Raw genomic sequence first — 288,358 nt, forward strand, 5'->3', positions numbered from 1 at the left:
ACTGAACAGATTGAGGAACGTTTTATAATCCCAATCTCAGTAACTGCGATGTCAGCACCACTACACGTGTTACTGAGATGTCAGGAGTGACACAACTGCTTTTCAGCTGTGCAGGTAAATTTGTGCCAAGATAGCAGTTTAGAGAATGAGGAACTGTGCAACATAATGTGTGACACTGAATTATGATCTGGTCTTTCAGATCACCCACAAACTTCTGGTATTCTTGTACACATAATATTTGGGATAACACTCTTTCTGCCTAGGAAGAGCTTAATTTTATTGTCAAAAAGCAATGTTGTCCTGGAAAGTGCTCTGAGATGAAGTAGCACAAAGCACCTTGTAGTATGAAAATCAATTTTTGAAGCTGATGATGATTTGTTTCCAAGAAGTAGACAGCTGCTGTTGTGGATTTGTGCTGGGTCCTATCCTGAGGTCAGGGTGCCAAATGCAAGAGTGATAACCCGGAGTCTGATTCTGATGCAGGTCCTGCTACCGTCATAGTGAGAAAAGCCACTAAAACTTAAAAATTTTAGCACTTCTTCCTCCAACCCTTGCTTTCTGATTTGTAAAAGCATTTAATTACTAGGAGAAACTTTCACAGTGTTTTGTTACATCTAACAGTGGAAACAATCACAAAATTGAGGCGGGGAAGCTCATTGATGTTATAATGTATAAACAAATATAAACATAAACATTTTCACTAAGTAAAGGAGTGCTATAAATCAGAATTCTTGCAAGATAATCCTTGCTTTTTCAATGTCAAACCCAAATTTTCTGCCCTTCATGCCTCAGCACTCCCAGAGTTACACAAATAAGCTCTCACAGTAGTTTTTAGAGAGTCTAAAATCATTCCAGTAAAATTAAGTCATCGATTCTCATCGCTGAAAAAAAGATGTGTTTACACACTTGAAAGGCATCAACCTTTATTTTTGTGATTCTTCATATCCACATTAGCCCTGTAAATTCTGTCAGTGTATCAAGAACTCTTGATTTCCTACACTGTCATAAACACGTTAAAATGTATCACATGTGAAAGTAACTTTTGAATTTGAAAAATACCATTGTAACACAGCCAACGGCGTGTCCGTCCCCCCGTCCCCCCCCCCTCAAAAGTTGCCAGAATCAAGTCCAGTTTCAGAAACCTAGCCTAACCTAGCCTGTAAAGTGCAACTTTCCATAGTGAAGCACCTGTCTCTTTAGCCTTGCTGTTTTCCAAGTTTAACTACAGGACAGCCAGGATCTGTATGTTTCTCACCTGTCTTAGGAGATCCTGTGTTTGTACTTTTGAAATCTGAAAAGCTCCAGCCAGCTCATTAAGTACCTTTTTCCTATCACAGCATTTTCATCTTATTCTTTATTAATTGGAGGTGTTCCCTATCGTAAGAGTTGCTGCCAGAGAGTGTTTGGGGCACTGTGGTGAGCACTCGGAAAGTTTTTACTGGGGCTCTACATTAACGTCAATGTTGTTGCTCGCTCCCGTTTCTCAGTATCCTGACTTGTAACCTAACGGCTCTAACCTTTTTCCTGAGGGAGACCTGGAAAAAACAGGGGCGGGCAACTTCTCTACAGAGAAGTTACAGACACTACACCTGAAAGATGTAAACGCAGGCTAGAGGAGTAGAATGTTAAAGGCTGTTCCCTTAAAAAAACAAACAAACAAACAAACAAACAAAACAAAACCAAAACCACCGAGAAGGAACGGAGTGATGTTTGAACTGAGAAGAGCCTGAGAGAATCATTTTGCAAAGACAAACATCCCGGGTACAGACTTTCAGTCACCGACCTGAACCCTTCCTCACCATTCTGGTCACTCTAACATGCTATAAAGTGCTTTAAAAAAAAAAAAAACCACCATAAAAAACCCTCAAAAAAAACCCCAAAACCGCGCCATCCCCTTCGTGTGGGGGAAAGGCGAAGACCAGGCGACGCCGCACCGGGCAGAGGTGTCGGGGGAGAACGAGGGGAGCGCTTTTACCTGTCGCCGCCGGCAGCGCCTGCTCCTTCCGCATCACCGCCCGCCGGGCGGGAAGGAACGCACCTGCGGCTCCTCGGGCAGCTCTCGGCGAGGAGACCGGTCTGCCAGCCCGCACGGTATTCCCGCGCCGAGCTAAGAAACAGCCCCGCCAACAGGCAGGCACACCGGCAGAGTGTGGAAGTTCAGATCGTGCCGTCCACTGAAAGCAAACGACCGATGCGCTCAGGAGGCACCGGTCCGGCCGCCGGAGCGCGCACTCCGAAGGAGACGGCAAGAAGTAGCGGGCTCACCGACAGCCCCCGTCCCGCCCCGAACGACGCTGCGGGGAGGCGAGAAACCACCGCTCGGACCTCACCTGCGGGGCGGGGATGAGCGTGGGCTGCACGGCCGGCCCCGGCCCGGTCTCCGGACGGCCCACGGGGGCGGAGCGGGCAGCGGGGGGCTTCCCCCAGCGCCAGCGGGGCGGAGGCGGGAGCGGAGCTTGGCGGCCACCACAGCCGCCCCCCCCTCGCCAACTGCCGTCCCCTACACCCGCACCCCTACACACATACTCACACGCCCTTATCCACACACTCACGCCCCCTCATACCCACAACCCACACACTTACACAGCCTTACACCCACCCACTGCCGCACACCTCCTCACCCCCACATGCCCCCTCACCCCTCTCACCCCCTCACATCCTCCTACTCACACCCTTACACATCCTCACACCCCACAATCCTCCACACCCTCTCGAGCCCGCCACACCCTGACACATCCCCCCCGCCCTCTCCCCTTTCCCACCCCCATCCCATGGCACCTCCAGTCGTTTCTCTTCTGATGAAGTGTGGCCATCACCCCCCAGGGCGGAGACAACACCGAGTTCGGCTGTACTTACTCGTTTCCTTTACGTGTAGCGAACGGTACAAATAACCCACCTAAGACCCTTCTTCACCACCTCACTGCTTCCTACTGCCCAGGGACAAGAATTTAATGGCGTTAATAGCAATTAGAGGAAGGTGAGCTCGAAGAGATGCTTCCTTCAGGTGTACTCAAATTTTAGTCTCCAATAATCCCCGGCTGCTCTGGATGGCAAAACTGCCAAAAGGAAAAAAAAAAAAAAAAAAAAAAAGTATTTGGGTCCTATCTGCTTGTAGGAGAGCTAAGATGTCCCAGTGCTTCTTTGTTACTAAACAATCCTGAATCCATCCAGCTGGTTACATTTTTTTATTATGATTTTTTTCTTCTGCAGGAGTACTCATGGACCGTGCTGGAGATGAAGGGTCCCATGTCAATATGGGATTCCCTGATATCATGGGTTGTCTCTCTGCTGCCTGCTCCATGCCAGAAGCAATCTGGTTAAAGCTTGCCAGGAAAGGCATTTTCTTCTTTCTTGATACTTGACATTGCCCACCGACAAACAAACCTCACAGCAAATAAGTGCCAGTTCCTGGAATTTTCTTGCATTGCAGGCAATTGAAAAATTTGTCCGCAACAGCACTTTAATGCAACATCACTTTATACAGATTTGTTTCCTGAGAAGTAGGTCACGTTGTATTTTCCAGAGTGGCTTGGAATCAGCCTCAGCACCCAACAAGCTTCAATAACAAAAATTTATTCTGACAAAGCCAAGGTGTATGTTCTTGACCATAAAATTGGAAAAAGTTTGCAAAATAAAAAAATCCTGTCAAATACTAGAATCAATCTCTTCTTACAGCTGCCACGTAGCATTTCTCTGATGTTATCTTAGCTCCTTGGGTCCCATTATTTCTAAGCTCAACATCTCATAGGACTTCTGTTCCTGCTGGAGGTTTTCAGGTTACTACTAAAATCCTATGAAACTTCGAAGCATGGTGAAAGAAACGTCTTGATTTTCATGCAAGTTTAGGACACCTTCACAGAATCATAGAATGGTTGAGGTTGGAAGGGATCTCTGAAGGTCATCTGGTCCACTCCCCACCCCCATCCCACCCCCATCAACCAGGATCACCTAGAGCCACTTGCCCAGGACCATGTACAGACTTTTTTTTTAATGTCTCCACAACCTCTCCAGACATCCTGTGCCAGTGCTTGGTCACCCTCACAGTGAAAAAGTGTTTCCTGATGTTCAGAGGGAATCACTTGTTTCAATTTGTGCCCATTGCCTCTTGTCCTGTCACTCAGCACTACTAGAAAGAGCCTGGCTCTGTCTTCTTTGCACCCTACCTTCTGATACTTGTATGCATTGATGAGATCTCCAAGCCTTCTCTTCTCTGGGCTAAGCAGTAGCAGCTCTTTCAGCCTCTCCTCATAGGAGAGGTGCTCCAGTCCCTTCATCATCTTCATGGCCCTTTGCTGGAGCCTCTCCAGTACGTCCAAGTCTCTCTTGTACTGAGGAGCCCAGAACTGGACAGAAGACTTCAGGTGTGGTCTCACCAGCACTGAGCAGAGGGGAAGGATCACCTCCGTTGACGTGCTGGTAATACTTTACCTAATGCAGCCCAGGCTATTGTTAGCCTTCTTTGCAGTAAGGGCACATTGCTGGCTCATGTTCAACTTGGTATTCACCAGGACACCAGATCCTTTACTGCAAAGCTGCTTTCCAGCTGGTGGCACCCCAGTGCCTGGGCTTGTTCTTCCTCAGGTGCAGGACTTCACACTTCCCATTGAACTGCTTGAGGTTACTGTCAGCCCGCTCTCCAGCCTGCCCAGCTCCCTCTGGATGGCTGCATGACCCTCTGGTGTATCAGCCAGTCCTTCCGGTTTTGTGTCATCTGCAGACTTCCTGAGGGTACACTGCCTCATCATTCAGATCATTAATGAAGATGTTAAACAGAACTGGACCCTGCGGTACACTGCTCGTTACTGACATCTAAATAGACTTCATGCCACTGATAACCACCCTCTGGGCCTGGTCATTAGCCAGTGTTCAACCCACCTCACTGTTTGCTGATCCAGCCCATACATCAACAGCTTCTCTAAGAGGATCTTCTGGGAGACAATGTCAAAAAGGCCCTACTGAAGTCCAGGTAGAAAATATCCACTGCTCTCCCCTCATCTACCAAGCGAGTCATTTCACTGTAGAAGGTCACCAGGTTGGCCAAGCATAACTTTCCCTGATGAAGCCAAGCTGACTACTCCCAATCATCTTACTGTCTTGCTTAGCTGCTTGGCCCCCTTGATTATGCTTATGGAATATCCTTAAGCACACCTGCAAATGACAGGACTTCCTGGTGATATCGCTGATATTCCAAGGATACTTTCTTGGAATGCTGATTCCCACAAAAGCACGCTGTAACAGTTCTACACAACATTTTGCGGAAGTTTTCACTCCCTTTTTCATGCTAATTTTTTGTGTTGGTAACATGCATATGATATAATAGACATGGGACGTGCAGCAACCGTCTCGTCTCCCTCGCAAACTCTGTTAATTGCGGGGGCTGTAGTGCCGTTATTGTGCAAGGTTCCATGCTCCTCTGTTTAAAAGGCAGCTGCTGCCTCAAAAGACATTGTCTCAGTATATAATAAAAGGCAACAGGTGAATGCAGGAAACAAATAGGGGAGGTGAGGGCAAAGTAACAGCAAAACAATCCATCGTGCTTGATATAATAAGTAGCAGTCACAGGCCACTGGCATCCTTAATGCTATGAAGGGCTTTTTCAGGCATCATAGGAGAGAGAAGTTTCCAGGAGGAATATGAAGGAGATTTCTGCCGTTTTAAAAAGTGCATGACAGGATTGGTTAGATACCGGCATGACTAAGAGCTGGATGAATCGTATGAATAAGCCACTAAGACAAACAACATTCCAAGGGCAGGTTCTTCAGTTACTCTTTAACCTTGCCTTTCAAAAACTAAGTTGGGAGAATGTCCGCAGATGTTTTCTTTTCCGGCAGTGTGATTCTAATTATCTTTGTTTTCCTTTACTCCCTGCACCTCACCCACATTGTTAATGCTCGGTCTTTGCCGAATAGTCTCGGAAAGACATGTATATTGAACACCCACTCTTCAGGAAGGTTAGTGCTCTTCTCAGACCTGTTGTTGTGTAAATTATATAAGATACGGAGGCGGTGTACACTTCCGTATGGTTCATCAATTCTGCTGCTGGATCATCTTCACTTCTGCTGTTTCTGCAGCTCTCACATACTTTCTTATTCTGCCTTCCGTCCTTGCCTGCATTGTACAGTTGTGCTTACGATAGCCAACATAAATCTTTTACAAAAAAAGAAATGGATTGCACCAGTTCTTAAAGACCACTTTTAGGAAGATAATTAGGTTTTTTTATAAATGTCACAATATTCTCCATTTTGGCTACTTTAAACTGGATATAAAAACAACCATTGGTATCAATAAGTTAATTTTTATGTTAACAGTGAAGGATGGTTGAAAACCAGAGTAGGGGATACATCAATGCAGTGCAAAGTTTATTCTAAAATACAGAAGATATTTGCATATGCACATAGTATATTGGTTTATCATACTTCTTGGTATCCCTCTCAGGATCTCTACCAACCCAGCCCTCTCCTATATTTCACTGTCAGCTGGGTTAGCTAGGTATGTACCATGGGACAGTTTTATGGTCACAGAATACTAATAATAATTTTAATTGACTAAAATGTTCCACTGCACTGATTCTTGATAAACTTTTGTCCAAATACGGGCAGACAGAGAGTAAAACTAAAGAAACATACCTAGTTTTCTGGTAGCCAGCTCAACATGGGGCTGGAAGCCCAGAGCTAGACTGCAGCTCAGGACCCTAGTTTTGGGAAGGTGGTTTCAGAGCTTAAACCCCTGGTTTTGCAGCTGGGAGTCCAAGCGCACCTGAGAGCCCTGCCTCTCTTGGCACTGCCGGGGTTTCTGAGCACTATTGTCCACAGCAGGGCACTTTCCTGGATTCCTGGGGATCCTGGGAACTAAGTTAGCTGCTCCATTTTGGTTATGGGTGAAAAAAAAAAATCTATTGATTTGATCTGAAACAAAACTTTTTTCAGGTTTTGCTTTCCATGGGAAATTGTAAACACTTTGTTTGTCTGTATGGTACTGACCAGCCTTAGTCTACACTAGCAGAAACCGATTCAAATGAGGAAGGAGCCATGATTGCTTACTATATATAATTATTTGTATATTAATTCATCAGTGTATAAATTGTTGAACATGGTATAATGTAATATACGTCATTCTAGTCATTCTATTACTTTATTATGTATAGGTGCATAGCATTTTTTTCAAAACTGAATAAATGGAAAAATACAAAAGCATAATTAACTTTGTTTAGTTGTGGTGACTGAACCCCCTCTCCCCCCAAAATTAATATTGTTAAATACTAATATGGTACCTTAAGAAAACATTTTAAAACATTGTGTATAGAGGCAGATGTTTACCATGCTAGAACTGTTTGCTGAAAGAAATGCAATAACACATTGTAAACAGTAGTCTTTCTCAAAAATGCTTTTATTAAATGTAACAGGTACAACTGCTTGCTTGTTTAAAATAATGAAGTGAAATTATGCTGGTGATCTAGAGGCATCACCAAAGAGGTCTAAAAGAGACCTGTAGGCAGAGTACAGAGAAGCGTTATGTTTTCTTTTGAAAATAATAAGCAAAGCCAAACAAAAGAAATTAGGACTCCATTAAGAGTCTCACAAAAAGCCACAACGCTACATGCAGTATAAAATCTAGAGTAACACTTTATTGGCTTGTTTACTTGGAAATTCTGATTTTGAGGCATATTGCACTGTCTTTGCTAACACACTCTATGGAGTTGATTGCATCAGGTAAGAGTGCTGAGACAGGTTTGTTTGACATTTAGTCAGGTGTTACCCCTTTGGCTTCAGTGACGGAATGCCAAAGTCAAGTTTTATCCTGATTTCTTTCAGGCATGTCTTAATTATCTAGTTATGACATGGAGTCTTCTTTCTCAAACAATATGCTCTCTGAAGTGTTTGGTCTATTTTTGCTAATTATTTCAATTAAAAAATTGACTGCGCGTGGGAATTGCTGTTGTGGTACTTGCAGGAATAATTATGACTGGTGACAGAACAGCAGTTCTTCAAACAATTTTAGAGAAGATACTGCACTAAGCCATCTCGTTCCATGGACACAACCATCTGCAATGCTGCAAAACACAAGTGCTAGTTTCGTTAAGTGTTGCAAATCAGCAGAGATTCACGGGATAACCCTTATGCCAGTGTTTTTATTTCCTCTTGTGTGAATCAGGTATTACTAAGGCAGGATGTGAGCATCCATAGCGTTGATTCTTTCTCGTAAATGTGTTCAGAGAAATTGAAAATAGATTGTGAAAAAAGTGATTTTAAAATTATTTGACATGATAGTGTTAGGCATATTGGTGAAGCATGCTCTCTGCCATATAACAAGAACTTTAGTCAATATAGTGATTCCTGATCACAACACTTGTTTTCTAATTAGGATGAAAAATCACATAATAGCTCAATACATCAGCTGCTACTTTCTCTGCTTACAGACTTGTTGGAAATTCATACACTAGCAATGGTCAATACCAGCTGAATATTTCATGCTACTGAGAAGAAAAATGTACACTCACAGTTTTGTTACAAAGCTTCTTTTTCCTCCTGAGAGTTTTTTTTTTGTTGGGTTTTTTTTTTTTTTGAGCAGGCCAAGCTGTTATTATGCCATAACTTGAAAGATACAGATTTCCTTCATATGAAGATATATGAAATAATAGTAAATAATCATTACTTAGATTACATCAGAAAGTTGTCTGTACCCTTTGTACATTGTAGTAGTTTCTGAAGGAATCTGAATTACAGACTAGAAAAAAATACGTAGTGAATTGTGCAGTAAACAATGGTGTAACTGCTGGGTGACCAAAGGAAGAAAACTTACATGACTCCATCTGAAAGAAAACCATAATTTGATGAAGGACGCTGAGATTCGATGCTCTGAAGAAATTAATTTTGACTGACTGAAATAGCAATATGCACAAAAGTACTTAGTGAGTAAAGAACTCCAGAAGAGCGGATTGCCTTTTTGTATGATTAATAACTGAACAAACATGAGAAAAAATTAATTTAAAATTAATTAGGAAAATTAATTCTTTCTAAACTTAAGCATGTTAAATTGATGAGGTTTTCCACCCAGGACTCTTGATGGGAAGAGATCTAAATTTTAACCCTTCTGAACAAGATGAGGCATAGTGATTACAACTCCCTTCTTGCACTTGTGAAAATGAAGCTCTCTTTCAAGCTGATTTCAGAGGAAATAGTTTTCAGGAACTTTTTATTGTGTTTAATAACCTCCTGATACACCACTGAAAAATTTAAAAGTTTCTGTAGCGCTCCTTGTTGCAACTGCATATTCTTCAGTGCAATTTAGAGATTGAGTTGGCCCAATCTATTTTAAGTTATTTACTCCCATAAAATATTTTATATTTTTCTCTTTTCTGTTTTTAATTACTACAAGAATGGGAGTGGAGCATAGGAACCCTGTGAGATGTTCTGCTCATGGCTTAAAGCAGGCACCCTCCAAACACGTGTTTTGGGGTCTGCAAGGTGTGCTCCTCTGTGGACCATGTCCACAAACAGCTCATGTCAAATTATTTCAGGTTTTAAAGCTGCTCACCGAGATCTAGACGAAGCAAGTGATGATATTACTGCTCCTGCTTGCTCACCACTGTCCATCACTAGGCATTACTCGACCCATAGCTATATCAGTGGGAAGGATCACTTGAATTTTTCCATTTTCCTTTCAGGCAAACCCACTTTATTCAGATGAAATCACTCTTCACTGGGTATTTAAATAACCCATCTGGCTCTGCTGGAAGTCCATTAGGCATAATCCCTCCAGCCAGCTGAGAGGTGGAGCAGGGATGTCCAGCAAAGGAGTGGTAATTCGTCAACTAGTACAGCTGTCTGAAATGAGCGTGAGTGTTCCCAGCAGGGTTTTGTGTAGAAAACTCTGAGTTCCAGGGAAGGATAAACATTAAAAGCATGTTACTTCTACGCAGCAAACACCCTGTTTTTGTGTAAGTGTCCTTCTCAATTAAATCAATGACACAATCTATGGCCGAAGTGACTTCCATATAATGGCTTGTTTATTGAAGAAGATTCTTGGTATTGGGAGCTCATTAAACTGAATTGCTGAAGGAAAAGACATTGATTTAGGCTTCCATGACTAATGGTGTACTGTCCATTTCCTGTCCTCTCAGGTTCTACATTTACTTCTTTCCCTGTCTTTTTTCATAGCAGACGTAATTTAGCAAAATATTTAATTTCATACCTAAAGTTTTCCTTAACCAGGCAAATATATGGCCTGATTTCAGGAAAAACACTTACTACCACTTAATCAGACATAAGACTTAAGAGCTCTCTATTTGAAATACTTTTTTTTTTTTGGTCAGAACGATTCTCTGAATTTCTGTAAATTTCCAATACAACAGGACAGCTGAAGAGATAAGAGACAGAATTGAGAGGACCACAGCTTAAGGACTGAAGGTCACACACCAATGCTGAAGCCAAGACCATTAAAAGATACAAGCAAAACAAGATTTACATGGTGATATAATCTACTTTATTAAACCACTCAATTTAATTGGAGATAAACAGGCAAGTTTTGGCACAAAACCCTTGTTCAAGTCACCTGAAAAAAAGTCTTAGAATGTAACCAGGAAAAGACTTTGTCTCAGAGCTTGTCTGTTCTTTTTCCAACCATGTCAATTAATCTAATAAAAGACTTCTTGTACAAATTTTGCTTTGACATTATGCGAAAGGAGTCGAAATGATCTGTGGACAGAAAACAGAGGAGAGAAAAAAGCCAGTATCACCCCAGAGCCAGCAGAAAGCAAGTCTTTATAATTGAAGACGAAGAAAAATTGGCAGGTTTCCCAGAAGCGTATGCTGTCCACCAGGAGAAGCAGGAGATCATCAGCCTAGGCACAATGCTAACCCGTGGCTACGGGATGCTGTGGGACATGACTCCTGCTTTCAGATGTAGTGCAGGCACTTCAGGATAGGAACTATAGCTGAGGATTTCAGCACAGCTGACAAAGGCAGTCACACAGACATCCAAATCCTGAAAAATCCTTCACTAATTAAGTTCTTTGTCATTGCATCTTACAAGAGCTAAACCCCATGGAAGTTTGAAAGTGTTTCGTTAGTAATTACAGTTACAGAGCAAACTAACACAAGAAACCGCATAATCCTTCTAGGAAACATCAATTTTCTCTTCTCACCTCTCTTTCCCCATTCCCACTCTTGCACAAGCACCTGTTTCTTCAGAATACTTTTGTGATTTTTTTTCGTCAATCTACCCTGAATTGGTAGGCTTCATTCCTGCAGCCCTCCTGGGGAAGAAGAGACAATTAATGCACAACTAAATAATGAGGGAAATATCTCTTAGTTTCATACTTACCCAAGTTTTGTCACCTCATTTGTCACCCCTAGTCACCTTAATTTCTGCACTGATTAATAACCTGCCCTTCCCACAGCTTCTCCCCTCTCCAGACCAGCTGCTCCCTGTGCATACCTTCCTCTTCTGTTAGCATAGCTTTTAAGCTACTCATAATTAGTTTGGGCTTAGGTTTAAGCCTTTGGCAAATGAGCTGTAGTCTGATGAAGACAATATGGTTGTCTGGTCCCAATTAAGATCTCATGTCAAGTGCTCCTGATGGTCTTCTTATATAACATGCATAAACTACTCATTGTCATTTCCCTCTTTCCTGTTTTCCCCTTATGTTTTGTATCTATATTAATAATACTCTTTGCTAAATTAGGAAACTTGTATTGTTTAGTGTGTACCTTTCTTCTGCATGGATTGCTCTCCATGACTGAGATTTGTCATTGGAATGTTCCCAGTTCTGTTCTTGAATACACCGTGGCCTTAACGCTACTGGTGAAGTACTGAAAACATCATCTTTCTACTGTCAAGTGGAAATTACTGTCCACTGTCAGGTAAAAGAGATAATTAGTAGAAAAGCAACAGAAACATTAACAGTTTGTTTTTCACCTCTTATGCAGACCCTCTGTTTTTAGCTATCTTGTTAAAACTAGTATTATCCTTAAAAATTAATTTTTTAATCTGTTTAGAACACTTTGTTCCTGGGAAAGCATGAATGAGGGGGATTAAATTATATCTGTACTATACTTTTCTTGGTGATTGGTAATTATATTGTCACTCATGATGCTATTCATTGCACTTAGCTGCATAGAAGTGGGGAAAAACATGACATTTTCCCCTGTACTAGACATAATGAGAATCTAGGGCTTTTCAAAGAATCGTGCATCAGTGAAGTACGGGAGTAAACAAAACGTGGGAAAGTTGTATTTGGAACAAAGGATTAATTTTTTTTTTTTTCTTCAAGCCGTAGTATAAAATGTTTATATTTCCCTTGAGAAATATAATCGGGGAGTTAACAGGTGCAATGCCTAATGCAGGTGAACAGCAACCACTTGTTTTGCATCTGTTGCTTCTTCAACCAGTCACCCAGTGAAGCATCACTTTTGAAAAAGGCCCCATACGAACTCCAGCTAACAGCTCTGGCCTTGTAAGAAGAAAGTGACCATTTTTCTTGTCTCAGTTTTTGGATGAGGTATTCTCAAGAGGGCACAGATTTAAAAAAAAATGTGCAAAGTAACCATCCTCTGGAAATAATACACCTGTCAGTAAAGAGTCTTTGTACACAATTCCTGAACACAGAAATGTCTGTCATTAGGATGAACAAAGTTCCTTTTGACCCACCTGCAATCCAATGCATTCTAATTCTTGATTGGAATCTGTGTGACATACTGAAAAGGTCTGATGCAAAAGGTGCTGTCCAAATGCAGAGCTTTTCTTGCAATAAAAACCCAAAAGAAACAATGTGTCTTTTCGGCAGAGTGGCATACTGAAACCGCACCACTAATGTTCTGAAAAGTTTTGAGTAGGAAACTGCTGTGCTATTTCAAAAGTTGTCATTTCCATGAATCATAAATTGACTTAATTTATTGTAGAATTTGACATATGAACACAGTTAAATCTGGAGGACTAGGTCCACAAAGAGTCAGAACAACTATTTATGTTCCCAGTAGGCTTGTTTGCACCCAAGTTCTTTGTAACCAAAGTGGTCCCACAAAACACTTTAGCTGTATCTCCTGCAACGTATGCTTAGGCAGAAATTTCCTAATGAACATTTCCATCAGGGTCACAACATAAGCCAACATCACATGAAGTCTTTGCTTCCACTTTTAGTAAATGTCAGTCACCATAAACACAGCTCTTTGCACACCAGCTGTGCAGAGCTTTCAACAGTGACCTGGTTTGTGATACAAACTGGCACGTATTAACTGCTTTTGGGAGGTTATTTTCTCTTGCCAGGGTCACAGTGACTTACATATTTCTAAAAAATAACATCCCTCTGCTAACAGTCTTTTTCTTTCCCTTTCACACTGTGCTGGCAAATTAAAGTTCAGGAGACTTTTTGCCATATTATGCAAGCACGTAACTTTGCTGTTTGAATCTTTATTGACTGATGTAAGGTCAGTGCACATGGAGAAAGAATATCAAAACAGGAAAGTACTTACATTTTTGAGAATGCAAAAGGAACACAGATAAAAGTGAGACAAGCCAGAACAGATGCTGCAAAAATTATCTTTTTAATCAGTTAAAAGTTGTAAATTGCCACGGAAAATTCAAGAGGTCTTCACAGCTGATATCCAAGTCTTTTTCACTTATCGAAGAAGTTTGGTTTTTCAAAAGCAAGCAAAATCAAGGTTTAATCTTCTTAGAAAACCAGGCACCGTTACGCTCCTCTGTACAGTTACAACATGTAAAACCTGCTGATGGCCAATGCCACCCTCCCTGACATAAGAACACAGAATCCCTCCCTGTAGGCTTTCACTCTGAGGGTGCTGCAGCAGAATGAAGCATAGGTGGGCATGGCATGTCCCAGCTCCTCTCCATGGCACTTCGAACACAGAGTCCTCTGCCGTCTGACAAACTCCCCACAGCCAGAACATAGCAACAAACTAATATTACTGATCATGTTGTGATAACGTTGGCAATAGCACACTTTGGTCAACACTTGGCATTGTATGCCATCTAGAATCACAGTGTTACTACAGTACCGGTATATTGCTCACTACTTTCATGGAAAATACTACTATACTGGCTGTATTTAACTGAAGAGGAAACAGGACTCAACCATTTGCTTATAATCCATATTTTATGCCACACAGAACATTCACCATCACACTGAGCAACTCACATCTACACTGGTAACATTTGGAAGGGACATAAGAACCCAGATTCTGTTAAGAAAGCAACGTTTATGTTCTTATAAAGCAAAGTGGCCATGATTAAACTGACAGCAACTTTTTACAAGAGCAGCAAGCCTTTACATGGGTGTGAAATTAATGGAAATGTTAAAACTTCTTTATCAGATTAATTTGTAAGTCAGTGTTTTCAGCCAAAAGGCTTCCAGTAGGCTATCTACCCAGGATAGCTAAGGTGAGAAGAGAGGACTTCCATGAAGGATCAACATATCCCTCAACCGCTGCCTGAGACTTCCAGACTCCATTCTCTTCTTATGCTTGCTTACCTTCTCTACACCAGTACATTTTAAATGTATATACCATCCCATCAAACTCAGGAGTTTTGACATTTTCTGAGTGTTGGATGTTTTGAATCAGGAGATACTCAAAACCTTTGTTTAGGTAGAAAGGTTCAGATGCAGTCTAATGCCTTTCATTACTCATGGAATTGTTAGGGATGCTGCCATGGATTGTAAAGATCAATGCAAGATCTCATGCAATTTTAGTTGCACTGTTCCTTAGAGGCTTTTTCACACTGCTGACCACCCTCGTATTTCCACTGCAGGGTGGATATTCACGGTGTGGGGCATGTTTTTTGGAATCATTCACTACTGAGGTATTGTATTATCATGCATGGTATTATCTTAATAATTTAATATATATTTGCACTCAATAAGACTTTATGATTTAAAATGCCTGCCCTTACACAGAAGTACAGAAAGCCTCATTTATTGTGCCAAGACAGCTTTTTCATACACTTCAAATTTGTACTGGATGCCATTCTCTTCTTGGATATCAGCAGGGACACCTGGGTACCTGTAAAGAGGGAGAAGAAAAAGCAAAAGTCAACAAGTAGGTAAGAATATCACTATGAGTCATCTGTAATTTATCCAATCAATTACAAAAGAGAGTTGTTTGAAAAAGGAGATGAAAATACCATCTTTACAACAGGTATACTAAGTACAAATTACTTTTAGGGATGTTTACTACTACCAGCAACTTGTATGCACATCCTTCTAAATCAAGCAGGCATACTCTGATGCTAAAAACTCCATCTTCTGGGCTTAATCGAAAAAACCCCAACATTTTTATTAAAGCCTCCAACACATTATTTAAAATATCTGCAAAGGTAGAAGAGATACATAACACTTTTGGGGGTTTTTTTGCTTTGCTTTTCCTCAGATGGTTTAGAGGAAATTCTAAGGTAAACGTTTCCTACAAGTCTATGACAGCTTCTTAAAGTAGCTGACTGCCACAGTGCAAAGTGTTCCTCTATATTCCAGATTTACTAAAACAGTTTTTATTAACAGACACTTTCAAAAATCTCTTCAGGTCCCTATGACAGAATAAATATTTTGTATGAGTAATGTTGACTTTGAGGGAGAAAGAAATTTTAAATTTTATTTGCTAGGTTTTGCTCTATCAGCTTTCCACTTTAGTGAGGGAATTATCTGCTATTTTACAAATTCATGTTTTAAGGCCAAATTCTGATTTCAGTACACCTGCCAAAACCAATGTATACCTGAGAAACAGCCAAGAGGGAGAGAGGGGAACTTTGGGTGAGGCATCAGGATACTAAAGTGGGCTCATGATATGGCACAGCATAGTTCAGAACACGTTAGAGTTGGAAAAGGTGACTCGTCCTCCCCACTCACCATGTTTGTCTCTCCCACATCTTTTTTTCCTGCCCCTACCTATGCTTCCCCACTTCAGTGCTAATCCATTCCTGTGCCCCATGCAGAGAGCCTGACTTGCCATACGTTCTGTTCCTTCCACTGCTGGTCTGTAACTGGCTGGCAACCAAAACGAGAGTAGCAAGAGGAAGAGGTCCCTTCCTTGCTGGTTTTTGAGGCAAACATTTGAATTTTTGCCACCTCCCTACTGCCTGTTGGATGTAATCTTGTTGGAGAGGACAAAAAAGTATGACTGGAATATGACAAGGATAACATAGAAGAAACCACAGTGAATTGTAGAAACGTACAGTTTAATACTCGTTCCTGCTAAATTTGTTAGGAAGAAGCAATTTTCTCAAGAGAAAGGAATAACCTTAGAAATCTATAAAGGCTCAACCCTCCCTGCTTAAACCCATTTAATTTATCTTTGGCAATTTATGAGAGACATTCAGAGGTTAAATACCATTGACTAACAACATACTAAGAGTTATGAAGCTTAGTAAATATTTGAGTAATTCTAAAATGAGAAACAATAAGAAAGTTACTTTTCAAGCAAATCAACAAATGCAATTCTTTACAGTAAAGATTATGGGAAGGTTGAAGAACACAGCAAGTTCAAACAATCTCTCTGTGCTGAGTGTGGTGCAATTCCAGGTTCTAAGTAAAATATGACTCTGGGGAAAAATACAGTGAAAAGCACCTCTAACTCAAAACAAAAGACGGCTTTAATAGGACCCTTTTCCACACTCAAACTAGATTAAGTCTTTCATCTGAACACAAGACTAGTATGCAACATGATACTTACTCTGTGAGAAGTTTGTAGTCTTTGTAGTCGATTTCTGGGAAAAATGTGTCACTTTCAAATTCCTGCAAAATTCTTGTCACAAATAATCGATGATTAATTTGCTTCTCCATTGCTGCCTTTAAAAATAATAGAAACGATTAAAATTAAGTTCTTCACTTTAAAACAGCTCAGCCATGCAAGAAGTAGTGTTGTTTATTAACATTTTTAATATTCTTGTTTTGTAATACTTTTGAAGTCTGTCAGGTAATACCAAGTACAAGTTATTATTTGGAATACTAGCTTTGTTGACCAACTCTCCAAATTCTTGTTCTGCCTGCACCAACCATCACCATGGCAGCATTCAAAAAGAACCAACAGACAGGAGTCTCAGCATATTCCCTACTTGTACAATGCATGCCAGATATGTTACCTAAAACTGAAACTCAATTACTATTTTATATATTATGGGTTTTAAGCAAACCAGTGAAAATTGAACTCTAAAATTCCTCTTTTGGACTCTGCCCAAGAGCATTTTCTAAAGGGCTAATTTCATCTTGTGCCAGTTCCACCTGGTAATTGGCAGCAATATCTATTCCCAAAGCTTGCGGCATCTGATAGAAATTAAGGAAAAATTATTAGTCCTGTGAGAAGAAAGGAGCAGTATGGCCTAGTCTCAGCAAGCAATTTCTGAATCACACCTCTTTGAAAGACAGGGAGCTTTAAGTGGTGGGAGAGGCCCATACCTCAAGGTAATTAGTTCCAATGTTTCATTAATATCACTGCTAAGGATTTATAATGCATTTTTACTCTGCATTAGTTTTCAATTCCAGTGATCAAATTACCTATCAGTTTAACTTTAAAGTTTGATCCTTGAATTATGGCAAACTGATAATATGTATTGAAAGTTATATAACAACAACATCAAAGAAAGTTTCCAAGCTCCTTAGATGAAAAAAGTTATGAAGACACCTGTTAGGCGAGTTCCTCGCCAACGAAGTCACACAAACTCAGGAGTTAAAAAAAGAAGTTTTATCTCCAGATCAGACTGAAAAGTCACCTCTTCTAGACTTTCTTGGTGTTAAACTAAATAACTCATTAAAACCTATACTGGTGCCAGGTTACAATATATTTTTGAAAAGCTTACAACTGTTTCTTCCCTTGCCTTAAATTGGCAATGAGCAATGTTCTTTGTTAAAGGTGATTCACCATGCAGCATGCTGTTAGGTACTACTTTGACAAGTACAGGAAGCAAGTAATAGCAAATTTTATCCAATAAAATTAATTGGTATCACTGCTGAGAAAGTTTCTAGAAAAGCTGCTCTATTGCTACAGAACGGCTTAAAAGGGAAGGGGTAAGTTACAGCATAGCAGCATCCAACAGCATTGAACGGGTGTTCATCTAGTTTGTATACAAATATCACATTTTTTCTTTCTCTAAATAAGGGTGGGAGGTAAGAGGAGAAACATGCACCTACAGAATGACAGAAGAATTATCTGCTTTCAAATAAAATCATAGCATGTTCTGTAAACAGAGATACCGTGTTCTGTAAACAGAGATAGTCCTGTTTTGTAGTAGAGGAATAAAACAACTTCCTATCCAGCTCTAAGGGAATTCAGCTTCAGCAAGAACTCTGTACCACCAAGGCAGGTCAGGGAAGAGCGTAGGGAGTGACTGATGACAGATGTTGCAAAGAAAGCTGAACTTGGCACAAATGGGACTGGAGGGTGACCTCCACTCTAGATAAATGGTTGCATTAGTTGAGTGAACCAACCAGCTGTGTAAGTGTTTGCCCCCAAGTTAATAAAGTAAGTGCAAATGCTTCCAGAGTTAGCCAGACCAGCTCTGGAGGTCTATGTGTGTACGTGGCCCATGAAAACTGAACAACAAACAAAAAGAACTTTGGGAAGAGAAACAGACTTGAGCTGGTTTCAGCCCACATATCCCTTCTCAGCAGCTGGGAACACCCAGCATCATGACAATGAGCATATTACAGTCACGGGCAAGGAGAAACACATTTGTAAAGTGATTGAACTTTATATTTCAGTTGCTCTACTCTGTTAAGTCTAATTTTCACTTGTATTGGGATTTAAGTATACATAGTTGGATCACTTCATGGGCTGACATCCTGACCTGGCCTTGGCCTGTCCCCATGGCCCCATCTAATCATCCCAGGGCTATGTCTGACTCCAGTTACCATCATGGGGGCCTAATCCCACCCTGTGGACTTGCCTCATCACCATGAGACCTGGCTGGCGAGGCCCGTCATGCCAGTCAGGTTATTGCCCATGGGTCCCAGGTCCTGTCCTTTTGGGAGCACCTAGTCCTCCATGTTCCCTGACAGTAACTTCAGAAAACTGCAGATAAGTAGATTTTGTTTCAAACATGAAACCCTCCATGTGTGGAGTCTCTAAAAGGAACCTGAGGACTGGACTCTGATACCACCTCTGCAAACTACTGCTACAGACCTGGCAGGATGGGGAAGGAGCTTTATCACAACTCTGGCATTTTCATGAGGATTAAGGTAGTTCATCGCTGACATTCAATTCAATCTTGCCCGGTCCAGCCCACTCCTACCAGTTTCACCCACCTTTGTTTGGTAGAGAAGACAAGTTACAGGATGCATAGTGCTGATTTGACAGAATGCTGACATACTTACTCTGAATTTAATCAAGGAAATATACATTTTGCATATTTAATGAACAGAATAGAGTGAATATGACTTGGTTTTAATGTAACATATACATAATACAAAGGTATACATGTAAATTATCTTGAACATTTAAACAGAATGTGCAGTAACTAAATATATTTCTAGTGATAAGTAGGACTTCAGTACTGCCTTTTTCGTTTCTGCGTACTTTTTAAGTGTGAGGATAATATATGAGATGGAAAAGATAGATAGTGAAAGACGACTTGTTGGAAATAATTGTACCAGGGCAGGAGGAAATTTCTAAAACAAAATTATGATGTCCCTAACCTCATGCTTCTGTAAATTTGAAAAATCTTCATCCTCACTCCATGGTCATTACGTTACTCTCACTCCATTGCCAGACTGGGTCGCAAAGCCATTCTTGGTATGATTTTAATTTACTGTGTTTTTCCCTCATAATCCAATCAGTTATCCTTGGACTATATTTGTACCTGCACTGGTTTCCCTGGGGAGTTGCATATGTGTTTACTCTCCACACAGGCTCACCTCCTTCGCAGCAGCCACTGAACCTTTTAAGATACTACAGTCTGATGCAACAGGGAAAATCAGTGCTGATTTTTGGTTCACTTTAAAGCACAGCCTATTAAAACCATGACTATTCATCTCTCAGAAACACCAGAACCTCAAGCAGAGATGGCTTTCCACAAGAGAGGGAGGACAGGAGAGCTGAGGTGTCAGGATTATTATCCCAGGTACATCAACCCTATATGTGAACCAGAGTCCTTTATTACTCACATGTCTCTTCATAAACCTGTGAAAAGATTTTAGCATACCCTCGTCTTTTTGCTCACTTCCAAGAAATTCTTCACAGGCCTGCCTCTGAAGCACAAAGCAGAAAAGGAGATGACCTAAGGATCATCTTCCCAATAATTTCCAGCTGCATTGGACTGACAGCCATACAAGATTAGATTATATCTGCACATGACTTGAATTAGTTTCTCTTTGTAGAACACAGGTTAAAACAGCTCTGCAACAAAGAATAGCTGTGTATTACAAGTAGTTTCAGAAGTATTATATGGAAAATTAATCTTTTATAGATCCAATCACCAAACCACTGTAAACTAGCGGGCTTAGCAACCAATTGCCATAGAAGGGACCAATTATTTCTAGTAATTTAAAGATTCACAGGTTTTAGGACACACACACTGCTTCTGCTTTCTCATCTTCTACTGATTATACAAAATAAGTAAAACAGCCAAAGTAACTATGTGAGGCACTTATTTTTCAAGTGTCTTTCTAGACAACAACATTGCCCATCCAAACAAAATATGAGAACACTAAAAAGAGAACATTTCAAAATAAACAGTCTGTGTATTTGCGTTCTGTTTTTCAACCCTTAACATGTATTGGATCATATATGCAAGCTGCATTTGAAGCCACAAGAAAATAAAAAAAAATATTTTATACATTCAAAAAATATCTGACTGCTGAAGATCTCACAAAGTTCTAGTTCTTACCTAGGCAGAAGGACTTGCCTAAGTTAAACTTTGGCTATTAGGATAGTTGCAGTGATAACCAAGGGAATCAACAGCTTTAAAACCCCTTCCTTCCCACACTGTTAGGACTCAGCTTAGTAAGGTAGGGCACAGCCTTCCTTCCCAAGGCACTAAGGCTAAGCCTAGTGAGGGAAGACACACTGTGGTAGCTCCCACCACTAGTTCTCTGCTAGGGACAAAGGCAAATCCAACAAAATTCTTCTATGACCATTATCAAAAAGCCTGACCATTTTGCCCTTGCAGAAACAGATACACTTTAGTCACTAGACTTCTCCATGTGTTAGTCTTAAAGGAGGGTCATTTAAATAATTTCCTCTATGATCTCTGCAAGCATCTTCGAAAAAGAACTTAAAAGTAGCAATTTTTCATAGCTGCATGATTTGTATCTGCAGCTGACTCATATATTAACCTTTTTTTAGTCCTATTTTTTCCCAGAGGAATGTCAAATCAATATGTTTGTTCACAAGAACAAGCACACTCCTAAGCAAGCTTTTTGTAATAACACTATGACACCTTTCTTTCCATGTTAAAAATTCTCAGAGTTTATTTTGAAGACTGTACTAGAAAAGCTGGATATGTCCCTCTCAAGCCTTTGAAAGTATAAAGATGCTAAATAAAGACAATTCTTGAACTTTTAAAAGAAATTATTAGTTAATCCCCTAGTCCATTGCAAATGTTTCCTCTAATTTTATTTATAACTAAGTAAAAGCAAGAAGTATTGGCCATCGGAGGCGTGACTACAATAATCACAGATCTGTTTTTACAAAACATAAATATCTATGGGAGGACAGTGCAGTCAGCTGTAATGCTGTGACCCTGACACTTTTACATAACAAGATATTGGGGAATTGCATTAAGAGTGCTCAAACCCTTTCTCAGAAAACACCTAGAATGTCACAGGAATACAGGAAAATTGTCTTTCCATTCCTATCTTTTTCTTCCGACAACCACACAAAGCTACAGACCTACACATGGGAAAATTCTCCTGTAAAGAAGGATTCTGCAATATGACAGTATTGAAGTAAGAGATTTACATTTGCGTATGCACCAGGAAGACAGCGACCTTCCTTGGAAACAACTGCTCAGGACCATAAACATGAATAATCAGATAACATTACCATGAGCTCGGTGGGACAGGGAAAGAACATACGGTCAGTGCGACCACGACAACCTTCAGTCTCCACACACGGTAATGTTACCAGCTTTCAAAAATGTTAATAGGATTAAGCCATGCTAATTAGTTCACTCTAAAACAGAACTAGTGGTGAAGCCAATGCAGTGCTCAGCTTTTTGCACTGGTTACTCCCAGAGCCGAATAATGCTTTGGACCTGCAGTGTGACATCCTCCATGTCAACAGCATCACGCAGCTCAGAAGAGCCTGCTCCTTGCAGCTTGTTCTTTGAGCACTGTTTGAAGGGAGCAACAGCACTGCAACCTGCAAGAGTGGAGCACGTGAACACGGAAAAACAAGATGTCTATGTAGCTCCACTCTAAGTGGATCTCGGTCCTCGGTCACATCTCAGACTGAATGCAACACTTCAAAAACATAGTAACATACATGTTAGTTTCTGTTCCAACAGGTACCCAGCTCAAACCCACTTTGTCTTATAGTAGTAATTTTTCTGCCTTCCTGCATATATCTCTTACAGTTTACAGGAAATTCAGACATACTAAAATGTAATCTTTAAAATGTATATTTTAGTATAAGCTAGTGAAGTTTTGGCAGGTTTGAAAAATTCACAATTAAAACTAGTGACTCAAATTGTTAATACTTCTCTCTTTTAAAGAAGTGATCCTATGGTACAGCAAAGATTTGAAGCTTAGCAAATGTGGCATTCAGAACCTACCCAGGGCATTGAGAACCCAGTGAAGCTTATATGCTTAGTCAAGAAACTCTATTTAAGAGGGTAATTAATCATCTGCAAGAGACTTGCTGCACTAAATATGAATAGCAACTTCATAATTCAGTAATTCTGAAGAATGAAAGGGGGTAGATTACCAAATGCAGTATGTCAAATACTACATATAGGAAGACACCTGAGCATGAATATTACATAAAATTTTCCGTTGGAGATTACTGGAAATTTAATTTTCCAGCTCAAGCCTCTTTGTTGAAGAATTTCCCCAAACACTATTTATCACCAGCATCTATTTTCTGTTATGGCCAGCCTAGATATTAACTAAATAGCAAAACCAACAAAACTTCCTAAGAAAGAACTTTTTGTTCTGTTACAAAATTACAAGTTTCTTCTCCAAATTTAATACACAAATACAATTCTGTACTTCAGCAATGTGACCTTGAGCATAATTGTTTGCTTCTGTGGCACTGAGAAAGCAACAAGCTGAGTAGGAATATATAAATTAGAAGAAACAATTTTAAATGTTCAAGATGCTGTAGGAAAAAACTGTTTTATCAAGGTGAAAACCTGTTTGACATATAGCCTGTTTTGGTGTTACTAAAAAGGCCTTGGTTATGGGGACCTGAGTCATAAATTTTTCAATTATTTTCCTTTTTTTTAAGTTTCGTTGCTAGGTTTTGTTTGGTTTGTTTTTGGGGTTTTTTTTTTTCCACTGGTAGGTTCCCTGTTAGGGATTTGTGCTGGGTTATTTTTACAAAGCAAGATTTATATTAAACACTCTACAAATAACATATCATAATACCATACTATCCACCTAAGTAAATCTACACCTGAGTTTTTTTTGTTTGTTTTTTAAGTCCCTGTTTAATATTTGGGGATGTGCTGGACTTACAGTTCCTATTCCTAGTAAAATCTGAATATTGTTTTTAATCAGTTTAAAACACACAGTTTAAATCCAGTTAAAAGAGACTGATATACTGAGTAGACTCCCTTAGGATCTCCAGGTAGTGCTATTTTTCAAAGCTAAGACCTGAACCTCTCAATTAAGGGGCAATATGTCCACACAGAGTGCATCTACATTAGTATCTTAACTCAGAACAGAAACGTGGTTTTGAAATGAGTATTCCAATTGCCCCCACTCACAATACTTTAGAAACTAAACGTTTCACTGAGGAGCAGTCTTCGTGTGTATGAACTAAATTTCTTGGGGATGAAACCAAGCCAGAAAATCTGCTCCAGGAACAGGTCTGATAAGCTCTAACAGCTAATAGGAATTCAAGGGTCAAAACCAATGACTGACTCACCACCACAAGCTTTCCAGCACACAGCAAGCACTCATGAGCCAGCAGACAGCTCTCAAAACATTAAGTGCTCATGCAAAATTATGGAGTGCCTCTCATGACGCATAATGGCTTCATAATAGCTGTGACCTACTGGCCACTGCTGGGCTGCTACACTCATTCCTCACTCATATAATCAATAACAACAGTAACTCCTTCCAGAACTCAGGAGATCCAGAATAGTGCAGAAGATCCAGTACGGTGTCGCACTGAGATCCAAAGAAATGAAACTTGTAAACCTGTGCTGTGAGAAATCCGAAAGCTTCCCTGGAGGCACAGTACTACCTTGTGGCTATATCAGATTGCAAAGCTGATGAGGTGATCAGTGTCAAATCAAATTTTAGAAGATGAAGGCTGCACGAGGCTTTTGAACCCTCAGTGGACTCAAAGAACTGTTTTCAATCTTTTCTGCTCTCACTTCCTAATACTAATACTAATGCTAATGCTAATACTAATACTCTACTCAGCTCTCCCTGTCCCCACCAAGATCCCAACTGTTTAGCTGCTTTGCCTTCTCCCATTGCAGAGGTCAAGGCCCAGAAGAGACAGTTTCCCTGAGTATGCTGCTGAATACAGCATGAATGTAACCTACATGAAGACCTGGATGGCCACTCTGTTCAGAGCTCACCTTTCTCTGTTCTTCACAGGACTTGAGGAAGCTTATGCCAATACTCCCACCACCCTGTAGAGAACTGTATCCTTGAGAACCCAGGGGCAGTGGGCAAGACAGCCATAAGAAATAGACAGCTGAACTGTGTCCTTATAAATGTTCAGACACTGTCAGGCTTGCTCCTCGCTCCCCTGCAGTTATATGAGGAAGAGGTTGTAAACAGCAGCAGTCCCTTGCCTCCATCCCATTCCTTGCCCCTCTGCTGCTGAGGGCAGCATCCTGTCCTGAAATGCCACCTTGGAGCACATATTCTAGCACCTTTGCTTGCCTCAGTTCTTAGCGGCAGAGCAGGGCACAGGAGCCATCCGTACTTGAGACTGAGAGACAGGCTCGACACCTGCGTCCCAGAGTGCCCTTCTACACTCAGGCAGATGGATACACGCTCCACCTTGGCACAACTCTCTACAAGCCAGGCTTGTGTTTCATCATGGTATCTGGGCAGGGCAGCATGAGGCACAGAGGGGATGCAGGATTTCAGATAAGGCAGGCGTTTAAACATCTTTAATGACCCTGTGCAGAAAGAAGGTGCCAGCATCCCTTTTCAGTCTGAGGTTCTTTGGAAACCTGAAACATGTGTGAATCTGCTTCAGTTCATGGGCCACCCTTTGTAACCCTTCTGGCTTGCTACCCTGGGTCTGGAACCCATCTGGGATGTGGGGGCTGCCCAGAGGAAAACAGTCAGTTCTACATTTTTTTGTATTTATTGCTGACACCACCACATGCCAGCTCTTTTAAAATCCTTTTTTCTTACCTGTAAACCTGTATGAAGTGTCATACTCTTGCTAAAAATGCTGGATCATTTTTCCTTTTTTTCCCCTCATCCTCTACACAGTCAGTTTACTATCTCAGTAAAATAAACCTAATAATATGGGTCTTGGTGTAAAAACCTAACAATTTAGATTTTTAAGAAAAGCTGTCAAAAGCACAATGACTGTATGACACTGGACCATTAGCAACAGTGACATTTGGTTACTTGGACAGATATTTTAAACTTGTGAGTTGAAATTTTACTCTCCAAGACTTGTTCTGTTAGAATCACTGGAGTTTGCTGGGTTGCATGAAGGAAAACAAGTAATGTAGGAATACTCTGAACGTACCTTGTAAACTGAAGTGCCTCCGACGATCCAAACCATGTCTACTTTGTTGTTTAACTCAGGTGAATCCAGAAGAGCTAAAGCATCATCCAGACTTTTGGAAAGATAATGTGCTCCTTTTGGGGTTTCCCTAGAAAAAGCAAAGTTTTATTACTAAATAATTAAAAGAACAGTCATCATGATAATAAATACAATCCAGACATACAATGTGTTTTGCTGAATTCACAAATTACTAAATGTTTCACATTAATTAATTACTTTGAAATCCCTGTTACTGCTAAACTATGTTAGAATTCTCATCTGACTGCAGGATTGTTCAATAAATCACAGTTTAATCATAATTGTGACTTAAGAGGCATTATAAATTACAGATCTGAAATTCTGTATGTTTTTAAAAAAAGCATAACAGAGAAGTTTAGAGATCTATAAAATTAAATATAGATTTCTACTTGAATTCTAGAACATTAATATTTCATTCAATAAAACTAGTCAAAAAGCCCCTATCCCCTGCCCTCCCCGTATTTAGCCCAAAACCCACCAATATCCTCCAAAACAATAAACCATTATAAGCGGACATTTTATTTCAAGAATATTTGGATGACTGCGGGTGATGCATTCAAGAAGAGAGCTCTGAAAAAGGACAGTTCTTGTTTCTTAAATGCTAATAAACATAAACTTAAAACAAATGGAATAAAAGCCACCAATCTAACCAGGAACTAGAGAAACAGTTAAATACATGAGCCAGAAAGACTACTGACAATTGTCAGATGGTTTGTGTGTAGAGCTAGGACTAGTATTTACTATGCAAAGTAATGACAATTATCTTGTGAACTAATTAAAAAATAAAATAAATAAAAATAATAATTCAAAAATTAAAGGTAAAGTAGTGATATCACTCAGAACCAATATCAGAGATGCTTCCTAACCAGATATCAAAAATGTTACATTTAGAATTACTTTAGGATGCATTGCTACACGTATTTTTAAGTATAGACTTATTATTTGTTTTACAAGCTTATTACTCATCATACATACTTGAGCTCCCTGCTGAGCACTATATTAATTCTGTCTTTTAAAGGACGATTCTTCTCAGGAATGGAGAACCAGGTCTTTTTACCCATTATCAGTGCATTCTGTTTACCTGAGGAAGAGAGAAAACACTTATTTAAAGGGTTTTTTTGCTATGTCCCAATTTGTTTTGGTTCTTCAGTGACATCTACTGGACTTTCCCTTCCCCTTCAGAAGTCCATTTCAGCAGTTAACAAAAGCACAAGCTTAAGGTCCGATTCTCAAATTAGTCATATGCACAGGGGAACATGTCCGTGGCCTCAAAGCCTTGGCAGGCAGTTGACATCGAAGTAGTCTTATGCACACCTATAAACTTACAACTGAAAGAAAATCAAAAAAGGTATGTCACTGCTCATTACATGCATTACAGGGCAACTGGCTCTGCCACAGTTACAGGGCAAAATTAAGCTTCATGTGTGAGACCAACTCATACCCTCAAAACAGTCCCCTTTGTGTGAAAAAACATCATGGTTCTCTTCATAAATCCGAGCGGCATACAGTAATCGACTTTGGGCTTGCGTGTTCCATCGTTCAAGTTATATCGTCAGGAAAAATTGCCAGCTTTGAGTGTTATTTTCAAAAAGAAAAAAACCAACAAACCAGCCACATAAAAGGATAACTTTTAGGAACAGAACCAGCCAAACTGAATCCAAAGCAGAAGTGCAACAGGTGTTCAATCATATAGAATTCACTGGCAAGTATCATTTCTGACCAAACCCAAACATTCATAACCTGACTATCTCTTATTATGCCCTGCTAAGAAGAGGGTTTCTCTTTATGAGCAAATGGAGTTGTCAGAGAAAAAAACACAGAGGTTGAGAGTCACAAGAGGTAACAGGAAGTCTTTTACAGTGCTACATAGCATGAGGGATTTTAGAGAAAATAAAATACTATTTGTTCACAGCTATCTGCCCTGCTTCTTGATATGAGAGAGGCTGGATCTACTAGATCACACTGGAGAGCCAATGCTCCAGTTGTTTATCAGCAGTGTCTAAAGACCTTTTTCCTGCAGATAAGCTTCACGAGCAAATTTCCAAGAGACATACTGTAGTGTCAGTTTAGATATGTTAGCACAGACCACTAGCACCACTGCTGAAGGAAACGTCCACCGTCTGAAAAATGTATGTATTTTCTTACTACAGATTCACTCTGGGATGCCTACAGGGTCAGAACACAGATTTGTCTAGACCTATAGCTAATTTACAGCAGTGACCAGTGTAGGTATGCAAGCAGACTAAAAGCAAGATCTGGTGATGCTTTTCCATTGTATTCTTCCCACTTTAAAACATCAGTGACACTGACTTTTTTGAGCCAATGACGATACCCCTGCTGTGAAGATTTATGGCAGCATAAGGCATATGGCTGCAGTACTGTTGCTGCATATTATCATCACAGTTAGGGTTTTCTGGCATATTGGGATGGCTCAGCACTCAGAAAATCAAGCAAAATTACTGTCACAAGGGTCAGAGGGATGGAACAAATGGCCAAGGCTGAGCGACAAGCAAACAAGTTAGATAAGCTAAGACAGTCTGAAAAAATCCTCTGCTAATTAATCAGCATATAAAAACCTTTCCATTTTTAATTTATTCAGGGTTGGAGTTGTAGGTAAAGACAGTTAAATGATGTTTTCTACTGCTGGGGAAACAGGACTTTGAAATTCTTTTTATTTACAAATCACCTGCAGCCCAAAAAAACCTGATTCACCCCCAGTTTCTTTATCTAACTGGAACAGTCTGCCGATGATGTATTTACAAAGGGGTAGAATGCTTGGGAGGGTGGAGAAGGGCAGGCTGTTTGCAGAAGCGGGACTTTAAAGTCAGGGAAAAGTAAAATTACCAGTCTTTTCCGTGACTGATACCACACAAACAAATAGTAGAGGAAGACCTCAGCAACAACCACACTGTTACCTTCCACATGGGATGTGCTAGTCATTCTCTGGAAGTATTTGTACTCATTCCTGGCAAGAAAACAAGAAGAGCATTACAACGTGGTTTAGGAATAAGCTACATTTCTCTAACGGGGAAAAAACCAAAACAAAACAAAAAAACCCCCACCACCACCCCCCCCAAACAAACAAACACACGAAAACATAACGCAAGTGCCGCCGCCCGGGGAGGAGAGTCTGGACGGGGCCCGGACCCAAGACCTTTGGCCCGGGTCCGCCTGCAGCAGAGATAACCTGCGGCCGGGAGCCTGCCGGCGCGCCTCCCCGCGCCTGTCGGGGCTCCCAGACACGGCCGCGGGGCTCGGCAGCCATTGCCCCGGCCGCGGCTCCGCCAAGCTCCACAGAGGGCACTTTCCCGCCGTGTTGAGCATCGCCCTCCCCGACTACAACTCCCAGCACGCAGCGCGGCGGGCTCTCCGCCGGCGGGTAGTGCAGAGCCGCGCGCTGCGTGCTGGGAGTTGCAGTCCGCCCGCGCGCCCGCCGCTCCGGCGGGAAGAATACCGCCAGACCCGCGGTACCTCAGCGGCGGCCAGGGCAGGCTGCCGTCCTTCCCGATGCCCATGTTCTGGCACACGGCCACGATGGAGTTCAGCAAGTGCACCATGACGCCCACCACCGCCTCCCACCGCACCCGATTTCGGGGCGAGCGAGCGAGCGAGCGCGCAGCAGCGGGGCGGAGCGGCGTGAGGGGGCGGTGGCAGCGGCAGGGCTCCCACGGCCGCGGGCGGCGGAGGTCTGAGGCGGGAGGTTGGCGGGAGCGCCGCGCACCCGCAAGCGGAGGCGCTTCCGCCGCGGCCCCGCCCCCTCGCGCCGTCGCATCCGGCGAGGAAGGTGGTGCTGGTGCCCGCTGCCACGGACCAGGGTCGGCCATCGCCGCTGCAATCGCCATGCCGCGGGGGCGGCGGCGGGAGCGCGGCGGCGGGGGGCAGCAGCTGGTGCTGAGCAGGTTCTTCGGAGCGGCGGGGAGCGGCGAGGAGCAGGGTGCCGCCCGGCAGACGGTGCGCCCGGGGCGGCGGCGGTTGGGGCTCAGGACGCCTGGAGGGCGCGGGCCGGGCCGCAGCGGCCATGGGGGAACCCTCTCGGTGGTGGCTGAGGGCCCTCGGGCCCGTTTGGTTACCCCGTGTCAGAAAGTCACGTCGGAAAGGATCGCCAGAGCTGGCCACGGCCCTGCTGCACGGAGAGACGCCCTGCAGCTGCCTGGCCAACAGGCAGGGCCTTCCAGTTACCAATGCTTGCTGGAGCATCTTTGTGTTGTGTAACACAGGGTAGTGATACGTAGTCTTTCAGGAAACAGCCAGGATATGCCCATTTTGTAGGAGCTGAAGCTTGACATGGGTATGGTGAGCTTGGCAAAGGCAATGTGCTGGTTTGCGTCAGAGGGGCTTTGCTCCCTTGCAATACTGTTGGACCTTCTAGCACAGGTTCTGCCTCCTGGCATGCAGTGGGTTGAACTTGTGGCCCAGATCATGAAGCTTGGACAGCTAAGAGTCTGCTATTAGTGCAAAGCCAAGACAGCCTGCAGTGACCCAGCAACTTCTCCATGTCGCTGCTGGGAAAAAAAATTGCTGTCTCCCAGCAACTGCATTTCATTATGAGTTTATATTTTCCAGTTGTCCTGTAGTTAATGTTTCTAGCCCCTTCTGACCCCAGAAAGGAGTATGTTTTTTTCACCTCTGTTTCAAGTCAACCTTTTTTGTTATCTTTGGTCCAAATTTATTTTGAAAGGTGTGATTACCACTTTCTGTCCATGTAGAAATACTGCTTCCTAATTAGTGTTAATCTGGTGGTATATAATAGTGGACATGGAAGGGAAGCTCTTCGCCACTCGTGGGGGCTGTGTGTGTGGATACATTATGTAGAGGTTATAGGCTTAGTTGCTGAGGATGGAGTTCCTGCTTAGTTATAAGAAGATTGAATTTCCTCGCTCATACACTTAAACCATCTGAGATTACCATATGCAATGTGGATACAAGCTGCTAAAAGCACCTGTTCTCTGTTTATATCTGCAAGGTGAAGTGGTAGTGTGTTTGTACCTTGTTGCAGTTATAAGTTACTTCTTTATATTTGGTCACACTTCTTGCATTGTCAAACAATATATGGATAATGAAAGAACATAAATCGATGAATTTTCTGGTTATAAAGTGTTAAAAGTGTGTGTGCCAAAAGTCATGTAAGGAGCAGTAGTTGAAAGTACTGTATTCTATACAAATGCAGGATGATTCTAGCTAGGTGTTTACAGATAGTTTAGGAAAATCTTTTAAGTCTGGATCGACGCTTCCAGGATGGTGTGGAGAAGATACTCTTCTACCATAGGGATGCAGGCCACAGGAAGTAGTGCCTCTCAGAGGTTAATATCCAGCCTCTGGCACAAAGCAGGCTCTGAACTGTGAGAATGAGCGTTTGCAGCAGCCATCTGGTTCAGACGCAGGGTGGTAGCGTGTGGTATGATGGGAAAGTCTATTAAGTGCTGGTTCAGTTCTCTGCCACAGAGGTAGCTCCAAGCTGTCTTTTGAAGCCATGGTAGCTGCAGGTGTTTCTTTTCTAGCACAACAGCCAACTTGTTCACAGAGTGCACTACTTCTCTCCCTCTTGTTGCCTGGAATGTTAGAACTATGTCATCAACACAACAATGTAGATAGGTAAAATAGTGAGGGATTTCATGTATTGTACGTTAATTTTACATTATCTCTTTATCACATGCTTGGATGCATTATTGTCTTTCACAGAGATGCCTAAGAGAAAAAGTAGCTGAACTTCTTTGTTTAATTTATGTTTCAGGCTTCTGAATTTGGCACAAAAAGGAGAACATCAACCGAAAGCAATGAACCCTGTGAAAAGAAAACCAAGGCACGACAAATTACTCTAGAAGACATCTGTAACCCACTGAAGACTCAGGATAAAAGTGAGTTGACTATAAACGAACCTTCAAGCATTTATACCCAATAAATAGTTTTTCATTGCCCAATGTAAAAAAAATTGTTGGATAGTTTAGGAACTGTCTCTTGAGTGTGAGACACATTTCTGAAGAGCCATTATAAGCACACTAGCTATACTGTTAAAGCACTTTTCTGTGGCTCAGAAGCTAGGTATTTGAGCCTTGCTCCAGAGGTACTCTGCAAATCCCCTTCAGTTGTCTCAACTTTAACAGGTTGTTCAGTCATTGCAGTCCAGATGCCCAGGCAGAAATGCTGCAACAATACCTTTTTGTGTTGGTTTAACAGTCTGTCTTTTAGACTTAGACTGAAGCATGACTGACACCTGAAGGCTGGTGGTGTCTGGCCTGTGACTGGGACACCTAAAGGCTATCTCAAAGTAAATAGTTCTAATGTGGTGCTCCTAACTGTGAAATGTAAGCCTCTTAATTGCATTGAAAATGCCTGTGTTCCATCTGTCTTTTAACCAATAATTTAACAAATTCACGATGCTAATAGAAAAATCAGTGAATATAAAGTTCATTACACTTACACTTCATTGATAAGAATTAGCCTCTATATTTTTTTTAAAGAGAATTATATTCAGTTTTGTGGGTGTGATGGTTTGAAGTATATTAAGACATCATCAACTAGCAACACTGTCTGCTTAAAAACTGTATTGAAAAAGTATCATTTGTTTTCCAGTATTCTTGGCTAATTTTGTGGCTTTGCACTTATCAGTACAGAAAATAATTGTGCTTCTTTTCCTATGTATGAAGAAGCATACAAGTGAAGAGTATTGATTTTTCGGGGAAGTTAACCACGATTACATGTGCAATTCTGTCAGGCATGTGACAGAAATGCAAAGGAGAGGAGAAGGAATGTAGGGGAAAGAGAGACAGAGCAAAATGATTGCATTCTCTGTTTACTGATGTAATTCTAATAAACATTCTGTTTTAGAAAATAAATAGCTAATATGCTTTTGTTGTGTATTTTTATTGAAGAAGAACATCCGAAGTGTGAAAAGTCCCGTGTATGTTTGCAAACTCTAGACAGACTGAGAGAATTCTGCAGTGATTCAGACCAGCAGTGTAACAGAATCCGGGAGGATAGTTTTCCAGAGAGACAATCTCTGATTTTGGAAAAGTGTCCGAGTATTATTGGGAGAAGTTCAGATTTGAAAAATCCTCTTCAGTCATGGGACGCTAGCCCAAAGGTTGCCCAGAAGGTATGTAGAGTTTTGGTCCAGTGCTGTGTAAATTACTTTTTATGGTTTAAAAAAGCAAGCTTTCGCACAAGATTCCTTTTGTGGTTTTTGTGTTCTGTCATGAAATAGTACAGCAGTGCCCAATAGACCCGTGTTTCTGTACAGATCATAGAATCATCGAATGGTTTGGGTTGGAAGGGACCTCAAAGCCCATCTGGTTCCAGCCCCCCTGCCATGGGCGGGGACACCCTCCACTAGACCAGGGTGCCCAAAGCCCCATCCAACCTGGCCTTGAACACTTCCAGGGAGGGGGCATCCAAAGCTTCTCTGGGCAACCTGTGCCAGTGCCTCACCACCCTCACAGGGAAAAATTTCTAATCTAAATCGACCCTCCTTCAGCTTAAGGCCATTGCCCCTTGTCCTGTCACTCCATGCCCTTGTAAACAGTCCCTCTCCAGCTTTCCTGTAGGCCCCTTTAGGTACTGGAGTGCTGCTATAAGGTCTCCCCAGAGCTTTCTCTTCTCCAGGCTGAACAAGCCCAACTCTTTCAGCCTGTCTTCACAGGAGAGGTGCTCCAGCCCTCTGATCATCTTCGTGGCCCTCCTCTGGACTCACTCTGGTAGGTCCATGTCTTTCTTGTACCAGGGCCCCCAGAGCTAGACACAGTACTCCAGGTGGGTTCTCACGAGAGCAGAGGGGGAGAATCACCTTCCTCGACCTGCTGGTCATGCTTCTTCTGATGCAGCCCAGTATACAGTTGGCTTTCTGGGGTGCAAACGCACATTGCCGGCTCATGTTGAGCTTCTCGTCCACCAACACCCCCAAGTCCTTCTCCTCAGGGCTGCTTTCAATCCATTCTCCACCCAGCCTGTAGCTGTGCTTGGGATTGCCCTGACCCATGTGCAGGACCTTGTGCTTGGTCTTGTTGAACTTCATGTGGTTTGCACAGGCCCACCTCTCAAGCCTGTCAAGGTTCCTCTGCATGGCATCCCTTCCCTCCAGCGTGTTGACTGCACCACACAGCTTGGTGTCATCAGCAAACTTACTGAGGGTGCACTCGATCCCACTGCCCATGTTGCCAACAAAGATGTTAAACAGTGCTGATCACAATACCAACCCCTCAGGAATGCCACTCGTCACTGGTCTCCGCAGATGTTTTCCTGGAACTCTTCGCATAGTGAGCAGAATGCCTCTTACAGTTCCTCAGTGATATCATTGAAAAAAGCAGTAATGAGAGAGCAGAAACACTGGCAGTGTATCTTGTGATTGTGAATGAACCTATAATATCATAACAAATGTTCTGTGTGGCCCTTTGCTCAGCTTTCTTTCAGTTCTATCAGTTTTGATACAGGCTGTAAAATTCCTAACAGGCTTTCTTTGCAAAAATATGATTTAGAATTATTATTGAGATGTAGCTTAATCCAGTTGCTAATAAATCTAACTACTGAAGATTTCACTGTTTTTTTTTCATCTGCAGAAGATATGGGTAGCTTCCTTGAAGAATTATCATGATACCTATGATAGAAGTTGATAAGAATATAGTACTACCTTGCTTCTCATTTTACTATGGGGCTAATTAACATTAGTTAATTGGTTGTTTTTTGGGCTCACGTTGCTCAGTTTTGAAGTATTCAGGTCCTAAAAGGCATCTCATGGTTTACTTGGTGTTGTTGCATTGGGACTCAACTGTTCTTTAATACAGCTTTGTGTCTGGCTTTTTGAAGGAAAGAGATTGTATGAAAGGTTGTATATGTTATATGTATATGTCTGAAGGTCATGAACTTAAACTAGGGTGTCTGGGTTGTGTGAACATGAGATCAAAATAAGAATAGTGAAGCAAACAGCTTGTGGCAAGAGATTTCTATTGTGATAAGGGATTGAGATTATGTGGGTGGGGTTAGTTGGAGAACACAGAAAAGTGATTCCTTCTCTGTCCTTCTTTTAGAAACCCTTGTCTGTCTGGAACTTGTTAATTTCTGACCCTTTGTCCATCCAGTTGCATTGACACCAGATGCTGCCTCTGCTAGTTTAAGCTATAAGTCATACTTTAGCATGTCTCTAAGATGTTTGAGAACCAATTCTAGATGCTGAAATTATGACAGGTATGTGTTTCACACATGCATGTATGTGAAACATGCATGGGGAGTATTTTTTCTTTTATCTTAGTGACTTTCTCTTCTGTTGCACTGGAGGCAGCATGTGCCTGGCATAGGTTGCCAATTAGAAATGTTCATGTCACAGTTAACTGCAGTAGAAGCGCATGTTTGGTGAGCGAAGGCACGTGCAACTCACCCTCCACCAAGCTGTGGGCCTAAGATGGTTGTTTCTGTAGAAATTCAGGTTTCTCTTTATCTTTGAACAGATGTGTTAATGTTGCATGTATCTGCTGGTGCTGTTTTCTACCCTCCTATTCCAAAGTTGGTTTCCAACGCACTAACAACAGCGTGCTTTTTATAGCAGTACTGCCACTGCATATTCATATACTTAGATGCTTTTTGCCAAATAGCACTTGGGTCCAGTTGATCACAGATTGTCTGTGAGAATATAACAGCTCTTAACTCTCCCCTCTTAGATCACGAAGAAAGTCAGCTTTAACCATGTGCAGAGAAACTCTGCAAGCAAAGTAAAAGTAAAGAGCAATTATTTCTTTCTTAGTGTACTCAGTAGATATTGAGGACTCATGACCGACTTGACAAAACATTACTATCGTCTTTCTCTGTAAGACATTTACTGAATCTGTGCTGGCTAGATAAGTGGGGAAGGGCTGGCCTGCCTTCCTTGGAATTGCTCATCTTAGATGTCTGCATCTTGCTTTTTTCTTAGAGTTATAATCTTTTTATGTGAGTAATTTTCCTCTAAATTCCTTGAGCTGTTAACTTACTACCATCTCAACAATTTAACTTCCATGTGTGTTTTTAGTTCTTTTACTCCAAGGCTTGCACAGGCCTTGGATCAAAGACCACTGAATCCTTGGGCTGAGGATTTTGTGGTAGAGGCATCTAAGCTCCTGGGACTATCTGAGTTCTAGGCATGGTACAGCCTTGTGCTGTTGTCTGCTTGTCAAATGGGTCATCCCTTGATTGTGTGCAATTCTAAGAATTTTGCAATTCACAGTTAACAATACAGCTAAGTGTTCTTTTTTCCCATTGCTTTCTGACTGCATTCTTTGTACATTCCCATGACCCAAAGTATATGATTTGTACTATATCTGTGTTTCTTCTGAGTTACCATTGCTTATAAACAGTCTGTTGACTTCGTTCCTTGTAATCTAGATGGGACAGTTGTTAGAAATTGAAGTTTACCGGGTTTATTTGCAGATACAGAAACTCGCAGCACAGCCTGATGAATTGTGTTTTGTATACTCATAGGCTTTAAAAATTTTGTATTTTTTTTAACTTATTTTATGATAAAATACTTGATATTGTGATGCTGTGATAGGTGAGGAGGAACTTTGCTGTAAGTGAAGCGCATCTTATCACCGTTGTTCACTGCACTTCTAAAAGACTGAATCCATCACCCTTCTTACAATACAGAACAAAACAAAGCTGTAGAGCTGAAGTTGCTTGGCTAGCATAAGCTACATAATGTCATTGTGAATGATAAACCACAGAGAGAGTGGGCTCAAAGCCTTAACTGTCAAGGGTTTTAGAAACTGTGATATAGATTTTCTATGTTCAATAATAAATTATTTTGGGAGGTTGCTGAGCTTATGTAGGAAGGGCAGGCTGGAGAAGAAAGACAGTTTTGGTGCTTGAGACAGTGAACTGAGACTTGTATTGAATTGGTTTATTTCTTGATTTAATGTGGATTTTTGGAACATCATTAATCTCTCTGTGCTGTAGTTTCTCATCAGTAAATTGAAGTGGTAATTCATCCTTATTTTTGTATCTGGCCAGTTTAGACTGCCCAGTCTTTGCAGCTTGCGTGTCTCTCGATATGTTTTGAGAGCTTGTGATACAGTACAGATCTGATTTCAGCTGAAATGTCTATGTACTGTTGTAAGGCAAGTCAAGTAATTGATGCAAAGTCTTAGACTTTCATGACTTTTTAATTCCTTTGAATTCCAAATAGACTGTATTCTGTATATCCTACTTTAATAGTTTTGCTGCAGTTTTGGGGGCTGTTTACTGCAAGAACTGTCTTCAGCTCTATGGTCAGTGTGAGTCAAGGTCTGCAGGGGCGATTGATGATTCCTAACTATACTTTTCCATCTTTTATTTACAGGAGGAGTTACACTGTGATCTTAGTCAGTTTTCTGCATGTCTTAAGTCTTCTGAAAATACTCAGAATACTTCAGATACAAATCTTAATAAGAGAACCAAAACCATTTACACTCCACTAGAACTTCAATTCATAGAAATGAAGAAACAGTATAAAGATGCTGTTTTATGTGTGGAATGTGGATACAAATATCGCTTCTTTGGAGAAGATGCAGAGGTAATTTTTGCCACAGTTATGGAAAGATACTTGCATTATGTTAGTGTCTTACTAGGTCTATGGCCATTTCCAGAGGAAGGTTTCTGGGAGGCATAAATTCTGTGGGTTTTTTTAATACTTGAAATCAAGATGAAAAATCTCTGCATGCTTAAATTGAAGACTATCCATTACGCATACACTTTTTACCAAAGTAGCATTTATTATTTTGTAATCATATGGTAGTGCTTGCTATCCTGCATATTGAGAACTTAAGGTGAGATCATAGAATAATTACTTGTCAGAGTTAAAGCTGAAACACTTTCCTTTCAGAGAACCAAAACTTCACTAGGAGTATTTCAGTTTGGAAGATAGTGGAGCAAGTGGTGTAAAAGTAGATGAATATAGACAGTTTAGCCTTGATGCGGAGACCATCTTGAATGCATGTTCAGATGCATCACATACACATGCCAGATCTGTAGGAGCTGGAAAGGACTTGCAATGAACATAATTTTAAAGTGATGTTTCATAAATGGTTCACAATGGGGTTTTTTCATTATCTGTCCCAAAATCATTGCTACTAGTTTAACCTTTGATCTGTGCTATTCCAATACTTAAGACCAGTGAGAAACTTTGATAAGTTACTGATTTTTCCTGATCAAATTTGTACTGTGTAATTTGTCTACTAGTTTGCTTTCACTGTGTACTCACAGTCCAGAAATAAAAATATACTATCCAGGCAAACAATTCAGTGTTTGCTGTTCCTGCTTAAGACCACTTTCCCTAGTTGGTGAACACCTACCTTTTTGCCAAGGGACAAAAAATTAAATACAAATCATATATTATAAGGTCACATTTTAGCAAGTGTTGTTACTCTTTTTCTATGAAGCATTTAGTTTCCACTGTTGGTTGTTGATTTTTCAGTATTTTAATTGTTTAGTTAGCTTAATTCCATCTTTATAACTGCAGTTAAAATAACTCCATTCTTTCTGCATTTTTAGTGTTGTGAAAATTATTTGACCCTTTGTTGAGCAGTGTTGCAGAATCTGTGTACTGTGTAGGTCATTTGCCTCACCATGGTAAAGATCAAGGTGCAGTGTAATAATCTGACATGTGAAGTCTGCAACGTTGAAGCCCCTGTATAAGACAACATGCTGGGACAGGAAGGTGGAGGGGCTCAGCTTTCTGGGGTTTTTCCTTGAACGTTTTCCTTCTTTTAATTGTCCATCTGTGTTGTCACAGAGATGAGCTCCCGTATTGCATTTTGCATTATTGGATGACTCTTCTTCTTGTACTTTGCAGATTGCAGCTAAAGAACTGAACATTTATTGTCATCAGGATCATAACTTTATGACTGCCAGTATACCGAGTCACAGACTATTTGTCCATGTGCGGCGACTTGTAGCAAAAGGATATAAGGTTATCCCTGGCTTTTATTAAATGACGTTAAGTATAGAATAGCACTGAAATAACTTGCACTTACTGTACCAGAGTCTTATTTCAGCTGAAAAGTGGGAAACATTATCACCTGTTTTTGCAATTAATATGTCTAACTTTGTTTCAATTTCTCTATTCTGGTGAAAGTTGTGAAATTTAAGTAGATTCGAGCTTCCTCCATTTTACAGAAAAGTATCCTGATGCTTTCTAGAACAATTCTAGAACAATTTTTTCTCCCAGTTTTTTATCAAGTCTTTGCATTTGATAAAGAGGAATTTATATGTTTGCTCTGTTTTATTCTTTCTCACATCCTTGTTTTCCTTATCCCAGCCCATATTTTTTTCTCTCCTTTCCTTCCTGTTGACCCCTGTAATTCTGTGGCTTTCTGTTGGTACCTCTTTTTCTTCTTCCTATGAGAAAAGAACTTGATGAATTTAAATTGATTGCAGGAACCATTGTCTGGCAAGTGGTGAACTCTAGCTAAATTGTTTCCAAATAGAAAGCACTGGGGCAGACATTGAGAGGGGAGTTAGAAGTGGATAGAGTGTAAGGAAACACAGTGCCTTATAGTCTCATTAGTAGGATTGATGCTAGCCTCTGCCCTTCCTGCTCAGCTTTAATGATGCATTTGCTGTTTGTACATCTTAAAAGGTCACCAAATTTATAAAATTAAAAAAGAGTAGTAATTTATTATCAAAGAGCTAACTTTGTTTCTTGTCTGTGTGCCTGTAGGTTGGAGTAATAAAACAAATGGAAACTGCAGCACTGAAGGCTGCTGGGGAAAATAAAAGCTCTCTCTTCAGCCGGAAACTGACTGCTCTCTACACGAAGTCTACGCTTATTGGAGAAGATATCCTTTTCAAGCAAATTTGGTTTCAGACTCTAATCTTTGGTGTACAAGAGGCCGTGATTCTGGTATTATCACCTAGATGGAAAATGAGTAGCTAATGCCTGACGTAAGAGTGGTAGTAGGAAATAAAGTTCCTTTAATTTTATGTTGTGGTAAAAAATCATGTTGGCTTTATAAAGAATTTAATCTCTTCAGGGCTTTAGGTTTGTTGTGAAACAGCAGAGCTTGTGTTTGCTGTAATTGCTTTCTGAAGTCAGAGAGTGGATTTCCCAAGTCTACGGTGTTCTGTAGGTCTTGTTTTCATCAGATTGAGAATGCATAGCATTAGTGATTCAGGAGGGTGTGAAGGAAGACGAATTGACTGTTTGGTGTCAACAATTTGCTTTAAGTGACAAGAAGGTGATAAAATCAATGGACTCTTAAAAACTAGTTAGGTAATTAACTCCCGACTGTTGTAACAAAGAAAATGCAAAAACAAGATAGAAACAGCTTTTAACCAGTGAAGTTATCTTCATAATTTCTTTCCTCCCAGTTTTTGTTTTCCTATTTCCTGCTTTAACTACCTTTTTTTTCTTTAATTTCTCAAACTAGTACTTACTAGATACCAAGAGCTAAAAAGATTGTTAAATCTGTGAGGTTGGATTTAAGGAGTAGATCAGGGAAGCAGATAACACACTCCTGAGATTTTGTTGGAAAACTTCTAGTGTACTTACTCTCTTGTAATGGTTGGCAAACTCAATGAAAGCAGGCTCAGCAGTATGACCCAACCTGGTGGACAGATATACAGCAAGTTTTCCATGCAACTAACCTAATGCTTCTGTTAAGGTATAGACTTTTGTTTAGCTCAGGGTATTGCCTGCTTTTCAGGCTGCATACCTAGTGCATTTACTTTTTTCTGGTAAGTACATGTGGTTTCTGGATATGAAGTCAAAATGACAAGGTGGAGCAGCCCGTGTGCATAATCAGCTGCTGGTTTAACTTTTGACATAGCTGCTCTTGCTTGAACGGGGAGACCCACAGACATAGTCAAAGATGGCTTTTGGATGAGCTGATGAAATCTGTGCATCGTGTAACTGCCTGTCCTGCAAAGACAACTGCTGACAGTCATCTGAAATTCATTAAAATTATAGTAGGAGTCAAACTAATAAAAGTCAAGTTGACCTTTAGTCGAGAAGGCCCAACACTAAATCTAGTTGAGAAGGACTTAGATCTAGAAGGTGAATAATCCACCAAAATCTGTGTACTATTTTTTTTTAACATTTGTTACATGTGAACCCTTTGCTGAAGCTACATGATTCTGTAGATGTTGAAGAGGTGACAACAGGTGTCCCTGATAACTACCTCCTCTGTATCTGTGAAAATGGAGAAAACCTAAAAGACAGGAAGAAAGGTGACATTGTTATAGGCATTATGGTAAGTTAGTTTCACAGGGGAATCAGTAATTTAGGGTTCGTGTGGGGTTTTTTGAGGGGTTGTTTTGTTGAGGTTTTTTTGAGAGGTGGGTGGTTATCTTCTTAAATTCGTAATTGTTCTTTTAGATTTTTTTTTTTTAATTGTAACAAGATGCAGTTTAGGTAAGATGTCATCTGTCTGTGACTTGTGATGACTTTATATTTGAAAACTACAGAAAAGGTCTGGAGTTGGTAGTTGAATATTCTGATACTGTTTTTGCTGCCATATCACTTGGAAACATAGCTGTGTTTTAACCAAATACAGGGAAATCATTAGTTCAGATGCTTTACTAACTTTAAACATTTTTAGGGTCAATATTTTAAAGCTTGTGAGCACTTCTTTACTGTTAAAATACTGTTCTTTAGAGGAAGAGAGTGATGCTTTCTTACTGTTTACACTTCAGCTACGTATTCCCTTTTATGGTGAAGATTAAAACCAGGATTGTTTAACTGGCAAAACACAGTGATAACTGAAGCCCAGTCTGCTGGTAATTCATTAGTTTAAAAGCATCTTGATTGTGCTTGTATTTGAATGTCATGCTGCAGCTGGGAGAGAAAAACAAAAGCATGTGCTAGGATGACACTTAGTTTCTGGGCTGAATTGCATGTACCTTCCATAAACTTCCAATTATATAGATTTGCCTAGTCATAAAAGTTGAGCAGTGATGGACTGATGATAACAAAAGCACATTTACATTTTTAAGGTATTGTTATCATTTATCAAGACAAAATTGTGGTAGTCTTTTGAAGTCGTTACCATATCATAGATTTGAAAAACACAATTATATTTTTTGGTCTCTCACTTTCACTAAGCGTGTGGGTGCTATATAATTTTGTGCTATACACCATAAATTTTCTTTCTGGCTTAACAATTTGAGTCACTGAAACTGTCTCTGAAAATTTAAATATTCAATACATATATACATTTTTTTTTGTTTAATTGCAGGCAATTCAACCAACTACCGGAGAAGTAATTTTTGACAGTTTTCGGGACTGTGCATCTCGCTTAGAATTAGAGAGTCGGGTTTTGCGCCTGCAGCCAGTTGAAATAATACTTCCATCTAGCTTGTCAGATCAATCTGAAAAGCTCATTAACAGTATAACCTCCATGAGGTATGTTCTATGGGATTTTGTTGTTTGTTTTTTTTTTTTTTCCTTTTTAATTACAGCATAGCTATTGATATCATTTAGATGCAGAAGCAGGCATGGATGTGTAGTTCTGTAAGGACCCATTTGATAATGGCTGTAGTTTGCTGCTGGGTTGAAAATTCCCCAAACCCCACTGAGTTCTAGGCACTCATTCTGATGTAGTATTTAGACTGACATTCATGGCTTCTGTATCAGGCCTGTGAAAGATTCATGCACCTAAACATTTGGTGTTTTCATTTAGATGGTCTTGCTCCCATACTCCCTATCATGTGATCTGTTGAATTTATTTCAGAGTTTATCTTTGGGATCTGAAAGTGGTGTTATTTGGCTGTTTTTCTTGTTTGTCATAGTCTTAAGATCTTTAAAAGGCATGAAAATTTTTTTATTAATGTAGATCAGTATAGAAAACCTCTGCAAGTGGTATTTCATTCTTTTTGTCCTATTGCACTATCTTGAACTTGGATACAGACTTGGAAGTATTGTGACTGATTGTCTCTATATTTTGAGTTCTCTTTGTGTAGTTCAAGAGTAAATTTGTCACATGTTTTCTGTGGAATAAAGACAGAATAGGATGTAATTTGTAGGATGATAGATGAAGGATAAAACAATCCTCTGAACATATGTAGTGAACTTGTGAAATCTTGCACATGCAATTTTTGTAAGAAAATACCAGTTTCTCACCTTTTTTTTTTTTAAAACCATGTGGCTCTGGGCTGTAGAGACCTAGCTTAGAGCTTTGCATTTCTATTTTGAATAGAAGTCAGAAGGGATAGTATTTTTTTGTGTGTTAACAAAACTGGAGCTAAATAAAGCCAAATAGAAATGAATGTATTACATAGGCAAAGTTTTGTACTGGAGGGAAGATACAAGTATCATTACCCTCCCATATGGTAAAGATAGACAAATGCATCATGGTGACATGGAAGGTAGCCTCCTGACAAGACAGTCAACTCTCTTCCTTGACTACTTTTCATAAATTCTGCCCAAGATCATCTTGTAGCTTCCTTTAATGCTCCAGATGGCTGAGCTGCTTAATCAGTCTGCTCCACAGGCATTCCTTTCCCCACCTGCTAGTGTAAACCTTTTTTGTCTCCTTTTATTAAAAAAAAAAAAAAAAAAAAGTTGACATGAAGTGATGGGTAGGCAGTCATCTCATGAGAAGCTACAGGAGCTTGCACAAATATTGCTGTACTCAGCTATTAAGCCTTCAAGCGTATGTATGTATGAGAGGAAGAACTGAAAATATCTGATTTGGTGTTAGGCATCTTAGGAAAATGTGGCTTGTGAAAGTGGTGTATTCATCATTGTTCAGTGGTGTTGTGATGCTTACGCTTGTAGTGTGCGCTTGTCATACTAGGCTCTTCTGTTCCCTTAGCTTATGTATGGACTGCAAAGCCATAAAGAGTTGAAAGGTCAACTCTAATTAGAAGTACTAAGCAAGCAATATCAATGTATTTCCTTGCAGTAAAATGGCTTGTTAAGACTTGGGCAGAAAAATACCAGATGAGGAAGTAACAAACCTCTTCCAATTGCCAACAGATATACATTTTTGCCTTGCTAATCGTTTTACTTTGATAATGTTCTCTTTTGCAAATCAATTCTATAGAAGTATGCCCAAAATACTTCTAAATATACCATGATGGAGATTAACAATTCTTATTTTTGTTTGTTTTGGGGTTTTTTGTTGCTGGTGTTGTGCACTGGCAGTTTTGTGGAAGTCAGGGCAAGGTAAAATGATGTACTAAACTGACAAAGCAAGTACGTTTTTCGGAAACAGGTATTTTAGTTGTGCGTTAAGGGTTAATTCTGATGCAGGTTTGAGAGAGCGATGGCATTTTTTTCTGTTTTTCTTCTTTTTCTCTTTTTTTTGGTTCTGCACAGCTGAAAATGTTAGTAACTTCTCATTTCTATTATGAACAAAAAATACGACACATTAGCTGATTTTCTGAACAGATATTAGTTTGTAGGTTTTTTCCCATTTCTGGTAATTTACTGGGCAGCTCTCCACCCTCAATATCCTTAATTACATGGGAGTGGTAAAAAACCCACATTACTTCAGTACATTTCAGTAGCCTTATTTCAAAACGAGTTCTTCATGGATTTTCTTGTATCAAATATTTAACCACTAGAGGGCCCTGAAATATTTAATATTCATTTAAGTGGTTCTAACATGCTGTTTTCTTGGGCTTTTAGCTAGGCTCCTGTTTTTATATAATTGCTTTTGTACAGGCAGTAATTTTATTTTAATGCATATTGAGTGGTCTAAAGTATTATATTTTGGTTATGGTCCATTACGTGGTAATTTCATTCTTTGTCTGCTTTTTTCTAATAACTCCTGGTGAGAATCATCTGTTAGATGGGAAAGCTTTCATTTCTATAATTTTTTGAAGACCTTTCTGACTAAAACCATGGGAACTAGATCTTGTGTTTCAAGAAGGCTCTTCATCTCTTTGTGTACTTATAATGCAGCAGAAACCCACTGAATTTATAAAAACGGGGTACAGACGGGAGAGAAAAAAACAATAGTCCCAGGAAGTGTACAGCTTGGAGTGGTTAGGAGCAGAGAAGAGAAGAGAAGGGCCTTTCTGCTCATTGCATGCCCATGTCATGTAAGAACTGCACCAGGGGTTGTCTGAGTAACTTGGGGGATGATTTAGTTTTGGATATTGCGTATTAGAATGTTGCACTGAGCAACCAAGGTGATGTCCTTGGTCTCCTCCAGCACAAAGAGTGTGCTGATGGTTATTAAAAAATATATGTATTAAAAAATTTAGTCTAGATAAACCACTGCAGCTTTATGAGAGCAGTCATAATCTGGTTTAGTGCCTGGTTATGTTGACAGAGTTGAAAGCATCTGTGTGCTTTCCTCCAATTTGTATAATTTTTTTTTTTTTAAACATACAGAGTCCAAATACGAATATTATATAGTGGTGTACATGTCTCTTTGCCTTTATTCTACAGAAATAAAACATACATAATGTACATATTTCCTCCTTATGAAATGCCGTGCTTCCCTCTTCCTGTTCTCGTTGCCACCACAGCTATGTCCAGGCTCATCTATGTCATTCACACTATATACTGATGCTTCTATTTTCGTATTGTGTATGTTTTCACAGCCAAATTTACATCAAAGGAACACCCATCACAGAAGGAAAAAACAACTGAGTGGCAGGGTGCTGCTGTTCTAAATTTGTTTTTATCAGAAACAAGAGTTAAATAAGTCACCAGAAAGGTTTTAGTGTTTTAATCTGGTTGATGGTCACCAAGAGCTACTGCTTAAGCCTAAGGAGTACTTCATTATGGTAGAAATTATTTCTGTGGATTAATGTAAAATAGTTGTAAAGAGTTTTGAGTCAGAAATGAAAGTGCAAATAAAATACATAATGGCAAGTGGCCTTATCACTATCACTGTACTGCATAAAACTTAAAATGTGAAAAGGTTGCTTATTCTGCAGACAGTGGAGAAAATAGTTTCACATGTTTATATGTGGTTGTGAACAGGGTCTCGCAATAGGAAGAATGAAGCAGATTTTACAGTAAGTTAATAAATGACTGAAGCAGCAGCAGAGATGTTTTAAGAGCTGCCTAAGAGCAGCAGTTTGAGCTATGCCCAAGAAAGCAGTTTGCAGTGGAAGTGGAAGATTTGGTCCTGGTTTTAAAGTTCTTCATGTCTAAGTTAGGCATGGACATTAATGAAATAAGCAGTAAGCAAAGCTAAATGCTACTGTAGTAGAATTACTTAGCTGTTTGTATGATTTGTTCATACAATGGAGTTTTAATTAAGTTAGCACAAAGCCAGTTTAGTTAGATTGTATGCTTGGGGGGGGTGGGAATCCTAGCCTTAATCAATAGGTATTTTACCACTGATGTAAATGAAGTTAGACTCATCCATCTTTTTGTAAAGATTTTGCCTAACCGTTTGGATTCAATGGTGGTGTGTGCCAACCTGAGTAAGCTTTAAAAAACAAATATTTTAACTTGTGGTGTAGATTTGTGTTACAAGTCACAAACTTTCCCTTTTGGTAATTTAAAAATCATGGCAGCAAATGTATTTAAATGTGAAGCATGGTTTCATGTTCATTCGTTTCTAGCATGGTGCTGTTTCAGGTGGTAAATGAAATACTCCTATTGCCAATGTTATGACAGATATTGTCCATAAAAATTAGTATCTAGAAAGTACTATTCAAGGACAGATATAATGACTACAAAAGTACTATTCAAGGACACTGAACTGGAGGTCAGTTTTGGTGGAGAGCCTTCCTTCAAAAGCGAAGAGTAAGTTAAAAGTAGGTTACAGAAACAGGTTCAGAACAAACTGTTCTGTTCCCATACCACTAGTAACATCTGTTTGCAAGTGCTGTCCTGGCTGGAGGAAAATCTTTTAACAGTTTTAGTTTCCTTCTTTCTAGAAAACGAAGAAAACATTCTTGCCTTCAAAAAATATACATTTTTTTTTCAGGAGAACACTGTGTTTTGTACTCCAAGCTCGACAGTACCCATCCTCCTTAACATATTTACTGTTTTAAAAGTTTGCCTGTACTGGCGATCTTCTTGAGATCATTTTTTGAGGCTCCTTTCCCTTTTGGTTGTTTTTGCTCTTCTCATGTGCCCCTTTTCTGATTCATTGAAAAACACACTTCTGATTCATTGAAAAAGCCCTTAAGAGTGCCCCAGTGCTCCTCTTTATGTTATTTTCCACTTGCCTTCTTTATGTACTATTTTATTCTGTAGCATTCTTTGACACCATGTAAAAAACTCACTGATCGCAAGTATTTCACTTTCAATAGAAAGTATCATTTCACCCAAGTCTGCAATTCTGCACTGTTCTGGGTTTTTTACATGCCTTGTTTGGTGTCTGGCCAACAATCTAAAATCATGATTTCCTCTTGTCTATGCCCACAGATTTTTCACTTTATTCTGTTTGTAGAGCATAATGTCTTTCTCCTATTAGTTTGGGTCTGTAATCTGGGAGGCAATTTTGACACAACCTCCATCATGCACTGCTTTGTTTAGTCTGCAGGTGGGTCTGTTACTTGTTCCCCTGTAATATGTCTAAGATTTTTTTTCCTTCTGATTACGGCATTCAGGTGTCTCTTTTCACTTGAGTACTGCAGTATTGTCTTTGGCTTGGGCTTTGCTCCCTGGAATTGCCATCTCTTTCAAATCATTAAGAACTAAAATCATCCTCCCTGCTTACTGATACGATCAAATTACTCCCGGGCCGAATCCCTCAGGTAGCTGATTTTCCATCATTACATGCAATGCAGGCCTTTTTCCTTTGTGTTTAAGGACCTCTATAAATAACATTTCAAGCTCTTTCTGCCTACGCTAAGTCAGTGCAATGCTGATATCTCCTCTGTTTTAGCTGTGACTTCTGCCTTTAACTTTCTATTAGTTGTGGTCTCTCTTGGGTACCTGCGTTGCTCCACAGGTGTGTTACTCTCTAGTTTCAGCCCAGAGTATTAGCTGTGGCATAGCTGCTGGTGGTATTTGACTGCTGGTTGGATGTTTCTTATCATCCTGCTCCCCAACTGTAGTTCAACAGAAATCAAGAATAAGAGATGCCTTTTGGATTTTTGTTTCAGTATGTGTGGTACCGTAGCAGAATACAGCAGTGCTTTGGGTTCCTTGAAATGGCAAGTACAACTGTCTTTGTAAGTTAACTTGTAGAAGGTATAGGAGTGAGCTATAGCTGATTTATTACATGCATTGGTCAATAGAGCTATTCATTGCTGATTACTCTTATGGATAGAATTACAGATTTATGTCATCAGTCAAGGAGTAGAAAGTCAGCTGAACTATTGAAGTTTTGTCAATGAGTATAAAATGCTTTCAGTTTTGTGGATCTTTATGTGTAGCGGATGGTTGCTCAGATCGCAGGATGCTTTCATGTAGTTGATATTGAGGATTTTTTTTTTAAAAGGGGAGCAATTAATTATGCATATATTTATGTGGCTCAGCTCATAAGGTTTGTAGGTGAGCAAGGACACGAAGGCTTGTAGTGGCAAAAATAAGACACAAAATGGTTACAGCAAGAGTAAAAGGTATTGTAAATGAAATTGCTGATCAGAGGAGTGAAAAGTATCTAAAGGATTGGTAATCATAAAAACTAGTGGTTTTGTGGTTTGTATAGCTTGTAATATTCCCATGGATTTTTAAGTGAAAGGCAAGATGTGACAAACATCTTGAGAATGTTTTGTATAAAAGGACACTACAGGCGGTTGAATTTGCAGCAGGAAAAAGCAAGTAAAGTACAAAAACAGCATGTGAGTTATTTTCTGTAAATACAAAACCCAAATGCATCACTGAACAGATGTTTACTGACTAAAGAAGCTTTTTGCACTGCTAATAATCCAATTCGTGGCCTGGGCAAGTCAGCTGTACAGAGAGCTGCCTGAAGAATATTGGTCATGTCATAGCTCACTTGTTGTGGATAGACAGAGGGGAAAAATACCCACAATGGTATTATCAAATCATGTAATGACGTGAAAGAATTGTTGGACAGGATTTTTTGCAATTTAATCTTGTTGCAGTCATGAAACATGCTGTTTTCAATATTGTAGTTCATTATTGTCTTCTATGGCATTGCAGATGAGGGAAGCATGAGGCTTAAATCTCTTTTGACAAATTGCTTATGTGTAAAGTCTACTTCTTTATCATTGCCTCCACCGGGTGGGACACAATCACTGTTTCATTTTGAGTGCAGAGTTGTCACTAGAAAAACATGGGAAGGCAGTTGCAAAGCTCTGTGTCTTAATGTAGTGCAAAACACTTCTCTTACCGTGGATGATATATTGGATGAAAAGTGTTAATACTGCTTGTTACAGTAACAGCTGACCTTTGGAGGCCTTGCCCAGCCCATGTGTTTTTGTAAATTCCTCCAGGCAAAAGCGAAGATGCATGCCCTGATAAGCTTCCCCAGAAGTTCGTACCTGGTTCAAAGGTACGTTATTTTTTATGTGATTGCAAGCAGCATGAAAAACATGCTGTGTTCAGGAGCTGTATTTGTGGCATTTTTGCACTGATAAGTGATATTCATGGTTTTGGCTTTTTCTTTTCCAGAAAGAGCCAGAATTTATTAAATGAAGAACGATTAAATTGATTTTGATGCTTGTTCAATTTCTTACTGTCAAAAATTTAACTTTTTAATTAGTAAAACCCCACCTAATTGAAAGAAGCAGGAAAATTTAAACTCTAAAGCATTTGTTTTAATGTTTTGGCACCTGTCGTGGTTAAGCCCCAGCCAGCAACTAAGTACCACGCAGCTGCTTGCTCACTCCTCCCTCCCTTATTCTGTACCATCTACGTCATGCCCAGATCCTACACTTTCCAATTAATCACCACCACTTTTCCTGTCTTTGAGATATATATATCTTTACTTTCTGGTGGGTCCGTGATCACTTCCAGAATTCCTGGGCATTTACTATTTGAGCCTGCTGTGTGATCAGTGTGACCCATTCTACTCCATGTGGCTTCGGCTGCATGATGTATAGAGGGGATGCTCTCTTTGAACATCCAGCCCAGCACTGGCATTCAGGGTGCCAGGAGGAGCTGTGCTTCAGTACCAACCACCTCTGAAGCAGCTTGAACCCCTTCATATGCTGCCAGTGTCTCTTTTTCAGTTGGTGTGTAGCAGGCCTCAGATCCTCTGTATCCCTGACTCCAAAATCCCAGGAGTCAACCTCAAGTCTCCCCTGGTGCTTTCTACCAGAGACTCCAGGTAGGGCCATTCTCCCTGGCTGCGGTGTAGGGCACATTCTTTACATCTGGTCCTGCTTAGACTGGCCCAAGGGCCACCGCATGAATTATTTCCTGTTTAATTTGTTCAAAGGCTTGTCGTTGCTCAGGGCCCCATTTGAAATTGTTCTTATTCTGGGTCACCTGGTAGAGAGGGCTTACAATCGGACTGTAATTTGGAATATGCATCCTCCAGAAAACCACAACGCCTAAGAAGGCTAGTGTTTCCTTTTCGTTAGTCTATGGACACATGGCTGCTATTTTGTTGATTACATCTATTGGGATCTGACAATGCTCATCTTGCCATTTTATTCCTAAACACTGGATCTCCTGTGCAGGTCCCTTGATCTTGCTTTGGTTTATGGCCAAAGTGGCTTTCAGAAGGATTTGGACTATTTTCTTCCCTTTCTCAGAGACTACTTCTGCTGTGTTGCCCCATATGATGATGTCATCAATGTATTGCAGGTGCTCTGGAGCCTCACCCTGCTCCAGTGCAGTCTGGATCAGCCCATGGCAAATGGTGGGGCAGTGTTTTCCCCCCTGGGGCAGTCGGTTCCCGGTGTACTGGACACCCCTCCAAGTGAAGGCAAACTGTGATGTGCACTCTGCCACCAAAGGGATGGAGAAAAATGCATTAGCTATATCAATTGTGGTGTACTACTTGGCTGCCTTTGACTCCAGTTCATGTTGAAGTTCCAGCATGTCTGGCACAGCAGCACTCATCAGCGGTCTGACTTCATTCAGGCCACGATAGTCTACTGTCAGTCTGCACCCTCCATTGGACTTTCACACTGGCCATATGGGACTGTTAAAGGGTGAGCGGGTTCTGCTGATCACTCCCTGACCCTCCAGTTGATGAATTAGCTTATGAATGGGAACCAGGGAGTCTTGGTTGGTGCAGTAGTGCTGCCAGTGCACGGCTGTGGTAGCAATTGGCACCTGTTGTTCTTCAACCCTGAGCAACCCCACAACAGAAGGGTCCTCTGAGAGACCAGGCAAAGTAGACAGTTGTTGAGTTTCCTCAGTTCCAAGGCAGCTATACCAAAAGCCCACTGGTACCCTTCTGGGTCCTTGAAATACCTTCTCCTAAGGTAGTCTATGTCCAGGATGCACAGAGCCTCTGGGCCAGTCACTATGGGGTGCTTTTCCCAGTCATTCCCAGTTAGACTCACTTCAGCCTCCAGTATGGTCAACTGTTGGGATACCCCTGTCACTCCAGAAATACAGATGGGTTCTGCCTCTTCATAGCTTGATGGCATTAGGGTATGCTGTGCACCAGTGTCCACTAGAGCCTTATACTCTTGGGGCTCTGACTTGTCAGGCCATCGAATCCACACAGTCCCTTTCCTCCACCTGCCTGGAGGCAAGGCCCCTCTAATCCTGGTAATTGTAATCATTACTCGCTTCTTGTAAAAATGACTTAGAAGTCCCTTCAAGAGGACCATAACTAAGATCAGGCCTTCCACTCTGGGGAACTGTCCACTGGAAACTGGAGCAGCATTTTTCCTGGAAGAATCCCCTTTTGTGATTGTTTTTCCTTGCAACTCATGTACATCTGCCTGTAGGGTCGAGGTATGTTTTCCATCCCACTTCCTCATGTCCTCTTCATGGTCACACAGGTAAAACCACAGGGCGCCTTGTGGTGTGTACCCTCTATATCTTCTTTCTTGAGCAGAGGAATGCTTACTCCTAATAGCTGAGATACTAGTCTGTAGAGGTGGGGAATAAGACATATTGTCTTCAAGTTGTTGAACCTTCCGGGACAGTTTCTCCACACCCAAGACAAGGGAGGAAGAAAGACTTTCTTTGTATTGCTGGGGCCAGCCAGCCACTTCATCCACTGTTGGTGCCTCTTCGCCTTTCCAGTCCATTACTGCCAGTGAGTTGGCGTATGAGGATGGTGCACTCTGTACAAACCTCTGCTACATGGGTCTTTGTGGACTTCTCCTGGACTTCATCTGGATCTGTTATTATATCAACCCTTCATGCCCCACGTTGGGCACCAAAAAGGACTGTCGTGGTTTAGCCCCAGACGGCAGCTAAGCACCACGCAGCCGCTCGCTCATACCTCCCTGGCGGGATAGGGAGGAGAATGGGAAGACAAAGGCAAACCTTATGGGTTGGGATAAGGACAGTTTACTGGGACAGCAAAGGAAGAGGAAAATAACAACAGTACCAGTAAAAGAATATACAAAGTGGATGATACACAATGCAACTTGCTCACTGCCCAGAACTGATGCCCAGCCCATCCCTGAGCAGTGACTCCTCCCCAGCCAGTTCCTCCACTTATATACTGAGCATAACATCATATGGTATGGAATACCCCTTTAACTAGTTCAGATCAGCTGTCCTGGCTGTGTCCCTCCCAGCTTCTTGTGACAATTAACTCTATCCCAGCCAAAAAACCAGGACAGCACCTATTATTACAGGATAGATCAGAAACTGCAGGAGATAACATGCAAGTAATTATACTTTTTGTCGTCCTCTCTGGTCATTATGATGTTACTTGCTTATTTCTCCCAGTATGTATTTATATACTGTTGACTTTTAACAGCAGCTGTCAAAGTTTCTCCACCAGGGAAGGGTGCTGAAGCTCACCATTAGACACCCTAGGGGGAGCCTGGAGCTCTACATGTCTGTCCTCCAGGAGGTGGCACCACCATGCTGCTGGTCCTGGTCCCAAGGATGGAGGGGGTGAAAGCAATCAATTAGTAATAATTAATTTTCCCTAGATATATGCAAGAAAAATAATTGTGGTTCATTAGGTGACTTGGTAGAGAATGGTAATGAATTCCCAAGTTCAATAATCCTAACTTGAATGAACAATTCTCATTTACATTTGAAATTTTTTTAACTTGAGATAGAGGTCATTCCTCTGATAAAAAATTTTCAAATAATTCAAATTCCATTGTTATTCTGATGTGATTCATATTAGTAATTTAATTTCTATTTTTCAGATAATGCAATTATCATTCAAAGAAGTAAACATTTGCTAATGGATGTTTGCTTTCTTGATAAGCTAGTACAGATGTTATACATATTGAAGATTTACATTAATGGAGTACGTGATTATATCTGACAGGCTTGTGTAAATTGGAGGGTTGTACAATTGTCAGTATAGCAACTGCATAATATACTGAAGTGAGAGGAGGGAAGGCACGCACACATGCACACACTTAAAACTGGAAATTGTCTCAACCATATTAAAGTACAGATAGAAATGACTTGCAAAAGCATTGAATGTCCCAGTAACTCTGACTGTACAGATCTTAGGTAGTGCTCCAGTCTTTACTGTAAACCAGCCACTTGTTTATGTGCTTCAAGATGACTAGTACAAAAGGTAACCTGCTTTCCTTCTTAAAAATAGCCAAACCCCAAACATAACTGGCAACTCTGAACTGAAAGTGAGTTTTGAATGCAAGTAAAATACTTTTTGAGTGATCCAGTTACATCAGTACTTTGCTGTTGTAACTCCATACTGTAGACTGTCCTGCACGTTGGCTGGTCCATGGTAACTTCCAGTGTGCATGTTCTGTGTTTTAAATGTGAAGATAACTTGTCTGTTTTCATTGAGAAGTAAAATAACTGGACCTTTGTACGGATAAGTGCATGTGTACAGTTTCATCTATTGTGGAGAAGCTAACATATTACGAAGCAGCATATGTTTGTCTGATGCCAGCTTACAACCAGAACATCAGTTGCATGTTTTCCTTTGTTCCAGGTATCAGTGAAAATGCTGCAGTAACCTGCAGCTAGAGTGCACATATGCAAGTGGAGAATAACTCTTAAGGTCTTAAAGCTGGTGTGCAAATTTTAATTTTTTTTAACCGCCTATGAATGTTTGTTGGCGTATTTGTTAAAGTCCTAGCGTTTTTTTTAATAACAACTTCTTTTTTGTAATTTAGTCATCTTTGAAGTTGACTTGGGACCTAACTCTTTCCCTGTGGAACAATGGCATCATAGACACTTGGATGTGTTAGTTTCTCAGATATTACTTCTTCCTATGTTTCCTGCACTCATTGTTAGTGCTAGGAGTTAGAAATTCAGCAATTTTAATCAAAACAAGCTAGTGATGTAAGTGAGACAAGTATGGGAGGGAGAAAGACTGAAACTGTCTGCATGTTTGATATGCAGATAGCAGTGGTGTTAGAGTGAGGAGAAGAATAATGGTCTTGTAATCGTGGTTCCCAACTCCTCCTGAATCGGGGAAGAGAGAAGAGCCATGAATATATTTATTTTTCATAAAAATGACATATATTCATTTTCTTAATTTTGAAGAGAATGAAACTGAAATGTGTTTTTATGTGCCATCAATCTACTGAACTGCCAAAGGGAACAAGCTTTATCTTTCAGGCTATCTTTAACAGTTTAATTTCGTGCTTGACTGGCTTACAACAGTTGTCTCTTAACAGATGTTCTTTTTGATGTATGGTATAGGTAAGAGGCTTTCAGTAAATTACAGTTGTGAAGAGTGTACTTTAAACATGGACTCTTCCTCTGGGAATTCAAAATAGTAAAAATGATTGTTAGAAATTTGTGCTTAAGTTTGCTTCTAAATCTACATGGATATTTTCTGAGTTCTTACTAAAGATTTTGAAATAATTGCTATGGTAATTAACTTTTCTAGTACAAAGCTTAGTATACAGTATTTGTAATGTAAAAAGGTTTCATGTATGTATATTTGCTTTCCATTTACATGAAAGGATCTCTCTGCAGAGGCAGATGTATGTACTTAAAAACAATTTCTAGCAAATAAACTCTATTCCCCTTCCTATTTTATGTTGTGCCTGTCTCTCTTGCTGCTTCTCAGGTGGAAGATAACTGTCTGCCCCTCCATCCCTTCTGCCTATTCTTTCAAAACTATGCTACCTGCTTTCTTGGATCTTTGCCACCTCTTCATGTCTCTGCTTTTTTGTTTCCTGTATCTAGGGTGCCCTTACCCCATCTCCAGCAAGATTTCAGGCACTCCTTGCAAAAGACTGTTCTTTTCCTCTACATACCCCTATACAAAGTCATGGCCAACAGGGACCTTAAGATGGAAAGAGAAAGAGCAGCTCCCCTCCCTAGGGAGGACATAAGTCAGGCCTTTCTTTTCTTCGTCTTTCTCACATGCTAGTGAAGTGCAGGGTTCTGAGAAGGATAACTTTCCTGGAAAGCTTCACTGCGTTTTTTGTACTTTCTACCATCTCACTGCATGTCTTATATTGCTTTTGGGCTACGCATTTTCCTTTTTACTAAGCACCTCTTGTTAGGGCTTGAGAAAGAACCAACAGAACACTGTGAAGAGCAAGGTGGTATTCAAAGAATCATAGAATAGTTGGGCTTGGAAGAGACCTTTAAAAGTCATCTAGTCCAACCCCTCTGCAATGAGCAGGGACATCTTAACTAGACCAGGTTGCTCAGAGCCCTGTCCAACCTGACCTTAAATGTTTCTAGGGATGGGGCATCTACCACCTCTCTGGGCAACCTGTTCCAGTGTTTCACCACACTCATCATAAAAATTTCTTATGTCCAGTTTAAATCTACCTGCTTTCACTTGAAAATCATTGCCCCTTGTCCTGTCACTACAGGCCGTGTTAAAAAGTCTGTCTCCATCTTTCTTGTAGGCCCCCTTTAAGTATTGAAAGGCTATGATAAGGTCTCCCTGGAGCCCTGAACAACTCCAGCTCTCTCAGCCTGTCTTTATAGGAGTGGTGCTCCAGCCCTCCGATCATCTTTGTGGCCTCCTCTGGACTTGCTCCAACAGGTCTGTGTCTTTCTTGTACTGGGGCCCCCAGAGCTGGACGCAGTACTCCAGGTGGGGTCTCACCAGAACAGAGTAGAGGGGCAGAATCACCTCCCTCGACCTGCTGGTCACGCTTCTTTTGATGCAACCCAAGATATGGTTGGCTTTCTGGGGTGCAAGTGCATGTTGCCGTGTCATGTCTAGCTTTTCACCCACCAGTACCCCCAAGTCCTTCTTCTCAGGGCTGCTCTCAAGTCCTTCATCCTCCAACCTGTATTGATACCCGGGGTTGCCCCGCCCCACGTGCAGGACCTTGCACCTGGCCTTGTTGAACTTCATGAAGTTTGCATGGGCCCACTTCTTAAGCTTGTCCAGGTCCCTCTGGATGGCATCATGTCCCTCAGGCGTGTCAACCACAGCACTCAGCTTGGTATCATCTGCAAACTTGCTGAGCACTTGATCCCATGGTCAGTGTTGTTGATGAAGATATTAAATAGTATTGGTCCCAGTACAAACCCTTGAGGGACTCCACTTGTCACTGATATCCATCCAGACATTGAGCTCTTGACCACTACTCTCCAGATGTGACCATCCAACCAATTCCTTATCCACCAACCAGTTCATCCATCAGTTCCATTCACAGGGCAGTGTTGCATTTGCTGTGCAAAAAAAAAAAACAAAAAAATTCTTGATGCATGTGAGAGAAAGGGAAGTAGGAAGAGGGAAAGGCTGAAAAAAGAAGTGTTTAATTTATGGGGAACAGTTGTGTGGCTCTCAGAAATCCTTATTTACAGTATTAATTGATGTGTTAAACTGTTTTAATTATCTGAAAAGATAGGACATGGATTTGCATCTCAAATTGGAGAAGTTAAGCTTCACCGTAAAGCATTCAGTATATATTGCAAATACAGTGTGCTTGTTATTCTTTATGGGCTTGACAAAAAGTACTTCATTTGTCTCTGAAATTTAATTAAAGGATTTGTGCTTTGAGTTAATCTAGGTGAAAGTATACACATGTGTAATATAGCAGTTATCTATATATGGATGAGCTGTACAGGGTTTTGTAAACTCCTTGCCCATAAAAAAGTCTTTGTTTCTTAGCTGGAAAAAGAAAAATAGCTCAGCCAATATTCTTTGGCTTACAGACAGCTTAAAAAAATCTATAACTAAGGAAACTATAAACTGGTGACTAGACTGCACTTTTTAAAACGGAATTTGAAGGAACATGCATTTTCCTAGACAAGATTTTTAATGCACTTTTTCATAAAGTTTAATGTCTCCATCAAAGCTTATACAGGGTCTAGTTTTGTGTACAGCAGCATTATCAGGACAGTGGAGAAAACTTGCATTTAAACTGAGCCGAAGAAAATCATCAGTTAACCTGGAAGATGCTATAGACCACTTATTTGTCTTTTGAGTGGGTATTTTACAACCAGGTTCACCTAATGACTGTCTGTTTAGGCCAGCCTTGGAGTTTGAAGAGCAGGAATTTAATGGAGTCTAGGGAGCTGTGTAGCCAACACAAGCCAAGGATGCTGCTCCTTTCTGCTAGATTTCTCACACAGGTTTGCAGAGTGAAGGCTACAAGAAGGGGTCCTTCTCAGGTGCTAGGGAATGTATAATGCTTGCTGATTTAAAATGTACAGAGGCATCAAGATGTAGGAAACATTCTGGAAGCTAAGCTGAAAAGAACTGAAAATAGACAACATAGTAGTAAACATTGAGTTACCTAATCTGAATGGGAGAAAGTAAATGTGGCCCAGGTTTCAGACACAGCCAAATTCTGACCACAGGCTTGATCTGGCGTAAGAATTTGAATGCTAATGTCTTTGGGTTGCCTAAGTAAAGAAATACTTTCATAACTGTCATAATGAAATGCAGTTATGATTCACTTGCATTAAATTATTTTTCAGAATGCATATTTTGGAATCTGTTTGCTGTTTATTACTCAAAATCATAATGTAATTTTTTTGAGCCATGGCAGAGTGTAAACTACCAACTCTGTCAAACAAAAAAAAAAAAGTAATCCTGAGGAGCAGTGACAGTTGTTGGTTACGATCCCTGGTTTTATCTTTCTTGGTTGGATAGAGTAAATACTCTCTTAGTTGGTCCAGGCATGCTGTGCCTGAGTATGCACATAATGTAGGGATCTGGATCTACACTCTGTCAGAGCCCCGCATTTCATACAGCCCATTAGACAGGTACTGGGTTTGAAGTGGTGGCTTTAGTAATATGGCAGAGGGACAGAAAAGAGCTCTGTAACTTAGTGTGAGCCTAGGGCCTTTGAAATATGATGGTTCATCTTGAACAGAAAAGTGCTATAAAAAGCATGGGTAAGGACTGTGATGAAACAAACCACCTCAACTCTGATGTGAAAGGACTAACCATTACATTTCTAATATCACTGCATATTATACTTCTAGATTTGTTCTAGCCTGCTCATACTGTAGATTCAAAGATAGTATGTGCACGTCAGAGTTATTTCCAGTGCTGTCATGCCCCAAAATGAAAGGGAAGGACTGAGGGGAAAGCAATAATTGGCCAGAGAAGGATCCCATGGCTACCCAGTCAAGGTGCATACATCTGTTCTATGAGTCTGCTAGGCAAATGAAGGGGTACTGATCACAGAGGAGTTATATTTGACTCTTGGTAGTATGTTTCTGAAAGGGTTTAAAGGAAAAGCCGGGGCTTCAGCCAAACTAAGAAGTAATTTTTGTGTAGCTTTTTGATGTAACAAAAGTGAATTGAAATCCATATGGCAGTTTAATCATGGAATCATAGAACCATTTTAGTTGGAAAAGACGTTTAAGATCATCAAGTCCAGCCGTTAACCTAGCACTGCTAAGTCCAACCACTAAACCATGTCCCTAACCATCCTGGGATATATAATTAGCATATTATCAAATGTTATTAATTAAAAAGTAATATGTTTGATTTTTAACGTACTATGGAAAGGAGACTCAGAATGGAGTTTCATTAACAACTTTTCAGTGGTATTGGTGGGTTAAGCAATCATTTCTGCTGTCCCACGGCCCCTTTCATCATCTAGTACAAAAGTTCTTATGGCTTCATGGTGAACTGCAACAGGTAACTGGCACAAGTGAAGAACCCCTATTGTCATTTGTTCTTTCTGGGTAAATTTTTGACTGGTTAGAATTCTTGTCTCAGTTCACTATATGGTTGTCCAGGCTTTTATGATGGTGTAAAAGGAAAGAGATAAGAACAAAGATGTTGGGAATGGCAGGACTGTTGTGCTTGGTGGCTGTCTTAATCTATGTCAGTTTGAATTGATGGTCAGGCTGTACTCTTGGTTGTGTGAGTGCTGTGCTCTAAACAGGATCCTTGATGTGATAATTTAAAAGAATAAAAAAAGCAAACACCAAACCCCTTCTTTCTTTTAACATAATTCCTTTAAAAAAAAAAAAGGCAAATTTGTGTTGAAGCATAGTTGTGTTGACAGTTGTACAATTTCAGGTTAGCTTTTGAGAGAGGACTTAGCATGGAACTGAAGTCCCTTTATTGCAGTCCATACACATGTAGTATTTCAGATGCAAATCATAATAAGAAATGAATGTGTATTAATAGGGATGTCTTTTTGGATGCTTCTGTCTCATCATTTACTGTAAGTAGGATGTAGACTAGTACCTTGTACCTTTGTATTAAGCTGGGTGAAGGGAATTCTTGTGGTTTTATTAGGAATGTTTTTTATAGACAGATTTCAATTTGTTATGCCAGCAACTTTCTGTATTTTAAAATACAGGAACTGAACAAAAAAAAGGGAACATGTCTTGTGTGCGAAAATCCTTTATCTGACAAAACCGGTTTCACTTAGTAGCTTTATACCTCTGTTCCCTCTAACATGGTAAGCATTTCATTTATTGGTAATAATAGAAGTTTTATTCTTCAGTTTCCTTAAGTCTTGACTTACAAAATCTAATAAGTTAGAATAAATATCTGTTACCAGTAGAATTAAGATACTGTGTTTTTCCTCTCAATTTTTGTCTTATTAAAAAAGCAAAATAAACAAAAAAACCCCACAAAACCCAAACTCTGTCACTTCTGTTTTCCCTTCAGTCCCACAGAGATGGTGTGCAGCCTTGTGGTAATGAAAATTATATTTTGGGCTGAACCATTGCTAGGGAAAGCATTCACTCAAATCAAGGCCTCCAAAGTGTAAACATGAGATAAATTGAATTTCAATTTTGAATCCTACTTTTTCTTTTTTTTTTTTTTCTTAAAAGGCATACCATTAAGCCTACGCTGCCTTCATCTGTTTCTTTCAAATTTATTTTCCATTTGTAAAATAATTTAAGTAGCTTTTTGCTGTTGGCTTATTAATCATAAATACTTGCAAAGTAGTAGTATGAAAAATACATAGTGTACAGCATACATCTGTATGTTACATACTAAATAAAGCTATGGCAAAGGTAGCTTCCCTGCTTTTTCACTTGTATTAACTTTCCATAGAATGTGAAATCAAGGTAAGTAGTCATCTGTGGTTAAAATGTGCCACTCAATTACAGGAATATGGCATTGAAAAAAGTTTTGTATATGGAGGGCATAATTATTAATGTTCTTTGTATTTATTATATTAGAAACATCACTGTGTTTAAGCATCTTTGTACACCTCACAGGAAAGCCTGAAACAATTTGTTGAAAAATTAACAAGTTCATTTCATCACATTTAATGGATTCTTAAATCTGTATCAGCTTATCAAAGGAGACATTAATTAAAAGTGTAATTGACTAGCCAGCTGTTTCCTGTTTTCTGTCCAACAGCCTCTATTAAAAACATTACAAAACATGTAAAGCTCTTTATCTGACAAAGATGAGAATTTCCCTCTGCCAAATTCTGCTCAAGCAGTGAGATTTAAATGGTAGTTTCTTAGTTCAGTGCATATTGGATGACCAGTATCTGTAGGCATGTACTTCTTTGTGTGGAGAAGTTTTACATTTCTAATTAAAACATGACATAGACAGCATGCCAGAATGCTTTGTTCCCGGAGGGGAGCACTGCACAACTAAAGCTGAACGTGCGGTTGCATTTTCCTCACTGCACACAAGAAATCCTCTAATAGCAGTGCAGTTGTAAGGCTACGCTTGTATATTGAGAACAGTACATAGGCATGTACTGAAGATGAGCTCAACCCTGCTGAATTGGCATACTTTAACAATGTAAAATGTACAAGTCTTTTTTGCATGGGTAGAATACGTTTTGTCCACTAGGTTTACAATGTTCGTTCCCAAGCTTGGAAATTATTCTCCCCAGGTACAAGAAGGGCCTCATGGAACCATTCCATATTTCAGTTTTCCTTTTGTGAGATGGTTGCGAACTGCAAAGGTCCCCTTGATCATGGAGAACCTCTGTTGCTCTTTTGGATGCGCTGGGTTAACAATGGGGCTGTCACTAGCCTCCTTTTGTGTTCATACTACACTTTCCATTGGGCCAGTGCAGTGACCAAACTCAGCAGCTTTCTCTTTTGACAAACCAGAGTTTGGCCTTTCTGGGGATTAACACAGAACTCTCAGGGTCTTGAGACTTCTTTGAATGCTTGTCTACCATTTGCAGGGTTTTTTTAACATATGAGAGCTAAATTTTGGGTTGAGTTAGAATTATTAAAAATAAAAATCCCATTTGCCATTAGCACACATGAACAAAACCCTCAAGCCTCTTTTGGTTTTGGTGTGGAGAATGAATGTGATATTAATTCTCAAATTAAGACCTGTAGCAGTAAATGTTCTGCTCCTTTTTTGGCTTTCACTCAAATTACTTCATTGGGGACAACTTGCTGGCTCCATACTTGGATTTGTTGTTATACTCAACTCCTTCTCCCCCGTCTTAAATGCCATCCTGTTTTCAGTGGGTGACTGAAAGATCCAGTTAGAAGGTTTTGTTCTGGAGTGCAGGACAAGTGTTGGTCACACTGGAGAGAGGTAGAATGCAGTGGAAACCAGGGTTCTGTCATGGCTTGACAGCAAGGAAGGAAGGAGAACAATTCCAGTAACTGGGGGGGGGGGGGGAAGGAGTGGGGATAGAGCAGAACTTTGTCTATTGTGTTTAGATTTGAAAGTAGTGTCTCACTGGATATCTTTGTGAGTTTGGAACTGGAGTCTAAGATGGAGTCATTTTTGGAAGAAAATCAGAGATAATACATTTTTCCAGCCATACTATGTTGTAGGATCTTTACAAAAAACACAGTGAAGCAGCACACAGCTGGATCTTCCTTGAAAAAGAATAAAAAGGCTTGCAAGGTATAGGCCACATGCAAAGGCAAACTCAGTTGGATTACTGAAGTTTCTTCAAAACAGAGTAGGTTTGATTTTTGGGATGGAGATGCTTAATAATTGGGAGGTTTTTTTGTGGTCTCTAATCACATCTGCAGTTACAAATGCTGACAGCTGCAAGACCTTACTGTGGCTTAATCTTTTTATGTCTGTAGTGTAGAGGGGACTGGAATGTGTTATATGTCCCAAATATTGATCCTCCAAATGGAAAGACTGAGTAGTTACATAATCTATCATATCCTTTCAGTTGGCATTGGTTCAAGTGATGCTGTCAGTGGCATGAGAAGAGAATGTAATGTGAACAGCAAGTTATGCATGCCAGAAATCAAAAAATAAGACGCTTTTTGCCACACTCTCAGTTGAAAAATGTGGTTAGATAATCAGCTTAAATAGTATGTTCTGTCCCTCCTGTTGCATATGAAGTTTGCCCATGGAATAGGGAAGGGCATATCTCTTCATCTCCTAGGTATGGAATGATTGCAATCCTTTACGTGAAGATATATTAAGAGAATTCCTCCATGGAAAATTCCTTCGTTTTCCAAACAGCATCCACCTCTCAGAGCACAGATCTTGAGTTTCTGAGATGTGAGAGAAAGACTTTGTAGAAGCAGATCACCTGAAACCATGATGTAGTCTGGAACCATAATTATTCCAGCATCAGATCAATTTCTGATATCATTAGTCAATCGTTGTTAACAGTAAATTAAATGTTATATGCTCATCTCTTTTCTACAGAACAGAAGAAACTGCTTGGTAGAACAATGCTGTAATGCAAGAACGGCTATGTGGCCAGTCTGTATGTTCTTGTTCTTATTGGTGCAATTAAGCTCCACCTGGTTTATATTGTATTTAATAACTTTCACTGTTTCTTAGAATCATTTCTTTCTCTGAATCTTGGAAAAATTTGGCTTGGATGGGATTTCTGGAGGTCATTTTGTTTAACCTGTTACTCAAAGCAGGGGGCTGTCTTCAACGTTAGTTCAAGTCTCATGCAGTTTTGCCCAGTTAGGAAAATCCTCAAGGAGGGGAAGTCCCCAGCTTCCCTACACCACCTGCTTATATCCCTAATTGGTCTGGTGGGGAAGAATTTTTTTTTTTTTCCTTAAGTCTGTGCAGAATTTTGAACAAGTTGCAACTTGGAACTGCTTCGTTTTGTGCTTTTATTGTGCACCTCTGACGAGAATCTGCTCCAGGCTTTTCTGAATGCCCTTTAAATAGTAGAAGATGCCCCCTTAGCTTTCTCTATAGCAAATAAGTTCATTTTCCTTAGTCTGCCCTCATTTGCTGTATGCTTTAGCGTCCTAATTGTCTTAGAGGCTCTCCTATTTAATGTTACTCGAGTATGGAGCTTTGTGGGCTATATAAACACCGTGCTGTTGTTCTTTCCTTTCCTCTGCAGCTTGGATGAGTGTATTTCCCACCTTTTTTTTAATGATAAGTAATACCTGGAAGAATGGCTACTCAAAAGTTGCAGGTCTGGATATAGATGAGATACTTATTTTGCAGATAGTTAATAATCAAAAATATCAATTAAGAATATCAAGTCTTGTGCAAAAATGTCTGGATAAAATTATCTAAATCCTGAAGACATATTTTGGAAATCTTCTTTTTGTTATAACTTGTTAGAAAAATGTAGTGTTATAAGAAAAGAATTCAAGAATGATTGCAGGTTTTCTGCCTGAGTACCAGGTGTAATGGCCTGTCAGCATAGTTTGAAAACACACTAATGTGTATACTTTCCTGTCAAATATAAGTGAAAGTGAAATGTTATGGGCTGAATTTTGATTTTCAATTTTTTTTTCTGCTTTATTTTTTAAGTTGGTCTGTAATCCTACAGGGTCATGCAAAGTATTTATCAAGACAATTCAGCGTTTCTGGTTTTTTTTATAGGACCTTTTTTCAGACATGTGTTGCTAGTTGACACTTGCCACTTTGAGAACCAGTGAGTTTCTTCTGACAGGTCTTGGCTGACGAATGCATGGCAGAACTGTTAGGCCATTGTTTCTGCTCTGAACTGTGATCTGCACTCCTAGTAAACTGAAAGAAGATTTCCAGTTTCCACTAGTTTATTTGGAGTACCAGCCCTTCTCCAGCTGTGAACACAAATCTATGGATCAGGGGGCAGAATTAGTTACATGTAGCTAATTTTGACTGCTGATCAGTTTCCAGACAGGGGACAGAATATTACTTTCTGTAATGCAGACAAAGCATAGATAGATTCTTCCTGGAGGCCTTTCAGCTCTTCCATTCCCACATGACATCTGTGTGGAAAGTACAACCATCTGCTCCCTGGCCTTCTCCCTCCTTCAGGCTGTCCCTGGGGAACCTCCGCATTTTGTATCTTCCTCCAGTACAGCAGTCCAGCCCAACAAAACAGCTAGCCTGTCTTCTCATATGAGTTCCCTTTTGCTCTATTTTTAGTCTATATGTAAGTGTTTATTTAGTATAAAAGGTTCTGAGCTTCCCCTCACACAAAGTTGAACACCAAGCAGTGGGCATACAATGTCTTTACAGACCACAGGAGGGTGTGTAAGAACCTGAACAGGAGCTAGATCCCTTCTTCAGAGCTGTTAACTTAAAAGGTTTCAGTGCAATGATGGATAGAAAATCCAAGTATGGCCTTCATGCTTGCAGAAGCAATATACTCCCTTAGTGTGGACCATATTGAATGTTCAGTGCTCCTAGTAAATTTCCACAGCAATTCTCATGCTGATTAAAGAACAGGATTTATGCTTTTGACAGTTCTTGGCAGGTAGAGTTGTGGTGGTAGTGTGGGAGGCTAGTTCAAATTGATTTATAACAGATACATGGATGGACTCTCTCTGTCACCATCTCCATTATTTCTTATATAATCATTGGAAATGATGTTTCATAAGCTGATGATGACTTTCATTCAACTTTCTATTTATGCTATCTGTGCTAGTAGAACATCCTTTTATCCATCACCTGGGCAAATGCACGGTTTATGCTTCAGCAGCACTCCTGAGAAACACTGTGGATTTTCTGTGGCTTATACATTCTGCAGCATTCAGCTTTGATTTGGGGTTCTCTTTAATCCTGTGAAGTCACTAACTTGAATTCAAGATTCTTTCCAGAAGTGTGTTGTATTGTAGCCATCTGCTTTTAATTTTTACTTATTTTAACAGCCTCACCTAGGAAACGCTTTCCTTTCTTGGACAAAGCGCTAAATGTTTTGCATATGTATGTATAGGATCCAGATAACTTTGAATGTTTTGAGGGCCAGTGGTATTTCAAATATATTAAACTAAAAATGCCTAAGAGATTTTTGCTCAGGCGTAGCATAAGGGAAAGGGAGATAATTAAAATGGGTGGGAACCATTGTTAAGCATTGAGCTTGACTTTGTTCAAACTGAATTTGGGCCTTTACTACTGCTGCTAGGGAAGATGTGTCTTTGAATAGGATATACTTTACTGATTTTTTCTCCATCACTTGATCCTAGAATGGGGTTGTAATGGTGAGTTTCAATGACAGTAGGCAGTGATTTGACAGAGGTTATGACTTCACTGCAAGATCTGGTAGGTGGGAAGCCTTTCCAGAAAGATTAGAAGAGAAACAAAGAAAACTGCTTTGTGCTCAAAAGTTTTTGCGGTTCAAAATGGGAAAGTTCCGTGTTCCTGTCAATCAACACAAGTATGATCAGACAACGCATGACCTTGTGAAGCAAAGAGCAGTACATTCACCTTTGAAAGGTGTATAACACAGTGAAGGAGGTGTGGGCTTGTGAGGGGTGTAGTAGAAAGGCTGCCATTTAGAACAAGGTGATAGTCCAAAATTCACCAAAATACATGTTTTTATTAGAGTTTCAAAGCTCATTTTATTTAAAGGTTGTTCTATCATCTTTTCCTTCACGCTGCCTGTCCAGAATTTTTGGTGTCTTTTAGCTGTAGTCACTCTCTTTCTGTTATTTTATTGCTATTGTTTATAGCACTTGAAGACTTTTTTAATAATGCAAGGTAAGATTGTAGTATTTCTAGTTACACAATATATAATACAGAGCTCAATTTTTCTGCCTGCCACTGTATTGTCTGGTGGTGTAGACATTCTTTTACAAGTCCCTTTTGGTAAAAGAGCATGGTAATTTAGGGGGAGTTTTGAGAGTCAATTCTTACTATGTTACAGGATAATTTAAAATAGTATTAAGTGGTTGCTGTAGGTCTTATGGTATGAAAGTATGAAATTATCTAAACTATTTCTTTATATGAACAGATTCAACAGTGTTTTGCAGCAGGGCATCATCTTTATAAAAATAAATATTTCAGGATGGACTATAGCTGGCTTCTGGGGGGAAATATCTCAAAATCAGATTAAAATGACAATATAATTCCTGGATTACATTTCTGCTTTCCTTTCCAAATAGTTGTATAGATGGGACTCTTCATTTGACCCTGACATTGCTTCTCTAAGTTAAATCTCTTTTCCCTAAACATCAGTTTTGTTGTGCTTTCCAGAGAGCAGCAGTTCCCTATGTGTTGCTAGTACGTGTCACGTACGGGAAAATTTTGGCACTCAGTTCCTTGTCATGGTTACAGTAAAAAGCAGTTACAACTGTTTTGCTTTTCATGCTGCAGTATTTCCTTTCAGCGTGCGGCCACATTAGCAGATAGATATGCCGTTATCCTGTGCTGTTCTCTGTGGGAGTTCAGGGTGTAGCTCCTGCAGCTGTGGCTGCTCCATCCCACAGTCTCCTCTTTTGTGCTACATTTCAAAATTCACTTTGGCCTGACCTTGGACTTGCTCTTACAACCTGCTTCTCATTTCTGTCAGCTCCTTTGTTATACCAGTAACAGGCACTCTTACAGTTTAGTGAAATGATCTATCTGATGTTGGTATGGTCCTGTTTCAAGTGGAAGGCTGGATGGCATGACCTCCAGAGGTCCCACAGTGATTTCTGCAGTTTTAGAGGCAGGATATGTGGTTCTACTCTGCTCACTGTGATTGTTGCTCACATTCAAAATCAAGTGTTAAGCAGTGAAAATAGGAAAACTTGGAGGTGGAGGGGGCAGAAGGGTCAGGCAATGAAATTCTCTAAGGGGTGAGTCTTCTTGCTGACCAACTGCAAATAACGAAATAAAGCTTCTGGCCCTAGGGAGGATTGGAAGAGAACTGTGGTGCAAGCCTGAGACAGTAGCCAGTGCTCCTAAAGCTTTCTGGTGGCAGACTTTTGCCACAATTTCCATTAGAAATAGTGATCAGAGCTGGCTGCTCTGGTGCTATCACAATCACCATCTTTTCACTTCATTGTTGATGAGCCATTTAACCGTGCTAAGCCAGCAAAAAGCTTTTTTTCCTTCTCCCCACCATGAATTTTTTCTGTCATAGCATGGTCCAGGTGCTGGTACAGGGTCAGAAAAGCTCTACAGCCATTGCAGAGGAAGCAGTGGGAATAAGCAGCCAGGGATAGGGTGAGGAGGTGGTACCATGACAGTCAGTGGCTACATTGATGTAGACATGCACAGAACTGCATAGAATCATAGAATTGTTAAGGTTGGAAAAGATCTTTAAGATCATCAAGTCCAACCATTAACCTAGCACTGCCAAGTCCACCTCTAAACCACGTCCCTAAGCACCACATCTACATGTCTTTTAAATACCTCCGGGGATGGTGATGCCACCACTTCCCTGGGCAGCCTGGTCCAGTGATTGATAACCCTTTCAGTGAAGAATTTTTTCCTAATACCCAATCTAAACCTCCCCTGGCACAACTTGAGGCCATTTCCTCTTGTCCTATCGCTTGTTACTTGGGAGAAGAGACCAACCCCCAGCTGGCTACAGCCTCCTTTCAGGTAGCTGTAGAGAGCGAGAAGGTCTCCCCTCAGCCTCCTTTTCTCCAGGCTAACCAACCCCAGTTCCCTCAGCCGCTCCTCATCTTGTGCGTCTCTAGACTTGTGCTCTAGACCCTTCACCAGCTTCATTGCCCTTCTGTGGACACACTCCAGCACCTCAATGTTTTTCTTGTAGCGAGGGGCCCAAAACTGAATGCAGTACTCAAGGTGCGGCCTCACCAGTGCCGAGCACAGGGGGACGATCACTGCCCTGGTCCTGCTGGCCACAGTATTTCTGATACGAGCCAGGATGCTGTGGGCCTCCTTGGCCACCTGGGTACACTCTTGGCTCATGTTCAGCCGGCTGTCAGCGAGCACCCCCAGGTCCTTTTCCGCCAGGCAGCTTTCCAGCCACTCTTCCCCAAGCCTGTAGTGTTGCCTGGGGCTGTTGTGACCCAAGTGCAGGACCCGGCACTGGGCCTTGTTGAACCTCGTACAGTTGGCCTTGGCCCATGGATCCAGCCTGTCCAGATCCCTCTGCCCTCAAGCAGATCCACACTCCTGCCCAATTTGGTGTCATCTGCAAACTTACTGAGGGTGCATTCGATCCCCTCGTCCAGATCATTGATAAAGATATTAAAGAGAACTGGCCCCAGTACTGAGTCCTGGGGAAGGTAATTTCTACCTGCTAAGTAATTGAGACCAGACACAATAATAAAAGCTAGTGTTGAGGTAAATGAGTATGTATCCCCTTTGTACAAAGTATGCTTGTCCAGCTATACATTGTTGTATGAATTGTAAGACACCATGTGAGAAGAAAATACAGAAAATGGTCCTGTCTGATGGAAAAGAACACAGATAAGTAACGTTTTATTTAGTACTTGGCAAAAACTTGGGCAATACAGAGAGAGCAAACAATCCATTGCTGAGGAAAAAAGAGGGAGAGAGTAGTTCAGAATTTGAAAATGATACCAAAAGTACAATTTGGTGCTTAGGTGTTTCATGTCCTGTAAGCTAGGCGCACAGAAAGAGTCAGGGAGAAGAGTCTTTCACATCTGATTTTAGGATATATAGCATAAATGTGGAGTTTCGTTTGTGTCACCTGTATATTTTTCATCTTTGTAAATGTATTGTCTGTTGGGGTTTCAGAAATACTTGCATTTGCTTTTACATTACCTGTCCTTCCTTGCTCCCCCTGCCCTGCCCCCAGAGTTGCAGTTAATGTCTTGAAACTAAGTAGCAAGCACTCCATTCCTTAAAAATCTTTAATGCTGGCATACTGAGTTGCTCTAGCAGGATGCAGCAATTTATCACATCCTTCTGTATCATAAGAAAAAGATGTTACAAGCTCTATGGGTCATGTTAGGGCCATGTTAGGGTCACGTTAGTGGCCTCCTTTTGGAGGAACTTCTAGTGGCTATTAGCTGGTAAACTCTTTAGCAGCACTGCTGTGTGTTTCAAGGAGTGGAGAATAGCGTGCATCTGGAATTTGTTGAACTGTTCTCTGAACGAAAGGCACTACAGTGAAATCATCTTTCTGGGAAAAAAACCCCCAACACTGAAGAGCAAACCAGTGTGTGCTAATTCTGCTGGAAACTTCCAGCCTTGTATTTGTATAACTAACGTCAGAAAATTCAGGGCAGAAATAGCCACAGACAACAAAATATACCCTGCTGTGGGGGACTTCATGGTGTGCAGAAAAGAGAGGCAAACTACAGGGGTGATCCCAAGCTATCATGAGCAAATGATTGGATCTATGTCTTCACTCTTTCCTCACTCACACTTTGATTCTGAAAGAGATATCTTCCATGATGGAGTTGAAGTGGGGGAACATTATTTCATTGGTGTTAATGTAGTATAGCTGTTATTAGGCAGGGTGTTCCTGTATTTTGTTTTATGGTGGTGTTGCTTTGGGGTTTTTTGTTTGTTTGTTTGATTTGTTTGAAGCCCTGCAAGAAGAGACATTTTTGCTGATTGGCATAATCCTGAATGGAGGAATCGTGGTGCCATCGGTGATTCTGGGGACAAACTTGTACAGCTGGTTTATGAAGCTGTCTCTAGCACATCACCATCGGGGTGCAGGTGGAGGGTAACAGTAGAATAAGCACATGGCAGATTAGACCAGTGTGCACTCAGTCTCCTGATGAGACCAGATCAGATTGAGCTGCATCTTCCCAGTGTCATGTTCTATATAGCACCTGCAAAACACAGAGGGAAATATTGCTGGAAGCGTGGAGAAGATACTGTGCTGACTTCTGAGGAGCAATTGTATGAGCTGATGCACAACTGCATGAGGCACTGAAGATCACTTTAAATAGTGCTTTTCATTGGACATGAACTGCTCTGTGTTGTCATTTTGCAAGTAAACTATATGTGTTTTGGATGTTTAATGGAAAGAACTACTACATTAGAAGTTAGAGCTTCTACTCGTTTATCCTCCATTCTAATTGCACATGTTGTTTATTACCAACCATACATGATGGAGATAGATAGATAGATAGATATACACACACACGCTTGTATGTTTTAGGTAATTTATCCACCATGCTTTGAGTTCAAGTCTGGTTTTCTAACATTATTTGCAGTCACTTCAACTTCATACCCTTTGCAAGTTGACCGGAGTTGTCCTCTGTTTTGTTGTCCAAATGGTAACTGAAATATTGAGTGCTACCAGATGCCATATTGAGCTTTATGGAACTTTGCAAAACATGTTCTTTCATTTTGACAGTGAGCCCTTGATGCCATTCTGAGTATTGTTCTCCAGCTAGCTTTGTACCCATTCTGTAATAAGTACTTTCATGTGAATCATGCTTCCGTAGATCAGTTATGAGACCATTGTGTGAAACAATATAAAATAACCTCACTGAAATAAAGCATGTAGGAAATCATCTGTTTCCTTTCTGTCCACAGAATCTGTTCCTCTGCCATTGAAGAAAATTAAATTGATTTGATGGGACTTACTTTTTCTTGACAAATCCGTGCTGGCTATTACTCACGCAATTACTCACCTTGCTTTCTTCTAGGTGCTTAGAAATTGTTTCCTAGCAGTTCTTGTTCTTTTCTACTAGGTTTCCATGGAACAAGAGTAGGTCATCTCGTCCTGTTCTTCAGATAAGCACATGGAAGGATCCTGAAAAAGATTTCTTTGTGTCTATTTGTGGATGCAGTAGCTGCTGGAGCACAACTGTGTTTGTGTTTTGTCCAGTAGTTCCTAGTTCTGTTCTCACAGAGTGTCATACAGTGCCTACACAACCCTCTACCCTTTGCTTTTCTAATAGTTTGATCTACTTCCTTGACATCTCCTGTTTCTGAGTTTCTAAAGCTTAAAGAACATTTTCTTCAAATTTCTCAGATCCAGACTTTTGGCTTGTAGATGTGTTTGGAGTTCTTTTCAGCTGTAGTTCTGGTAAAGTGACTAGAAGGAAATTGGGATGTGCATGTAGAGAATTGTTGATAATTTGGATAGTAAAAAGCAAGCAAGGCATTTTCCCCAAGTTTTTCTCTGTGTGCGTGTGCACATATATATTTATGGAAAATATACATATGTGTGTATATATATATTAAAGTGTATCAGAGTTGCTTCTAGGCTTTTCAGCAGCTTCTAGTATAAATGAGGATTTCGGGATGCAATGTTCGAAAAGCTGGAGGTCTTATGGGATAATCTATTGTATGTAGTATACTGATAGCATACACGTGGTAATGATTGTTTGGTTATTACAGGCAGCAGTGATTTATATCATTGTGAGAGTGGCAGATAACTCAGAGAAGGTGACTGTGCTTCCATTTTCCTTGCATCAACATTGTCTCCGTCTCTGGTATCTGAAGGTTGTTCAGAGCAAATGTGGGAAAGTACTTTACTCTGGCAGGAGAAAAAAAGCCGTGCTTATAAAAATATATGCACTCAGTGCCAAAAGAACAGCTGCTTGGAAATGTCATTGAGGCTTTGCCAGAGAAGCTACTGTAGCTCTGTGCCAAGATTTACCAAAAAAGGAAGGATGATTGTTCTCCAGTTCTCACAGACAAGTTCAATCCTAGACCCCCTGAGCTATAAGCAATTGTACAATAAAGGTAACACAATAGTGAGAAATAAAGGAAATGCAATTTCTGTTAAGCATGTTAATACGGGAAGATGACACAGTGTGCTTGGATTTCTGAAAGGATTAATGCATTTGGGTTACCTCTGCTGGGCAGCATAGGCATTTTTCCCCTACAGTGACAGACTGGTCATCTTAGAGTGCACTGTGAGAAGTGCAGAGAAAATAGCAGTTTGAATAAAATGTATAGGAAAAATTAAATAACAGTTATTTGCACTTTATAAATCCGTGCTTAGCATCAGAAATAAAACATTCTTAATAAATTTTTGGAGCAGAGATTTCCCTTCCCAAATTGTGTATCATTTATGAACTTGTGTTGTGATATATGGATGTACAGTAAAGTATTGCTGCCTACACCCCTGCATTTGAATAGTCCTAAAGCAGGGCAGAATATCAGTTGGAAGGTAGAATTCTGGAGTTATTTGCTTTCCTTAGGAAGGCTTCCTGAGCTTTAAGAAAACTTAGTTTGGATATGTTTGTTTTTCAGGAAGTCTTTATGCACTTTATGCCTGTTTGATTGTGAATTGTAGAGCAGTAATGAAGTGACTCCTGTTTTATTCAGCACACTGCAGTGAGCTCTTGTGCATATATGCAAGCTCATTCTTACAATAAAGGATTTTGTTATTTATATAAGTATCTTGAGTCAGTTTCTTTAAATTACTTCTATTTTTGTTGTTGTACTTGCTTCTAGCTTGTAGCATTTTTTTTTAGTCTTAAGAGATTCTCCTTCTCTGCCCCTCCCCCCCCCAATTTAGTGATCTCTTTTAAATATATTTCCTGCAGCACTTGGTAAGCAATGAATCTTTAAGTGGATGCATTGAATTGTCAGATAAATAGAAGGATAAAATCCAGCAATGTTGATCCTTTTTATTTTCCCAGTAGGGTGACAGATAAATTAGTCCCTGTAGTAACAGAATCATAGAACAGTATAGTTTGGAATGGACTTAATATAGTACATTATTTACACAAAAGTGCGTGTGTGTCTGTGTAAATGTGTGTGTCTCTTTGCTCAATATGCAGTTACGGGCAGTAGCAGAAGAACTTGTGCAAGGAAAGTAAAAAGGCTTTGAAAAGTTGAGTTTCATCGTTGACTAACCCTATCAGTGTCATGGGACTATGAGGATTGCTTGTTTTCAGAAGTACTGGAAAGGATATCAGTAAAATACCGGATGAATTGCACAGCAGTTCATTGCAGATGTTCTGACAAGAATGATGTTTACAGAAGTTGATGGCAAATTGAATTCTGATTTAAATAGGCATTGGTAGCTGGAGAGATAAAGCATCAACATAAGCATCAACATATCATTCTGGGTATAATCAGAAAAAAGGCCTATGGGTGATCATCTGGCTAAACAAAGGACATGAAAACCTTCTGCAGCAAATTTTGTTTTCATACATCTTGATAAAAATTCAGATTTTTCTGTACATTGAATAGATATCTATAACCTTCCAGGTTTTTTACTTTATCCAGAATATCAGATACATACTTTCAGATAGTGTCAGATATTTGTTTGATGATGCCATATCTAGAATATAAATATTAAAGTATGTGAAGATCTTAACAAATCACTGAGTTGTCTAATTCTAATTTGAACTATTTCCTATCAATATAGTCGATGAACAAAAGTACTACTATAAGAAGTCACTCAAGTTATATCAATTGTAACTATTGTTTGCCAAAGTTGATGCTGAGGAGTTGGTTAAATCTGGTTATGAAATGAAAGAAGATTACAAATGCATTGAAGAAAATGACAATTAATTTTCATCTATTACTTTAAAAACAAGCAGGTATGGCATGAATCATCCAATGAATTAACCCAAAAAGCCTCCTGTTTTGGCTTTGCTTCTAAAAATTAGCTCTGTAGACCTTGCTAAGCCTTGCTTTTCTGAAGGCGGTGTTATGAAAACATAAGAAGTAGAAATGAAAAATAAAATCCTGTTTTAAAAAGATTTCTCCAAGTCCCTACTCATGCATGGTCAACAGAAACACCCTGCTGTCTTGCAGGACTGATTGAAAGGCTTGTACTCTGCTAACCTTCAGATATCATACAACACATTTTAAAAAGCTTAATGCTGCAGTGGCAGTCTTGTACAAGGCTGTAGTGACTATACATGCTAATTTAGCAAAATGGATGGATATGTTAGAGCAGATTATTAGTGAAGGTTGGAGCAAGTGAGAAACGCAAGGAAGAAGATAGCTGATTGCTATCAGAGGTTGAGGAACACAGACTAATTGTCTTTTACAGAAATCCATTTGCTTTAAAAATGTTTGCTCATTCAGAGTGGTTTGGGCAGAGGGGAATCCCAGAGGGTCTAAAGACTGAAAACTTAATTGGATCAGTCAGTTAAAACTAAGGGACTCAAAGTAGGCAAGGGATCATCTGGGATGTGCTGAGAAAAGTGAGACCTCTAAGACTCAGTTAGTTTGACACGTGTTGTAGGAAAATAACTCTCATTTTTAGAGGTTGAGCCTCAGAGACATGTTGATCCTTTCACATGGGACTATGTAACGCAGAAAATGCATGTAAATGTAATGCAGAAAACCTGTCTGTTTGTTTTTTCCTGTGAAGTCGAAAAGCCCTGCAAAAAGCGTATTGATTAATTTCCTTCCTATACTACCTACACGGTCCCTCTCATTGGCATAACTCCAATGTGCTGGAAGTATTTGTTTAATTCATGTCCAGTGGTAGTATGACACTAGATACTCTGAGGCTGAGTAGGTTTTATATATGTCTTTTACTGGCAGCTTTCTACTGGCCACTTCTTCAGTGCTATCCTGTAGCTGTGTAATTAGGCTCAAATGTTGCAGGGGGATTGTGTGTGATCCTTGTTTTGTTTTTTAACTAGCACATCTGTTTAGTGTTGTATTAACAGCTGTACAAATTGAATTGATAATGCAGCATCCACTTTTAATTTCAGTGAGCAGTTAGGAAAAGCCACCAGTGTAGAAGGTTGTATCTTGTAACCACCACACACATACTCTTCTCTGAGTGAGGTTTTGGCATCTCAGGTGTACTGCTTGACACTCAAGCCCAGGTACCAAACAACTTTGATCTCACGCACATTGCAATGAGTAAAGGTTTCTGCCGTTGTCTTTCATAAGCGGGCTGTGGAAGCAGGGGTCACAGGAAACATGCTAGATTAAATTATCATGGGTTGCAAAACTGGTTGAAATCCTATACTGCTGTAATTCTCAGTTACTTGCTGACAGTAGGGAAGGATTCATCGAAGACATCTCATTTGGCTTAATGGTGGAACAAAGTAAGTTTGCTACATTTTCTGGTACTGTTATACTGGCAGGAACCTCTGGCATGTCGGAGGGCTGGGTTGTCATTAGCAACATCCTTAACAACCTGGACTGCAGTAAGACTGAAAGGAATTAAGTCCTTTAGCACAAGGAACAGAAAGGTCTTCAAATAGTTCTGAAAGGATAGGAATACTTTATTTCAGCTGCACATAGGAAAAGATGCTATAGATTAATGTTGCAACAAGTTGTACAGCATAGAACAAAGCCTTTAAAGATAAAGAATAATTAAATATGGTAATAGCATAGGAGAATTGCTTTATTGCTTAATCATCATAAGTGTTTAAGAACAGATAAGGCAAATACTTGTTATGATTGATGAAAACATAGTTACATCTACCTTGCAGGCATACTAGACAACCTCTTGAAGTCTCTTTTGGGCTTACTTGCTGTTGCTGTTTGGGTTTTATTTGTTTGCACTTTTACAATGGAAAGAAGAAATGTTCAAAAAAAACCCCATCACACTCTTAGATTCTAAATGTTCTCAGCCCACCCAAGTAGCTCATCACTTCATGCTTTACCCATTAAATTCTTAACAAATGAAAGACAAAAGAAATTACACCGTGATAACCTACTTAATTGTTCTTCATGAAGGGAGCATAAATACTGAAAGTCAATTATGTTTTCTTTGCAGGTTGCGGGATGACAGAATAAGAATAGAAAGGATGGGAAAACTCCATTTTGAATACAGCCATGCTTTCCAGCTGATTACTGATTTTTACACAAAAGAAGTGCCTGATGCTACAGGTATCTCATTTGAATTTTTATGCAAAAGAACTCCCTGATGTTACTGGTCTGTCATTCAGAATGTCTTTGAAGCGTGCATCCTGTTAGCTTTTACACAGATACGTAATACATGTGGGTGCATCCCATTAGATCTTGTGGACTTGTCTGTCCAATTTGTTTAAGTGTTCCCTAACTTGATGCTCCTCTGTTAAGGAGAAATCTTCATTGCTTCAGAATTTCCCACTGGTCTGAGAGGCCTTGGGTTCCTCAAGACACATCTTAACAGTAAGACCAAGACAAAGAAGGCATTGAGTTCCTCAGCCTCTTCCATGTCATTTGTCACCCTGCAAGCTCGAACAATGCCTCTGTGTTCTTCCTGGGTCATCTGTCCCTGCTTCCACCTCTTGTACTCCTTTTTAATGTTTGAGTTAATCAGTAGCATCTTGTTCATCCATGCAGGCCTTCTGCCACCTTTGCTTAATTTTCTGCACATTGGGATCTTTTTTGAGCTTGGAGGAGGTGAACCTTGAAAATGAACGTTATTTAAATAGAAATGAATACAGGGCTAGCATCTCTTTTTTTTGCATAGTTTGAAGATGTGTGTTTGGACAGATTTAAATTCACACATAGATAGCAACTGAGGGAAATTATTCAACATCTGAAATGTTTCTTCAAGTTCTTGTATTAACAGTCTAAGAACAGAACAAAGGCTTTAAAAACATCTCTGAAAAAACTTAACTAAAGGTTTTAAAAAATACCATTTTCTGTTGAGGTATCATGGAGTGAATTTTCCTATTGTTTCAACTGGAACAGGGACTGGCATAGAGCAGTGTTTAGAAACACTGTCAAATACGAATAGCTGTCTCACAAAGATTGAGCCATATTCTGCAGACTGGCTGAGGCAGATAAATCAACAGCACATGTGCCAAGGCCTATTCATTCCTTTTAACTTGCACAGATATTGCCTACAGTAATGGAGAGTTCAGAATTTAATTCTTAGTTTGTACATTTAGAAATTTCTTATGCCAACATTCATTTTTTATGAAGAAACTTGTGGATTCAAAGGTTTTATGTTTCATAACACGTTTACATTATTGTAATGTTCTACATTCTTTAGAACCATAAATGTTGTTTTGGAACCTCACTTTATGTTGATTTATAGATATCATAGAGCACTATACATATATTAGAGATTTCTATTTGATTAAATTGGAAAATAGATTATGTTTTTTCTAAAACATGTAAGTAATAAATCCTGAGTTAATAAGAAAACCACTGTTTGGTTTTTTATTAGGTCCTCAAAAACTATCTGTAATACTAAGCTTGGATAAGCCTGTTGTTTGCTCCCTGGCAGCAGTAATTGCATACCTCAAAGAATTTAATTTGGAAAGGATGCTTTACAATCCAAGGTAAGTTGCCTTATATAAACTTCCAATTCAAGCACCAATAGATGTACCATTGTTATCTTGACAGTTTTAGCAGACAACTTCCCTTCAGTGTAATGAACCCATCTGCTAGAGTGATAAACATAGTCTTTGTAAAAATTATACCTTACATTTAAGCTCCTAATCAGAACTGAAAGAATCAAGTGATTTTTTTTTTAAAGTGGTGTTTCATGAATATCTTCATGAAATATGTTTGTCTAGACATTGTTATCAGTAATGTAAATAAACATGTACTGCTGCCAGGTGTTACTGAAAACAAAGTGCAAAAACTGGTAGATACTAGGAGGGAAATTTTAAAGTTTGTTAATCAGTGTCAGTCATCATTTCTCAACCCTAGTTTTACTCTGTGAATAAAATTTCGGGCTTTTTGGCAGCTTTTTTAAAAAAAAATAATGCTGTAATTTAGCTTTGCAGATGTTTTATTTTGCCAGAGGTGTGTAAATAATTTTCTCTTTTTATAGCTCTGGAAGCAGGTATGAATGCTAATGTGTTGTAATGTTTAGACAGTACTCAGCAGGTCTTTTTGAGCTGGTGAATCTAGTTATCAATTACGAAGAAAACAGACGTTCAACACATCCTGGCTTTCTGAAAAATCTCCTGAGTTGGCTCAGTGGCAACTAGGAGTGGGGGAACAATCATGCAAAAAGTTGTTGATAGACTGTCACCATTTGTGCAAAGTTACTACAAAAACACACAGACATGGAAATAATCTTGTCTTCCCTTATGTAGTCACAACACTTAGGTTTATTAGATATGCTCATATGAGTACTCCAAATTTGTAACAGGATTATGCAGGTGGAATCAAATGAAAATTGAAAGATACTGCCACTCAAGCATGTTTTTATCCTGTCTTGCACAAGTATACAAGATTGCTATCCTACCTGGCTTAGGTTTGAAAATGTCATTGAGGCTTATTAAACGCTTTAATAAACCAGCTTTATCTGTCATAGATCCTGTGCAAAGTATTCTGTTGGTTATCTCAGTATTCTTCTGTCCTGCAAGTAGGCAATATTTAACAAAGTAAGTCTGGCTGCAAACTGGAAACTTAGAAATATGTCATGTCAGTTGTAGATCATTCACATGTTGTATGAGATTCTTGAAGTTTCAAACCTTATTATGAAGGGCTCCCTACATTACCAGGTTTTTTTAAAAATGCAGCTGCATTTAAAAAATTGACTGCTTTAAAATACCAGCTTTAAACTTTTCTCAGGTATCTACTAAAATATTTGGAAATTATATATACCTGGGTTTTCTGGATTTTGGAATGGATTTTATGGCTTAAGTTGCCCTTTTCCTCTCCCAAGTTCTATTAAAATGTTAACAAAAAGAATTGCTGTGGCATCTTCTAAGCTGTCTCCCCTGCCTCATCCATCAAGGAGCACTCTGATCTGTGGTGTTCCCGCTCATCCTCTTTGATTGGCTTTTTTTTTTTTTTAATGCTTGAGTGGTGAGGAGGGAGCTGGAGAAATCTTCTTGTGGGAGTTTCTGAAGAAAGTGAACTCCAAGGAAATGCCATTCCACTTGTAGATCACTAATGTCACAGTGCCTTATGTGCAATGGCACATAAGGTGAATGTTCTTTCAGATGGGGAAATAAAAAATCCAGCTTCTATGTATAATTCAGAAGCAAAGGACAAACATCATTATGTGAAGGCTTATCTAGCAGCAGTCAGTCACATTTGTAGCAGCTGCATCTTAAAATCAAGTATAATTACGGACTAGGACGGAAAAGCACTAGATCTTAGAGTTGACATTTGCCTCCTGAAGGTTGCAAGGTTGCTCTAATGGACTTTATGTGAATGTATGAGCATCTGAATGGAAAGGCGATGAACTATTTGATATCTTGGTCATATGTTTTGAAGAAATAAAATACATTCTTTGAGATAACTTTATTTCTGTGCTCAGGATTCTACTGTATTTATTTCTAAAGCCTTTACTGCGTTGACTACCCGATACTGAATTCTGCCAGCTGGTTTTAGTGTTATTGAAATAGCAAGCCAAACTCAACTTCAGTATTTTCCCTAATGCCAACAAAATACTATCTAAATACTGAAAAGGGAGAGCCTTTTAAGCAAAGGGTATCAGGCTTACGGATCTTCTATGATTCTGCAGGAAATAGAAGAGAAATACTTCCATTCCACTGTCAAGCAACTTAAAATTCCTAGGAGAATTCAGGTCAGTGAGCATATACTGATGAGTCAGTGAGCATGAAGTTGAAGTTGTAAGATAGTTTTCAGTTTATTAATGTAAGTGACACAGATCTGGATGAAAAAGACCTATTTGATAGGAAGAATGACAAAAAAATTCCTTACACCTCTCTACCTTCTTCAGATAAACACTCTTCTCTCAGCTGAACAAAGTTCTAGCTCAATTTAATAGTAAGAGTCATGAAACATGACATAAGTGATGAGGGATCCTCATTATTGGGGGGTGGGAGAAAGAAGTTATGTTGTAATATTCAGATGAAGCTTTTAAATCCACTTTTAAGATCCTAAATAAAGCAAAATATTAAAAAGGAAAAAAGATTTCTGCCACAGCAGTACCCTGGGATATGGCTAGACTGCATTAGAGCTCTACCAGCAAGTGAAAATAGATTTAACAATGAATGATACAAACTTTTTTAAATCAACATTTTTAATACCTTTGCATACTGAGACACCTTTATTAGCTTTTGACAAGAAGCTGGTACTCATCTAGGAGAGGTTTTCAAATATAGTTGAGTACCCAGTTTTGCTTGAAAAATCATCATTTGCATAGCAGTTGCTGGGAAATGTGTCTCAGTGTATTTTAATTTTACCTACATGTTTTCCAGCATATTGGACACAGAAGAAAGACACTGTAGTTCTTAGATTTTGAACAGTGATAGACAAACTTCAAGAAATGCAGGGAATGAAAGAGCCAGATATCTTTCTGAAGGAGGGGAATAGCTTTGGAATTGGAGAACTACGAGCAGAAAAGGTAGCAGATAGCGGCAGAAGTGAAAGAGGAGAGGGAAGGGTTATAAAATGGCTTTTGAGAGAGGAGAGGAAGGAGAGAAAGAATTCAAGAAGAGGAGAAATGTTTGATTGTACTTTATCGTAGGGGTGGAAGGGAGTTCGCAAGATGAAATTGAGAGTCAAAATACAAGTTCTTTGACTTAAAATGGTGGACATCCTTGAATTTTCAGGGGAACTGTCATCGAACTTGAGGGAATGGCATTCATAAGGCTTTTGTATTTCTTGAGCGCTGATGACGCCAGAAACCTCAGGTATACAAGACAATGCACGGGTTTATTTACCCACTCTCAGTGTGAGAAAGGGAGTATGGAAAAGATTTTAGGAGGTTTTGAATTCAGCTCAGGAGCATGAGGGACTGATAAAGGCACGGTTTTCAGACACTAAGAAGAGGTGCTTAGCACAGGATTTGCTGTCTCTTTTGAGACAACAGAAGAAGAGTAGCAGGTGGGACATCTTGCGCTCTGGACATTTGAAGTTCATAGGAGTGCTGAGGGTGTGTACAAGGAAAGCAGGCTGAGAGAATGCAGACAGCTGGGTGGAACAAGATTGCAGGCCCACTCCTTGGGGTGAGTTCAGTGGAGAAAAAGAAGACTGATTCAGGATAAAATTGATGGAGGTTGTTTTTGTTTCTCTTAATCCTTCCCAGATCCTCTCATTTCTGTTCTTGTTCTTTGTTCTGTATTTCTCAGGGTGTGTTTTTTTGTGGGGTTTTTTTTGTGTGTGTGTGTGTGTGTGTTTGTTTTGTTACTGGTTTCGCTGGAAGTTTCTGGACTCCTATCACATCAGGGATCCAGATCAGAAGTTCTAGCCCTGTGGCAATATTCACTAATGAATTTAAAACTGGTTAATTAAATACAAAACATAGTCTGAGCTTGATGTCATTTGCTAGTTAGACTGTGGTAAATGTCTTCATATCTAAAGAAAGCTAATGCTTCTGAGAAATGGAGAGACTATTTTTTACTTCTTAACGCTGAATGGGGATCCCTGCAACTCTTCTCTAAATATATAGCTTTGTTCAGTGGTTTATTCACCCTTAGAAATCTCAAAGACATGGACTCTAGACATCTGGAAAAGGTAATTGAGCACAGAAAATCTGCTGTTTAGTAGGCTTTCAATACAGTGCCTTGCAGCTTTGCTGAAAAGTTTGTACAGATTTGCAATATTAAAGTAGTTGAGAACTACTGATCTGAATAACATGCATTCACTTAGGCTGGGTTACTGAGTATGAAATTATATATAATATCTCCTGTGAAGAGAATAATGAATAAAGCATAAAAAGTGCTCCTCACTGCAAGCTTCTTAGGAGGCAGAATGACCAAGAAGATCCAAATTCACAGGTAAGATAAAAGAATCAAAGTCTGAGGATGTAGTTTACTGTCCTAAAGCAATCATAGTTACCCTTTAATACTCATCAAGTGTGGTTCTACTCTGAAAAGTCATTTTATGAGTAGGAACCTCTTCCTCATGAGTATTCCTCAAAAGTGTCCTAAATCTTACTACAGGCTTGTGTTTCTTTTCATTTCCTCTTTTCATTTTTCTTGACTCAGATGGCATGATCCTACCTTGCCTTGCTTCCATCACTTGTGTTTTGTGCTGTTTAAGTACTTGAGACAGTTGCAAGTAGGTTCTTTGAAACCCAGGTCACACTGTCACCTACAGAAGGAATTATTGTATTGTGTTCCAGCTGAAGTGATTTTGAAGGGTCATTTTTACTGATGCAGGAGATGGCCGATAGCAGCACATTAGAATTTCTCACAAGGATGTTGACGTCCTTGCTGCAAAACCGGTGCTGACTTAATATTGTTTACAGCTTTCTTCTTATGCCATTTTGTCCCCACATTTCTGACAAAGAGTCTGTCTTTGTTCAAGTTTTTATCAAGTTCTGATCCCAAGCTGAAGGAAGATGAGTGGGTGGAAGCAAAACATGTTCTGTGCTGTGACATCTGGAATTGTTGGTTGGGCATATACTGCAGTTGATCTTGGCTATTATTCATATACTCTAAGCTCTCAGTCATTAGTGTTAATAGCAGGGTTGAGGAACTCAGATAAAGCAAACACCTGGATAATATAAACCACACATAATTTATGCTATGAGAGCAACTTTAGCATATCTGATTCTGAAAGGATAGTAAATATACTCTGCAGCGGAGTAAAGTTAGTTTTCTTTAAATATGACCGGAGATCAAGCTTGCTGTGGAAAGAATATGCTCTATGTTAAGTGCATTGAAGCCAAGTGAAGTAGTGAAACACTAGAACCAGTAAACAGACAATCTTGAAACTCACGTGTGGGTGATTGAAGGTTGATGGAAACAGCCAAAAGCATCCTTTTCACTTTCGAGAAGAGATGGAAAGGCATGGTTCTTACCCAGATGGGTTTGAGAGACTACAGGCTTGAGTGGCAAATCAAAACGCAGCAAATGTGGAAAGTGCAGTTTAGGTAAGTCCTAGATGGCGAAGAGGTGCTTTTGAAAGAGTGGGTAGGATTTGTTGTTGATCATAAGAATTGGGAGCCAAGCAGAAATCATTCCTATTTAATTTTGCGAGCATCAGCAGATGTGACTGAAGATAATAGAAGGAAGTATGGTTTTGTTGCTTACAATATTGTGTACTTTGGAAAGTGCTACTGCTTTTGTCTCCAAGGTTTTGTTTTGCTGGTCAACTTTGTTGGTTGCTGGGATAGCACACTAGAGCAGAAGAATTATGACTATGGGTGCAGTTCTGAGTCAGCTGTATTTCCAAACTATCATTAAACTTCTTGAGGGCATCAGTTAATCTACTTTTTTTTTTTTAAATTCTGTGGAAAATACTTCTCATTTGACCCATTATTTAGGAAAAAATCTGCTAGTGGGCCAAAACACCTGCATACAACATAAATATATAACATTAGTCTCTGAATATTTCACGTTTCTGAAAGTTTTAGTGCTGTTTTTGTTTTTAATATAGCAATAATGCAGCTGTGTGTCCCTAACAAAAAACTTTGAGCATTTTAGTGCTCTCCTAGAGAGTTTAAAATTGAATGCACTGAAAAAAACTTTGTGAAAAGTCAAGAAAGCAGTTTTAAATCCTACCCAGCAAGTCATTCTGTTTAGTCTAAGACCATAAAGAGTGTCCTAGATTTTGTGCAAAGGGCAGTCAGCGGTATGATTAACCTAGACAATCATGACTTGATTTGTCAGAAGCATTTAGTGAGGATCTTGCACTTCACGGTCCCAGCTACCACATGTGTATGTCTGATTCTGAAATAATTTTCATATCTAATATGATAATACATCTAATACAATTGTTATTAATGGTGGTTCTAAACCAACACAACCTTTGGGTTGGTCTTATCCTGTTCTGTTAGGGAGTGTCAAAAAGTCAAGTAATTTTGGTTATTTCATATTAAAAATAAAATAGTTTAAATATACCCTATTTTTATTTTCCTAAGTAATTGCATTAACAGCCTTTTTAAATTTGTAGTAGTAGTAGTAAAAAAATAAGAATACGTATTTCGATATGCTGTTTTGATGATGTGTTAAAAGTCTGTTCCACTCTTGAGGTATTAATTCTTAGTCCTATTGCTGTCCCTAATCCTACAGTGATCATAACAGAACACTAACAAAAGCACATACTTTTTCAATTTCATCATAGACTGAAGAAGGGGCACTTCCTTAACCAGTTAGTGGATCAGGATTAGATAATGTGAGAGCTGGATTTTATTCTGAGCTATGTCAGAGTCATTGTAGGAAACTGGGAATTGAGTCGTAAATCTTGTTTTCCTAAGCAGTAAATTAAAAGAAGTTGTGTTCAGTTCTTGTATTAATTTGAATAGATTCTAATGTCTTGATTATTTTTTATTTTGCATAACTAATGAATTCTCTAATGTGAGAAACTAGACAGTGTTTCACTGTTACATCTGTGCCCAAATTTAAAATATAACATGAAATTCCTCTCCCCAGCAATTTCAAACAGTTGTCAAGTGAAACTGAATACATGACAATTAATGGAACAACAATGAAAAATCTTGAAATTTTACAGAATCAGGTAAGGACAAATGTAATGTTTTTGTAAGAAATGCTGAGATTTTTACAGCTGCTTGACATACTGTTGCCAATGAAGTTAGTTTGCGAACGTCATCCAGAAGGTTTAAATTATTTTAAATGGGATCAAATTGAAGGAGGAGTACATTGTCAGAGGCATAAATGAAAGTTAACCTATGCTGGATTTTAGTATGAGTTAGCAACCTTATCGCACTTTGACTAGCAAAGAACTTTCCTAAAGTTTGAGTTGTTGAGCAACTGCAGTCAGGTGATAGGACTGAAGTAGGGTTTGTTTTTAATTTTGCGCTACTCCACAGACCTTTATGCACAGACTTAATTTGTTTAATTTATTCCAGTCATTTTCTAAAAGGATTTTCTGGCTAAAGGAAAAATATACTTAAGTATCTTATGACTGTTGGAGGTACTTTCTGTGAGGCATTGTTGATGAACAAGATCAGTGAACAAACATGCAGTTGCCATATCTTAAAGCCTAAGCAGAATGTTTAAGTAGTGTGGTGAAGATCCTTTAACTACATAACTGATTGTTCAGTTAAAAATAATTATGCTATTTTTATTATTTTAGACTGATATGAAAACAAAAGGAAGCCTACTCTGGGTCTTGGATCATACCAAAACTTCCTTTGGACGTCGGAGATTGAAGAAATGGGTAACCCAGCCCCTCATGAAATCCAGGTGAGATAGTTCTTCATTGTGGGTTAAATTTGTATTTGTATTTATTTTTCCTGAAGACCTAAGATCCGTAGTAGAGTTTACATAGGAAATGAGATGATAGGTGATGTGGACATTATATATAGGTTTGAAAGAGTTAAACTGCTGTTTGGGCACAGAAATCTAAGTACTTCAAAGTAGGAAGTCTGGAGCAAGTTAGAAATTCCTGTGCAGAAATCAGATTGTGTACCATTTTAATTCAGTATACTTTCTCAGACAATGGAGGATTACCTGCTATTGGAAGATGTTTTATTCCTAAACTTGCAGTTAATGTTTGATGTCTTTCTTGCTTTGCAAGTATTTGCATCCTTAATGTGTTTAATTTGTTCTAAAGTAGCTGTGGATGTTTCTGTTATCCTTGTATACAATATATTGCTTATGAAAGTATTTCTTTTTATTAGTTCTGAAATGTGATGATTGGTCACTCTTGTATTTTGAGCTATGCTTTATTAATTAATGCTTTACAAATGCTTTATTTTGTAATACTATCATGCTTGGTTTTAGTTGTCTCTGTCTTGAAATGGACTCCATCTTTTTTTATTTCTCTTTGCAGGCTTTATTGGAGTCTTTTACTTGAATATGTAGTAAATAACAATATTAAGTCCATGGAATGTTTGTTGACTGCATTTTAAGTTTTTGGATCTATTCCTTTAAATGTGCATTCCCTGATCATCAATGTAGAGTTTACTCAATTGTTACTTTGTTCGCTTCAGCTATAGCATACAGAAAATCCTTTTGGTATGGTTATCTAAAATATTTTTTCCCTGTTTCACTTCTGTAAATAAATTAAACAGCTTTAATTTTTATTAATTTCTAACAGTTTTAAATAGTGAGGTATACCAATGTTTTAGCATCTTGTTGGTGGTGGTGATATATAAATGTTTCTGCAGAACCATTTTTTTTTCCTCGATCAATTTTTAATATGATAAAGCACTATATTCTGAAGCATCACTGCTTAATTTTCTTATTAGCCTTTTTGTAAGGATTATTTTTTAGTAATTTAAGAAAAGCACATAACTATTTTTTCCCCTCCTATTTTATTAATTTAGAATGTTAGAGACCTTTTTCATTTGTAGGAACCATAGTGGTTAGACTGTTTCACACTGCAGTTTCTGGCAGGGATTTAATAAGTTGATTTCAGTATGTGCTTTTTTTTTTTTAATTCTTCTGATAATAGCTTTTATATATCTTACCTACTTCAGAAAGGCTTTTGATGTAACCATCCTAAATATTATTAGACATTATGGAAGTTGATTACGTGCCTGATGTTCACCTTAAAAGCATATAGATAGAATTTCTGCGCAATTTTACAGGAATAAATTGAAGTAAATTAGTTTATGTCTTTTCCTCTCTTGGAGGCACCTTACGACCTTTTGGGAATTGTTTGTAAAGTTGTCGGTGGGGGGAGCCAGAGCACAGGCTCTGGTCTGGTGTGGTGGCAGCACTGAGGATGGGGACCTGAAGAGGAATGCCTCTCACCATTTTGCTCCCAAATGATCACGTATGTGATGCATCAGGTGAAACACCATTCAACAGTAAAATAGACAGAGTTCTTATCCAGACACAGAGGATAGAAAACTGCTTGCCTGAGGACTTCAGGCCTTCTTTCTTAACCAGTAAACTTAGTTTAAATTCTCCCTTGTTTCAGTGCAGAACCAGCTTTACAAGTTTGCAGTTTTGGTTTCTTCTCTTTCTCCCCAGCTCTTTGCTACTTCTTGAGATTGATACTTCCCTTTCTCAGCCTTCTTTCTCAGTATGAAAGGAAGTTTTGTGGTTGGAGGTCACAGTACTCTTCAGCTGAAGCAAAAAAAGCTATTTTGTTTCTGTGTATTTCTCCCTTTCTGACTTTAAGTTGTAATTTCATGTACTTAGTGCCTCAGACATTCGGCAATATTGTTTCCAGTAATGCACACAAATGCACTTAGAGAACATTCTGTAATTGTAATTCACCTGTGCCTCCTGGAGTGACATTTTAAAAGGAAGTAAGATTTCTGTACTGCATCATTTCCAGTCAGTGGGTAGGTGCATTTCTCTTGGTGTATCAAAAAGTGAGAGGGTGTAATTACTGCTTTATGCCTTACAGATGAAAATCACTTGGAATGATGACTAAATTTCCAGGGGACAAACCATACACTAGGCTGAATAAAAGTACAATGTATACAGACAGCTCATTTGCGCAAACTTGAAGATATTCATTAGATCATCAGTGATGTAATACATTGAGAGACTTAAAAGGTTTTGTGTGATTTTGGGAAAAAGAAAAAGAGAAAAAAAGAAAAAAAAGCTTAACCAAGGGAGGTGTAATGTCCTCACTTATTCACCTAGGTATACAAAGATGATGAGGTAAGAATGTGTGAGTCATTGAGGACTGAACTTTTTAGGAGGAATCAGGAAAATCACTGGTTTTTGAAGGTGTTACTTCTTTGTGGATTACAGAAGCATTATCTTACCTTGCCTATCTTGCCTTTGAAATGTTAAGTTACATCGAGTGCCTTTCTTGGCTAACTTCTGTAAGGGGAGCAAAAAGAAAAGGAAATAGAAAGCTGAGTTGATTGGAATGTTTTTGACTGAATGAAACATGCTGTTTCCCTGTCGGGCAATGGAGTTTCAGCAGCAGCAGGAGTAGAGCTGTGTATTATCATACTCAACAGCAAACGGGCTAAGGACTGGTCCTAGGATACAGTGTTGTAACTCAGTGTGATCTTTGTGTCTTTGTATGTGTGCAACACTTAAAAATAATTCCTTTCCTAATGCAAAATTAATCTCAGAACCTCTGAAGTTGATGTGAAACAGTCATTGCTTTTTGAACAGCTACAGGAAGAGGAGAAAGATAAGCTTAACATAGGCCTAGTTAAGCAAACCTGGATCTGGTTTGCATTTTTCCTGTTTTATTGTTTTATGTTATGGATATATTGTCCTATGGCAATGGTATAAAAGAAAGTGCAAGGAAGTTGTTGCCCAGTCTGGAGTCCAAAGAGAATAGACAACTGTGGAACAAATACTGCATCCTTTTCCTCATTGAGTATTAATCTGTGTCTGTGCCTTGCTCAGCTGTTGATTCTTGCACAATTTGTAAGAAATTTGTTTCCTTGAGATCAAGCAAACACCTTCCTTGACATTGTCAAGGTTGGCTGGAATTGAACAAAGAATTCAAAATTGTAAAAGACATATGAGTAGCACAATTATATGGAGGTTTGTTATTTCCATATTAGATCAATCTGCAAAGCTAATAAAGCTGTGACTAGGTACTTAAAGTAGAACTTGAGATAAGTGATGGATATATCATACCAAGCAACTTACAGCCACTGTAGGGGAATATGTGTAGAATTCCATTCCTGTGTAGAGAACTTTGACCTGTGTGTATAGAAAGCATTGCATAAGAGAGATTCCGCCCCCCCCCCGTCTGTTCCTGGAGAAGTAGAATATCTTTTAAATATCAGTGGGTAGACATCATGAAGTGTCATTTCTAGTACTGTAGCCAGGGAGAAGGTAGAGACTTTGCTATCTAATTGGAAGATAACCTGGAAAATACTGGTGTTTGCCTTTATTGCAAAAGTACTTAGTTTATGAGTTAGAAAAGTATGTAGTGCAAAATTTTAAAAGCTTGGGTGCGTGGCGGGGGTGGAAAACTGGAAGCGATAAATGTTTCGTGTGTGTGTGATGTGAACATACTAGTTTGCACAATGCTCTCTCTTTGGGGTGATATCTACTGTTTTTTGAAGGTGTTTGTGGTTTGAAGTAGCTTAAACATATTGGGTGATCCACAAGTAAATTTGTATTTCTTTAATATTCTGTTAATTTTCTTAGGTTTTTTAATATGTTATGTATGATATGCAGAAGCTAATGCAGTGAGGTTAATTATAAGATTATGGAGAGCAGAATGCCGTAAACATAGAGTTCAGAAGTTATGCAACTTCCAGCATGGAAAGCTTGCTCAGGGCTTTGGGGAGAATAGGCTTTGTCCTTGTCAGCCTATGTTAAAATAGGAAAAAAAATAGCCCCCTCGCCCATGCATACAACTTCACATCTATGTTTTGGGGATACATGTGTCAGTTCTGGTGTAGGTCAAGCCACAGAATATGCTTAGTGTACTGGAGTAAATGTAGAGCAAAAAACTAAAAGCCTCTAACATAACACAGTGTGCCATGGGAAAAGAGTGGTGGTCAAAGGTTTCGTCAACATCTTGGGCCTCTACTGTAACAGAGCACTTGTCAGATAAAAGTGGCAATGCCCACCACACCTGGAGGCCCAAGGTCCCTCTCCCTGCTTTCTGTGCGGACCTTGAGCTGGTGGCAAGGTGTAGCCAGCACAAGGCTCGGTGTTTTCTCAGTGCTCCCAGTGCACTTCTGTGCCCAGCACCCTGCTGGTACCTCTGGTGCCAAGGTTGTGGAAAAAGGCTGAGGGTAGAGAAGTCTCTCTTAATTCTTCCAGACCATTAGTAGAACTCCAGAAGCATGGAATTAATTAGTTAAAAAGTATTCCAGACCACATCAAATACATGGCGATGAAGCCTCTTTTTAGGTGCTGCAAGGGACATCAGTAAATCACTTAAAACCTTGTTAGGATGAGCTCACCTTTTTGGCCCCAAAGTCACCCTAACCTGTTGATGTATTTCAGCTTTTACTGTAGTGTAGTTCATGTTCTTGGCTCCAAGACACACTGTTTGCCAGAAGCAAATATGGGACTTCAATGGTTGGAACTCTCTGTGTAGTTTCTTGCCTGCATTTACTTGTAGTCAATTTATACTCATTTGATCTTTTTCTAGTTAAAACTGATGTTTAAATTTCAAGGAAGGGGAAACTTTATATGTATTTAGAGAGTTGCCAAAAGCATTTTAACCTTTACTTTGCAGGCTAGAGAAACTAAATTTTTAAGTACTCGTCAAAAATAGGATTTCCTTTTCTTCCCCCTGTGATTCTAGTAGCCTTTGTTCTGCCCCAGTTCTTCCAGTTGTGGATGAGATGATGCTTTTATTGAGGCTGACTCAAAGCCTTGTAGGATAATGTCAATAACTTCTATTGGTCTGAATATACTTTGTCTGCAAGAGAACAGAATGACCGTAGCTTTAGCAAGTTCAGAACTGCAGACACTTCCTTCTCTATCATTAAAGAAGAGAAAGAGTGTAAATTGGTATTGCTAATGCAACGTGACTTTTATTTGGAGGACATGTACTGTCCTGGAAAGAAGAGCATCCTTTTATAGTGATGTTGGCAACGACATGTCTTTCCTAATAGAAAAATAGCTTGTTCTAAATCCTCTCACTTTGAATGTATTGAGTGCTGTTTTCTTTATACTTCTATGCATAAAGTACAGTCCTAAAGGAAAGTCTTTTAAGTTTGACTTTGGCCTTGTTCCCATAATTAAGACATCTGAGCAGTAAAACAAACTACCTAAAGGTCTTTAAAGAAACTCATCTTAATTCAGAGTTAAACTGGTTGCCATTTGATACCACCATCATCCAGAGCTGGATTAGAATCTTCTTTTGCAGCAGTGATTTAGGAATAAAGTCCATCCATCCTACAGCAGAATTTCATGGGCTAAATTTTCCTCGTAAGAATAAAGATTTTATAGCATCGGTGCCAATATAAAATGCACAAATGCAGGTTACAGCATATGCCTGGGATCTCAAAATTGTTGTCGTAAAGAAAAAGATTGCAGCATCATCACATGTACTCATTCATTTTTGCTAGCTGTGTTTTGCTACCATTAAATGGTGTGTCTAACTCCTTATAAATGTAGTAATCAGGCATTCATTCATGTTGGCTAAAGTAGCTAACAGTTCCCTTTTTTGGCACAAATAGCTGAAATGTATTGTGTGTGAACATAAACAAAAGTATTTGATTACCATTTGCATATTTTATACAATCTTTTAAACAGATGTGAAGACAAAGTTTATAGTACTTGTATATTATTGTTAAGTATTTGACATCCATTCAGGAATATTGTTTTCTCATGGCTGCATGTTTATTTAAGGGAACATTGGACCTCTCTAGAGGGGTATGAGACATTAGGTGTTTTGAGAGTAAATTACTTTTTCTCCTTTATATAGAAAAACAAGTGAACAGATACAGAAGGATGTTAAGGGTTTTTTTTAGATATCACTTAAATTTCACTGTAGCAATTATAATTACCCATGTTTGTACTCTTTGCTAATGCATAAAATTACAGTGGTCACAGCACAATTTAACAATTCAGGATTTATCCCATAAAGTTATCTAGATTCCAACGTAGCCACTTAAGTGAAAAAGCCAGAGATAGACTGTATTTTTGTATGCTTGTTGTTTAAAAAGACATAAGTACAGTTGTATTGATTGCAGAGTGGTAATTCTGCCACGGCTTTGGGTTTTGATGGCATTAATTGCTTGTTATGAAAGACAGTGTGTTCAGAAGGAAGGTAAAGAAAAAAAATGTATAAGTGAGACAAAAGATAAAGCAACAGAAGTCAGAATAGTGTTCACCTTGTACTGTGTTAAGGTAAGTAGCCAGTGTCAGAGTAGAGTATAAGAACAGTGCAACTGGGTAATGTTACCCCCCACTGAGCGCACTCCCAGCTTCTGGCAATTTGTAGTTCGGGGGCTTCCTCAGGTGCAATTGATACCCATTTATATCTTACATTTTCACATTGTTTAAGTAATACATTTTCTTTCTTTGAAATGCTGTAGTTAGGCAGGAGGCTGCTAGGCTTTGATCTAGATAATGTAGCTCACAGAAAGCAACATTTGTTGTTTCATACCCTTCATTATATTTTTTCAGGTGTTGAATTCTTGTGACTGGTAGTTTTACATATTGCTGTGGTCTCTAAAACAGATTTTATATATTTTACACATTCACTGTACTTGAGCTATGTCCTTACCATGATGAATGAACTCATACTTTGTGCATTTATCATAAGTTAAGAGATTAAATTAAGAGATTTCTAATCAATTTGTATTTATTTACCTTGTATAAAATTAAAACCTGCAGTTCGTAGATAGCAGTTACATTATCAATTTCACTCTGGTTTAAATGTCATGATATATTATCACATCTAAAAATGTTAGGTGTGCTTCACTGTAAGAGAGATCAGCAGATCTGTTACCACACTAGCAAACAGCCATCCTGTTGAGATTGTTAAGATGTTCAGATGTAATTCAGTGCAGTGCATTCATATCTGCAGCCTTCTGCTTTGTCAAAATAATTTTTAGTTCAGGATTCTAATATTTTTGTATTTGCTAATGTTCTGTATTGTTCACCTATCTGGCAGCAGAACAATGCAGAAGAGTATCTCATGATTTAATTTCAAGTAGTTCTTTTAAATGACTAGATTAAAAAATTCTGCAGTTAGATTTTGTTATGTTTAAATACATGGCAAAGTGATTTTAGTATTGTATTAATGCTATTCTTAGGCAGAAAGTACAGCAGAAGTAAGTGTATTGCTTTTAGTGAACTGACTTATGTTACATTATTTCACAGAAGATTGTTTGGAAAATAGGATAGAGCTCAGATTGCAGACACAGTTTATACAGATGGGAAAGAATAGGCTAATATCACACCTAAATAGAGGATGAAGTAGTAGCCAATTTATAAAATGTGAGACCGTTGTAATGTTAGATTCAAATTTTCTAGTGATGGATTTTTTTTTTTCAGATCATGCAGAGATAAGAAACCCCAAACTGTACATCAAATGTGCTGAATAACTGTGCAGTGCAGAACAAAGTTCTTTTGAAGTGGTTTAATAACTAATCAGTATAATATATCGGTGCTCAACAAAATGTTTATTAGTTTAAGTATAAATATTTAAAGTTTAAAAGCATACCTGGAAATTAATTATCTGGCTGTTTTTATCATTTGTCTTCCCTGTCCTTCCTTCCTGATACACATGTAGTTTTACATAATTCTTCACTGTACTTTCTGGCTTTTGAAATAGGAAACCCAGTGTGTTTTGTTTACACGTGGAAAAAAATGGGTCATTTGATACTGGATGCCATTTTCCTGACCCTTTCTTATTTGTAGGATTAAAGCAGAAAAACTGTATGGATGCTTAGTTTTAGATTACTGGAGCTACAGTAACATAGCCATATGTGAGGATGATTAAAGTGCAGATTAAGCTTTGAAGGGGGTAGTTTTTTTAATATCTGCATCTATTTGACATATTAGTGTATGTTTTTAGTTGGTCACAGATACAATCATGCTGTTTAAATTAAGTGACAGTGTTCTGGAACAGAATTCCACTACTAACACATGCTTTTTATAATAAAAATACAGATTATTTTCTTCTTTAAGGTACATGTGTTTAACAGTTCAGTACTCCTTCATGCAGAGTAGTGTTCCAGTGTCTCAAGTACAGTGAATTTTAATATTTCTCCATGAAAATGTAGTTGTGGTTGATAATACTGACCTTTCAGAATTTCACTGTAAACATTTGCTAGCTTCAAAGCTGTCTACTCGGGGATATTTTATTACTTTGTCACTGATAGTAACACTTCTCGATTTCCTTTCCATTATCCAGCTGTAGTTCAGAGCACCTCACTAACTGATGCACAAAGCTTAAATCTCTGCTGTCTTGAATACTCTGTGTGGATGCCAACAGCTTGCTCTTTGGTAATTTGGTTGCATAGCTTTTAGTAACCCTGCCAGTCTACACCAGATACATGATTGTGGCTCTTAAGGATCAGATTTAAAGCTCAAATGTGTTCTGTGCTGAAAACAGCCCCTGTAAGTCTGAGCAGTTGCACTGACAGGAGCTGCTGTCTGCTGCTGTTGCTTGCAGGTTTCCTGACTGCCCAGAGGAATGGAGAAAAATGTTTAATTTTGTGCATTTGGTATTGCTGGAGGAGTGGAACGGCAGTGGGGAAGAAGGTATTCCTGTGACCTGCAATAGGGCTGCTAAGCAGAGCCTACAAACTCTGACATTTCTGTTTTCCTAAGGGCTCGGAAAAAGCAGTCTTGTAGGATATTGGAATATTTCGGGTGCTGTGGTGTGATTGGAGAGTCTGCTGTCCAGTTCAGAGGTGACTGAGTTCCCAAGGTGCCCAGGGTCAAAAGAGCATAGAGTCTGGCCCCACTTCACATGGTGGCTGTGGAGGAATGCATCTACCTGTGCTCCAGGTAGATGGTGGCAGGTGGGGCACTGCAAATCCTGGTGTTGTATAGCAAGGCTGCTCTGGGAATGAATGTATGTAATTTTTGAGAACTGAGAGGATGGTTTTACCATTTTTAAAGCAGTATGTCACTGAAAAAATCCTGGCATATAAATGCTGTTACATTTATGTGTATCCCAGTGCACATCCAGTCATGAGGTTCTCCCTTTCACATGGTGTGTGATAAAATTTCAAAGACTCTCAGATTTAGCTGTCTTCAGAGCCAGAGGCCTCTGACTACCAGTCTGTTGTAATGTCTGCAGCCTGTGGAGCTGCCTAATTTTGTTGATTTCCTCATGGATAGTATTTGTTAGCAGGTACAGTGACAAGTGGCACAGCAGTTTTGCAGTAAAAGCCATGGGCAAGACAGACAGTCTTCCCCAAAATCTTACATTTTGATTACATCCTTACATTTTATCCCTCTGTGCTGGCTGAGCTCTAAGCATTTTGCTGGTCCATGAGAACAGACGTGGGCTGGGCTGTATTTGCCTTGCACACACTTGGCTGGTACATGAAGTGTCAATATCAAAAGACTGCTTTCTTCTTAACCTGCAAGGATGGATGGACACACACAGAGCAGCATTTCCAAATGCCAGCTAAAGCCTTCCAGTGGTTTGGTACCCACAGAGCACATGTTTTTGTTGTGAAACCTCAGCAAATCTTAGCACAGTTTTCACCTAGTTGATTCTGTTTTGTAGTGCTCAGAAAGCCTGAACATGGAAAAGCTACATTCAGAGGAATTGTGCTATTCAGCTTTGACACATCTCTTCCACTGCTGTCCCACAGTTAGCTTTCACTCTATTTCCTTTGGGCTGCATGCACTGACAATGCTTTGGTTCACTAGCCCCCAAAGATAAACTCCTAATCTGTATATTTGGGATGCACCTATGTACCCTTAATTTCAGACTTTTCCTAGAAAGCAGCATTGAGGGAATTTGGTTGCTCAAAAAGCAGAAATGGAGTTTACCTCAGGTCTGCAATCTACAACCAGTTCATAGATATATTGGAAGTTGTAGCTGTACCGTTAGCAGCAGTGTAGATTGAGGTGAACCCTGACAGTAGGTTGTCCATTTTAAAGCTCTTTTCCAACAGTGGCTGTAAGAGTATGATTGTAAGGAAGGTGCAAATAAGTACAGAATTGTTTCTTCACATAAGAAGTGTTTCCTCATTGATTGACTTCAATCCTGAAATATGGAGATTTAATGTTACAGGTTTTGGAAGAAAAAAAAAAAAAAGAAGCCAAAACACCAACATGGTTCTGATTCATGTAATTACCAATTGCTGGTCTGGATCAAAAGTAGAGGGGCAAAACGGTAACCAATATTTATACCCTGTTGGAATGAAGTATACTACGTAGAGTTCAAATGTAAACTCCCCCTGCCCCTCTGCCAGGTACTTGTCTGCAAATTTAGGGTTGGGTATTCAGGATTGATTGTTGCTCTTATTATGTACCACTAGAAGAACATGTAGACATGGGCACTGAAGTTTATATTTGGCTGTTTTGAGCATAGAGAGGGGATAATGAACTTATATCCAGGATCTTTCTTGCATCTTGAATGAAATCCCAAGTTTCTCTGCATTCCTTAATTCTTACCTATTACTTGGCCTTCGTCAAAGTTTAAAAAAAAACCACAACCCAACAAAACCAAAACAAACCAAAGGAAAAAGTTTACTAGCTATATGCCTTCCCCTCAGAGAAACACAAGTTTTGTTTATTGATCTTATGATTATTCTTTTACAGTGAAATAAATGCCCGGCTTGATGCTGTGTCTGAAATGCTACTGTCAGAATCCAGTGTGTTTGGTCAGATTCGAAATCTTCTTTGTAAGCTGCCAGATATAGAGAGAGGCCTCTGCAGTGTTTTTCATAAAAAGGTATACCCATAATTACCCTAATTTATTATTTTCTAAATGGTATTATTCTGTCTTAATGTACTTCCATTGTTTTTGCATGTTTGTTTAAAATATTTTCTTCTTAGCAAGACTGAGGCTGACTTACTAAAGGGATGCAAGTTTATAAAAATTATTTTTGCCTTATGGTAGAATCTTATTTTATTTGTTACCAATGCTGGTAAAAGAAATGTCTGAGTAGGATTCTAGAATACATACATTGCGTTGCTAATGCTAACAGGAAAAACATCTATGGTACTTATGATTTAGTGGCTGGATTCGTTGAGATGGGATGGTGCAACAGGTCTTTGTGTCATAAACTATTTCCCTTTAAAACAATGCATTGTGTTCTGTATACTTATCTAAAATCACACTTGCAAGTGAAACCACTTGGCAGTAGTTAGCTGTTTTCAAATGAATGTTAATTTGTTTATGTATTCTGTAATTTGGATCTCAGTTGCACATTTTAATAAGAATTACTTGTAATGAGACACTGACAATTCTTAGTTGAAGCAGATTAATGTGCTAATAGCACCTGTGCAGTACTTCATGTTCTTTTATTTCACCGTTATATAGAGAGGTTTTGACATTGTGTTTTAGATAAAGGAATAGGTGGGTAGAAGGAGAGCAAAGTTGTAATTTCTTTGAATGGTACAGCACAAAGGTTTCCTCTCTGAAAACCTGAAACTCAGTTCTTGTACAGTTTTTAAAGCCCTAATGTGTTGCAGTGTTAGGCACAGAAAGACTTGTATATTTCAATGAATGGATACAGAGGTCCAGCCATAATGAAGTTTATGAGAAGGTGTGTCCACCAACTTCCCCATCCTCTAAAATGTACCATATCCACATGATAACAATCGTTCTTTCAAAACAACTGTCCAGGAATTAGACGATTCACTTTTTAATGGTTTAACTAATTTCAATTTGATTGACATGTAATGAGGTTTGTAGGGATACATCTGTATCTCACAGCATTCCGGCAAATCTCCACTGCTATCCTGTGCTTCCATTGGGTTTTTTCAGGGGGTTTGGTTGGTTTTTTTTTCAGTACTAGTCTGTAGCTGTTTCTCCAGGTGTCCCTTTCTGTTATAGGGCTGCTTAGCCTTCTCTGCTTTAAAGCCAGCATTTTGGTGTAACCATTCAGAGGTCCTGGATTTTCATGTGATTTTTGGAATGAAGTGACAATGTAGTTTGTCTTAACAGCCACTGTAGCATGAAGATATGTGTTTAGTGAATCCGATGTTGGACAGAAGTTGCAGGAGAGAAGTGCTCCAGCAGAATCATTAAGGAGGATAAATGGCAGGAGGAAAGCTCCAAGCATGCACTTTTCCTTTGATGAATTAGCTTCAGTTGGTAAAAATCTAGTTTGTCATCCATTGCAGAACACTGTGGGAGAGTGCCCAAAGCAAGATCTTTAGGACTTCGAGGAGATGACAGTGTCCCTGAAAGACAGGGTCTGTTTTGAATAAAGAATCAAAAGCAGACTTGGGGAAACAGATTCCACAGTCTAGACAGACAGTGAATATGGAGCCTTAAGAAAGGTCCCTGCAAAATAGATACATATTCAAGAACACGGAGTAACTGGTTTTCATGACTTCTTTTCTCCCCCTCCCCCCCCGCCTCCCCCTCCGAATTTCCAGTAAACTCTGCCATTTCAGTTCCACTAGGAGCCTTTCCAGTTCTGTTAATTCCAGATGTCCATCTCCCACATGCTCCAAATGAGGTTCCCTGCAATTTCATTCCCAATAAGGGTTTCAAAACTCTGAGTGAAGCACACTAATGGCTTAACTAAAGGAATATGCTGTAATGCAGGCTTGTTAATTCAGTGCCAGCTGCAGGAAAAATAGGTGAATATGACAAGTATTTCATCCTTCAGGTCCTTTAGACTTCACTGACATTAGTATTTGAGGAGGAATGTTTCACAAAGGGAGACCAGAAGTGTACAGAGGTGGCTGGATCGTCTCATTTGTTCCAAACATCTTTCATGCATATCAGGCACTGCAGAACTTTTATCATGCGATACACTTTGCACTAGTAACTTCTAGAGGAGAAAGAAAAAAAAAATAAGGCAAAACAATGCTCTATTTTGGAACTGACTTTGCAAGGCAAAGCATCCTTATGGGAGTTCTTCTGGTAGATAGCATTGCTGTATATCTTCCTGATCCATTACTTTTTTTTTAGTAAGTCTGCTAATGATTCTTATCTGGTAGCATCATTCAAATTGGCAGTCGTTAATCTCACCCTCCATAAGTTCCCATTACCCGAAACGACCAAAAACCATTGCTGATCTACCCCCAGGTATAAGCAATTTGGAATTAGAACAGCATTCTTGTAATGAGAATTAGATATTAATGTTGGAGGTCATATTACCAGCTCCGAGTTTGCCCCAGCCTGGAAAAGAACGAGAGTGTGCTTAAGGAGACAGGAGCAATGCTACTGTTGCTATGGAGAGTGGAATTAATATAAGGACTGATTGTTCTTCACAGTTCCTGCATCTCCAGCACCTGACATCTTTCCAGGCAGAAATGCTGTCAACAGCAGAATATAACAAGAGAAGGATGGCTGGAGATAAGCTGTTTGAAGACTTCTTGGTAGCATTCAGAAGTTAACTTTAACAGGAAACTGAGAGGGAATTGTCAAAAGTTTTGTCTAAATAGTGCCTGGAGCTGATGCAGAATTAGATCTTGCTGGAAGACACGTTGGCTCAATGTTTTCTATAACCAGTTCAGCCATGCCCTGTAGCCCCTGGAGGGAGCCACCAAATAAAAGAACAAAATTTAGGCCACATGCATTTCCCTTTGTGGTCTGCATCTCAGGACAGTGGAAAATATGAATGGCAGGACACTACTTTTTTTGTCTCAAAGAGATGACTGCTTAGCCTTGCCTTGGAGTGCACAGAACAGCAAGAGAGCTGTCAGATACCCATGCTTCAGTATGTCTGAAAAACAGTACAGACTAAACATGCCATCAGTACTTTTAGAAATGTGTCCCGCAGGGCCATTCTGATGTTACTTGCTGTTTTCATGCCTGCTTTCATGCAGTGTGTTTCAGAAGATAAATATTTATACAGGCTTGATCCATAAATGTTTATTTTATTTGTACCCTTTGCTCAATAAACATTATTTTTTGACTAAAGCTTAGTCAACAAAGTGGACAGGAATCATCATAACAAATCGTCATTAAATGTACAGAACACATTATAGCGAAGCTGTTTCACTGAACTCCTACACAAGGAGTGAGGTCAATAATCAAACCTTACCAGGGCATGTGGTAAAATGTCATTTCAGTTTGTTCTGCTCCTAACTTTGAGGAGCGCTCCCTTGTTTGGAGTTCCTCACAAGCTGCTGCTCAGTTCTGAATCAGTCTCTAAAACTTTGCTGCCCACTTACCAGGCTGCTTGCCTGTACAAAATAAAGCAGGCAGTTGCTACCAGGGGAATATTTGCTGCTTGGCTGCCTACAGCCTCCTTGTGGGATTTGCCTTTCAGTTTTCCAGTGAATACTTCACTACTTCACTGTCATGCTCAGACTCCTCAGAGGAGAAGGGTGCTGCTCAGCTCAGTGCTAAGTATTCAAAAATCTTTCACATAAGCTTGTGAACCAGAATGATGCTGAAAATGTGCCCTTCCCTGGAAGGTATGTTTGATACTTCATTGAAGATGATATGATTTTCAGAAGATTCAGAGAAAAATGTTGTATTTCTGATTTTTTTTTTTCCCCTTGTGAAATCACTACCTGTTATATATGCTCAGGAAATTAGTTACTGTTTGTACAGAATGTTTAAAATAAATTTCCCCCATAGCATAATACGTTATTGACTTCAGCTAACATATATCTTATTTTTTTACATTTTTTCTTCTGTGATAGCACTATGCATATCTTATATATACACTATACTTCTAATCTTTTAAAGCAATTGCATCACAGATATTTTTAGATTTGCAACACTAAATGCTGATTTGAGCAAATTGTTCCCCATTAGGCTAATTAATATAAACAGTGTCATAACAAGGGGACATGGTAACCTTAAAATTGAACACCTCATTTTTCCTAAACCAAAAAAATAGTATGCTCACTATACTAAAAGCATAAAGGTAGTTATTACAGTTTGAAAGGAGTGATAAACGTATGCTGCATTTCAACTCCTGTGTTGTTTTATTTGAAATGCTTTTAACTTGGAGTGGTCAATGGCTGTCAGCTGTGAGTCTCTGTGGCTCCCTTTTAGATCTGTTAGAAACAATTTCGCAATGCAAATGAAGCTAAATTGTGTTCAGTGTTGCTGAAAGGGTGTTAGACCTGGCGTACGACTGTGCATTTTTTGTGCGTTCTCAGTGGCAGCCATACTGTTTTCAGTACGGTTTGACAAACTGCTGGTTGAAACTATTGTTTGGCAACACTGTCAACTCTGAGGTTATTTTTTTCTAATGCCAGAGAAGCTGTAGCTATCATTGACAAAATTAGCCTTCAAAAATAGCATTGAATAAGCTTGTGAGAATCTTCTGTGGATTCAAGACTATTAATCCTGCTTTATGTAAACCATTTTTACTGTATTTTAAAAGCTTCTAATTTATAACACAGTTATATATCTTTTATAAGGTTACTTAGGACTTAAATGGAATCAGTCCCACTTTAATAGAGCCCAGCTTTTCAGAGTTACTTTTATGCATCTGTTCCAAGATATCTGTTTGCTTAGTAAATAATTTCTTCAGCCATTAAATTTTAGATGCAAAGTCCTGCAGTGTTACTAAAATCAAGCCAGGGGAAACAGTAATACTCTGAATAAGCACCAAAGAGGTATGTTCACCCTCTTTCTTGGGAATGTTGTGTTTAACAAAGCTGTTTGCGGTAAAGCATGCTGAATTTCCCATTCCCCAAAGGTACTGTAGACTGTAGCTCACAGTAGAATCAAATAGGTTGTAACTCATTAGATGACTATTAAGTTGTATAGGCTGAGTTGCTGTGAGAAGCTTCAGCATGTTCATTAAGCATGCTTTGAGAAATCTCCTGATTACTTGCAGGGTTGTTTACAGTATCTTTTGTACACGACCAAGTTGATTTTTTGGGTTTTTTTTGTTTTCCTCTGCTGATTCTTTCATAGGTGACACTGCCTTGAAACCTAGTTTCCTCCCCTTATTGAAGCCTCACCTTCACCAGCCTCACCACCCTTGTTGAAGAACACCTCAGACAGGTGTTCTTACATATTTGTAAAATCTCTTCCCACCCTTATATAGATAGTGTATTAATGAAGTCCTTATTTGGCTTTTTTTCTCAAGAACAATCCAACAAAAAGCCCAACAAACACCACCGGTTCAGCTGACGTATTTCTTACTGTCCATACTTGCTCATTCATCTTTTCTGGACATTGTTCTCCTATAAATCACTTAACGCTGTCTGTCAGGGACCTACTTTGCAATGTTGTGTGGCAGGGCTTCAGCCTTTGCTCTTTGAGTACGTCTTGTAGTCAAGGGAAGTCTTACAGGATTTTATCCTTTATCTGCATCAAGGTTGATGATGATGATGCAGCCAGTCATGCTGTATTTTACTTTGAGTCCCAAGATTGGATTTATCATTTGTTTAGTCTTTCAGACCTTTCCTTTGTACTTTGACTTCAAATGCCATTGACAGATTTACTGCTTTATTGTTTTATTTTGTTGTCAGAGCTTTTACAAGATAGAATAAGTAAGTTCCAGATTATCAGAAAGATGTTGATAAATTGCAGGAAGTGCAGGGGAGAACCAAAGTTTTCATGAGGCTGAATAATGGATTGTTTATGAGGAAAGATTAAAAGATTATAGTTTGGTTAAATTGATGATTAAAGGAGAACAGAAGGTTTAGAGGTATTTGAAGGGTGTTAACAGCAAAAAGGGAGTTGAGTTAGTGTAATACAAAAGAATAAAACCACAGATATTTGGATTAATTTAATGGAAGGGAAATTTAGGCTATTGGGTAAACCTTTTACATGATGATACTGCTTTATGGATTAGTTTCTGAAAGGAAGTGTTAAGCACATGGCTTCTTGGAATGTAAGGGCCCAAGAGTAGACAAAAAGAAAACTCATGCATAAAAATTGAGCAGTTGCAGGGAAATTACCTAATGGGTCTCTTCTATCCCTGATTTCCATGGATCTGAAACAAAGATGAACTTAGATTTTCCAGGAACATTCAGAATGTAATCTCTCTGGCCTTCCTGAATGTCACGAAATATCATGGTTAAATTGCATCTTCCTTTAGTCAAGCATCTACCAATCTTGCCTGTTCGGTATGACAAGTTCAGTTCTTCAGCATGCAGCCATGTTTCAGGTGAGTTGAAGAGTATCTAACAGATACTGGCTTTATGATAACTTCAGTTATGTTTACTCATGTGATTGAATACATTTTGAATGACCAGGAATTATATTTCTCTGATTTTTGTTTAATATAGCCTTTATCATAGAGCAAATCAGTGAACACAGCAATTAACCTTATAAATTATTTTCTTTCTAGACTTATTGTTGTCCATCCATAGTAGATTGCCAAGGCTGCAGGTTTATATGTATCTTTATTCTGTATTTATATAGCATGGAGGCCACTCTTCCATGCCTGGTCACAGTAGTGGCATATGCTTAATGAGAAGGCGGCTAAGGCTGTAACTGGAGTGTACCTTAGTTTATTTTTTATGGTTTTCAGAAGGTTGCGTTTCGACAGTCTTCGTGTTCTGAAGGGCTAGTAGGTATTATAGAGCAAACTTATTTTAGGGTTTACATATGTAGGGAGGGAGAGAAAATGTTCCCTTCCAGTCCAGCATTTTTGTTAATATTTGCTTCTGTGTTTGAGTACAGAAGTTATTTGGGAGAAATAACTACAGTGTAATTGATGAGAGAATTGTCTTAGTTCTTGCATGATGGTGTGGGAAGGAAAGAGAAACAAAAGTTTACCTCTAGGGAGAAACTGAAAGAGGAGGGATGACAGAATAAAAATGTAGATGTGTTTTATGAAATAGTGATTCACTGAAGCCTACATGTTCTGTAATCAGTGTTGTGCTGATCACCACAAAACCACAAAATACTGACCAGAAATTAATTTCTAGACTGTATGTTGTGTGGGTAGGAGCAAGAAAAATAGGAGGAGGAGAAGGATTCAACAAATGCAGCATACGAAGAATATTATAGTAGAAGCATTCAGTATATCCTGCCCCTTCCCTGCATCCTTAGGTGAGGAAAATAAATGCCTTTTCAGTGTTGCCAGTTGACCAATGGGAGAAGTTCAGAAGACTGAAGGAGGAATGTTTCTACAGATCAGTAAAATATGAAAAAATATCGGCATAATTATTTATGGGCAGCTTTTTTTCAAACCTTCTGAAATGGAAGTGTCCTGGAGTGCCACTGAATTCAGCAGGATTTGAAGGCATTAAGTGTCTCATAGGACCGGGTTTCCATTTGGTATGCAAATATGGTGTAGCAGAAATGCAAACTTATGTCTATAAAGACCATTATGTTATCAGTATTACCTAATTTATAGGTGGGGCACAAGTTCTGTAGGTAACTGAGAGTTGAATGGGACAACTGAGTGGAGAGGATTAGGAGTGTGGCAGGAGGTGGAATGTTCTGTTAGAGTTGTTAACTGCTTGCAAAATCTTGACTAGTGCTTGAAAATGAGCTAAAGGTAGCAAACTCTGCTGAAGTTGAAGAGTGTCTGGAATCTAACAGCAAAATATTTGAGCCGCATCAGAAGCAATATTAATGGTTAAAAAAGAGAGAGAGAAGCGTTTCACTGCTTTTGGTGAGAAGCTGCTTTAAGGGAACCAACGTGCTCCTACGCTGTGGATATCATGAAGCAAGCTCTGAAAGTGCTATGTGCTATTGGCTCCAATGTGGGAGATTCCCTTTCAATGATACCCTGGCTATCTGCCTGAAACAGAAAAATCTCTTTCATAACTCTGTAGTAAGGAGAGGATGAAAGACAAAGACCACGTTAGTGTGTTCTCCTTAGTCTTCTCGTCACATAGACCTGGGAGTAACCAGCCAGAGGCTGAAGCTGGCAATAGCTACAAGCACTTTAAGCAATGACTGCTGGTTTTCTCTTTCTGGGGGCTTTTCTTCTTTTCTTTTCTGTGTTCTTGTTCCAAGACTCTCCCTCTCTGTGCCTGACCTTGTCTTTCCAAACCTTGTCTTGCCAAAACAGCAGCCTGTGGATTCAGATAACAGCACATAGATGCACAGGTCCATATGGACAAGTAGTGGTACTCATAAAATTACTCAACCTGTGTTTTTGCTTTTTGCACATTATTAGCCCATTTTTCTGCTATTTGTCTACTGCATATGCATTACACACCTCCATCCAGCAACAGGAATAATGTAGATCAACTTTCAACTGATTGTTAATAGCAATGGTTAAAACAATTAGCATGCTTTATTAACCTCATGAATGTGATAAGATTATGCAATTGTGTTACAGTTCATTCATTTTAACTGTATTTTGTCTCATTTTCAAAAAGCAAAATAACCCTGTAGGATTTAATGAACATATACAGCACTATAATGATTTAGACATTGCTTCCCTTCTCAGTGCTCAACCCAAGAGTTCTTCTTGATACTCAGCACCCTGTCTCGTCTGGATTTGGAAATTCAAGCTCTTGTTCCAGTCATACATTCTCATGTGAAAACTCCTCTATTACAAAATGCATTGTTGGAAATCCCAGAACTTCTTTCCCCAGTAAAACATTATTTAAAGATCCTTAATGAAGAAGCAGCCAAGTAAGTAGAGAAAATAGATTAATCTTCCATGCCTCATAGGCTCACTGACTAAATGTATTCAGTTATGTGAATTACACATCTTAGTTTTCTATTTTTTGTTTTGTATTTATGTATGTACAGGTTGCTTATAGTTAAATCAGAGGTTATGGTTTTCTACAGCTTTTATTCTTCTTTTAAGGTTAAACCAGGCAAGCAAGTATTTTGCCTAGTGGGTGTCTGCCTCAGGCTGAATAATTTTTTGAGTTTTTCAGCTGCTTTGCGGAATGAATATAGAGCAAAATATGTTTTGCTCATGTTAATTTGTTTAACAACTTTTGAAATTAATTTTTTAAATAGAGAAGCTATTCCTTTTGAAGAGAGACTTGACCTTTAGCAGAGTGGCTGCTTTGCTGTCAGGAATATGCCTTTTACTATTTTTCTGAAAAGTCATCAAAGCTTTGAATACTCCTCTATCCTTTTTTAAAAATATATTTACATGCTCACTAACGACAGAGAATATGAAGTTTAATAGTTCTGCAGATTCCATGTAGCCTGTGTGATTTGTACCCCCTCAGAGCATTTCTGGGGTTAGTGCCCTGCTCATGGACTCCTTCTAGAGAATGACTAAACAAGCACCTACCTCAGGCTCTGGGTGTGATCAGGCTTTTCCCTGCAGTTGCCTTCCTGTAGTCTTGGAGACATGAGCTGAAAGTATGGAGGCTGTCTGCCCTTTTTTATCTTAATTCTGTCCTTTGTTGGTGCAAGAAAAAAATTGTAGACAAAGGAAGAAGATGCTAAATTGGAGTAAATATGCATTATAAGGGAGAGTATCTTGAAATAATTTGTTGTGTACTATTTCTTCTGAAGAACTGCTGCCTCCATTGTTAGCCATAGATCCTAGTTTTAACCACAGGAAGAAGGCAGGAGTCTTAAAATGCAGAAGAGTAAAGCAAGAACATGAGTTCAGTAAGGGAGGGATGTGTTAAAAAACCTCTCAGGGGACAGGATTTAGGAGGAATACCTTGTGGCCAGTAAATGTCACTGTCTTTCATTAAAAAAGCAGTATAAAATCTTCTAAAAAGGGTTCTGTCATGGTGCTAGGCACAGAGGCAGTCTGGCTTGCATAGCCAACCTTTCTGAGCACTTGACTTCGCAGGTTTTTGGTCTCCTTTCAGTGTAGTATTTGTTTACACAACATGTTGAGAGGACATTCAGAACACAAAATAAGTATCATCTAGATCATCTTAAACTTCCCTACTATGAGCAAGTTTCATTTAACTTTGAATATTTCCTCATGTGTAATATTATGAGATGTAATTGACTGTGATATACCTGGAGATTCTTTGATGAAAGATGTGGTATATATTTTAGTGTGTAGTTATATGGGGGCAGCTAAAAATAAACTTCTGATTTATTTATAAAATCTTTTTTATCTTTCTCCAACTGAGACTTAAAATTAAAGAAATTTAAGAATTAAAGCCTAGAACTTTATTTGCTTCTGAATTAGAAACAGATGCAAGGTGTATAAATTTAGAAGTTGAGAAGGGTAGAAATATTTCCTATGCCCATTGGACAGGTGGGATTATGAGATTTCTGCTGATGCATGATATCCAGCTGTAGTTGTGGCAGTTTATGACAAAACAGGCTGTATCTTCCTTACACCAGATTTACTGTAGGTAGGTTTAAATTTTTTTTTTTCTGTCACTGTGTTGATGATGACTAGAATAGTATACAAATTAAGATACAATAGTATAAGTAGAAGATATCATCACTGATCTGCAGATTGCATCTATTTTATTTGCATTTATTCAAGATGACTAAAATAATTTACCTTTTGGCCTTTATTTATCTCAGACTTGTGTGGCAATATTATTTGTACTCAAAAACCTTCATTTCATTGAAATCGTGACAACTACTTATAAACATACATGAACACACACACACATTTGCACACATATATGTATACTGCATCGTATTATTTTTATTATGTGGTGTGGATAAATCTTGTAGTGGTTTTCAAAAGTATCCCTCTGCTCCAGGGTTTTTTAGGAGGAGTTCGAGATTTTGGGTTTTGTGGCGTTTTTTAAAACTGTCAACTTTAAAATTTTTGGTAGGCATCACATAGCAGTGACAGTCTCCATAATCAGCTGTTGGCTACTAGTGATCTTTTTTTTCCTTGCATTCCCATGGAAACAGGTCTAATTAGCACAAAATCGTTTCTAAAATTTAGCATTATATTTTCAAATGGCATCTTTACTGTCACTTATATAACAACTATGTCTATGTAATGCAAAATCAAAGCACAGCATTGTGTTACCTGTGTCATCACTGGCTCCGGTTGTAGTTTCATTCTCAGGCAAAGGGGTATTGGAGTAGGTAGAATATTAGACTTTCTATTACTTCCATGTTTTATTACTTTCAGTTTGCTAACTACTTGCTCTCCAAATAGTAGATTTCAAGGTAACTATCTAATTAACTGGTATAGTTTTGTATTTGCTCTAAAATACAAATGTATATTCCAATTAATTTAGGGCTGATTGCACTACTTTTTATTGTTTGCCTGATATTTATTAGGGTAAGTTAAATTTTTGTTATTTTTTATGACAACCGTATTTTTAATAGCTAGTTCAGCTTCCCAGTTTTAAACATTTGAATGGCATTGTCTGTTTCAGGTTTCAATCCTGAGCTGAGATAGTACAGCCAAAACAATTCTGTCATTTTCTGACTTTGAGACTAGAAAAGAGCATTTTTTTTGCATGTATTAAAAAATGCTCTGGTTAATCTTTTCTTGAGAAAAGAAGGAAGCTACTCTGAGAAACTCCTGATGACATCTGCTGTGATGAAAGCCTTGTGAGATGGATTTTTCTTTGTAATCCTCATGAAAATCTGCCTAAATTTGGCCAAATTCTAAATACGTCAAAAATCTGTGTTCACGTTATGCAGAAATTATCTAGAGCTTCACATTTAATCATGATAAAGGTGTTGTCGGCACCTGGGATGCTCCAAGTTGGGGCAGCAATTGCATTCCAGAATTATGGATTGAGCCAGAAGGGAATAATCTTTCTTGTGCTTCCTTTACTTGCTCTGCTCAGCTGAGGGAGAACAAACATAAAACTGCAGGATGCACACTGAGAGACGACAAAAAAATTGAGGTAGCAGGGTTTGGTACAGAAGAGCGAGCATAATGTGATAGAGTAGAAAAGAGCAAGAATAGATTGGTTTTGAATACATTGAGGAGGGGGCCATCTTGGTGTAGCCTCTTAGGGTTTGTATACAAAGTTACTTTCTATTTATGGAGTATGTATGGCAGCTTTTGGTAAATGTGCCATACTGTGACTAAATAACAGAAAAACTGTATTCAGAGGGGAGTGAAGCTAGTGTTGAAACAAATGAGAATAACAAATAAATGAGAATATCGAATAAAAATATGGACACAGCCAGTAGAACCGGGGAACGTGTCTTTGGTTTTACCATTATTTCATCTTATGCTTCTTATGGATAGGACTGGAGACAAAACCCAGTTGTTCAAGGACCTTACAGACTTCCCTGTCATCAGAAAGAAAAAGGAGGAGATCCTGGATGTGCTTTCTAAAATCCAATTGCATCTGCTGGACATTCGTAAACAGATTAAGAATCCTTCTGCAGAGTACGTTACAGTTTCTGGTCAAGAGGTAATATGGTATCTATTATGTATGACTGTACCCTTGCTTGTCTAGAAAATAGCTTAAAAGTTAGGCTTTTAGAACTCTCTTCATGTAGTATGGTACTTGATGAGGTCATTTGACTATATTTGCACAACTTTAAAGAATGTTTTTGAGACACTGTGACACTGTTCTTTAAATCAATTACTTTAGTGATTTAAATAATAAAACCACATTAGTGCAGTTGAATTTGGTTCAGTAATGTTTTCCTTTTTTGTATATGTAAAAGCACTTGCATACTTCCAGGGTTAATTATGTGGCTATTAAGTCCTGAAATATTCTCAGAAAAACAGGAAGCACAGCTTTAGGTTAATTTTGAAGAATGGTAAAATGATTTGTAAGTACTGATTCAGACTATAATTTGAAAGATGGGAGAAAAGAGGAACAGTATTAAAGAGTGATAAATGTCATCTTACTTTTAATTCTGAAAAACACTGGTGGCGGACTGTAGCTGTTGTTTGCTAGATGCTGTGCAAATGTGGGCAGGCTGTGCTCCAACGAGCTGAGAAGTTCAGTGCAAAAAAAAAAAAAAAAAGAGACGACAGATCCTGCCAGATTTTTGGGGAACTGAAAGGAGCTATGAGGTAGCACTGTTCAGCATTGTCCTTTGGGAAGTGAGAGTAGGAAGCCTGGGGAAAACTCCATGGAAAATGGGGAGAAGAAAGGAGTTCAGAAATTGTGTGAGAGTTGTGAGTGAAAGAGGTGAGTCAATGAGGACAGGGAGAGAAGCTGGAAGCAGCCCACTGTCCCATTGAGAACCTAGGAAGCTGAGAAAGACCCAAGAGACACAGCAGGGAGCAGACAGGCAATGCTGAAAGTGAGAGAGAATGTGAGAAGGGATGAATTAGAGAGAGCAGCGTTTGATAAAGACCTGAAGTGGATACTTCTTTTGATGATGAGGTTGAGAATAGGAAACGTGGTTAAAGAGTTGGGGAGACTGTCAGCAAGGATGCTGAAGTCTAAGAGGAAACATGGAAGAGTGCATTTGAGTATTGTGTGAGGAAGGGAAGACCCTGAATTTGAAAGTTTTCTCTCAGAGAGGCTTAAGAGGTGGATGATGACACGTGCGTGAAGGAAAGAAGAGAATAATTGATCAAAGATAGGAGAGGATCAGAGGAAGTAGTCAGGTGTGAACTGGACAGGAGACTTTCAGAAACTACCAGTCACTACACACACATTTGAGAGAGGGCCTGTATAATAGGGGATGGCTCAGAAACCATTGCAGACAAAGAGATCTATCTTGATAAATTGATGAAAGGAGCTGCAGAGGTTATGGATCTCTGTATTTAATTACATCTGGTACGAGTATTTTAGAGATATCAAAAGAGGTAGTAGAAGAAGGGTTAGAGAAGATGGTCAGTGAGGCAAGGAAAGACACTAAAGGACTGGAAGTAATGGAAAGGGAATTGTATGGGAGAAGCAGAGCATAGGCATAACAAGATTTGAGCTCTTTCTTCCTCAGATCTGTATGGTATATTCTTCTTATATCGTTGTAGCACTCTGATAGATGTAGTGTTCAAGCACTTCTTCACAACAGACCTGGGCAGAAGCAGGTTTATGGTTTGCTGGTTCTGGAAGAAACAGAAGCTGCCAGGAAACTTGTTCTATGTATCTTCCCCACTCTGAACATGTTCAGGGAACAGACCTTCTTGGGGGAGAGGGGGAGGAAATAAATCAAACTATTTGCTCCTTCATATGTGCCCCCAAACCCGTGATTATGAATACATAGATTTTCAGTCAGCCCACAGTTTATTAACTTACATTTGTTAAGTTCCTGATTAAGATCCAGTTGACATATACCTTTTCCAAAATATGAGGTTACACCCGTATCTATCTTATCTTTTGTTTCCAGACCTCTAATGTAATTTGTAATGTGCACTAAACAGGACAGAAAGCTGTCCAGATAGTGATAGCATTGCTATTCTTTTCAGGCAGGATTTAGAGAGAAATTGCTATATTTGGCAAATGTTTGCTTCCTGCATGACATAAGCAGTGCTTCAGGCCCAGTTTATTTAATACTGCAATTATTTATCTAATAGGGCTAAGAATTAAAGGATGAAAAACCAAATGCTTTTGAAGAAGATTGCAACCTCTCTACTTGTTCTCACTAGCCACACAATCAAACCAGGCAATTGAAATGGTTGTGTCAGGCTGTTTTGAATTCAGTTAGTCACCTAGCATAGACACTAATGTGGTATTATTGTCTGTCTTCCTTCGGTAAACACAGCATATTTAATTATTTTGAAATAAAATTCAGAAAAAACTGTAATAGCAGCACAACAGCAACACCACTAGTAGCAGCAGCAGTTGACTCATTTTCAAATCTTTGCAGATCTCTGCTTCTAACCATTTTCTTGTCTTGTGTATTATGCAACTTCAGAGTTTCTACAGTACCAAATATTTTGGTGGTGTCTTGGGTAAATTAAGAACTAGTGCACTATGTCCTTGCTAGGAGTCTTGTGCTCATGTTAGGATTATGCTTCTTGTTTGTACTCGAAGGTGATTGCTGACTATTCTGGTGAGATGTGGAAGGCTTTATCTAAATCAGTATCCCATTGTAATGGGAAAACTTTGTCAGATGAGAGTTTTGTGGTTTTCTGTAAAGGTGATCAGAGTCTGGATTAATGTAATCTCTACTAGAAATTAATTTTCCATCTGAATTCTTTTATTTGTGAATGCCTCAATTCTTTGACATCCAGGATCTCAGGCTGGTGTTACAAAGATAACTGACATGAATCATATAAAATACTGCAACAAACACATAGTGTAAATTTCACTGCACTGAGCCTGTTGCCATTACTGCTGGTTTCCCCTGTTCCTTCCCTTTCTGACTCCAAGTTGATCCAAACTTGAAGCAAGTTACTGTAGATATGGTGCTAGCATTTAAGATTTTGAGCTATTGTCTGTGAAGTGTTGTAGGTAACTGTGGCTCAGTATGAATCACTGATCCTTAGGCAGGAAGGCACATCTCAATGATAAGGAGTAGCCTCAGTACATGTGGTATATAGTGTAGACTCCATGCAAATGCTGAATTCTCTGCAAGGCCTGGTCAGGATCAGGTAAGCAAGACTTACTAGCTTTAGTCTGGTTTTGTCTTGATAAGAGAGAGGTGAGGAAAGCATCTTAGTGGATGGAGGAATGGAAGTGCAGAGATGCAGCAGCAACATGATAGGGCACAAGAACAGCTCAGGGTAGGAGTTGCTCTTTTGGCAGAAAATGTGTATGTCATAACCCTCATTTCCAGGGAAAAAGAACATTAGTTTCTGGTCTGCTCAGTCTCTTCAGGCTAAATATGGTTTTCCTCTGATGCATGCAGATTTCTCGATTTATGATGATTATGGTTCTGTAGCCTTCCTAACTTTCCATGATGTGTAATATTACATTTCTGTTTATTTAGTTTATGATAGAAGTCAAGAATTCCCATAAATCATCTGTGCCATCTGACTGGGTTATGGTTAGTAGGTATGTAAAATGTCTTTGAAGTTTGTTCTATTTTATTATATAAGAAAAAAAAAGTGGTATGTGGTATTTTGGTTTTACAATTAATTACATACACATTCTCATAGCTTCATGTATGTGTTTGTGGTTTGATTATTTTTTTTAACCCAAAAACCAACCAACCAAAATTGTTGCGTTAATTTATTGCCATAACAAGTTTTGCTTAAAAGCGAACAAAATCAAACTGAAAACCTGGAATTTTTAAAACATTTATTTTTACATGGTAGATCCTTAATGCACTATATTACTTGCTTAATCTTTCAAAGTACATGTATTGGTGTCAAAACTACGGTCTTGATTCAGTTGTGCCTGTAGTTTGTAAATAAAAATCTTTCATAAAATTTTGATTGTTCTTATTCAGAAAGGTAAAGGTAGCTGTGCAAAATATCCGTGCATCTCAATAAACTTAGTGTATTTAAAATGTCATTTTATTTATTCATACAGACAAGCTTTGCTTGCTTGCTTTGGTACTTCGTGTTATGTAAGCATGACTTTAGATAGTTTTGGATGCTTTTTCTGGTAGGTGAAACAGAGGTGGACTGAATTATGTAATTGACTTTTTTCTTTTCAGTCATTTGTTTTATTATTTAAACAGGTTTAATACCTTAATGTTATAATGTGTAAGTACAGACACCTCTCATCAGAAATAGGCATAATCAAGGTGAACGCTGGACGTAATGTACTATTCACTTAGTCAAGAATTCAGTATTAAATGATTAGACAGAATTAAGGTGATGAAGGAAAAATTTCAGCTAATCTGGATTTTGTAAAAGAATGCCTGGGAATGACAAAGTGAGTCCTTAATGAAAACAAATAAATAAAGAGCAAGTGCCCCAAATGGAAACTAGTACCCATGCAAGACAATCTGTATTTAGTAAGTTTATTATTATCATTATTATTTAGTAGGTTTATCATGAAATTTTCTGTTTTAAAGTAGAATTTTTTTCTCGGAGTTCATTGTATATGCAACCAGTCACACAAAAGTCACCCATTTGTGCAGTGTATTGCTGAACAGAATTTTGTGAAATGCAAAAACTTCAGCAATACATACTACATTGTGAAAAATGTAGCTTTCTGAATGGGCAGTGGTACAGTAGCCAATCACTTTATTCACATTGGCATTCACATAAAGATCATTGGCATAAATAGATTTTGGTACCACAATAAAAGAACTGGGTTTTTAACATCCGTTTTCAAGGCTCATAGAGAGTAAGAAAACTAGTCCAATTTTGCATATAGATGGTGTAACTGATTGCTTAGTAACCTTGATTTCCTATTTGGCTTTTCTCTGTCTTCCAGCACAAAAGCTGTCAGCCGTTTCCACTCTCCTTTTATTATAGAAAATTACAAACATCTGAATCAGCTCCGGGAGCAGCTAGTCCTTGACTGCAATGCTGAATGGCTAAACTTTTTAGAGTGAGTTTACAAAATAGACTCAGTATTTATTATTTTATTTTATAAGTAGGAAAAAAGTTTTTAAAAAAGTTGATAATTCAATTATGTTGCCCACATTAAAATACTGTTCTTCAACTTAAAGCATTTGAAGGCAAGACATTTGCAGACTGAGTCCTGAGACCAGCAGTGATGTCTCTGGATTTTAAAATTTTGATGAAAATACACTATTAAATATATGAAGTGGCTCTCAAAATTTGAGAACTAATGAGTGAAATTGAATCTAGTACTTATATTATTGAAGTACAGTGTAACTGAGATGAGAAAAGAATTTATTATATGAGCTAACCAAATTCACTTTTAGTATGAATTGAGATAGAGTATGGCTTCACTGTTAAGTGTGTCATTACAAAAAAAAGAATGATAAATTGAGTACGGTTGCAATGGTACTTACAGTTTTCGAGTTAGGAATGTTCAGGATGTTTGGGCAGCCACTTGGATGAGTGTGATTATCCATACCCCTATATTTTCTGCACTAACGATGCAACTGACTATGAGTCTGTTTGCTAGAGAGTAATGGGAGTTTTAGTGTTCTTCACAACTGATACAGAAGAATTGTTTGTCTCAGATCAGAGTTTTGAATGGAGTTATTTGACTGTTTAGCCAAAGGATCTTTAAAATCATAGAATCATTTAGGTTGGAAGAGGCCTTTAAGATCATCAGGTCCAACCATTAACCTAGCACTGCCAAATCCACCACTAAACCACGTCCCTAATCACTACATCTACACGCCTTCTAAATACCTCCAGGGATGGTGATTCAACCACTTCCCTGGGCAGCCTGGTCCAGTGATTGATAACCCTTTCAGTGAAGAATTTTTTCCTAATATCCAATCTAAACCTCCCCTGGCACAACTTGAGGCCATTTCCTCTTGTCCTATCGCTTGTTACTTGGGAGAAGAGACCAACCCCCAGCTGGCTACAGCCTCCTTTCAGGTAGCTGTAGAGAGCGAGAAGGTCTCCCCTCAGCCTCCTTTTCTCCAGGCTAACCAACCCCAGTTCCCTCAGCCGCTCCTCATCTTGTGCGTCTCTAGACTTGTGCTCTAGACCCTTCACCAGCTTCATTGCCCTTCTGTGGACACACTCCAGCACCTCAATGTTTTTCTTGTAGCGAGGGGCCCAAAACTGAATGCAGTACTCGAGGTGCGGCCTCACCAGTGCCGAGCACAGGGGGACGATCACTGCCCTGGTCCTGCTGGCCACAGTATTTCTGATACGAGCCAGGATGCTGTGGGCCTCCTTGGCCACCTGGGTACACTCTTGGCTCATGTTCAGCCGGCTGTCAGCGAGCACCCCCAGGTCCTTTTCTGCCAGGCAGCTTTCCAGCCACTCTTCCCCAAGCCTGTAGCGTTGCCTGGGGCTGTTGTGACCCAAGTGCAGGACCCGGCACTGGGCCTTGTTGAACCTCGTACAGTTGGCCTTGGCCCATGGATCCAGCCTGTCCAGATCCCTCCGCCCTCAAGCAGATCCACACTCCTGCCCAATTTGGTGTCATCTGCAAACTTACTGAGGGTGCATTCGATCCCCTCGTCCAGATCATTGATAAAGATATTAAAGAGAACTGACCACAGTCCTGAGCTGTGGGGAACACCGCTTGTGACTGGCTGCCAACTGGATTTAACTCCATTCACCACAGCTCTGGACCCAGTGAAGCATACACCTGTCCAAGCCATAAACAGCCGGTTTCTTCAGGAGAATGCTGTTGGAAATGGTGTCAGAGGCTTTACTAAAGTCCAGACAGACATCATCTACAGCCTTTCCCTCATCTGCTAAGTTGGTCACCTTGCCATAGAAGGAGATCAGGTTAATCAAGCAGGACCTGCCTTTCATGAACCCATGCTGACTGGGCCTGATCACCTGGTTGTCCTGTATGTGCCACGTGACAGCACTCAAGATGATCTGCTCCATAACCTTCCCCAGCACTGAGGTCAGACTGACAGGCCTGTAGTTCCCCAGATCTTCCTTCTGGCCCTTCTTGTAGATGGGTGTCACATTGGCTAACCTTTAGTCAACTGGGACCTCCCCAGTTAGCCAGGACTGCTGATAAATGATGGAAAGTGGCTTGGAGAGCACTTCCGCCAGCTCCCTCAGTACCCTGGAGTGGATCCCATCTGGCCCCGTAGACTTGTGTGTGTCAAGTTTCAAATATATTTCTCACACTTCTGAACACCTTTGATTTTCAGGAGCCTGGTTATCAATTATTGTTTTACTTCCATGAGTTACAGACACATCGAAATTATTCTTCACGTGTTACAATTATAATTGACTCACTTTCACTTGTGCTTTTTTTCCTACTGCAAAAACTTAACAAGTTCCTTCTGAAGTTGTCTCACAGGACATAACTGATACCAAGGTTTGCCTCCTAGTAGGAAGCCAGCAATTCTGTAAATTTGGTAGAAACTAGAAAAACATTCCAATTCACCCTTCTCCAGATGTTGCTTTTCCAATGCTATAAAAATAGTTCTGTTAAATATTTTTTGTCGCTATATTAACCGTATAAGTTTGAGTAGACCTATTTTAACCTTTCTTCACTTAGATCTGCTGCTTTTCATGTTCATTTTGATGTTTTCAATAGTGGTGTATGATCGCAGCATACAACAAGGAAAGACCTGTGTATAGAAAAGTGCTTTTCCTCCCCAGCCTTCCATTTATTTATTTATTAAGTTTTGTTCCCCTACTGGTTTCATATTCCAGTTGTATTGTTGTATCTTTGAGACTAGGAGAGGAAAAAAAAGGAATCCTTGAGGACTATGAGGATGAACTTTACTGAAATCTGTGTTCTCCTGGTAATGTCATTATTGTACTGGGGGAAGCTATACCATAAATGGATGCTGAATTCTTGAATTTTCAGTTGTAGATACCATATTTTCTTGAAATCGTAGACAAGTCCTGTGTTCAGGCACTTCTAGTTTATTTTTTTTGACAGTAACTTATGGTTGAAGTGAATTGGCAGTTGGGATTCAGTTGCCACTGTGATAAACAGTAGCATTTTTATAGACCTCATTTTGGCAGCAGGGATCAACTGCAGACCCTTTATATGCTACCTAATGAATTTAATTTTGCCTTCTTTTTGTGTTTAAAAATAATTCACTGTTACAATGGGAGCATGAAGTCCGCCTTGATTAAGATTGTGTCTTCATATTGTAAGTTAATACACTGCTGGGAGATTTGAATTCAGAGTAATTTAAAGGCTGTAGGAGCCCTGTGAGAAGCATGCATGGGGTATGTTTTGACAGTACATTTGTATCTGTATGAAATTATTTTTTTCTCTTTTCTTCCTCCTGCTATTTTTCCCTGTTTTGGTATAGCCATTTCAGTGAACATTATCACCCTGTGTCTAAAGCGATTGGTCACCTAGCAACTATCGACTGTCTGTTCTCATTGGCCCAGGTGGCTAAACAAGGAGACTACTGCAGGTAATAAATTTTTAATTTTTATTTAGGATTTTATAGGGAATTATAAGAAAGCATTTAAAATAAATTTGATTTAATATGTGGACTATGATAAAATGCATTATTAAAATTGTTTACTGTAGTTTCAACTTAATCTGATTTTGCAAAGCAACAGTTCTGGGCTTAATGCAAATCTGTAAACATTGCAGTTCGAATTTGACAACGTACGTTTGTCTGTCTATTGTTTGACCTGAGTCTGGTAGATAATATCTCACAAACATAAATATATGTTGGACTTTGCACGGAAATTTTTTTTCTCCTCTTTTTTTTTTTTTTCAGCGAGGTCTGAATTTATAATGTCTTTCTAATACCTAAGATTCTAAGGTGTATGAGGTATGTTTTGAAGATGTATTTCGGGTAAATAATAGGTAAATAATAGGTAAATATTAATGCCAGCTTCCAGAGCAGTGATGATGCCAGATGTGTTAGATCTGATGAACTGTGCACCTCCCTCTGCCCAAGACGGGGTACTGCAGCCTGTGACTCTGGTGGTGCCAACGCTGTCCCCGCTGCTCTCTGCAGTTGTGGTGGTTTAACCCTGGCTGGACACCAGGTGTCCACCAAGCCACTCTATCACTTCCCTCCTCTGCAGGACAGGGAGGGGAGAAAAATAAAATGGAAAAAACAACCCCAGACTCGCGGGTCAAGATGAAGGCAGTTTAATACAGGAAAGGCAAAAGGCTGCACGTGGAAGCAAAGCAAAAGCAAGATTATTCTCTACTTCCCATCAGCAGGCAATGTCTGGCTACTTCCCGGGAAGCAGGGCTTCAGTATGCATAGCAGTTGCTCCGGAAGACGAACGTTGTAAAAAAACCCCCAAAACCCGAATGCCCCCAATTCCTCCCCCTGTCTCTCAGCTTTTATTGCTGAGAGTATGGAATATCTATGTATGGAATGTAGTATGGTATGGAATATCCTTTTGGTCAGTTTGGGTCAGCTGCCCTGGCTGTGTCCCCTCCAAAGATCTTGCCCACCGCAGCCTACTACTGAGCAGGGGAGAAATGTTGGAGAGACAGCCTTAATGTGTGCCAGCACTGCTCAGCAGTAGCCAAAAAACTGATGTGTTATCAACACCTTGCTGGCTACCGATACACAGCGCAGCACTATGAGGGCTGCTGTGGAGAAAATTAATTTGATCTCAGCCAGACCCGATACAGTGGTGAGGAGGCATGAACCCTCAAGTCCTTCTTCCCCAGAGGCTGGCCCAGAGCTGGCTCCTGAGGTGTACACCCTGCAACTCGGGTCTTCCTCCTCCTCATGAGCCCACATCTCTTACACCCACACAGAAACAGTCAGTGTCACTGGGGTACCTTCTTCCATATTGTGATGTCTGTGTCCCCAGAGACACTGGATGCTCACTGAGCCACTGCTTCAGCTTGCTGAGTGCTGTCCTAGAGGCCAGCACTTACTGTTTCTGAAGTTTACTGTGGACACCCCTGCAAGGGCTGTTGGTTTCCAGTCCTCAGCTGTTCCCTCGGCCAGAGAGTCCACATACTCTCTTTTGAAAAGTGCTGTGTGTAACTTTTTAAATGTCATTGTGGGGCTACACTGCAAGTGATCAGGCAATTGCTTAGGAATAACCATATGAATTAATAACATTTGAGACCTGTGGAAATGCAGCAAATCATGTATTAAATGTATGTGGATAAAGGGAAATCAACTTACATATGCTTCTGCATTTATACAACATTAAAGATAATATTGATCACTTCTGGACTCTTGGGATCTTGTGTGCTGCTATCAAAATCTCTTTTAAAGTAATTGCTCGCTTATTTCTGTATACTCAGATGAGAAAACAAACTGAAATCTGATTAATTCACTGTGTGGAGTTTAAATAATTCACTGAATTTTAAAGAGAGGCTTAGAGCTTATAAACTCATAGGAAGAAGACTTCTCAGTGAAACTTCAGCTGCAGGGAAGGTGTCAGTAATTAATTTTGCAGGGCTACTGAAGGAAAGATGGAACTTTCATGTTAACTAATTGAAGTATTTTGGAGGAATGTTTTTTGATTGTGAGGATTGTTTCATATCGCCCCACCTGAGGCATGTAAATGAGTCATGAAGTCAGGAGCACAGGTGCTCCACACAGTTATTGGAGAGAGGTAAGCACCTCTTACAGTTCCCAGGCATCTGTGTTGGGAGACTCATCTTTTACACAGGCAATGTACGGCATCGGGCTCTCTGGCAGCAAAGAAAGATACCTAGCTGGTGTAGGTAGCCCAGAGATCATCATCTGATATTTGAGTATCCACTCTGCAGACTGTGAATTTGTTAAAGGAACGCAGTTGGAAAGGTACTATGTGACTAAACATTACACATTCCAGAGCAATTTACCTTTTTTTTTTTTTTACTTTTTTTTAATTCTCTCTTACTACATGACACATGATTGTCTGATTGTGGGAACACAGGGCAGGGAAGACCTTTTGAATGACTGTGGCTGAGACCCTACTTCTGCAGGCCTCACTGTCTGAAACCAGAACAGGCAGTCAGAAAGGCTTATGGCATCCTGATACCACATCCTGTCTCACAGTTAAATGTGTGGAAGCTCGACAGTTAGGAAAAGGCAATTATTTCCAAAGATGAGGGCAGAATTACAAAATGGCGAATGGAACATTTAGCTGTCATCTCTCTCTTGAATGCAAAGTGGAGAGGTACAGGAGGAAGTGCTTCTAAGGATGTGCTCCTCCTTTTTAAGACCATCACATTACAGCTCCAAACAACTTACCTATTCAGTAAAGGGAGGGTGCAATTTCCTTTCTTTGTCCCCAAGGCCTAAGATTCTGTCTGTATTGGTTTCATCTCAGCTATACAACTGCTGGAAATATCTTCATGCAAAAAAACTCATACCATTATCAGCTTGCACCCCAGTGCTTTGTGTTCCTAATATGCCGTTTATTTTATCTCCATTTTCCTTTCAATTGCATCATCATTCTTCGACCCAAGAAAAATCATGCTCCTCGCGTCTCGTCTTCCATCTAAAGTCCATCCAAAGTGTTAGTTAATTTCCAGTCAAAAAAATTCTGTGGCTTTATTCCAGTATTCTCTTTTTCTCAGCTGCTGCCACCTTCCTAAATTACTGCTCTTATTTCAGAGTGATTATACTTCTTGTGTAAGAAAATGTTGCTGAGACATGAAACCACATTTACCTCTCTATTGAATGCTGCACTTCAGTTTGTGATGAAAAAGTAAACTTAGGTTGCAGAGAACAAAAAGAAATCATAGTCATAATTGAGTGGATCATGCTTCTTTTGCATTTTTTGCTTTGTGAAGATCACACAGCTCTTGAAGGTGGAGCTTTTCAGACATGGAGATATGTAACATAGAATTATACATGTTATATTAGTAGACATGTAGACAAATTTGTAGCTAAGATGGAAGCATTTGAGACAAAACTTCTTTTTACACAGTTTGGAGATGAGAGAAAATAAGTAGTATCGATCTGGTTTGCATATTAATTTCTAAAAAGGTACTGTCATTTCAGTGTTTCAAATTAGATAGTAAAGCTCCTTCTATAGACAGTTATTGTTTGATGACTCATATGTTTGGGAGTTGCTGTCAGATTATGAGAGCTGCTGATGTTTATAGGAGAGTTACAGCTCTGTCATACTGTGGTCTTTGATTTGTATTATTTAATTTGTTATCAGTCATAATATACATAGTTGGACAATCTTCTTTACTCCCCATGCTCCGCTTAGGACTTAATGCTGTAAAAGGCTGGACCAGTTCATCAGCAAGATCATTCTGAGAATATGAAGTGTATCTGCAAAAGGCAGCACTTTGCAGAAGTTGGTACAGTGGTGGGAAGAAAGCAGACTGTCCTTCAGTTTGGGGGTTTTGCTACTGCTTGTTTGTTTTGTAGTTCTTAGTAGTTCTTTAGAATACACATAAACAATGGAAAACATGCCCCAGGTAATGAAAAAATGAAGAAAATACTCTAAAATTTCTTTATCTAATCTGCTACTATTTTTTGTAACTGAATGAAACCAAGGAAATCTTTAGAAATATTTGACAGCAAAAAGTAATTTTTGTCATTTGTATTTTTTCACTCTCCTGCAGATTTAGTTCTAAATAATCAGTTACAATAAACATCGAAGTTAATGTCTCTTCCTTTTTGCAGACCAACTGTGCAAGATAATCGGCGAAAAATAATTATAAAAAATGGGAGGCACCCTGTGATTGATGTACTACTGGGAGAACAGGATCAGTATGTTCCAAATACCACTAACCTTTCAGTAAGTACTGAGATACTGTTTGAGTGTCAAAATCATTCAAGGGAGGGAATCTGGGATATGCATTTTGGCGAGGAAGTTAAAATAAATAATTTGATCATACAACTGTCTACTTGGTTGCATTTCAGAGAGATATTGCTAGACGTGATCATATCTGTTTTGTCCTTTTTCTGATATCTAGCAACCAGACGCTCTCTTTACAACCTTGTTCAGAAAAGTGATCTTAAAACTAAGAAAATAAAAGTTTTAAGTGGTTATTTTTGAAAAACAAAGGAATAATTGCAGGTTTTTTAACATTGTCATCAGAAGGAGTCTGCATTTTGTCATAACTTTATCTCAAATTAGTGGATTTTTTTAATGTACAAAATAGCAACAACATACATTTCTTTGTAAATGTTGCAGGCTCAGTTTTCCAAATTAATTCTAAGATAGCTCAGATATTTTTGGGGGTATTTCTCTACTTTGTGTTTTCCTTTCTTTCTGAAAGTATTAATTTCATTCAGCCTTTCTTAATCTGACAATGCAGACTTGAAGCTCTGACTCTTCACTGTGTAGTATCAAGTACGTGCTCTGTAGAATGCACATTAGTTGTAAGAAGCCTTTCATATTAACATATGATAAAGATGCCCCATGTGTCGCTTGCAGGCTGTATGTTACCCGTAAGTTTCCTTCTGGCTGTTGTTTTCTGCAATAGAGAATGGTGTTGAGAAGTAGTAAGTCTATTACTTGCTTAGTATTGTTGCAAAGAGGTAAAAGAAAGCGGGTGGACTACTACTTAACATTTTCTATGCAATATTACCTGAAGTGTATGACCTAGATTACCTAAATTTGCTACAAATACGCAATTACCACAGGTAGGAAACATTGCTATATTTTACTTCACATATCTTGTTTCAGATAAGCATATTTTAGTTTGTTTCCTCCTTCTCTTTTTCCTGAAAACCTAAAATCTGTCTTTTAATTTACATGTCCGTTTGACTTTTTTCTTGCTAAATATTTACCTGTCTATATAATTTTGAAATATATTTTTGAAATACTACATTTCTGTTCTTAATATAAAAAATATGCTTGCAACTTAACTCTGAATATGTAACTGTATTTTCATACAAGTAAGTATATAAAAGGTATGAAAAACATGTCAGTGTGGAGCATGGGCTGTGATAAACACTTCAAATTTGTATGTATTTCTCTGGAAATATTTTTAAACATTGTTCTATACTGAACAATGATACAGATATTGCGTACTACTTCAGGGAATGTTTGCAAAATTATTTGTCAACTCCAAACAAGCGACAGATGGCATTTACAAAAAATTCAGCATTTCATTCAGTAATCATCATGCACTTTCCCCTGTTAGCCCCATTCTTATGTTGGCTTTCTAAATACCGAATATTACAAAATCAAGTGATCGTGGTAGAATCATTTTTTTCCTCTACTGTTAGAGTTCTCTCTTTTTTTGAGAGAGGTGGGTGGGAACCCAGTTTATTAAAATGCGTCTAGTTTTAAACTGATGTGTTTGAATCAGCAGGAAAATGCATCTCCTGTCATGTTTTCAGCTGAAATGTTGTCAAATATCTAACTTTAGGAAAAGCTTTCTCACCGTGCCCTGAAATAAACATCTTATTGTTCAGTTCCCCCTCTCTTTCCCGAATATTTATGGATTCTTTTAGTACTTTTAACTTCAGCCATAAATTCCTATAAGATGTTAGCTTATAGTTGCATGCAATTATAAGGGCAGATGGGTTCTCTGGTCTGATGTTAGAGCATATGTTCCTTCTGAAAGCTGGCTTTGCAAACCAGCCACCAGTCTCACAACATGGTTGGAAGGACCCTGGAGGGATACCAAACACATGCAAGAAATTTGTGGATTCTAACAGATGAACTCATTCTGGTTTTAAGTATCTATAAATTCTGTTGTGTTGAGCCAAATGGTGGCCCTGATGAAGTTTTAGTAGCAGTATTGAAACTATACCTGGGAGACTAGAATGTTACGAATTTTGTTCTTGTATAGTCATATGCATTATATTACATCCATCCTTTATTCCTGATAATGACATTTTCTGGGTTTTGACTTTATTGCGACTTCCTTATGGATGCAGTTTTCTTAGCAAAAGCTAAACAGCTTTTTACATATAATAAATACTGATTGCCTATATCTTCTGTATGATCTGGATTATGACATAAGTGACAGTCCTATATGAATCTTATTTACCTCCCTATTAACAGAATGAAAGCCCAATCAAAAAATGAATCTGTAAAGATAATTATGTTTATTCTGTGGAGATTTGTTGTTGTTGTCACAGTGCCTGATCAGTTCCAAGTTTCCTAAGTAGTGTAGCTAATTTTCATTATGCACAGCTTGTCCTTTCTTACATGCCCCTCCTGGAGAGCAATGGAATATGCTGACTTTTGGTTAGTTCATCAGTTGTTGGATTTCATTGTATGTACCCAATAGAAAGGACAAGTCTAGTTGTCCGAAGTCGTTGCATAATGTAATTTCCTAGTCTTGATGCAGGCTATGAGAAAACTTTATAGATTCATTGATGAGTTTTAATTTTGTATTAGCAATTGTCTTGCACCAGAAGATGACAGTTTTTTTCTGGAGCCATAGACACATAGCAGTACCATAGGGAGTTTTACAGCTGAGATGAGCTCTTGCATCTGATTTCATTTTCTGTAAGATTTCAGTGGTTAGATATACTGATCAGTCAGAGATTGGATACAATCTGCTCACAATATCTGTGAGGCAGTCAAGTATTGCCAAACTCAACAATGACTTGATTTCTTGTTGTAGCCCATCTGTTTGAATGTGCATATGTTGTACCAAGGCAAGCAATTATGAATGGGTCTAGATCAGGTCTTTGTCTTCTCCCCACCTGGCCATGAGAACTCTAACTGGAGCGGAATCCAGATCACAACTGAATTAGGACAGCACTGGCTATGCTGAAAGCTGATGAGTTTCTCCTTTTCTCCAAAGAAAATAGCACAGAAAGTTCTTGGAGTGCTTTCTTGGCTCCTTGGTGGAAAAAAGGAAGGTTCCTCCTCACTCTGTCCATTTTGCTCAAGAGTAACGAAAGTTGATTGTGATGCTTCTCTCTCACCAGCCTGGAGAGGTCTTAGGAAGATTTACCCATCTGAGACTTCATAAAATCTTGAAAAGTGAAGGTGATGAAGGAAGCTTTTAACCTAGAAACAGAATGTTTAATCCTGAGGGCTTGTCCTTTATTCCTCTAAGCACATACACACACCAGGCTTTCTTGAAAAATAGCCATGTGCAGGACAATATTTTTGACCACTGTTTTATGTTTCCAGGGAGATGGTGAAAGGGTCATGATAATAACTGGACCCAACATGGGAGGAAAGAGCTCTTATATAAAGCAAGTTGCATTGATCACAGTCATGGCACAGATTGGCTCTTACGTTCCCGCAGAGGAGTCGACAATTGGTATTGTGGATGGTATTTTTACCAGGTAATCTTTCAAAATTTGCTGTATGTTTATGAAAACATTATTGTAGTAGAGAGTGTGTGTGTGTGTGTGTGCATTTAAAAGTATAATTTAATTTTTCACTTAGAACTTTAGAATTCATACTTGATGTTTCCTTTTTAATTTTAAATACATGCATTGGTTGTTAGGTTTTGATTCTGATTTTCTGGTAAGCTATGGTACTTGTTTTGTAGTCTTTGAATCTTTAAAGGATAAGAATGTTAATGTGTCTGTCTTGATTAAGATCCAGATATCTAACTTCATCTGCCCGAATGGACATCTCAGCCAAATTTATTCTGCTGGGTGATAGCCAAATGATGTTTCCCCTAAAATGAATGCTGTCACCTCTAAAAATCAGGTCACAGTTTGTGCTGTGCAGCACAGTTGTACATACAGTATTTGAGACTGAGAATTTGGACTGCACATATTCTGTGCTTATTGTCCTTTGCTGTACTATCAGTCTCGAACACACTTTACTTCAGGTATTTTAAAAAATGAATAATGGCAGTTCATTTCACTTAGCATGTCTCATTGTTAAGATAGTGCTGAGTAATTTTTGAAGACTATCAGTGCAGTCAAAACTTTTGTATTTTATAGTCTAATGTTACTAAGGATTATCTAGCTGGTTTTTCCCCCTTTAATCTGTTCTTTAATCAGCAAAAGTTCTGTGTTACTGATGGTATTTGAGATGGATAATTATTTATGGTTATAATTTTCATAACAATTATGTATCTGTGGTAGAATTATTTTTTCTGAAATTCTAGTTCTGTGATGGCAGAGTGCATTTCAGAGTTAACTTTTAACAGGGAATCTAAATACTGCTCACGTGGGATTGCTTCATCATGTAAAGATGTTATGTTCCTATGCTTCACTGTGTCATGACAAAAATGAATGAAAACGCTCTTTGATGCACTTTGGTGCTAAGCAGTTGAACAAATTAGAAAACAATTTGTATTATCTTTCAAAAATTAATTGGAGCTGAAAATTCAGAATGGTTACTGGTTTTCCCTGCCCTATTTTGAAAGTAATTGACTGGTTGATTGGATGAGCGTTTCTCAAGGGGATATGGAGATACAGAAGATCTTATTTACTTTACAGAAAAAAAATATTACAACATCATTAACCATTTGAAGATTACTTTTGTCTTCCTCTGTGTTTTGTAGGTGAACTTAGAGTACTTGTGTTCACACTGACTTAATTTCTAACCATACACACATAAGTCTGTTACTCTTAAGTTTTGTATCCCCTTTCCTCTACTTTTACTTGACTATCATTGCAACAGGATTATTTTTGCAGAAAAAAATTAGAAAAGTGACACAGTCACTGGGAGTGCCATTTTGTTTTATGCCCACTAAAAAGTGAAAAAATTGGTTCTTGTCCTCCACAGTCTGAAAACCTTGAAATGAATGTATCTGAGTTCCACCTGTTCCCCAGTGCATTTCTCTGATTCCACTTAGCTTTTCTCCACATTATAGGTATTCTTCACATCTGTTCTGATAAGTGCAGTTGAAGGGAAAAATTATGCTTTTAGATTTCAAGCCAACCAGACATGGAGTGTGAACCAAGAGTGTGTTACTTACTGACTGTGAGGTTTCAGACCATTTAATTTGGAGCCCAGTCAAATTCTAACACAGGGGATTGATTTCCCCCCTTCCCCCCTTGTCTAAATTAGCTTTGGAAGCTCAGCTGGATATGCCATTCTTCATTTAATGTGAAATATGTCAAACACCAGATGAATATAGTAAAGAATTACTTAAATTCTTCTAATTGTGCTTGCAATTAAGAGTAAAGTAATTGACTCAATATTAATCAAGAAGAAATTGAAAATACATTATTGAGATAGAAACAGCCATGCATTAGTTAAAAGGTTAACAGGAAGCAAAAAAAATCTGAGTTTATGTATTGCATTCCTTCAGAAATCCAGGATGACCATTCAGTTTGTAAAAGATTATCAGTGGAACTGCTTGTCTGTGCATCTGTTTAAACTTCTCTCTTCTGTATAGAGTAATTTGAGAGAATCGATTGTACTGTTGGGACCGGCATTAACTGTTTGTGATATTAGAACTTGACCCAGTTGTAGCTTTCCTTCCAGTACAAATGTTTAGAATACTTGCGTCATATTTTGCTTCAGCCTGTGGAGTAGAGGGGCCTTCCTTGCTCTATGTATCCAAGTTGTCATCATCTGTGCTCCCCAAGTGGGTCAGTTGTCAGTGCTCTTTTCTGTCCTGCTGTATTTGATTGTCAGTAGTCACAAAGTGGTCTTTAATCCCCAGTCTGGTCCTTGCCTAACTCTGGCTTCATTTTCACCTTCTCCAAATCATGAACTTAACTCTCTGCAATGAGGAGTAACGTATCAGATTCTGTAGCTCAGAGGCTCAAGGTGTACAGAGACTGGCCAGGAAGTAGGCACCTCTGGTTTGGTTGGTTTGGGTTTTTTGGGTTAGGGTTTTTTTTTTTTCAGGGTTCTGGGAAAGGTCTTAAAGTATGTAAGTCTGTCAGGCCAGGTTAATGTGGTGTTACATTCGTGCTGTTTCTTAGCCCTAGGGAAGTAATCATTAAATAGTTTGTAATGCCTGGTTGGAGGAGAGAAACAATAAATTCAGCTGCCACATAACGTCTTACATTGTTTCTTTAATACTCTGGCTGAACATACATTTATAAAGCCTCAGAAAAAGTTCTCAGCTTTTGCCAAGAACTCTTCTCTGGTAGGGAATGAGCTTGAAGAGATCCGAGATCTTCTCAACTCGCCCCTGATTTTGCTATTTATTTTGTTTTCTTTTTCTGTGTTTTCTTTTGTGGGTTGTTTTTGTTTGTTTGTTTTCAATAGGATACAGCTATGCAGACCTCCTTTCTGCACTGCCACCCCAGGCCACAGGTGTCTTGCTGGAAAACGGGATATTTTTTTGTTGATAACTTTGGTATCTTTTTAATCTTTTCAAAACATTGCATGGGAAGATGTCAGTTTCCAAGTTATTTTCATCACTGCCATGGTGTGGTGTTTTCTAGATGCTGCCATTAGCATAGCACCCCTGCTGTGAGGGATGCTTTACAGGCTGACTCTATGAGGAGTTCTGTGCATAAGGAGCACCAACAGTTCTGCTGCTTGCTAAATTTTTTGAAATACTGGTGCTTTATACTGCAGTCTCTTTTTTGTTTGTAGACTGCATCTTTGAAGTGTGAATTTATATAGGTTTAAGAGATTAACATTCGTGTAGGATTTGTATCTTGTGTTGTAAGTAGGGTTTCCATGGAAATTGAAAGGTTGCTACTATGGTTATTCCTTTGGATCTATTTAGTATTTCTGTATTATAGCTTCTCTAAATTGACTTTAAATACTTCATTATATTAAACATTTTTAAAGATGCAAAATGAATTGTATTGCTTACAGGTACAGTGAAAATAGGAGTGATTCATCTTCATTACTGGGTATTTAGACACAATATAGTGCTAAGGCTAGTCCGTACGTTTCACAGTAGTGTTGATCATTTCATCCTAAAGAGGTGGAAAGAGAGAAAATCTTCCACTGCATAATGTCCCTAAGCCGAGATGATATGCTGTTACAAGTCTGTAAATTGAAAATTTGGGGGTGGAGGGGTGGAAGAGTAATTTCCTACAGTACCCTGCTTGTGTTATTCACTTCTTAAGGAAGTCTCTGAGAGCTCCTATGGACTGTCCCAAATCTTAGCATTTCTTATGTGTAAAAACAACCTTGCTGCTTCCATTGCTATGATTTTGTTCCTAATCCTGAGATGGGGGTGCTAGATGTGGTGAAATAAACAAAAAGTTTGTTTTATTGTTTAGGCACTCCAGCTTCATAACATCGGACTGAAAAAAACACTAAATCATTCTCTGCATTTCTGTATTTTTATTTAAAGCTATTTTTAGAATAGTTTTGGAAAGGTCAGTGTCCAATCTATATTGACTTTTAATGGGATTTGAGTACTTAATTCTCTGATGTTTGAAAATTCCCATTCAAGTTTCTCCTTGCAGTAAATGGGTTCAATTTTTGCTTTAAATTACCCTTCAATTTGTGTTAATTCTTCTAATATAGTTATTCTGATATTTAAATTAATATATTTCACTGTGTGTTTGTGTAGAAAGACAAAGCAAGTGTGGACATGCACATATGGAGGAACTAATGAAAAAAATTCTGCTGACTTAATCATGCGTTCAGAAGAGATGATGTTTAGCTACTGAAGACAGCTGACCTTTAAAGAGGTCCTACTTACAAACAATTATTGATATGATTTATTACAGCTAGAAAACTTCCTGTAGGTCACCAGTAGCTCTTCCTGAGGGTCAATTTTCAAAATTGAGAGGGAGAATGTTATAACAATTTGAAGGTAAAATATGTTCAAATAAAGAAGCCAATTAATAATTCAAATTACTGTATGCCTTGTATTCAAGATTTTAAGAATCAGTTTATTGAAATCACAAGCTACCATTAAAAAGAATATTGTGAAGGAGACCAACTCCTACCAACTCTAGACGATGGTAAAGGGACAAAGAATTAGTTCCTTTGTAGAGCACTTACTTTCCTGGCCCTCTCTTCGTGTGTTGAAATAAAAGCTATTTCACTTATTTCAGTGATCAGATGTATGCACAGTCACGCTATGGTGACATAAATCTTCCAGTGAGGTTTTATACCATCAGCCAAATTGGGCACACTATTAAAGGTGCAGCTTAGCTTCAGTTGTCTAAACTAATACATTGCATTGTGCTTCAATTGCATTTGGAAACTGCCTCTTGCAGCTTATGTGCTGCATGCTTAAACATTAAAGGAATAAATAGAAGCATCAGTAAGATGCATGTAGATTATCCTCTCATGCACTTCATCTCTCCTAAAAGAGTTATCTTGTTGTTTACTGATTCTCGATATGTCTTTAATCTTCATGATGGCAAAGAAATAGAGTTTGAATTGCCTATGAAGGATTATTAAGAAAATGGAGGGGTGGAGGAGGTTGGCAATACAGGTTAGCAGGTGGTAGTGGTAGGTTGTCTAGGTAAGCAGCAGTTTAATTCTTTCACTTTATGTAAGACATACAGTTGCCTGCACTTCAAGGCAGTTGTCTTGGTATAGGTTCTGTGCATCGCATGATCTGTATTTAGGTGTACAGAACTTTGTCCTACATTTTATCCTTGTAACAGATGATTTAAATGTATTTTTAACATGGAGGGCACTCCTCATTGCTAAGTCTATAGTTAGGAGACACTCAGTTCGAATTCTACTCACTTAGTTCGAATTCCACTTTATATCTGAAAATGTGGAAACAGATGGTGGTTGCTCACCTCAGCTAGGGGATGGTTTTGTTCTTCTAGCTTGTATTACGTGTCTATATACAGGGTCTTACAGACAGACATGGCCACAAGTGGAATCCTGAATCTGTTCTAGGGTTTAGGTTACATAGCTATTTTGGTATTTTCTTGTTTGTCTTTCTTCTTTGTATAGTGGTTTTGAACATGTGTAATAGTTGCTCATTCAACTAAAACTAGAATGCAAAAATCATCAGGCAGCTGATCCTTACGTGTCTGTTTGGCATGACAAAGTTGTAGAGCCATATAAATTAGGCTCTCTGACTTCAAGCTGTTGCCGTCATACAGTGACTTGATGCTTCTGATTGATTCAGCAGAAGCTGCGTCCTGCTGAGGTACTTCCATGTACCTCTGGCTTGCATGTGGTCTACTTGCATTCACAGATGTGGAAACCAAGAGAGAGCATCAGGTTCAGGCTGTGGTTCTTGAAGGTGTCTTTGAAGGCAGTCTTCAGATGCCAGCTCAGAGACCCACCTTGTTGCCCTTCATACACGGGAAAATTTTGTGATCTTTGGGTCTATAAGGAGAGGGAGAAGGCAGAGGAAAGGATGTTTTCTACATTGGTTGAGAACTGCTAGCCTCATCCAACACTGAAATAATGAGGCAGTTTCATCCCCCTCGCTGCTGGCCTTAGTTGGGGCATTTTATTTCAAGTCCAGCAGCTGAGATCCAGTTCCAGTCATGCACCTTGCCCAGGAGTGGCAATTCCGAGTTGATCAATGTGTTTGGTAAAGGGAAGGAATTTTGATCACTTCAAGGGACAGCAGTGCTGCTAAGAGATTTGCCAACTGAAGATCACCTCCTGCTATTGAAAATTTCATTTCAGGACCTACCCATGTGAGCATCAGCTATGTCCTTGCAGCTGTTGCAGGTGGTGACATAGTTCAGGGGACTCTACTCATGCCCTCACCTGCTCGATCTTTCTAGAGGCTAAAAAACCATCTCTAAACAGGCCGTACCTACCCTTGAAAAGACATCCCAAGTGCCTGCATTGCTCAGTTTACCACAGGAGAGTCAGTGAACAAGGTACCACTAATCAGTCCCAGACCAGCACATCACTCCAGCCTGGCTCTTTTATCCCAGTTGAGCCTGCTTTCTTGTGACAGAGTGGCACTCTGTCTTCAAGGTACCCTAGTAGCACCCACCTTCTTTCTCTTCTAAGGATAGGTGCAAGGAAACCAAGCTCCTTCTATCTTCTCAATTCTTTGGACAAAGTGGCCACGCATATTTTCAACCCTTTGCACAAGTCAGCCAGTCAACTTACATTACGCATTCCAGTTTAAAGAAGAAATGGCATTATTTATATGTATGCCTGGCTTAACATGGTGACACTGATGAGATTAAGTCTCTTTTTGTCAGTAGGAAGCTGCTTTAAAGGCCAAGACGTTTCATCGCAGAGTCCCTTTAAGTGGGTAACTCAATGCGTTATACTGTTCTGTCAGCTGGTGGCTGTGCTTCCCTTACTGCCTGTCAACACTTGCTCTGCTACTGCTCAGGTGGTATCTTCAACTGATCCTGAAATGCACAAAGCTGAGATGTGGGCCATTCCACTTAAATTTGTGAACATTGCACGCTCACGTGGGTAAGAGCTTGACGTTAGATCTAAAAAAGCAGTATTTGAATGCCTGATTGACTGATGTGACTGGCACTCCTCATTTCCATCATCCCATGAGCAGAAAGACCTGTGTCAGTCACGTGCAATTGGATCCACAAAGATGGAAGAGGAAAGGGCATTTATGTATCCCGAAGTGACATTTCTTGTATGAGGTACTGCAGCCATGGTGGATCCTTTTGCCCATGTTATTTCTCAGCCTTGGTAGTTGGCACCTAAAAGACATTTTATTGGTCAGAAAATAAGGGAAAGTTTGTGGCTGCATCTCTGTAGGTTCATGCAAGAATGCAGAATGCATGGGGGTGTTGGCTTGTTCACATAACCCCTGCAAGGACTGCAAGTATCTCTGCTTCTGCAGGGTGTGTGCTAAGAGGTCTTTTCCTATCAGTGTACATTACTTTTTTGGGGTTTTTTTTGTTTTCCCTGTGCCAGAAAGATCTCATGTATTGTCAATGGCGTGATCATCAGCTGAAGAGCACAAACATGAAATGCAGAGGACACAGGAGAGTGTAGATAATATGTTCTTTCTGTCAGGTACTCTTGCTGTGCACAGCAGAGTGTGGCTATTCCTCTGCCAGGGTGAAAAAGCAAACTGGGGTCAACTTATGACTGGCATATTGCTCTCCCATGTAGGAGAAGTACAAGTTTATTTCACCTACAGTTGCATATTACAAAGAAAGAACTGTGACTGGGTGTAGCAAATTCTTACATTTGATACAAGGGACCTTTAGGAACAACTAAAGTTGTTTCAAGGTCCTTAATCCTTACCTTGTCTAGAAGATGAGAAGATAATCTGGAAATAAATGCTGTTAAAGCTCAGAGGATGGTTTAGGGATGAAGGATTTCTTCAAAGTAAACTAAAAAACCCAAAAAACTCAGCCCTTATAAATCCACATTTCTTTAAAGGCTGTGCATCAAATGTGCCATAATGCTTTCTTCTCTATGTTGTATTCAAAATATCTGTTTGTCTGATCTCTAAATGGTGGAGTTGACTTTCAAAAAGATTGGGTCTTACAATAGATATATTTTGGATATTACCTCCCTAAATACTTTAACAGCTATTTAATTCTGACAACCTGACAAACTCATATTACTGTTTTGTCAAGAGTGTGTGGAGCTGAAAGAAACTAGTAGACAAACCTCACTATTTTCACTCTAAACAAACCTTTTTTTTTTTTAAACTGGATAAAATGTACGTATTTATGGCATCATCACAAATTTTAGTATGATTAAAAATCATGATGGAAAGCAAATACTTTGTTAACACCTGCAAACATTTCAGCAATCAATTTTGGATGTTTGTATTTATTTTTTCTTTGCTTCATTGGAATGTCACCATCATAAAAATTTGAAAGATATTTACAATTGCAAGTTTTACTTCAACTGATGAAAATGTTCCAAGTCTTGTTAGGAGTACCTTTTATAAGAAATGTTGAGAAAAGCAGAAAGCACAGGACAGAGTGGTATGTGAAGCAGGAAAAGAGAATATTTCTGTCTGAATGGAAATTGAGTGGAAGATGTTCTCCAGGTGCTTTTCACAATAAAGTGAAATCTGGGGAAAATTACTTAAGAATAAAAACAAAATAGTGCTTGTAAATATAATGGAAATTAATGTTCCATTTTTGCCAACTGCTGGTGGCAAAAAAACCTTCCCAGCTTTTTGTAACTAGGCAAATAACGTTGCACTTAATTTCATTCCAGCTTTACCAGTTGATCAGTAGAAGGGAGCTGTACAGAAGCATGACAGAGGGGTAAAATTTTTGTATTTAAAATGATAAGTAAGAAGCTCCATTATTTCAGAGCTCCACTGCAGAAATGGTGCTATTTGCACAGCAATAGGCAAACTAGGGTTGAAAAAGGGAGCAGTTTACTACCAGAATGCAGCTTGTTATATTCTTTGCTACTTACGCATTGCTTGGTTCACGGATAAGCTGCATTTGTAAAGAGACTGCCCAGGAACTCACTTGCTTGAAAATGATTTAGAAGCATTCTTCATTAGAAATCTCTTCCTACATAGTGATTTCACTAAACATGATAAAGAAATAGACATCCTTCATCCAAAGCTACTCTGTACTTAATCTTGATTTCTGACGGGGCAGCATGCTGATGACATTTTAAAAAGGTTAGTAGTGTGCAGGAAAGACCTGGGGAGCTTTTATGTCTTAAATGGGCCTTTCCCATCTTGTTGTTAGTCCTTTATTCTCTGAGTGGAGTATGATGGTACTGCTTTTTACCCCTTGAGGGTTTTTTGTTTGTGGGGTTTTTTGTTTGTTTGGTTGGGGTTTTTTAAATCTACTGAAAAATCTTTTCCTGAAGTTACTGCATTATTACCATTTCAGGATTTCTGTGTCTTTTTCAGAGTTCTTGTGCTGGCCACCACCTCCAAAATTAGTCAGATCGTTGGGCTGGACTGACATAGGTTTTGTGCATTCTTATACTTAGCAATAATAAGTTGTCCTTTATGGCAAACGGTTCAGTAATTTGCCAGAATAGCATATAGCCTCTCATTTTTATCACATGCAAACTTTGTTGTTCTTAACTCTAAAGACCAGTTACCAAACTAAAAAATTCCTTGCTTCAATTTATTGCTTTATTAAGCTTTATTGATTTCTTTGAGGCTTACAGTGTAGGATTATGAAGATTAGTCTCCCTATCTATCCTAGAAATATCGGTTAAATCAAAAAATCTGGCATGAAGATTCAGCTAGTCAGCTTCTTCATACCCATAAAAATCTAGGCTATGAAATTCTAGTCTTGAGGTGACAGCAGTGTTTGGCAGGGCAGTCTGCAGGCATCCTGTGTAATGCAGAAATCACCAGGAGATTGAGTGTTGTATAGAAACTGTGGAGGAGTTTCTCTCAGCAGAGTAACTTGTCTGTGTGTTACCTGGTTTTGGCCAAAACTTTGGTTGATGCCTTGTTGGGTTTTTTATTTTTTAGGTTTTTACACCTGAAAATAAATGTTTACATTTAAGTCATTCAGATTTTCCTTTGAACAAAACCTAGATTCTCTCAATTTGCCTGTGCAGTTAGACGCTGAAAGATAAAAGTCAGAAAATTTAAAAGCAAAGGTACTTTTTCACATCTTTGTTTATTCTATATATATATATAGTAGTATATATATATATATGTAGTAATACTGGTTTTGCCATATACATTAAATTAATGTATTGTGCAGAAAGTAGGGAACCGTTCATACAAAGCAATTCCACATGAGAATTTTATATACTGATATGCTAAACAAGTATTGTTTGTATTACTCTTAGAAAGGAACAATAACAGTCAGACAAGCAGAACTTGTTAGCTGTCAAGAACCCAAACCTAATTTTCAGAAATGTTACTTCCTTATGGCAGAGTAATTTATTTCGTTTTGTTCTTGCTTAATTGTGTTTGTGTTTATTGCCAGAATAACAAAATTAACTTAAGCCTTTCATTTATGTTTACAGTCATATTATGATACCTCTGGGGTAGATTATTCCTAGCTTTCAGGGGGAAAAAAAGGGTGGTGTATTATATTGAGCCTATTTTCTATCATGGGGAGATGTTCTTTTTGAAAAAGAATAGAATAAGTAAAAGTTGTAGTTAGTGTTGTTAAGTTGAAAATTACTTGTTCTATTTTTCTAGAAAAGTTGTCTTGGACATCACAGTACATTTGAACTGTAATTAGTTCTGACAATGTTCTGTGGCTCTGTAGAAATAAATTAAGCTGTGCTATGCATATATTTGTAGCTAATTTAGCTTCATGTCTGTTCATTTCATAGTAACATGTGCCTCCAGTGTTAGGTTTATGTCTCATATATGTGTAATAATATAATATTTAACAAAACAGTCTTTAGTTTACATACACGGCATTTGATAAAATCTGTAAATAGAAACACCTGTTTTGTTTGCAGGGGTTTAAATTGGACTTGAAAATTCATTTAAGTCAATAAAAGACAGTTATTTATATATACAGTGAGATTTATAAAACCATGTCAGCTGCATATTGCAGTATTACTGAAAGGGATTGAAAGGCTTTACCTAAAATGGTATTGGGGGGGGTCAGGGAGGGTGGGGAGAAAGAACAATTTGCCTGTGAAGCTGACCAGCTCTTTTACAGTAAAGTTGAAACTCTTACATTGAATGGTGGTATTTATCTTTCTAAAACTCTCCCATGCTATGATTTAACCTAGTCACATTTTGAATTGGATTTTCTGTAGCGTCCACGGGTTTAAAGGGGAAAAGTTCACTTGCACTGAATGCTTCAGCTGTTGACCCTAGTCTGTTGCTATAGTTTCTGCCTTTTAATCCCCCCTTGGCCTCAATCCTTCAGCTACATATGCACATTAACTTAATTACCTTGAGTTCCCTCTCTGGAATTCAAGAGTAGTACGTGTAAACCTGTGCATAATTTAGGGTTGGATTTCTCTTTGTCTTCATTTTTTCAGCTTCTTCAGGCTAATATTGATGGCTCGCAAATAAACACCTTAATTTGAATATCTACGCTTATAACTTATCCTTCAGCAAAATGATTGTACTCTTAATCTTTTCTTTCCCTTGACCATCAATAACATTTATACAGTCTTAATGGTTTCCTGCAGAGAAATCAGGGTAAACGCTTGTGTTTGGAGCTTCAGTTGCTTAATGGAGCCTTCATAAACTTCTCCATCTAGTCTTGGCCTTCTGGTGTACGCTGCCTGTGCTGGCAGATCTCTCCATCAGGAGAAGCTGCAATAGAAACCTCAGTTTGGTACCTCTGTACAGGGACAAGTCATCGCTTTCTCATTGAGGGCAAGAAAAAGAAATGCTTAGTCCTGTGTTTGAGTAAATGTAAAAGCTGATGGACCTGTGGAAAACAATCCATTGATGTGTTAGATGTAAAATCCTTTGCATGTTTGAATGTGGAATTTAAACTATTGCTGTTGTGTCCTTGTTCTGCTACCGGACACCCCGCTCCTCCGAGGGCTTGACCTTTGCACCTTGACAGCCAGTTGCTATAGGGTTGTGAGTAATGTGGGATGGAGAAGGTGGAACTTAAAATTGGACTTGCTTGAGTCCAAAATACAATGGAAAGTTTTAGAATTAATCAGAAATCTGCTTGATTATTTTAATGGTGTGATGTGTTTGCCCTAGGTGACAAGTATTTTTAAGTTCTCATATTATTGAGCATATCATTGCTGAATTTCAGAAAAGGATTTTCTCAGGGGTTCTTCACTAGGTAATGTAACATAAGCTTTATGAAGAAAGCTTACAAGGGCAAGTAGTGACAGGACAAGGGGTAATGGCTTTAAAGAGGGTAGATTTAGATGAGATATAAGGAAAAAAGTCTTCACTATGAATATGGTGAGGCACTGGCAAAGGTTGCCCAGAGAAGCTGTGGCTGCCCCTGGCTCCCTGGCAGTGTTCAAGGCCAGGTTGGATGGGGCTTTGCACAACGTAGTCTAGTGGAGGGTGTCCCTGCCCATGGCAGGGGGGTTGGACCTAGGCGATCTTTGAGGTCCCTTCCAACCTAAACCATTCTATGATTCTTGTGATTCCAAGAGCAACTGAATTTCTGTTGCCTTATAAAGTATTAGGAATGAGAAGATACCGGTAACTTCTTGCCATACAGTGACTGTATTGACTAGAGCAGTATTCTGTCTTCTGAACTCAGTTCTGTCAGTCTACTACCTGTTCTGTCAGTTGAGGTGAAGATTTTAAAATATTGAACATTCACTGCAATCCATGGACGTTTTTCTTTCCTCTGGCTTTCAACCAAAAAAAAAAAAATCAATGCAGTTCACATCTTGAAAGCTAATCCTGTTAGATACATTTCTTTTAATATTCTGGGGTGCTCGTGTGTGCAGCTTGTCTCTGTTGGCCAGGTCTATAAGGTAATGAGGATTTAAGTGATTACTTGTTCTGGCTACTTGAATTACCTAGTGATATGGAAAAAAAAATGGTAAAAAATGCTGTGAAACTGAGTATTAAAATCACTTTGGACTTCCTTTTCTTTCCAGGATAATGCAAAGTATGTATCCCTAGTGGTCTTAGGTTTTACTAGTTTCATTAATTTCTCAGAGACCGAGAATATCCTGTGTCTACAATTCACAAAATAAAAATGTGTTTTACATTAAATGTGTAATGCATTCTGTCAGGCTTTTCAACAACTGTTCTTTTAAATTAGGTAACATACCATCAGTATTTCTTAATTTAATATTTGCAAATAAGCAGTTGTGGAAATGGTTGAACACATGTGTGCATGTTGACTGTAAATAGGTTAGTATCGCAAGCATATTCTGATTTCCTATCATTGTCATCCACATAACTTTACACACATTTGCTTCTTAGAAGTTGCCCATGAATAATGCAAAAATAAAAACTGTCCTGATAACAATGCTTTCTGTCACTTAGCATAAGTTATGTTTTTAAATTCTGTAATTGCAGTTTTGTAAATTATCTTTCTTATTGTCAGTTTTTGGGTTGAATCAGTAAGAGCTTGATGGAAATGAAGTAAATGATTTACCAGTACCCTGTGGGGAGTGTGAAGCATTAGTTTCTTGCCAATGAACTGTTATAAATTTGCAGATGATATCTTCTAAAGAATTACTTGATAAATTTTCATTGTATGTGGCAAGTAGCCAGAAGTTACACTATCCAAGTTGGGCTACTCCTATAGTAACCACTGTGAAATTCTCATTAGCAGTCGAAGTGCTTCTAAAATATGGAGGGTTTCAAATCGCTTTTGTGGGCAAAACTGAATGATTGTTCTGGCTATAGGTGTTGGGATTCGTGGGACCAGAGTAGGAGAGGACATACAGTAGTCAGCCTGCCAATCCTCCATTTAGGATGCCTTTTTTCATTTTCTTGGCAGACCAATTTGCAAACTACGTTTAACTGGTGAAATCTCAATAAGTGTTGTTTGCTAGGTGCCTAATAGAAAGTCAGTAATCTAGTTCAATGGCAGAAGATTTACCTTGGTGTTGAAATGAAATTGGGCTTGTGTTCTTCCATTCATGTCAGGATCAATATCAAGTTTTTCTGTTCTCATAAACATCATCTTCAGTTCATATTCACACTTTTGCGACCATTTGTTTTCTGCAGAGACTTCAGCTGGGAAGAGTGTTCTCCGTTAAAAAAAAAAAAAAAAAGGCATATAAAACAGTTGTTATGAGATCTTTTAAAAAAATATTACCTATACAGTGTTGATCAAAAACATGCTGTAGAGAATGGCCCCATGCAAGAGAAGGGATAACCTGTAAGGCAAGACCCCATCTAATCCTTTCTTCTGTAAACTAGTTACTTTAATTTTAATAAATCCTCTTCAAATACAGTTATCTTTGAACTGACATTTTGAAGGGGTTTTTGTGAGAAGGAGTGAGTAGAATCGTAAATTTACATTATGAATTTATTTTATTTGTTTTTTTCTCAATGTTCTCTTTGAATCATAGAAGGTATGTCTTTGCTGGTGTTGAGAGAGCAGTATTCTACACTTTACATTTAAGATATTCTCAGAGAGAAGAGTAATTTTCTTTTAATGTTAATTGTTCTTGATGAATAAATAATTTGAGTGTGAGTACATTCTGAGATGAAGTCTAGCTTCAGTTCTGATCCCAGGGAAAACAAACCATAGGCAGAAAACTGAATACCTTCTCTTGAAAACTGCAAAGGCAGCGTGTAGAGACTCTATACTAATCAGGTTTAATCTTCTGTAACAGGCACTAGGTTTAATTTCTCCAGTAAGTATTTTAGATGAACTTTTAAAGTCAAATGGATGTTTCTAAAATCAAGGTGAAAAAATCTTAAATTTCATTTAAGGGTTTTTTTTCAGCATTATTTTATAAACTAGGAATTAATAAATAGCATTGGGATGTTGTAAGCTGTGTGAAAATAAGACTTTAGGAATGGGTGTGCAGTCTTGTTTTCTAGGATTTGTTCAGTGCTATGTAGTTGCTTTTTGTTACCGCTGGGAGCACTTGGGCTGCTTGGTCATTTTCACAAGCAGCATGAGGGATTCACGCTAACATAAAAGAATAATAAAATACCTGAGGTCCACATGGTGCTCTTAATTTTTCAACCAAACCAGCTAACAGCATTTTGGATAACTTCTTTTGAAAGATAGCATGGAAAAACAACTTAACTAGAAGCTTCTGGATTTCAGATTCATTTTTCTGCTTGGGAATTTTTTTTCACTGCCTTCTGTCATACTAGGGCAATTTCTGTTTTAACCTACATGTCATCACTTTCACCCCTGGACTGCCAGCATAGGGCAGCTGGAGTTCTCTGGGGACCTCTCTGCTCTGTTCCAAAACAAAGTCTTGCATTACTCTGTTGTTTTATGCCACTGTTAGTCATCAAGTCTGAAAGTCCATCCCCTTCTCCAGGATACTTTGGTTTTTTGAAAGCAGGATGCTGAGTGAAGGAGCTCCAAGAAGGCCTCAGTGGCTTCAATTTAAATTTCCTCCTTCCATACAAATTTTTTATGGATGGCTGTCAAAGCCTTCAGATGTGTCTAGCTGATCAAAAGCTTGAAAGCACCAGACTTGGAGGTGACTTTCAGGGCCATACAGTTTAGCAATATTAGTTCATGCCTGTTGAGAGCAAGTTTAAATGGATACTGACTACATAAAAATTCTTGAGATGCAAGGAAAAAAGTTACGCTATGTAATTCTAGTGATTTCTGAGTGGTATCACAGCTTGTATCATTAAAAAAAATTCCAACATTTATAGAGCCTCGTAGGACAAAATATCATAGGATAACTTTGAAGGATGATGAGCACTTGCATTGGAAAAGGTTAGTACTGTGTGCATGTATTGCCTCAGGAGAGCCAGTTAAACACCCATTTGAATGCTGCAGGATAAGGAAATCTGTATCGTTTTCTCTAAGGGGTCACATACAGGTTAAGCATGTAGTACTAGCTTGTTTATATAAAGCTAGCTACTGCTGCCTATCATCTAACTTACCCTCCAAAATTAATTTATGAAAACATTGCCTCCCTGTTTTTTCTGAGTTTATGGACAAGAATTTTACCACTTGAAACCTAGCAATGAAAAGAGATAATGCCTCCTCTTTTTTTTTTCTTTACATAATAAATGTGTTGAACATTATAAGATGAAGAGCTTTTAATTTTATGAAATTTGGTTGGCTGTCAAAGAGACATTATAACAAGTGGTTTCTAGCCAAATTATATTTGCTGAGGAGTGATGGATCTCTTGCCAGCACTAAAGAGGCACTCTTCACATTGGATGTCTGCACACTCCTCGTTGGCAGAATGCAGTAATCTTTCTGAATGTAGACATTAGAAATTCCATAGCAGAAATGGAAGTTTTCGTATTAACTGTGTCACTACTTCCAGCAGCTGGTGTTCTGACAAGTAGAGGAATAGAGGTGTGGAGTTGGGTGGCATTGTTCCTGCTTTTGGTTTGCTTTTCTGATTGTCTTGCGTTGTTGTCACCTTTTCTTCTTGACTACTTTTTCTTTTCTCCTCTTTTTTTTTTTTAAATTGAGAGGGGGGAAAAAAAGAAAATTTGGGTGGTACATAACATGTCTGCATCACTCAGGAATGACTCATACCTTTTCTCATATTTCACTATATTGTCATCTACAGTAGTGATGAATGCAGCATTAAAATGTAATCAAATAGTTATTTTTGTGTATGTATAAAAGTTAGAAAAATACCTGACCCCATTGTAGGCAACTTTCCAGAAAAAGTGAGTCTTGGAGACTTTATTAGGACCATATGTAAAACAAAAAAAAAGGCAAACAAAAAAAAGGTGGTTTAAGTGCTGGCAGCATTAAGGCTGAGTATCTGTAACATTTCTTTTAGCATTTTTGCCCTAAAAATTCATAGGGATAGCATCCCAGGTATTATCTCTAGAGTAGCTTCTAACAGTGGTAAATCATCTGGATTCTATTGAATATTATAGGAAAAACTTTAATGTTTTGATGTATAAAAACATTTAAGAGGCAAGCTACATTAAAATGTAAATTCAAAGCAACTGAATCTTGTTTAGTGGCATTTATAATGGCTGTTTTAAACTTGAAGAAAAAGAGTTGTTTAAGCAATAAGTGTTTTGACTCAAAAACTTTTTAGATCAGGAATAATATACAGTTAGGGAGCTATGCCTTGCTGCATATTAACTGTTAGTTTTATAAATGCATTCATCTACATTAAAATAATTATTCTTACATTTTTCTGGGATAATATTGCTTATCATGTAAGTTTAAAAACCAAGTATAATTCTTCTAGTGTCAAGGGCAGAGGCAGAAAGAACAATTTTATCCATTTTCAAAGGATGACATTTAAGAGGTTTTGTCATTGAAAAATACACATTTGGTTTTTTTTTAAAAAATCTGTTGATAAGCCTGAGTTGGATTTGAATGTTTTAAGATGCTGAAAAGAAAGGTTTCTTTTGCAGGTGTTGTTAAAGACAAGAGAAAGATGATACTCATTTCTGTTTGTATCTTGAGCATTTAGTGAGGAAGTTCTGAAAATTATTTTTGTGAATGCAAATAAGATACAAAATGATTAAATTATTTTCAAGGCTTTATGGAAATGATACAATCCAAGAGAAAGATAGAACTGAGAACTCTCAGTGTAATTATCATAGGTTCAGAACAAACAGCCTCTTAGATACTGTCTCTGTAATGAAAAGCCAAATAAAAATAATAAAATAACACTGCTAATAATCCTAGGGTTAGAAACTAAGGTTAAAGTTGCCAATTATGGAGCCTGAGATTGTTCGGACATGAAAAGTATTTGTCGTTCTGGTGAACTTATTTGTAGTTCATAGTGATAAAAATAGATAAAAATAGTATATGGCAGTATGCATACTGCGTGTGTATGTAAGCACATACTCAATGAAATAAAAACACTCAGTTTGCTCATTGTATCATAATGCCCATCTCCAACCAAAATTAGTTCATTTATCATTGAAAATTTGCATATTGTAGAGTTACGTTTTCTACCATAGAAAATTTCCAGGGCAGGAACCAGAGAACATACAGAAATCATAATTGTATTGTGTCCAAAACCTGCTAGGTTTTGGTATTGGTAGCCAATTATTCTTGACAGTCAGGAGATCCTCATAAAATTATGTGTATCTTGTTACTGCTTCTGTAGGCAACAGAAGCAATTACATTAGAGAGACACGCAGCAAACAATTGAGAGAAAAAAAGCTATATTGGGATTCTTTTTAAAGGTTTTGATTGGCTTTAAATACTGTTGTGGCCAGCTGTTATATTTGAAAGTGTAATATGCTAAGCCCATGAGACAATTTTTTCCTTAAATCAATGTGGTTTGTATGTAACTATATTGTTGGCTGATGAGAATGAACAAATCCATTTTTACAGCCCTACTCAGTGGCTTGCTAATGATTACAATATCACTTCTGAGATAGGTTATGTGATTTATGTAATTGAAAAGCATATATGGAAAAAGGAAATGTTCTTCCAAGTAGAAAGCATATTAATTGAATAGGGAAGGAAAGCTGCAGAAGAAGGGAAAACCAGGGTGGATTACCAACAGGTTTCTGAAATGAAAACTGCAATTTCACAATTTGAGATAGAATTTGAGGAATCTGAAACAGTGCTAAAAGACTTATATGGAATATGAAGGAATTTGTGTGTGTGTGTGCACACATGTGCTTGGAGACTGTTAAGTTTAAGGATGGTTGTGTAAAAGGATGAGGAGATAGATCTTTCTCTTAAAGTCACGTTTAAGCATGCTAGTAAGATTGTGTACCTGTGTAATTAGGGGAAATCATTGTTATTTTGTTACTGCCTGAAGGAACTAACTGCTGTATCTGTTTGGATGCTCAAATACCTAGTTACGTAAGTGTCCGCTCTATCTCTGCATGGAAATTCTCATATCTGATACTTTCACGTGGTATAGGCATTTTGAAAACATATAAATTAGATGGTTGAACTAAACCAAAGAAGTAAAATCCATTTTCACAGCTGCCTTTGCTGGAATCCTTCTAGTGAGCTGACTGGCCTGAATTCCCAGGGTCCTTTTTAAGGGAAGAGCAGGCTGCCATGTACTGTTTGTCAAGGTGGAAGAATTGCATGCTAAGAAATATCCCCTTGTCTACCTTCTCTTTTTCCCCTGATTCCTGTAGCTGACATGGGATGCTGAGATTCCTGTCTATGGATTTACCTTGGGACTAGATTACTGATGGCCCAGAAAAATTCTCTGCTGTCCCTACAGCTTAACCTCCCCTAGATGCCCATAGGGTCAGTATACACTGTTCTCTTGGAGAATGCATGCAGGCCCTTATTTAATGGTACATGAGTATCTCCCTGTGGACCTTGTAGTCTTCTAGAGTACCCTCACATCTGTACCATGTACTGTTGCAGCTTTTTTTCCTAAGCAGCAGCTTGTTCTGGAAGGTGAATGTTCTGTCTGGGTTTTACTGCTCTGCTTGGAACAGCAACAAGAGATTTATAATAAAATGGCTTCATTATCATGATTTTTTTTTCCTAGCGTTATCTGGCATTTATTTGAACTTAATAAATTGATCTGTTTTGTATCCCAATGCAGAATGGGTGCAGCAGACAACATTTACAAAGGCCAGAGTACCTTTATGGAAGAACTGACAGATACTGCTGAGATAATAAGAAAAGCGACTTCAAGATCACTAGTAATTTTGGATGAATTGGGAAGAGGAACTAGCACACATGATGGAATCGCTATTGCTTATGCTACACTTGAACATTTTATTAGAGATGTAAGTGTTCAACCTGACACATGCTTATGAATGCTTTTTCAGCCTGTACTATGTTAGACTGAATTTGACACGGTGTGTATTTCCTTAGAGAAATGTGGCATGTCTAAACTCAGAGCAAAGGAGTATGGATAAAGGATACCAGTGATATGCTGCTGTGTTTAGAAACGATTTAAAGCCAAACCTTCTTATGTGTCTTATTTCATTGTTGTAGGTGGAGTCGCTGACACTGTTTGTCACTCACTATCCCTCAGTTTGTGATCTAGAGAAGGTGTATCCAGACACAGTTGGTAATTATCACATGGCTTTCTTGGTGAATGAGGAGGAAAGTGCTGAACAAAAAGGTACAGTATAAATCCATCTGAGATTCTGACACTATAGGATTAGGCAGAAACTGTAGAATTATTACAGTAATTTAAACCTCAACAATGAAAGTGATACATCCAAATTCACCAGAATATCAGCCTATACACACATTTTGGGGGGCTTGAAAACTGAGCAACCATTTCTCTTTCATGGTTAAGATAAGGATGACTGAGCTAGGTCAGATAAAAGATTTCACCCAGCCTGGTATCCAGCTTCTCACAGTAGCCAAATACAAAGGATTAGGGAGGAGGGATTAGGGATCAAACATATGGCAACTCTTTCTCTACAAGATCTCACTGTCTGCAAGCATTTGCTGTTTAGGGGGCTTCAAGAGCTAGGTGTGTTTTGTTTTTTCGTATCTTCAGTAGATTTCTTCTCAGCAAGGTTGTCTAGTTTCCCTGTTATCCATGTGTACTTTTAGCATCTTCATCCTACTGTGTCAAGGAGCTCCAAAATTTAGCACTGCATTGTGTGAAGAACAACCTCCTCTTGTTTGTTTTGAAACTCTTTTGATACAACATGTAGCTTCACATGATGGTCCCAGCTGTTGAATTAGAAGAGGCAGAGGAATGATCTCCGTTCTTCCTGTCTATGCCATGCCTAATTTTGTAGATTGCTTATCATGATCCCATTCAGTTCTGTTCTTACCAGGCAGAAGAGTTACAGCATTTCTTCTTGTCACCGTTGCTCTGAATTAGCAGATTGGCAATTCTGCTTTTATTCTGGTTTACCTACTTTGCCTAGTATTGGCCTGTTGCCTGAATCATTCTTAGAATTATTTAAGAATTGACATGGTATTTGCCATTAACCTTCTCCCTAATTAATTCTTAATATTGTGTTATCTGCTTACATTGCAAATTAATTGGAACAGGGTGTTTTGGTATTTGCCACTAAATAATGTGTTTAAATATATAATCTATCACTTTTTAAATTATTTTCAGAGAGTTAATTTAAACATTTAGGGTTTGTCTGGAGGGAGACTTCAGCTTTTGTATTCTTTTTAATATTAAAGCAGGGATCCCTGAAATATGTGTTAACTTTGAGCAGAAGTAGTTCAAAGTAATGTTGTGTTTAGGTGAGCACTACTTAGCCATGCTGATGTTCCCAGCTGAGAGCATCACTCTCCTGAGCATCAGCATGTCCTTTTCTCACAGAGTTCATTAATTGGACTGTTGATCTCTGATACCCTCAGACAATTGAGATGTTATCAACATTCAATACTTACTATTCCTTAACTATTGTGTCCATGAAGCCCTATACTTTATGTTTCACTATGGCTCCTAGCCTCCTGGTAGGCAGCAAACTTTTTGTTGTGCTGTAGTTATGGACTTGACTGTGGGATTACTCACGCTTCCATTATTCTGTCATTGCTTAGCAGACATGAGATGGAATATACCAGTTACAGCATAACTAATCAATTTGACATACAAAGATTCTAAGTTTCTCACACACACAGACAAGTCTGCTTAATAAGACACGAGGTAAAAGTATATTAAAGAGTTTTTTCAGTCTCACAATGGGTAGGTAAAATGCGTAGTCTCAAGAAAACACTTTTCTTTCATATACCTTCAATGGAATAAGACATACAGGAAGCATGAATGATAATAAGATCACAGCCTTTGTCATTTCAGTCTTTGGTCTACTACATTTTATTAACATAATAAAGGAGTTATTGATTTTGGTTTTATATTTTAGGATCTGAAGATGAAGAGAATCCTGAATTTATCACTTTTCTTTATCAAATAACTAAAGGAGTCTCTGCAAGGAGTTATGGGCTAAATGTTGCCAAACTGGCAGATATTCCTGAAGAAATCTTGAAGAAGGCAGCTCACAAATCAAAGGAGTTGGAGAGAATAGTGAATACGAAAAGGTCAGAACAATTGTGATCCCCCCCCCGATGAAACTTCACCTATGAATTTCAGAGCATTTCACACAGTATGCATTAAAAAGGAACAGTAAGAGCTACTTCAGCTATCCTCCTCTACCCTTCAGGGAAGAGACAGTGCAACAAGACTTTGAAAAAAATATTTAGGGAATGGTGCTATCCCTTTCAATAAAAGCTTTAGATTTTTTAGTTAGCTATTATGTCAGAGATTAATTGCTGCCCTCTGAAACAAGATTGGAGAAAAACTAAATGCACATTGAGCTAACATTAAGAATAAACTATTTTTTATTTTCTTATGACAAATACCAGCAAACTTATTCTTTCAGGTATGTATTTTCACTCTTTTCAGGAAGACAAATTTAAAATACAACTGTCTTCTAATATCTACTTCTGTTCTCACCAGTAATAGTGAAAATATTAATAGATTTAATTTAGAAAGTATATTATTCACTTTGGAACTTGAAATTGTATTTGAATACTATAGTGTAGAAGGGAATGTGGATATTCTTCTTCTGATTTACCTTAAAAACAAGTATTTATAATGTATTTTGATTGCACCCTCCCCCCTAAACATGCAAAATTTTACTGACAGTCTGGGGATTTTAATATTTTTCTGATTACCAGTTTTCATTTAGGGGCATGTGTACCTTATAGAGTAGTTACGAAAATTCCCATGTGTATCAAATAGTGTCACATTTATAAAACCTGTAACATGTACATAGTTTAGATAAAAATATGTGCTACTATTTATATTCATTTCCACTGAATTTTTTGTTATTATTTGCAGTGGCAGTCCTATCAGCAAAATGCAGATAACCCTTTAGGAATATAACAAATCAAGATCCTTGTTGCCTGATGACTGTAACTAATCCTGACAGAATAATTTCATATGAGAAAATTTTGAGTACTAATTATTTGTAGGTGCAAGCAGTTCTTTTGAAACCTAACAGTGCTTAGAGCTTAACACCAGTTTTTATCCCCTTTTCAGAAAGCAAAATAAAAACATTCTTTTGAGGATACATGACAGTTTGTGGGAAAAATAATGTGGTAGCTTATGTTAATTGGAAATAATAGTCCATAATTACCAAAAGTAAAACAACAAATTACTAGCAATGACTTAACTCTGTTGTTACATAAGGTTCTAAAATCAAGAAAGAAGTGTTCAGAAAGGTGAGAGTATGAGTTGAAAGCCCAGAATTACTGTGTAATAAAATTAAGATGCAAAAAATACACTATGTCCCTTTTACTTATCTCCTTTGTTCTATGAAAATCATGCTAGCATATTACTTGGACAGGGCACAAATAGAATTCTAGCATGTCTCTCAATTGCTAAAAAGAAAGTTAATTGCATACAAAACCTATGAGCAGTAAAAACATTATGCGATGATGTTGTTAGAAGACTGATTTGCAGTGCCCATAGAGGGATAGACTGAGGGCTGACCAGCCAATCTCAATTATGGGACGTAATTGTGTCCCAGTTGTTCAGATTTGAACATGAAAGCTACCATCTCTGTTTTAGCTTTTGGCACGTAATTTGCTTGTATTCTTAAAGTGAAAAAGAACATGTAATCTAAAGCTGTGATGAGTCTTTTATCCTGACTTATCACTAAGGCTGGAAGCCCCAGAATGGCACACACTCAACTGCAGACTGCTGCCACCTGAGCTACACAAGCACATGTACCTCGGAGGGACCAGCTGGAGCAGGGTCCCCCAAGCCCATCTCCTGCAGGCTGCTGCTGGAGGGGCTGCTCCCTGACCTTTTCTCCATGGTGCCAGGGCTGGTTTTTCCGTGACAATGAAAAAAGCCAGGTCCAGCTGAAAAGTCATTCTTTGTCCAATTGATATCATGCAAGTTCAATTTCCTGATGTTATATGTGAACAGGCATTACTACCTGAAGCAGGAAAGGATGGGAGCAAGAAGAGGCGGTGGCCCTTGATTCTGGCAGCAGTTGCTAGAGTAAAGGGAACCTTGAGACTGCAGCCCTGCCTGCCAGACCAGCCTACCCCATCTGAAGCTTGACACTTTTCCCTCCCCCTTTAATGAGAGAGTGTGCTACATAGCGAGTCAGGGACAAGGGATATCCACCACACAGCAGTTGGTAATTCATCAGGTTTGACCTGTACCAGGTTATTCCTTCATTGCATGCACTTTGGAGGGAACTTCATGCAGCTATATAAACCTGGAGCTTAAGTCAATGAAAAATAAAATTTAAAAAAAAAATCAAATATGTCTGATAATTTCAAAGCGCATAAATGATTGTATTACATAATTCTTAATTTTTCCAGTTCTCCTATGTAGTGATTATGGAAATATTTTCTTTTGTACATTCCTGTTTATTTTCACTTATTGCCATGATGTGATCTCAATGTCAAAGTATTTTTCTATACCTTCTCCCAAGAGAGACATTAGCAAATTTAAAAATGGGTATGGTTTATCAGTGGTAGGAAATAAAAATTATCATGATCTTGGGAATCAAATTCAGACCTGTTTGTAGCAATATACTTGTGCTGTAACAGTACCCACAGGCCAGCTGTCTTGTCTTATTTTTTTAAATCACTTTCATAATATTTAAGAAAATCCACTGCGTAATTCCATCCAGTGTTGACATCTTTGTCGTCAGGAATGTGTGTTAATCCATTTAAAATGTCTTCTTGTTATTTGTGACAGCTCTTATAAGTCCTTCTTAAAAAATATGAAAAAGAAAATAGGAAGGATGTGTGTTCTCACTCAATTATTCTGAAAATGTGTTATCTCCTTATGATTCTACCAGTGCAAATTTGTAGGAACTGAATGCTGAAAATTAAACAGTGCAAACTACATTACTATTTATTTTCTTCAATGGTTTACTCTTGCTCAGTATTTTATTTCGTCTCATCAATGCTTCTGGTACTGTAAAAGTTAGTTATTAAATTGTTGACCAACCTAGAACTGGAGTACATATATCAGTAAATGTTAACTAGTTGTTTAAAGATCACATAACATTTTGAGCTGTGCAAACTGCTGTTTTTGACTGTGTATAAAATTTTGCAGATGACTGTAGGGCTTTCAAGGTTTGATGTGCTTAATTTAAAAATGTGTCCATATTTTGACTGATTTTTCTTTTCCCTTCCCTTCTTTCCCCTCCCTAGAAAAAGGCTAAAGTCCTTTGCTGAAGTATGGAAGATAAATGATTCTCAGGAACTACAAAAATGGAAAAGTATGTGTGAACCTGAAGATGAAAGAAAAGACAGTTTTTAATCTTCAAATCATGCTTAAAGATGGAAAATATTGGAGATGCATAATATAGGTGTGAAGACTTAATACATTCTATCAGGGTGTAGTTCTAGGTGCATTAAGTTGACTTTTCTGCCTTTTCAGAGATAAGAGATGCTGCATTGTGATATGATATCCCACATCCACTTCCTGATTGTATGTCTTTTTCTCACTCCACATTCCCTCCCTGAAGTGTTTTCCACCCTTTTCCTTAATTGCAAAATGTCTATTGGCATTGGATTTAGTTTCTAATATGTTTAGAAAACATGAAAAATTATGTTGGTAAATTATTTGGTAAATATTTTATGAATAAAATAATGTCTTTTAACTTTATTGTACTTCAATTTCTAAAGAAATACTCGTCTGTGTTGGGAAAACGTAGCTGAGTCTTGACTATGCTATACAGATGTGTAATTGGTAAGAATGAATACCACAAAGAGGTATTTTTTTGTTGTTCCAGTACTAATGTATTTAATATTCACTGATTTTGTAGAGCACTCTCTAAATTTTATGTACACAATGAATTTAAGAAAGCGTGTGTTATGTGGCTAGAGAGGAGAGTTTCATTTCTACTGATTGACAGTGGTGCAACCAGTAGTTTTCAAAGCAGCAGCACAAAGCATGCATTGACTGTTTTCCCTCTTCTTCGTTCTCATGCACGCCTGCTTCCTTTTCAGCTTCAGCTCTTCTCCTGATCTTGGCACAGTCTGAAGACTGACTTGATCTAAATAATGTTGGCGTATCCCAAGATGACGTGAAAGAGGCAATTCAAACTATGCAACTGGCATCCCCAGTGCTCTGTCAAATGCAGAGTAAAGCAGAGAGAAACAGATGTGTTTTAAAATTTCTTTTTATTTGCAGTTATAAAGTTCATATTTCAAATGGGAATGTGATATCCAAATTGGTTTTCTTTTATAAACGTAACCAGGTGAAATATCTTGCTATGAAAATGGACAATGATGTTCACATACTTAAACCTTGGCAAATAGTTTGTTGTATTAAAAAAAAATAAGTGAAAAGAAGTGAAATAAAGTATCATCTTGATTTTGCTATAAGGAAAATAATAAAATGAGGTTTTGTACTCTTTAAGACAGCTGAACAGTTCTAATGTTTTCAGTAAATGAAGGAATTTATTTTTTTTTCCCAAATACTGCATGTCAGATAAATATGAAATAATGTCATTGCAGGTGATTGAATTAGCCTTCCTAATATAGAGAACTTCATGCAGAAAAGGGTGTAATATTTTTACGGGTGATGAACAATTGCTAACCTTCACCAAAGACTTTTTTCCAGCTTCTTCAGATGACAAAGCATCATTTAAACAAATAGTTTGTCTGCTTCAAATAGCAATCAATATGAGCATCTCCTTCCAGAGTGTGCAGTGTATTTATCTAAACTGGAAGAGCTGAAGAAGAAAACTAGTCTTTCAAGGAGTTGTTACACCAGTGTGTTTATGCCATGCATTGTGAAGCACAATGAATGTAATACTCTATTATTAATGCACACAGATGCAGTGCATTGGATCTTAAGGACCTCTGACCATAGTCTTCAAAGAGAGTAAATAAGCCATTACTGCATTCCCATGTGTGCTAAATGAGCTTTTAGTGTGACACTTTTTGCCCTCAAGGGAGCATTCAGACTATGCTCTGACAAGAAAAAGAACACCTGGATACAGTCTGAAAAAAAATGAAGAAATACAATTAAGAATGGAGAAATGGACACGGTATTACTGGCCTACTCATGTTATCAAGTGCAAAACAATTACAGCAGGCTTTTCTCTTAATGTCTGTGATCGTGTTAGGAATAATTTGATTTAGCCCTGCTCAGTTCAACAACAGACGTTATCTTGCTATCCTGAGAAGGTTTTTTCTAGATATGCAGGCTAATTATTAAAGCTACTGTTTTATTCACTGCTGATTATTATAATTCCTAGCAGATATGTAAAAAGTTATGACCATTTGAGAATGCACTATAAGGAGATGCATGCTGTTATTAGATGTGCTTACTGCTGGTTTTGGGATATATTTGTGACAAACCACACAGTACAGTGCAGATTTATCTAGACCTTGCTCTGCTGACGTGGAGCAGCCACACTCATTAGCAGAGTGCATGCCACGTGAGGGCCATCACTCTGGGATGTAATGAGTTCAGAGCTCACTTGGGTACGTTTGTGGAGCATGAGATTAGGTTAGTGTAGGCAAGCAACCAGACAGATGTTCCTTGGCCTTTGGTAGCATAGAGCACAAGAGGGATATAAAGACTTGCTGGAAAACAGGGAAAGGCATTAATTCTGTAGGAGGGTTTGGGTTTTTTTTCATTTCTTTTGCTGTGGTGAGTTGGGACTTCTGTGTCTGTCATAGCAGCAGTCCTTCTAAGAGATGGAAAGATCAGAAGCCGCTTTTGTGTTTTCCTTTTTTTTTCCTTCTTCTTTTCTTTTAAATTCCAGCACACTAAGCTTCATCTGAAAGACAATTTGAAGTACAGTTTTGGTAGTGGTACAATGTTGGACATGTGTCGTATTTTTAAACCAGAGTAATAAAATTGTGTCTGTGTGCTGAGTCAGCAAGTTTGATCCTGCATACTGACAGCTGTAAGATTAAAGAAGAGTGACCCATACTTAGATGATGCTTGGTTGTAGTGGGAATTCATGCTAGTCTTGAGCTTGCCTTCAAGAAAGGAATGTCTAAATCTCTTTGTCTAAATATTAATATTTTTGGAAACCTGCACAGAGTGTTGGCTCCTACTGCCTGTGCCAGCACATTACTGACATCGATAAAATTTGGTATTGATGTGAAAAATACAGCTTTGTGCTATAGATAAAGGTACAGTCTCCTTGAAAGGCTTTTGCACTTTATGGATTTTACCTGTTTTTTTTTGAAGATGGTATTTATCACTTTCTTAAGCTTTTTCATTGTTCTCTCTCCCCTGCTCTTAACATAAAAATTTTAATGCCTTTGTGCATCTTGTCTTGAAAGTATTGCCTTTAGAAATCGCAGTGCCACATGTTAGCAACAAAAACTGGTAGACCGTTTTGATGGAAGAGAAGGAGAGAGAGGGCTGGATACACTGTCACTGCCTTTTTGTATTTGGTTATATAAGAACGTTATTATAGAATACACAAAGTAAAATACATTACCAGTAGCAATTACCTTTCTTCCTGGCATACAATGTCTTCCACTGAAGTAATTCTCAAGAGGATTTCTTCCTTGTATTGCAAAGTTTTCCAGAAGTATTTATAGAAATTACATTAATTTACCTACCACATAAGCTTACAACCCATATAAATGAATTTAAAGATCACTGAAATGTCAGCTGAGTCAGGTATTGCAATAAGTCTGTTCACTGCAATAAAAGTAATGTTTATTTATTTAAATATATTGGAAAGCAAATTATCCAAATATTTCTACTGTATGTAAAATTCAGTGAGAATTTAATTCAATTATTGTAACTTCTTGTAGTGCTGACATAAAGGCATGTTTCATAGGGAAATAAAGGTTCGGTAGATTGCATTGCACTGAGAGAAGCAGGACTCTGTTCCAGAATCTGGATCAGACTTCAGAATGGTTATTGGAGGGTCTCCTCCCCCTGTCTCACGCCAGGTGGCCATTGCAGTCTCCTCCAAAATCCGGGTGCCCGTACCGCGTCTTGGACAGCAATATGAAAAGTAAGTCTGACCTCCCTCTCTCTTCGGCTTTTCCGATTTTAGAGCCTATGAATGTAGTGGATGGTTCTTAACACCTTTTAATTGTTCCTGAATGCAAAGGCCATAGTGAGCTGAAATTTACCATCTCAACATAACTTTGCCATCTCTTTTCAAAGCTTTCCTCTGTCTCCCTGCAAAATCTCTGGCAATCAAATCCAAATCAGATGTTTGTTAAATCCGAATGCAGTTCTGGAGGACAAATTTGCAGCCTGCTGATCTGAATCAGGAATTTTTAAAACCATATGGCCAGAGACTAAGAAGGGATTTATGGCTGAACAAGGATGAATTCAGGACTGAAAATCCAGCTGGTACGTAAACATGAGATTCAGTTGTGAGACCATTTATTTGGGCCTTTGACCTGTGTCAGTCCAGTGTTGCGGACTGCTCTTTTGTTGTAGCCCTGTATAGGGGAAGACATGGATTTGCCCAGCTTGGTAGAGTCCTGTACTAAAAATATTCTTGCCAAAATTACAGAACTCTGCTTACTTTAACGATGCTACATTTGTCATTGTACATGGCTAAGCACTTTGGTGTGGAAATCCTCCCCTTGCTTGAATGGTAGATCAGTTTCTTCTTCAGTTACAGATGCACAAGCTCGATGACTTCCTTAATTACATTATAGATGTTTCTCCTTGCCTAGCCATAAAGACAAGTAGAAAGCAAAGGATGTTTTCTTAGTTTCTTAAAAAATAAAAAAAAAAAAGAAACATCTTGTTTTGTAAGATGTGAGTCCTTGCAGGCCATGCTGTTAACTGTGAAATGGTGTATTTGTCTGAGGCTAAACTGGTTTAAGTCATAAGTAAGCTATAGAGAAAAGGATGATTCAGGGGAAATAAAGGGTGAACAAGATAAAGCCAAATACAGAAATCTAAGAATAATTAGCTGTTCTAAGAATAATGGGATTAGGAAGCAGAGCGAGCAGGCACCAGTTTGATGTTTTGGCTACTAGTCTTGCTAGCCAGCAGGTATAGCGTGTAAGATCAAGAGAGCTTGCCGGAGGCTGAATGCTACAGTGAGTCCTTGTGCTGTTGCCCTGGATGTCCAACACTCAGTCTACGTACGGTATCTTCCCTTCAGAAGTGTGATCGAGAACATCTTGCCCAAAGTAGTCACGGGGAGATGGAGGTGGTGCCCAGTCATGGGATTCGTGTTGTTGCAACCACAGCTTGTGGAGGATGAACTAAGTCTAGGGCAGGAGGCACTGCTGCTTTTTTCGGACAGTAGCCTGTCATCAGTTGGTACTTACTAGCCAGCACATGAATCTGGTTTGTCACCTAGCTTGCTTACTGTGCTGTGAGGGAGGGCAGTGAGGTAAGCTTGATGGCCCCTCTCCCCTTTGCGAGTCACACTCACGACTGGTGTTTTCATCACTCGGGAAGGAGAAGGAATTCTTGCCCATACTCAGCCCCGCACAGGGTGAGCAGAGAACAATGTTGTAGCCCTGAAATATAAAAGTTAGCCAGCCTTTTAAATATGTATAGGTAAAATAATATTCATTAAAAGGCATAGTTTTCAAATATTTATGTTCTTTTGAACTTGCAAGGAATTTGTAATAACATTTTGACTGCCCTCTGTCCAAATGTTTACTGTAAGTAGAAGTATTTTTTCAGGTATTATAAAATAAGATGATTTTTATTTAAAATACTGGTAGATGCATCTAGTAATAATAATGAAAAATACTTCTGATTTTAATGGATTTTTAGTCTTATTTTCTTTTTAAAAAAATTTATTTTTTTTTTTTAGCAGTCAGACTTTACAAAATGCTGTAAGAAAAAAGGGTGATTCCTGGGAAAGAAGGGATTGGAAAACACAATACAACAAATTTTAAAAACACAATCTGCAATAAGGAAGTAGAAATCAATGTTGCTTTTTCCTTATAATAATCCAGATATCTAGGGTGACTTAAAAGAGTGTCCTGAATACCAGGAAGATTACTATATATAATTATCTCACTCTTATGTAACACAAAATAAGTTTCAGTCAAGTACTGAGCTTTTCCTTCTGCCTACATATTGAAATATTTCTCTTTGCATATTCCTCTCTGCGTAAAGCGTTAGAAATTGACTATCATCTTCGAGCATTTCAGAATATTTCATGTATTGTATGAGCACATGTTTATAGCTCTTCTCATTCAGAGAGGGAAAAAAAAAATGACAGCATTATGATGCTAATCACTAGAGGCAAGTGTCACTGAACTTACCATGCAGGACCTCCTTTTGCTGGAAGGTTTGTCAGGGTGGTGGAATGGTGGTTGCCTTTACATGGCTGTGCAGGACCATCTCCCTCAACCTCCCCCAGGGTCCTGGTCTACTGGCTGGACCACATCACTTGGGAGGAGGAGGAGAGCTGGGGGGAGGACAACGCTGTCCCTCCCCTGCGGCATCCAGTGGGGCAGAAGGACCACGCTTGTGCCCTTGGAGGGCTGGGTTGTTTAGTCAGCTGAGGTTCCCGCTGCCAGGGAGGAAGGGAGAGGGTAAAGGTCTGTACTCTGGTTGGAATGAGTTGATCCACCACAGGGGACAAAACCACACAGGGCAAATATTTGTTTTGCAGCGAGAAGGCTAAAGATTGTTCCTTAGATCTCTACTTAGATGTGCTAACTTAGGCAGCTTGTCAGCCCCCCTATGTGCCTGAACCACCTCAGTTGCAATCACTGGAAAAACAAGTGCTTGAGTGAGAGCAATCAAAGAGGGGAGTGCGGGGGATACTTAAGGAGAAGGCCTTGAAACAGCATTTTTGTCTTGGTTTAAGTCAGCCTACCCAAAAAGTGCATCACCAGGGAGTGATACGACTTGTCATTTGGATTTTTTTCAAAACTGATCTCAAAAGTAAATAAGTTTTAATAATGCTAAGTACACAACACCAAGGTACACTGAGCTGGCTTTTCTGTGCAGTCCCAGAATACCCTTAGCTATTAGATTGTCACATTGCAAGCAGCATGGTATCCAGAGAGACCCCCCTCTTCCCAGCTGTTTGGTATCTGTGGTGTTTATATTCTCCTTGCTTAAGTTTTATGCACACTTTGAGTTAATCTCATTTCATTTTGGCTCACTGTGAAAGTATTTCTGTATAAAGTGAAATACTGTGCTCTATTTGCAGTACTTCACTTAAGCAAAGACTGTATTAGTGCAATAAGTAGCTATAATAAATGACCTAATCATCTTTGCAAGTTCCTATTCTTAATAGCTTCCACATAGGAATAGAAAACTTTGCTAATCCTTTAATTAAATTTGCAAACGAAAGCTGTGTAAGCCTTTGTCACTTTTTTTTGAGAAGCAATGAAGTCTTAAAAGTAAGCTCAAGCCTGTGGCCAATGATAAGTTTAGTTTGACACCATGTAACGTCCAGCAAGCCATCAGGCTGAGGAGGTCTAGCTTTCCTTTGCCCTCTGTACCCAGCAGTAGGAAAAAAATCTCCACGTTTCCCAAGTGATGTGTAGCATGCAGACAGCATGTATGCAGCTGCGTGCATGGCACTCGGATTTTATCCGTTCCCACAGAGTTTCATACTTGATGGATTTGATGATCATAAAGGTCTTTTCCAACCTAAAAGATTCTATGACTTTATGATTCTATACAGGAGTGTCTTAATTCGCCTTTGGATCTCTTCAAGGCACCTTTGCATCATAACATCCTCTCTACTGTCGTTGTCTGATTTCCATAGAACACAGTTTTACACCCCTTTTTAATAGTTCTAACAGGCTTTGTAGTATATTCCTCATATCCACTGGTTGTTTCTCAGCTGGTATGTGCTACAACAATCTCATCTATCATTGCCTATAATTTTGTTTCCTCCTGATAAAGATGGAAGGTGTTCAACAGAAAATAAAACCAGCCCTTGCTCCTAAATTTAAACTTTCCTCTACACAGCAGCACCTTGCAACTAATTCATCCTTCCCTGCAGTAACCAGCTGCAGGTGTTTCAGTGAAGGCTACAACAGTGCTCTGGATTTTATATTCCCAACACTTTAATGTAAAAATGTTTCAATACATTCCTTGTGCTATCCTTTAGGCCAGCATGTTCTGCAGTCTCTCTTCTCTCTCCCAATTTCTGTGAAGACCTGTCCACATGCCTCATAATCGGATGCAGGCTTGATGAGACCAGTCACACAGTAAACAAGCTGCTCGGCTGCAAGGATCTCTTCCCTGCAGACTGGGAAATGCTGGACCACGTGTGTGTTTCCCTCTTGCCAGGATGAATGGTTTTACTGCTATCTGCAGTTTCTTCGCAGATCCTCAATTCTAAAAGTTTAATCTCCAGGGCCCCTTAAAAAGGTTCCCAGGGACTTTAGTGAGAGTCAGTTTAGATTCTAGGTTAGAAATTGGTTTATTTCCCATGTGTTTCACAAAATCTCAGCCAGCATTGTCTGTATAACTTTGGTTTTAACTTACACATTTAATCATTTCTTCCCTCTGTATTTTTGAAATGTAGGTAAGAGAATGAGAGGGAGAGGCATTTTGACTCTTCTTCCACCTTTATACAGTAATCCTTTAATACTTTGCTTATCACCATGGTATTGCAATAACGGAATTGCAGCCTTCCAGTACCTGAAGGGGCCTACAGGAAAGCTGGAGAGGGACTGTTTACAAGGGCATGGAGTGACAGGACAAGGGGAAATGGCTTTAAACTAAAAGAGGGTCGATTTAGATTAGATATTAGGAAGAAATTCTTCCCTGTGAGGGTGGTGAGGCCCTGGCACAGGTTGCCCAGAGAAGCTGTGGCTGCCCCTGGCTCCCTGGCAGTGTTCAAGGCCAGGTTGGATGGGGCTTTGGACAATGTGGGCTAGTGGAGGGTGTCCCTGCCCATGGCAGGGGGATGGAACTAGATGGGCTGTAAGGGCCCTTCCAACCCAAACCATTCTGTGATTCTATGAATATCTGAAATTATATTTTCAAGTCTCAACTTCACTTGGTTTCTCAGTTTCAGATGCACTAAGCTTTGAGGCAAGTTGGTAGCAAGTGGCCCAGTGCCGTACATCAGTTTCCTTTAGCTTGCTTGACAGATCTCTCTGATCACTATTAAGCATTTAAAAATTTTCCCTTTAATTTCCTGTCCCATTGTCTTTTTCCTCCATAGATGGCTGCCTTGTCAAGCACTTACTGAAAGTAGATTATTTTTTTAATTGTTATGTTTAAAACCTCACTAGCTTCCTATGACAGACCTCATGGTGAAATTGTCTATTAACATGCAAATGTAGCTGCCCAGTGTTACAGGGGGAGTTGGCACAGTGTTGCAGTGAAAAAGGAGGAAAGAAACTCTGAAGTTGACTGAGCACACCAATATTGTGTGTTACCCAACAGGGAACGCTGCTCCCACAGACCTTTTTTTTAGCACTGAGCAGGTGGGCACTTCACTGGGCTTGGACACAGCCACAGTCTTGGAGGAGAGAAGGTAGCAGCTGTGGTAGCGATGGGTAATGCAAATTAGTGAGGTTGCTAAAACACCATCTTTCCCCTAGGAGATTTACAGGGGCTTTATGTGTAATTCATTGCATGTAGAAGATACATTTTTCCCAGTTAAGACCACATATCCTGATAAAAGATTTATGTATTGTATTTGGACTGCATTTGCAAGTGAGGAAATGATTGCTTATTAAAGGACTCAAGGCGATATAACCTTTTGTTTGCTGGCAACACAAGGCAGAAGTGTCAGAATAGTTCGTAATGTTCCAAACAGGTAGGAGAGATGAATTATTTGCAAGAACAAATACTGGTCCTGCACCAGTGTCAAAGTGATCTGGTCACAGGTTATGAGCTGAACAGTGTATGCGCTGGTTAGTACAAGCTATTGCAAAGTTATTGACATACTCAAGCTGTATGGAAAAGTGCACTTTTTGTTGCCTGACTCCATTCTTCTTTTAGAAACACAGTGCTGTACATTTTGTACATGCCTTTTGACTGTCCTAAGACAAGCACTGTAATTGACTTCAACTTTGGTCCATGTTACACTTATGAAGAAAATTATGCTTAAGTAAGAGTTCATACTGCTTTAGAGTTTTCAGTTTTGTGACTGGAAGTGATTCTCCTGAAATAAATGGGATGATAAATGAACAGAAGATAGAATTGCCTTTAAGGAAGTGGTGTGGTTTAACCTGGCTGGGCGCTAAAACACCCACACAGCTGTTCACTCACTCCCCTCTCCTAGCTGGGATAGGGGGAGAGAATCAGAAAGGAAAGAAAAAGTAAAACTCATGCGTTGAGATAAAGACAGTTTAATATGACAGAAAAGGAAGAGAATAATAATAACAACAACAATAATAATAATGAATATACAAAGCAAGTGATACACAGCACAATTGCTCACCACCTGCAGACCAGCAATGCTGAGCTAGTTCCTGAGCCACAGTCTAAACCCCCAGCCAGCTTCCCCCCAGTTATATACTGAGCATGATGTCATATGGTATGGAATATCCCTTTGGCTAGTTTGGGTCAGCTGTCCTGGCTGTGTCCTCTCCCAACTTTTTGTGCACCCCCAGCCTTCTCACTGGCAAGGCGGTGTGAGAAAATGAAAAGTCCTTGACTTAGTGTAAACATTGCTCAGCAACAAACAAAACATCAGTGTGTTATCAACATTATTCTCATCCTAAATCCTAAACACAGGTGCTAGGAAGAAAATTAACTCTATCCCAGCTGAAACCAGGACAGGAAAATAAAACATTTTCGACAACTGCCAGCAAAAAACCATGAAAACAGAATAGTTGTGTTGTATCTCTGTAAGTCTCTGCCTTACGGATGAGGGAATTTCAGCCTAGATCAGTGTTCTGACACTGATTTACACATTGTAAACAAGCTACTGTAAGTTATGGCCTCTGTGGTGGTCTCTCACCACTACGGAAGTACATGTGAGCCTACTTTTACTCTGGATGTACTACAGACAAGAGATGGACACAATCATATCATCTCTCACGCCTCCCCTACACATTTCCCTTTCAAGTCCTGAGTATTCTTTGAACTTATTGGCCAGTTTCAATTCATATCTCAAAGACATGCTCCTCAACAGTGCACAAGGAAGCCTGGTAACTGGGGAGAGAAGACCCAAATGAGACCAAAAGACGTGCTGGGGAAGAGAGGCAGGCACTGAGCCCTTCTGCTCTTGGGAGGCCACAGGCAGTGAGCCCACCAGCATGTGGGGAGTTGCTCTTGTGCCATCAGGCTACTTGTGCATGCAAATGTCTCCACAAGCAAGAAGGAGCCGGCTGCCATGGGGAGGGTATTTGGGAATGGGGTCAGGAGGCCGGAGGAAGGAAGGCTGTGCTCTTTCCGTTGTTGATGGGATGATGTTAGAGATCTTTCCTTGAGGCACAACTATGTTGTCAGATAACAAAACTTTGTATAAACCACTTCAGTGTATTGTTCATGTATGTGCATACATATATATATATTCTGAAAGCCATGTTCTCACCTGTTAGAAGCAATTATTTTGAAAATACATTGTTCTTATTAAGTTATATTCTTTCTATATGCAACCATTTAAAAATTCCTATTGGATTTCCTAGCACTGCAAATACTATAACATGTGTGAGCCCAGTCCAAATAATTTTAATGACAAATGTCATGCCACGGTATTGGCAGATGTAAAGGCCATGAATCAGCTACCTGAACACAGACAGCTAATGCCATTTGAAATGCCATGAGATAGCTGAGACGTCCTCATGAGGCTGGCAGATGTGACAAAGCATACAGGGAGGATCCAAGCTCCTCCGGTGTGGGTCCTGCCCTGGGGCATTTCAGAAGCTGGAAACGCTATGGTTGCCCATGTTTGAGGATTGTTTATGTACAACAGCAGGTAACTGTGGGCAGAAGCCTTCACCTTGCACATAAATAATAGGTAACAGTCTGTCAGCCATCTACTTTAAGAGTAGATACCCAGGTCAGCAAAGTCAAGCCCAAAGAGACAACAGCAAATTTCCTGCCTGATGCTAGACTGCCTAAGCATTTCTCTGGTTGTGTCTGCAGCTTGTTTAATTGAGCAGCTGATCACTCTTTGTGTAGGCACCTTGTTGTAGTGTGACGTGCCAAGTTTCCTTTTATTCATCTTTGGACATCTATCCCTAACCCACCTCAGATGACTGTACCAGAATATCGGCACATTGGATCACAACCATTCACATGCAAAGGACTGCTCACAAGAAGGTTTTTTTAAGATTAACTTCTAATACCTTCACTACCATTGTTCATTTGTGTTTCAAAAAGTAGATATTTGTGTGAGAAAGCATTGAACTACATTATACTGCACTGATGAATTTATTTCCGCAGTATAATTCATACTCAGTCCCCAAGACGTGCAAGTTTTGTTTCAATGTTGTGGCATGTCACAGCAGCCAGAGGTGGCCAGGATTTAGTCATCCGTGCTTCTCAAGTCCATTCCAGGAAGAGTGGAAGGCTGAAGAGTCCTTTTACCTCAACAGACCTCCATGTATATGAACTTTCTATCACATTAAGTTTGTCCTGCCTCTCTAAGCTGCTACGTAGCTTCAGTGTGTGGCACCTCAGTGGATAACATTTTTGAGCACTGCTGCCTGCTTTAAGCTGTGCCACGGACAATATCCTCCTTTAGAGGCCCAAGATACCTGCTGCTTCTTGAACATGACCAACAATATTTCCCACTAATAGACAGCTTATCTATTTCAATTGTTACCAAGGCTGCTTCCCCCCCTCCCCCTCCACCCATTCACCAAAATTTATATTGCACTATAAACAAAATATAGTTCAAGGATTTTTTTTTAATTCTGAATGGCAACAGTCTGTTGCTATGTACAAAGTGGAAGCTTTTAAAAGGGCACTTTATTATGACCTTCACAGAAAATACAAAACTAATATATCTGACTCTCAGCTAAGGATTGTTTATGTAATGCAGCAGTTAACTGTTGGCAGAAGCCTTCACCTCGCACATAAATAGTACGTAACAGTCTGTCAGTCATCTACTTTAAGAGTAGATATTGTTTGGATAGGATTGGCAGCAATTTCATATTTGTGCAAACTTGTCAGGGTAAATCTCTCCTAGGTGCACAGAATGAGTATTTTAAACATTTATGTAAGCAACAGCATTATCGACTGTTTAGAGCCCAGAACTGGAGTTTGCCATCAGAAATCTAGATACCCTTCTCAGGATTGCTCTTCACTGCTCATTCGTCTTGGCTTCATCTCCTCCGTCTACAGAAAGGGAGATAGCGCAGGTCTGATTCAGGGTGGCAATGCAATGAATGTTTAGTACATGGTTTCTTCTGACATGCCTTGTGAACTGGAAAGAAGCAGCTTCTAAAGACAGTGTCCGTGGATAGAGGTTAATCAGGTAATGATTTTCAGCTGAGAGCTAGCTTACATAAAAGCATGTTATACCAAAGAATACTTTGCATCTTTATCGCTTGCCTGATTTTTCCACTTTTTGTGTACTGAATGACAAAAAGCCTGGGACCAGATTCGCATGCCACAGCATGGGTTTAGGCCAAAGATGCTCCGTTTGCACAAAGGCCAGGACATGGGACAAGAAAATGTCCAGATGTGCTCCTTTGGTGTCTGCTCTTTCCTGCATGTAAGTTATCTTCTCCCATGTAAGTTTTCTCCTCTACCAGCAAGTGCAACAGCACAGTATGCTTTGCCCAGTCTAACAGTCAAGAGGACCAGCAATTTTCTCCAAAAGATTGTTCTTCTCCAAAACCACTCGCAGGTTGGGACCAAGATATGTGAAATGCGGCATGTTAGAAGAAACTTCAGGTCATATTCCTGTAAGTTCTGTCTCTTTTTGAAGTTATTTCAAGTGAATACTGTGGGCTATAGAAGAGGGGGGCACTTGGGGGACGTGACTAGCCATGACTGGCACAAGTAAGTCCCAAATTCTCCCCTCAAGCTGGTTCTGGCTATGGGTCAGGGTTTTCCCCATGCTGCAGTGCTTTTGGCAAGAGCTGATACTAGGCAGCAACTAATTTTTGTGCTGAGTAATTTTTGTGCCGGTAAAAGTGTGTGAACATAAACAAAGGAATGTAGAAGAAAAACCTGGACTGAGTGAGACTTGAAACCAATTGTCCTGTTGTAACACAGTCACGGGCTCGGTTTGGTCCCACTGAGTTTTGGTCTCATTTACTTGCAATGAAAGTCAAGATTTAATTATCATTTATATCCAAGAGCTGCTAAGTGGCGTAGGGAGTGCTTTGCTCCTGTCACATCTGGAGAGCTAGTGCTTAAGAAGGAACCAAGGCAAAGTCCAGGTTGCTCTGGGAGGTGGATCAGGGCAGCCCTGAATCACGCAGCGATAGGGAAACAAATACTGCTTAAAGGGTCCTGCTGACATATACATTTGCAGCACAGCAGCTCTGCACTTCTGGAGAGACGTTAATGTTAAACTCATTATCTCATTGCTTTACATGAGGAAAAAAGTCCCATTGTTTACAGATAAGAATAAGGGATACTTTGTTAGGTTTCTAATTTGCATAATTAGAGGTATGATCTGTTTTGTTCTTAGTAATAGGAGAGCCTTGCTCATATTTATGCTGTTATATGTCGGAATGAAAGAAAGCCTGTCTCTGCTATCACACTTTTAAAAAAAAAAAAAAAAGTCATTTTTCCATCTTGGGAATTAAGTCACTTCTCTGGATTTGTGGAGTGGTCAGGACATAAAGCAGCAGCTTTTCAAGGCAATAGCTAATAACACCACCTTGCTTCTCCCCACCCCTCAGTCTTGAATTGTGGTAAGTGCCGTGTAAATCAGGAAATAGACAGCTGCTATCACAGAGAGGAAATAACTGCAGGCTGAGCCAGCCTGAGCCCGCAGTGAAAAACACCATTTCTAAACAAGCTGTTTCAGGAAGTCCTATGTGACAAAAGTTCCATGGAAAGCAACTGCATTCATGAGAGGACAGTTTGCTTTCTTTAAGGCTCAGGACAACCTCTAAGGAGTACAATGGGAAGGATTTGTCCGGGATGTACTAGGTAGAACAGTCCCCTTCTTCCCAGCACTGATGCTAAATCACGTTATCAAAGCAGTGTTTGAAAAGGACACTTACATCATTTCTTTTCTTCACGCCTCTGTCTCCTCTTGTCATGCATTTAGCGGAGCAGGTACTGTCTTTGCTGATAGGTGCAGGAGATTTGACTTTCTTGTGCAGTGCTATCTCCTTCAAGGCTTGTACTGCTGTTATATCGTGCTTACGAATGCCAGCTGCAGGCCAGAAATCACCAATATGTGCCTAGGCTTGGATAAGACACAAAGGTAAAACCAGTTACTGGAAGTTAAACAATTTAGGCTGATACCAGCTGTGTCTTCCTGAACAACAAGGATGAGAAGCAACAGGAGTTATTAACAATCCTAGGGGATTCTCTGTTGCTGGGTATTTTTTACATGTGATTGGATGCTTTTGCAGCAGAGAGAGAAATTGATTCAAGGTAGTGTTCTGGATTGTTTTATTTAAAAAAGCACGCTGCTTTTTCTGCAGAGCCATAATTGTGATTCAAAAAATACAGATAAAATCAGTAATCAAAGAAATATACAATGAATAAAGAATGAGCAGGCTGGAAGCTATATATGGGCAGAAGTAGGTGAGAGTAAATAGTCCGCAGCACTCATGGAGGAAAATTTCTGTAGCAACTGAAAGACGAAAATAAACATTCACAATACAGTATAAGCTCTGCTGCAAGCATACATGCTGACATTTTTGGTTTTTCACTTTTCTGGATTTTTCCTTCTGCACAGCTTTAATTCTCAGATTGTCAGACACCAAAACCACATTCCCCCAATTAACAAATCAGCCTGTTTAACTTGCTCAGAAGATCCACAGATGGATTATTTCAACAAAAGACACAATAAAGAGATTCATCATAAAGGTCACAAATTAAAAAAAATTACTGTTTCTCCTGGTTTCAGAGCAGAATCTTACTACCTCAGCAAAGCGTAAGCAGGACACATCAAGACTTTCTGATATTACTGAATCACAGGGTGGAGTTTTCACAGCAAATAAAGGGATATTAACTTTTTTCAGCATATGGAAGCTGCAGCATCTTATAACTCAGCTAAAGTTGTTAAAAACTGAAATCAACCAATGCAATACCATCTCAAGGGTTTCAAGATGAGTTTTTAATGCATTCTGCAAATAGAATCGTGTTGATTTCTTTCAGAAACAATGAAAAAATCCATCTACTCTTGCTAATAAAACTACAGTATATCTCACTACAGTTATGGGCTGCAAATTAAATTTATTTTTCACAAAATAAATTATATTATGTCAAGTTGCTAGAGTGAACAATAGTTGTTGTCAGGAAATAGGTTCAGATAAGTTGTACAAACAACACTTCCTCCCTTAGATTTTTTCAAATTGAAATTGCAGATTGTGGCCTGGGGACAAAGTGTACCCTGAGCTCTCGAAGCAATAGGAGATTCAGTTCTGGCTTGTTTCCTTGGGGTCTCAGAGGGTGTGAAACTGCCCTCAGCAGACCAAGCCCACAAATGTTCCCTGCTCACTTTTGTCCTGAGCCAGTCCTGCAGGAAATCAGTCATTGTTTCTGGTGATGCTACCCATAGTACTTTGCTGTTCTTCAGACAAGGTGTCTGCACAGAAGCAATTGCAGTGCAGGTTACACAAAATCATCTCCTCTGCACTGTCTCGTAGCTGCAGAGCTCCTAAGAGGGGGACTATGCCCGCCAAAGCCCTGATACAGCACCTATTATGCTCACTTCAACAGCACAAAGGACTTGGGTCTTTTTTCTGTGTGTGGTCCTCAGCAGAGAAACAGCCATGGAAATAGAGTCAGCTGCACAATGCAAAACATTTTCTGATTAGACCGTTTTGACTAAAAGCAAAAGCATAATCCAGCAACATTGTGCTCTCTGGTTGCATTGCCTTCTGGTTTCCCTGTAGGGAGGAATCCTCTGGCTGACAGTAACACTAGACTCTGCAAACCTCTTCTCTGCATTTACTACTATAAAAACAAATAATTAGCACAGTAGCACAAGTCTTTTCTTATTTCATGAATAAAGCATATCAATAATTAGATTCTCCTTTCTCCCTATACGGCTAAGCCAGTGCAGCAAGAGTAATAGAAAGCAAAGACGTTTGCACAGACTGGGTATAACACTATTTCTAATGAACATCCGATATGCAAAAGTGTTAGATGGTCAGTTGGAGGAATATGACTGTAGAAAGAGCCCCGCCACAAGGGACTGTTTAGTTTTCTAGATCAGTTATTCAAAACCTGCTGGTGTGTTTAGGGAATTTCCCACAGGGAATGAGGAAGAGGAAGAAAATCTGTTCCCTCTCGCAATTGGTTTCTAACTGGCATCAGTGTCAGGAGTGTCTCGTCAGAGACAGACACCATTACTCAGGTTCCTTGAATTGGTTACTGGGGGCTGTTTCACCCCCCTCTGTGTGTCCATCTCCCATCTACTGCCAGAAACATGTTGGAGAAAAGATGGCACAAGCCATTCTGCCATCATCCCCCAATTCTTCAGATGCCTAACGTCACTTTCCTTATTCCTTTTCTCTTCTCAGGCAGGTAACTAGCTGAACAAAAACTAGTAATTGCAATGTTTTCTTCTGCAAATATTTACTGACGCTTCTGCAGAATTGTATGTAGCATGTGTTGGTCATTAGCCAGTGCCCTGTAGTTCCAGGAAGGCATTTTACTCAGTCCATAAATATAGCTCCTTAAGTAATAGTTATTATCTAAACCACCAATGAACAGATTATTCGTGCTGTTCAAAGCCACCTTTAAAGTTACTGGCCAAAGAAAGTTGTGTATAAACACCCTATCACTCCAGCTGTAATTTGGCTGTTTCATGTCCTCAGGCCTACATGAGAAATAAGGGCTAAAATGATGTCATAGAAACTTACGCCAACTTTCTTCTGGAAAAGAGTTGTTGTTATTAAGTCTAAGATATGTCTTGTGAGCTGAACTCACTGAGGTTTCTGAACAAAAGCTGATGTTTGAAGATTAAGGCGGTGCAGCTCGTCATGTTTAAACACCATTAAGACAAGAAGTAAGAGAAGGTCAGCTCTGGAACTGCAGAAGTCACTCAGTCCTGTACATGCTCTGCAGTCAGAGAGTGCCAAGTCTTCCAATGTTTTTAAAATCTAAATTTGGCAGTAAGGTTTTGTTGGCAATTTATGCAGATAAGGGTTTCATTTCATTAAATGCAATTGTGTCCCCTCTAGAAACCTGCTGCTCCCACTTCAGAAAAGGTGCAGTTTCACAGTTGGCTTAAACTCTTCTAAGACACGTTGCTGCTGATAGAAGGTGATGTCATCCTCCTACCCCAAGCCTGGACTACCTCTTTTTTGCATCAGTGCTAGCAACTGAATGACTGCAAGGCAAGAACTACTTATAGTTTTATTGCTTGTTTAATTTCCAGGCAGATGAGCAAACTGGACCAACTTACCATATAACCATGGGACTACTATTGTCTAACTAAAGCAATTAGTAAAAATGTGTAACTGAGGTAGGAGAAAGGAAATGGGCTAAAATGAGGGTAAACCCACTATTATAAAAAACAATGCAGTATTATATCAAGTTATGCCAAATGAAATATTGCATCTTAGGTGATCTGCAAACCTGGGTGGCCTCAGGCTCCAGTTCCACAAGCAGATTTTGCCAGAAAAATATCTGTTGTGGCAAGAAAACTGGTCCTACTCTCCTCCCTGCTGTTCCCTCCCTTGCAATGGCCAAACATTTGTTTGAATTTTGGGGATATGAATTGCATGTCCCCAAAACTGAACAGTTTGGAAGTGGTTTCTTTTTTGTTTTGTTTTGTTTTTTTCTTTTCTTCTAACGTTACAGCGACAGTTTATCCTTCAATCTGGTTTAGGTGGCAGTTTGCAGAAAAAAGATCCAGATCTAGTCATCAATCATAAACTGAATATGAGTCAACAGTACCATGCTGTTGTGAAAAAGGCAGACGTGAGATGAAGCTCTATAAGCAGGAATGTATTCTGCAAGACAAGTGACATCTCTCTTCTGCTCTCCTCAGAGCTGACGAGGACTTGGAGCGAACGCCTTGTCCAACTGTGGGCACCATATCAAGAGAGACATGGACCTAACCACAGTGAGACCTGGGAAGGGATGTGGTAACGATGAGTTATCTGGCAACAGGGCCAAGGAAAGATGGTGCAGTGGTTTGTCCTGGAGAAAAGAAGACATGGCAGCAATCTTCTGAAAGATAAAAGGCAGCTGCAAACAAGGACCAGCCTGGTCTCCACGTCCAATGGGGGTATGGAGGGACAGAGGCTTAACATTGCAGGATAGAAGATTCAAGTTATACATTAAAACTCCTAAAGGTAAGGTTAGCTGATCACTTGAATAGACGGTGTGGAGCATGTGGGAAGAGTTCAAAGTCCTGGAGACCTCTGAAGCTGGGGAGATAAACATCAGTCAGAGATGATGCTGGCTTTGCAGAGACTGTTTAGGGAAGGGAGGGGATTAGCTTTTTAAGTCCTTCCAAGCTCTGTGATTTGATGGTATCATAGGTAGTGGTACATGTGGGTTTTTATAAACACATGAATGAATAATATATTCCCACATCATGTACTACTATCTCTGTTTCTGCAATTATTGTAACAAGCCCTATGATTTCAGCAGTCAGGGAAGACTGGTTTCCTGCAAAACCCTTTCTCAAAGGCTAGAGAGTGTAAGCGATTTATTTTTTTTGTTACAACAGGACAAAATTTTTGGAACTGCTTTGGGACAAAAAGATCAGAAGGTGTTCATGCTTGTAGGACATGGATTTGGTGATGTATATCTTCTCTGTCTCTTACAACATTACCTGAATGATAAAGCTATCTTCTGAATCAGCAGATACCTGGGTCTTTTCAGCACAAGCTTGACCACCCTTCAAGAATTTGAAGCGGAGAGGTTAAGGGGAGAGTCATATGCTGTATTTTTGCTAACGAATTTTACGCTTTTTTGAAAGAAAGCAAAGAGAAGAGGGCAAGGAGAGCACTCAAAACTGAATGCTTTCAGTCAGGACTAGCAGTTAGTCACGACAGCATCGCCTCATTAATATGCATGCTGCTTGCGAGTGTTACAGCAAAAGCAAGTCCACATGGAAGGCGCTCGGCAAATACGTGCAGAACGGACCCAGCATCAGCCAACCCTTTTTGCAAGGTTGGTGAATAGGTCTGTTTGGGGCTGCGCGTACAGAGTATTTATGGCTAAGCAGCGTAAGCCACGGCAGGGTCATGCTTGCAGGAACTCGTGCAAGTTTGTAACGTGCAGAACTGAAGGACATGCCGCTGAAGATCCTGGGTTTGTACAAGAGGAGTAGCAGAGCTGTGAGTGCCTTTGGCGGCTGAGTTACCTCTTCAGACACAGATGAAGAAAGAGCACTGCCTTTCACCCCAAAGATGACTACAGTCTGGCTTCTCTATACAACCCTATAAATAAGCTGTATCAAAAAGAGGATTTTGTTTTCCTGGCCCTTTGGGGATAAAAAGAAAAAAAAATAAAAAATGAAAAAAGCAAAAAAAAAAGCTCTCAAAATAGAGGCAAATGCGTTATCAAGTTTGTACACATTTCTTGTGGACATGTGCCTAAATGTTACTACATACCGATTGATTCATTTGAGGGAGGCAGGAAGCAGTTGTAACTCTTCTGTCCATATGTGACATGCTTTGCTGCATTAAAACACTGTATCTCCACTGACTTATTTTTTTTTTACAATTGTTTTTGAGTATATGATTATCTCTACCACAAACTGCATTTAGCCAAAACTTTCAATATAATTGATTATAATGAAAAATGTTTTTGGGGAATAAACTCTTGTTTCTAATGCTAATATATTAATATTTATGCTCAATTTTTCTGGGTAGATGAGCACTGCAGGAAATCTGTGCAAAGCTGTATATTTTATTTTTTTTATTAATTAGGAAAATTAGTCAGGAAAGGGTGTTTTAGAGGTAGCAGAGTAAACAGGCACTTTGAGACTTTATTATCTTTCCTGAATATTTTCTTTACGAAGTGTTTTGCTGTATCTGGGAAGAAAATAACAGAGAGAATGACACCAGTGAATCTTACTAAGAAGTCCAACTGAAACCAGCATGCTGTTACTTCATAATTTTGTTTTGTCTGTGCCTACCAAACTCCTTTACCTAAAAGTCCTTTTCTTGTCTGTTCCTCTGCTATACTAGTACTTCTAATTTTAACAGCTATACTGATGCATATATGTTAATAAATTTATATCATTTATACAGTACACCCCAGTAAGGCTGACAATGTACAGCTCACAGATCAATTCAGGCTAGAACAATAATTCAAGAAAGCACAGCATGTGGTACTTTCAATATAAATTATATACATTTCATCTATATTTCACATCCATTTTATGTAATAACTCAATTTTAGTAATATCTCATGGCTCTAATTTTAGGCAATTAATATTTTTTAACTGCTATGGAAGAAGGAAATTTTGATGAAAAAAGACAGGGTGGCATAGAACAATAAACCCACTGTCTTTATATATAACTATCTGTATATATATGTGACATATCCAAAAGTGAGTCAATCATTTATCACAGTTTAAAGTATTTTCACAGCCATAGATGAACAGGCAATTGCAACATGATAAAATTAGTCCAACTGTGATGGTTGCCTAAAGCTCCTGCAAGCATGTAGGTAGGATTAATCATGTAGGATTCATTTCATTCCTACCTACAGAGTAAGGAGCAAAAATCAGCAGGAAAACACTTAACACATTTTGCTTTTAAAAATGCTATCTTCTGATTGTTTAAGTACTGTTACTGGTACCATAGATGGGCTGGAATAGGGGCAATGAGATGCTAAATGCACCAGCCTAAGCCCGTTCGAACTTGGAGGATTCCCCCGGGGAGAGTTTCTCCCCTTTTTTTGAGCTTTACACCAGAGGAAGATGGCTGTAAGTGGGAGGAAATGTGACTCAACAGATGTATGGGACATGCTGACCTCCTTCGTGTAATTTCTCTTCCCCCTTCCCATAGCTGTACGTGTTCCCAAACTTACTAAAAATGGACAGGCGGCATCCATTCATTTACATTGCCTACTGACCAGATATCAGATAACAATTCAGAGATAAATGAGCAATCATGTACTCTAGTGAAAATTTTATAACTTAGAGCAGGATTTGTCCTAATTACTGTCTTTTACTGAATATGAACCGGAGACCTGAGGGCATAAAGCTCTGTATCCCATTACTAATTCCACGAGCCATTCACTCACCTCGCTTAGAGCATTTTAAAAGCTTTCTGAAAGAGAGACTGGAAAACCTTCAGTATGTGGCTATTGGAGGGACTGAGAGGAATAACTTGGACTTATTCTCCCCAAACTCCAGCCAAGCCAGCTGCCTTCTTTTGATGGTACCTGAAAAAACATGTAACAAAACTCTTATCAAAACAATTTCAATACATCCTGTGTCTGTCAATAAGGCATCCTATACTCTAGACCTCTTATTTTCCTTTCTTTTGATTACACTGCTTGTAAGCTTGCACTACAGATGAGTAACAGAGAAACCTAAAGACATATCCTCCAGAAGAAAAAAAAGTAATGTCTTATAGGATGAACAAGCTTAATCATACATAGTAATTGCATCAGTAAATGGTAACAACTACAGTACCCTATAATGCTCCTTAAATACAATGGTAGCAACATTTAAAAGAGAAATAGATACATGGACAATTAATAAAGATAATTGCTATCCATATTAAGGAAGTACATAATACACATGTATACTAGAAAGTTTTCTGTCAAAAATCTCAGAAGCTGACTCTTTGGGATACAAGTTAAACTTCCTCGGAAGTCAGAACACTGTAGATGCCACGGGAAGTACGTGGTATGTATTTTCTTTCCATAGTCCAGCAGAATGGGACAACCTGTCATCTGAAGCTCTTCCAGTGATTTCTCACTGATGTACCTCAAAGTGCTTTATGAATAAGTTCCTGTATTTATTCCCACTGGATTGAAACTAAATAGAAGGAAATGCTATAACATCTCTGAGGCCAGTGACTTTCATCTTGGGGAGAACCAAGGAGTCTTGAGTTCTTCATGCTAGAACTGGAGGTCATTTTTCGAAAGGTGTGCTTCATAACAAAAAAATCTGCATTAAGCATTTTGAGGAAAATATAGTATTTGACAGATGTTTGACTTCAGACTTTTTCTGAAATATTTTCAAATACATAAAACCCTTTAACTTTTGCAAAACCAAACCAAAAAAGCCTGAATTTTCCAGGCTGTTTAAATGATTGAACAATACAATTTCCATAATCCGTTTCTTCCCCAGAGTTTTGGAGAATAACCTTTTTAGAGATTTCTGCACTGAGCACAATTGATGATGGATATTTTTTTAAAAAATCTTAAAATTGGGAGAATGTTTCTCACCCAGTCTTACACTGTAGGTTTCATATCCTTACTTTACCTATACTGCAGGATCATGTATCTATAGGATGTGTTAATTCCAGATCTTTGTTGCTTTTCCTGAAGAGGACTCTAAGGCATCATCTAATAAGGCTTTCCCAATATCTGACAAAACTATTATGCAATAGCTCTATCTGATCTATATATCTACATATATGTCAGAAATTCAGAATTAGCAAAAAATAGAAACAGTATAAATCAACAAGAGAAGTATTTTCATGATGTCTCTTTCTTTGGTTAAAAAAATGCCACTCAAGAAATGATCTTATTCAAAATTCTTGAATATTATAAATCTAGCTTTATTATAGATACAAGATAATAGGATGTCAAATTGGAATAAATATACCTTTCAGCTTCCCTTAGTACCATTAGTATTTAGCAAAAAGGTTGTGTTAATACTCAAAGTGACAAACAAACATAACATGAATGGGTGAACACAATTTTTATTTTTTCAAATGGTAAAATTATTTTTCATTTACTTTCTTATACATTCAAGAAGAACCTACTCATTAAATAAGTGACAACTTATTTCTGCATAAAAAAGACCAACTGTATTTTTATAGGGATTCAGGCCTGTATTCACATTAGCATGGGACAGTAGTGGCTTTGTGACAAGTGCAATAACTGTTATTTTTGTGTTCTATTTAAAAAATACATACATTATTATGAAGTGCAATTAATACTCTACCTTGAAAAGCATTTGACTATACAAGATGAAGTTACAAATTTTTTTGTATGACATTGAATATAATTGTAGATGGATATTGATTTGATTCTTCACATTTTTATTATGTTTCTCTGAACTATTTTTTCTCCTTTGTTCTTTTTTTTTTCCCCCCAGAAAAGTTTACTCTATAGTTCCTGAGCAGCTACTAAGGTTACCAGCTGAGAATCTGAACAACATAAATCGGAACCAGGAGGAATGTGCATTAGCAACAGCAGGTCAGCAATTACGAACAGACACCTGCTATCCACTTCCCACCTGACCAGAAGTCCCATAAACAAATAGTGACTGATGTTAAGCTTAATTTCTTTCCTCTTGTTAAGAAAGACTGTTGATTGGTATCTTTTTGCCGGCATGTGTGGGGTGATAACATTGGCTCAGATCACTGTTGTCAGGGCTGCTCTGCCTACAGCCTTTTAAAGTTTTTTTTCCTGCTGTTACACACATTTTCTCCGGGCGTTTGTACAGTTCCAGCTGCATCTGAATGGATTCATTAAAATGGTTTTCAATATATTGCATCTGTATCAAATATAAATGCAGTGCTCTCATAAAAAGACATTGTCTCAGAAATTTCACATGATCTTGAGATGATGTGGGTACCCTGCAATGTTTGATTTCTATTAAGAGAACAGTGGATTCCATTTCCCATAAAACTGATTTTTATGGTATATGGGTCTGCCTACCTACAAAGTAAGGTGCTCTTCTTCTGAAAGCTGCTCAGCTGCATAATACATTAAATGTCTCTTTCAAGGTGACTATGGGGAATGTTACTTATAGTTTATCAAACCTGTTTCTATTGAATTATGCACCCTTGTGGCAGATTATTTGCAGGCTTTATGCCAGATGGATAGAATTCTCTGTATCACTATCGAGCCTTGTAAACATCACAAATTCTTCCCAGGGTTACTTACTTATTCCAGATGGCACACGCTGTGCTCTCTGTATCTTTCCAATCTGTGGGGCTTACTTTTTCCCAAGAAAAGAGAATGCTTTAATATTTTACACATTTTCCCTATTTTTATGCCAATACGTGAGAATATCTTGATAGAATAAGCAAAAAGTGATTTGCATTTATACTCCGTTCACATTGAATAAGAAAAAAAGGAAATTTTATCCTACTATGTCTTTTTAATTCTGAAGTAATTTTCCTAGTTACCAAGGGCTTTCTGAAACTTAGAGTAATCATAGCCTACTGTCTGCTGAACCCTTTACTTGCAAGAGCTCAGTCATCAGGCAGTCTCTCTTGACTCACATTTGGAGAACATTATGAAATCTGTGTTATGACACGCCAATGTCTTTGGAACATTTAAAGTACTAATTTAAGCTATCTTGTAAGAATGTCGAGACGGTTTCATGCTTTGGCTATTTGTGAGCTGTAGGACAATACTCTTAAGGATACCACACTAATCATAGGGTCTGTGAAATTCTCATTACACAGCTCTCAGCATAGGGAAAAAGAGAGTAATCCCTACTAACTTTAAAAATCAGGGCTCAGTTCTGACAGTGATATTCCCACTAAGTGAGTATGTGCCTCAATATGAAAGTTTTAGCCATGTGAAGAAAGTTTTAAATTATTATTTTCACTATGCTTTGCATCATAAATTTGCAGCTTAGTTTATGTCTGTTTTATCTGTATTAGATAAAGTACTTCTGGAGCTTTTAGTTAACTGAGTGTGTCTGCATATCTTTAAACCTTTGGTCAACAAGCTGAATACTGGCTCTTGCATTTTAATCCCAGTTAGTAAACCTTTGCTGTCTCTGGAGCAAAGGAACCAGCTGAAAACAGGCTTAAGGAGAAAAACTTCCTGTCTTTTCTTCCCTGTATGATTTTAGCACTGATTTGGACTATCAGCATTTCCACATTAGAAATGCCACTTTCTTTTTTCAGCATTACCCTTGATCTAATTCTTTCTCTCCATGTGCTGTATTGAACTGACCCCACCTGCCTCTGCTCTTCCTCTCCCACATTACTGCCTACCAGCCTCCTCAATCTGCCCCTCCGTGTATTGGTCTCTTTTCCTCCTATTCCAGAGCCCCTCTCTTACCCACAGGATCTCTGCGGGTGATTTCCACCTCTTACCAAACAGCTGGTTTTCCAGCCTTACCCAGCAGCCACAACTCTCATGCTCTGTTGCTCCCAACTTTATCTTCTCCATGACTCTCTCTCCATCCCCACCTCCCAGTAACTCCTTCCTCTGTTCCTTACTGTTAGGATCCTCACGCTGTCTTCTCCAATTCCCTGGCCATTCTTAGCCCTCACTTACTCACACTGGCTTCCTCTGTTCTTTACCTACTGTGCTCTCATTATCATCAGTCTGCCAACCAGGATGAATTCTTTCACTACCCACTTGCTTTTGCCTCCTGCCTAAATAGTGCTATTTCTTCAATTTAATTGAGTCCCTTGATTCCAGCTTTTATCTTTTTTTTTTTTTGCTGCTTTTGATTTTCTCCAGCCTGACTGTAAGACATCTTGTGCTGTACATTTTTTTTTCCATTTTTTTCAATTGTCCTTTGTATTTTTTCATGCTGTCCCTGACCACAGGCAAGAACTCCCCAACGACCTCTACAGACACACCAAACTGTGTCTTTCAAAAGTTTCTCTAAAACCTTCTTTTGCTATTCTTCTCCCAAAATCTCAGCAACAAATATGCTACTTGTGCACTGAGGATGCTGCCTATCACTACAGGCAGTGCATTTACTAGTCCTCGTACTTCTCCTTTTGACTGACTCCAGCAATTTAATCTTACGCTTAGACTAAGTTTTCTTGTGTTTATGCAGCACTTAGCACAAAGAGGCTAAAGCATTAAACCATGATGATAATATCCTCACCTGCAAAATAGGTAAATGATTTGCAGTTACCTGCTTTCTACTGAAATCCCCCACTGACATAAGTGGTCCCTTCATTATCCTTTGGTACGGCAGTAAAAACCCTTTCCTCAGAGCTTTCAAATCATGTCAATCAGCATATGTGGAGCTGCAAAATAGCCAGACAGCACTTGTGTATGCTGTAACAAGATGTCTCTGCTACACACAGAACTTCCATGATCTTTTTTTTCTTAAAATGAGAGCGAATGCTCCCTTGTGAAGGTGTGCAAGTGGCATGAGAGGCGATACTCACCCTTTGCTTAGAGCTGCTGTGAAATTATTCTCACTGCCGTGTTGGGGAAGACTTGGGAGGGATCCCCTGGGATTCCTGAAGGAGGGAATCTCATGAACACTTGTTCCACCACCTTTATCATAGGATCGAGGGGTATGTGTAGTCATATCTCTTCCACAAAAAGGCTGACTCCAACATTTGCTTCCAGTTGCTAAAAAAATAAGTAACCACGAGGAATTAATTACCATGACCTGCTATACACAATGATTTAAAATTAGTTATATAAGACAATTCCCCCCAAAAATGTATAGATAAAATAGGAAAAATAAATCTTCTTAAATGGCATCCAAAGCTAGATTAAGCAAGCACAAAATTGTTGTCATTTAAAAGGAGAATGATAAAAGCTAAATGACATTTCCATACACATGAGAATATCCCATTATTTTCAAGACATTCAGGAATTACTATATCAGTGATGTATAATATAATGTGGTTTTGAAAATTTTCCTGCTTTATCAGATAACTAATTCTTAGCTGAATATTTTAAATAATTTTCAAATAGCCAAATCATGTGCTGTGCCTTAAAGAGTAAAGCATTTTGTCAGCAAAACTGTGTAAGTAAAATTGCAAAGATATTAATTCAGTTCTACTTTTCAGACAATATATAAGGTATATATTATATATATTATAATACATATATATTATATATAAGGTATATTCCAATATAATATAGGTATATTCTTAGTGAAACCTAGTTTCTTTCCCGTAAGATATTATAGCAGCTGTTCAACAGCTTTACAAAATGATTTTGTATTCAATATATTACCTTGACATGAAAAGGTAAATAATGATTTACTATCCCAATTTAGTGACAAATAAGCATTCCAAATGTATAACAACATAGAGCAAATGCAAACAAACCCAGATATAAAAATGATAGCATAACAACACTTTTCCATTGCTTTAATCAATATTTTATTACCATTACATTAATAGTATTTTTTCCAAGGTGTTTTTTAGTAATAAGACCTAAATTTTACATACTTTCTGAAATAGATTTTCCTGTCACCTGTCACTCAGAGGAGAGACAACTCACTGACTTGGCCCCCAAGCTCTCACGATCACTTCTGGGTATCGGAATCAACAATTGCGCTGTCATACGCCACTATGTATTTAGCTATTTATGACAGCTTTGAACAACATGCAATGAATTAGCTCCCAATGGAAATTTCAAGGCAAATGTAGGCTAAATTATTTCAATTATCTCAGCTAATATGTGACCACAACTTTCCACCATTGTTTTACTGAAAGCTCTTTGGGGCTTATAATGACAGAACACTCGGGAATGTGGTTTTATAAATTAATCCTCTGGAATGAAAATACACAAAAAGGAAGGTTTAGTTAAGGAAGACATAAAATAAAGTAAAATAGAGTGCTTATTTCTATGTTCTTTTCTTCAGAGCCCTGTGGAATAAATTACGTCAACAGATTCCTTTACATCTGTTTGCACATATAACTTGATCATGTTCACACATATGAATTTGGCCTAGAATTACTTTTTTAAAAACCACAAACAGCCCCTTCTTTATTGTTGGTAATAAAGAATTTTTTTTTTTAAATTGTATTTACTTACATACGTTTAGATGTGTTAGTATAGAGATACATGGATTTATGGTAGATATTTAAAGCAATAAAAATTAGGTTCTGCTTTTACAAGAATGCTCAAGTAATAACGAAAATATCATTGAGAGAACTAAATCATACTTTGAACAATAAAGCACAGGAATTCATGACAAACTGTTCGTTATACAATCAGCGTTCACTGTTGTGAACAGGAACATTAGATACCTTGTAATTCTGATGGATTTCTGTGCAATCTATATTCAACATTTTCAGCTTAGGAAAAATGCTCGTGTGTCAAGGAGAAAATGATGTAGTAAAAGGAAGCCCTCTCTTTGTTTATTATTTAGTTAAAATTTAACTCCTGTCATTTATTTTTACTGTATGTCTCAGGTATTGTGGTAGAAGAGGTGGTGCGTAATCATTTCTGATTTCTGCAAAAGCTTTATTAATGAACAAATTACATGATTTGGGACAAAAACTTCCAACCTTACCTTTGCAAAGATGGGTTCTTATTATAGCATTTGGTTGTGATATATGATGTGCTTGTTTTGGAAAGCACTAACTATTCACTTAGTGTCAAGGATCTGAAAACTCTTTTGAGTTGCAGCCTGCTTCTTTCCCTTAGTTGTACTGCCTTGCCATTCACTTACATCAAGAGACGTGATATCCCATGAAATTTCACACACTGAATTAATACCAACTTGGATAGCACTAGCTGAGTGAAACTGAATTAAAGATGCATCGTAAGAAGCAAGTAAGAACCCAGTCATTGAGATGCATGAATATAAGTAATTTCACACATGCAATCATCCAAATGATCTCCATTCACTGTCCAAAACCTGGACTTCCCTGGACATTATGTGTTAAGCTCAAGTTGCATAATGTGAAGACACAAGGGAAACTAGTTAGTTCCAGCAGGATTTGTACATCTGTTTGTTTCTTCTAATACAAAGTTGTCTGCTCACAGAATGAGAGCCTTAAAACCCCACATGGGTCCACAGTTCCTGTAAATAACACTCAAAATCATCATTGCTGACAGAGATCACACGGGCAGTATTTCTAACTCATTCTGTGCATTATACAGCATGCCGTGTATTATAATTTTCACATTTTTGTTTGGACACTCAGTAAGAGACTCAGTTTTCTTTCTTACTCATAAGACTCAGTAAAGCAAAAGAGACAGAAAGCTACATATGCAAAGTACTTTTTTAAATGAAAGAGTTTCAAATACCTTTTATGGAAGAACCATTAAAGAAAGTTTAAATGATTTGGTGAATTAGAGGTGCAGGGTCCTCCAATTGCTAGAAATTTCCATATCACGTATGTTTTATGTAAAACAATTCTTGATACCAGCTCCTTTGCCAGAGCTTATTCTTTATAATTAACGTCTGCTCATACCTTGTTCCGCTGTCCTGATTGCCAAAACAAAACCGTAGCTGCTGCTAGCCTTACTAAACTCGGTGTAAAAATAAAACCCGAGTAACTTCTCTCCAAGCACAGCACATACAGATTTTTCTTTCCGGGAGTTGATGAGCCACCCTCTTCTCTCAGCTGTCCCCACACACTCATCCTCCTGCATCCCCGGGAGCTGGAGGCTGTGCTGGCCGCGATGCTGTGTGGTGCAGCCACGGCTGCCTTAAGCGGCGGCAGCGAGAGTTGGGATCTATAAATTGTCCCTGCGTGCAGCAAGGCAGTGCTGACACACGGCAGGCTTTCGGCGGTGCTTGCCGGGTTATTGGTGCACGAAGCGGATGCCCAGGACGGTGCGGGGATGTAGTTCCCCAGGGTGAGACCTCCTGCAACGTTCACCTCCCCCTCCTTGCCTTTAATAAATGTGAATATCGGGTTAAAAGTAACGGGTTTCTGGTATTTCACTTGGGTTTCACTTCTTTTGCTTTAATGTGCCACGCAGCCTGAAAACGAAGTTACCCGACTCTCGCAGCCGCGCTCACCCAGCCCTGCTGCTTTCCAAGATTTTCACTCAAAGAATGGAAAACGCGAAAACTACCTGGAAACCAACCACAAGCCCCAAAACACCCAGCGGCTCTAGCCTCGTCCCGTACAACCCAAGCGCATCGCTGCCAGCAGGTGCCCCATCCCCCCCCATCCCTCCCACCCCTCCCCCCGCGGTGACCCCCCGTACCCCCCCCCCCCGTCGGGTAGGGGGCGGCCCCGCCGCCAAGTGGAGGGAGGGACCAAGGCGCTGCGGCGGCGACTTTACTCTTTAAATTGCTCTCCAAAGCGGATTACGGCTGATCCCTCCACGTCACGCCGGAGTTGCCCGGGGGGCAGCTCGCCGCCGCCGCCCGCTCTCCTCCCGCGGGGCGTCGGGGAGGCAGCACAGGGAGGCGAGTGGAGGACGGGAGGGAGAGGACGGGGGGAATGCCGCGGCGGGTTTAGCAGCAGCCGCCCCCGGGGGACGGGCGGAGCTCGGGGTGGGAGGCGGGTGCCGCCCGTCGGTGCGTGCCGGCGCCCATGAAGCGCTGCCGCGGCGCGGCACAAGCGGTGGCGGTGCGCTGAGCGCCCGCGGAGGGTGCCGTACGCTGGGCGGGCTCTGGGCTCCCCGGCGGGCGGGCGGGCGGGCGGCCGCAAGCTGCTGGCCACCATGCAGAAAAGCGTGCGGTACAACGAGGGGCATGCCCTGTACCTGGCGCTGCTAGCCCGCAGGGAAGGCACCAAGCGGGGCCACCTAAGCAAGAAGACGGCTGAGACCAACCGCTGGCACGAGAAGTGGTTCGCCCTCTACCAAAACGTGCTCTTCTACTTCGAGGGCGAGCAAAGCTCCCGGCCCGCCGGCATGTACATGCTGGAGGGTTGTAACTGCGAGAGGGTGCCGGCTCCCAAGGGCTGCACCGCCAGCAGCGCCAAGGACGCTGCGCTGGACAAGCAGGTACCGCCGCGCCGCGGGCAGCCCGACGGCCGCTCCGCTCCCCTCGGGCGGCGGGGGGAGCGCCCGCCTCGGGCTGGGCTGCGGGGCGGAGGGATGGAGGCAGGAGCGGGGAGGAGGACCGGCAGGGAGGGCCCTGGCGCAGCGCTCCCGCGGTGCGAGGGGAGAGCGAGGCGCTGCCGGAGCCCCGGCCGTCGGGGCGCTCGGGCCGTCTCCCCTCGCATCCCTCTGGGAGAGTGACGGTGACTGTCCGCAGGAGGCACAGTGCCGCTCCCAGAGCGCTCGAAGAGCAGCGGCCGCTCAGGAACTGGCAAGGCCAGTGACTTTCCCATCCCATCTAATAACTCTTCTTGTTTTTTTTTCCCCAGTGTCTGCACGCCTGATTTCAGTAGGGTGCCCAGAGAGTAGCATCTCACAAACTAGGTCTTAGTTGTCTTGATGCCAACACTTTTGTGATACAGCTGCACATTTCCAACCAAACTCAGCAAATAGAGGGTGCGAGGGGCCAAAGTACCACAGCAGCGCAGGGGTACTCTAAGGAGTCGCTGAGCCCGTCGCTGGGCAGCTGTGGGGCTTCTGCCTCTCTCAGCGATGCTGTGAGGGGTAACGGGCCCTCAGCTCTTCCTTGGGAACCACTCAGAGAGCTGGACTGGTGACTGGGCAGCGAGGGTGGTGAGCGTGTGCCCTGATTTGCAGCATGCGCCATTCAGTAGAAGTCAGCGGGTTCTTTGCTGGGCAGGTGTTGTGAAGCTGATTGTGCTTGCGATAGAAATGGTGGCACAACGCTCAAGGCAGATCTTGCATGGCTTTCATTGGGTGAAGAACTTTGGTGGGATCCAGTCCTGTGAGGGGTGACAGTTGATAACGCGCGAACTGCCAGAATCCCCCCCCCCAGAAAGCTGATCAGTTTGACATGCATGTGTCAAACAAACGAGTGGTTAAATACTATCTGTGTATTACATAACCGTGAAGAAAAGGACACTGTAATTGTTCAGCGTAGATAGAGATCGGGCATCTTAACCACATCCCTCCTATTGCCCCATGTAAATTCTTGATTTTATTTGCTGCCTGCTTGAAATTTGTTTGAATCTGCATCTGGGGTGGGCTAGTGCCCTTCTCCCTGAATAGGAGAAACCAAACAGGTATCAAACTGGTTTAGAAAAGTTTGAGTAATTGTAAGGAGGGTGATTTTGAGCTGACTGCAGGCATTTCCTGCTGATTGTGAGAAAGGGACACAGACCTAAGTCAGCTTCTGAAAACCAACACATCTGCGTGCTGCGCTGCACTAGCGTGATAACTTTGCAGGGAGAGCTCAGAACTTTGCCTTATGTTTGTGCTTTTTTGCCCATTTAGAACAAACACTTGCTGAAGCAGCCTTTGAGGTGGGTACATAGTTAATCAGGTGAACTTTGGGAAGTTGGGATGGTTGTGGTTATGTCATGTTCGTCCATCACATTCTTGCTTGTTGCTTTGAGGCATGTTTTTATAGGCAGTGATAAATGAAATGCTGGAGGATTCCCTAGATGAAATTAAACATGAATATTTCCCTGTCTGCTTTACATTGGCTTAGTACACTTGTTTATTGGTAGTGTTGTTAAACTATGGCTTGACTAAGAGAACTGTGTGAAAACAATGCCTTTCCATATCTGTTCTGCAGGAATCTTAAAAGTTGTGCTTTTATAGTGATGAATGTCTGAGTTGTTTGTAATTACATTTAGTGGTGCAGAGACAAAATAATTACAGGGGATGAAGCTGAATTTTGCTTTGCTTTAAACATCAACTATGTTCATGCTTTTAATAGTAGCAGACTGCTATTAAAGAGGCAGAAGAGCACGTCAGGTTTTTTTCATGGGATCCTAGTTTGAATTTTCAGGGAAGACCATCAGAAAAGATCTTTTTCCCATTCACCTTTCGCTTGATGCAGAATAAAACTTTTGAGTGTTAGTAGTTCTTACAGATGTTTACTCGTTAAAGTGCACCCTTGTTTGTATATTCATATAGAGACAAACCCTTCCTAAGGTGTACAGGAAGCTCCCTCAGCGACTAAAACTGATCAATCACAGGAAAAAAAGAGAAATACCTGAAAATTAAACAGTCCTTTTTATCCAGAAGATGTGCTTGTATTCTTACAGGTGTAAATTAATAAACTGTTAAGCTTCAGTTTATTAACAGAGGAAGACAAAGTTATTTTAATTAGATGATAATGAAAACTCAATGTCGTACATGTTAACTACTGGCAGTGTAAAAATACTGCCTATATTTAATTTGCTTTGATTTAACCACAGAAATGTGTTAATGGAATGGAAAAAAAAAAAAAGAAGCTCTATGCCAGTTTTTGAAGAATCAGATTTCTCTTCTCCAAAATAGAGAAAAGAAAAAAATAATCTCTTTTTGTTTGGGTTTTATTTACCTAGGTAATTTAGACATTAGAGTGATATGTGCTATAGAATTACACAGATGAGAGAGAGAGAGAGGAGGAAGAATTAATCACACAAGAGAGCTTCATTAGCATCCTTTGAGTGGATATTGGAAAACACAATGCATTTTCTTTAAGTTATGTAACTGAAGATTATGCAAAATGCATGCAGAACAAATAGATTTTGTTTTCCTTAGTTTGCAGATCCGTTTAATTTTAGTTCGAGTTGCTTAAGGATTGCTTGTCACGTCATATGCCAGGTAAGAACTGTTCTGAGAAGTTGCCAGAGTTCAGCAGGGAGGGTGCTGGAGCCATACTTCCCTATACAGGAGACTGCATTTTGGTCAACAGATGTGTTTAGGTTTGGGTATGTAGCTCCCGACAATCCCAGCAGCTTAGTGATTTCACATTTAACCACTACTGGTCCTGTTACGCCCTTTCAGCAGTCCATCATGAGCAGACGTTAAAGTATTACAGGAGCTGTACCATCATTTTGTGGAAGATTCCAAATGTCTTCATAAGATTTGCTATAATATTAAAGTATTAAGAGCTTAAAAAAAAAAAGCAAGGACAGAATGTGTGCTTTTTTTTTGGGGGGGGGGGTGTGTGCCTATTCCATTAAGATATTAGTATATTTTTTTCCTTCAGAAGGGTATTTGCTTCCAAGCAGATTCTGTTAAAAGTTTCTTTATTAATACTAACAAACTGCATAATGCATGAATCAGTTGATATTCTGGGAATATGGGATCAAATCGAGTATGTTGCAGATATTAAGTGATTTGTAGAGGGAGTTTTTATTTGTAAAGTGTTTTGATCTCCCTCAGATTTTAGAAGAGGTTTTGTAAATGCCAAACAGGTGTAGCTCTCTGCTCTGATTTATTGAAAGAACAACAATGTGGAAGAAGCTGAGTTTCAAACCAGCAAATTAGGACATGAAAATACTACAGGTGAACAGCTAAGATTCTGGTATTGGTTACACTGCTTTTTCCCACAGAAACCATAGGCTGTAAACAAATGCAGCTCCCAGCAAGTCTTCCACTGTGACAATGACAGACTTAATGAGAATGAATTTCAGCTTTTGTTTCAAAAGCTCTGGAAGGAGAACTGCTTTGTCTCTGCGAGCGGCTAGTCTCTTTCAAAAGTGAAATAAAATGCCTAAAAATGATGATTCCTGCAGTGTTTCATAGGAAGCTGGCACTTGTTACCCAGCAAGTTCACAGATTTTTTTTAAAGACTGTTGGAACCATGTGAATAGAGGAATGTAAATATTATTATTATTATTGTCTGCATTGGGAGGAGGCCTGAATGTTTAATTTCTTTTGTAACTGTGGATTGAATACGTGGAAATGTTCTGATATAATTATTAATAATTGTCTTAGTGTATTTAAGCTTGTAAATGTTACACGATTTGACCAGATACTATTCTTTGTATCTTGCCTGCAATAATCTTCCTCCCACTTAGCAAAATTAAATGCAGTATTAAGTCCATGTCCCCACAGATTAACAGAATCCAATTATTTGAATTTTTTCAGCTTACTGTAGCTCTGTATTTATTTTATAAAGGACATAGTGGTTTTGCAGTGTTTGAAATCTCTCTATTTTACATACATTCCTTGAAGTGATAAGGCAGGCATATGCCACCAACAGCTTTTGCTGTACCTCTCTGTTAATTCAGTGTATATAAAACCTAGCAACAGCACTTACAGGTCATTTTTTCTGAAGATACAATGAATTAAAAGTTCATATCTTCAATTTTATTGGACACACACTCCACACTCCTTCTGCCCCCCATGTGTTGTTAAGCATCCTTTGTCTGTTAGATGTAGTAGACAGCTGACTTTTTGGCAAGATAGCTTCCCACCTTCCAGCATAATATTGTCCATAAATCTTACTGCTTGCGTGTGGGCAAGTAACTGGAATGTCCCAGTGCAAAGGTCCACTGGAGATGCCCGTGTTTTAGAAATTTCCTGCAGCATTTCAAAAATAATAGATGATTTTGTCTTCTCAGTACATAAGAAGAAAAAAAATTTGATGGTTTTTTTTCCCCTCTAAACTTTTTTTTTTTTTGATGAACTACCTTCAACAGAAGGAGTTAATTAAAAAAGGTGGCCAGCGGGAAAGTTTTAAGATTTTAGCGCTATTAGGATTAGTGTTTCTGTAAGACCCTCTCAGAATAGAGTCTTTAAATGGTTCTTCCATGAAGACAACTTTGGGGTAACTAGCACTTGTTTACTTTCCCAGGTAACCCCTGTCCCCCCTCCACCGTTCAGTTGCTGTCATGCGACGATACAGTTTGTGAACACATTCACGAAATACATTGGTTCAAGTGGTTTTGAGATGCATTTAAGGAGTAACTGCAAAATGAGTTGCTGACGTTGCGCTTAAGGCAAGCTGCATCGAAGTGGTTGCCTCTGGCTCTTCGTGCAGAACTGTAAAGTGAATTTACAGTGTGCTTTCTGGCCTAAGGCAACAGGTGGTAAATAAATAGAAACCCTTGTGATCTCTCCAGGGACTGAACTTTGCTATTTGATAAATGTTTTGTGTTTACCTGCTTGCTTAGTAATGAGCACATTTTGGGGATAAATAGAAGAACAGAAAATCTCATGGCCATATTTATTGCTATTTTGCCAAAATTTAAGCATTTCATTTTAACCCGTGAAAATGTATGTTTTTACTGTAGTGTTATGAAATGGGCTGTTTGTAACTATGCAGAAGTGGGCAATCTAGCCAGCTGAGAAGTGAGTTACAGGTATAACTAGTTTATTTTTTAAATGCCATCCTCTTGAAAAGTTAGTTAAATTCACATAGACGTAACTTGGAGAATATCGATGCCATTGAATAGTTTAATATTAAGCCTTTGGCTCCCTTGATCCATGTGAAGTGACTTTGGTCAGGAATTGGAGACTGATCCATTGTTTTCTGTTCTTGAGTGTCTCTAGGCTTGAGGGTAAAAGGCAATAAAAGACACTGCCTGAATATCTTAGACTAAAGAGTAATTAAAAGAACATTGGGAGTGATGGTCATGAGACCAGATTTTGGTGAGAAAGTATTATTGAAGAGAAACCACAGGGTGAAATCCTTAACGTTTCTCTGTGAGGTATCGTAAGAGCCTGAAATATTACAGTATGCTTTAACAGAAGTGCATACTCTTTAATTAAGTTATTGGAAAAATAATTAGATCCCAGGCAAATGACATTTGGCAAAGGCGTATTTGTGGAGTTACTGGGAAATCCTTTTAGCTAACAGGTGAAATGTCAGCGAGTGAAAGACTGGAAGCTGGTTAGAACTAAATTAAAAATGCATCCCAAAGTGTAGAGACCAAAAAAGTGACACAGACACTTACCATGTAAGAATAATGTGTTTCACTTTCTCAGCCTTAGGCATCACATGAAGGCTGTGCAAAGTGACCAGAACCTATGTACAGCAGTGTAGCTCACACTGATAATGTGAACACTCAACATTTAAAATACAGTATAATAACAGTTTAACACAAATTTTATTCTTCCACCAGTCTTACAGCCAATGCTACTACTTTTTTCGTTTTGTCTCCTTTGTTGGCAGAGTTGTATTGATTTGGTTTGATCTGTTTAGTTCCTCAAATGTAAGAGGAAATTTGTAGAAAACAAAAAAATCTGAGCACAAAAAAAGCAAGTCAGTCCCTAATCTACTGAATAATTTATCTTAATTTGCCTTTATTTAACTTTTAAAATAGATTTGGATTTTTTTCTTCTTCATCATCATCTAAGCAGACCGGTAAGTCATGTACCCTGATCTCTGGTCGCATGCTACCCATATTAATTTCTCACCAGACAGAGCTGCTTCTATTTCTGTAGTAATATGGCAGCATTATAACTGTCTTTATGCATTTATGTGTTATGTATTACAATGTAATCATTAGTAATATAGCACCATTTTTTTTTTTATCCACTTGCTGAGTATTTTCCATCCTAAGAATCTGCATGTACAACAAAAGCTGTCATGGTTGCTCAATTTGGCCATATACATTAAAGTTACCAGTCTTGTTTTTCCACTTGCAATATGTCTACATTACTGAGTAGTTCATGCAAAGAGGGAAGGGACAGCGCACGATTTGGTGCAGCCTGTTGTGGTTCCTGGCATGTATGTCCATATTGCATCTTGAGCAACAGCGACGCCCAACCCAGTTGGTAGCGCATAGTGCATATGTAGACAGCTGATTGCTCGCATTGCAAGTGAGGCAATCTAGGTAGTGTCCCGTGGTGCAACTTCCACGTCTAGTGGAGCAGATTCACACCAAAAAGAACCCCTTCAGTGCAGTAAATCATTAACAGACTTCATGCAGCTGGTGAAGGTAGCGAGGTCTGAAAATATCAAGTCCCTGCTTTTGGCCATTCTTAACGACAGATTTTTGCTGCTAGCAGTAGCACACCTCTCTAGATCCACCACTTCAAAGCAAGTTTGGTACCACGGCTGCTGCGGAGTCTGAGGCAACACGAACCCATTTTTCAGTGTGAATGTTCTAAGCTTTCTCACTTTGTGCTTCCTAAAGTGATAATGGACTGGCCAAATTTAGGTACTCTTTCATAGATCTGCCAGTAGGGGGGGTGTATATTTTGTCTGGATTGAAAACAATGTCAGTGTTTGTTCCCTGATTGTTGACCAGCCACAGCAATTCAGAAAGACAGTGTTGTCTGCCTGTCATATACTTGAAGGAAAATGAGATTCCACGTAGTACCTCTTTTCGTTTTTTTTCTGTCTACCAGCCTTTACTGATGCTGAAGATTGATTGAGGGAGAGTTTTTTTTAACACCGTGCCTCTGCAGTAGATGTCTAGGAACATATGCTTACAGTCTAGCTTCCAATGTTTTTTTGACTTACCAATCCCATAAGGTTTTCTGTTTGAGGTACAGAATCAGTGTACACAGAAGCAGAGGCTTCCCCAATTCAATCCAGCCATTTCAATATCTCTATTGTATTTTCCATGAGCTCAGAACTAACTTTTATTAAGTGCGTAATAAAATGCCAATTCTGAACTGAGGTATATTGTTATAAGTGATTTTACTTCCACAGTTTTACAGTGGAAGCATTTTATTGTGGCAGATCTAATCAATTCCACTACTTCTTTTGAAAAAATGGATTGTGTTTTAAGAGTTAAATGCTCTAACTATTGAAAAGGATCAGGGATTATATTCTCTCCTTTCCTCTCATGGCATTGTGGAACAGTCACTTTTGTCCATTTTTTGCCTTTTGTGTTTTTGACAGTGGTATAGTGGTTGAGTAATAGAATTGTATGCTGCTTAATTGTTCTGCAGATCTGACCTAATGTGGTTCAAGATCCTAAATTACTGTGAAATTGCCATTGCACTACACTGTGTCCTTTGCAATCTTTTGAACTCAGCAAGCTCATTATATTGCTTTTTAAAAAATATTAAGCCTCTATTTAGCATTCTTTGAATAAATTACAAACTCTCTAAATGTCTGTACAATTGCAGCAGTGGAATGTAGGGTAGGATGCCTGATGTTGTCTCCCTTGAGTTCAGCAGGACTTCTGACACCATCTCTTATAACATCCTCATTAGCAAGCTTGGGAAGTGTGGGTTGGGTGAGTGGACAGTAAGGTGGGTTGAGAACTGGCTGAATGGCAGAGCCCAGAGGGTTGTGGTAAGCGGCACAGAGTCTAGTTGGAGGCCTGTATCTAGTGGTGTGCCCCAAGGGTCGGTGCTTGGTCTGGTCTTATTCAACATACTCATCAATGATCTCGACGAGGGGACAGAGCGTACGCTCAGCAAATTCGCTGATGATACTAAGCTGGCAAGAGTGGCCAACGCACCAGAGGGCTGCGCTGCCATTCAGTGAGATCTGGACAGACTAGAGAGTTGGGCAAAGAGAAACCAAATGAAACTCAATAAGGGCAAGTGTAGGGTCCTGCACCTAGAGAAGAACAGCCCCAGGGACCAGTACAGGTTAGAGGTTGACCTGCTGGGAAGCAGCCCTGAGGAGAAGGACCTGGGAGTCCTGGTGCACAGCGAGCTCTCCATGAGCCAGCAGTGTGCCCTCGTGGCCAAGAAGGCCAATGGTACCTGGGGTGCATTAAGAAGAGTGTGGCCAGCAGGTCGAGAGAGGTTATCCTCCCCCTCTACTCTGCCCTGGTGATGCCACATCCGGAATATTGTGTCCAGTTCTGGGCTCCCCAGTTCAAGAAAGACAGGGAGCTACTGGGGAGAGTCTAGAGGAGGGCTACGAGGATGATGAGGGGACTGGAGTATCTCTCTTATGAGGAAAGACTGAGAGTGCTGGGGCTGTTGAGCCTGGAGAAGAGAAGACTGAGAGGGGATCTTATCAATGCTTATAAATATCTAAAGGGTGGACGTCTAGAGGAAGGGGCCAGACTCTTTTCAGTGGTGCCTGGTGACAGGACAAGGGACAATAGGCACAAACTGGAACACAGGAAGTTCCACCTGAACAGGAGATCCCGCTCTAGCGGGGGGTTAGACTAGATGATCTCCAGAGATCCCTTCCAACCCCTACCAATCTGTGAATCTGTGAATCGATGCTGCTCATGCAACAAAGGTAGAAGTGATCTCTGTGAAAGTAGTGGTTAAAACAAATAGAGGTGTCATTTAAATACCAAAGACTGATGGTTTTTCAGATCAGGTGTCCGAACTGAGTTGCATCTGAAACTGCTGGTTTTTGTGTTGACCATATTTGCAGTAATTCCTTCTTATCTCACTGGCTGTTGTGAAAATAAATGGATTAATGCTAAGGAAGCATCTGAATGATGGAATAAGTGTCATAGGACATCATATAAGTTTCTGAACTCTGCTGGTTAGTGTGCCATAGATAAAGCAGGGAGACATGCATTCAAGAATCAAGATAAAGCAGAACATGAAATCATGTCTCACTTGTATGTGGTAACTGAACAAGGATCTCCTGGAAGAAGAATCATGTAATAAAGGACTGCAGTCATTATGCATGGGACTAAATTAACAATACACAAGGCAGCCTTAAATGATTGCTTCTTCTAACCTTTGTGTACCTGACTTTGTAATCTAATGCCAAAAACGGAAATAAAAAAGTGTACCAAAAAACCAAAAAACAACATGAAATTGAGGTACAAATACATGTAAAAAAATGAAGCTTTTTGACCCATGTGATTATGTTATGGAAACACCCAGATAGAGACAATTCATTTTGCTGCAGATTTGTTGTTGTAGTGGGTGTAAGCTCATAGGCCCTAGACTAGAGTTTTTCTCGTATTTTTGCTGCCTGCTGCAGATGGAAGTTTCATAAGTGCATTACTTGGTGGCCTGAGGGAAAGCCTAGGTCGCTGGTGTCCAGTATTATACGGTCCAAAATGTGCAGCGACCTGAGAGAGCTCCGTCATCAGCAGTATGAAAATTGCTGCAGACCTTCAGAGAAGTCATGTCTGCGCCATGTATACTAGTACTAAAACGCTTTAGAGAGAGATACTCTTCCCTGAATCCTGCACTACGTTCTTGTAGCTTAGCAGCAGATAACTTGGCTGTGTGCCAGCAAAGTGAAGGAAGTATAGGCAAGCACTCAGATCTACTTGACAATTTAGAGTGATGCCAAGTGGTTCCATGTGAAATAAATAAATGGAGAAATTTACCTTCCATAGAAGGGGCGGCGGGGGGCGGGGGGGAACAAGTATCTTCCCAGCTCTGATTTTAAAATAGCTTTTAGAATCATAGAATGGTTTGGGTTGGAAGGAACCTTAAAAATCATCTAGTTCCAACCCCCTGCCATGGGCAAGGACACCCTCTGCTAGCCCAGGTTGCCCAAAGCCCCATCCAACCTGGCCTTGAACACTTCCAGGGATGGGGCAGCCACAACCTCTCTGGGCAATCTCTTCCGGTCTCTCACCAGCCTCACAGTGAAGAATTTTTTTGTAATATCTAGTCTAAATCTACCCTCATTTAGTTTAAAGCCATTATCCTTTGGTCCTATCACTCCATGCCCTTGTAAACAGTCCCTCTCCAGCTTTCCTGTAGGCCCCTTTAGGTACTGGAAGGCTGCAATAAGGTCTCCCCAGAGCCTTCTCTTCTCCAGGCTGAACAAGCCCAACTCTGTCTTCATAGGGGAGGTGCTCTAGCCCTCTGATCGTCTTTGGGGCCCTCCTCTGGACTCACTCCAACAGCTCCATGTCTCTCTTGTACTGGGACCCCCAGAGCTGGACGCGGTACTCCAGGTGGGGTCTCTCAAGAGCGGAGTAGAGGGGCAGAATCCCCTCCCTTGACCTGCTGGTCATGCTGGTTTTGATGTAGCCCAGGACACGGTTGGCTTTCTGGGCTGCAAGCGCACACTGCCGGCTCATGTTGAGCTTCTCATCCACCAGCACCTCCAAGTCCTTCTCAAGGCTGCTCTCAATCCATTCTTTGCCCAGCCTGTAGTTGTGCTTGGGATCGCCCCGACCCATTTTCTTAAAGTTCATTGACTTTCTGCAAATACTACTTTGATTTTTTATTTTATTTTTACTTTTTTGAAGATAGTTTAATGTGCATGTGTGTTACGTGTGTTCATAGGCTGGGTGGTACAGAGTAGAAGGATGGCAATTTGGGTTATGTACATCCTGGGTGTGTTTGCTTCCTGAGCCCCTCACTCCCTTTGGCCTCCTGGTGAGTCAGTTTCTTGACTGCCTTACTTCTGCAGTAGTAAAACAGGCCTAATAGTGCTTCCCATATGCTAGCATATGGGTAACACCATCTGCATGGGGATATTTGTTTATCCTTGCAGTATTTTAGGGTGTTCATCTGTGACTTAATGGGTGAACGCAGAAGTGGTTACTGAATCATAACGTATCATGTGCATGTTTCTGCACACAGGAAAAGCACGTGGTCAGACCTGAGAAGTGCCTAATCCTGCAGCTGGGATATTACTCTTGTAATTCATGACTTTATATCCCTCTGCCACTGAGACCTGTTGCGTACACCTTGCAGATTTGTCTTTCCAGGCAAAATGCTCTCAGTAGTTCCGTTGACCTCAGTTGTACCACCTCTTGTTTCAGGCATTTTGGTTTTGATGCACTTCACTGAAATTGGAGTGAGTTTCTCGTGGGTTTTTTTTTTTGTGAATAAGTTATTTGTAATTATAGCAGGTCCTCTTAGTACTGCTTGTGCTAGCAGGGTGTTTGTCACGACCTATGATTTTCATAATCACTGAAATTCACTGCTAGGCTAATACTATATGGTTGTACGCACATTTTACTTCATTTTTCCAGTGTTGTCCTCTCTGAGTCTTAACTTTCAGTGTTTGCTTTGCCTTTTGTAGATTTCAGACTGCTTGGTTTTGTTTTTGTGGTCTTGTTTCTGCCCCACAAATATTAATGAAGTGCTTCTGAATTGCCTCGTGTGCAGTGCTGGGAATACTGTATGAGTTTCCTTAGTCTCTGTGCTTGTTTCATTCAGGTAATGCTAGAAAACGCCTCAACATGCTAGCAAGAGGGAACACATGAACAAAACCAAGTACCTGTGTAAGACTTACTTCATCACTTGTGTCCTTTCTCATGGCTTCTCAAATGCATTATGTCCTACTTGTGCAACTGCTTCAGTAGCTTCCAGGGCAACAGCTTTTATTTCTTGGTCTGCTGAGAGATCCTGACTTTCTACTGTTGTTTTCAAGATGGGTGGAGAAGTGTAAGCAACCAAGTCTCCTTAATCTGACAGTGGTGCAGTGCACAGGAGGATACTTTAAAAATCAAGATTTAATGTACTTTACTCAGCTTCCATGCAACCAGCTTGGAAGAAAGTACTGTGGTGTAAGCCTCAAAGAGCTGTTGCGGACAGTGCACTGCAAGGTGTGGGTTATACCTGAGAGAGTAATAGCTGTAATATTTGTAATCTCCCTGGGAGTCCTTGGGTGTTCACCTTCATGTATCTCCTCACCTCTCGTGCTCGCAGGATGGTTTCCTGTAGCAGACACCCTTGTGACCACAGTCCACTTTGTGACGCAGCCCCTTTCTTTCTTAACTCATATCTTGGCTGCTTGGTCTTGCTATTGCCAGACTTCCATACCTTTCCTTTTATGGGTCAGGTACTATATGTCTAGGGTGTAGGAAATGTGTAAGACATCAGGTGAAGACCTAACGAATTGGCTACATGACAAGTGTAAGACTAAATGTTGGGTCAGCTTTAAATGACCTGTAGAAGAAGCTGAATGTCCAAAAGGAGCTCTAATTCAGATTTTTGTCTCTGATTTTGCTTTTTGACCTCTGAGGTGGAGTGTGAGATTTGTTAACTAAGAACAGAAAAACATGCGGGATCCCAGGCATCTCATTTTTTTGAATAGTGTCTTTTCATCTTTCCTAATATGTTTAGGTATTTGGACTTTGCCTTCTTACTATAATGTCTGCATTTGACAGTAAAAATAGCAGGGATTTTTCTATAAATTACTCCAGTTCAATTTAAAAATTCAGGATTTTCTAAATTCTTGAGTGACTCAGGGACACAAGACCCAATGACTTTGAATCCGTCCATAGTCTTTAATAATGTTTTATATCCCATCCAATAGTATCAAAACTTTTTGCTTGAGTGAACCTCATACTGCAGGCTTGAAGATTTGAAGTCCGTAGAATGATCATTGTGATTGGGAGACGTTCCTAAAGACTGGAAGAGAGCAGGTATCACTTGTATCTTCAAGAAGGGCAAAAAGAAAGATCCAGGGAAGTACAGTCCAGTCAGTCTCACCATAATCCCTGGGAAGGTGATGAAGAAAATCCTCCTGGAAAGCATTCCCACAGACATGAGTGCAAGAAGGTGATTGGGAGTGGTTAGCATGGATTTACAAAGGGGAATTCATGCTTGACCAACCTGACAGCCTTCCACAATGAGGTGATTGACTTGGTGGACAAGGGGAGAGTAGTGGAGGTTGTTTATCTTGACTTTAGTAAAGTCTTTGATGCTGTCTCCCATAACATCATCATTGTAGACAGCTGACAAAGTATAGGTTAGAGAAGTGGACAGTGATGTGGATTGAGAACTGACTGAACGACCAGGCCCAGAGGACAAGTAAAAGATGATGTCGAACCTTCACCCAGGACATTTAGTTCTAAGAGAGAACTGTTGGCTCAAATAGTAGGAATTTTTTTTGTAAGGGAAAACTGCAGGGCTTCCCATTTCACTTTCTTACATTTTCCGCTCTGCTTGTTGTCAGGAAGTAAAATCATGGGTGAAAAGAAATATATATGCCAGGACTTTGTTTTAAGTTGCTGTACAGTGATCAGACTTACTTTTCTTTCTCTGGACGAAATTTAATATTGGCTCAGCATCTTAGCTGGTGTGTTACTGAGAACCATAATAAAAATCTGAATTCAAAATTTCTAAGAGTTTTCTGAAAAGTAGAAAGATGAAAATCCTTTCTGGCTTTTTGTGTTTGCGATGTGCTTTTTTTTTCTTTTTGCATACATTAGTGCAGCATGTATGTGGCATCTATTTTCTACTTCAGTTCTTTTCTGTTTTCTGGGGGAGTGAGAGAGGTTGTTTTCTTTTTAATCATTTCCCATCTGATTTAAATTTGAAGTAGTCATTCTGGTTTGGCAAACATTTAGATTGTAGCAGGAAAAAATTGTGCAACTAGAATAAACTTAACTTTAAACTTTTTGCGTTAATGAGCAGAATGTGATATAACTGTTGCTAACTAAGGCTGAAGGCTTTTTTCCTTCTCTTGAGGTACTTGGAGTATATACATAATTCAGCATTTTTCTGCTTTTGTCGTCTTCTTGTGCTGAGCAGTAATAATATTTACAAAATACTTAGTTTTGATATCCTGGGAAATGTAACATAGCTTTCGATCTTCTTCAGGCTATATTTATTATAGAGACAGAAGGAAAGAGAGGAAAGTGGTTTTTAAGCTTTAGTATATTCAAGAAACTGCCCGAAGGGCTAGTGTTGGCTCTAGTGTGTTATCACTCTGTTGCCCTTTTTCTTCCCAAGCTTCCTTGTGTCCTTTACTTGTCGGTAGTATTTATTCAGGTGTCTTTTTCTTTTTCTTTTTTTTTTTTTAATCTTTACCCCCCTGGGATATAGTTAAGGAATACCTATGAGGTAGTGAAGCTGCATAATGTATAAAACTGGAACACCCCAAGCAAGGCTAAGTGTTGTAAGGGTGTATTCCTACTCCACTTACTTTTATAAAAACACATGATTTTTACATCAAAAGAATAAAAATGTGTGTCTCTCCTTTACCGTGTGTATATCTCATATAATTTCACTGGAGTGGATTATTTAAACTAAGTGACTTCAGAGTTTAGACTCTTCTAAATATATCAAGTGGGACCAGGTGCCTGATCTGCTTTAATACCATGTACCTTTTATTAGGGATTGATCAGCTGCCATTTCCATTTATGTTCTTGATGTTCTTTCTTGATTCAAGGCTATTTTTAAGTAACCCAGGTCAGGAAGGATATGAGTGGGGTGGAGTGCTGTGGGAAATCTGGACAATTAATGGAAAACATATTTGGAAGAGAGTTTTTGGTTGCTTCCAAAGAAGTGTATGCAAATACAATTGATTCATTTGATTAAAAATGCTTATCAGAATCAGGCTGCCCCCCCTTACCCTCTTAAAAACCCCTGCTACAGCAAATTACTTAATTATCACTGAGCAATACCCCTATCAGTATCCAGTTTTGCATGTATTGTGTATATAACCTGCAGCTTTGATGATGGGTTACTTGTGTTGAGAGAGTGTCAGTGTATACTAATTTTTAGTTGGTATTTGGGATAATGGAATATATCAAATCTGCTTTAAACAGCAGCAGTTTTCCATGAACTGTTTTGAGAAAAGCACAAGGCTACTAAGGTAAAAATATGGAAAGTTTCAGCCCAGAATTGTTGGCACCCTCTCTTGTTTTTAACTTTGGGATTACAACGTGGCACAACAGAGTATGACATAACATAGTTTCTTGGGTGTTTTTTTAAAATTACGGACTTAAAAGGGAGCAACTAGTTTAGTGAGATACTTAAAACCCATTTTGTCACTAAGGATGGGCATATCTGTTTACAGGGTTTATGTTGAACAAAAACTGTCTCATAGCACAAGTTTTTATGGTTATATAGCTGTCAGTAGACTATAAAACCTCTTTCTCTCAGAAAATCAAGACTGGCACTAAAAAGTCTCAAATCCTCTTCTCTTTCCTTGTCTGCCCCTTTTCCTCCATCAGGTAGCTGTACTGGAAACCTTTGATGTCTGACTGCCTTAATAAAGTCCTCTTTTACAGGCAAGAGTAACTGCAGGTTTTCATTAAGCAGATGACATTAGCTATTCCTAAAGCTATCTCCTCCAAGTAACTGAGAAAATATGCGGTATTGTAAACTGTTCTATGATTAATGGATTCACGTGTCGGTCAGAGCCGTGCTACCCCTGTGCTGCTTTGATGTTATCATTCTGTTGGGCCACCTGTGAGTTCATCCCTGTTCCTGGGCGGGGTGGGTGTGGGGACAACATTGTTTGTATATATGTCATAAAAAATATCCAAGTACCCTTAGCAAATAACCTCTTCCTGCGAGATAATAATAGCACATTTCTTTAGCCGGTTTGATGCATTTAAACCTGTAGCAGCCATTTGGGTATGCAGAAAGCCTTAATCAATTTCAGTGCCCTCTGTTAAATACTCAGAGAAGCTAAATTAGAAGATACTGCTTGTACGTGGAGGAGCCAAAGCTGTATAACTGTAGGCGTCTTAGAGCTAGGCATGCTTAGCTTACCATACATAGACACAGGAAGGCACAGTAAGATACAGCAGACATTCCAGATTGGATTAAATGGAAGTGTTGGCACCTGTTAGCATTATAAACACAGAGTAGACAGAAAAAGTCCTTGTGATCAGTAAAACAAAATATGAAATATGGACATAGAAGCATGGAGAGATGCACTTTTTTTGTTGTTGATGTTGTTACTGAAAACTGCTCTGAGGATGTCCTTAAGCTTAGCACTTGAAATACTTGTTTTAAAAGAAACTGCTGAATTAATTGTTCTTATGTACTAGTTCAGCAAAATCAGCTTAATTTTTGGAAACACTTGCCGATATGCACTTTAAGTTGTTTCTGGAGCTGGAACATATTAGGTCTCTAGGTGAATTCAGCTGTTTAAACAATATCTTATTTTGCATATTATTAAATATTACATACAATCTATTTAGTATTATTAAATATTAAAATATTAATATTTGGAGCATGGCAGCAAATCTCAATGTTTTGAAAAATTGTTATGTTTCCAAAGTATAGGTTTTCTTAACCCTCTCTCATCATCCTGAACTGTTGTCCACAAGCGGGGTCTGGTACCTGGTGTGCAATAAGCCAATCTTACACACAGAGCCGAGATATTTAATTTCATGTTTGCACAAAGATGGGTGCTAGGTGGTGATTCCACAAAACTAGCACACTGCACAAAGAAACTTGACAATCGTCCAGATTTCAGCACCTTCTAGGGCAGGATGTTCCTTTTTTATCAGTCTTTTAGTTCCTCTTCTAGGATAGTTGTTGGCAAGGCATGCATTGTTTATACAAAGTAATTGGGCTTACACAATAAAGCTAATGATCAATGGTTCTCCTTAGAAGACCAGTGCACTATATTTTACCCTAAATTAAACAGTGTCACTGTAACCTAAGCATTAACTCAAACATACGGTTTTACTTAGTCTACAGAACAGCTCCTTCTCGCAGTCCTGAAATGTACTTCATGAAATGTACTTCATGAAATTTACTTCATTAAAAGTATTTTATGAAGTTTTGCCTACATAACTCCTACCATCAGGGACCTCCAAATGTGGTAGTAATAATTCTTACTTATTGTACTTGGCACTCAACACACACAGGCTCAGCGTTTTTTAAATTAATATGTAACTTTTCTATCCCTAACACAGGTCATCTTTTAAAAATAACTCTTGCACACCTTCTTTATGGTTAGCCTCATTACTAGATTTTCCAGAACCAGTTGACAGCCAGCAAGAATAATATGATTGCTTTAAGTGTATACTATCATCTAATGTATTAGAAAAAAAAAGTCTTGAAAACTTGCATTAAAATTGGTTTCCTAGTCACACACCTACACTCAGTTTTGGAAACTGACGTCTGGTGCCTTGCCTGAGATGTTCTGATCATTGCAGAACATTAGATAACTGGCAATTATGGTACTTTTACCTAGCTAAACATTTCACAATAAATAATAAACCTTTGAGGCCCCCCTTCTGATTTTCTGTGTTCTATTGATGTATCCTTGTCTTGATGTGGAGCAATGCTGCTGCCTTCTCTTAGTTCAGTGTGAACCCTTACTGTTTTCTTGAGACCGTGTTGGTATCCAGGCCATTAAGGTACTTACCTACAATTTATTTGAGAGCCTTTTAGTGCTGAGGGCTGCATATGGCTATAGACCTTTCATTTTAGAGTATTTTTTGTTGTGATAAACAAAAAAGTTTGCCATGTTTTTGCAGTGATGTCATGTGGTGCAATTTGTTGTTACCAGATAATGTTTACATCTTGACTTCCTAGCCTGAAAGATGAGTGAGGTCAAAAATACCAACAAAGCTATGCAACTTGGTTGTGTTCACATGGCTCAAAGCAAAACACAATGTGTTCGGTTTGGTTCTGTGGACAAGGAGATTTATCGTTATGGTGCGTAGAGTAACTTCTTAAAAATGTTTAGGAACTGAGAGCACTAGACAACTTCTGAAGAGTTGTCACACTTCCAAGTATCAACCCTGTTATAAATCAGGCTTAATTACATGCCATTCATAACTATTGCATAATTAATTTTACAGAATGCTAGCTTCATTCTTGTAACAGTAGCAAGAGTAGAGTATGGATTATGTCAATGTAAGCTTGACCACCATAGATCAAAAGTTCATTGAGCTCAATCTCCACTCTCTCTTAGTTTTGACAGCTGATGGCTGGATAAGTGTATCATAACAGGGCATGTGTGATGCTTTCCACAAGTGCGGTCTTAGGCTCTAGCAACTTTCAGTCCTGATACCCTGAGCTGAAGTTCATACCTCTACAGTTAATAGCCATTTTTGAATGTTAATGCCTTTTTGAATCCCTACATACTTCTAAAGTCTCCAGTGGCTGTTGCAAGTAGTTTGAGGGCTCACTACACATTATCACAAAGAAATACCTTTTGATTTTTAATCAACACCTTAATGTTGTACTGTTCAGGGCTGATGAACCTCCTGTAGCTTCATGCTGCCGTGTCTGCCCGGTACCAAGGCACACAGCCTCGTGCAGCAGTGCACGCACAAAACCTGGGTGTTCAGTATGCGCAGACCAACACAGACAGAAGTGCTCAGCACTGATGCAAACATAAACAGCACCAATGGCCACATCTTGTTTCCCACTTTGGTTGATGAAGTTAGAAGATGAAGGTCTGTTAGTGGGAAATTACACGTCTTTACAGTATGGATTATTTTCTTTATAATTCTTTAAATATTGAAAGGCCACAATAAGGTCTCCCCAGACCCTTCTCTTCCCAGACTGAACAAGCCCAACTCAGCCTTTCTTCAAAGGAGAAGTGTACCATTCCTCTGGTCATCTTTGTGGCCTCCTCTGGACTCACTCCAACAGTTCCATGCCTTTCCTCTGCTGCGGACCCCAGATCTGGATGCAGTATTGCAGATGGGGTCTCACAAGAGCAGAGTAGAGGGGCAGGATCACCTCCCTCAACCTGCTGGTCACACTTCTTGTGATGCAGCCCAGGACACGGTTGGCTTTCTAGGTTGCGAGCGCACGTTGGCTTATGTCCAACTTTTCACCCACCAGTTCCCCAAGTCCTTCTCCTCAGGGCTGCTCTCAATCCATTCATCCCCCCAGTCTGTATTGATCTTGAGGATTGCCCAGACCCATGTGCAGGACCTTGCACTTGGCCTTGTTGAACTGCATGAGGCTCACATGGTCCTGCTCCTCCGGCATGTCAGGGACCCTCTGGATGGCATTGCTTCCCTCCAGCGAATCAACCACACCACTCAGCTTGGTGGCATCAAGCCAGGATGTACCTAGCACTCAAAATGCAGTTTGGCCACTTATATACATTATGGCGTAGAGCCATTTTCTGTTTTGCTCCCGTGCTGTTCTCAGAATGTCTCTCTTGTCAGTACCAAGCCACAAACCTGAGGCTTTCTCTTATAGCCCCAAGGCCAGATCAGTGCATAGTCAGCTCAGGGCTTATTATCGTGCTTGTAAAGTGCAGATTGTCTTTCACTATGTATTTATTTTCCTATTTATTTACATTGAATTTCAGCTGCAGTTTTAACACTTGATTGGTTGATACTGTAAAGCTTTCTTATAGATACTCAGAGACAGTCTTGTTCTATGCTACCTTGGATAATTTACTCTGGCAAGAAAACTTTGCTTTGGACATAAGATGCTATGTTTGTTTTATTATTTTCGTAGAGGAAAGGTGATTTAGATGTTAAGAAAATATGTTGCAGTGCAATTAAAATGTAGTTATTATTTTTACTATAGATTTACCTATCACTAACATAACTTAGGAAACATCTACATTTCAGTCACATTTATGACTGACATTCAGCATATCAAACTGGTCTTAAAGTAATTCTAGTTCAGGTAGCAGTCTAGTCATAAAATTACTGTATTTTGTATGACTAACTGCCTGGGCATTCATTCAGTGCTGATATATGCTTATTTACTTTTGTTACAGATAGCTATTCTGAGCATTTTCTATTTTTTTAAAGTATAAAACAAAATTTGGCAGAAGTCCACTGAAAATTTCTTGAACCACAAAATGAAAATCTCACTGCTAAATGTAAAAGCTGCTAGCATGTAGTTTTCTGTGTGTTTTTAAATAAAAGAAAGGTTAAATGCATCTTATGCACACACAGAAAAATGTATTTACTTTAACAATTAATGCCACCTTTTGCTATGAACCTGTTTTGTATGTTTAAGTCATGGTGTGGGAAAAGAATTGTTTGTAAAACTGACATATTTCAATTTTATGCAATGCATCTGATTCACATAATCGACTGGAAAAATCTTTTGTGTGTGATTGCAGTTCTAACAGTCCTATGTGTGCAAATAAACACTGAAGTGGTGGTGATCCTGTGTCAAAAATAGTTCATTAGCTTCAGTGCTAAGTCTTAACAGTAATCATTACTAGTCTGACAAATGATATAACATAGTTTTAGTAACATGAGCCCAAAGCCTCAGGTCATCATTCATGTGTATGTAAATACATGAGCAGTAAAGTGCTTTTTTGGGGGGGAATAGAGAGGAACCTGGGTAATTTGGACCTATGCTAGCTGAAAGTATAAGACAGTTAAGTAGCCGCCTCCTTTTGCTGCTGTTGTTTAAATTAGCTGCTGTAAGAATTTTATGCTCTGCTAACCTGAAATGAGCTCTTTTCCACAATGCCTTTGGGGTCAGGGCTGTGTTAGCAAAGGAAAAGGTTTTGCCACACCAGTGTTATAAAATCTGCCTATGGTCCATAAGCAGTTGTTGGGTTTTCCAAGCTCTGGTGTTCTGCACGCTGGAATGGAACTGCATTCCCTTCTGCCGTGGCACGAAGGGGTGCAGAAGTGTTTTAAACTACTCTGTCTTAATTATGCCCAGTACCTGTTCAGCTAGTGCGTTTGGTATCCCTCCCGTGCTTTAGCAATACTGACTTGTGTGGGGGTTGTAATGGCCAAGGAGTGGCCAAGCAAGATGCTAGGAGCTTCTTGCACCACAAGTTGTTCATAACTGGTCCTTCTGTGGAGGCTGTGTTGTGCAACTAGCAAGGCTCTGTTGGTCCAGGAAGTGCTGACTAATATGGCCCCTAAGTGACAGAAGAATATGAAGTTGCAGAAGCTGCTGAGATCACCTCTGTTGATTGCTTTACAAATTGGCGTCATGGTGAACCCAGTTGTAGGTGCCAGTTGGCCATGAAATGTCTGATGAACATCCTCTTCAGATATTGTGGCTTGTGTATCAGCTATAAGCCAGTGCTGGAGGCTATCTGATATAAATGACCTAGATGAATGCTTGCTTTGTGCCAGTATGGCCATTTAATTGCTAAATTGACTGGCATTTGGTTGACTCTTAGGAAGTTCCTCCATTATAGAAAAACAAAAAAAGTCTGATACTTTTGTGTCTATAAAAATCTTGCTTTATGAGTCAGCCTAATATGTAGCCTATAGTATTTATTATCTCTAACATTCAAGGATGGAAAAAATGATTATAGCAGGTGTAAGATACAAAATTTCTTTTCTTTAGGGTACATGTATATTGCTTCATAATTATAAAACATGTCTATTGATCTGTGTTTGCACTTGTTTTATGTTTTGTGGTTTCTTTTTTCCAGAGATAATAAATAAAATCTTAAGTACCTTTGAATAATGGGTTTTCTCTTCTGTACACTGAATAAATAATGGATGTCAAGTTTTGGCAGTTTCTTTTTAGTTTTTGCAATTGAGCATGCGATGTGAACCATTAGCTCTGAACCTGCTCCTCAAATCTCCGTGCAGGTCATTGTAAAACCTTTGAGATGAGAGCAGCATATAGCGGAGGTGGTAGACTGAAGGGGTTGAGCGAAGAGAACAACTATTTGTGTGCTATGACCTTTAGCATGTGTTGGATTTTCAGTGTCTATAGACCTGTTCAGGAGTTAATGCAGGAAGTTAGAAGGCTAAGAAGAAATAACGGGTGATGTTAACTGAAACTGCATCAGTTTAACCTCAGTGTAAATGAAATCAGGGTCAGATCTAACGCCTCCGAGTTCATCTGCATTTAGTTGAAGTTTTGCCATTTATTTCAGTGATGATAAGATTTCAGCCCAGCAGTCATAATTTAAGTAGATAAATAAGAGGACAGATTGTTATGAGTCAAACACCTGTTATTCTTAATTATTCTAGTAGAATGAATAGTGCTGTATGATCAGTGTTTTACAGAGGCATTTTGAAAGTCTTCATCTGAACTCTCCGTCTAGCTATGTAAATAGCTGTGTTTGGATTACTGACCTTCTTAGTCAGACACGGTGTTTTCTTTCTTGTATGCAAGCCCCAAATTATACTGGAACATCTGTCACCTTGTTATATTGCAGACTTTGCCTTCAGCTTGTTTTGTTAGAACTCTGCTTCATAGCTACTTTAGCTTAATGACATTGTGATTACTTTACTGTGTACTTTAGAAGAACAGGAATAAATTGCTCTTCAGTATTTCAAATCTAAATGGCAGTGATTTAGCTGGAGCTAATAGATTGGTATAGATTGGTACCTATGTTGTGAAAGTTTAAAAAATGATCTGATATAAATATTTACAAGAGATAGGTCTCAGTGGTAACTTGAAATATCTAAAAAGCAAACCTTTAAAATTTAGAGAGCTGTGATACTGCTTTTAATGTTAAGATTTGTTCAACAATTCAAGCTGCTGCTGCAGTAGAAAAAACATTGCCTTTTTAATGATTGAGAAGCAAACATGGTTAGTTGTGCTGCAAGAAAAAATTATGTACGTACCTTTTAAGAAAAGAATCATCTTGCAGCACTGGTGGTGCAAGTAAAGTATTTACATACTGTGTTTTGTAATAACACATGCCTTTCTTTTAACATTATTAGAAGAAAATAAACACTTGCATCTCAATCACAGAGTAGCCACTGACAACAGCTGCTAATGGCAGCCACCAAGGGTAGTGTTTTGGAAATTGTATTGCCTTTTTTCAGGAACAGGTTGTACTTCCGTCTTTCTCTGAATCGTTTAAGAACTGACAAGTGGCTGTGTTCACAGACAGGATAATAGATAGGCAGCTGATTTCAGCCAGAATGGCAAAACCTGTAACTATAACGTGTGACTACCTGCCATGCCCACATGCTGTATTCCATTTATATAGGAATTATTTTATACCACTGTTATATACCGTGGTTTTACCCAGCAGTTTTTGAGAGACAACTGTAGCTTGTCTTCACAGAGCCAACAATGTTTTGTTGTAAAGAAACGAGAGTGAGAGCAGAATAAAAATGATCCCTTAGGTCTTGTTGACTGAATTTAAACTAGGTTGTGTGCTTATTGATTACATTTTTAATATATTTGAGGTGGATAATGTGAAATAAGTGTTCACATGTCACAGTTTACACTAGAGCTGTTTGCTTACAGCATCTTGTTCCTAGGCTCACACAAGATTTGGGTCACTCGTTCTGTGCTCAGACCTCTCTGTGCATCCCTCCCGCTCCATCCACAACTGAGGGTTGTGGACTGCAGCACGCTGTCACCTCTGTACAGTAAACTAACCCTCTAGTTCTGTATCCCAATGAGGATTGTTGGCTCTGTACTTAAGCAGTGAGGAATTAAGGCATGATTAAAGGTTGCATTCCCTCAAACAAGTGTATGAGACTAATTGCCAAAATCAGAGCAATACCTTTGCTCTGGGTAGTATTGTTCCAGGTTACTTCTCTATGGCTGGATCTTGCAGAACTTCCTCACAAAATTCTTGATGGAAATTTGTCTGTATATGACTGTAGTGATGGCCATGTCACTTCGAAACTAGAATTTTGTTGAACAGCATTCTCACTCTTCTCATTTCCCCCCTATTCTGCATCTGGCTACATCATTCATGTTTCTGCAGCAGGCAGGTGAAGTCACATGGTCTGTATGCCACATCTTATTTTACATGGGAATACAGAAATATAATACGTCTTTAGTGCTACAAGTCAGTATGTACAAGAAGGCACTGTAAACATCTCTATAAAAACAAGTATTTCCCCAATTGTGTTCAAAAGGTGAACTTTCAAACTTCTGGCTTCAGTTACCAAAAGCACTGTAGCTACTTTTGCGTTGTTTTATCTTTGGCAATTATAATTATAAGGGCTTGACAGGGATTGTTTTGCGGGTTTGTTTCTTCTCTTTAAGAAACCTGAATGAGATTATTTTTCTGACACTATGTCAGGCAGTAGGATGGCAATCTCCATAATTGCTACAACTTCTGCAGTAGAAGTAGTATCCCATTTTTATGTAACTAATAGAACAAAGAAAGTTCTTATTTTTTTAAATTAAAAAAGTTAGGATGTGTCAGAAATAGAAGTGTAAGAATGAAAGCAAGCAGGATAGGAGTCCAGGGAGGGTTTCTTTTGATGTTGGTCTTCAACTTCTTTGTTAGAATTATTTTGCATGGAAAAAGTAGATTCAAAAGACCCAAAAAACTCTCAGTCAATTTACTGCAATTTTTCCCCATATGATTAAGTGCATAGTTTTTGGCCAGTTGGTTTGGATAAATCAAATTATCAGCTGACCCATGGTGAAATGTTTGGCTTTGAACCACGTTGCGTTAAACTTCACTGTTTAACATAGCACTGTCTATAGTGCTATGGTGGTTCAAAGAAGCCAGGAATGCTGCCTCTCACCTTTTCTTGTTTATCTTGGCTCATCGCTGCTTCCACTGCAGCTGAGAGCCTTGTGTCCTGGAAGATATATGACCATAGACCCATTGTGGAAATGTAGCTTGCATGAGTACACCAGTATGGGGCAGTTCCCTTTAGGCACGTACAGGTTGATGTGGAAGAGGCTTCAAACATAGTGGGTTTTGGTTGGTCCATGACAATTGGTTGATTCAGCACAAAGTGCTAAAAGGTTTTGTTTTGTTTTGATTTTGTGTTTCTAAGTAATTCTTGATATGATAACACATTAGAATTTCCTGCAGGGTAGAAAGATGGTTTACTACCCTCCACCCCTCCCCTGCCCAACTCTGGTGTAAATCAAAGTAGAAGATATAAGCAGTATTTTTCCTCTTATTAGAAATATTCTTCAAGAAAAGATGACTTAGGGAATATTTTGTCCATTGCTGCAGAAAAAATATGTTAAATTTTCAGTAAGAAAGGGGGTGAGGCTTTTAACTGACCTGAAAGCTGTAGCTGATTTCCTACTGCATTTTGACATTCCATCGTGTATGCCTGTTAGTGCAGAAAATTATGTTCTTTTACAGTTTCCTTAGTACAGGGGATGCCTCTTTTCTTGTTAGTAGTGGAAAAGCTGGATAGCTTTTTAGTCCTTACACACTGCTGTATGTGTTTCTGTGGCTTTGAAAAGGATAATATTTATGTGGGCTACAAAGCTCCAAACATGAGAGAATTGCGAGAAGAGAAATTGAATGTCTGGCATAGTCTTCCCACAATACATTCCAGTGAGTTAAAAACAAAAAAACAGAAACTGTTTGTATTTAGATGCAGCTATTGGTGATAAAGTGCTTCTCAGCTGTTTTGTTTGAAACGGATGGCTTAAAGATGTGGTGATGTTTTTCTGTGTGCATTTTTTAAAAAAAGGATCAATTTTGATTAAATTAAAAGAAAAAAAGAGGCAATTTGTACTTTGTTTGAGAGGAAAAAGAGTTTCAGTTAAAAAGAGACATTTATGTGAAAATGGGAAAAAGAAATGTAAAGCAAATTGAATTTTGGCATTTGCCATGTGAATACTTCTTTGATCATTCAGACTTTACTATTACATTACATAAAAAATGTGAATCATGAATATAATTTTGAGAAACTCCAGTAGAATAGCAGAGAACGTAACTTCTAAAACTTGATATTGGCAGCACTAAAAGTGCAATAACATCCTTTGAAATTATTCTGTTTGTATTCAAGCTGAAGACAATTTGCTCTGCTTTATTTGCCATCCCAGATTTTTCAGCAATTTGTTATGAAAAGCGTTGTGAAACAAGCATAGTAGAAAGTAGAGCTTTACTTAAAAGAAAAGTTTCTTTCATTGTATGGCAAGTTCAAGACCTAATGAACTGCACATTTCTGTCAAACTGGCAAGAAATCAATAACGTTTGGCCTTTAGCCTGCTGCAAAGGAAAGATCAGGATGCTGTTTTGCACTTCTCCAGCCAAGGCTTCATAGGATTTATTGTGGAATAGCAACACCGCTACCGTCATGGGAAGGTTTTCCTGTTCAAAGATGATCTCCCTCAGGAACTCAAAATCGTTTTGTTTATTCAGGTTAGCTTGAGAAATCTATTGTGACTGGGGATGCGACTTGAGGTAGGAAGCAAAATTTGAGGTTGCATAAGAAGGAGGAACATTTTCCATCTTTGTGGAAAATGAACAGAAAATCCCATTGTTCTGCATACAATTTACTGTTTCTGGGAGAGTGAAAATGATGCCTGTACTTTTCTGCCCCTCTTCCTCAGCCATTTTGTGACTATGTCTCCTCCAAAATGATGATGCCGGCTTAGAATTGCTCTCAGTTCTCACTGTCACCTGCTCCTTGCAGGGAAATGATGTTTGACCAGTGATCCCATGTATGTATTGTCAAATCCTCTGTCTGTGGACAGGAGGATTAGCCTTTATTGCTACCCAGAGTGTGTGCAGGACAGCCTGATAGCAAAATTTGCTGGACTGAGGTGGCGTGGCCATGGTCACGGAGCTGAGCAGCACCTACGACTCTGAAAGAGAGTTCTGCTTTGCCTGTGGCAGCTTTGTTACGAGTCTGCACTGGTAGTTGCTGACTTCCTGCAGAAAGTATTTCAGAAAGTCTGTAAGAGAAAATGGTATTAATTTAAATGTATGTAATATGAAATGCCATAACAAACTGCTTCATTTAGGGAATGAAACCATGCTGCATGTACCTTAGCCTGAGTAACGAAAGAGAGCATGATCTCAGAGGAGCTAGTGGTGACACTGCTCAAATGCTGATGTGATCCAGGAGTTGTGGAACATCTGGAAATGTCTCAATTACCAGAGAAGTGCTTCCAAAGGTCAGTATTAACCAACACAGTGCCAGAATACTCTCATCAAATGGAAAGGAAACTCATGCCTAGCATGAATAAAAAGGTTCTTCAACTTTTCTATTGTAAATCCTTTGGTAAACACACTGTGCAAAAAAAGCATCTTGATACTCAGAATTGTCACAGCTCCAGGGGAAAAAGAGTTGATGAAAGTGTGTTATCAGTAAATCGAATTTTGAAAGTAGCTCTGTAACTCCTTTTGGCATATTTGCTTTAAGCCCATTTTATTTCCACACAAGCTAAAAATTAGCACACAAAAGATAGTTTTGGTTGATACTTACAGCTTTGTTCATGTCATCTCCGAAGGGAGGAGATGCCCACCAGTACAGTTTAAAAAGTAAGAAATAGATAGCGGTTACTAGCCTAAGTAACTTTCTATTGCACTCTTTATACAAACCTTGCTATTTGATTAATAGTGGTGGAATGACAAATGTGATTAAAACCAGAGCATTCACAACCAGTTTTCAGGGGAATCAAAATCCAGGCATTCTCTGAAAGATGTGAAATGTTTCTGTCCTATTGTAAGAGAGTATGAGTAATTGCTGAGTTACTTAAAAAGGAAATGTCAACATTTCCTTTGCTATATGCATGACACTCATTTGGACAAAAAATCAGGTATAATTTCTCAGCTTTTCAAGTATTTCACATTGCATAAACTCCAAAGTCTTTGTTACTAACAGACAATATATTGAACATGTCACAGCTAACATGATTTGGAGATTTGAGAAAAAACTGAGAAGAAAACATGTACTGTAGTTGGATAAATTACTGAGAACTTAATGTCTGCTTAAGTAGATCTTTGATAATTAATATATTAATATGTGGATTCCATCTGTAATGCTATTGGTTTTATAGCCTGAAAAATAATATTATTTTACACAAGCCATGAACACATTTCAGCAATCTCCAGCCAAATTTCGAAAAGCAATTTTCAGCTTATCACTTCTATAGTACAATTCAGTTCTCACCTTTCATATAAAATGTTAGTGGATGTGACACTCTTGTCAGTGTGAGGTTTTCATTTATATATGCAAGGTGAGTTAGTTGATTGGATTATTTTTGGTTTACTGGTACAGCATGTCTAAACAGCTTCATCAGTTAAGGAAATTTCAATGAATTCTTATACAAAACCAGAGGCTGACAATGGTTAGTCAGAAGTTGAAATAATACTACTGAGCATTAGGGAAGGATTGTCTTACAGACTGAATCTTCTTAATTGTTGCTTGGACAAGGTGAGTTGCATTGGATTTTTAGGTTTTTTGGGCATTGATGAAAACTTGGAGAACTTAAAGGACAGCAGTTACAAGAATGCATACAGAGATGTCACAGAAATTTGATCCAAATGTTTCTTAGTGGATGAGATATGACAGGACTCGACCACAGGATCTTTGATGTCCTGAGACAAGGTAAACATTTTCTTTCTCTGTGTACCTGAGCGTACCCCATATACTCAGGTGATTTTGAGACAGAGCAGTCTAAGCCATTGCCTTGTGCTCTTGAATGGCCAGATGCACTAATAGGGTTAGTTATGCTTCCCTCCAAATGGGCAAGCACTACTTTTCTGCTTACAGTCTTTAGGGACAAGGTTGGGAAATGCAAGTTTAATGAAGAACTTGTTTCTATGTGAGTTATGGTTAGAGAAGCACTGTTTTCAGCTCTGTGGAGTTCATTAACTTCTTGGATGCCTCCTGGCCTCCTGAGTTTGGTTCAGGTGAGTAGACCAGCCAGCAATCCTTTTGGTGGAGTATGAGTAAAGAGGAGGTGGAGGTCTAGGCAGGAGAACATGCTTCTGGTTTTGAAATAACCTTCTCTTGCTTAAAATTAGATTCTGTCAGTTTTCTTCCCAAGTTTTTTACTAGCTTATATCCAGGCTCCAACCCCTAGGGATAGTTAACCACAGAGTAGGGCTGTCAGTGAGCATGGTGGCACCAAAAAGACATTTTTCCATGTCATAAAATCATTCAGGTTTGAAACCATTCTGTGTGGCCCTTTGCAGTGGTCTTTTATTTTCCACCAGAGCCCTGGCAATCTCTGGTCCTGCCAGCTGGACTATACCAGCCTTGTCCCTCATCTCACAGAATACTGCAGTTGCTTGAAATTTTGAGTGTTTGTTTTTTTCTGAAACTGTTTATAGATAGAAATGATTATATATAACAGAGATGTAACAAGGTCTAGGATGTGCTGACTTCTTATTCTTGCTTCCCTATCGTATGTTGGCTCACTTCAGGGAGAGAAGCTCTCTTTATAGCAATCTTGAGTTGAACTCATTTACAGATCTATATTTGGGCATCTTTGCACATAGCCTTGCGTCTAAAATGGGCAGCATAATTCTTACCTTGTAGAGGAGTCAGAAGATTAGTTACTGTCTGTAAAGAGCTTTAAAAATGACAAATCCTGTGTTTATGTATATTCAGAATATAATTAAGAAGCTAGTCAATTAATCTACTTCCTAGAAATTAATACTTCAAAATTACTTGCCCTATAAAGTGTTCATGTGCATGATTTGGGGTAATTACACCTTTTTTTTTTTTTTTGTTAACATATGCAGTGGTGTTTACTGAGAAACCCAGGCTCCACTCTTGCAGTACACCCTGTGTGGACACAATCTTCAAAACTGAAGTCCATGATATCATTTCATTATTTACCTATTTACTCATTATTTAAAATGAAGCTGCACGTTTTTAGTAGTGAGGGTAATTTAATACCTAGAACAATTGAACATGGGCTTAGGTGGGTTTTTCATTACTTTTTATATTAGAATTGATTAAGGAGGTTCTGTGGCTCACCTTGATCCTCTATGTTTGATGCAGGAGCTGTCTAGTGAGGTTTTTCAGGCCTGTATTACATCAGTTGTCAGACTAGCACATTATAGATGTCTCTTCTGGTCTTTAAAGTCTGATCTTTTAATTAAAATACAGGGATATCTTTTGCGGGCCAAAACAAATACTGAGATCGTTTATAGCTGAATTCATGTGGAGGAGCTCTGCATCATTATCAGATATCGGACAAGAAAGTTGGATGGCAGATGCTCCAACTGTTGGTTGGACAATGAGGGAAAGGCTGTCAGTACATGGAGAGAGGTTACTAAGAACAGTGAAGGAATCAGAGTAAAAAAAAAAAACCCCAAAACCAACCAACAAAAGTCTAATTCCTGAAAAATATATAAAACTGCCACTGATTACAGTATTCCCTATTGCCTCTTGCTATCCATTTCTCCTATCTGCCCTTTCTTTGTCACTTGGAACAGCAGAGTTTTCTACTAATACAGCTGTACTGTGCTTAGTTATGTGGTAGGGCTGTAATCTTGATTCCCTTTAGCTGTGCCGCACTTGAGGAGGGATCAGGATAACTCCAGGGAGGAATGCTAATTCCCTCCTCTTTGGCCCCAGTGGAAAGGCAGCTCATGACACAGTGTCCTGAAAATGTCTCAAACTACGATTAAAACTAACTCTTTCGAAGTAAGTGATTTTACCTCTGAAGCATAAGGAATATATTATAAAGAAACTGAAGATGGGAAAGGATCTGAGGCAACATGTGGTATCACAGTACCTAACATTTAGAGGTTTTCCTGATGTGAGATCTGCAGACCTGAGTGCCATGCCCTTTTCCCAGTGCTTGGGAAGATGAGAATCCTACGAATGGAATTGAGGGCATACAATGAGCAGAAAGATAGCTACACCATTAGGTATCAGGAGAAATTCTGCCTGTCTCTTGGTTTAGGCAGGTTTGATTTGGCTGTGCTTTATAGAAAATATTTACTTTATAGAAATTTAGTCTATAGAAAGGACCTTCAGGGCACAGCTACTGCACCAGTCACCTGAGGAAGTTAGATGTAGAGGTGTATCAGCGTCAGTCCCAGAAGACTTTACACATGGGAGGAGAAGCTAAGGATATGCAGGAGGGCAGCAGTTCTAGGAACACTGTGAATGTTTACTAGTGAATATACTGGTGTTGGGATGCAGCCTTTCTGGTCCCTGAAAGTTAAATCAGGGGCTTTGTGGATTGCTGTACCAGATTCAAGCATGGTGATACAGTGCAAGTCCCAGGCTGGTTGCCAAAAAGCCTTCAGGAGACCTGTCTCATACACAGAGTTCCCAACAAAATGAGACACTTAACCTGACTGTCCTGAATTCCAGTCCTGTACCTTCATTATAGACCTTATTTCTGTTGAGTGCAAGGCACTGGAGACAGCAGCAGTAATTAATGTTGCGAGAAGAGAGAAAATGTCCTGGAGTTAGGTAATTCACAGCCTTCTAGGCAAGCAGCCTGTGGTTTCTGGCAGGAAATTCCCACTGGACAGTGTCAAATGCATTTTGAGACGATGCTACCCATGTTCAGTTTATTATTAGTGAATAATTTAGCTGTGCTTACTGTGTTGTATCAGTTCCTGTAGGCTTTACTTTGTGAAATTTTCTTTTGTGTGGCAGAATTTTTTCCCTGTTGATAAAGTACTGCTGAAGTACAAATGGTCTGCACTGAAAATATAGCAGATGTGACTGTATTATCCTGATTCTCTCAGCCATGAGAACAAATGCTATAACCATTGTAATTTGGCATAATTTTGATGCAAGTCAGCTGAATTGCGGCAGAATTAAGGTCTGCAGTGACCTTTGCGTATTCCTTGATTTCTGTTTTACATGCATGTTGGGTATGGGTTTTTTTAATTGATATAGTAAGAGTTTATAAAACAGGGTACATGTATGTATAATCTTCCCAATTCCAAAACTGCTGATTGCCTATTTAAATATAATGACCTCAGAATGCTGTTGCTCTTGGCCCAGACAATATTTGCAGAATGGTTCAGGAAGGTGATTCACTGTCAGATGCCAGCACAGATTTTATGCAGCAGGTTTTAACTTGATTAATCCAATAGTGGTTACAGAGAGAAGACATCAAGCCATCTCATCTACCATACAATATAGGGGGTGTATGTGTATATGTATATATGGTATATATGTGTCCAGTGTTAAACCAAACCCAGAACAGATACTACAGCCCATCTTTGAATCTCCTCAGTGTGGGAGATGGAGATCCAAAACAATGCATTCTAATGTGTTCTTGAGCCAGTGGCTTGGCAGATAAAAGCCCTGTTCTCATTTACATCTAGAAGCTTTTTCTCTGTAGTCCTGTTCAGTACCAGGTTTCTATCTACTGGGGGTGATGAAGTAACATTAAGATGATTAAAAAACTCTTAATCCCTGGGTGCCACAACAAAGAAACACAGAAGCTGAAATACTGCAGTGGCTCTTTTCTAGTTCTACAAATTACCTCTTTATTTTTTTAAAGAATCAAAACCAAAATATGCAAGAAAAAACAATTAGTAAGAATGAGCACTTCATGAAAATGCCAGTGTATCTTGTTTATAATATAAAGTGTGAAGCAATTTGAAGGATTTAAAAGACTCACATACCATCAAGTGAAGTTTTAATTAGCTCCCAGAAGACTATGAGAAAGACTTTATTTGAGTGGACCAAAGGTCCAACTAGTCTAATATCCTGTCTCACGTTGTGGCCATGAGGACATGCCAGGGAAGGCATCAACTTAGGTACTTATTTTACTTTTCCTTTCCCTGTCCTCTGAGGTGACTTGAAGCTTCCAGTTATTTTCAGCTTCAGGATTGTTTGAATTCTGAATACGTGAATTCTGTGTGTTCCGTAGCCTACAATTTCTGTACAGTGAACTCTCTAGTCTCCCTGCAACCCAGTGACGCTGCATTTACCACTTCCTTTGTCAAGGAGGAACATCAGTTTACTACCAGTTGCATGAAAAATCACTTTCTTGTATTTGATTTGAAGCTGGTCTCTATGATGTTCATGTAATAGATTTTTTTTTTTACTGGAAGTGAAATAGAGCAATGGATCCCTATGCACCCATTTCATATCTCTTGTGATTTTGTAGACGCCATGTGGTATCCCCAAAGTTGTTCCTTTCGTTGTACTGAAGAGTCTCAGTGTAAGTTTTTACTGATACAGATATCTGATTTGGACATATACAAGCCTTTCCATGCCACTTTTATCTTTTTCTGAACTTTTACCATTTTATGTTGCCCTTTCTGTGATGGGAGGTCCAAAGCTACTCACAGTACTCAAGATGTTTTGTAGCGTAACAGTCTCGTGTACTTTGTTCTGTTTCTTTCCCAATCATCCCTAGTTTTTCCTCACATATGTCACTTCACATTTACATGCAATGAATTTCATCCCCCATTTAACTGTCCAGTAACTCAGGCGTGTTGAGAATGCAGTTCTTCATAATAGGTTCTCATCATTACTATCTTGAATAATTAACAAACTTTGTCATCCTTTGTAATGCCCGTCTCAGTCCTCAACGCAATTTCCCAAGGAAGCCCTTTGATGACTTTGTTCCATTGTAAGAACTGACAGATGGCCCAATATTCCAGCTCTGCTTCCTAGCTTTTGATCAGATTATTTTTTTTCCTTTTATCCGTGGAGGGACGTTTTTCTTGTAAGTCCTAGATGCTTAAACATTTCCCTAAAAATCTGTCAAAAGCATTTTGAAAACCATATCATCATAATCCAAATGCTTGTTGACCCCTTCAAAGAACTCCACTGGGTTTAAAGGAGATGACATCCTTTTACACTGACTCTTCCCAAGTACATCATATTAATTCTGATGTCCTCTAATCCTGTTCTCATTATAGTTTCTACTAATTGGTGTGATACAAACATGAAGTATGTTTGCTTCATAGATCTCCCTGGAGACTTTTTAAAAAATTGTCACAGTTTTCATCCTCCTGTCATTATTCCATTTTCATGCTAATTTAACAACAATAGGCTACGAATTTCCTGCCAGTCCTAGTGGCACAGCAAGTCTCAAGATGTGGCAAAACCCAACCCCGGCATTTGCCTTCCCTTGACTCAAGGCACAATACCTTCCTTCCCACTAACATGCTGATGATCCAGTGATGGGGAGGGATTGTTGTCTTCTCCCCCAAACATCTTCCTCACCTCCATATGCTTATCCTTTTGCACTTGTTCCCTTTTAGGGATGCTGCCTTCTCCCAAACATATTACCTTCTTTTCCTTCCCTTTCCGCAGGATGTAAGAAATACAAGACATATGTTTTGTCTTTGAGAAGCTGGGCAAAATACTGTCAGGAGAACACATCTGAAAACTTCATGAGTTAACATGTCCTTGAATAGTACAAGCTGTTTTGATTTAGACTGCAGTTCGCTGCTTTTCCTTCAAGGATTATTGAGGAGTCTTCAGTTGCTGCAGTGATTATCCTCTTCTGCCCAATAATTTACTGGTGCTTGAGATTGCATGCAGGTTGCCAGATTCTGAAATGAACATGTCTTTTGAAGTCAAGAATAAGAAATATTTTTAGCATGTCATTTTAATTTTAATTAATTACCTCCCACCTTTTTTTGCCTCAAGGGTTTTTTAGCATGCCCTTATAAACAATAGGTAGTGAATACAAGCCATAAAGATAAAAAGGTACAGATTAAACTTCCTCATGCCTTGTATTGAAGACAGACTTTTGTTAAGGGTCTTAATTTTTTATAGCAATCTTGGTACACAGACTGAGTTTTCACAGTTGTTTTGCATTTATAGTCTTCATTCTTATCAATATTGATGGCTAGAATTTTCTTTTTAAATTGCTTTTCAAGTCCTGGCTTGAATGATTGAACCAAGACTGTGCAATAAGTTGCTGAAAGATCAGGAAATAGCATCGAATGAGGTCACGCCACAATTAAGCTTTAAAAATGGTATTTTTATAGTATATTATGAGGATAATTAAATTTGTTTTATGTTTAGCAAGAAAAGTTTAGGGAAAAGCAGTTCATAAACAAGTAGTTATTACCACACTATAATCAGCATTGTGCTGTCAGGAAGTTTAGTCTTAGGGCTGTCTGTATTGATGGAAACTCTACTTCACTATGTCATAAAAGAGAAGTTTCTTTTACAGGTCATATATAATTTGAGGTTTGGTTTATTACCAGAACAATGCTTGGTTTTCCCCTTGGAAAGTATGGCAAGTTCAGAGCTTTTGCTGTTGTATCTTGAATCCAGCCATTATCTGGAATGTGTTCTAAAGACAAAATTATGGTGTGAACTGCTGTCGATGAGAAGCCCAGCATAATAACCAGTGTACTCTGGTACAGGACTTCTCTCACTCAGGTGCTTAATCTTGTTCCAGTCTTGTCTGTGAAGCAGCGATGCCCATCATCTCATTCCACAGTCTTTCCTTTTCACCGATGGGAGAAACTCTGATTAGCACTAGATACAAGTCAGAGAAGTGATACACAACATTGTTCCTGATGCATCTTGATTCTGTTGTTCTTTCCTTGACTGTCAGTCAAGATAGTGCCTTCATACCTGTGCAAGGTATACGTAACTTTCTGTCCTTTTTTTTCAGACTTTAGTTTGGAGAACTCTGTCAAAGAAGTTTATATTAAAATGAAGACTTATAATTTCGCTTGTGTGTAATGAATACTGAAAGGACACCTTAAAATGAAATTACTGAATTTGTTTCATATCAAAATACAGAATGTTCATTTTATCTTCTGTGAGTCTGAGAATTTTTTAATAAATAATAATAAAAAAACATCAAACGGAAACACAGGCTTAACTTGAAACATGAGTGCCTGCCTGCTAGTCCAACAGACATGATGAATGATGATGAGTGTAGTTGATGTAAATGTGTCCTATAGTTCTTAAATATTCACTGCTATCACTTCAAGAAACTAATAGTGTAGTGCAGAAAGGTCTTTTTTACCTGTACTGTACTGCAGTGATGTGGAAGCTGTGCTGTTTAGAAGATTGAATGGCAGTGCTAAAATGATGTATGTCTATATATACATATACATCTATATATGTATATAGGCCCACTCACATACTTCATCAACTTGAAAACCTAATAATGCATCACAGATACCATCTTATTTTCTTGCAGTAAATTAGTTTTGTAAATGAGCAACATTTATTTTAAAAAGAGAAGTCAAGGATGACTTAAGACGTTCTTTTTAGAGGCATGTTATGACATTTTGCTTGCACTTTGCTTACTCTGGAGTTGAATACTGGGTAAATGATGTGATAATGATGCTTGAGTGCAATATGCATGTTTGAGGTGGATGGAGGATGTAGCTGATTTTTAAAAGTAGCTTCTGAAAATGAATGCCTTTTATAATTTACCTTTGTTTCCACTGGATCCAGTTCTATTGTAGTAGCCCTCTAACTTTGTTTGAATTTGTGCATTTTCTTAGTCTAACTAAGTGTTTAGAGTGTGCCTATCACCATAATAACTGCACACCTCTAAGTCTAAATTCTGTGACATGAGATCACTGCAAGTCTTGCTCAAAAGAGGTCTGCGTTATCTCACTTTAAAAGAAAAAGTAGGGAGGACTGTAATATTGTCTCTCCCTTTAACTTGAATCCCTACACAATGGGATTAAATCCAATGCTTGTCTGCACTTGTGTGTTTATTCTAATTTTATATGTAGCAGCTTTATGAAACACAAATAACTTGTTACATAAAATGCATCTCTGAACAGTGTGGTCTATCTTTAAATACAGTTTTTAAAATAGACTATTCCAGTCCATAAACAGAGCACATTTGTATGTAATCTTGCTGCACTTTTTACTGTTCTGTAGGTTGTTTTGAACTGCACTGTATTGTTATAAAAGTTTTTTATCTATCACTGCTATGGAGAATCCTATGGACCTGATTAAATGTTTCTCTCTATTCATAGCATTCAGATTTAAGTGGTATGCACTGTTGGAAAACCACAGTTTTATAAGATTGTCCTTTTAATGATTTATTGATCCTTGTGTGTGCTCTGGAGTTGTTTTGTTTCTGAAACTTAATGGATCTGAGCCTGGACTTTCTTTGTATAGCCTGTTAAATGTGAATGCTGCTCCTTATTTTTCTTTGTTTCTGTTTTGTTGGTCTGTTGTTAATCCTGCAGTCTTGTGGTCTTCTGTATGAAAAGTGTTTTGTATACACATAACAGTATTTAGTAAATTAATATAATGCACAAATGAATAGTTTTCTCATTATGGAGTGCCATCATACATACTCACGTTACCCAAAAAGAAGCCAAACGTATGAGTTTACTCAGATGCACAGAGGCAGCTGGGTTTTGTAAATGTGAGGTCCCCAGGCACAAACCTCGAAGCAAATACAGGTGCACAGACAGTGCTAGCGCCAGCGTAGTGAACCCAGTGCATCTGGGGTGTATTGAACCTGCTCTGTGCACGCTGCACAGCTGACTTGTGTGTTGTGTGTGCACAGCAGGCAGCCAGATGTTTCAGAAGGGGCCGACAAATGGCTGAAATCATCTCTTTTTATATGGACAAAATTCATTATCGGTGTTGACAATATCTGCAGCCAATTCTCCATAGGTACAATTTCATCCCTTCTGTTTCTGTTTATGCTTGTGTTCCTCCTGCCTTGGAAATGGCTTTTAATTCCGAGGTGTTTTATATTTTGCTTGATCTCCAGCATGGTGTTTGGCTCAGAGAGGCTTTTTCAGCTGAGCTGTGGGTTTGACAAGGAAAGCAGAATGTTTATTGACATCACTTCAAGTTTCTTACTGCTGTAAACAATGGCTAATGGCTTGGGAGAACGCAAATTATATACCTTGCTTGCTGACTGGAGTGAGTTTGGAATTTGCTGTTAGACCCCAGGAAGTAATTGCTGCCACATGTGGTTATAATGAGTTCACTTTTAACTGGGATGAAAGTGGAAGAGGGGTTGAGAAGTTCTAGGTAATGAAGAGAACTGAGTGATCTGATGCAGAAATGTTTAGCTATAAGAGCTCCTGAATCACATCAGATCTAATAACCAGATGGTTTTGTGTATGGGCAGGTCCCTCAGTTGGACCCCCTGCCAGTGAAACCACTGACTTACTAATGGGTGCATTTAAGGCTGCTATGGAAATTACAGGTGTGCATTTAGGTGTGTTCTCACCTATTTTCATCTAAGTTGGAAGAATTCCATTTGCTACCTGGCTGTAAGTTAGTATGCAAGCTATGCAAAATAAGGTTCTAAATGACCAACCTTGTGAGATGGGTTTTAAGGTGGATGACTGGGGGTTCTCTCCTCCCCACTAGATACTATTATTACTACATTCTGAAAGTAGCGAAAACTTTCGTGAAATTTGCAGAAATTCTGTGATCTATGGAACAATGTCCTTCACATAAGAAATGCCATCGAGTGTTTCTGCATTCTTGTGAGGAAGTGGTGGCAGTTCCAGATTTGGTATCCTGTGCTGGCATCCAAGAAAAATCTTAGGTGAAAAACTGCAATGTAAAAAAACCCTACAGAAACCTCACTGCAGTCACACTATTGTATTCAACTGTAGAAACTACTTAGGAATTATATTCTGTTGTATTGTATGTGGGAGCTTAAGAACAATAACTTACGATAAGTATCATGAAAGCTATTACCTTGATACACAGGGGAATATGCTAAGGATACAGTTTCAACTTCATGTTTCATGACTAATAGCTTAAAACACATCTTCCTAGGCAGGCAATGCTTTGGGCTGTGTTTAAAAAGTCAGATTTTTTACCTAAATTTTATATTTCTATATTTTATTTAAAAGACTTTCTGAGCAATTTTTTCTTGTTTTAATTTGCAGTATTACTTTACTGTTCTTTTTGGCCACGACGGGCAGAAGCCACTGGAGCTCCGTTGCGATGATGAAGTTGATGGAGATGAATGGGTAGAAGCGATTCACCAAGCTAGGTATGAAACCTGATTCTTGATGCTCAGCCCCATTTTATTGTAAATAAATTGATAATAGTTTGTCAATCTAAATTTTCGAAACAGAAATAAATGTTACAGTGCATTAGATGTCTGTTGCTTGCGATTCATGGATAAGTGATATGCCAAATGAATAAAAAGCATTTATATGGAAATAAGCGTAAGAAAGAGGAGGTCAAACCATGACCATGATAAAGTGCAAGAAATAAAATTTTGTCTTCAAAATCAAAGTCCTGAACAACAATCAGTCTTGTCAAAAGGGACATGGTAGGACTTCCAGCCATGCAGTAATCTTTCCCTGAAAAAAGGTCTGTGTGGTGAATAGGCAAGGTTTACAGAATAATCTACAGGAAAGTCATCTAACTGAAGGTTTCGGAAACCTTCAGATATCTTTGCTGAAATGCACTTTCTCTAGCCTCCTCTCATAGACACTCAGCTAATCTACAGTGCCATGGTAACGCATAAGGAACCAGGCAGTTTCTGAGCTGCTTAGGACACGAGCCATGTAAACAGAAGTGGTTTTGCTTTGTAACTAAAAATGAACACCACCAGCTAGTAGTTTTTAATTTAGAACTTGTGAAATGAGACCCTGAAGCTCTAGGTCTTGTGTCATCTGGGCATCCAGTCTTTGGATCTGTGTCCTCTTAGTGTTGGTACCTAGCTGAACAGGGTCTCCTTCTTTCTTGGAAAGCATTTGCTGGGCCACAGTATTAGGTGAGCCACATTTTGCATGGTAGCCCTCCCAGTGATCACATTATTTCATGACTGGAGAAGCTATGAGGCTTTGAACTCAGCCCATCTCAGGAGAGCGTGTCCACCAGTGGGCATACATGAATTTTCAGGGCAGAACTTAGCAGAAAATTAAGCTGAAGTTAAAACCCACACAACTGAAAATATTGACAGCTTAAACTTGCTAAGAAGAAGTTAATCTTGAGGTTCAAGGTGGGAGTGGTTGAATTTTGACTCCACTAGAAAATTATAACTTCAGAAGACGACTGGGTCTCTGTTGTTGTAAGCAAGATCACTCTTTTTATCTCCGTCCCTTTTGCTATTTAACTTTTCCCCCCTTATTTGTGCCTGTCTGAAGTGACAGTACTAATAATATCAAACTGTGGAGACCTCTGTGAGGGATATTCTCAGGGCCCTATGTAATTTGGGGGATTTTCTTAATCTACTTCTCTGCATAGGCCTCTAAATTTCTTGAGGAAGTTTTCCAGGGACTTGCACATGGCTTTTCTTGAACAAAGTATCAACAAGTGACAAAAAAAATTTCTGAAATTTAGTTGCTAAACATACGGGGTTGTACACTACTGTGGTTACCTAATTGTTCTGATGCTTTTCTACTTCAGTGGAAACTGCTTTTATTTGCTTTACATGGTGTCTAGCAAAAAACCTTGGAGTTGCATAATTGGGTCTTTTACCAAAGATACATAATAAAGAAGTGAAAATAATAGTTTTAGACTATTCCATAAGATTTTTCTTGCCAATTTCATTAAACAAAGTAAAACAGATTTGCTTCAGGGATTAAATTTTGCATGTGTCATGATTTATATGTTTTTCCTTGAGTTCGTCTGTATTTTTGACAAATGGGACAAGCTTTGGCAACTTCTTCAGTGTCACTGTTCATTTGAGGCTAGCCTAAGACATTTCTGACCCTTCTCGCAGATTTTTGTTTTGAATTGCTAAATGACTTTTTATGTCACCCTTTGAAGATACTTTTTGTAATATCTCAGGTGTCTTAGATAAAAATTCTGGGAGGTATTGAGAACATTATCCCCCTACCCTTAAACTGAAAACAGGCCTGGGAACATCCTGTTCTGTGTGAATATGTTGGCATTCGTGAAATGGAAATATTTAATTGCTTTCTGGAGGGTCTCATCCTCGTGAGTAGCTATGGTAATCCATGTTTTAGCTGAAACAAAGTAGTTGAGGGGATTTTTTTTCCCTTTTTCCTTTTTTTTCTTGTTTCTTTTCTTAGATTAACATATACAAAAATCTAATTTTGGATTGCTTTTCATGACTTTTTGCCAAATACATGTTTGCAGCCATCAAAATATCTTCCATGTTTTATTTATTTTGAAAGTTAATAAACAAACTGTTGAAAAAATAACACATACAATCTCACTGCACTCCATGTCCCACTCTGAATAAATAGGTATTTTATTTGAATGCAAATTCATAATGAAGGGATTTTCTGCTGTGGCATTGTCTATTGTTTCTTGGAAGATTTCATTGTGGGTGGGATGCCACTGCTTATCATTTCAGAGGTACAGTGCACACTCTTGGAAAGCTGACAGGCATGCTGTAGCTAGATGCTGCATTGCATATGTTCCTGTCTGTAGTGCCCTTTCCTCATCTGAGAGAGATTGTTTGGCTTGTAAGCTTGCAATGGGAGGTGCAATTCAGTATATTTTAATGGGAGTCCATTATGAACTCCACATGCATACCACCTTTTCATCTCTTTCCATTTTATTTGAATTCTCAGTGGTTTGAGTTCTCAGTAATATCCAGGGTGACAGAGTAAGGTTTGTATCTTCTGAGTTAGATTTCTGGGCTGGAGGATTTATTTCTGGCAAACCCTATTTCCTCCATCAGTGACTGCATGTGGAAGTCCTGTTTTGGGCTTTGTTCCTCGTTCCTTGTTCCACGTACCATGGAACATGGTATCTTATGAAATAATCTGTTTCACCCTCGATACACTGACTTTTCACACTCTCTTACAAATTATTCTTCTTTTTTTTTTTTTTTTTTGCATTTAACTCAAAAACTTTTATGCTCCTTTTTTTTTAATGGATGCAGTACTTATCCAATTTCTCAGCCTTTTCTACTTTAGCTTATTGGAAAGTCTTAGATTAAGTGCTTCAGGCTGTAGTTTCATGTATGCTTTAGTCCTGCATAAGCCCACATTGCTGCTGAAGGAAGCAGCTGTAATTCCCATAAGTCAGCCATTCATTCCCACACCTTTACCAGCCCTTCTGTCATGCAGGCACAAGTGTGAACCTAATTGGGAAACTGATTTACACTAAAAGGAATTATGTTTTGTTTATTTTTTGCCAGCTTAGTTTTAATCTGTCTCATTCCTCCGTGTCTATTCACTGCACATCCACACAACACACCTGTGTTCAGGGCACAAGGGAGAGGGAAGTTTATGGGTGGGATGTGGTAGAGCACGAGTGCTGTGCAGGGGGGAGAGTGGGAGTGCTTCTTTCAGCTAGGTCGCTGTTTAAAGCGTATGAGGAACTACTGCCCTCCAGCCAGCAATTAAAAAAAAAACAAACGCTTGCTCTCAGATTTGTTGGCACACTTCACTTGCTAATGCAGGGTGCATTTCACATAGTATTTTGCAGGCAGTTGTAAGCTCAGTATGGTAGCTCAAAGCTGCTTGGAAGCTCAGAGCAAATGCCTTGCTACTAATGCCTTGCTGTTGGAGAAACTGTATTAACTGAGACTTGGTGCTATAATAACCACGATTTTGTAGTTTCCAGTTGGTTAGGAATGAGGCAGAGAGAATTTGAATAATACTTAAAAGATGGGCAAAGCAATCTCATATCTGCCTTCCAAATAATGTCTAGCTAGATCCACAGAACAAAGAGGTAAGGGTTGGCAGAGCTGGTAGCTTGATAGAAGTGTGGCTGATGCTGCTCCCTATACCCGGGTTGAACTAGAAGTGAGCCTGGGCATGTAATCCCAATGCAAATGAACACACATATGTACATGCAAACACAGCTGGCCACACAGATCAGCACAGACAACAACATTCAGCACTTACATGGGTGCAGACAACACCAGCAGCCTCATCTGTTTCCCTCTCTGACTGATCAGGATGAAGGCATGGTAGTGGAAAAATACATACAATAGATATATACAGTATGGATCCCCCCAGTAAATAGCCTAGCCATGCAGTCTGTCCAGGAGCTGTTCCTGGATCCTCTTTCTCCCCAGTTGCTGGCACCTGGAAGTACAAGCCCCCAGTGCCCGCAGACCCTCTCCAGTTGCTGGTATTCAGTCCTCATCACACAGATACACATGCATCCCCCCGTTCCCAGCACACTGTGGATCCCCCAGTAACTGGTCTAAGACAGTCTTCCAAGTGACTGGCCCTTGACCCCATGTACTTCCATTTACCTCACACACCCACACCACACACACACATATGCACTGTGGATCCCCCATTAATTGGTGCACAGGTCCCCCCAACCCTGCACGCATGAGCACATGCAGAGACCCTAACACTATGGGCTTAATTACTCCTGTAACTGCCTTGCACACTAAGTCTAGCTGGTAACTAGCCCTCGGATGTTCTCATCTCCAGCTGTCACAGGCACAGACAGACGCATGCAAATGAGTTTCTCAGTCAACCACCCCATCTCACAGTCTTCCCAGTAGCTGGGTTAGATCGCTTGTGCCCTCCAGTAGCCAAATCACAGAGTCTCTGATGATCCAACCTAGACTTACTGCATCTTCAACACCTGGCTTCCCAGCAACTAATCCTACTCACCAGCTGGTCAGGCTTGACAGTGGCTGGTGCTCACACACTGATATACACACCCAGACAATATGTATACACTGCTGCGTCTCCAGTGAGTTACTGGCACTGCAGACACACAAGGGACCTATGGTCCCCTGGGTCCCAACGCCAGTAGCTGGCACTTAGAGCTCCATGGATGCGTATATGAAGTCCCCTCACCCAGGAATGTAGTTAGAGTTTGAAGACAGGATGGACTGTGCTGATCGGGTCAGATTTTCCTGGATAAAGGAGTGCCAAGACAATTGGAACAGCTAGTTTTAGTGTGAGTTGTGAGTCTGATGAGTAACATTGGCTAATGAGGTGTGTTTTCAGGATTGTCTCATTCTCACCCGAGAAGGTACCTTTCCCCCTCCCTGAACACCCATGCTCCTATAGTAAGCCATTCCCCAACTGACACGGTTTGGGAGGATGAAACCTCCTGTGGTTGTTGGGGCCACCCTTCTGACAGACTCTCTATTCCAGTTTATATTTCCCTGTATCAATTAAAAGGATTTTGTAGTAAAAATCATTTGGGGTGTAGATTTCTCATACTCCCCCATGTATCACACCGTCCTACACCCACCCATCCTCCAGTCCCAGTTGCTTTAGTTGTTCACCAGTCCAAGTGCCATTTCCCACCTGTTTGACTGGAAGTCAGCAGATACCTCTTCTACAGCCTTTCTAAACAGTTGTTCATGTGGATCTGAAAGCCCATCTTAATTTTGTCTCTTCTGATAAGCCTCAGCCCTCTAACCCTCACAGCCATAGGTGTCCTTTTGTATCCCATATCATACAGGAGTTCATTAAAGGTTAATGATACTTCTGTACAGGTGGTCTCTCAAGTCACCTTGGTTAGTCATACAGATGGATTGCATAAGTTCTATTGCAACTTTTAGTGTTCCCATTCCTAGTGTGGCTGTTAATGTGCTATTAGACTTTAAAACTTGTCTGGAGGCTATTCCTTCTCTGTTAAGGAGACCTGTAGCTGCTTGAAGGTGGTTAGTATGGGCAGATGCAGGCAATTTTCTTTGCCTTCTAGAGCCATATTGCTGAATTTTCATAAAGAGTTGATTAGGTTGTGCATTTTGCATTTCAAAAGGGTGATTTGCTATGATCATAAATAGTTCTGGCCAGGTCCAATGCCAGGTTCTTTCAGCTTCCTGAGCAGCTTTAGTACAATTAGCATAGAGTGATCCAATGAACCATAACTCTGGTCTGAATTCAGTACAAAAATCAAATATATTTGCTGGTAGCACTAATGGAGCCTTTATCTTGGTCCGCTGCCACAACAAGGAGACCTAATAATGAGGCAGTGGTTAAACTTTCTCCAGTTTTCCTACACTTTCTGAGCATGGCAACTGTCATGGGGCCTAAATGATCCATCATTTTTCTCAGGACTTTGTTCATTTCTTCCTGTCCTGTAGGTAGTGGTCAATTGGAACTTAAGGTTCTTGAAATACCTGTTTTGAGTCCTGTCTCTACAGATGATATTAGGAGATAGGTATAACCTCAGCTTTAAGGATGCTCTGTCTTTGAGTCTTACTACCTATTATTATAAATTTATAGAATTGCTTCTCTCAATAAAATGTTAATACCAAGTCATAAAAATCTGTGGTTCGCAGCAGTTACTTCTTTCTATTACACAATATCCAGGCCAGAGAACTGGATCTAGCCTGGCTGCATACAAGTTGTTTTATGACTTCTCATCTTCCTTTGACATTTGAACATTTGGTACAATTTTCTTTAACAAAGGATTTTGTACATGTGTATAATCAAGTCGGTATTGAAACTCTGCCCTCTTGGAAGGCTTCTGGCATTATGCTGGATATACAGGTTATCACTTTAGACATGATGATCTTTAACTCATACATACAGAGAGATGGATGAAAAGGGCTGTTGGAAGTACGTGAAGTTTATTCGAAAATCCTATGATTTTCCTTTCCTAGAACAAGTAGCAGTTTTGAGAAGGAAAATGGATAGCCTATTCTAAGTTACTGTAGGTGTACATAGGCTTTTCTAATTATCTCTTCTTCATACTGCTAATTATGGGAGTGAAGGAAATGTTGTTTGGTTTCCAGGCTGAGACTGACATTTTAGACAGCCAAAGCCACTAACTAGGCAAAATACTCTAAGTACATCTCAAAAGAACAAAAACTTGTCAATCTTCCATAGCATACTTGTTCCCTAGTAAAGCAAGTCTGTGGAAGTCTAGCTTAATGCATTTAAAGAAGCTGAAAAATTTAGATGAAGTTTCTTCCCCTAAAGGAGGAAAATAAAGATTTTAAAAAGTGGTAGAAAAACATCGTATCTGGTATCTTGAGTCTTACATCAGCTCTGACTGCAGCTGCTATTCACCCTTTGTGATTCTGTGTCCTACTGTTTTCCTCAGTCTTGAATAAAAGCAAAGTCAAATCTGTCAAATTCTGTATTGGAAACATTTGGTAGCAAAAGTTTAAGAAAATTTTGAAAAGAATAAATAGAAGAAAAGGTCTTGTAACCTATCTGGATCTGGTTTTAGGTAGAAAAGACTATTCTTCATATGAAATGTAAATCAAGGTAGTGCTGCAGGCACTAAGGAATGCATTTTCTTACATATGTTACATATATTTTTATCTTCATCATGTCTCTCATCATTGTAAAACAACTAGTGCTAACTGTATTTCTAACTCAGACCCTTTTTATCATGTGCAAATGCCTTTTAGGGTGCAAAGAGATTAAGTACTATGGTTTCTGAAAAAACAGGATTCTTACAACACAAAAAATATTATTGAACAATTTTAAAGAACTGAGTATCATACTTCACTACCATTTATTGCACAGTGAAGATATATAGAATCATAGAATCATTTAGGTTGGAAAAGACCTTTAAGATCATCAAGTCCAATCGTTAACCTAGCACGGCCAAGTCCACCTCTAAACCACGTCCCTAAGCACCACATCTACATGTCTTTTAAATACCTCCGGGGATGGTGATGCCACCACTTCCCTAGGCAGCCTGGTCCAGTGATTGATAACCCTTTCAGTGAAGAATTTTTTCCTAATACCCAATCTAAACCTCCCCTGGCACAACTTGAGGCCATTTCCTCTTGTCCTATCGCTTGTTACTTGGGAGAAGAGACCAACCCCCAGCTGGCTACAGCCTCCTTTCAGGTAGCTGTAGAGAGCAAGAAGGTCTCCCCTCAGCCTCCTTTTCTCCAGGCTAACCAACCCCAATTCCCTCAGCCGCTCCTCATCTTGTGTGTCTCTAGACTTGTGCTCTAGACCGTTCACCAGCTTCACTGCCCTTCTCTGGACACGCTCCAGCACCTCAATGTTTTTCTTGTAGCGAGGGGCCCAAAACTGAATGCAGTACTCAAGGTGCGGCCTCACCAGTGCCGAGCACAGGGGGACGATCACTGCCCTGGTCCTGCTGGCCACAGTATTTCTGATACGAGCCAGGATGCTGTGGGCCTCCTTGGCCACCTGGGTACACTCTTGGCTCATGTTCAGCCGGCTGTCAGCGAGCACCCCCAGGTCCTTTTCTGCCAGGCAGCTTTCCAGCCACTCTTCCCCAAGCCTGTAGCATTGCCTGGGGCTGTTGTGACCCAAGTGCAGGACCCGGCACTGGGCCTTGTTGAACCTCGTACAGTTGGCCTTGGCCCATGGATCCAGCCTGTCCAGATCCCTCTGCAGAGCCTTCCTGCCCTCAAGCAGATCAACACTCCCACCCAATTTGGTGTCATCTGCAAACTTACTGAGGGTGCATTCGATCCCCTCGTCCAGATCATTGATAAAGATATTAAAGAGAACTGGCCCCAGTACTGAGTCCTGGGGCAATATGGATGAATATGAATATAGCTTCATGACAGATTTTATGTATGTTGTTTTACTTGTTGAAAGAGATGCCCTGATTTTTTTTTTGCCATTTATTGTTTACTATTACAATAGTTAAAATGTAACAATAAATGTAATAGAATTAAATTCACTTCTTACTCTTTTTATAATCTATTCAAGGAGGAAAAACTTTTGCTTTATGATAGGTATGGGAACTCATTCTAATTATTTTAAATCTAAGCTTGCTTTCAAGGTTAGGTGCTGAATTTAATAGCTGTACTCAATATTGGCCCCCTCAATTATATAACTGCACTAATACTGATTGAAAGGGCAGTAAATACATACAAAAAAAGATTAACTGGAGAGGATACACATTATTATGTTTTTAAAAACCTCACTATTTAATAGCAAATGTTCATTTTTTTATGAGTGCTGTAACAAGTAGAAAGAAATTTAGAAGGAAAAGATGTGCAATCAAAAAATGCCTTCTGTCAAATCCTGTGCTAACTTGACAGTGGAAAAAGATACGATATTCAGCATTTTCAGTGATAGATCATAAAATAGCAAGACATCCCTTGTCAAAGATTTGGGGCTTTGTTCTGCTGTGTTTTGTGCAGTTTGGTCTTTATCTTGTAAAATTATGTAACTCTCAAAGGAACAAGCTTCCTGAAATCTAGGTAAAGAGGCTGTATGTGTCTGTAGATTTTGCTGAATCAAGGCCAGCAAACAGGCGTGTCGCAGGACTGTGTGTTGTCTGCACATTTAAATTATCTATGTAGAGATACTGAATCACATGAAAGAATAATTTGAAGAAAATGTTGCACAGGAAGAAACTGATTTCTCCTTCACCTGAACTTGGAACAGTACTTCCAGTATGATGCTTGTCCTGCTCTGATGGTAACATCTAACTGCACTAGGGAAACTGTAATTTTTCAGGAAAATAGAAATCAAAGGCAGTTTGTCACCAAAGAGCTAAAAGAAAGACTGATACTTTAGTTCCTCTTACTAATTAGAATAAATACATTTATTTACTGAATAATCTCAAACTGACCTAAACAATAAAATAGATGTTAGCAAACTAAAATGATGTTATGATGGGAATTCTTCAATAAAGAGATCTGACAGGTGGAGAGAATTAGAAATAGGTCTGATGAAGTGACAGATGCTCCCCCTAAGTCCTTCCAAAAGTTGGAAAAAAGCATTCCTTAAAATAAATAAAAGAAATTGAATTAATCAAATTCTTGGGCTTAGCCTGAGAATTAGAAGCTCATAAAAAGATGAGTGCAATTATCTTGCTCTCGATACTGGGAAACTGAGTACTGCTAGCACCTGTGTCTAAAAAGGATATTGAACACTATAAGTTTGGATGATTTATGATCAAGCTATTCATTATATATTAAACCAACCAAACACAGTTTTGCAGGTTTTTTGTCACTGGTGCAGTATTTATTCCGTCAATATCTCATAAGAGGATATGGAAGACAATATTTGGCTATTTTTACTAACATCAATGTTTTCCCTTTTAGTTATTCAGATATTCTCATTGAAAGGGAGGTGTTAATGCAGAAGTACATTCATCTTGTCCAGATTGTAGAGACTGAAAAGATTGCAGCCAATCAGCTTCGACATCAGCTTGAAGATCAAGACACAGAAATTGAAAGACTTAAATCTGAGGTGTGTGCCAGAGCCATCAATTATAAAATTTTACTTGTGCATTGCAATAATACTCAATATCTCTGTAATATTTGTGGAATTAACGGAACCCAGTAAGGCTAATATGTAGTAGTCCCCCAATGAATCCTTGGCTAAACATTTTTCTTAGAAATATTGGGGACTGTTAAACAGATTGGATTACTTCTTTGTCATAGACTTTAAGATGACACATTGCTTTGCAGTATGGGTTCCAATGACTGCATTATTTCCTGCCTGTGTTCACATGGTAAGTTTGATCCTCAACACATTGTCTCTCATTGTGACAGTATTCAGAATTATTTCAAAATGCTCTGTTTCACTGAATATTAAAAATTTCGTTGCAGACCTGAGCTGATAAAGTCTGAAAGACACACTAGGTTTTGAGAGGGGAACCAGCTCTCTTCTCATCCTTCCTTCATCTGGATCAAGAGCCTTGCTGGTTTTCAGAGAACTGTGTTCATGTCCCTATGACCAAATACATGCTTGTCATTCTGTGCAGCTTTAACAGGCTTGAAGAAGGGGAAAATATTTATCTGTTAGTTCTGTAACTGAAAGTTTCGTTGACTTGAGAAAGCATTTAATGAATGTTTCTTTTTGCCAGATTATAGCTCTCAATAAAACAAAAGAAAGAATGCGACCTTATCAAGGCAACCAGGAAGATGATGATCCTGATATTAAAAAAATTAAAAAGGTAAGCATGCAATCGTCTGTGCTTGAGAGGAGAAACGTGGGATGGGAAGTATACTTCTGTATTTTAGTCTGTCTAGTTTTGTCTTCATTTATTTTCATTAAATACAGTCAAATCACCAGATTCCTTTTGCCCTGCCCCAACTTAAATGTCTTAAATTACATCAGCTTCCTGTTTCAGTGCCACATTTATCCCCTGATGTATTTGTTACTTAAGTATTCATTTTAACTTGAGAGGTATATACTCAGTTTCTTAAAGAAGCTTGCACATCGCATTCCACTGCTTGTAAAGACTGAAATTAAGTCATGAGCTATGTCCTGTAGGAATCAAGTGTATAGTGACTTTATACTCCCTTCTTCTAGAAATGCTTATAAAGACATAAGAGAATGACTTATATTCTGTCCCTGTAGCTGGAATACAAATATTGAAAACACAGAGAGCAGTCTTGGTTTAGGTTGTCAGCAAGTCGGTTTGATGGTGATTGTTCCCAGATACTATGGCCAATGTTTTTAATAAAAGGGACAGAATCGTCCAAATCTGTACAGCATTTACACATGCAGCTTTTGGTAATAGGGTTTAAGGCTGGATATAGTCAGCTGCCAGAACTGTGCCCATCGCTGACTCCCACAAATCCTAATGCAGGAGCATGAATGGAATTCATGCTTGAAGATGTGGGGTAATAGTATTGCTGGCCTTAGTGTGTAATACTAAGCAGTATATTGATATTTAGCTTTAAATACACATGCTAAGTGGTATCTTCAAAAGAGAAAACAAACTAGTTTAACAGCTATTTTAGGATTATGTCAATAATGATATTGAATCTATCTTGAAATGTGCTAACTGGAAGCTTTGCACAATGTTTTTGGGAGTATAAGAGAAATGTGTAAGGGGAAATAAAAGGAGTTAAAAAACCTGCACAGTGCGTAGCAGAGTTGTGCTGATAGGAAGAGTATATACAAATGTACAACATTTGACCTTGCTGTAAAAAGTACCTTAATATGTATGTGATATCTTTTCAATCTGTTTCCTGGCAACAAGTATGACCAGGTGTTTGTGGAAATTCATTAACAAACAAAAATCTGAAAAAAAGATTATTCAGGAGCAATTATAAATCAATAAGGGCAACAGACTTTTTTTTTTTTTTTTTTTTAAACAGAGGCATTTCATTCAAAGGGTTATTTCTACAATGAAGAGCTTATCCTAAATCGTGTAATGTTTTTTCTCATTCTTCTTTTCTGTTTGGTCCATTTTTAGGTCCAGAGCTTTATGCGGGGCTGGCTATGTAGAAGAAAATGGAAGACTATTGTCCAAGATTATATTTGTTCTCCCCATGCAGAAAGTATGAGAAAAAGAAATCAGATAGTTTTTAACATGGTGGAGGCTGAATCCGAATATGTGCATCAGCTCTATGTTCTTGTGAATTGCTTTCTGCGGCCCTTAAGAATGGCTGCAAGTTCAAAGAAGCCACCTATCAGTCACGATGATGTTAGTAGCATTTTCCTCAACAGGTACGGTGGGTTTTGTTTGCTTTTTGGGGGCTTTCTCTGACTGCTTCTTCACATTCTGCTTCACTTGACAGTAGTGAGGTCTGGCACTTGTTTATTTGCTCTGATGTAAGTAATGTCACTGAGGTAGACTATGATTCCAGGGGTAAAAGGCAAGGTGCTGTTGGTGATGCTGTTTGAAACCAGCTAGACCTCTTTGTCTCCTTACATTCTATTTCTTTCTCTGCTAGAGGAGGAAAAGGACAAAGCATGCCTCTTGGGGCAGTTCTCATAATTTTCTGTCACCTTTTCTGTTTCTTTTTCTCTTAAGAGAGCAAAATTGGACTTAGTAGCCTCATATGATCCAGATAAGACCCTTAGGATGAGTGCATCCAATCTTCTATTTTCTGTTGTCCTGCCTAAGGAGCCTCCTTCCCTCTCACTTGTCTTTTCATATCCTACGAAAAAGAATTGTTCTTTGCATTAAACATCCAAGTACTATTATAATGAGTATGTACAAATAAGCCAGCAGGCATCTAACATTTGATACAGGATTGGGATTGCATCCAAGTCTGCCCCAAACTTCTAAGAAATAGAACATATTCTTCTAGTTATGAGACAGCAGCAAGCAAGAATGTAGATGACTACCACTGGCTTAAGGTTTCTGCATCTTACTCGTCCACTTAAACTGCTGAGTGCATTGTCAAGGATATTCTTGGAAAACCTATTCATTGAACTGTATAGAACATGTTATTTAATAGTTGAGTTTCTTTAAAAGAACTAACCAGTTTTAGAATATTCTTTCTACACCAAATACTATATATTTTTTACACATACTACACTAAACAATGCAATAAAAGGAAGCACTTCCGTAATAATAACTGTCTTCTGGTTTTTTTCTGGCAAAGTGCAAAACATGCTACTAACCAGGAAGAGATGTTTTTCTGTGAATTATTAATCAGAAAATAAAACCTGAATTATCTTTCTGTTTGCTTAAATACTTATTTTTCAGTGAAACAATCATGTTTCTTCATGAGATATTTCACCAAGGCTTAAAAGCAAGAATAGCTAATTGGCCTACCTTAATCCTTGGTAAGTTACTATATTTTTCTCTAGGGGTACAATTTTCATTTTTATTCTTGAAATTACAGTAGGCTTTTAAAATATTTTTTTTAAGACAGGACTTGTTTAAAGTCCTTTTTGAATGGAACATGTTTCCAGAACTGACACCACACGATCTGGTGTAGTGGGAGTCCCACGTGGGCAGTAATAACTGTCTTCCAGTCTGTATATGAGAATGCCTCTGCCCTAAGCATTGATTAGACATGGGCCCCTGAATTTTCAGTGATATTGTCTGATTATTACGTGATCAGAACAACCATGTTTTGGCAGGTGAAAGAGCTGAGTTTAATGCTTCTAAAATCTCAGTATATCGGACACAGGACTGATTATAGTAATTCACTTCCATAGAACATAGTAGTTTCTTTAAAAATATATTTCAAGAGATGAGTAGCTGGGGGAAAAAAAGCATTTCTTGACTTTTTCTAGCTGACTTATTTGACATTCTGCTGCCAATGCTGAACATATATCAAGAATTTGTTCGGAATCATCAATATAGTCTACAAGTACTGGCAAACTGTAAGCAAAACAGAGACTTTGACAAACTCTTGAAGCAGTATGAAGCCAACCCAGCTTGTGAGGGGCGAATGCTGGAAACTTTCCTTACTTACCCCATGTTTCAGGTAGTCTCTGTATATTTTTCGTGATTATTTGTTTTTAATGTTTGTTTGATTCATTTTGTGTTACTGACTTCACGATTGGTTGAAGATTCTTCTTGCTTAACTAAACATAGTCTCATGCAAATTAATGTAGTTTTCATTTATTTCATTACTATACTGAAACTCTGCCTGTAGAGAGCTTTTCTCCAACTATACTGATTCACAAATAATCAGATTACTGAAATTCACATACTATTCAGAATCTTACGTATGTTGAAGGGTAATGTGGGATGAGGACTAGTGCCAAAAGAAAAAAAGGTGAGAAACAATTACTTGACTTCTGCCTGCTGCAGGATTATGAAGCAGTCCAGACAGAGATAATATAGCTGGTATAGCAAGTTAGAGCAGCCACAAGCTTTTTACTAGGAATACATTCTGAAATTTTCCTCCCACTTTGTTCTCCAATGACTTGGTCTTTAGAAAATGAAAAATATATTGCAAAAGTTTTGAAAGCATTATTTATCCTTCTCATATTTTGTCTTGATCTGCCTGGATTAATTATTTGTGGCTGTTTAAGTGGTCTGTGAAACACTGGTCTGATGATTTTATGTCTTTTATGTTTAATCTAACATTTTACTCATCAAGACAATAGTGAATCCCCTCAGTTTTTTCAGTTACTGACAAACTAAGTAGAGTAAAAAAGAAAAAAAAGGGGCATCACTGGCACTTGTGTTAGTGCTAGTTATTCATGTTAGTCTAAAGGGCAATTAGCACCTGTAGCAATACATTTTCTTAGCTTTGAGCTTGTATATTGTAAAGTTTTGGGATTTTTTTGGTTGAGCTGAAAAAAGGCCATGATATCTTAGAAGGGAGAGAGAGGGTCCTATTCATATGTGATGGAGGATGTCATTGCTGATGACTTTTCACTTCAGCATAATAAGAAGTCATGTCTCCTTCTCCTAAATAACTTCTATTCTATAAAGACAAGTTATACTGCAGTTTATGATTAAAAGCCCTGAAACTGTTTTAAGTAATAAATGGATCAGGATCCTTGTGCTACTCTGTGGCCTTTAATAGTCAAATACTGCATATTCTTCAATGTCCATTAGTGCAACGTGAATTTTCTCTAAATACAAACAGGTCAGCTGGCATTTCAAAGTCACGAGAAATTTAGATGCACTTATCCTATTAAAATTGAGGGAAGGTATATATTGATGTCCCCGGGAGTTTTGAAAGTTTTCTCTACTGGCACTTGGATAGCAACATGAAACAATGAAATTTAATTTCATATTTGTGGCTGCCTTTGATCTGATCTTTTCCTTAAAATATAGTGCATAGATCTTGTGCTTCCTCAAACTGAAAACATACATAGGCATACGCATTCTCTATCACCCAAAAGTTCAATATTTTTGGCAGTAGTTACATTTAGAATCTACGTGTAATCATTAAGCTGTTGATACTCATTTAAAAAAGACTATGCTTGCAAAACTTTTCTGACCAAGATAATGGCTAATACTTAACAAAGAGCTGTACTGGAATTATTCCTTTAAGGATTTATTGATTTTATACCTAATTTGTTTTAAGATTCCGAGATACATTATAACACTTCATGAACTTCTGGCTCACACACCACATGAACATATTGAGCGAAAAAGCCTTGAATTTGCTAAATCTAAACTAGAAGAACTTTCAAGGTAAGATTTTTCTACCTTATGTTTGATAATCTTGAATCAAAGATTTTGAAATTAAAAATCTGTTTTCTTTATTTTGGCTTGGTTTTGTTCTTTTTTAAAAAGTTATTTTAAAGAAAAGGATCAAAACCAAAACAAAACAAAGATAATAAAAAAAAAATACCCCAACCTACTATTTTGGCTTTTTTTTTTTCTTTGATAACATAAATCTATGAGTGTCTCCTTGTATTTTGGGTAGGGGAGAATAGGAGTTGTTATAGGACCCACCTGCTCCTGTATTATGAACAAAGCAATTTTATTTACATAGAGAAATATGTATTTTTTTCATAGTTTAAAGAAAAAGGGTATTTCCAATACTCTGTGACAAGGGGAATCAATCAGGGTCTTGAAAAGTACTGAATTCTCAAGCTGTGTTATAGTTTACATGCATTAATGAAATAACCGATTTTCACATATGCTTCAAATAATGTCAGATAAACAGGAACTAAAGATATATTTTGAGAACTGGTGATCCCTGTAGAAACCTGCAAAATGAAGCTCTTCCCTGAACTCCCAGACCATTCTTAGATGTTCCCCTCTGTCAGCTCAGTAAGAAATTTGGTTGTTACCTCTGGGAAACACAGTTTTCTGCTGTAAACTAAGAAATGCTGCATGAACTTCAGGATATAAATCTTGAGCATCGGGAGTATTGACCAGAGATGTACTTGAAGAGTACTTGGTTGTAAAAGAGGGATCACTTTATAGAAGGCGGCCAACAGCATCCTGGCTCGTATCAGAAATAGTGTGGCCAGCAAGACCAGGGCAGTGATTGTCCCCCTGTACTGGGCACTGGGGAGGCGGCACATCGAGTGCTGTGTTCAGTTTTGGGCCCCTCACTACAAAAAAGACATTGAGGTGCTGGAGCGTGTCCAGAGAATGGCAACGAAGCTGGTGAAGGGTCTGGAGCACAAGTCTAGAGACGCACAAGGTGAGGAGCAGCTGAGGGAACTGGGGTTGTTTAGCCTGGAGAAAAGGAGACTGAGGGGAGACCTACCTGATCACTCTCTACAACTACCTGAAAGGAGGTTGTGGTGAGGTGGGTGTTGGTCTCTTCTCCCAAGTAACAAGCGATAGGACAAGAGGAAATGGCCTCAAATTGCTGCAGGGGAGGGTTAGGTTGGATATTAGGAAAAATTTCTTCAGTGAAAGGGTGGTCAGATATTGGAACAGGCTCACCAGAGAGGTGGTGGAGTCACCGTCCCTGGAGGTGTTCAAAAAGCATGTAGACGTGGCACTTTGGGACATGGTTTAGTAGACATGGTGGTGTTAGGTTGACAGTTGGACTTGGTGATCCTAGAGGTCTTTTCCAACCTTAAAGATTCTATGATTCTGTGATTCTATAGCTTTTTTTAATTGCATGCTCTTGACTGCTCAGTTTTCTTTTTCTGTTAAGACAAAGTTGCTACCTTGTGCAAACTACCTGTTAATTTGGACCAGATTATTTTTTTTGTTGTTGTCCTGCTGTATCTTTGACAGAGGCAGCTTTCTGAGTTAGGTTGTGTTGTGCCATCTCTTCAAGCTCTGACTTCTTAAAGAGCTGGGCAGGCAGTATCTTTTACAGAAATGTTTGTGTGTGACTCCTGCAATGTTCAGCAAGTTCTGCCCTGTTCTGAGGCCATGTGCAGCAGAAAGAAATAATGTCTCCTTTCCATGCAATCAAAGCAGAGAATTTCTCTGGCCAGGGTTATGTCCACAAGCAGATCAATCAGCTTTGGCTTGGCTTAATCTCGTAAGTCAGAGTTCATTGCTGATCCGACTAATTCGTCACTGAACATTCAGAATTGGAGGCTTAGACTGATTGATCCTCCTCTGCTCATAAGGCAGGTGGTATAGACCATAAATATAAACCTTTGTGAGTCATTTCCATTCCTTTAATGTAGTTCTGAGGAGCTTTTCAATTAGAGCAATCCAGTCCCAGTTTAGGAAAATATCATACATCACAACACCATATAAACTTCTGGGTTGGTTTTAGCCTTGGAAAAAATCTGTATTTCTCTGTATAAGGGGAGGGTGCCTGTGAAAAAAGTGGAAGAAAGTAAGCAATGAGCCATCAAGGCTGTGGTTGTTACAGGAAGGAAGGGGTGGGTGAATAATACATTGAGATGAAAACTGAAACAGAGCAGAGTGGGAACCTAAAGTCATGGCCAGGGACTCTACAATATGTTACAACTAATACAAAGTGCAAGGAAACACAGGATTGTGGCAGCCTAGCCTATTAGGGGTTAAGAAGTACTATTCTATCAGCTGTAAGGAGTTTTTAGCTTGATGGCATCTCTCAGGTGTGTTTAGAAAGAGTCTAAAAACAAGTCTGGCAAAATTGGTTCCACTGCTGAAAAAATGAAAAAAAAAAATAAATTTGAAAGGGAGTTAAATAGGCAAGAAACTTGCTCTGGAGTGATCATGTGCTGCATGGATATATCTGTTTTGTAGCAGGTGGCAAAGGACATCAGCCACCTTCTGTGTCTACACTGTGTAAGTGCAAGTGAAAACAGACACAACAGGTGCAAGATACATTTCAGGGAATTTAAGTGCATTTTGTATTGTGTCTAACAGGGTGATGCATGATGAAGTGAGTGACACAGAAAACATCCGGAAGAATCTCGCCATAGAAAGAATGATAGTAGAAGGCTGTGATATACTACTAGATACCAGCCAAACTTTCATACGCCAAGGTAAGACATTCTTCTTTAAAGCTATCCATATAATCTTGAAAAAAATTCATTAAAACCAGCAGGGTTTGTGTTGCCATCATTGGGCAGGTCACTGCCCTGGGCACAGCTAACGTCCTGAGACTACTCATGGTCCATGGAGGGTGAGTCACAAAATGCCCTGATGACAACTGATTGTGACCTGTAGTTGAACTCCACTTCTGTGCTGTTTTCGTCAGGAGCCGTGAAAAACAGCAGCACATGGAATGGTAAAGCACCCATTCTGCCTGGAGTGTGATCCATCTCCAAAGGGATAGAAATTACCAACAGCTCCACAAAGACCAGGGCTGCCTGGCCAGTTAACATGGCAGTCCCAGCTGATGCCAACATTTGTGCAGAAGTGCAGGAGAAAATTGAAGCTTTGTCAGTGGTAAAGTGATTGCTAGGAAAGATAAGAACTGACAGTTGTTCCCATTTTTCTTGAAAACATCTCAAATTGATAGTGCGAGCATAAATATAATACCTCAACATACTCACTTTGCCTCTTGAGAGATGCATTTTCGGGCTTTAGTAGAAGTTCAGGATAGATATAAAAAGCACTTCTGCAAGAAGGAGTCATGAAGAAAAGGCATCTTGTTCTGCCAGGAATTCTGGACCACTCAATATAATAGTTAGGAAAAGAAGAGGGAAAGAGCCATTACTGTGTTCTTTTCTGTCTATTATTGGTGGTTTTTGAAACTCTTTCTATTGAAACTTAGTTACAGCCGAGGTGGAATTTGTTGTTAAGTTCCACAAAATTGTGATAAAATACCTTTTCCACTTAAAATAAGGGCCACTTTTTACCAGGAACTGCAGATTGGTTGCAGTTCTTATTTGATGGGGTTTAATTTCATGTTAAACTAGCAAATGTGGAAGCTTCATAACTGAAGCTTATTTTTCTCCCATTTATATAATAATTTACTTCTGGATCTTCTAAAACAAGTTATTGGGTTTGTATACAGTAACTACAGATCTGTAGCATAGGGTTTTGACTGGATGAAAGCTTCTTTGTGTCTGAAAAACGTTAAATGTATTTAGGAAAGGTTAGGAATGTAATTTAGGTACATCCCTTCATGAGACCTTTTCTAAATAGCCTCAGCAGAACATTTGGTATTTAACAGAGCCATATACACAGATGGTAATTAATAGACTTCGTATACATTTTGAAATCCATTCTGTGGTGTTTCGGTAGTCATGTGGCCAAACCATGAAACTTTTTGTAATAACTTCCAAGATTGTTTGTACAACAATCACTGTTAGATTACTTGATTCTTCATTAAATGTGTGCATTTGTTATAACTGACGTATTTAAAGGGTTATGAATATGGCTTTGAGAAAAATATAAAGCTGTTGTGTTGCACCCACGGTCAAAAAATTATAGGGCTGTGATTATCCTAGACTGACTTGTACCATGCAATTTAATTAAATTTCAGATTTTTTTTCCAGGATGATTACAGTATTTATATACTTGTTGTGGTTTTTCCCCTTACAATTGGCTGGTATTATTTTGTCTGTGTACCCAGTGTTTCATCAGTAAAAACTTGTTATTTTTTCTGTGGGAATCAGTCTGAAAAAGATTACTGTTGGAGTGTTAGACGCAGGTCAAACCCATAGTTTAAATAAATTAAATTCAGATTTATTTCTGGGCATACAGTCAAAGCACAGTGGACAAGACTGTATGTTGCAGAAGGCTGTATCACAGTTTATCTTTTGGAACATCCACTGCATGTGATTTTGTGTGAAGTGCAGAAATCTGAACAGAGCCAAAGAGCAATACAGAGCCCATTTTTCTTTCACATCTGGCAGCAGGATCACTTTGACAGTGATGTCCATCTCCTCTAATTTCAATTAGGCTCTTATTCTTTGTGTTGGTCAGTATAGATGGGTACAGGAAACCTCTTTTCAGCTTAAAAAAGGAGAGATGTGCCTTTACTTCAGGCTTTTTCTGTGAAGGATAATTAGAACATTGCCATATGTTATATACCTTACTTTTCTAAGAAGAAATTGATTTTGTTGAGCTGTGCAAGTTGAGACCATAGGAACTATCCCTGGCAGTGCTTTGGAGTGGACATTGTGGATTCCCCTTCAGGTTTCTCGGGGTCTGCTTTTCTCTGTCTGTTACTTAGGTGCAGACTTTATTGTCAGGCACACTATAAGTCATGGCAGACAATTAAGGAAGATTTTCTTTGAAAGTCTAAAGGGAACATAGGGAGTCTCAATCTGCAATCTAACATTGACTGACACCCAGACAACTGGGTATCTCAAAGCCTTTAGAAGTCTCCAAACAGTCTGTCTGATCCTGCCATCAGCTGCTGTGAATTTACCTGTACTGATAAATATATCACAATTACAACATCAGGAAATAGTTGAAGTTGGAAGGGACTTCTGGAAATTATCCAGTCCAACGTTACCTGCTCAAAGCAGCATCAGGTGGAGCAGGTTGCTCTGTACCATGTCCAGTCTGAGTTTTGGTTGTTTCCAAGGATGGAGACTCCAGAGACTCTCTGAGCAATCTATTCCAGTGCTTGACCATCCTTACAGTAAAATTAAAAGACCTCCAGAATGGAGAAAGCCAAACTGAATTTGTAAATCAGACAGTTACATGTACGCTAAAAATACAAGCTTTTATATTTCATGGATTGAACAAAGGCTAATAGAGTGACTGTTCTGGCAGTATTGAAGTACTGAAAGTGCTTAGGTCTGTTGTAGCTGGATAAAAATTCATAGTATCACAGAATCACAGAATGGTTTGGGTTGGAAGGGACCTCAAAGATCATCTAGTTCCAACCCCAATTCCTGAGATTATACTGATCATCAAAACTGTACTATTCACGAATGTTTTACAATTAGCATCACTTGCTCATTGCAACTGTACATTGGCCAATCGTGACCATTTTTTTCCTTAAGAGGAAATCTGCAGTAGAATTCATTGTGGGCAAATGCCTAGTTTCATTAATCACAAAAGCTTGATGGGAATGCATGAGGTCATTGCTTCATGTCAGCCATTCTGCACATATAGGAGCTGTGTTTCTCTCTGTCCATATTGAGTATCAAAGTGAGATAACGCAGTCTCTCTTTTCTACGTTTAAAAAATCTAGTTTATTTTTATTTACTTTATTAAACAACAGCATTTCAGCTGTGTTCATGAACACCATTTAACCTTCATCCCATTTTAGCAGAACAGAATATGGTATTCCTGAAAGCATTCTGATGAAAATCAAAACAATAAAATAAAAGCTACCTGTAAACCTGTATCTGTAAGTGTGTCATATTTATAGATACTGTTATTCTAAGAAACAAAGCAGAAATTAAACATACAGGTTGAGTATTATTAACCTAAATGTGTAGAGGAAATTTCAGGAGAAAAATTATGCTGAGAATTTTGTGATGGGAAGTTGCTTGGGAATTGCTTTGTACACACTCCTTGGCCTTGTAATAGTACCTAGGGGCAGTTGGTACAACATGGAAAAGTCACCATTCCAACAGATGGGAATGGTCTCCTTGCTGTCTCACAGCTGAGGCAAGTAGGCTGTTTTGTCCAGGGGAAATGTACAACAACCTGTAAGTATTTATGGGTTTTGGTCAGAATTTAAGTGAACCTGGAAAATCTCTAGAGTATAGCTTTACTCCTCTGTTTTGTTGCAGTGACACAAATCACATTGTACACATTTACTTTAAATGTGAATTGGCTGTCAACACTGTTCTGTTTCAGATTTACTGGTGTATATTTTGCTATGCCAGACAGTGTAAGTTTCGAATATATTAATAATGTAAGGCTAATTAAGTATATAGGGGGAGCTAAGTGTAGAAAAATGTAGATAAGCAGTAGCTTTCTCAGTTACCTTAATTTCTGTGGTTGTTAGTTTAAGACTGTGTATGTGAACTTTGAGCAGGGTAGTTGTTTTTCACAATGCAGGGTAAGAATTACTCATCTAGTATTTCATGGATAATTATGCATTGTGTCAAGATGCTGCCGCTACTTTGAGCTTTGATATAGCTGTGCTAGTCCAATATCTTGTTGCCTCTGAAAGAGGCAGGCCAATATCCATCCCCTCCTGCTTCTGCTGCTGCTGTTACTTTCATTGCGTCATCACTGGTGCTTTTTTGACTTTGCAGTGAGGCATATCAGGGAGCTAAGTCAGCTACTTCTTCGTAGCATTAGTTTCCTGCTGGTTTAGCTCTATTAGCTAGCTAATGTTGGAATAAGATGAGAGCCTGTGTAAGGGTGATAGTAAGGATAGATGTGTGGGAATGAGATTACGAGGTCTTTTGGCTGCCCTGTCTGGTAACAGAAAATTGTATCATAAAATCTTTCCCTTCGATATATGGAGGAATTGCACTTCACCACCAAATTTAACTCCAGATCCAAATTCAGAAGTGATACACATGGTGATATCAATCTGGAAAAGTTGGTCAGAGACTGGCTTTGAGGTACGGAACGGCAAAGAAGCAAAGCTGTCCCCAGTCTGGATTTCTGCAGAGCACAAATTCAGACTTATGTAACAAGGTTCAATTTAGTTCAGAAGTGTGTTACTGGTAACACATTTTAGATGAGCTGTGGAGCACTGAAAATTATGCAGTATAAGATAAGAAGAAATGTGCTTCATTTCCATCTCTCTTGCACACAGACACACACTTTTTTCCTTCAAAACCTGTTCTTTTCATCCTCTGTCTCTTTGACTTGTAAATAATGTAACTTTTGCGAATCTAGCAGCTGCAAAAGCAGAGTTTGCTGTTCAGCTTCATTTTCTGATCAGTGTGCTATTAGTGTGTTCAAATTGCATGAGAATTTGCCCAAGTTGTAATCCTGCCATGTACATAAGTATTAGTCTAGACCATACTTACTTGAGTATATTTATCATAAAAAACAGAGAGCTTGTGCAAAAACAGATGATTGACTTGTGCTTAAAGCTGATGCTGATGTCTGTTGGTACTTAGTAGAAGGGAAATTTGCATTAATTAATAAAATATTCAATACATTAACACTTTAAACACTGCCTACTAAATATTACTATAGTACAGTAAATTTTGCATCTTTATTATCAGGTTCCCTCATTCAAGTCCCTTCAGTTGAGAGGGGAAAACTTAGTAAAGTTCGCCTGGGATCGTTATCTTTGAAGAAAGAAGGAGAAAGACAGTGCTTCTTATTTACAAAACATTTTTTAATTTGTACAAGAAGTTCAGGAGGAAAACTGCATCTTCTCAAGGTACAAACTTTACATTATGACTCAATAGACAAAATGAAAACGCAGCTTCAGTGAAATTTCAATATTATTTTATGGTTTTAACCTGAGATTTGCATGTATTGTTATAAACAGAAGTGAGGTGATGCACAGTAGTTAACTGCTTTGTCTTCTCAATGCAAATAATAGAATTCAGCCAGAGTTCTTACTAACTACATTTTTTTTCTAGATCCATGTAATTCCAATAAGCTGGGGTTAGAAATAAGACATTGCTGTGTCTATTTGTATAAGCTAGCACTGAATGTAAGTCAGTTTTCAGTGCATAAATCAGCCACTACAACCCCATGGAATTAACAAAGAATATTTTCCAGAGCTTTAATAAAATTAATTTAAAAAGCCAATTCTGCTTTTGTGAGGAGCACATTTGCTTAAACTGAAAGGTCTTCTAAGAACACTCTTGTTATATTTGATGAGAATCAGTCTTTTGTTGTGTTGGCTTGTGAATAAAGAGATGTTGGTAGTTTACAGAGTGGATTATGTTGAATAGAATTTTAATTTGACAAAGACATTTCTGAGAGGCTATTAAGACTGTTCGTATGCTTTCTCACTTTGCACCCATTAAATAGTTCAAGTATTTTGCAAAGTAGAGTATAACTGAACCTTTAAAAAAAATCTTGTATTTGATTTAAATTCAGGAGAAGATGAAATTCTAGTTACCTTTTTTGTAACTTGTGAACAAGTCTGTATGGCAGATAAATTATAGTGTGGTAAAAATGAAAGAAATTTTATACATTTGAGTATATTATTGATTTGTTGGATTAAGAAAAACAATATATTTAACCTACCTGGGTTTAGTTCTTGAGGAAAAATTTGCATCATGAAATTGATGTATCTTCCTAAGAGTTCTGAATAATGTAAAATCTTAGTGTAAGGTATATCAAAGTTTAAAAATAGCTATAATGACAAATGGGAACAAATGTCAAAATTTGTGAAAAATGTGCTTTGTTTTCATAGACAGGAGGTGTTCTGTCTTTAATGGAGTGCACACTGATTGAGGAGACAGAAACGGGTGACGATGATTGTAAGTTAAATTCAGCTGTTTGTAGTAATTACAGTTTCTAGTTTCTTAAAATTGGTACCCTTTATTTATTTTTCATAAGAGCAAATTGATATGTTCTCCTCTTCCATGAAACCAGAGGAATACAACATTGAACTGATTCAGTGGAATAGATGTTTTAGTAATGGGCATGCTGGCTTGCATAAGGGTTTGTTTTGTTATGTTTGTTCTTGGTGTTGATGTCCCACATAGCATTTTCAAGTAGACTGGCTAGAGGAATGTGACAAATTATTTGCTGACTTCTGTACACAACTTCACCCAGAGGATCTTGGAAAGAAAAAAATACTCCTTAAAAGAAGCAGCAGATAATTGGGTTTCTTAAATACATGGGGGTTGAGTGAGTTGGCAGAATTAGTGGAAACTTTTTGTCTTGAGCTCCCTGCAAATCTTGACTGCAAGATTGTTCAAATTAAATAACAAACCACATTCCCAAGCTGATTTTATTGTTACTTATTTTGGCTTCCATGCTGCAGTTTTAGGCAAATTTTACATTTGAATTGTGAAAGCAGTTTCATTAATTTCAGTGATACTTTATGCTGAGAGTGTATCAGTGTAGAAGTGTTACAAGGACTTTAGCCTTATTTGGTATCTTTAAAAGTAATGTATAGCAACTCCCACTATTGCATGTTTGCAACTTTTTATGTATTTGGTGTATGTGAAAACCAAAATGAGTTTTAGATCCCCAATTGTATTTGCTCTTTGTCAGAGAGATGATTTAAAGTAACCTCCATTTTAAATTAAACTATTATTTTCTTTGTCTTACAGTCTGAAGTCTCACATTTTGATTTTTTTTCCCCTTCTGTCTATAAAGCAAAAAGTTCTGGACAAGTGTTTGGACACCTTGATTTCAAGCTTGTAGTTGAACCTATGGATGCTCCTCCCTTTACTGTTGTCCTTTTAGCCCCATCACAACAGGAGAAAGCTGCATGGACGAGTGATATAAGTCAGGTGGCTTAATGCATTCTTTATCTTGTTCGCATTGAGATCTTGGTTTATTCTGTACTTCTGAAAACTAATCCAAGAAAGGGATGTTGATTTCTTGATGGCTGATTTGCTGTGATACATATGAAAACCCCTTAGTGTTACCTGTTTTCCTCAAAATTCTGTCTTTGCATATGAGTCATCAGTTAAATGTGCTTCTCAATGAGAGAGATGGGATATAAAATACAAAATTGTCAGTTGCCAAACATAATACTAACGTCTGTCATTTTTATGTCTAAGGAGAGCCCATCCAGATAAGCATTTTGATTTAAGAAGGATAGAACTTGTTTGTTCATAACTTACATATGGATCAAAAAACACCTGAGAGTCCTGAGAGTTAAAATGATACCATATCACATCAATAATCATATCCCATGCAGTGAGAAAATGAGATAAACTCCATTTTCCACCAAAAAGAATACTAACAAACCATTATAAATAATTACTACGCATTCTGACAGCGTGCAGGAACTGTCTTTATTGTGAATGAAGAAAAATGGTGTTTTAAAATACTTAAATGTCAGGAATAAAAAAAAATAAATAGTGCTTTTGGCTAAAAACGTAGTAGATGAACTTGTATCAGAATCTCTTTGTGGAAAGAAGTTGAATGCACTATGAAAAATCTGAACTTTGAACTACCCACATCTGAATTCAGTCTATTACTATTTTGTTCATGCATGCAACCAACAACTACATACATCTCTCATAGTGCTGAATTTGAGTCCTATCCTCTGTTAATTTAAAGAGAAATAGTTGGACAAATATCAGCGTGGAATTTGATGAATCTCTAAAGATGCTACCAGAGCTGGCAACATCTCCAGATGAATTATTGCCATAATAAGTACAAATTGCATGAAAATAAGTATTCTTTCTGAATTACTTTCTTCTGGACTAACTTCTTTAAAGGAACAAAAATATGAAGATAAAATTCTCACAATATGGTATGAGCTGCAACTCAGTGCATACAGATCTTACAGACAGATCTGGTTGGAGACATTTACAAAATGGATTTTCAGTGAATTATGTTGTTCCATTGACACATAAAAGTATCAGAATTATTTGCTGGGGAGGAAAGACCATTTAAGAACTGATCTGGAACATGGGACACCCAGAAATAAGTCCATTCTTAGTCTAAATAATAATAAATTTAAATGAGAAAGTAATCTGCAGTCAGTGTAGACTAGAGATCAGCGTTTGGGTCTGCATCCAAAGGTCAGGTCTTCTCCAAAGCACTGCAGCTCCAAACAATGCTAGTGTGGTAGTAGGGGAAGAGCTGAAAAGCTCCACAGCTGACTTGAGAGCTGTGTGCCAGGAAAGCTTGGAAATGTCTTAGCAAGGCAGAGGTAAACATGACTAGCTGCATACAGCTGAGAGAGCAAAGGGTTGGCCAGACTGCAAGGGAAACAGAAGGGTTTCTCCCTTGATCCCTCTTTGAGGAAGGGGAGATCTCCCTGCTTTTGAAGACAGGGGTATTCTGAAGAGGTAGGGGACCAACAGTTTACAGACATTTATAGGTGAAAGCCTGAGAAAAGGGAGATCTGTCAGCATTGTGAGGCTGAAACAGCTTCTCTAGCCTTACAAAGGAAGGGAAGCAAGAGATGCTGAGGGGATGAGCAGCAACTTAAAAGAAAAAAAGGAGTAAGAAGGGGCACAAGATGCTGTGCAGACTGCACAAACATTTGAGCACAAATTGGTACCGTTGTTTACAAATAACAGCAAGTCAATTGACTGAGTGCTTATACTCCATCTAGAGAGCAAGAAAGAAGAAAATAACACAAGAAGTATGCCACTTGTGTTCTGCTGGAGAAGGAAAATTTGCGGTGAAAATTTGGATAATGCATTGAGAACTAAACAGTCGAGACCACTGGTCTCCCGAAAACCAAATTGTGTTTCTGACTGAGCCCACTGCCAGGAGAAACATTGCCATAAAAAATTACTGAATTGCCTGCCCAGAAACATCTTTTTCTTTTTAATCCTGGCTACAACCCTGAAGGAGAACATTGGAACTATGCCAACAAAAAGGGCATATAAGAAGTATTCTTTTTTTCAGTAAAGTGTTCTCTTATGTTTGCAAGTAAAAGAAGTGTACATGTAGTTGCTGTTCACTCACAGCATTAGTCTTGGTGTCCAGAATTCTGCATCTTGTTAAATTATACATGCATAAGACATACAAGTCGTATTTGCCTATATGTTCCTAGTGAGGTTTCTTAAATTTATATTCCTTTCATGCAAACCATACACTTCTTATGAAAAATGTGTGGGTTTTTTGTTGATGCTGAAGAAGCCTCCCCTCTTTTAGTTGAGCTTGTTGTCCTTTGGCCCTAGATCCCCATTACACTCATTCCTTAGCTAGAATGATAGTATCTGTCAGGGAGGTGATAAATGGTAGACCTATGCAGACTAAAGATAACAGTGCTGAATTACCTCAGGCAGTTTTATGACTGGTGCTAAGGGCTTGTTGGCAACATTTAGCATTAACATGGGGGAAATCATGTGTTTTTCTCAGTGCTTTTAGGTAACAATTTGATAAAATCATCATGTAAATTGTTAGAATTGCACTTTTCAAATAATCTTAAATACCTAAATTTAAAAACACATATGGCTACATAGATCACATTTTAAATGTATAGCTATGTAGATATATTTTAAACCTGAAGAGGCCTCTGATTATCTTGTTTGACCAATCTAACAATCATTATTTTGCTACAAGATGTTCCAAAGCCAGCAGACTATTTTTATTCTTGAAGTCAAGGTAAATGTATATGATAATTTTGGAAAATCCTATTTATTGATGTAAATAAGTAGTGGTTTTATATATATATATATTATTTTTTTTTCATGATACTTGACAAATAAAACTAGAAAGAATTTAAAGACAAGAGTCCTGTAGTGTTAGGTAGCAGGTACTTGTTGCAGACCATATAAGCCTGATCCACTGGCAGACTCTCTCCTGACTTCTAAGAGCAAGGCTTGTGGTGCTGTGTGATCTTAACTACATAAAAGTACAAACCAGAAGATGCTGGTGTACAGATGGCTTCAAGCTGCCCCTGTGTGCCGCCAGCACTGAGCTGCTTTGAGGCTTGAAGAACAGCTTGCACACCCCTCGTTTGTAAACTTCTACTGACCATGGGACAGCCCATAATTTCTAAAGCAATATGTCCCAGCTGCAACCATGCCCCAGAAGTGTCTTTCCAGCTTCTAACACCTAGCCCAAAACATTTACACAAGAGTTTGCAAGTAACTCCTTTGACAGCATCTTTATAGCTATATTTCACAATAACAGCACCACTTGAATTTGTATTTACAACTGTGTTTATAGAAACTGTTTATATTTCTCTCTGATCTTTTTGCACAGTGTAAAGGTTAAGGTCTTAGTGTATCCATTTGTGTATAAAGTATTCTAACTTTCTTGCAATATTGATTTTTCAAGCTTAACACTCATGCAGGAAATGCTAGAGATACTTAATTTTGTTCAGTTTCGAAGGAACTTCAAAGGAAGTTTCACTTGCAACTCAAAATACTTAATCTTGTGAAAAAAGGATGCTGAGCTGAATATTCTGAGTGTGCTGGTAAAGATGCATGGGCTTGCAGATGTACAAATCAAAAGCAGAAGACTAGAGAAGCATGTCCACTGTACTTCTTGCATCATTGCTTTTCATTTATGAAAATACCTTGTACCAATCAGTCCATACCCTGTAAAAGCTATGCTTTAAGCTTACAGCAATATGAAAAGTGTGGAAGTAAATGCTCTTACCCTGTGTTTTGATTTTAACAGTTTTCAATGTTTATTTTCACAGTGCATTGATAATATAAGGTGCAATGGTTTAATGACCATAGTGTTTGAGGAAAACTCTAAAGTCACAGTGCCACATATGATCAAGTAAGTGCAGCATTTTTTTCCCCCAATGACCAAAATACCTTATTGGGGGTTTTTTTAATAAAAGTTTTAACAAAAGAAAATGTGTATTTCGAAAATACAACCTTTCAAATTATTTTTTTTCCTATTTTTGTTGAATGGAATTAATTCTACATCCCAAAATGTATCTTTTCAAATCTGTTTCTTGAAATGGTAAGGATGACTCAAAATGGTAAACTCTCAGTTCACAATATTGGACTGTATAGGATCACAGCCCAGATTTTTCTATTGTTTGTGAAGGTACCTTCAGTTATGCTTCAGATGAATAATTTTATTCTCTGTTAGCTTTTCTCTGTCATGCCACTCATAATTTTATTAAAATGTCTTCAAAATTTAGATGACTGCAGACAAGTATAATTTTCCAAGGTATTTTGTTGTATTAGCCAAAATTTTTCTTATCTTTGTTTCTCTTACTTCTGAGAAAAAAATTACTTTGTCCCATAATTTTTGCGATCATGTCAGGGTAACACCATTATTCATAAACCTGCTTCCCTCATCCTTGGATTCCTTCAGTCATTTATTGTAATATGTAATTTTTATTTGTAGACAGCAATTTTCAGTACATGATTCCAAATTTCTAACACAATTTTACCTCTTGGATTCTCTACAGATCTGTAGTTACTTGAGTTTTACCTACTGTTATCCAATATAAGTATTAAGGAATAGAACATAGGAATAGAAATAGAATCATAGAATCACAGAGTCATAGAATGGTTTGAGTTGGAAGGGACCTGAAGGACCTCCCCTGCCATGGGCAGGGACACCCTCCACTAGCCCAGGTTGCCCAAAGCCCCATCCAACCTGGCCTTGAACACTTCCAGGGAGCCAGGGGCAGCCACAGCTTCTCTGGGCAACCTCTTCCAGTGTCTCACCACCCTCACAGGGAAAAATTTCTTCCTAATACTTAATCTAAATCTCCCCTCCTTCAGCTTAAACCCATTACCCCTTGTCCTGTCACTCCATGCCCTTGTAAACAGTCCCTCTCCAGCTTTCCTGTAGGCCCCCTTTAGGTACTGGAGTGCTGCTATAAGGTCTCCCCAGAGCCTTCTCTTCTCCAGGCTGAACAAGCCCAACTCTCTCAGCCTGTCCTCAGAGGAGAGGTGCTCCAGCCCTCTGATCGTCTCCGGGGCCCTCCTCTGGACTTGCTCCATCAGGTGCATGTCTTTCCTGTACTGGGGACCCTAGAGCTGGACGTAGTACTCCAGGTGGGGTCTCACAAGAGCGGAGTAGAGGGGCAGGATCACCTCCCTCGACCTGCTGGTCACGCCTCTTTTGATGCAGCCCAGGACACGGTTGGCTTTTTGGGCTGCAGGCGCACATTGTCAGCTCATGTTGAGCTTGTCATCCACCAACACCCCCAAGTCCTTCTCCTCAGGGCTGCTCTCAATCCATTCTCCGCCCAGCCTGTATTTATGCTTGGGATTGTGCCAACCCACATGCAGGACCTTGCACTTGGCCTTGTTGAACTTCATGCAGTTCACATGGGCCCACCTCTCAAGCCTGTCAAGGTCCCTCTGGATGGCATCCCTTCCCTCCAGCGTGTTGACCACACCACACAGCTTGGTGTCATCGGCAAACTTGCTGAGGGTGCACTCGATCCCACTGTCCATGTCGCCAACATACAGCACCAATCCCAATACCAGCCCTGGAGGAATGCCACTCATCACTGAACTCCACTTGGACATCGAGCCATTGACCGCAACTCTTTAAGTGTGACCATCTAGCCAATTCCTTGTCCATCGAGTGGTCCATCTATCTAATCCACGTCTCTCCAATTTAGATGCAAGAATGTTGTGTGGGACGGTGTCAAATGCTTTGCACAAATTGCTCTTCCCTCATCCACCAATGCTGTAACCTGGTTGTAGAAGGCCATCAGATTTGTCAGGCATGATTTGCCCTTAGTGAAGCCATATTGGCTGTCACCAATCACCTCCTTGTTTTTCATGTGCCTAAGTTTCATTTGCAGGAGGATCTGCTCCATGCTCTTGCTGGGCTCAGAGATGAGACTCACTGACCTGTAGTTCCCTGGGTCTTCCTTTTTTCCCTTTGTAAAAATGGGGGTTATGTTTCCCCTTTTCCAGTCAGTGGGAACTTCACCAGACTGCCATGACCTCAAATAAGATGAATAGTGGCTTAGCAACTTCATCTGCTAGTTTCCTTTCTTGCTGTTATCTGTCATTAGGCCATTTCTCTCTCTTGGATGTACTCCATACATGAAGGTTTCTCAAATGCCTCATTTGTATTTGTTGCCTCTCCTCTCTTTGTATATGTTTAGAAATTAAAAAAAGATAACATCTGTGAATACACTGTTAGGGCACATACCTTTGATCCCTGGAAAGAAGGCATTTTATTGTCTTCAGTTTTATTCCAGGCACTCTCAAGTGTAAACACTTCTGTTACCCACTGAATGTTAAAAATACATTCATCTGCTTTCAAATTGTAGATTAAAGCAAGGTCTTAATCCCAATGTCAAGAGAAGGAAATCTTTATTCTAAAAAACATACAGGATCTTAACAACAGACACAGATTTGGTGTTCTCTTTCTGAGGTTTTACTCAGCACACATTGACTTTTACAGTCAGACATCTTTGGATGAAATAAAAAAAAATTGCCACTTTTCTGAGAACCCAACTTAAGACTTAAGATTTTTTTGTTGTTGTTTCTTTTATGTAATGCAGTGTAGAAGCGTGTGGAATATCTTGATGCTGTATTCAAGAAAATCCAGTCATTTCTAACTGCAAGATCAGGCAGTATTGAAAGATGTTTCACTTAGCATCCATCCCAGTTTTTTCACAAACTATGCCTTCAACTAGATAAAACTGAATTTGGAAGAAAAACCGTCATGAGTAGGGTTATGTAAATGATTGATTTTTGTTTTAATGCCCAAACAAAAATTAGTCCAATTTTTTTTTCACTGAAACAAAGCCTCTCCATGGTTTCTGCTTTGAAATTTAAGGTGTTTCATGCTGTTCTCTTTCTCTTCTTTTAAAAAAACAGTATCTATTGGAGCCTGAGGGCAGATGTTACCTTGCAGATGAGCCTTAAGCTTAGCTAAGGGGTTAATTTGGCTGTCTTTTGCTAGGGCCCATTAGTTTATTTTAGATAAAGCTAGATCCCAGCGGAAAAAACTGTAATCAGTCCACTATTATTCTATAGTGAGCTTCTAGTAATATTGGACTACAGGCCACAACAGCCTGAAAGAGGCAAGAGGGGACAATTCTACCTCCTGTTCCATTTTAGAAATTTAAGCATCATTAATGGTTTCTTGGACTTTTAAATGTAAATTAATTATTTGCCAACAATACATACATTCCCTTAGTTATGCCCTAAAATATAACTGAATGGAAGCAAGTATCACCACAGATGAAGAGTTTTCTTGTGTTGATGAAATACAAGAATGCATATATATTTGCTGCTTCTATGTTGACAGGAGCAGCTAAACTGATACCACTACTGTACCATAATCACTTTTCCTCTTTGGTAAAACGTTCTAAATTTAATTTTTGTGTAGATCTGATGCTCGTCTTCATAGAGATGACATTGATATCTGCTTCAGCAAAACACTGAATTCCTGCAAAGTACCCCAAATCCGTTACGCAAGCGTCGAGCGCCTTTTGGAGCGGCTAACAGACTTGCGATTTCTAAGTATTGATTTCCTGAATACTTTCCTGCATACTTACCGCATATTTACTACTGCAACTGTTGTACTGGAAAAACTTTCAGACATATACAGACGGCCCTTCACTTCCATTCCTGTCAGGTGAGCTCTAGGATTTTTCCCTCCAATCACAGGTTTCTTATGGAATTCTCATGGCGTCATTTGTTCTTAGGGTTTTTTTTACCATGATTTTCTGTTACATGAATAATCTAAGAAGAAATTTCTTCCTTTGTAAATAGGATGTAAGTTTTTAGGTAAGTCTATCTCAACTTTCTGCCCAGGCTTTGAGGACTAAGTGTCATACAGATTTTGCAGTGCCATGCAGATTTGCACAAAACTGGTATGTAAGTGTTTTCACTTAGATCGGTTTGGTGTTTGTTGTCATCTTTTGGTTTTTTTGTTTCTTACTCTCAGGTCTCTGGAGTTATTCTTTTCTACCGGTCAAAACAACAAAGGAGAGTACCAGACTGATGGGAAGTCACCAAATCTGTCTCGCAAGTTTTCTTCTCCTCCTCCATTGTCACTCTCCAGAACTTCCTCACCTGTCAGAACTCGAAAACTGTCATTGACCTCACCACTGAATTCAAGGATCGGTGCCCTTGACCTCTCTTCTTCGTCTGTGGCGAGCAGTCCTACCTCGACCTACAGCCCGGCCACCTCCCCACCACCAACGGGTAGCAAAGTACCACTGGACCTTAGCAAAGGGCTCTCCTCTCCTGAGCAAAGCCCTGGCTCCATAGAGGACAGCTTGGAGAACCCTCGTGTTGACCTCTGTAACAAGCTGAAGAGAAGCATTCGAAAAGGTATTATGTGCCCACAAAATACTGAATGTTACATTTGATAAATAGAGTAGTCTCTAAGGTAGGCTTGACTTTTATCAGATTACTGCTGAGAAGTTGTTTCTCATGTCTTTGTTTTTCTCCTGATCACTGTAAGTTGTGTTGTGAAACCAAATTACTCTGCTTCTCCTTCTCTAGTAGAGACTGTAATGCATTGTCTGTCTCTGCCACTTTGTTGCTTCTTTGTAGGAACAGTGGTATGGCAGAATGGCCTTGTCTGTTTTCACTTCAGCAGAGTGTTAAGGAGAAAGGCAGAAGGAAATACTTGATGCCAGTTGGGTTTCCTGAGTTGAAAGATTTTGGAGTTGTACCATTACTACAGGAAGTAAAATATTAAGTTAAAAAAGAAATAAGGATATAAAGACCTAACAGCTTTAACATGTTTACATAACAGGGCTAGTTTTCCAGAAAGATTTAATCACTAATGCAATCAATTTATGTGATGCACTTGGTACATTGGTGAGATTCATACCACCTGCTTGTTATCTATCCAGAATGTAGGTGTCTAAATATAGATTAATTGCTCCTGTTCAAATGCCAGTTTTTCTCTAAGGGTTGTGTAAGGCACCTTGGCATAGGTACTGCTTCCAGAAGGCTAAAGTTAGTTGATAGAAACCTCACTGTGGGCATCTAGTATGGGATCATTGTACATGTAGATGGCAAAGCAAGAAAGCAGCTCTAATCTCATAGGATGCACAAGTGTGTGATTATTTCTCATTGTTCTTTGGGGATGGAGGGATGGTCTTCCTCTGAATTGGAATAGAAGTATATAGTAATTTTTTTGTATTGTTGTTGCATTGAACAGAAGATGAGGCAATTAAAAAAATGCTGGTTTATTCCTAAAATTCACGTTTAGAAATGGTCTTACATGGCCTGACTTACAGTCTGAGGAACTGTAAATCTGAGCAAAATGTAGCTCAGTTTTACTTGCAAGTACTGTAACAATGAAAATTGATATAACCCAAGAGGAAAGAAGAAAAAGAATACCAAACATAAACTAAGAAAAATATAGTTGAAACATTATGTCTGCTCCTTACTTATGAATTTAACTAAGTGCCCTGGTAAGAAATTGGATGTTGTATTATACAGAGGGGTTGTTTTTACAGAATGTAGTCTATTGTTTAAGAAAAAAATCTTCTTAACAGGCAATTTAGTCACCTTAGCATTATAGGAGTCTATGCTTGCCCATGCTTTATGCTTTAATAAAATACCGGTTGGCTGCTACACTTAATCATTATATTTCTGTATGCTGGATATTTTTAAATGAATAGTGTAACAGACTTTTACATATATAAAATATAGTATTTACTGTGTAGAGTTGGGCAATTTTTTCTTGTGCACTAGCGTAACCGCATTCAAATCAATGTGATACCACAGCATGTCCCAAAATGTAGTCCATGCATTAAAATTAATTGTACACAGGTAGCTGCAGTCTTAGGTGTAACGTTTTTTGCTATACACTGTGAAGTAAGCTAGTAAAGAATAGGTTATTCTAGCCTAGTGTTAGCACTAAGCGTTGTTGCAGATGTATTCAGATTTTGAATTCCAGTCTATCAAAGCTGGAAGTGTCATCTGGGCAGCGTGAGGAACATTTGGAAATGGCAAGAACCTCATATAAATGCTAAATTGCTGTCTGTGCAGTGTCTCCAGTCCCTTTGGGGATCTCCTGCTGAACAGTTTGCACTCAGTTTGGAGGAATTTGCGGCTAGATAGCTCTGTTCTGTGGGGGAAAAGTCCTTCTGTCACCCAGCTGCATATAGCATGTTGAGGAAGAGGAGTAAGCTTAAAAAGAAATCTCACAAGGAGAATGGAGATGGGTAGTAGGAGAACTACAAGATGCTAATCTGCGTATTTTCTGTCATATGTAATGCCTTTCTTTGTTGTTTCTGAGTTTTTCTGGGTAAGGAGACCAGTTCTACTTAATCAGGAGCCACCACCCTATTACAGTTGTGTTGGGTTTGCGTGGCAAGGTTTTGGTGGCGGGGGGGCTACAGGGGTGGCTTCTGTGAGAAGCTGCTAGAAGCTCCCCCTGTGTCTGACAGAGCCAATGCCAGCCGGCTCTAAGATGGATCCATCCCTGGCCAAGGCCAAGCCAATCAGCGCCTCTGTGATAACATATTTAAGAAGTAAAAAAACACTTAGAGAGAGAGAGCTTTTGCAGCCAGAGAGAGAGGAGTGAGAAGATGTAAGAAATTCTGCAGACACCAAGGTCAGTGCAGATGGAGGGGGAGGAGGAGCTCCAGGCGCCGGAGCAGAGATCCCCCTGCAGCCCGTGGTGAAGTCCATGGTGAAGCAGGCTGTCCCCCTGCAGCCCATGGAGGAAGGATGAGGGGGTGTAGAGATTCCACCTGCAGCCCGTGGAGGACCCCACGCCGGAGCAGGTGGAGGCACCTGAAGGAGGCTGCAGCCCGTGGGGAGCCCACGCTGGAGCAAGTTCCAGGCCGGACCGGTGGACCCGTGAAGAGGGGAGCCCACACCAGGGCAGGTTTGCTGGCAGGACTTGTGACCCCGTGGGGGACCCCACGCTGGAGCAGTTTGCTCCTGAAGGTCTGCACCCCGTGAGAGGGACTCCATGCTGGAGCAGGGGAACGATGAGAGGAGTCCTCCCCCTGAGGATGCAGAAGCGGCAGAAACACCGTGAGATGAACTGACCGTAACCCCCACTCCCCGTCCCCCTGTGCCGCTGAGGGGGGGAAGGTTGAAGCCGGGAGTGAAGTTGAGCCCGGGCAGATGGGAGGGGTGGGGGGAAGTGTTTTAAGAGTTGATTTTATTTTCTCATTCCTCTACTCTGTTTTGCCTAGTAATAAATCAGATGAATTCCCTCTCTAAGTTCGGTCTGTTTTGCTCGTGACAACAATTAGTGAGTGATCTCTCCCTGTCCTTATCTCGACTTACAAGCATTTCGTTATGCCTTTTCTCCTGTTTGGTGAATGAGGGGAGCGAGAGAGCGGCTCTGGTGGGCACCTGGCCTCCAGCCAGGGTCAACCCACCACAACAGTTAATACCATTGCTCTGGTACTGCCAGATTTCCAAGAAAACTACTATGGCTTACTCTAAATCCAATATAATAGTACAAATTCTGTTCCCCAGGACATAATATTGTGGTGGTGGTTGTTCTTGAATGTTGTCCATTTATATGCTGGAATTTCCACCTTCTTCACCCACTTTCAAAGTTGTGGTTTGCTTTCAAAGGGGTTTTTTTCCAACATTTGTGTTTAGATATAGTTTTATACATACAACACTTATGCTGCAGGCACAGTTGTCATTCATATCAAATATAAGATAAATTTTATCTGCTTGTTTTCCCTCATTTTGGAAGTAGTATTTCTGCCATTCCTTTTTTATTCTTCTGACAGAAGAACTCCTCCATAGAGTAATCTGCTCTCCAGTGCAGTTTTTGATTACACAGAGTTATCCAAGAAGGATTATTTTCCCTAGCTCATGTCCTTATTACATGTGCGTTTCACCGCATATTCTACTGACTTAAAGTGCCATCTTAGCCAAGCTATTTTTAAAACTGACAACTTGCTGGTTTTCACCAAGGTCTTTGTTTATGAGCTTTTGTGTGGCTATGTTGTTGGTACAAAACTTTCCCAGTCCTTTAACTCCATCCAGAGGGTAATTATGGCTGAGTCTTCTTAATGCAAAAGTTTCAGGTAGCAGTACTGTTTAAAACAACTATAAACCACAGATTAAATGTAAACAGCTTTGTGTTAGATGTATTTAGTAGTATTAGGTTCATATTGAAACACTGGTATTAAGTGCTATTAATTAATGGCTGTTTTTTAAACATTATCTTTCAGTGAAGCACCTTTGATGTACATGTTCTTTTTTATCAATGCCGTACAGTTCAGATTGTTCAAAGTTGATCGTTTGCAGACTTTCTATCTTTTGGTGTTTGTAAACTGAGAGTCCTGAATCACCCACATACTCCCTAATCTCTGCAGAGGCACTTCATATCTAAGACAAACTAATCTGATTACAGTCTGTGCTTTAAAAAAGCATATCTTAAAGCCTCATACCATAGTTCCCAATGGCCTCTTGATATTTTCAAAGAACATTTATACTTTATAAAATATAATATAATACAATATAATATATACATTAAAGAGTTCTAAATTATGAATGATCATCCCAGTATTAACATTTATTCTTTTTTAAAACAGCAGTTCTAGAATCTGTGTCAGTGGACCGGGCAATTCCTGAAAGCAGCTCAGCAATGGATACCTCAGAGCCTTCCCCATGTAGATCCCCTTCGACACCACGTCATCTCCGCTATCGTCAGCCAGGAAGTAAGAACCTGATGTTTCTTGCCTCTGTCGGTCACTTTAAAGAGTTTAAATACTGTAGCTGTAACCTTTGCAGGATACTAGAGAAGAAAAATGTTCGAATAACATGTTTTGCTTGATTTTCCTTATTTCTCAGATATTAAAAAAAAAGCCATTAGAATGTGAATTACACTGGTTAATTTGTATAGTAATAACAAGAAACTTGGAAGCATATTGGGATTTTGATATGATGAAATGTTCTTAAATAGCTCGAGCAGGATGTGCCCAAGTTCAAGACTAATACTGAATCGGTCATATTCTTACAACATTCTCAAGACTTTGACAGATTTTTTTTCAGCTACTAAGGGGACATATTTTGGGCACCATATGTAATCATGAAATACACAACACCCATTATTGTCAACGAGGAGTGACTGTGTCTGTTTCTTTGTATAACACTGAACATTTACAGATGGTGTCACATTTTTCGTTCCAAAATTTGAATAAACTGCTCAATTGAAGAGGAAAAGTGAGAGCTGGCGCTCCTCAAATAGCTCTCACGTGGCTCTTTGAAATCATTAGCAGAGCTGTGAGCTACGTCCATGAAAATGCTGCCATCTCATGCAAGCCAGATTTCCAGGCAGTTATTTCATGCCTGGGATTAAAACAACAAAAACAGAGCAGAGTCTTCTCAACTGTTAATAATTGCTGAGACAGCTTAATTTTAAACCAATAGTAATCTTCTGTTATTGGGCACGCTTATGGTGAGATGGCAAGATTTGGGAGCTGGAAACCTTATTATCTGAGTACTAGTCAGAAGCAGTGTTCACAGCATTCCCTATAGATAAAGTTTGATAAATTGTGCAAAACTCTACTTATTCTAGGCAGTAACCTGGGAAAATATATTAATTTAGTTATTGGAAGTTGGTTAATATACTTAGTTCTCTAACATCATTTTTTGTTTACATTAATTTTCTACACCATTGGTTTTGTAATTTTTTTCTTTTTCTGTTTGGTTACTCCTTATTCCTCACCTTGGCGGTGTCTTAGACAATTTTTTCCATAGCAACATTAATTATACCGACCTGGAAATAAAACTTAAATCACAAATATGATTATGATATTTTTATTTCCCTTAATATAAAGTCCTCTGTCAATGAAAACATAAAATGTTTACAAAGCATGAACATTAGTGAAGATTTTAAGTATTATTGTTGCTTAACTTGAAAAATATGAAAAGTATGTAGTAGTTAACTTTTCTCTGTGTGTTCCCTTTCCAGTTCAAACCGGTGACAACAGCTACTGTTCAGTTTCTCCTGCTTCTGCTTTTGCTATTGCTACAGCTGCAGCAGGGCATGGGAGTCCACCAGGTGAGAGAAATGTGATGTACAAAAGAGGCATAACAATAAGATACCTAGATCTCGAAAGGGAAATATTTCTCAGTAACATACTTATCTGAATTCTAAACAGCCACTGATTTGTTACTTTAATCTGCTGGTGTTTTGAGCCTGGAATCCTGCCCTTTGTGTGGACATTGCAGTACAGCACCCATAGTTAATTGGAGCGTTGACTTCCAGTTATGTGGCCAATATGAAAGTATTTGTGATGTAACTAATTTAATTGAAAGTGAAATTGACCCATAAAAAAGACTAAAACAGCTTAAGACAGACTGTTCAGGTACATCCACCGTGTTGCATTTCCTGCTGTGGCAGTTTGGAAATTCTAACTGATGAAGCAGTTTATGTCACCAAAGAGTAAAATCATCTTTTAGGCTGTTTATGTACCACCCTGTCCTGGGGCATTGCCAGCAACTATCATCATGTCTACTTGAAAGAAGGAAAGGATGATATATTTCTGATATTCAGAAATATCTTTTAGAACAAAACATGAAACCTAACAAATGAGGACTGCATAGTATACCACATACCTTCAAGAAGCTTGTGTGAGCTTTGTGCCTTTGTTTTGTGGACTCTAAGAAATTGCCAAACTATTCAGTGAGATTTTGAACTATCATAATATAAACCAATGAGAGCTTCTCTTGCTGACTTAAATCAGAATTATATTTATCACTGCACATTTTCAGTTCATTATCCATTAGTTGAATTCTTGTATTCTGTCCTTAATATTTCTAGTCCAGCCTAGTACTGAAAGATTAATATTTTACATATATGTAATCTGCTAAACATATAGATCATATATTTCTTATTTTTATTTTTTGTATTCATTTACAATTTAAGATTTTATTTTGCAAACGAGCCTTTTTATGTCCAAGGTTGGTATACATAAGAGCAGTTATACTTCACTAAATTATTGCAAGTGTGTACTGTGTATTCCTTGGAAAGCAGCTATGTTGTCTACTGACTGAAGATATTTAGTGCAACTTAAAATACTTGATTTAAGTTTTGAATTTGCTTGCTTTCTTGCTGTGTACCCTTTGACATATTAATATTTTCCACTAACTGAGTCCTGTCCTAGGTTTTGTTACAGATAAAAAGCAACACTTTTAAAGTCCGCAAAATAATTTTCACTTTGCATTGACACACTCAAACCCACAGTTCATTTTGATTATGTATGACAAAGTGTAGTCCAACTGTAAATTAACACCTGCCTCTTTTCCATCATAACTTTTGGAATGACAACAAACTGTTTGAAGACCCTAGTCTCAAAATCACTAATGAAATTCTTTGCAAATCAGTAAATCGTCACCATTGATTTCAGTGGGTTTTGTGTCCACTGTGTCTAAAGTTGTGGTCATTCACATAGTGAGTGAGTAGGCATCATGATGAGAAAATAATTTCTGGATAAACATGGATCAGTACTTCTATTACTCTTGTGTACTTCCTGTGATCTTCAGATGATCACAAGAGAGTAATGTTGAGTTTTAGGAACTTTATTAACCTGTCACAATCATGTATTTAGTATTTTTTTCAAAAAATACAAATATCCTCTGCCTATGGAATCAGATATTGCTAAGGAATCAGTGACACATTTTGCTTTATGAATTAATTCCAGTATGTGTACAAATTGTTCAAAAAATGAGGTAAAAGTAAAAAATACTGGTTTTTCCCACTAGGACCAATTCAATTAAAAATCGCTGCTTTTATATTGTTGAAAGCACCATTTTTCAGTATTCATAGTATTGAAGTATGAGAGAAAATAAAAACTACATGTATGCAATCAATAAAAGGAATATCAAAGCATGGGGATGTTGAAAAAGGAAAAAGCAACATCCCTAATATTCTTAAGTACTTTTTGTACCTGTTGTTTAAGTTGTTGCTGTTTATGCTAGTTCTGCATAAAAGGTCATTCCCCTGGGTGATGGAAGAACAATAAGAAGGTTCTGTAGCAAATCTGACGAGAAAAGTGTGTGGTGGGGAGTCTCAGGAGACTAAGCTGGAGCAAGGCTGTCCACTTGTATTAATTATGAAAATTCAAGGCTATAAACCACAGCTTAAACAGCTGAATCATCTGTTTGTAACTTAATGCAATTAATCATGATAGAGATGATATTAAAACTTCAGAGTCATGCAGTTCAAATTTGGGTAATTCAAATAATTTTATTTCTTCCTCATGGATGTGTTATCATAATTATGTGGGTTTTTTAAATAACACCTTATTTCCCCAGTGGGCTCCTCTTTCATTCACTGCATAGGATGGACATGATCCATCAGTGAATCATGTTTGAGTAGCGAATGAGATTTATGGCTTTTTTTCTTTTTTCAGTTGGTCCTTGGCCTCACTGCCGCAGACATTGTGATGTATGACATTTAATGTACTCCTACATGGAACATAAATAGAATGGCAGGTGAAATTCAGCATTGATAAATACTAAGTGATGCATGTAAGGAAAAACAGTCTGACCTCTACACCTGAAAGGATGAGCTCTGTGCTGGATATTATCGCTCAGGACTGAGATCTGAGGATTACAATAGATAGTTCCATTAAATGATCTTAGTGCTCAGCAGGAGCCAAAAAAGTAAAGGAAACATCAGGAATTATTAGGAAAGGAACAGAGAACAAAGCAGATAAGACCATTACGCCATCACAGTATAAATCCAGAATTTGCACAATTACTGAAGGCTGTGTACAGTTGCGATATGTCCTGTTTGAGATGAGGGGATGAAAGGGGATGAGAAAGTTGCCAGTTTCCAATCAAGGATAGGTGGAAGTATGAAATGGCTTCTGTGCTTTTGAAGTTTAGAGAAGAGATGACTTGGAGGGTTGATGAGAAAGTTCTGCAAAATCACAGATGTCATAGGGAGAGTTAGTAGGCATTTGTTGTTTTTTCTGATGCAAGAGTTAGGAGGCATCAGATGAATTTCATCAGGCCAAGATTGAAAACCAACACAAGTTTTTGGTTCTTCGTGCAACAAATAGAAGGCCTGTGAGATTCTGGTGAGGGACATTGTGAAAGGAAGACATGGACCCAAGTTCAAAAAGTGGACAGCTACCTGCAAGTGAGAGTCATTAGAAGTTACTAGATTAAAACTAGACCAGGTTCAGGAGCTGAAATCAGTTGGAGGTTGTGGGAGAGTATTAGGAGGTAAGAGTCATCTGTGTGTCTTCTGTTCTTACTGTTCCTTGAAGCCTTCTGACTCCTGGCCATTTTGTTTTGTTTTCCCATGGTATGATCTCTTAGCTCTTCTCAACTTTCCATCTTCCAGTTCTGACTGTTCAGGGATTCATTGAGGCAAGCAGGTTAACAGACTCATCAGAAACCCCTATAGTCTCACACTCTACCAGAACCAGACATAAAGAATATTTAATCATCTCCTGTGGAGAGTGCTGGCTGTAACATTTTATAATTGCTGTCACTGTGCAATGATAAGTTTATATACTGATAAGCAAGCAAAGCTCTGAACAGTTCTCCTAGGGTGTATGATGGATTTGTTTTTCTTATGATGAGCAACTGGGGGACCACTGTCTATGTTGGTCTTGTTTGCAGGCTTCATGACTGCAAGTGGCTTGATGGAAAGCCAAAGTTGAAACACTTTTCACTACTTTGGTCTGCTTTAGATATTGATGCACTTTCCCCTATAGATGCAGCCTGAGTGCAGTGCACGTTGGCAATGTTTTCAGTCTGCTCCATCCCCACTGTGTGGAGATGGGTGCTGTGCTTCAGGGACCTTGATAGTGTTTTCGGGGCTCCCTCATCTGTTGGGTTCGTTATCTGGGTGCACATGAAGTGCACATAGAGGGCTAGCAGGGCCTTAAGAATAGCTCATGCTTGGGTTGCCCTACCACACCATATGCTGCACTAGTTTATGAGCTGCTGAAAAGGAGGTGCTGGGCACCATGGTATTGCTCTACAGCATGCAGAGCTTCCTGCAGTATATGGAATGTTTCTCTGAACCAGGTTGGTGCAGATACTTATGCCCTTCAGTAGTTTTTTTTTAATTTACTGATTTTGTTGCCATTAATTTCAGTTATTTTACAGGTAGCTGCTTTCATGATGCCAAGCTGTACTACTTGTCCTATTGTTTAGTCCATCTATCTAGTTAAATATTAATCTCTACATATCTTAAACATGGTTTTGTCTATTCTTTTTCAGAAAATTTGCATATTGCTTGTTTATTTTAACAGCATGATAAAGATAAACAGAAATATGAACTGAAAGTACATAAAGTTAAATAAGGCACCCCAGGTGCACAGCTTGGTGCCTGCATGAATGGTAGTATGCACAGTAAGGATAAATAGAGCATGTTGTGTCTTTTTCATGTCCTTTCTCTTTTGAGGGATATGAAGGATGGCTGGATGGCTCCTGGCTTGCTGCAGTTGTAGTGCTCTGTCACCATTAATAGGTTGCTGCACACCTTCATTCTTTTCCGAATTTATAAAAAATAGTATAATAATACTAGCACATTCTATCATAGAAATGGACAGGGCAAATCATCTTTATTCTGCAGTCTTCTACAGCTTTCTTGCATGGTAATAAAGCTCATTCTTCAGCAAGGGAAGAAAACAGTTATGCAAGCATCCTTTTCCAAAACAGTGAAAGATACCATTTTTATGACTGGGTACAAACTAGTATAAACTCAAATTGTTGATACAGGGACACGTATTTTTTATTTATTCTGAATTACTGTCTCCCTTCTCGTGACGCATTGTCATTGCTCATAGCACTTCTGTTCACCTACGTACTTCTCAGAGTGGTACATCAGCCCTGAGCAATCACAAACATATGCCTGCTCAGAGGCATCAGTTACATGAGCTGTTTCTTTCCCCCCATTCATATACTTCTAGAGAATTGGTTCTTGATTTCTCCTTGAATCAATGACAGCTTCCAAAAGTAAAACAGAGAGGTTATTTAGCAGCTCTGCTCCATTGTCTGTCTTATAATATGGAAAAGTTCCTACAAAACATTTAATGCTAATGGTCTCATCCTAATGAATGTCCTGTTAATCTCTTCTTTTAGCTTTGCAATGAGAGTTAGGTAGTCTAAGTAGAACTCCAGGGAGCTGCGGTAAGCCCCATGTCTCTTCGGGAGTGATTTCCTCCTCTTCTCTGAGAGTCTGTCACACAGCCACTGTCAAAAAAAGGAGTGAGACTGTAATGTGGGAGAGGAACCTCCTGCCAAAATACTCACCAATCATTTGTAGTTTTGCTGCAAAAATCCTACAGATGTTGCAGGAATTAAGTAACAGCAGTATAATCTACACAGCACCCACACAAGTCCTAGCACTAGATAAAAGCAATTTATATGGAAAAGTATTTTATCTGTGGATTGAGGAACTTGCAAATTTCCCTGGTTTATCTTTGTATAATTCTTTCAAACATGTTATTACTTTTTTTCTCTTTTTTATTTATGTCTGTTGTGCACAGAATCAGAGCACTATTTCAGGATCAGTAAGATATCACACACTGATCTTTAAAGAGAAACATCTTTTGGTGTTAATTTACTGAAACTGCTTGCTCTGTGTGCAGGTCCTCATACTTGTTAACTAATACTCATAAACTATGAGGGTGCTCTGTGTTACTAGAAGAGATTCAAGCTTTACTTAAAATCTCTGGATAGTTGTATGGATTAAGCCAAATTAGCAAAATAATGCTGTGTTGTTTTTGTAAATAATAAAGTAAAAAGTACTTACATAAGCTTAGCAAATATACAAATTTCTTCTCTGCTAAGAATGTCTAACATAACTTAAAGAAAAATAGTTAATGTTAAATTGCTCATTTTATTTTGAAAGAGTTCTACTGAACACGAGCTTCAAGGAAATTGTTTTGACAAAAACTTTAATTCAAGATGTAAATTAATCTTGCATACTCTTTATTTTTTTTATATATTCTTAGCAGATTACTGAAAGAGCTTTGAGAAGCTTATTTCTTCCTCAACTGAAACTAGAGACCAAAAATCTCCCAACATGGAAAATAAATGTTAGGCAAGCAGCAAATACTTAAACCCAAACAAACGGTTGTTGCCTCATGAACATAGCAGCCTTATTTCAACAGCTCTCTCATCCGATTTTGAGCTGGGTACATCAGCTTCAAAGCTGCCTTCCTCCTCCTACAGCATGCCGATCCACGCTGTAGGGAATGTACCATTTTTCACAAGAACAAGGTGACATATTATGGGAGAGGATGGGAGTGGGATGGAAGCTTGTGGCTGGCAGGAGGGCCTGGCTTCTTTAATATAAGCATTTGTTTTTTAAAACACATGTGAAAGAGAGAGGAGAGAGTGAGAAAGAAGTAGGGGAAAAAGAGTCTTTGGGGGAGTATCTCTGACAAATATGATTTACACATAGGAAAATCTGCCCCATGCTAGCAAGGAGGAAAGATGGTTTTATTCTCTCTGATTTTGGTGATTTAAAAGAGCAATTAAAATAACAGCTTGAAGCTTTGAAGCATCTACATAAAAATGAATTACTTATATACTGTCCCTTCAATTATTTGCTTGCACATATCTCTGGTGCTAAATCACCTTTGAATTGAGTTATTTACCTGAGTATTGTTCAGGAGAGAGAATTTTTCCTAAAGCTTCTGTACTTTGCAGCTTGTACCCTACCAAAGAATACTTCAAAAGATCTCTGTCAGTCAGTCTTCAAATCCTTTCTTTTGCAGGGAAAGTACAAACCGCTCTGTCTCTTTTCACAAATCCACTCTGGTGGTTCGGAGAAGCAATCTTAATCTAAATTGCTCTTGGTTTTAGTCCAGCAAAACTGATCAGCTTGTTTACCAGACCATTTTCTGTTATCATCTGCTTTTCCATAGCTCCCAACAATCTGTCTGCAGAAGTGATCAGACAGTCCTTTGCAGCTGCAGCTGATTCTCAACAAAGCAAGCACAAAACCTGCTTCATTAATCTGCTAGCTGCAGCTGCTCAATGCAGGCAGTATCTTCCTTCAAAGCAATTCAGCATGCCCAGGCATTGAAAGTACCTCCTGGTGCCACTTCCACCCGTTGCCACAGTGTAGTTTCCACAGTTGGCAATGGATCTAATACAGCCTGTGAGTTCTGGATTGATGGTCCTGCAGCCATGTGACTGGCTGTGGAGGGGTTGAGTTCCTTTCCTGATCTTATACTTTGTGTAAAATCTTAGTTATATGCTACTTTCCACTCGTAATCAGTTATGCATTAGTGTGTTAATTATTTGTGTTAGTTAAACATTAACGATGGAAAAGATGTTCAGAGAGAAGTGTGTGATCCTTTTATAGTATAAAAGCCTGATTTATTTTGACTTGGATGTTTTTGTATTCATGATCACTGCCTGAGATAAAACATTGTAGACCTTTTCTATACTTTCTTTGACCACTTCTGATCTAAAGCTGCCAAGCCTCTTGAATGTGATTGAAGATAAATATTCTGGAAATACTGATGCGAAAGTGTCAACTTTAAAAACCAGTGATTGAAGTGAAAGTGTCAACTTCAGGAGCCACTGAAATGAATATGGAAAGTCCTCCTCTCCTCAGAAGTGCTGTAGGAGTTTCTCTGCCATAACATACCCTAACTGTAACAGCAGTAACAAATATAAATGGACTATTGTATATTACAGCTGTGGTTTCCAGAATGTCATATCTCTTGACAGCTGTGTAAGCACTGAAGTTGAGCCAGATGAGTCCTGTGAGCTCTCAGCATGACACAATTTATTCCTGCTTGATTACTGTCACAGTATTAGGTGGATAAAAAAATAGCTAAAAGTAATAATTCATGTTTCGTAGGGATCAAGATTAGCCCTTCCATTCTGATAAATGAAACGCAGATTGATTAAGACTGACCACTTATTTCTAAATGCTGAAATTAGCATGAGAAAGTTTTACAAAAGCTTTTAGCGAGAGCTGCTTAGCTTATTTTAGTTTGTGACCAGTGGTGCTATTCTGCAGTCATTGAAAGTACTTGCCAGCTCCCAGTGTTACAGTATTTTTGTTTTGTTTGTTCTGGCATAAGCACTAATTGGAGTAACAGAATGGCACAGCTTATGCCAAATGATACAAGGGAGATCAGATCCTATGTTCACATTTGTGTGTCCGTGTGTCTGTATATGTTTGATTGTGGCAGGAGGAAGCACTATAGCTGTACCTACTGTTGCCAGGTGCATTCAGCACTTAAGCTGAATAATGTGACTTGGAGATGCACCATGCAAAATAATGAAGGTGTAAACTCCCAGTGGGATCCCATTGGTCCCTGAAATGGAAAAGCAGGTAGAAACATACATTATGCTTTAATCAGATATGGTATTTTCTCACCATCTTTCACACAGATTGATGCAAGTACATAGTTCCTCGTTCAAGGATATCATCTGTACTGCTCTGGGAGTATTTCCCTAATTCTGAACAGAGGGATAATAATGTGGCATTACATTATCTTTCCTGAGACAGAAATTTTGGACCAGGCAGCAGAATTTGGTAAAGATTAGAATTAAGCGAGGTTAGTAAGGGAAATTAATACTTTCTTTTTTCCATTGTGAGAGGGCAGGCAGAGAGAGCTTTCCTTGCTGTGATGAATGTTATGTGAAAGGCCAGCAGTATCGGATGGGGATGTCGGGATGGATTCTACATTATGTGGATAGCCGGGTAATGCACTTCTGTGTTGTGCTGTGCTAAATGCTTCAAATTATATCAGTGGTTACAAGCTAACCTTTGGAAGGGTATATATTTCTTTCTGTCTTTGTACATAAGTATCCATGTCTAATGCAAAACCAGAAAATGTGTGTCTTTTTCTAGTTGATATTCAGTATGATTCCATAAACATTGCTATTAGTAATAGTTACAGTAATTTTGCACTCCGCTAATTTTCTGAGTTATAACATCTCATTCCCTGTACTGGGAAAGATTTGTCGAACTTTTTCCTTATGAATCCAGACCTGAAAGAAAAAAATTGTGATGGTTATATCCCAGTCAATAATCAAGACGCAAAGAATTTCATCCTTTTGAATGTGCAGTTTATCCCAGCAGGACTACTCTTCAGAGGAGTAAATTGCCACAACTGGGTCGATTTTTAACTGTACTTCTTCAGGTCATGGGTTCCCACATGGAACTTCAAGACTGAATTTGTGGGTATCTAGTGTCCTTTCAGAGATATGGAATATCATCAAATCAGTGAAATAATTTCAGGCATGCTTATCAATCTTGCTTGGGTTGTGACCCTCTCCAGTCCCCCCTTTCTGCCAGGGATCTAAGATGCTTAGTTCCAAGAAAGAAAAGAGTTGGTGTTATCCTCCCCTGATCCTTTGTGCAGGACAACCAAGTTTTTTTACGTGTCATTTTTGTTTGACTAATGGCTCTAGGCAGCAACTGGGAAAGGGAGTACTAGTTCCCTCTTGGGAACATGTTTTAATGAGATTTCCAGAGCAGTTTGTGCAGATTCAGGGAGGTTTGAGAAGCACTGAGACCTGAACACTGAACTTCCTTGGAGTTCCCCATTTTGATTAAAAAACTCGAGGTGGGAAGTACTCATTCTTGTTCTCCGTCAAAAAAGGTTGTGTGAAAAATAATCACTGGTGTAGACCAACCAGCTTTCCTTCCTGATGACTGGAGGGTTATCAGGAGTTGCCCAGATGTCATTACCAAAGTAGAGGTGGCCAGCGCTAACGTTGCAACCAACGCACTGGGCTGGCTGGGGAGCTCCATGTGTGTGATGTGTGGGGTCAACGGGGGCTGATGACTACTAGCAGAGTGGAAACTTCCTTTCTGTTCCAGGCTGCATTTTTAACACTCATTCACTAGGCTGCTTTTATGAGACATTTGTGTATGTTTTCTCTTGCCGGAGGATATTTTATTGGGAAATCAGTAGCGAAATGAAAATAGAGATTAAAACTAATTTGTTTGGAATATACCTTCTAATTCAATAACCCTGAATGTTACTCCTTTCCTCAGAATATTCACCTACTCTGTAGTGCATTTGAATAGACTTCTATTTTTGTTCCTGAATTAGGAGCCCTTTGAATTTAGCAAAATTGTTGCTTAGCAATTTTAGATAATTGAGTAGAATCTCCCCTTGCAGTTTTCTTAGAGCAATAACTTCAAATTAAAACAATGACTTAAAGACTAAGGTCAGTTTTGTCTCAAGTAATCCCTGCTCTTGGGAATTAAGAGCCAGAGGAAAATGATTATTTTTTTATTCTAGTTTATTCAAGAAGGTGACTACTCAGGAAAAAAGTATTTGCACTGCACATTTCCTGAGCTGCCTGTTTCCTGGCCTATTGCACCAAGTCCTGAGCAGCTGTAGGGAAAACTCTCAGTTTCATAGACGTGCAAGCAAACTGGCACTGAGAGAAAAATTCCGTCTTCATCTAAGAAAGGAGAACAGTACAGTCCCTATTCCTGCCCTCCCCAAATGGGTCACCACAATCCTGCTGTGATTGATTGGATGGGATGTGTTGAATATGTATTTTCTGGTGGTTCAGCTGAGCTGTGGCAAGCTCTTCGATTGTATTTCCCTCTGCTCCCCTAAGCTGAGGATGAGAGAAGCTGTAAGGAAGCTGTGACCACTGCAGGCAGGAAAACAGCCCTAATATGTTAAGGTTGCAGGTAGGGAGTTTGACCAAAAGGTCTGAGTTCATAATGAGGGCAGGTTTGTTTAGATTCCCTATTATCTTCCTCACATTTGGTGCACGCAGTGGTGTGCGTGGGGTGGGGAGAGAAGTTTTGGGAGGATTTTTTGGTGGGTTTTTTCCTTTCCTCTTTTTTTTTTCCCCCCCCTGAGCATAGGCGTTGCTTGCATAATTAATATTTGTTTATGCTACTATTTCGTTGCTTGATTTGTGGCCCAATCATAAACGGTCTGGAAGCTGCTTACAAGATGGACTTTTTGTTCAGGCGTTTTTTGTTGACTGGTGTGCATCCTGCCAATTTTTGTTTTGCAGGATAGTCAACTATCCATTCACAGATGGTCTGAAAAATGATACATTTGCCTCTTTGCAACTACCGCCTCCTTTCCATTATCCTTTACTCCTATTGTCAAAAAAAAAAATCTGAGTAATTTTGCAAACTACTTCCTGTAGCTTATGTAAAAAGGCCAGACCAACTAAAGGAAAAACTTCCAAAAGCTTTTTTTTTTTTCAGTTTTCTGTTTCTAGCTGTACATTGTTGTAGATTTTATTTTAACCTTTCCTTTGTGGCAGGGCGCACTGAGCATTTTAAAGGTCTGAAAGCTTACTTTGCATAGTTCTTTAAAAGACTGTGAGCAGTACGCAGAAAGATCTGCTATCCTGTTCTTATTGCTGACAGAGCAGGTTGAGAGTATAGACAATGCGTAATTAAAGAAATCCAGAGATCACTTGAAATGCAGAAATACATCAGCAGGTAAAAATTGCTTGTATGTTCTTCCCTGAAGACTAAGAGACAGAGCAGGAATACAGAAAAACGCACTTGGCTGATGTACAAATTCAAAGAAATATCAACTGCAGTGTTGCCATTCTTGTCATTATTCATGGAAGATAATTCAAACATTACTGCAGTAAAAAAAAAAAGTCTAAGATGTACTAAAACAGTCACAAATATAATTGTTAAGGTAGGCTGTTCAAAAAGGCTTTTCTTCTTTGTCAATTGTTCCTGATAGTTCTTTTATATAAATAAGTCATAGGAAAAAATTCTGCTGTCACATTGCACATGTGTCATGATATTCTGCAATCTGTAAACACAATTGGCAACAACAGCTTTGAAATTCAGGATCTTTACTTTTCTACAGATATAGCCATAAATAAAGGCAAAAGATTTGGATGGTTTTGCCTAAGACTTCACTAGAAAAATGGAACTGGGATTTTACACATGCATGCACACACATACACTTCTTGCGTGCAAACAAATATGATTTTAAAGATGTATCCAGATTACATTAACTCCTTGTTGTCTCTCTTTGCTGTTGCTGAAAGAAGAAAACAATAGGATGTTGTCCAATGGTAATGGAGTCACTGCTCCTTACAGTTGTGGAAAATGCATCCTACTTATTCCCTGTGTTATTACAACATACGTAAATGCTAATGCATGCATATGTTGGTTTTTTCTCTCTTTAATAGAGAAATGAACAATGCTATTTTCTCTGAACCCATGTATTTATCACAGTATGCCAAAAATAAAAATGCAGTCTTGTATTGCTGCTGAATTTTAGTAAAAAAAAAAGGCAGACTCTTTGGGTTTTTTTTCCTTCTAAGATGAGTTATGGATTTCTAATAACAAGTAGTGTAACATGTAACTGCAAGTATGTTTTCAGCGTTTAGCAGTTTTTAAAGATTTTCTTCCAAGTGTGAGACTAATTGGTCTCCTGAGAGAATATCTCCATTAAAAAAAAACCACAACAGAAATCCTAAGAGTGTGTGGCAATTATATCTATAGCAGTAACCCTGTTTTTTTAGGATTTTTCAAGGACAAATTTTCAAATTTGAACAGTTCTTGGAGATTAAAGGAATATTTTCATTCTTTGTGGTACTCATGTTTTAACAATATAATCTCATAGTTATAATTCTCAGAGCAACTTTAATGATATTATTAGGAGTTAGAATAGTATCTTGATTTTAAACATACTCTTTAGACATTTACCTTTTTTTCCCCATCCATTAAACTAAAATTATTTTGCTAGATTGATATATTTTTAGACTTCTGGCTTTAGTTCAAGTTTACAGCATAATCATGACATAAATGCTTTATCTCAATGTTGTGTTCTTTACATTTCTCTGATTAGAAGAAGCCTTTCTAAAGCAAAAGTCATTTAAAAATAGTTTACCAACCTTTCCTTTAAATATTTTGCAGAAATTAAACACAGTCGCTATAGCACTATCTGTGTTACACTATTGTACATGAGCTGGTGCATGTGAATCCATGGGATTTATCTTACTAAGACTATAATCCCTTGACTTGATTTGATAGTTAGATTGTATTTGTGGCAGAGGCTTTAGGCAGAAGAATCAAATACATGCTTGGAATTATTTCTGACGTGGGTGGTTACAACGGGGATTTTCAGCGGCATATTTCTTAGAACAAAATTATTTCATATATACCAAGGACCAGTGAAAGTGAAATTAAAAGCTTGAAATGTATTGGACACTTGATTTCTTCTGCTTTTTAATAGTCGCTTCTTCTGATGCTGCGTGAGTTTATAACCCTTTGTGAAACGAACTCAAACCCTGGCATAGTGAATGATGAAATATGCGTCTCTTGAAAGATCGTATCTAGACTTGATAGCTCCTACGTTTAAGCCTCAGACTGCTCATATGACCTGCTCCATTATAAATCTGAATGTTCATATTTGATAATTACTAAAAAAAAGGGAAGAACTGTATTATTGATCAAATACGCTGTTCTGTATGCAGTGAGTGGGAATTCATCATCTTTATGCTTCTTTTCATCTCATTTGATATGGTCTTCTTTTCCAGCTTTGCCATTCTTCAGCTGGTTAGTGTATGGCAACCTGATATCACAATTAAAGAAATGAAAAGGAGAGCCGAATCACTGGCAGTTTAGATCTCTTATCAATATCAGGCTACTCACTGTCTGACACATTGCTGTGAAAATGCATGAAACCCAATTACTTGCTTGAGAGTGTATGACCAATAAAGATGGGTATCTTTAAACAGTCATCCAAACCTTTTACGTATGTCAAGGAAAACTTTTTATAATTAGGTTTTTTGTGCTGCATATATTGGAGAGGCTTTTTCAGTTTTAATCTGTGGATGAAACCTGCTCCAGTCCAAGCCTGGGGTTTGTATTTATTCTTTATCCAGGTCAGAAATTAATGCTGATATTTGCCAAGCCTAAGGTTTCATTATTTGAGCCAGGCTGAATCATTAAACTGACCTACAACTCCTGAGTGTATTTATCAAAAGAAAAAAAAAAAACAAACCACAAGACAGAGAACTGAATTTGACACTTTTTTTTATTATGTCAGCTGTCTTGTGAACCATGAATGTCCCCCTTCCACCTCCCTGGGACTTTACAGGGTTTGCTGTAACCTCTTCAAAGGCTGGAATGCAATTTTCTCCTATGTTAGGTGCTAACGCAGCTTCAGCGCATGATTCCAGAGTATTTCAGTGAAACTGACACATAAAATCTTTTTCTGAAATGGAGTTTTTTGCTAAGAAAGACACCAGAACCTTGTTGAATTCCCTCTTCATAAGTTCAAACAAGTTACCCCTAAATCTTGTGAAGAGAAATGATTTTTTTTTTTTTAATAGATAAACCCTTAAAAATGGATGTATCTTCAAAACTTTTGACAAATTAATTACTGTGGTCAGGAATCATGTGCTGCCCTATTAGTGCAGAAGAAACAAAATGCAGAGAATACTGTTACTGTAACTAGACTGAGAACTTTTGACATCTTAAGTGAAATAGAAAAGCAAATGTGCATCATTTAACATAGTGCAGAATTTAACATAACACAAATGTTCCTCTTGGATGAGGTGTTTTTTAGAGAGGAAATAATGTAAATTGCTAATAGAGTCAGGCTTATTCAGTAGAACAAGAAAAAGTGGGACAGGATTTTGCTATAGGGACTTCTTAGTGGCTTTTGAGGAGAGGGTCTGTTCTCTGTCTCACACTGACACATGATAACATCTTTGGATCTGGTCCTGAGTGCAGCAGTTCCAAAGGTGGAAACACTGACACGTCCTGCTTGCAGGCATTGATTGCCTGTGGTTTTTTGCTTTATGAATGCAATAGATAATGACATCTACCACTGAAAAGTGCTTTAGACTTTCACATAAGAAGAGCTATCTATGTACAAGGTATTGTCATAATTTAATCTGTTTTTCTCTGCAAATGCTGAGATTTGTGTCTATTCAGCACCTTTTTTTAATCTTTGGTGATAGTGGAAGCTATAAAAATATTGAGTTTGATTATAGTGCACATAAGAAAAACATCTGAAGGTGAAACTGGATTTTGCATAACATAATCTGAAGACAAGTACATGAACAAAGTGATTAAATTATACTGAAAGAAGTAATTCACTGAAACTAGCAATGCTGGCAGGTTAACATTGTGTTTGACAGCCTGTGGTAAAAGTTCTGCATTACCGTTATGTGAAGAAACTATTTGTGGAAGCAGTATATATTAATCTCAACAGATACTGGGGAAAAACATTTCTTGAAGATAGCACTGACTGAAGCAACTGCCCACTAAGATGATTAATGATTAGAAATACTGCTGATATTTCTCATGTAGAAAGGTTGCTTCCTGCAGGAGAGAAACATGTTCACCATGGAGAGTTTCAAGTTATTTCACCATAGGATCTGGATGTGTGCAGTTCCATCCAGAATCCCAATTAAAACATTGCAAAGGTTGGCATCCTGCTAGACGGGACCCTTAACCTCTCTCCTCTCTTGAAGCCACAGTGAAGAAGAACTTAGATGAAATCATGCCTACTTTCCCACTGATTTAAGTGTAATCTATCTAGTTAGCCCCCAAACTGCTCAATGCCAAGGATATCACACTATGGCAAAGGTGGCTTTAAAATTTCACCTTTTAAAGGTTCATTCCAGAAGCATTTTTTTCTGGATACCAAGCTAGATGAAATTTCATCTGATCAGATAGGACTATTTTGTCAATCTTTAAACCCACCTAGATTTATAGCCTACATGGTTAAGAGTGCCTCCAAGTCCAAGTTAGGGACAGGAATGATATTATGCTAGGGACTGTATAATCAGAGTTAAAAACTGTTCCTAGCCCCAAAATAGGTAGGAAAATATATGGGGAATAATAGACCGGATGCATCAATGCTAAGAGGTTAACTGGAAACTGGTGGGATGCTTTCTGAGATATGCCTTAGAAGTGTGATGATGTTATTTTGCAGTAGGCGAGATAGCTTGGAGTTTCTGCTAAACTAGCACCACTGTCACCTGTTGCAAAAACAGACAGGATTGGGTTACCTTTTGCAGCATAGACAGCAGCAAAAACATGGGTTATCCGTAAGCAATGACATGAACATGCAGAACCAGCTAAGGTTGTATACTGGGGTTTTTGAAATACGCATAAACAAGTAGGCTATGCTTATGGAATAGTTGCAGTTGTCATGGTGGCTCAGGGTTTTGTTTGGAGTTATATTAGGAGAGGATTAGGTGGGCAGAAAGAGAGAGGAGGAAGTAAGGAGCTACAGTAAAGCTGATGTATTAGGAGGAATTTGCACTGCAAAAAGTGCAGGAAACACTGATGGCACCATCAAAGTTCACTGATGCCTGCTTAGAGAGTTTCTGTAGTGGCTTCATCACATCTCAGTGTGGTTATCTCCCCTTTGCAGTTTCTGTCCCAAAGTCCGTGGGGCTTCGAAAGTTAGAAGGAGCAAAACCAGTGCTAGCTGGACTTATATTTGCATGTTTCTGCTTCTGCAGAAATTAGTGCAGCTATGGCAGTAAATTTTTAGTGGTTTTTTTCTTCGTGTTTTGTTTAGACCTTTTCTATCAAAGTTAAAAAACCAGACAGTAACAGTGTTTACTGATGTTACTTGTTTGAAGTTGACATTTTTCAATTTTTTCTGAGTTTGGTAAGATCCTGAAGTTCATACCACTCTTCTGTGCAATTTGCATGTTCTTGAGAACCTTTTTTCTTGTATGTTTTCACCTTTTGGTTAATGAAAGGATCTATTCAGTGACTGCAAGAACTACTGAGATTTCTTCTGCTTTCACTGTCAATATTCACTAACTTTTCTTTAGGTTAATAATACAACATAATTTTCTTAGTATCAGGAATGATATAATCCAGCACTTTGAATGGTGGGTTTTTTTAGCTATTGCTATACTGACTGGGAGGGAGCTGTCACATGAGTTTTGAATAGATTTGCTGGTATCTATCTAAGTATAACTTTACACTTACGTAATCTGATATATAGGTCCAAAAAAAAAGTGGCTATTTTCTACAATTTTAATGAAAAAGTCATATATAAAAATCTACTTAAGCTTATCTAATGAATAATAGCAGTTATTAAATAACTTCTAATTTTGAGACTAATCTAATTAATCTGTGCCTGAGGGGCATTTTAATGATGTGGATGGTAACCATCTCTACCACAGGCTGTCAGGTCTGACTCCTGCTTCAGTTAGAGATCAGTTTGGGAGCCGAAGGTGTGCTTAAACACCTTTCAACAGTTTCTCACTTTGCGTTGTCTTCTGGTGAAAGACCTAGAGAAGATCATGTGCTTCGCTTCTTTAGATCTCACTGCACCAGTCAATGACTTGCACACATCCGTCTTCACAAGGGGCAGTTCTTCATCTTCATTACTGTTGTAGTGCAAGTCCCTGGCATTGCCCAGAACATTGTCATCTCATTTTAATGTGAGAGTATAACTAAACCCTTTGTCCTGAACTTCTCCATGTTCCTTCCATGTCTATGCAGAAGCATTTGCTTGGAAATAACATAGTAGATTACAGAAGAGGAACTGCTGGCAGAGGCTTCTTTTTCTGAGCACTACAAGTCCCAGTAGCTTTGTCCTGCTCCAGCCTCAGCTGCCTCAGGGAGGTCCAAGGACTCCTTGTATAATTCTCCAGCATACTTGGCTCTGGCATAAGGCCTAATTCTGCTGAGCTGTTGTCAAAGCTACTGAATATGGAGCCTACCTGAGGTCTACCGTTACTCAAAACAAGTTCTAAAGGAAAACCTTGAGGTAAAGCCAGACATCCAAATGGAAGGATGCTAAGCCAGTATACAGAGAATAGTGAGTATTCTGCTCCATTCCATTTCCACAAGAAAATGTCATAAACATGATCTTCTTCAAAATCAGTCTGCAGATTTGTCTTGGATAGTGAGTGTTGCGTGACGATCTCTGGATTCTTTTTTGTTTCTATAAAGAACAATAAATTATAAATATTGTGTGAAGAAAGAAGGAAACACATCCTGGCTTTCAGAGCTATTTGGTCTTTAAAAACAAGGTCAGAATGGAGTTAATAGATACTCAGTTTTAATTTGAAAAAAAAAATGTATTTTGTTGATTATTTATTTGAAATCTTGTACCTGAAGATGTGTGAGGAATCACCGTCTTGAAGTTAAATTCACATATGCATCTATGTTCAGTTAAGTTCTTTTCCTACAAAACTGGACATGTCCATTTATATGTTTGAGACATCAACATTAAGTACTGACAGTGTGGATCTCAGTGAATATGTTGCTTATTCTCCACAACAAGCTAATTACTCCTTAAAAATTGATGAAATTCCGAGGACCATAGAAGTTTTCTGAAGTAATGTCTGGAGGTTTTCCTTTTTCCTTTCTTGCTCTTTTTATTCTTTTTGCAGCTAACCAAAAACTGTCTCTGTAGGGTTCTTTCTGTTTTCCTTCCAGCTTACTAAAACTTCCTTTCCTTAATGTTGCTTTGATAAAGGCTCCACTACTTTAATATATAATTTTCATTGTGACTTTCATTGCTGCAATTAAGTGGCTAATTGAACAGTTTATAATGTGTGTGCCTAATTGCTTCTGCGAGAGGTTAACTGTGAAAGACATAGAAAATTAACACACAAAATGTTGCCTAGGTTACCTTTTACTGAATAAAGCCTCAGAGATTTTGTTTACTTTGCTGTTTATGGGCAATGAAACTCCTGAAGAAGTTTTAATATGAAACTTCTTTTCATATTGAATCTTAGATTTCAACTACAGTGTAATACGCCATAGTTTAAGAAACTTCCATGAAACATAGGTACAGAAAATACATTTGGGGTTTAGAGTCCAAACTGCAGTAAAAGTTGCAAGTTAAACTTTTCCTGCTTATCTTTAAAAAAATAGAGAACAGCAATTTGGATTTTTTAGGTTGTATTTAATAAAAATAGAGCAAAACTAATACTAGTCTCAAAGAATACCTCAATGGGTTTCTCACCTAATAAACAGAAGTTTAACCTGCCTTTGCTGTTTATAATAATACATGGGCTTTAGAACAACTTTTATGCCAAAAAAATAGTAAAATACTGGTCACGTGGAAGGGTGTTGCCAGTTGTTCCCTGGACTCTGCACTGAGTGAAGTGGAAAACAGCATGGTGTAAGATCAAGTCTAAAAAAAAACTTAGAAAAACACAATCTTCTCAAGTGTACCTTCAGAGTTACCAATTTTTTTAAAAAATGAGGTTTAATGTCATCATTTTATTATTATAAAATAATGTAATTGTTTTGTTATACAGATTGTATTTATGATACAGCTACAGCAGCATTTCATTTGTTGTAAATGTATTTTCTGTATACCTTCCCACTTTCTTGTCACCCTAGCAGTAAAAAACCAAGCAGCTTACTTGAACGTTCTCTGTTGACTAGCAGAGCCTGTACAATACTGCTTTTAGGAAGGAACATTTCTTGTGTTGACCTTCTTGTCCTCTGTGTTTAAACTGGTATCCTCCCCCCGCTTTCTTTACGACTTCTGAAATTCACCACTTTCCCTTTTCTAAATCATACTCATTTTCTTTCTGTAATCCTTTTGATTACAGGCTCTGTACATTTCTGGTCTGGCCCTGTTATTTTCTCCCCTACACCAAGGAAGACCATGATTGTGGTGGGTTGAGCCTGGCTGGGGGCCAGGTGCCCACCAGAGCCGCTCTCTCACTCCCCTCATTCACTAAACAGGGGAGAAAAGGCATAACGAAATGCTTGTAAGTCGAGATAAGGACAGGGAGAGATCACTCACTAATTATCGTCACGAGCAAAACAGACCGAACTTAGAGAGGGAATTCATCTAATTTATTACTAGGCAAAACAGAGTAGAGGAATGAGAAAATAAAATCAACTCTTAAAACACTTCCCCCCACCCCTCCCATCTTCCCAGGCTCAACTTCACTCCCGGCTTCAACCTTCCCCCCTCAGCGGCACAGGGGGACGGGGAGTGGGGGTTACGGTCAGTTCATCTCACGGTGTTTCTGCCGCTTCTTCATCCTCAGGGGGAGGACTCCTCTCATCGTTCCCCTGCTCCAGCATGGAGTCCCTCTCACGGGGTGCAGACCTTCAGGAGCAAACTGCTCCAGCGTGGGGTCCCCCACGGGGTCACAAGTCCTGCCAGCAAACCTGCCCTGGCGTGGGCTCCCCTCTTCACGGGTCCACCGGTCCGGCCTGGAACTTGCTCCAGTGTGGGCTTCCCACGGGCCACAGCCTCCTTCAGGTGCCTCCACCTGCTCCGGCGTGGGGTCCTCCACGGGCTGCAGGTGGAATCTCTACACCCCCTCATCCTTCCTCCATGGGCTGCAGCGGGACAGCCTGCTTCACCATGGTCTTCTCCACGGGCTGCAGGGGGATCTCTGCTCCGGCGCCTGGAGCTCCTCCTCCCCCTCCATCTGCACTGACCTTGGTGTCTGCAGAGTTTCTTACATCTTCTCACTCCTCTCTCCGGCTGCAAAAGCTCTCTCTCTCTAAGTGTTTTTCTTCTTCTTAAATATGTTATCACAGAGGCGCTGATTGGCTTGGCCTTGGCCAGCGGCGGGCCCGTCTTAGAGCCGGCTGGCATTGGCTGTATCAGACACAGGGGGAGCTTCTAGCAGCTTCCCACAGAAGCCACCCCTGTAGCCCCCCCGCTACCAAAACCTTGCCACGCAAACCCAACACAATGATGTTAATGACACAGGCAAATATTCTTAATCTTTCTAGAACTGAATGTTGACCCAAGTAGGTGTCTGTATTAGTTATGATGGGCAAGGTTGTATTCTTCTGAACTTGCAGAATTTCAGCAGTCTAAATGGTCATATTTGAAAGTCTGTATACATGTCTTTTCTTTTGTTATACATGAATGTTCTATGAGTTTTCAGTTTTCCGAAGTTACTCATACCATATTTGAATTTTTGCTACCTCCATTAACTCCAATGTGTGTTTTTTTTCCACACAGGATTTAACAACTTCGAACGCATATGTGACAAAGAGTTCATAATACGTAGAGCAGCCACCAATCGCGTCCTAAATGTCTTGCGCCACTGGGTCTCCAAGCATTCTCAGGTATTGTCTTGTGGCACTCTTCTCTCCATCTGTAGTATGTCTATGTTCTCCTTACAAAACATTTTTAGGCAGTTCTGCCCTGTAGTGTAGTGGACATCAAACAGCCCAAAAAGTCAGTGCTGTAATGATCATATGGAAAATTAGGTTGTAAAAACACACTGTTAAGCAAGTGAAGAATCCTTCACCTAGCCTTGAAAAGCTCTCCTGAAAATACCCAGTTACAACATTATTCCTGGCAACACTTGGGTGAGTGTTTTACTGTTGCAGTCAGCCTGGTCTAGTGGAGGGTGTCCCTGCCCATGGCAGGGGCTTGGAACTAGGTGGGCTTTGAGGTCCCTTCCAAACCAAACCATTCTGTGATTCTATGATTCTATGATATAATGAGCAGGTTGGATTAATCTTTCAGATTGTCAGTGTTCATGCCACAGGCAGCTTGGTTTGGTTACTTTGACTGAATGGGTTAAAATATTTGTACTTGCATCCAGATGTTTGTTTGTTTGTTTGTTTGTTGTGAAGCCTATATGGAAAGAGGCATCAGTCCTCCATGTTGATCCCTCTGCAACCATGACAGGACTGTGGGTCTGATACATAATCATAACACTGTTTTGGCAGAGGGAGGGGAAAAAAAAGAAGTCTGAGCAGCTAGTAGAATTCCATAGATAGCCATGTCCTTTAAGCTGCCAGGTGAGACAAGGAAGATTTTGACATGCATGTAGAAGCCTACCAGGAAAATTACTGAAAGAAACAGAGAGAAGGAGAGAAAGAGGGATGGAGAGAAAAAAGGAAGGAGTGAAAGAAAGAAAGGAGAAAGGAAAGAGAAAGAATGAGAGCACTTTGGAAGCAAATGAAAGATTTTTTTGTACGCTTTGGATAGATGGTACTTCACGGCAATTACAGAGTGCTTTGTCCCTGCAAGCTAATAATCAAGCACACTTATCTAAAAATGGTTTAATGCACAGCTAGCTGCAGCAATGTCAAACTGTCCTATGTCAAACTCAATTACCTTTTTTCCATGTAATGGGCTTAATTTTCATAGAGGTTAATTTTGCTGGAGAATGAAGTCAGTAAGAAATGCATAAGTGGGAAAATTGGTTGTGTTTGAAATGCTGAACAGTCCAGATTAATAAAACCTCTCTTGGTAATGGGACTGATTAAACATTTTGAGTTACTGGAAAAAACCTATGTACACCAAATTCTTTTTGACTACCTGTTAAATAAAAAATTATTGCATGGCAAAATCTTGAGCTATAATGGGAACAACAGAATTCTGTTACTACTGTTCTGTATTATGGTAGTGTACCGTACATACTTACTGTGTCCCTGCCACAGTTCATATTAAGTAATTGCTATGAGTTGAGTTGACCCTCTATGCTAATTGAAAGATGCTTAATTAATGTGAATGTGAAAATGTTAGGAGTCATCAGACCCTTGTCTACATTAAGCAACTGTCTACAACTAGTTAGACTGAAGTTTAAGTTTCAGAGCTGACCCTGATTGAGTTGTGATGATTTTCTATCATAAACAGAAAGTAACTGTGAAGAGTGCAAGCTCTGTCATTGTAGCAATTAATCAAAAATATACTTTTGCACGTACTTTTATATAATGTTTACAATTAGTATTCTTTTAAAAATATTAAGAGAACAAAGGTAATTAAGAGGACAAAGATAATAAGGAAAAATTCAACACTCTGCATTTTCAAAGTGGAAGCTATTACTTGTGCTCCCTAGTTTCTCACTGCCTTTTATTTCTTCTATGGTAAGGGTGGCAGATTTTAATTCTCTAGCTCTCTTAATCCAGTATTCCAATATAGCAGATATTTTAAAATGCGAGGGCTTTGGCATAAAAAGTAATGAATGCTACAGCAACAGAGCATGTAATCAGCTTTTTGTGTGGTTTACTTGTGAGACTAGGGAGAGAGAAAGGAGAGAAGACCTCAGCAAACCAGAAATGACTGACTAGTTTCTGCCAAAAAAATATGGGACAGGACTCTTTTAAGGAAGGCAAGTGAAGAATTACTGTCTGGCCAAATAGTATGAAATGTTGGCAGTGAAGATGTATAGTCCTGGGAGCGCAGTAGCTCAGAGCCTCATTCTACAATAACAACACAAACTGCAAACCAGAGAACCCTTTGCCACCAGTGTCTAGTGAAGAAATGCTTATTAGATTTCCAAAATGACAAAACAATGTAAGCATTAAAATTCTATGAGATCAACAGGCCTGCCAAAAACTTTATTACATTTTAAGGTATTTGCATCATTCTCTGGCCACTTAGTGCATTTGAGATATCCTTCACTTTCAGCAGCAGCCAAGGGCAGGTTTTATTCTATTTAAAACAAAAGAAAAAAGTTAACAAAGTTGATATTCGCAAAGGTAAACATCCAATTCAGTACGCTTTGCTGATACTATTTTCTCTCCACTTGGCTTTGAATTTGCTTTTGCTGCAAAAACTCACAACACCAAATAGGCAATTTCTGTCCTCTGTGGGAGAGGCTTCTCCCACTGTCTGGTAGACTGTTATTGTGATGTGCCTGAGGTCCTTGCAGTCATTACTAGCCTGCACCGCTATAAAAGGTGACCTACTGTGCACATTTTTTTCTGCCAAAATGCCATTTCCTTAATACTAGCTGCAAAGAAAAGCAAAGCTATTAGATGGGTAAACTGTGAGGCCTTCTTTAGTTTTCTTTTTAGGGTGTGAGATGCTACTACAGACATGCTTAGTGTTGCGGCATGTGAGTAACCCTGCAGCATAACTGACTGTGTTCTGGTGCTCTCTGATCCACCAGTGACAGTCAATTCTCAGCAAGTTATTTGTCTGCCTAAATTATTGTACTGATTTACAGTGTTCTAGTGCCCAGAGCACACGAGGTGCTGCACAGTCACACAGGAATGTGCGGACTATGTTCAGAAATGTGTGCAATGTAAAGAGACTAATATACAACCATCTATTGAAAGTGCTCTTACATATATCATCCCACTTAGTTATAACCTGCCCTCCATCCCTTCCTCTGGATCCCTTTGGCTTGCTTTAATGTGCTGCTCTTAAGTGTATAATAACATGGGTCAGGGTTAGAGCGTGAACCGAGGGATAGAGGAATTATTCAAACAAATGGCTCATAGCCTTGTATTTCTTCACTTTTTTATAGCAAATCCTTGGCCAGGGTTTGTAGGGTCTTTCCTCTGCTGGGCTATGGAATGAATTAGCTTTCTACAGTATCTTGCAACTTTGTCAAAACCACAGTTGTGGATATTTCAGGGTTGTTTTTTGTTTAAAGCATGTGCTTTTTAAAATTTATCTGAGTGTGAACAGTATTTCATGTATAAACTTGTCCATGGCCAGAAAACAGAATCCATTCAAATGAACGATTCGATCTATTCAGTGAGGATGTACTTTCATAAAGTGTTTTTTTTTAATCTTGAAATCATACTAAATAATGCTTAGAAAAAGGATTCATTAGTTTTAAAACTTGGGTCACACACTGCAGGAGCCTCACTTAAATTCCAAGTAAATATACAGTGATAATGCCAGATCTGCAGCTCTTTCAGGAGGACAGAAGGAACTAATTAATGTTCGAAGGCACAGATAAAAATTTGGAAAAAATCTTCCTCACAGAATGTGACATACACGCTTTGTTTTTACCACACTGAGCAAGAGGAATCAAACCTCTATTGCTCATCAGCCAAAGCCAGCATAGCGTGAAAGATGGCTTTCCAGGTTTTCCAGGTTTTTTTATTTACATTTTTGTACTTTTCATTCCACATCCATCCTCTTTTTTCCCCTACTGTTCTCTGTCTTTTTATTCAGCCACCTACAACCCAACAAAGCTTTCTTTTTGCTCAAAATAACAGCAGAATGTTCATGTTTACATTTCATTTTTGAAATGTAATTGAGAGGAACAGCATAGGATTCTCCCGTTGTAAACAATAAAAACACATATGACGAGGCAGACAGTCATTGTGAAGACAAGAGCATTGATGGGAACAGAAAGGGCTTCCAAGGATAAAACTCCCACTGACTCCTGTAGAGATGGAAAAATAGGAAGGGAAAAAGGGGGCCAAGAGGAGAAAGTCTTTGTATGATTTTCATTATCTGAGTGAGATTTTGCAGCTTCATTGTCTTTAACAATACTTTCATGTCTTTTATCTAAACACTTCATGTTACAAAATCAAAGTTTTCCTGCTTCTGTGGCAAGTATATTGAAATGGAGCTTGTCCAAGGGGAAAGCTTTTGCATCTGCTAATGAAGAAAGAGAGGCTGGCTTCTCCAGACTTCCCAGTTTTGAATGACAGCTGGGTGCTTGTTCCTCTTGGCTTCTTTGCAGATTTCATCTGGAATGAATTGGCAAATCTTAACTCTCTCACAACCTAGACGGCTTCCAGACAGTGTCAGTAAGTTATGAAGTTACCACAAGATCTGGAGAGAAGATCAAGGCTTGAATTTTGAGAGTATAGGTCATGATATCATGCTTGATGCCTGTCTTGCTCCAGCTGTGAAATAATCTACTGCAAGTCATTTTCTTGCTCGTACTGAAAAAGCTGTGTTGCGTTTTCAACAGAAAGATGTAGTTATTGAAAGCACTTAGGGATAATGGAGGACACCTGTATGCAGAGAATTGTCCAAGCAAAGATGATTTCAGTTAGTTAAAAATAGTTTCAGTGCACATGAATTGGCCAATTCCGTTTTGTACATTGGAAAAAAAAAAGATAAAAATTCCTTTATTCCAAGCCCCACTTGGCTCGCGTGTAAAAGCAGAAAGTAATGAATATGATGCCTGGCAAAGTTATAGTAGGTTTATTGCAGAGATGTGAACAAATCACACTTAAACCACACTTACTGCATGATAGCAAGATGAGCTGTATTTTAACTACATTTCAAATAAACCCCTAGGATCCATGGCCTCCGCCTGGAAACAGCAAAGAAGTTTCTGAGGTTCTTTCTGAAATAAACAGATGTCATGATACAAATTGTGAACTGCAGAAACAGAGACATTGCCCCAGAGAGAGGCAAAGCAAGGGAACCCCGAGTGAGCCTTCCAGCATGCTGTTGGTCACTTAGTGAAGAAATCCAGTTTGCATAAACTTATGCCCTTTGCCGAATACCATTACGCATTGAATAGTAATGGACTTAATTGTTGCTATGCTCTGTCCAAACGTCACAGAAGTGTAAGGGTTTGCTATCCCATGACCCTTCAGGGAACGTGAGTCACCCCCAGAACGGTAGCTAAGCTTGCAGTCAGTCAAACTAATTAGCAGTACTCTGTACCCACTTCTGCTGGAGCCTGACAGGTCCTTCTTCACTGAGGTCTTTCTGCAAAGCTCTTGAACATACTACAACCCAGGACTTAGAGGCAGGGTTGTCACATTTCTCATCTGTCCTGAACACTTTAATCTGACAATACATAGGGGCTAGATTCTTCTTTCAAGGTTTCTTTGTACTACAGGGTTACACAGTGCTTGGATAAGGAGAGGTTTGTCTTGTATGTGCTGAGAATTACTCAGTCATGCTGTTAACATAGCTTGTACTTTTAACCTGATTATATTCCATCAGGAGTGACAGGCTAATGCTGATACTGTAGAATCAGGACTGGCACTCCTCCCCAAATGATGACTGTCTCTTCGCACTTGAAACTAACTGGAAGACACAGTTCTTGCCCTTTGCTTACTTCTTGAAGTGAGCCAGATTTACTTCAAGTTCAGGGATGAATTTTGCTGATAGCCAGTTATAATATCTTTTAACTCTGCCTTCCACATGTGTAAATGTTTTATTGCAGGTTAATTTATAAACATTTCCCTCAGCACAATTGTATGTGATAGTTGAAGTGTTCTTTTCTGCTGGAAAGTTAAATATTGTTATAGAGGACTGTAACAGTGGAGTAACTTCAGTTAGCTCTGATAAAGTTTGATCTGCTGTATATAAGATGCCATTGAAATAATTATCAGTTTACACTTTGGCATGAGAGCAGATACATTAAAAGTGTAGGGCAAACGCCATCTATCAAAGATATTCCAAATTCCTTGTAACAGTCTTCCAGTAGATCTCTCTCCTCTCCTGGATGTCTCCAATACTGGGTTGCCAGCAGGATTTTATCATTAGCCCATCACTTTGAAGTAATCAGTTATAGCCAGTAGCAATGGTAGCCTTTCTCAGTGTCTGTGCCCATCTGCTATTTTCAGTTTGCTGCTGCAGTTGGGGACACAGGACAATGATTCTGCACACAGTATCTCCAGTTTGTATGGATACTTATAGAGACATCCAAAACCCTGACTCTAGCTTTAAATGCAGGTTTCCCTCCCTTTCACATCTGGAATTTTTAATCCTTCATTAGATTTTTCTTCTGCCTTCACTAATTTAACTCTTCCTTCTTCTCCCTCAGGGCATTTTCTCTTCCAGATGCCTCTTAAAATTTTCCCATGTCCAGCTATTATGTGAAAATCCCACCAATTTCTGTCTTTGCCCAATGTTTTTGCTTACTTGGTACCTCTCTGGTTACTTCACCTTGTGTTTTAGAAATGTGACCACTTGTTCTTTCCCTGTGTTTCTCTTCTCTACTTCTCCCTGTTTCCATGGAACACATCCCTCTTCAGTTTCTCTTATTTGTGGTTTACAGATTGCAAAATTCTCACTATGTTGTTAGTCACAAGATGAAGAGAAGTGGCTAGGAAAAAAATTCAGTGCATTGAGTCTTCTTGCTTGTAGTGATAATTTCAGCTACATCTGGGAGCATCTGTGGAAAGACCGTGGGCTGTGCTTGCCAAGACTGGGAACCTGAATTGGAAAGCAGTCAGCTCCCTTCCTTCCCTGCTTAAAAAAAGGCTTCCAGCCTGGGAGGCACTCTCGGTCAGCTGGCTAGAGACGTCCCCCTATCTGTGACAAGCCCTTCCAGCTCAGAGCATGATGTTCGGGTGGATGGCACGTTCCACCAATGCTGGCCAGAGCATCTGGAGAACTTTCCATTCTCAGGTCTCCTCAGAGCATAATACTATGTAAGAAAAAAATTAGAATTAAAAAGAGAGAGAAACTAATAAAATGAGTCCAAATGCATTGAGCGAAGACTCTCACAAGGGAGTAGTGCTACATTTATCCTGACGACTCGTACTCCTCCTTCTCCCTTTCACATTGCAATCACAGGGCGCCAAAGCCAGCCTGCCAATTGGCTTTTTTGCCTTGTAAGCAGGTGCCTGAGGAGTTGAAAAATTGGCTGTAGTTTCAGAGCTGAACTTAGGTGAGATTATTTTTACATGAAGCGTGTAGGGTTATGTTGAAGTTGGATGATGCAACTCTGTGAAAGGGTTCCCTCTAGAATTTCTTTGTGGTTTCTCCATGCACAATTCCTTCCCCTCTCCTCTTCTACCCCTTCTCACCTTCCTTCTGGTGTTTTCCGTAGTCCTTATCACTGGTGTACTCAAATATAAATTAGGTTCTCAGGTTTTAGCTCCCTTTTATTTGTCTGGGTTTTTAAATCTTTCCTCACATTGTTTAAATGAAGAATGTTTCCTTTCCCTTAGGAAGATTTAAAGAAATGGGGAGGAAAAGCTTTGGGGTTTCACTGAGCCCATGTCAAAACTTGAAAATTATATTCTCTGTCTAAACCACCGATAGTAAATCTGCATATTTCTAGTTATACCTCACCAGCATAGCCTTCTGTTGCCTCTGCTGCAGTCTTTCTTCTGGCCAGTGATTCCAAGATTCCAAACCCATCATCCTTTTTTTTTTTTAACTCAGCTGGAATAGGTTGCTTCTGAAGCACTTCTCATACTGCAGCACAGCTTTCCTAGCTCCTCCTGGCAAGGGAATGTGCTTGCACT

General features: G+C 39.1%; 3 protein-coding genes across 9 annotated transcripts in view; 2 read left to right on the plus strand and 1 right to left on the minus strand.

Moving 5' to 3' along the window:
- Nucleotides 1-13,391: 13,391 nt before the first annotated feature.
- DHFR (dihydrofolate reductase) lies at nucleotides 13,392-29,728 on the minus strand. Of its 2 annotated transcripts, none has more exons than XM_054809562.1 (6): nucleotides 29,358-29,728; nucleotides 28,802-28,851; nucleotides 26,862-26,967; nucleotides 25,830-25,956; nucleotides 16,677-16,792; nucleotides 13,392-15,014 (listed from the first exon to the last, which is right to left on the minus strand). In XM_054809562.1, the coding sequence occupies exons 1-6, from the start codon at nucleotides 29,726-29,728 to the stop codon at nucleotides 14,927-14,929; spliced, it is 858 nt and encodes a 285-aa protein (XP_054665537.1). In that variant the 3' UTR covers nucleotides 13,392-14,926. The 2 variants fall into 2 exon arrangements, with proteins under 2 accessions (XP_054665537.1, XP_054665538.1); XM_054809563.1 differs by lacking the exon at nucleotides 29,358-29,728 and adding an exon at nucleotides 29,074-29,184.
- Nucleotides 29,695-152,645, plus strand: MSH3 (mutS homolog 3). Of its 3 annotated transcripts, XM_054809559.1 has the most exons (25): nucleotides 29,695-29,837; nucleotides 31,618-31,741; nucleotides 32,756-32,979; nucleotides 37,183-37,395; nucleotides 38,674-38,790; nucleotides 39,541-39,658; nucleotides 40,926-41,071; nucleotides 42,056-42,222; nucleotides 75,822-75,934; nucleotides 77,208-77,322; nucleotides 84,292-84,376; nucleotides 84,956-85,065; nucleotides 95,962-96,094; nucleotides 104,652-104,839; nucleotides 108,321-108,489; nucleotides 111,917-111,981; nucleotides 113,317-113,433; nucleotides 116,777-116,884; nucleotides 121,037-121,151; nucleotides 124,461-124,618; nucleotides 144,057-144,243; nucleotides 144,455-144,584; nucleotides 146,302-146,476; nucleotides 149,621-149,688; nucleotides 150,422-152,645. In XM_054809559.1, exons 1-25 carry the CDS (start codon nucleotides 29,727-29,729, stop codon nucleotides 150,460-150,462), a joined length of 3,297 nt encoding a protein of 1,098 aa, XP_054665534.1. In that variant the 5' UTR covers nucleotides 29,695-29,726; the 3' UTR covers nucleotides 150,463-152,645. The 3 variants fall into 3 exon arrangements, with proteins under 3 accessions (XP_054665534.1, XP_054665533.1, XP_054665535.1); XM_054809558.1 differs by lacking the exon at nucleotides 150,422-152,645 and having other exon boundaries at nucleotides 149,621-150,268; XM_054809560.1 differs by lacking the exons at nucleotides 29,695-29,837; nucleotides 32,756-32,979; nucleotides 150,422-152,645 and having other exon boundaries at nucleotides 149,621-150,268.
- A 27,921-nt stretch (nucleotides 152,646-180,566) lies between these two features.
- Nucleotides 180,567-288,358, plus strand: part of RASGRF2 (Ras protein specific guanine nucleotide releasing factor 2) — a 131,962-nt gene continuing 24,170 nt past the window's right edge. The window contains exons 1-18 of one of the 4 annotated variants that reach the window (XM_054810426.1): nucleotides 180,567-180,600; nucleotides 219,841-219,947; nucleotides 229,812-229,959; nucleotides 230,579-230,668; nucleotides 231,920-232,173; nucleotides 233,162-233,241; nucleotides 233,698-233,891; nucleotides 235,452-235,561; nucleotides 238,151-238,269; nucleotides 243,331-243,491; nucleotides 244,482-244,548; nucleotides 245,396-245,532; nucleotides 249,363-249,445; nucleotides 252,992-253,240; nucleotides 253,553-253,941; nucleotides 258,144-258,269; nucleotides 259,526-259,615; nucleotides 280,449-280,555. In XM_054810426.1, coding sequence (XP_054666401.1) covers nucleotides 229,846-229,959; nucleotides 230,579-230,668; nucleotides 231,920-232,173; nucleotides 233,162-233,241; nucleotides 233,698-233,891; nucleotides 235,452-235,561; nucleotides 238,151-238,269; nucleotides 243,331-243,491; nucleotides 244,482-244,548; nucleotides 245,396-245,532; nucleotides 249,363-249,445; nucleotides 252,992-253,240; nucleotides 253,553-253,941; nucleotides 258,144-258,269; nucleotides 259,526-259,615; nucleotides 280,449-280,555 — 2,370 coding nt within the window. In that variant the 5' untranslated portion in view covers nucleotides 180,567-180,600; nucleotides 219,841-219,947; nucleotides 229,812-229,845. Of the gene's footprint in view, nucleotides 180,601-180,737; nucleotides 181,143-192,979; nucleotides 193,025-219,840; nucleotides 219,948-229,811; nucleotides 229,960-230,578; nucleotides 230,669-231,919; nucleotides 232,174-233,161; nucleotides 233,242-233,697; nucleotides 233,892-235,451; nucleotides 235,562-238,150; nucleotides 238,270-243,330; nucleotides 243,492-244,481; nucleotides 244,549-245,395; nucleotides 245,533-249,362; nucleotides 249,446-252,991; nucleotides 253,241-253,552; nucleotides 253,942-258,143; nucleotides 258,270-259,525; nucleotides 259,616-280,448; nucleotides 280,556-288,358 lie in introns of those variants that run through there. The other 3 variants (XM_054810423.1, XM_054810424.1, XM_054810425.1) reach the window with 3 other exon arrangements.

This window comes from Grus americana, chromosome Z, assembly GCF_028858705.1.
Source record: "Grus americana isolate bGruAme1 chromosome Z, bGruAme1.mat, whole genome shotgun sequence".
Taxonomy (NCBI): Eukaryota; Metazoa; Chordata; class Aves; order Gruiformes; family Gruidae; genus Grus; species Grus americana.

Excerpts from the sequence above, each read along its gene's own strand:
- DHFR (XM_054809562.1), bottom strand. The coding sequence starts at position 29,728 with ATGGCGATTGCAGCGGCGATGGCCGACCCTGGTCCGTGGCAGCGGGCA. Across the intron at positions 28,852-29,357 it reads CTGCCCTGGCCGCCGCTGAG|GAATGAGTACAAATACTTCC; the intron begins GTACCGCGGGTC and ends TTTTCTTGCCAG. Across the intron at positions 26,968-28,801 it reads TAGCACATCCCATGTGGAAG|GTAAACAGAATGCACTGATA; the intron begins GTAACAGTGTGG and ends TCTCTTCCTCAG.
- MSH3 (XM_054809559.1), top strand. The coding sequence starts at position 29,727 with ATGCCGCGGGGGCGGCGGCGGGAGCGCGGCGGCGGGGGGCAGCAGCTG. Across the intron at positions 42,223-75,821 it reads AACAGTATAACCTCCATGAG|GTTGCGGGATGACAGAATAA; the intron begins GTATGTTCTATG and ends TTTTCTTTGCAG. Across the intron at positions 113,434-116,776 it reads GAATGGCTAAACTTTTTAGA|CCATTTCAGTGAACATTATC; the intron begins GTGAGTTTACAA and ends GTTTTGGTATAG.